The sequence below is a fragment of the Schistocerca piceifrons genome, chromosome 1 (genome assembly GCF_021461385.2).
Source record: "Schistocerca piceifrons isolate TAMUIC-IGC-003096 chromosome 1, iqSchPice1.1, whole genome shotgun sequence".
Taxonomy (NCBI): domain Eukaryota; kingdom Metazoa; phylum Arthropoda; class Insecta; order Orthoptera; family Acrididae; genus Schistocerca; species Schistocerca piceifrons.
The window spans coordinates 575,522,953-575,811,310 of NC_060138.1; the positions used below are offsets into that span (position 1 = coordinate 575,522,953).

Genomic DNA, 288,358 nt, shown 5'->3' on the forward strand with positions numbered 1-288,358 from the left:
CCAACAGGACAATGCACGTCCGCATGTATCCCGTGCCACCCAACGTGCTCTAGAAGGTGTAAGTCAACTACCCTGGCCAGCAAGATCTCCGGATCTGTCCCCCATTGAGCATGTTTGGGACTGGATGAAGCGTCGTCTCACGCGGTCTGCACGTCCAGCACGAACGCTGGTCCAACTGAGGCGCCAGGTGGAAATGGCATGGCAAGCCGTTCCACAGGACTACATCCAGTATCTCTACGATCGTCTCCATGGGAGAATAGCAGCCTGCATTGCTGCGAAAGGTGAATATACACTGTACTAGTGCCGACATTGTGCATGCTCTGTTGCCTGTGTCTATGTGCCTGTGGTTCTGTCAGTGTGATCATGTGATGTATCTGACCCCAGGAATGTGTCAATAAAGTTTCCCCTTCCTGGGACAATGAATTCACGATGTTCTTATTTCAATTTCCAGGAGTGTATTTTGGTGGGCCACTTGGCAACAGAATCAGGAACTGATTACAGTATTGTAATAGCTTACGTTGAGCATTAAATACCTGAATAAGAGCAGCATATTGATATATGTAGATGAAGATGAAATGGGAGATATGATACTGCGTGAAGAGTTTGACAGAGCACTGAAAGACCTGAGTCAAAACAAGGCCCCCGGAGTAGACAATATTCCATTGGAACTACTGACGACCGTGGGAGAGCCAGTCCTGACAAAACTCTACCATCTGGTGAGCAAGATGTATGAAACAGGCGAAATACCCTCAGACTTCAAGAAGAATATAATAATTCCAATCCCAAAGAAAGCAGGTGTTGACAGATGTGAAAATTACCGAACTATCAGCTTAATAAGTCACAGCTGCAAAATACTAACACGAATTCTTTACAGACGAATGGAAAAACTAGTAGAAGCCAACCTCGGGGAAGATCAGTTTGGATTCCGTAGAAACGCTGGAACACGTGAGGCAATACTGACCTTACGACTTATCTTAGAAGAAAAATTAAGGAAAGGCAAACCTACGTTTCTAGCATTTGTAGACTTAGAGAAAGCTTTTGACAATGTTGACTGGAATACTCTCTTTCAAATTCTAAAGGTGGCAGGGGTAAAATACAGGGAGCGAGAAGCTATTTACAATTTGTACAGAAACCAGATGGCAGTTATAAGAGTCGAGGGACATGAAAGGGAAGCAGTGGTTGGGAAGGGAGTAAGACAGGGTTGTAGCCTCTCCCCGATGTTGTTCAATCCGTATATTGAGCAAGCAGTAAAGGAAACAAAAGAAAAATTCGGAGTAGGTATTAAAATTCATGGAGAAGAAATAAAAACTTTGAGGTTCGCCGATGACATTGTAATTCTGTCAGAGACAGCAAAGGACTTGGAAGAGCAGTTGAATGGAATGGACAGTGTCTTGAAAGGAGGATATAAGATGAACATCAACAAAAGCAAAACGAGGATAATGGAATGTAGTCTAATTAAGTCGGGTGATGCTGAGGGAATTAGATTAGGAAATGAGGCACTTAAAGTAGTAAAGGAGTTTTGCTATTTGGGGAAGTAGAGAGGATATAAAATGTAGGCTGGCAATGGCAAGGAAAGAGTTTCTGAAGAAGAGAAATTTGTTAACATCCAGTATTGATTTAAGTGTCAGGAAGTCATTTCTGAAAGTATTCGTATGGAGTGTAGCCATGTATGGAAGTGAAACATGGACGATAAATAGTTTGGACAAGAAGAGAATAGAAGCTTTCGAAATGTGGTGCTACAGAAGAATGCTGAAGATTAGATGGGTAGATCACATAACTAATGAGGAAGTATTGAATAGGATTGGGGAGAAGAGAAGTTTGTGGCACAACTTGACCAGAAGAAGGGATCGGTTGGTAGGACATGTTCTGAGGCATCAAGGGATCACCAATTTAGTATTGGAGGGCAGCGTGGAGGGTAAAAATCGTAGAGGGAGACCAAGAGATGAATACACTAAGCAGATTCAGAAGGATGTAGGTTGCAGTAGGTACTGGGAGATGAAAAATCTTGCACAGGATAGAGTAGCATGGAGAGCTGCATCAAACCAGTCTCAGGACTGAAGACCACAACAACAACAACAACATTGATATATTTGAAGTCGTTCGGAAGAAACATTTTCATTTCTGTGCATTTTTATAGTCGCGATGTAGTCATAGCCGGAACAACACTAATGGACCAGAAGATTTATAGACTTTAAAAGAAATGCAACACTGCACAATTAAAAAAGAATTGATTCAGAAATAATAGGAAAACGATAATGTTCCTTCTGCCTCATACTGCGTTCGGCCCATCAGCGTGATCGTAATTTCTGGTAACTAACACAAAATAATTATCGTTCAAGTAAATAAGGAGATGGAAATCATCAAGGTTACTTTACTAAAATAAGCACACTTATCTTTAACACACGTTTTTTTAATGCTACGTACCTTTTCATAATTAAATTACAATACATGACCATTGTGGTTAAATACTTTATACATTACAGTCAAAATGTCCTCTTGATGCTGTCTGTTCGTAATCAGTTACAAGAAACTACATGTTTTCTGATTGGAAAAATAACAATTAGCATATTCACTCAATATTTTCACATAAAATATAAAATACCGTTGCGGAACGCAGCAAGTCCGCTTCCGCCTTTCATGGAACACAAACAGTAAAAGGTGAGGCGCCCAAATGCCTCATTTGTCTTGAAACAACAGAATGCTTTTTTATATCATTAATCGATACAGGTACATAGAGATTTACAAGCACCTTCCAAAAACGGTAAAGATAAAGAATAATAGCTTCTGTCGCTGCTGTGCGATGGTTCATTTCTTTTACTTTACAATTGTTCGATAACTTTAGGCCATCAGGCGTGCACTATTGAGCGTATATTAATGTTTGTTAGGCGAAAATTACTGATATTACACAGTACATGAAATTACAACATAGAAGTAATAACAGATGAAATAAAGTTTTTATGAACCCAAAAAAGTGAAGCCATGAGTTTAATTAAACTCAATCAACAATATAGGAATCAGCTTAATGTTTCAAAGAACTCCTCATCAGATTAGAAGGAGTGATCCAGTTTCGATTTGAAGGCGCTTGAGTTACTGCTAAGGTTTTTGAATTCTTGGGGTAGCGTATTGTAAGTGGATGCAGCGGTATACTGCACACCTTTCCGCACAAGAGTTAAGAAAGTGCGAATCCAATGCAGACTGGATTTCTGCCGAGTATTAACTGAGTGAAGCTGGTAACTCTTGGGAATAAGCTGATATTGTTAACAAGAAACGATAGTAAAGAATATATATATTGAGAGGCCAATGTTAGAATACCCAAACTAGTGAGCAGGAGTAGACAAGACGTTTGTGAACTCAAACCATTTATTGCCCAGACTTCCCATTTTTGAAATAAAAATATCCTTTGAAAATGAGGAGAGTTCCCCCAAAATATAATATCATATGACATAAGCGGAGGAAAATAATCAAAGCAGATTAATTTTCATGTCGAACAACCATTTACTTCAGATACCGTTTGAATAGTAAAATTGGAAGCATTAAGTCTTTGAACAAGATCCTGAATGTGGGCTTTCAATGACAGTTTACTATCCATCTGAACATCTAGTAATTTTAACTGTACCCTTTCACTAATCATATGCCCATTATGTGAAATTAAAATGTCGGGTTTTGTTAAATTGTGTGTTAGGAACCGTAAAGACTTGAGTCTTCAGTGTTTAGCGTTAGTTTATTTTCTACAACCCATGAACTTATGTCATGATCTGCAATATTTGAAACAGTGCCAATGTTACATACAACATCTTTTACTATCAAGCTAGTGTTACCAGCAAACAGAAAATCTTAGAATTACCTGTAATACTAGAGACCATATCATTTATATAAATGAAGAACAGGAGAGGCCCCAACACTGATTCCTGGAGCACCTCCCACTTGATCATACCCCACTCAGACCCCACGTCACAGCCATTTTTAACAATGTGACTAATGACCTTTTGCTGCACGTTGTTAAAAGAAGAGGTGAACCAATTGTGAGCTACTCCGCATATTCCATAATGGTCCAACCTCTGGAGCAATATTTTGTGATCAACACAATGAAACACCTTAGTTAAATCAAAAAATGTGCCTAGCCTTCGAAACCTTTTGTTTAATCCATCCAGTATCTCACAGAGAAAAGAGAATATAGCATTTTCAGCTGTGAAACTACCTCCAAAGCCGAATTATGCATTTGACAACAAAGTATGTGATATAAAAACATCAGTTATCCTTACATACACAGCTTTTTCAATAACTGTAGCAAACACTTATTGCATAGAAATAGGTCTAAAATTTCCTACATAATCCCTTCGCCACTTTTTGTGAAGTGGCTTCACTACTGAGTACTTAATCATTCAGGAAACTGACCATTCTTAAAGGAAAAGTTACAAATATGGTTAAGTACAGGGATAATATGTGCAGCACAGTACTTTAATATCTTGCTAGGCACTTCCGTCATGTCTATGAGAGTCCTTAGTTTTCAGTGATTTAATTATTGACTGATTCTGCCCCTTGCCTGTATCACAGAGGAGTATTTCAGACATCAGTCAAGGGAAGGCATTTGCCAAGAGTGTTATATGATTCCCTGTAGAAACTGAATTTTTATTTAACTCACCAGCAATGCTCAGAAAATGATTGTTGAATACTATACATACATCAGACTTACCAGTAACAGAAATACACTCCTGGAAATGGAAAAAAGAACACATTGACACCGGTGTGTCAGACCCACCATACTTGCTCCGGACACTGCGAGAGGGCTGTACAAGCAATGATCACACGCACGGCACAGCGGACACACCAGGAACCGCGGTGTTGGCCGTCGAATGGCGCTAGCTGCGCAGCATTTGTGCACCGCCGCCGTCAGTGTCAGCCAGTTTGCCGTGGCATACGGAGCTCCATCGCAGTCTTTAACACTGGTAGCATGCCGCGACAGCGTGGACGTGAACCGTATGTGCAGTTGACGGACTTTGAGCGGGGGCGTATAGTGGGCATGCGGGAGGCCGGGTGGACGTACCGCCGAATTGCTCAACACGTGGGGCGTGAGGTCTCCACAGTACATCGATGTTGTCGCCAGTGGTCGGCGGAAGGTGCACGTGCCCGTCGACCCGGGACCAGACCGCAGCGACGCACGGATGCACGCCAAGACCGTAGGATCCTACGCAGTGCCGTAGGGGACCGCACCGCCACTTCCCAGCAAATTAGGGACACTGTTGCTCCTGGAGTAGCGGCGAGGACCATTCGCAACCGTCTCCATGAAGCTGGGCTACGGTCCCGCACACCGTTAGGCCGTCTTCCGCTCACGCCCCAACATCGTGCAGCCCGCCTCCAGTGGTGTCGCGACAGGCGTGAATGGAGGGACGAATGGAGACGTGTCGTCTTCAGCGATGAGAGTCGCTTCTGCCTTGGTGCCAATGATGGTCGTATGCGTGTTTGGCGCCGTGCAGGTGAGCGTCACAATCAGGACTGCATACGACCGAGGCACACAGGGCCAACACCCGGCATCATGGTGTGGGGAGCGATCTCCTACACAGGCCGTACACCACTGGTGATCGTCGAGGGGACGCTGAATAGTGCACGGTACATCCAAACCGTCATCGAACCCATCGTTCTACCATTCCTAGACCGGCAAGGGAACTTGCTGTTCCAACAGGACAATGCACGTCCGCATGTATCCCATGCCACCCAACGTGCTCTAGAAGGTGTAAGTCAACTACCCCGGCCAGCAAGATCTCCGGATCTGTCCCCCATTGAGCATGTTTGGGACTGGATGAAGCGTCGTCTCACGCGGTCTGCACGTCCAGCACGAACGCTGGTCCAACTGAGGCGCCAGGTGGAAATGGCATGGCAAGCCGTTCCACAGGACTACATCCAGCATCTCTACGATCGTCTCCATGGGAGAATAGCAGCCTGCATTGCTGCGAAAGGTGGATATACACTGTACTAGTGCCGACATTGTGCATGCTCTGTTGCCTGTGTCTATGTGCCTGTGGTTCTGTCAGTGTGATCATGTGATGTATCTGACCCCAGGAATGTGTCAATAAAGTTTCCCCTTCCTGGGACAATGAATTCACGGTGTTCTTATTTCAATTTCCAGGAGTGTATTTTTACTACGAACTGACTTTATACCGTCAACCATGTGCTGCCGACCAGACAATTCCTTCACAACTGACCATATGGTTTTAATTTTGTCCTGTGAATTAGCTGTTCTACTTGCGTATCACATACTCTTTGCCTTCCTAATAATATTTTAAGCACGTCACACTCCTGTTTGTAATGGGCTATTGTAGCTTGATTGGGACTACTTGTAACATTTTGATGTAATTCCCACATTGTTCTACATGATATCCTTATACCAATAGTCAGCCACTCAGGCTACCTTTTACTGCTGGTACCCAGTTCAGAACATTCTAATGGAAAGCGAATCTCAAAGAGCATGAGAAATGTATTAAGGAAAGCATTATATTTGTCGTCTGTGTTATCGGCAATATAAACATCCAGCCATTCTTGTTCCTTAACAAAGTTTAAAAAACTCTCTACTGCCATCGGATTAGCTTTCCTATATAGTCTGTAATTATATGTGACATTTGTTTGAATATAAAAGCCTTTTAGTGTTAAAATTTGTGCTTCATGGTCTGAAAGGCCATTCACCCTTTTCCTCTGATCTAGCAATGAAGAATGAATAAAAATATTGTCTAAAGCTGTGCTACTATTCCTCTGCGCAGTTGTATCAGATCATAAGAGTTTGGGAGATCTACCAACATCCTTTTTCTTGCACAGTCATATACAAAATTAATACTGAAGTCACCACATATAACTAATTTTTGGTGTTCTTATAGAGTGAACCAAGAAGCCTGCCTAGCTTGAGCAGAAATGCTCTGAAGTAAGAGTTCGGCGGTCTATAAATAACAACAATTAGAAGTTTGGTTTCACTAAATTCAGCTTCCCCTGCACAACATTCAAATACCTGTTCATTGCAGTGCCATGATACATCTACAGACCCAAATGGAATATATATACATGGCCACTCCCCCACTCTGCAAGGAACTCCTTGAGAAACAGCCAGGTAACCTGTATCCTGGTAAAGGAAGCCTCTGAATTGTCAAATTATTTAAGTGATACTCTGATATACCAATAATGGTTAGAGTCAACATCTGTAAGCAGTTCACTAACTTCATCTCTAATACATCTTGCATTTGGATGAAATATGCTAATTCCTTCTCTACTTGCATACCTGACCGCCTTTGAAGGTGATTCTTTTGTTAGAGGAACTTCCTTTAAGCAGGTATTTCTATCAGCTGACTTCAATCTAGAAAACGTGCAACTCTAACACCAACTACTATAGGACTTTTTCCATGAGTGATCCCACCACCACCCACTACACTGACTCCTGTAAGCTTTGCCAGCCTCCCTTTCCCTTACCTAATGAGGTGCAGGCCATGCTTGGTGAAACCTGATCTATTAATAGACTCAACTGACACTACTGCAATGCGGTGCAACTCTGCCATAAGTGTCGTCTCCAACCCCATGTTAACATGCCTAACAGCCACATTAAGATGAGGCCGATCATGACGCTGAAACAGTTGCACGAACTGCACTTTAGTGCCACCAGTTTGAGTAGTATCTTTACCAGTTTATCATCTACATCATATTCCCAATCCTGATCAAGGCTGTTCCCTGCTCCACCCACAATCACTACCTCATTCTCTTTTATAAAATTCGTATATAAATCCCCTGTGCTGTCAGTCACCTGAGCCAACTGTGCACCAGGATTCACAATGCCTGTGACCTGGTACTCATTCCCCAACATTCCCTGCAACTGCTGTCCCACACCGCTACCGTATGAACTACCTAACAGCAGAACCTTCTTCTTTCTGTTAGACTTTGAAACTGACTTATGCTTCCTAACTGCTGATGACTGTTGCATGTTTCCTTCATCTACAGCTACAAGAGGCTCCTCTTCACTCAGCTCTGTCGGTTGGAAATCTATTGCATATGTGCAGAGTACAACTGTCTAAGTATCTCCTCCTCCTATCTGCCTTCTTTTCAACAGCCAGTTCCCATTCCCCAGCACCCTTCACCCTTCTCAGCCAATCTAATTCCTCCTTTGCGTATTGTAACTGCACCTGCAGGGCACAGGTCTTACGCTCCTGCACCTATATCAACCTATTTCTGCTACAGATTCTGCATTTCCTGGAGAAGACCTCGCTAGAATGCCCACTGGCTTCCCCACTGCATTCCCCTCAATTAAATTACTTTGGACAAATCCCACACTGTAACCAACTATTCACAAACCTACGACTAAGCCCACACCTCCCATTCGTGGTAAAATTTCACAGTTACTGAAAAAACTAAACGTCTATGATACCGAAATTCAGTTACACCAGTAGAATTATTTATAAAACTAACAACAGTAGTCTCGAAATCCTCTCTCTTCTTAGAAAGCAACAACTGTTATTAATACTACTAAACAACAACTAGTACCCACACCCTCGCCCGGTTGGCCTTGCGGTCTAACGCACGGCTTTCCGGGCGGTAAGGAGCGCCTGGTCCCCGGCACGAATCCACCCGGCGGACTTGTGTCGTGGTCGGGTGAACCGGCCAGTCTGGGGATGGTTTTTAGGCGGTTTTCCAACTGCCTCGGCGAATACGGGCTGGTTCCCCTTATTCCGCCTCAGCTACACTAAGTCGGCGATTGCTGTGCAAACAAGTTCTCCACGTACGCTACACCACCATTACTCTACCACGTAAACATAGGGGTTACACTCGTCTGGTGTGAGACGTTCCCGGGGGGGGGGGGGGGCGGGAGGGGGGGAGGGAGGGTTCCACTGGGGGCCGAACCGCACAATAACCCTGGGTTCGGTGTGGGGTGGCGGAGGGGTTAAGTGGACTGCGGTAGTCGTCGTGGGGTTGTGGACCACTGCGGTTGTGGTGGGGACAGAGCCTCTCCGTCGTTTCTAGGCCCGCGGTTAACATACAATACAATACCAATACCACCAAAACTTCACACAACTTCTTAGCTAAAACGAAAAATTCAAGCGGCCACTGGAACACACAACGAAGCTAAACCGATTAATGAAAGTTTTATTGAAATATTTCACTATAAACAATAATAATGAGACATGCAAGTTGACTGCTGTCTTTCATGCTTTCCTGGAAAAGGGAGTCATCTACCTCTAAAGTGACATGGACCCGTGTTAAATGACTGTAGACGGTAGATGGAGCGATCGGTTGAAAGGGAGAGAGGGATATGTTGCTGGAGGTCATTTATCACGCATTTAACGTTTTTTTCCGTTATTCTCTTGGGGTGTGTAAGTTGTGTGGTATAACCTGCGAACGACTCATATACATTTACATGTTCCGTGTGTGAGTTAGAGCACTACATACCTGCGATCGTTAACAGAAAACCTCGCCATAACAAAATCATCAGAGGACTTCCAACTCATGTATGGTGAAACACGTCCTTCGGTAGAAAACCTGTTCCAGTACCCTCCTCTGGATGAACGAAGATTTACGTGAATTCGTCCGTTTCTCTGCCCACCTTGCACGTAAATCGAGTCTTCAGTTTCGTATAGGTACAAGCCGGTTGTTACTATTCTTTGCATGTTTGTCCTATTCCAAACGCATGGAAATGGATCATCGGGGAGGAGGCTAGTCTTAGGATTTTTTAGTAGTTTAGTGTATAAGATGCTCAAACTTTCTCATATAAAATCAAACAGCACATGAGTATGTCAGCAATATTATCACATACGTGCAGAGAACTGTGAAAAAAACATGGAAAATGACATAAAATCGGTAACATTCGAGGAAAATCTTGTATAATCACGAAACATTGATGTGAGATACGTAAAAAATGAAATGCTTAAAAATTGAGGGAAATACCATGAAATATTTAAAAATCACGAATGTAAAATTACAGAAATTGACTGAGAATACATAAAATTAGAGAAAAATACCTTGAAAAGCGTACTGAGGAACATCAATAAAATTGTGTCTTCTGGAGGAGGACAGTATACTGATGCTACATGCACACACCCCAATTGTGTAGATAGAAGGCATGAAGGAGAAACAGCTGTATTATTCTGCACATGAGCAATACAACCTAACATCGGGCGGTGACTTCTGCATGTAAGAGGAGTGTTGCCAGGGGCTGTGGTAAACTGCAGTAAAACTTTTACATCTCCTCTGGTTGCTGATATTGGTGTTTATTTCGTAGTAAGATGTCACTGTTTTTTTGTATACATTTTAGGCTTCCCCAGTCATTTTATAGGGCTTTTGTGAACATATCATTATTTCCGAATCGTCATCAATCTTGAACTTCGTAAACTACAGGCGTCATAGATCTCTGGAAACCTCTCAAGTATTTGCGTTATAAAGAATAGATGATTTTTTGCTGTTGAAAATAGCAGTTTTATCACTTTACAGTTTGACATCATAGTCTGTCGTAGAGAAACTTGCAATAAGAATGTACGCCATGTGCTGGTAATATATTTCTTACACTGGAATATTAATAACGTTGAATTCCTCACGACTAATAGGTCGGAAGCCACACCATTCTAGCATTATAGCATGTTTGAAGTACAAAACCGTGTAGCCTTAGGAATGTATGTGTTTATGTTGCACTAACATTTTTCTCTTGCCAATACCTTTTTGATACTGGCCTCAGACACTAGTACAGTTGATTTACGTAAAATGCTTCAAACTGTGTCCTTCTGGAGCTCCATCAGACACAAAAACCACACCTGTCTTCTTCTTAACTGTCTGTTATATCATCACAATACTTTCACGTTTACTGTACACTGATAAGGGTTGCCAACCTCCTCGACATGCGAGCATCTGGGGAAATCTTGTGCACTTGGATGGGCGCCATGAATAAGATTGGTACAGAATAGTGGTTACGGACTCGGCTCGCTTTGTTACTTCACAAGACGTGAAATGTAGCTTCCTATTTCAGGTCAGTTGCAAATTAAACGAGTGACAGTGTTGCAGGAGACGTTGGCCAAAGACAATGCAGGAAGATCTTTCAGTCTCTAACTTTATCCTAAGAATGCGAGAATGATGTGTGACTCTCATCCATACAGCGAAAGATGGGCAGTCGCAGTCGTAAATTACGCACTATGATCAAAGTGCTAGAAATATGTATATAGGTATAGGACACTGTCTGGTATACTTTGGTATACGTATGTTCAACAATTAACAATGAATGGACATATTGCACAGTCATCTATCTACATTCCCAATCTAGTATATGATGCTCACAGAGTAGGGGAGGGGTGGTTTAGCGATGATACAGAAATTGGGAAGCCTGCTGCCATATCATTAGTCAGCATTCATTATGGAAAAAACTGGTAAAATTCCAGAACTGATCACACTATCAAGTACGATGCTTATTACAATACATCAACGTTGTCTTTTCGATCCAATCCATCCACTGGTTCTGTCTGATTGCTGTATAGTGATTGACATCACTTGTTTGAGATGGACAATGAGACTTAGTCGGAGCAACACCCTCCGGAGATAGCCATCACCGAAACAGTCATCGCATACATAACTGCAATATGTGGGATCAATCAAAATGGGACACCTAGACATCTGCTACCATGTTACAGTGAAAGATACATTTAAATGTAGAGGTCGTCAATGAGGGATTAATCGAAATGGGACACCAAAACAGCTGTTGCAACATCACAGTGAAAGATAACTTTAAATGTAGAGGCCATCTATCACACATGGACCACTGTTTGGAAACATCTCACAATGCCACAAAACCTCCAGTGTCCGCTTTTTTTCTTTTTAAGTAACATACGCTGCCCCTGTCTCTTATTTCTGTCTTCCTGTGTATTTTGGAAGCAGCTGCAGCATAATTTAGATCTTGCAATGTCCAGTTTTCTGTGAAGGCCAATAAATCTACATGTGTTAGTGTTGGTTTAGCACCTGACACAGACCTTGAAGTTATGGTCAAAAAACAAAATTATGGCGGTGTATGTAGCTGTAGGCATACACTGCTTCGATGTGTTACAGCAGAAAAAGAACAATATATCAAACAGCAACACAGGAACCCTTTCTTGTGACTGATAATCTGTAGGACAAGTGACAAAACTTTACACTGGTATGTGGAAGCGACTTTGAGCACTGGCCACCTGCTCCAGAGAACCAGTACCTGTATATTTAATAGGATCGCCACATACACTTGATGCCAGTATGCAGACAGTATTTGTTTTCGATATATCTGAAGAGAGGGACGCAGTAACATCTTACTGAGTTCTCTATCGGATGACGTTAGTGGAGTTTTGTAGTTCGTAGTTGGTCTCTGTTGGATGGTATTAAATAACAATGACAGATAAACGCTTGGGTGACAGACATGAATACACCCTGAAGGACGCAGATCTCCTTCGGACTTCAGTGCCTGCATGTAGTTTGGAGGCGCATTACAATGCAGTAGCAAAATACTCATCCTTCATCCAGTTCCTGTATGATGTAGCGTCTTCCTAACTTTCTCGAAAAGAAACACTGCTGTATCTATTTGTACTGTTTTTTCTATTGCCTTGTATCGCAGGAGAAAGCTCCGTTTGGCGCTGGCCTTACATGGTTGGCAGAGCTACGACAACATATTCACATTTCAACTGAGTTGTCAAAACACGGTCCTGTCGCATTAACTCAGCTCACCCTGTTTCTCCACGCATTGCATAAGGTGGTAGATAAAGCGCTTTGCAACGTCTGCTCAGCTCCGACTTAAATTGGGACGAACACATGCACACAGCTACAGGGAGGGCGGGGCAGAGATTCAGGAACAGTTGCGAGATGCTGAGCGACTGTCTAAAAAATCGCACAGCCGTTTGGCTGTAGCAGATAGGTTCGAAGAAAGGTGACTAGTTTTGAGACGTGAGTGTGTTACAAATACGATTCACTAGTGGCTGTAATCATTAAAAGACGTCTCTGTTGGATCCAATGCTAGTACGTTGTTGAATGGATAGACTTGATTCCAAATCAGAGACAGCATTTGTACCGGGAAGCGTAACACTATCAGCGGCTCTTGTGTGTGCCTGTAGAACCAGACCGCTTTTTATGCAGGGTGACAGTAACATTGCCATTGTGATCGAGTTTTTAATGGCGCGGTCCTTAAACGAAATGTATGTTGCTGGCAGTAGAATCCTTCTGTGGTCAGCTTCAAATGTCGGTTCTCAATAGTGTTCCTCGAAAAGAACATCGTCTTCCCCCCCCCCTCCCCCCTGGGATTCCCATTTGAGCTACCTGGTGAGTGTAATCCCATTGCTGGCTAAAAATTACTCGCCATACAAAGTTACTCTCATGATTAAGTTAATTAATTAGACAATCAATCTGCTATCAATGACGTGCTGTCTGGTGTGCGGAAGCGATGGCTAGGGTACAGCAGGCATAATTCTTGACTTGCAGCGGTAAACAGGAATTTTTTGTTCCAGCGATATGTTCTAGCTATATTTCGATCTGGCTTCTACACAGGGAGAGACGACCACCGTAATGAAATCAGATGTATTACCGAATTTATAAACTAGTATGTAGTGTAAACCTGATATTTACAGCTACACTGTGCTGTTAACTTAAGAGACTTTATATGTGGCGAGGCATTTCGTTACATTAAAGGGGTTCAAATGGTTCAAATAGCTCTGAGCACTATGCGACTTAACTTCTGAGGTCATCATTCGCCTAGAACTTAGAACTAATAAAACCTAACTAACCTAAGGACACCACACACATCCATGCCCGAGGCAGGATTCGAACCTGCGACCGTAGCGGTCGCTCGGTTCCAGACTGCAGCGCCCAGAACCGCACGGCCACTTCGGCCGGCTAAAGGAGTTCGAAAGTGAGTAAGCGTCCTATGATCTTAGCACTCTGCCGTCATCCAAAAATGAGTTTTCCTATCTGATGAGAAAGTACTTGGAGGAATTGTAGCCTATGTCACACTGTTACAGGATTTTCACAAGTAACGATACTTGAGTGATGTGAGAAAGCGCGTATGCCCCGATTTCTTCTGCCTTTGAAAATAACTCGTACAAAAGGGAGAAATCTCCATTTCAAATGAGAAATTCGATGTGTATGATCAACAACATCCCTGCCTTTGATTGGGTAATGTAGATTTTTTAATCTGGTGGGTCTATGTCGCAGTGGAATTGTTTAGAACTACTGTGCATTTCCAAGCTGCAGCTGCTTGTTTTGCAGTGAACTGTGGCTGGGTGCCAGGGTACTCATAAGGCTTCGGCGACCAGGCGTTGAGAATTAGCTCAGCCTCTGATGGGTACAGAGAATGCGCCGACCTGTCTGATCACGCCCAAAGCCAGCGAGGTCTGGGGAAGTAAAAAGTGTGCAGGTGAGCATGACAGAAGTGGATATGTGTGTTGCGTGAGAGGAGATTAAATATGGACATCGTTTGCGCTGGACTCATTGATGACATCAGAATTCCTACCCTTCCAGTCATCCCCAGATACCTACCCTCCATGGCCAGGGGTGGTGCACTCTGGTCTACACGCACATACAAGGCTGCGCCTGCGGCCACGGTGGTAGTTTTCACAGAGCCCTAAGCGCTGGCGCCGGTGGGGCATTTTGTGTGCACATCAGGACATGAGTGCACGGGGTGGGCGAGTGTCTCAGCACTCTCCAACAATCAGCCATGACAGCTACTGCTAAGGACAGGATCGTGGTTTAAGTGTGTCGTGTTTAGTGCTTCTCAATACATTGCAGTGAACTCTGTCTTGCATAGGTATTTGTTGTTTTTGTTGCTGCTGTTCCATCGTGTGGTAGGCCCTTTCCACCCTCCTTCTTCATCCTGATGTAGCAGAGAGAACCGGCAACTTAGGAATTCTATAGCACTTTAAAGAAGAAAATACACTTAGCAGAACTGTAATGATTCCTTTGTTTTCGGTCTGCATTTCCTTAGGATTCTTCCAATGAATCTCAGTCTGGCATCTGCTTTACTGACGATTAATTTAATTTGGTCATTCAATTTTAAATCACTCCTAATGCCTACTCCCAGATAATTTTTGGAATTAACTGCTTCCAGTTGCTGACCTGCTATATTGTAGCTAAATGATAAATGATCTTTCTTTCTATGTATTCGCAGCACTTTACACTTGTCTACATTGAAGTTCAATTGCCATTCCCTGCACCATGCGTCAATTCGTTGCAGATCCTCCTGCATTTCAGTACAATTTTCCATCGTTACATCCTCTCGATATACTACAGCATCATCCGCAAATGGTCTCAGTGAACTTCCGATGTTATCCACAAGGTCATATATATATATATACATATATATATATATATATATATATATATATATATATATATATATATATATATATATATATTTTGTGAATAGCAACGGTCCTACGGCACTCCCCTGCGGCACACCTGAAATCACTCTTACTTCGGAAGACTTCTCTGCATTGAGAATGACATGCTGCGTTCTGTTATCTAGGAACTCTTCAATCCGGTCACACAATTGGTCTGATAGTCCATATGCTCTTAATTTGTTCATTGAACGACTGTGAAGTACTGAATCGAACGCCTTGCGGAAGTCAAGAAACACGGCATCTACCTGGAAACCCGTGTCTATGACCCTCTGAGTCTCGTGGACGAATATCATGAGTTGGGTTTCACACGATCGTCTTTTTCGAAACCCATGCTGATTCCTAAAAAGTAGATTTCTAGTCTCCAGAAAAGTCATTATACTCGAACATAATACGTGTTCCAAAATTCTACAACTGATCGACGTTAGAGATATAGGTCTATAGTTCTGCACATCTGTTCGACGTCGCTTCTTGAAAACGGGGATGGGCCCTTTTCCAATCTTTAGGAATGTTACGCTCTTCTAGAGACCTACGGTACACCGCTGCAAGAAGGGGGGCAAGTTCCTTCGCGTACTCTGTGTAAAATCGAACTGTTATCCCATCAGGTCCAGTGGCCTTTCCTCTTTTGAGCAATTTTAATTGTTTTTCTATCCTTCTGTCATCTATTTCGATATCTACCATTTTGTCATCTGTGTGACAATCTAGAGAAGGAACTACAGTGCAGCCTTCCTCTGTAAAACAGCTTTGGAAAAAGACATTTAGTATTTCGACCTTTATCCTCTGTTTCAGTACCTTTTTGGTTACTGAATGTCTGGACGTTTTGTTTTGATTCACCTACCGCTTGGGCATAAGACCAAAATTTCTTAGGATTTTCTGCCAAGTCAGTACACAGAACATCACCGTGTCCAATGATGATATAAAATTATAATAGGTTAGGATTGTTTAATGACATTTCTTTCAAAAATATAACACTGTTTATGCTGTGCAGTGTCCATCTTTTTTATTTCGACTAGTTTGTTTAAACGCTATATTAACAGTTTAATTAATTTTCTCTGAGGCACATCTTCTGAAGCAATATCTGTGAGATCTTCAAGATGCGATATTCCACACTAGATTTAATAGCTTCTGAAGCAATTCATGAAATGCAACACAAGGAAGTGTACCAGAAAGGCCGAGGCACTTTTGAACCCATGGTGGTATGAAATGTCCCATGCTAGTTCCTACGTCATCTGCAAAGCAAACTACAGCTCTCTCTCTGTCTCTCTTTGTATGCAACGATCTTTTTTTAGAGTGTACTTCGAGTCAGCCTGCTACTGCTTAGCCGGCCGGAGCGGCCATGCGGTTCTAGGCGCTACAGTCTGGAATCGGGCGACCGCTACGGTCGCAGGTTCGAATCCTGCCTCGGGCATGGATGTGTGTGATGTCCTTAGGTTAGTTAGGTTTAATTAGTTTTAGGTTCTAGGTGACTGATGACCTCAGAAGATAAGTCGCATAGTGCTCAGAGCCATTTGAACCATTTTTTTGCTACTACTTTTGTGACATCGTCAGCTCGTGTGTGTGTGAAACAGATACCATGTCTTGCTTAAATTCCCTACATCATGATCATGTGACCGGAAATTAATTATTTATCAACTTCAGCAGTATCTCAAGATCGATTCCGAATCAGGAATTTGCTTTGGAAGGAATGCGTCTCTTGCAAGTGCTGGTATGTGACAGATTGGTTCATGCATACAGACCACTTGAGACGGCAGCCGACAGCGGTGCGGCGAGTCCGTTGGTTTTCTCAAAATCCCTCTGGTGCGCCTGGCGAGAAACGAGAAAGTTTTTCAGATATGTTTAAGATGTCTGTGACAGCGTAAATAAGTGTTTCCTTACGTGATCGGAATGTAGAAGCATCACAGTGGTTTAAATATTCCATACATCACCTTTTATCCCATAAAGTGTTTAAATAAATAACGTTTTACACATAATGTCTTAATTGTTTAAACAATATTCCATACACTGCTATCGATTTCCCTCCAAATGGCCAATGAATTGAGTCTTTCTCCCACCAGTTTCGGGGTGGGGGTTGGTAAGGGCGAGGGCTGGGGGGTTTCCCAGAGGAAGCATTAATTAATTGATCGATTTTATTAATTAGCCAATAAAATGTACATCAAATGTTCTTGTATCAGTGAGGGGAGTTCCCAGAAGGATAGGGGAGAAGAGTCGGAGGGGGAGAAGGGAGGGGAGGATAGTTGGGGGAACAGGACCTCTCAATCAAAAGAAAGGATTATCCCCAGGCAGGTTGTAGTAGCAGAACAATAAATTAACGACTTATCAATCAAAAGAGAATAATAGTTTTGTCCCTGAATGTATGCTTGGCTCTGAATGTTGGCAACCCGCACTTACAAACTGCGCTGATACCCTCTTTGCCCTATTATTGACGCCCTCTTTCAGATGTTGAAACTCGCCTACCACCTTTCGTTCACGTCTCACAACTCCCTCTCGGCGCTGCGATTTTTTTTCTGTCAGTCTATAACATGCACAATTGCATCATTTCGTGGTTGTTGAAAGTGATGACGTATTCTGTGGCAGCGTTTTTGGCCAGAAATGGCTGTGCCCTGCTACAACTGCTAACGTGTGCAGCCTGTCAACATCTTGATGAAAATCCATGGCTAGTGCTTTGCATTACACACCAAATTAAGCCAGTATACCAACATCAGTCTATCGTGAATAACTGGACACGTATGTGCAAGAACTCCTGATTGTCTTGTGTTGTTCTCTTTTCTACTATTGTTTTTATAACAACTATATTTACTGTTGTTGTCACATGAACTTCGATTAGTGGGCGAATATATGGACAATGCTACGAATGAATAAGTGTACACTAGAGCATTACTATGTGTAAGTGGTGTAAGAAAGGATCTTAATAATGAACTGGTTAAATGATCGGCCACTGACTTATGACATCTCTTCCCAATGTCAGATTGTAAGGTTGCTTTTCCTGACTGCTCTGAAACATTGTTATGAAGAAAACTGGACTGATGAGATCGTATGATAGTAACTGGTTAAATGATAATTAGAGTGCTGTTAATTTTTAGGAGCTGTTCGTTATTTCATTGGGTTACGATAAAAATAAACTTGTTAATTAATGAAAGCGAAGCCCATGATGTAGCGTGTGTTATTTCCCAGGTTGAATAGAGATGCCAAACATCTTTCGCTAAGTAGTTGAGAAGTAGCGGTGCTACAGGGGAAAATAAGACCACAATTAGCTGGTCGTAGGTACCATATTAAGATGCTAAAGGCAAATGGTGACATTCTAACTCCACACAGATCGACGTGCCATTATGTGCACAGCGAAATTACTAATGAAACGCTACTGACATCCGTGGTTTCCACAGATCGCTTGAAGCTGTTGGTTGTGGTCGTTCCAACTGGTTAGTTCGTTACAGCTCGTTACCCAGTTCATAGAACACCTACATCTACATCTACATTTATGGCGGAGGGCACTTTACGTGCCACTGTCATTACCTCCCTTTCCTGTTCCAGTCGTGTGTGGTTCACGGGAAAAACGACTGCCGGAAAGCCTCCGTGCGTACTCGAATCTCTCTAATTTTACACTCGTGACCTCCTCGGGAGGTATAAGTAGGGGAAAGCAATATATTCGATACCTCATCCAGAAACGCACACTCTCGAAACCTTGACAGCAAGCTACACCGCGATGCAGAGTCTGCCACTTGAGTTTGCTAAACATCTCCGTAACGCTATCACGCTTACCAAATAACCCTGTGACGAAACGCGCCGCCATTCTTTGGATCTTCTCTCTCTCCTCTGTCAACCCGACCTGGTACGGATCCCACACTGATGAGCAATACTCAAGTATAGGTCCAACGAGTGTTTTGTAAGCCACCTCATTTGTTGATGGACTACATTTTCGAAGGACTCTCCCAATGAATCTCAACCTGGCACCCGCCTTACCAACAGTTAATTTTATATGAGCATTCAACTTCAAATAGTTCCGTACTCCCAGATATTTTACAGACGTAACTGCTACCAGTGTTTGTTCTGCTGTCATATAACCATACAATAAAGGATCCTTCTTTCTATGTATTCGCAATACATTACATTTGTCTATGTTACCACGTGGTGAGCGAACGACGGTTAATAGGTAGGTACAAATCTTTGAGAGAGCAGGAACATTTAGAATCATCGTAGAACTTTAGGCGTCCTGGTATTCTTAAAAATCAATTAGTCACAAAAAATAAGTTTTAACAGCGGATTAGCGAATTCTCGTGTGACAGAGTTTCAGACATACTTGCCTCAGATACTAACGAGAGTAATAAAGTTTTTGAAATGCCAGTTATTATAATAAATTTGAATTTACAAGCGTTAAGGGATGCATCTTGTGTAATAACGTGTTTCCTGATATTTGCAATATTGTGGTATTAGTTTGCATATGCACTCATTGCCACAAGGAGCAGTGGTTTCTAGTGCTCACTTGCAGTAACCATTTTGCAGCCAGACTATTGGGAGACTTGAAGACATGCAAGAAAGTTAAGTTATGTAGGCTGCACGCAAATCAGCTAAAAGCAGTGCTGTTAGTTCAGATACTTCTAAGCTTGGCAGTACATATCATAAATTTCTCATCGTGTCAGTGTTTCTCTATTGTTCCACTTGATAGCAACCTGTATATAGTGTATTGATATTAGGTAGAGCTGTCACGCCGGCCGCTGCAGCCGACTGTAAGCAGGAGATCCCGGGTTCGAGTCCCGATCGGGGCACACATTTTCACCTGTCCCCGTTGATCTACATCAACGCTCGTGCGCTGCTGACGGTATTAATATAATTATTGCCGGCACGGTAGCTCAGCGTGCTCGGTCAGAGGGTTAGCTGCCCTATGTAATAAAAAACTGAGTGAACGGATCAACACAGAACCTGAACGGGTGTCAGGGGACGTCCGCCACGAACAATTACAAGGAACTATAACGAACAAAATGAGCTTAAAAAAAAAGCGGTTCTAGGCTGTTCAGTCTGGAAATGCGCGACCGCTACTGCCGCAGGTTCGAATCCTGCCTCGGGCATGGGTGTGTGTCATGTCCTTAGGTTCGTTAGGTTTAAGTAGTTCTAAGTTCTAGGGGACTGATGACCTCAGCTGTTAAGTCCCATAGTATTCAGAGCCATTTGAACCATTTTAGAGCTGTCACAAGAATACTCGCGAAGACCTGTATAACTTATGGATGTATCCACAATTTTGCCATTTATCAATAGGACACAAAGCAGAAGATGATGCTATCGTTTCGAGTTTTAAGGATCCCCACAGTGCAAATTCAATGTGTTGTTATTTCAAAGAATGCGTTTCTGCATATCGATACTCACTTTTCCTTTTAACTCGTGCGATAATAAGTGTAAATCAATAAGGAAAATATAGAGACGTGGATCACATACAGAATATTCAAATCTTCGCTCTGTGGTATGTGGACTCAGCCTTTCACAGACACACAAAAAACCAACAAACACGTGCGGAATTGAATGGTGAAGCATACTGGACAGCACGTATTCCAAAGCAAATAAGCAGAAAGTCTGTTGCTTCGATTTGGTCTTCTTTTGGTGAATACAAACGGGCAGCAGTGGCGATTCATTAGGCGCGTGCAAGTGCTTGGCGCCCGAAAGGTGAGGGCCGGGACGTGTGAACTGCCAGCTGGCCAACGGCTGCGCCTTGCGTCGAGCTGAGCTGTGTGTGTGTGTGTGTGTGTGTGCTGCGCGGCACAAGAGTACGGCGCTTGTTGTCGCGGTGACCGCCTCGTCCCTCAAAGCGGCCCGTCCCGTCACAGTAAGTTCGTCATTCAGTTCAGTCTTACTGATCTACCAACTGCAACTCTCCACTTGTAACAGCCTTTAACCCACAACCGTATTTTTGTGTTTACTTGTTCTTGCAAAAAAATAAATGCTTATGGTACAAACGGTTTGCACATAAGCGTGTGAGATTTTACCTCTTTTAATTGCAATCAGAAACAGTTCAACAATAACAACTATTAATATTAATTTTTCTACTAGGTTTATGCCAGGAGACGCATTGATTGGAGATTGGACACGTATTTGGGAAGATGGCGGTTCAAATACGTCTACACTCATGCTCATAAATTAAGGATAATGCGGATACATGGTGAAACAACGCTCTGGTGGGCGGTTTGCGGGTTTAAATCACCTCGGGGTATGACCATGCGGTGCATTTGACCTGCGGTCGTCTCACGGTGGCACTGGCAACAGTCCACACACACACAGAGGTGTGTTGGGGCTTGTCAGAGTACGGTGCAGCGAGTAAGTGTGCAGACGTTTTCATACTTGCTAATGGTAACTATGTGCTGAAAATGGCTCAAAGAACTCATATTGATGACGTTATGAGGGGTAGAATACTATGGCGACTGGAGGCTGGTCAAACACAACAGGTCGTAGCACGGGCCCTCAGTGTTACACAAAGTGTGATCTCAAGATTATGGCAACGATTCCAGCAGACAGGAAACGTGTCCAGGCGCTACAATACGGAACGTCCACAGTGTACAGCACCACAAGAAGACCGATATCTCACCATCAGTGCCCGCAGACGGCCATGGAGTACTGCAGGTAGCCTTGCTCGGGTAGTTACCGCAGCCACTGGAACAGTTGTCTGCAGACGCACAGTCTACAGACGACTGAACAGACATGGTTTATTCGGCCGGAGACCTGCAAGGTTCATTCCACTGACCCCTGATCACAGGAGAGCCCGTAAAGCCTGGTGTCAAGAACACAGTACATGGTCAATGGAACAGTGGTCCCAGGTTATGTTCACGGACGAGTCGAGGTATAGCCTGAACAGTGATTCTCGCCGGGTTTTCATGTGGCGTGAACCAGGAACCAGATACCAACCCCTTAATGTCCTTGAAAGGGACCTGTATGGAGGTCGTGGTTTGATGGTGTGGGGTGGGATTATGACTGGTACACGTACACCCCCGCATGTCTTTGACAGGGGAACTGTAACAGGTCAGGTGTATCGGGACATCATTTTGCAACAGTATGTTCGCCTTTTCAGGGGTGCAGTGGTTTCCACCTTCCTCCTGATGGATGATGACAGACGGCCCCACCGAGCTGGCATCGTGGAGGACTACCTTCAAACAGAAGATATCAGGCGAATGGAGTGGCCTGCTTGTTCTCCAGACCTAAACCCCCGGAGCGCGTGTGGGATGCTCTCGGTCAATGTATCGCTGCACGTCTTCAAACCCCCACGACACTTCAGGAGCTCCGACAGGCACTGGTGCAAGAATGGGAGGCTATATCCCAGCAGCTGCTCGACCACCTGATCCAGTGTAAGCCAACCCATTGTGCGGCCTGTGTACGTGCGCACGGTGATCATATCCCATATTAATGTCGGGGAACATGCTCAGGAAACAGTGGCGTTTTGTAGCACATGTGTTTCGGGACGGTTTTCTCATCTTATTACCAATACTGTGGACTTACACATCTGTGTCGTGTGTGTTCCCTATGTGCCTATGCTATTAGCGCCAGTTTTGTGTAGTGCCACGTTGTGTGGCACCACATTCTGCAATTATCCTTAATTTGTGAGCATGAGTGTAGGATGTCCAGATTGAGGCTTTCCACGATTAAGGCAAATTCCAGGACTGTTCCTTTGAAACGGACACGCAGGATTTCCTTCCCCATCTGCAGCTTATGCTTTGTTTCGAACTATCATTTCGTCGGCGGAACGTTAGAACTTATTCTTCCTTCTTTACTGGTAGATTATAACTTACTGCCACTTACTCAGTATTGGAGAAGGTTCTCTTGTCTCGGGCAGAGAGACTCAAACACCCACAGGAGCAAATATTACCTCCATGTCATGCTATATTTTGTGATGGTTAGATGCGTAAGTTAAAGCTCGGAAGAAGAACGGCTCACCTGAGTGTAACGTCCACATACAAACTGATTCTCTTCAGTTTCCTCATATTGGCTTTGAGAGACTAAGAGAGGCTCATTTACACAAAGCTGACCCACACTGCTGGAAAAAATCTCAGCTTCTGGTCTTCTCACTCTATAGAAGTAACCGACAATTTCCCACTTGGCACCCTACAGCAAAAAATTTGTTTATCCTTCTACCGAATGATTTACACCTACAGTTGATATGTAACACATTGATACTTCACTCATTAATGTGCACAAGCATGTCTCTTGAATTAAATTAAAGTTACTGATGTATACAGGACATATGAGCACATTGAGGACATTGTGACACCCCGGGTTGGTATTTTGTAGATCTTTTCGTCACTTCGGGAGTGGAATTTCCTCTCTTCCTACAAGACCCATAATATTTCTTCCTGAAATGACATTTCATCTGTTCTGCCGATTTTCATAGATACGTGAGCTACAGTACCAGTTATTTGTGCGGCTTCAAAAATATTGTCGCAAGCTAAAATACTGGATTAAATTTCGCGTAAAAGTGTTGTCACAATCCGAAAACTTTTTACTGCAAATCACTCTGGCAGTGGAACATTGAACGCAGTATGTCGCAAAACACGAAAACGACCTAATAGAGGAATCTTTAGCATCAGGTTTGCACCTATGGCTTCAGAATACGCTGTGCTTCGACCTCGGCCGGAAGAGGACGCGGATGGCAGCCCACAAGTTTGGTCGGCGCGCCGTGGCCCCGGGTGCGGCTGCAGCGGCGGGGAGGAGGTGTGGCGGCCGGCGAGTGGCCAGCCTGCGCCCGCTGCTCGCCGAGGCGGCCCGCGGCTGCTCCGTGCACGGCGTGCGCTACCTCGCTCCCCACGCGGCCGCCTCGCCGGCAGCCAGGCAAGTGGGGCCTCGTGAGTCAGGGCACGTTTCGTTGAGTCAAAAAGTACCTGCTACCAGTGTTGCCAATGTAGCGACTTTGTCGCTAGAAATGGCGACTTTTGCCTTCGTCTTAGCGACAAAAACAAAAAAACAAAAAAAACTTTTTTGCGCCAAAAATTATTTAGCGACTTATCTGGCCACTTTTGGAGTACTGACGACTGACTTTTGAAGTACAAATCAAAACTATTTTGGACCAGTATTTTCATTAACAAAACTAAGATTTTAACTACAGAATGGGTACTACACTGACTTCGTTCTAGATTTACTAAGTTAAATTAAGTTCTTAGCAGATCATGTAGCATTGTTCAGCATTTAGTAAACCTGAATGTGGGAATTGCCTACAGAGTAAGAAAACCTTGACTACAGAACAATTCATTATTCATTATCCACTAGCCTGTTATCGTCGATAGCGTATCGATCTATAATTCTTCAACTTCTGAACTCCCTTTATTTTTCGAATCGACAAAAAACATACGTAATATTAAGTATAGTAAAATACATTTCTGTCCAGCAACCTCTAACTTTTCGAAGTTTTAACTCGCAGTCAAATTATTACCACATGCACAGTGGTAACGCAAGAACAATTCAGCGGGGGTATCTCAGACATTATTACCTTTTAAACAATGAACAATAGGACTGATATAGAGTTACGGAGTGAGTAGATTGTTTCATGACCTCTAATTCGCCTGAGTTTTAATGTATTTTCAGTGATTATAAATTGGTGAAACTTAGGTTGTGGTGGCTTACATAATAGATTTACCGCAGAAGAAGAAGCAGTACGCTCAAAAATATCGGGATGCGTGGGAAGCATAACCTGACCAGTGGGTGGCTAAAACCAGTCGTTGGAGACTTATCCAAGGCAAGATGTCAAGTATGTGCAACAGAGTTTTATGCTAAATTGTGTGATATTAGAAAGCATTCGAAAACTATTAAGCATAAACAAAAAATTGATTTAAAAAAACGCAAACCACCTTACCTGTGAAAATTGTTCCGACAACTACAGTTAGAATAGCAAACAGAGCGGAAGGCGCCTTTTTTATATATATTGCTGAACATTGTTCTATTGTAGCTATATATCATTTAGGAATACTGTGCAAGAGGGTGGTTTCCGGTGATGAGGGCGTTAAAAACATGCAATTACACCGTACAAGGTACAATAACATTATAACTGAAGTGCCGGCCGAAGTGGCCGTGCGGTTAAAGGCGCTGCAGTCTGGAACCGCAAGACCGCTACGGTCGCAGGTTCGAATCCTGCCTCGCGCATGGTTGTTTGTGATGTCCTTAGGTAAGTTAGGTTTAACTAGTTCTAAGTTCTAGGGGACTAATGACCTCAGCAGTTGAGTCCCATAGTGCTCAGAGCCATTTTAATAAAAAAAAAAATATATAACTGAAGTTTTGGTTCCATATTTTACACAATCATTGGTTGAAGATATAGGTAACCAAAAATACAGTGTACTAATAGATGAATCAAAAGATGTATCAATATCTAAAATACTAGGTATCGTTATACGGTGCTATAGTGTAAACAACCAAACCATTAGATCAGCGTTACTCAAACTCGTTGTACTAGAAACTGCAGATGCAAGAAATCTGGCTGCTGTGCTTGTGAATTCTTTGAAAGATCTCAAACTTCCAATCGCTAATATGGTAGGAATTGGCACAGATAATGCTTCTGCAGTGGTTGGAATAAACAATCGAACAACTCAAGAGAGAATATGGTTTGAAGCATTTGGCATTGATCCGTTGCATTTGTCACTCTCTTCAGCTTGCAGTTTCGCACGCCTCAGTGAATATCATACCTAGAAACATATAGTTTCTTGTACGGGAAACCTACAATTGGTTCTCCATTTCACCCGAAAGACAAGAGAAATATAAAAAGGTTTATGAGACAATACATTTTGGAAAACAGCCACTAAAAATTATGAAGGTCTGTGCAACACGTTGGCTTTCAATTGAACCAGCAATACGAAGAATTCTGGAGCAGTGGGAAGGACTTAAGCTACATTTTTCACTTGCCATGGTTCAAGACAATTGTTACACTGCCGATCTTTTGTACAAGATGTATTGTGAAGACTCAAATCATCTTTACATATTTTACCTTACACATTCTTTAAAAGACGTACAAATAGCAATAAAAGCTTTTGAAGGAGAAGACAATGACCCCACTAAATTACTAGATACACTTGCATTTCTCATGCAGTCACTCTGACAAAACATAGTTTTTCCAACTGTTGATTTGTTGACAACACCAGTTCCAAACGAATGTACGTTCGCAAATCCGAACCTTGGCTTTATGTTTGAACAGAAATTGTCTGAGTCAAGTTTGTCTGAAGAAAATAAAGTTTATTTGAAGAAGAGATGCATTCAGTTTAGTCTGAAACTGATAAAAGAAATTCAACAAAGACTGCCAAGTAACGTTACGATCCTGAAAAAAATGTCAATGCTGAATGTTGAAGAAACACTAAATGAATAAAAATAATGCTGTAGCGGATGTAGCCAAAGAATTGGGTTTTAGTGGCTATTTCATAGACGGTATACTGCAAAAATGGCATAATATCAAGTTCAGTAGGTGGAATAACATTACTAACACTGTTCGATTTTGGAGTGAGGTTTTGCAGTATAAAAATGCCGCAGGGGAGAATTCTTTTTCTTTGGTTTCACAGCTAGCAATGACTGTTCTATGCCTATCGCATTCAAATGCAGAAGTGGAAAGAATATTCAGTTCTATGAACATTATAAAAACTAAACAACGTAACAGATTATCGTTAAAGACAATTAATGCTTTGATCATATTGAGAGACCAGCTGAAGAAACAAAATAAAGATTGTGCATCTTTTGACATACCGTCAGACGTATTGGAGCTTATTGGAACGAACAAAAGTTACTCTTTTGCGACAGAACCAGTCTAACTGCAACATCATATTTTGAGCGACGTTCAACCCTCTACATCAACTATAGTTGCGTCACAGCATGAAACAGAAGAGTTATGCGATCTTCTGAGTGACAACGATGACTACCGGTATGTATATATTTTGTAACCTAATTTGACTTCTTACTTTCTTTTGTTACATATATAGTTGTATATTTCGAGTAATTTGACTACTGTGATTGAAACAACAATTGATGTGTTGCGTCAATTATGATTACATGTTTAATGATGTAAGCGATGCGTCATTTAATTAAGACAATATAACAATTACGTATGGGACAATTTTTATTAATATTTTATAACGCCCCCCCCCCCCCCGCCCCCGCCCGCCCACTGGCTTATTGCACCAGTCACAGCAGGAAATTTTGAGTACACCCCTAGTAAAATCAGTTTTAGCGACTTTCTAGAGACTTTTGATGTTGAACATTAATACGCCCTGTGACTCCTCTTGAGAGATGATGCCATGTACAGCCATCATAAATGTACTGATACAAAAAAGATACCATTGCAGAAGACAGGTGATATTACACTGAGGTGACGAAATTCGTGTGAAACCTCCTAATATCGTGTCGGACCTCCTTTTCCGCGGCATAGTGCAGAAACACGGCGTGGCATGCAATCAATAAATCGTTGAAAGCCCCCTGCAGAAATGCTGACTCATGCTACCTCTGTAGCCGTCAATGATTGCGAAAACGTTGTCGGTGCAGAGTTTTATGCACGAACTGACGTCTCTATTGCTTGCCATAAATGTTTGGTGGGATTAATGTCGGGTGATTTGGGTGGCCAAATCATTCGCTCGAATGTTCTTCAAACCAACCTCGAACAGATGTGGTTCGGTGAATTGGCGCATTGTGTTCCATAAAAATTTCATCGTTGTTTGGAAACATGAAGTCCATGAACGGCTGAAAATATGGTTCAAATGGCTCTGAGCTCTATGGGACCTAACATCTGTGGTCATCAGTCCCCTAGAACTTAGAACTACTTAAACCTAACTAACCTAAGGACATCACACACATCCATGCCCGAGGCAGGATTCGAACCTGCGACCGTAGCAGTCGCGCGGTTCCGGACTGAGCGCCTAGAACCGCTAGACCACCGCGGCCGGCGGCTGCAAATAGTCTCCAAGGTGCCGAAAGTCCAGAGGACCCAGTCCATTCCATGTAAATACAGCCCACCCCACTATGGAGTCATACCAGCTTTCACTGTGCCTTCTAGACAACTTTGGTCGATAGCTTCGTGTGGTCTGCGCCACACTCGAACCCTACCGTCAGCCCTTACCAACTGGAATCGGGGCTCATCCGACCAGGTCACGATTTTCCAGTCGTCTAGGGTTCAACAAATACGATCACGGGCCCAGGAGAGGCACTGCAGACGTTGTCGTGGTATTAACAAAGGCGCTACGCCGGTCGTCTGCTGCCACAGTGTTAGTAATGTCACCGCTCTGTCCTAACGGGTATATTCATCGAACGTCCCACATTGATTTCTTTAGTTATTTCGCTCAGTGTTGCTTGTCTGTTAGCACTGACAACTCTACGCAAATACTGTTGCTCTTGGTCCTTAAGTTAAGGCCATCGGCCACTGAATTGTACGTGGTGAGAGGTAATGACTGATGTTTGGTATTGTCGGCACTTTCTTGACACTGTGGATCCCGGAATATTGAATTCCGTAACGATTTCAGAAACGGAATGTCCCATGCCTCAAGCTCCAACTACCATTTCGCGTTCAAAGTCTTTTAATTCCCGTCGTGCGGCCATAAGCACTTCGGAAACCTTTTCACATGATTCACCCGAGTGCAAATGACAGCTGCGGCAATGCCCTGCCCTTTTATGGTTGGTTGATTCTTGGGAGGGGACCAAACAGCGACGTCATCGGTCCTACCGGATTAAGGACGGAATAGGAAGGAAATCGGCCGTGCCCTTTCAAAGGGACCATCCAGGCTCTTGCCTGAAACGATTTAGGGAAATCACGGAAAACCTAAATCAGGATGGCCGGACGCGGGTTCGAACCGTCGTCCTCCCGAACGCGAGCCCAGTGTGCTAACCACTGCGCCACCGCACTCAGTCCTTTTATACTTTGTGTACGCGACACTACCGCCATCTGTATATCTGCATATCACTATTCCATGACCTCTGTCACCTCAGTCTAATAAGCTATTAAGCTGATGGCAGTAGACAGAATGCCAGACAATCAACGTAGAGGCTCGATTCCGCATCAGCACTTGTGATTCTGCAGGGACATGATTTCGAGATAAATCAGAGAGATTACAGAGAAAATTGAGCTCGCGACAAAGTGGCTGAGGCGTCGAAAAGGGGGGAGGGGGGTTCGATGTAGTATTACCCGATGGCGATGACGACAGTGCTTGTCAGCCGACAGCAGGGTGCCACATCGCTCCTGCACTATACAGTTGCTCTCAGTCAGTTCAATCCATGGCCCTTTATACGAGTACCAAGCAACATTACGCGTCTCGGACCAACATAACGAACAGCAAGGAGCCGAACGAAACATTTGTGCGTTACTCTGAGTGCACCATCTAACTACGACAGCACTTCGGACCAGCGCCGCAAAAAAAGTGGAGCCTGGGGCAGCTGTGCTCCGGACTTTTGGTCGTCAGAGTGAATGCTCCTGTGTACGCTTCCGTTCTCAATAAATAGGTCCCCTGCCAACTGCTGAAAAGCACAGTGTTCAAGTTCTACCTGGTGAGACGTAGGTACAAAGCAGACAATGTCTTTCTTCCTCCCAGGTTTCCCATCATGCCTTGGCGCCAAACGTCGCAACAGAGGACTTTCATACCAAAGCCTGCCTTTCGAGTAGGAGCCCTTAATATTTTTGAAAGATTGTAACTGTTTTTCCAATTCTGATGAAAATCGTTTCTCTCGTTTTAGAGATTAGATTTTTGGATAATTTTCTCTAGTACGTAATGAATCTAGTTGTCATTGTCCCTTTTCTCCATGATATTTCTTTGCGGAAGTATGTAATGTAAGTAGACATCGAAATAAAATCAGTATCAAGAACCAAAGTACCCCCGTGTGTAAGATGCAAAGAAAGTACCAGTATCAGATAGCAATGTGAGTACGATTTTAATTAATTGAAGTCTCTCTTAATTCACCTTACGTGAGTACAGGAGTAGCTACGCGTTCGACACGGTACAAGACTGGTTCAAGCTGTAGCGTCACAAGTGTGCTACGAAACAATTACAGTATCTGATTAAAAGCATGCGGAGATTCCTATGTAATGCGGAATTGAGGTCCATATGTCATAAGAGGCGGACGTGCCAGTAAAAAGGCGGCGGGAGTTGTTGTCAGAAGAGAAACAATAACACAGAATGGATCGCTCAGGAGAGCTCAGTTACTTCGAACGTGGACTTGTCACTGAATGTCATCTGAGTAACAGATCCATCAGGACGTTTCAGTCCTCCTCAGGCTTCCAAAGTCGACTGTTGGGGATGTGACTGTGAAGTGGAAACGTGAAGATAAACCACACTTAAATCGAGACCAGACAGACCTCATGTACTGACGAAAAGGAACCGTCGAGCATTGCGGAGGGTGGTAACAAATAATCGCATGAAATCAGCGGAAGGAACCACTCCTGATTACAAAGTGCTACCAGAAGTACGTCTGGGACAATTACTGTGTTTAGGGACTGAAGAAGAATGGGATACAATGGTCGAGCAATACATTTCTGTTGTCAGTGATAAGCGACTCTTCAGGTGATGTAAAGACCGACACCACTGAACAGTGGATAACTGAAAACGAGCGATTTAGAGTGACAAATCGTGCTCTGCCCTGTTGGATTTCCTATGGAAGGGTTTGTGTTTGCCCAACGCCTGAATAACGTTACTTGCCATCGTGTGTAGTGCCAACAGTGAAGCATGGAGGGGGTGGTGTTATGGTAGGGGTGTGTTTTTCGTTACCATGATGTAGTGCACTTATTGCACTTAAGAACGAGGAAGGATACGAACACATTTTGCAGCATTGTGTACTGCGAGCAGCAGAGAAACAGTTTGGAGACCATGACTGTATCAGTACGACAACACACCCTATCATAACGAAGCATCTGTGAGGTAATGGTTTGTGGACAATAAAATTCCTGGAATTGACTAACAAGTCTCGAGACCAGACCTGAATGCAGTACAACACCTTTGGGATGAGTCAGAACGTCGACTTTGCTCAAGAATCCAGTGCCCTAGATCAATACCTTCTCTAGTTTCGGCTCTTGAGGGCCAGGCTTCCATTCCTCCACAGGCATTCAGACATCTTATTGAAAGTGTCTCCAGCAAAGTTCAAGATGTCATGAAGGCGAAAGGTGGGCACACCCCACATTAACGTCCACTAATATCCCGATGCTGTTGATCAGATAGTTTATTTCCATAAGAAGTTCTGTTTTATTACATAGTATGTCATTTGAGTGTTATCCGTGATATTTCAAAAACATTCATCCAGTGACACAAGACTCATTCTTCTGCGTGAATGAGAATATAATCTTGGGATAAATTATAACTTACGCATAGGAATACGAAGTTTTTATTAACTAAAGAACCATCCGATTTTACGAGAGCATTTCTTTTACATGTATGTACATTCAATGTTGAGGTGCTTTTTGCAGTTACATTTTGTGACCGAAAGCTCAAAGTGTTCTCTACCAGGCGAACGACAGAGAGCCAGACGTTATTCAGACTCGCTTCATACTACTGCGAGCATGTCTGCAGATACTACAATACTGGCCATTAAAATTGCTACACCGAGAAGAAATGCAGATGTCAAACGGGTATTCATTGGACAAATATATTATACTAGAACTGACATCTTATTACATTTTCACGCAATTTGGTTGCATAGATCCTGAGAAATCAGTACCCAGAACAACCACCTCTGGCCGTTATAACGGCCTTGATACGCCTGGGCATTGAGTCAAACAGAGCTTTCATGGCGTGTAAAGGTACAGCTGCCCACGCAGCTTCGACACGATAGCACAGTTCATCAAGAGTAGTGACTGGCGTATTGTGACGAGCCAGTTGCTCGGCCACCATTGACCAGACGTTTTCACTTAGTGAGAGATCTGGAGAATGTGCTGACCAGAACAGCAATCCAACATTTTCTGTATCCAGAAAGGCCAGTACAGGACCTGCAACATGCGGTCGTGCATTATCCTGCTGAAATGTGGGGTTTTGCAGGGATCGAATGAAGGTTAGAGCCACAGGTCGTAACACATCTGAAATGTAACGTCCACTGTTCAAAATGCCGTCGATACGAACAAGAGGTGACCGAGACGTGTAACCAATGGCACCCCATACCATCACGCCGAGTGATACACCAGTATGGCGATGACGAATACAGGCTTCCAATGTGCGTTCACCGCGATGTCGCCAAACACGGAGGCGACCATCATGATACTGTAAACAGAACCTGGTTTCAAACTGGCTCTAAGCACTATGGGACTTAACATCGGAGGTCATCAGTCCCCTAGAACTTAGAACTACTTAAACCTAACTATCCTAAGGACATCATACACAACCATGCCCGAGGCGGGATTCTAACCTGCAACCGTAGCAGTCGCGCGGCTCCGGACTCAAGCGCCTAGAACCGCTCGGCCACCGGGGCGGCACAGAACCTGGATTCATCCGAAAAAATGACGTTTTGCCATTCTTACACCCAGGTTCGTCGTTGAGTACACCATCGCAGGCGCTCTTGTCTGTGATGCAGTGTTAAGGATAACCGCAGCCATGGTCTCCGAGCTGATAGTCCATGCTGCTGCTAACGTCGTCGAACTGTTCGTGCAGATGGTTGTTGTCTTGCAAACGTCCCCATCTGCTGACTCAAGGATCGAGACGTGGCTGCACGATCCCTAACAGCCATGAAAGTAAGATGCCTGTCATCTTGACTACTAGTGATATGAGGCCGTTGGGATCCAGCACAGCGTTCCGTATTACCCTCCTGTACCCACCGATTCCATATTCTGCTAACAGTCATTGGATCTCGACCAACGCGAGCAGCAATGTCGCGACACGATAAACCGGAATCGCGATAGGCTACAATCCGACCTTTATCAAAGTCGGAGACGTGATGGTACGCATTTCTCCTCCTTACACGAGGCATCACAACAACGTTTGACCAGGCAACGCCGGTCAACTGCTGTTTGTGTATGAGAAATCGGTTGGAAACTTTCCTCATGTCAGCACGTTGTAGGTGTCGCCACCGGCGCCAACCTTGTGTGAATGCTCTGAAAAGCTAATCATTTGCATATCACAGCACCTTCTTCCTGTCGGTGAAATTTTGCGTCTGTAGCACGTCATCTTCGTGGTGTAGCAATTTTAATGGCCAGTAGTGTACATTCCCTGCTGTTGCTACACGGTGTTGCGGCTCTCCCAGGGGTGTTGGAATTAGAGGCATGCGTAAGAAGTCTTTCACGAATATCCACATTACGTGAACTTAGTAGAGGATGAATACTGTGAAACTGCTGGTGCCATCGTCAGATGCTTTGAGGAGCCGCCGTCCTGTATCCTCAACGAATATCACGCCGAATAATAGCAAATGAATTGAATTTGTTGGAACAGAAGACGCAAAGTGCCTTTTATTTCTGTGTTACCGCCATTTCAACTCGACGCACATGAATTGATAATGAACGAACAGGCTTACTATCTGTACGAGGGAGACCCGTCGCAGCAAACACATTGGTGCCAAAGTAAAATTTTAGTTTCGATGCGTAAGTTAAAATTCACCCCTGGTTTCTGCAGCATTCACGCAGGAGACACAGTCTCGTGACATTAGATGAATAATTTTGTAACGTAATAGATGTACAGCAAATAATTCACACATTAGAATATCACCTACAATGTAAGACCTACACTGCATTCCATAGTATGACTCAGCGATAAACAATTTGTCATATATTGTGATCCAGGGCATACTTCTGTAAGGTGTTATAAATTAATGTAACAAGTCGTTACGCTCATAAAATAGCTTCCATTGGTTTTTATAAGCACATGTGTTAGTTATAGCATTAAAGTTCAGTAGACGAGCTGTTCTATAGCAGGTACTCCTCATCTGATAGTCTGCATAACGCTTTTGATCAAGCAAAATGATGCTCCAGATAGGGCTGAGTTTGGTTACTGTTGACGACATGATGGCTGTGATTACCACAACAGTGGGGAATCACACCTGAGGAAACAGGATAGAAATATATAGAAGAAGGTAACAAAGAACGTCGACATCATGCGAAACAGTGGTTCTTTTCCGCCTTCCTTTGACCTACGGTACAGCAGTGAGCTCAGTACGGTAATATGGAAGGGAGCATGACTCTCATACATAAACAACCTGTGTTACTCTTTCTCACCATTTGCTAAGAGAGAAGATGATATTCTTCTCGCTATAAATCTATACTTCTGTAAATGAAACCCATCTTTTTTAAATTCGCTCTTTTTTAAAATGTTTCTTAAATATGTTAGATGGACATCGTGCAGTCCAGGTAACCACTGCCTCTGCTCCATCCCTCCTCTCACTTGTACCGTGCTACCCTGTCACGGTCCGCACTTGTCTTCCTTTCGCGGGGCAAAGCCTGGCGGAGTGCGGCGAAGTGTTAAGCAGTAGAATTCCGGCTGGCATGTGTACTGCTAGGTCTTCGAAGCCAGAAAGATCATTTCACAGTGCACCGGAGCAGCTCCAGATCTATGATATTTCCGAACCAGAACAAAAACTTGATAGCGGCACCCCTCCCCCCTTCCCCCTAGAGCATTTGAGATAGGACGTCAAAATATTTTTAAAAAATCGATTTTTCAAAAATACGTGCATTTTGTAGCGCTAATTTTTATGAAGAATTTGATACATAAAACATATATGTTCGAGGAAATGTAAGACATATTATTTGGTCTTAAATGTACCAAAGTACAGTGCCACGTCTCTTCACACAGCATTTTTCTGTCGCACGTCACTGTATTTTGCTCTTTGGAACTGAAACGAGTATATTTTGTAGTGGAAGCTATTAAACCTACATTCAGAGCAGTGGAAATTAAAATGTCCTGTGATGCCTCTCTTGCTCCCAGTCGGCCGGTTTGACAGCCTGTCCCCCTTAAAAAAAACTCACAGTTGATACTATGTGGGATTATTGGTAACAGGGAGAATAAGAACTCTTCAGGAAATTTTCACTCTTTATTGCCTATTAGCTATTACCTTCTCCTTTGTGTGACATAAAACATAGGAAACATAAAAGCAGTAAAGAAAAGAGACAAGTAAGACAGTACATGATTCTTCAATCCTTAGGTCCTAGCATTTTTTCCTCTCCACACGGCTTTATACGGCATGCTTTCCTTTCTGCGAAAGAATCTATCAACTCATCAAAATTCGTTAAACGTTTTGCTACACGAAAACACCAAATTTTGCTACCTAATACTGAAAAAGCCGTTAATACGAATTGTACCCAAGACTGGTGTAGTTTCTCGACTTTATTATGTCTGTTTTGTCACTGTCTGCTAGGTGAAACGAAATGGGCCTTTCTAATATTGCGGCAATTGTAACACACGCCAAATAAGAGAGACTTTTATGGCACAAATGGTCATTTTTGTTAACCTCACTTACATAAATAGCACGATGGAATATAATTGAAGAAGTACCAATATCAAATCCCTACTGCAAACAAAAAGTTTTATGAAACTTCCTGGCAGATTAAAACTGTGTGCCCGAACGAGACGCGAACGTGGGACCTTTGCCCTTCGCGGGCAAGTGCTCTACCATCTGAGCTAACCAAGCACGACTCATGCCCGGTCCTCACAGCTTTACTTCTGCCAGTATCTCGTCTCCTACCTTCCAAACTTTACAGAAGCTCATATCAGCGCACACTCCGCTGCAGAGTGAAAATCTCATTCTGGAAACATCCCCCAGGCTGTGGCTTTCTTTCAGGAGTGCTAGTTCTGCAAGTTTCGCAGGAGAGCTTCTGTAAAGTTTGGAAGGTAGGAGACGAGATACTGGCAGAAGTAAAGCTGTGAGGACCGGGCGTGAGTCGTGCTTCGGTAGCTCAGATGGGAGTCTGCCTTCGGCAGTGACACAGTGCGAACCGTGTTGCCTGCCGGCCGCGCTGTGGTGCGCGCGCCTGTTTGTTTACGCCGGAGCAGCTTCGCGCGTGCGGTGTTGTGAGTCTAGAACGAGATGGCACACTCGTACAGAAAAACGACTTTGAAATTCAGTTTTGCGAACGACTATACACGACCAAAGGCACACGAGATTGAACGTTTCTTCAGAGAAGAGGTAAAAATCGATCCACAGGAAATCGTGGGAATCAATTTATCGCTCGTTTCAAGCGTCGTCTATGTCAAGCTTGTTGACGAGGCTGCTTGCGAAAGACCTACAACGATCACCGAACGGGTATCGTTTCTGTCATGCCGACGGGAATGTTAGTGCGGTTACAGTCGATCACGCGGGAATGGGGATCCGCACTATACGAGTCTTCGAACTTCCGTTTGAGGTCCCGTCTGAACTTGTTACCGACGCCTTTCGACCATACGGTACAGTTCTATCCCATGTGCCCGAAAAATGGACGAGTTTTACCACGTACCCCGTTTTAAATGGGGTGAGACAAATACGGATAGAACTGCGCAAGCACGTCCCCTCTTATTTGTACATAGGAGGTTGTCGAGCGATTATAATCTATGATGGGCAACCTCGCACTTGCTCGGGGTGCGGGAAAGAAGGTCACGTCCGCTCGGAATGCCTCCAGCGACGTTTGGTGCAAACTCCACGGGATGACGTTCAGGCGCCACAACCGACGACTGTCTTGCCGTTGACCTTTGTGGAAGCCCTGAGGGGCGACGTGAGGGAGACTTCCGATGGGCACCAGCAGCTGCCCCCTATAGAGAACATGGACACCAACGGACTGGAACTCCGACCACCGGTTCCACCACAGCAGACACAGGACACCACAGAAGATATGCAGCTAACGGCCGCTCCAGGCTCATCCGTGGTGGCTGCCAGTGCTTCCACCGAGAGCGTGACAGGCCAGGCCCAAGACGGAGGATACGCAACCCCAACAGCCGATGCGGAAGCAAGGCAACGGAAACAGCGTTCGCCGAAGAGAAGAAAGAAGCGTCGACTGACTTCTGCTGACGATAGCCATAGTCCCGAGGGGACAGTGGACGACAACGACAGTATCGACCTGAGACCAGTGGATTCAACAGATACCGAGATGACGATGCAGGAACTACACAGCGACGATAACTTGAACTCTCCTTCTGGTGACCGGAAGGCGGAAGTGGAGATGACAACTGTCCAACATCAGAGCGATGACAACGTTACCTCCCATCCTTCGACCAGTTCCGGAAATATGCTGGGGGACTGGGCGCAAGAAATGGACCAACAGGAACAGGATGAAAATACGAACGCGACGATTGAGGACAGTCCTGGCCAGAGGCCGGGAGGGGCCGGGAAATGTTGACCAACTTAGTGTGTTGAGGAGCGCCGGGGGTGCAGATGGACGCTTAATGACACCGCCCTACAACTCATGAACACAAGCCAGGCGTACCGCATTGCCACGATAAACATTAATGGCATACGGACACCGCTTAAAATTCAAATGCTGAAAGATATGTTACGCGCTGCGGACGTGGATATTGTACTCCTACAAGAAGTGCGTTTCACATCGCCGCCAGAGTTCTACGGTTACGAGGCACATTATTCAGTGCACGATGAAAGTGGATGCGGTGTGGCGATTCTCACCAGGGGAGGAATAGGAGTGGAGGACGTCAGGTCTCTCCCTTCGGCACGCGGCATAGCGATCACTGTCGACGGCGTTCGTTTCATCAATTTATACGCACCATCTGGCTCCACAAAACGAAGAGAAAGGGCGACTTTTTACACCGAAGAGATAACACCGTTGTTCGCTGGACGCTTTGATAACTATATAGTGGGCGGCGACTTTAATTGTGTCGTCGACAAAAAGGACCAAGTACCTCATTATGTGCCATGCATGGAACTGCGTGCGTTGATTACCGAAATGGCGCTTCTGGATACCTGGGAACTGCAGCATGGTGACAGACCGGGTTATACGTTTGTCACGGGACAGTCGGCGAGTAGACTTGATAGAGTGTACGTGACACGAGCTCTACGGACGACGATACTGGATGCCGAAATCTGGCCAGCGGCTTTTACGGATCATATGGCGTACGTCTGTACGATTTCACTAACGCGTCAGAAGATATGGCGGAGTAAAGGTCACTGGAAAATGAATTGTGCACTTTTACGTGACACTGAATGTCACCGGTCGATAGAGGCGGCCTGGGAGACCTGCGTTCGCCGCCAACGAGCATACACCTCGGTTCTCCAGTGGTGGATTAAATGCGCAAAACCAACGTTACGGAGAACGTTGATACGATACGGGCAGGACAAATCGCAGTGGAACCGCACAACGGCTGATTTTTATTTTACAGCCCTGAGGGAGCCGATGACCCAACAACCATCGCCGGAAAGGCACACGGCCATGCGCAGGATAAAAGCCAAGTTATTACAGCTGACGAGACTAAGAATGGAAGGTACAATGGTCCGGGCGAGATTCGCGGACACAGTTGCTGCCGAAACCCCCTCCATGCACCACGTGGTACGTGAACGCCAACGACGACGCAGGACATTGATCAGGGAACTAATCTCTGAAACTGGCCAGCAAGTTGTGCACCAGCGTGATATTGCGCATGTGTTTATCGACTATTTCCGCTAGTTATATGGACCTGTACATGTGAACTACGAGACACTACATGATGTCATCTCGGAAATGCCAGATAGAGGACCACCACTGGATGCAGAGACTTTCATCACAGCGATAACAGAGGACGAGCTGACAGACGCAATTGCCAGGGGGGCTCCGAACAAATCCCCAGGACAGGACGGCTTCCCAATTAAATTTTACCGCGCCTTTGCATACCTCATGGGACGGACCTGGATTCAGATGTACAACGAACTCCTGTTACCGCAGACTGAGATACCTGCCGAATTCACGGAGGGTATCATCATCCCAATACCCAAACCACGCGGTGGCAGAAATCCAGGAAATTATAGACCACTCACTCTCTTGAACTGCGACTATAAGATTTTCGCGCGCATCCTTGGGGCTCGCCTGCGGTCTTCACTTTCTGATAGACTCCTCATAGATCAAACTTGCCTCGGCGGTAAGAGCAACGTACATACGGCGCTCAGTGACTACCGAGATATCATCGCATTAGCAGCGGCATGCCGAGTGCGTGGGGCACTCGTCGCTATTGACTTCGATCATGCATTCGACAGAGTGGATCATACCTTTTTGCATGCGCTGATGGGCAGATTGGGAATCCCACAGGCCTTCATCCTAGTGATCATGCGACTGTTACACGGCGTACGATCAAAGGTCTCGGTGAATGGGCGGGGCACTGACTACATTGTTATTTCAAGGTCAGTTCGTCAAGGTTGCCCCCTTTCGATATTTTTGTATGCAATGGCTTTGGAACCCTGTCTATATGGTCTCCGAAGACGGTTGGAGGGAGTGCCGTTGCCACAACTGACCTTTCATTGCCGCGCTTATGCTGACGATGTGATGCTGGTGGCACGGACAGGCGAAGAAGTACGTACGGCGTTGGCATGGATACAGCGATACGGGATGGCGGCAGGAAGCGTGCTTAATCTACAAAAATCACGCTGCATGAATGTCGGTCGAGGATTGCAACCGGGGGAGGAAGGCCCGCTCATCTTAGTTAAGACCATAAAATGCCTAGGTATTACGTTCCACACGGATGTGCAGCGGACAGCAGCGGATAACTACCGACGCATATTGAAGCTGATGCGGACAATGGTGCTGTTCCAGAAATTAAGAGCGTTGGATATGATTCAGAGGGTGACCTATGTTAACGTATACCTAGCACCGAGACTCACTCACGTAGCGCATGTCCTGCCTTTAACGCGCACAATGGCATCACGGATACAACCAACTTTCGGAACCTACGTGAGTGTGGGACACCTGTTTAAGATCCGATACACAACGCTTACGCTACCACCTGGAGAGGGTGGACTTGGTCTAGTTAACGTATATGAAAAGGCACGGGCGTTATTCGTCAGTACGATTTTCCGACAGTGGCGCGGTCAATTTCGCAATATCTCTGGTGCGTTGGCCGATGTACTAGCGCCCACTTCAATGCTGCCCCCAGTCGATGTGGGCCATATTTCACCGAAGCTGTCACATTTCAAGTCTTTTTTTTTTTTTTTTTTGGAGCTTAGCTATGTCAGAGATTCCTTCCCAACAACACGACTACCGACGACGCGAGACGTATACCAACTCTTAATGCGCCGGTGCCCCAGGAATACCCTGGAAAAGAAGTACCCAGACAAGAACTGGCGACAGATATGGCGCGTTATACGGAACGTTTACCTCCCAACGTCGGTACGCTCAACATGGTATGTGGTGATAAATAGGAAGTTCGCAACGAATCAACGGCGGCACGCGATTCATTTGGCAGACACTCCACTATGTTTAGGCTGCGCAACAGTGGACACTGATGAACATCGTTTAGCATGTAGTGGGACGGCTCCAGTGTGGCACTTGGCACAACAGATATTGGCGTTCCTGTTACGCTCCGCCCCTCACACAATTTCATCAGACACACTTTTTTTCCCCCAAGAATCTTATTTCCCGGTCCAAAAAACCAATGCAGTGACATGGGTGCGGGGAATGGTGGTGGGCTACGTGTATAGCGAATCGGAAAAGGACAAAATTGATTTTTGGCATTTTCTCCTGGATGGACACACGAAGCTGCAACAGCATAAGAAATATAGGCAAGACTTCGATAATTACTTGCGACTTACATTTACCGACCCGGCGGCCAGATGGGGTGTGACAGGTGAGAGATGAGATAGACGAAGACGCCGAGATAGACGTCGATCACACTTACGGACCCTTAGTTAATTTCGAGAAGACGACCCAGTCTTACACCAACGTCTGGAGAACGAGTCGATAGATAGCTCTCTTGCTCTATCGAACGTCGGGTCGTGAGCGGGTGTCGTCCCCGACACGAATTTCATTTCATTGCTACAGGAGCATGTTTCTTTTGTATTTGTACTACCCGCAATGTCTTCATGTCTTTCATTTGAGCATTTTCAGTTTTATTCATTTCCTTAATTAATTAATTTTCTAATTAGCCACTATTCGTCAACATATGGATTTTGTAGACACTATTTATGCGATAGTACAACAACATGTATGTCAGCAAAGGTGGTAAGCCTGACATTGAATACAAACAAAAAACAAAAAAACAAAAAATAAACAAAAAAACAAAAAAGTTGGTAGAGCATTTGCCCGCGAAAGGCAATTAAAAAAAAAAAAAAGGTGGTAGAGCACTTGCCCGCGAAAGGCAAAGGTCCCGAGTTCGAGTCTCGGTCGGGCACACAGTTTTAATCTGCCAGGAAGTTCCATATCAGCGCACACTCCGCTGCAGAGTGAAAATCTCATTCTGGAAAAAGTTTTATGTTAGGAAATAGATTCACATTTCATTCACATGCTCCAGTTGCTCTATCATGAGATCGAAAAGCAGTATTACGAAATATTCTTCCTTACAATTTGCATGATGTCCCCGGTTCTTCGTGAATTATATTCTGTTGTGTTATTTATGTAAATGAGGTAGATAAAAATGACCATTTGTTCCAAAACATCTCGCTTATTTGGCGTGTGCCACAGTTGACGCAATATTAGAAAGGCCTATTTCATTTTATCTCGGAGACAGTGACGAAATAGGCGTAAAGAAATCGAGTAACCTCGCCAGTCTTGGGTACTATTCGTATTAACAGCTTCTTCAGTATTAGACAATGACATTTTGCTCCATACAATATGTGCGATGTCCCCGTTTCTTCTCCTTTCTCGTTCTAACAATCTTGTCATCACTAATTTTGTCACTATTCCAGCCACTGTCAAAACGTATTCACCAGTTAACCTTGTTAGAATCACTGGTTCAGTTATCACGCGTTTATTCTTCGATCAGGCGTCATTTCTTGTTCGTACAACGCGTTTTCCGCGCTACTTCAAGAATAGAATTAAGCGTTTGCTAACCAGGGACTGTATAACTGGCTCTTAGTAGTGTAGCGATCTGGCAAAAAATTTCTGTCAAAATTTTATTTTCTTGGATATACCGAGAAGATAATATGTTATCTTTCTTACCTGTTATTCCTGTTAGTCGTTTATTTACACTCTGGTAGTCTGAATCTACGTATTTCGCCAGTAATGATAACAACGCATATCTTTCGCACACCCTATCAACCACATAAACGAACAGCGATTGATATTGATCCACTCGAGTTTATTCGGCTCAGCACGTATAGCCTCGTCCTCTTTTGTCGGTGGGGAAGTTTTTTATTTCTTTATGCGACGGGATTCCCCTGGCAGACACATCATGAAGACCACGCACACATTCGAAAACCAACTTATGATTTGTTCAGATATCAACTTACAATGTGTTCAAAAATACTGAAAAACCAACAGGGATGAGTATGAAGAATCTAAAGACAAATGTGCGCTCGATACTAGGCTCTTTGTGAAACAAGGTTTTTTCTTCAAGAATAAGAATTTGGCGCCCCTGAAATTGCCGCCCGGGGCAGCTAGATCCGGGCCTGCATCGGAGAATGCATTTTTTTTTTTTTTTTTGAAATCTGCTGTTAGATTAATCTATATTTTTAACATGTTAGAAAGTTTTGCAACAGCCAACACTTTACTGTCTGTATAGCTTAGACTATAAACATGTTGTCTGCCAAAGGCGAATGTCGAGATTCGAGTCTCTGTCTAGCTTCTGTCAGAAAGTTTTTGCTGTTTGAGTGTTTATGATAACAATCTGTGTATATGTGGAAAATTATATGACGAGCGTTTTTAACACTACTGTAATTGACAAAGTGATTAATAAAATCGATGTGTTGATTGCAACCCATGACCTAATAACAGAAAGCTCTTTGGAGCTCAGTCATGGCAGGCAGCCACCACTACGCAAAAAAAAACTTCAAGTTCAATAGCAGTCAGTCAAGACATGACAAATAATCATGTAACTTCCACAGATTGTCTTTGGTATTTGATTGCCATATCATTTCAAACAAAATCAGGACTTAAAATATTGTACAAGATACTCATAACGAAATTATAAACATCAATACATGATAGAATTGTCATTCGTGCAGGCATACTGAAAACTTATTTTGACGGACTTCTAATGAAGTAACATTTATTTCTCTATTTACGAATGCTGCTAACAATATCGCCCAAGCGTCTGAGGACTGTACTGATCACGTCGTCGGCGTCTTGCCAGCCAGAAACTGTGATGATAGCTCATTGGCCAGCTCTATGTGCGCTGCTTCCACACGCTTGTTGTCGAGAATGAAATCTGCCAGAACGTCGATCTTGCCATCAGGCTCGTTCACGAAATTTCCTCCAACTTGAAGCGGTAATATCTTATGGTGTCGATGGAAATAATCTTCATCATCTCACATTGGTGTAGACGGAGCATGGAGCTTTTGGCAGCCCACTTCTCATTTCTGAGCTCATCTACAGTGACTTAAACCCCGTATCGTAGGCGATTCAGCAGAGGCTTCTTCACTGGGTTTCTGGTTACTTTCCACTCAAGTCAAACCCAATCTTTTATGCTTAACAGCGTCGAGCAGACGTTGGTAGGTGTTGTGAGAGATGTTGCTTCATCTAAGGGATGGTTATACAGTCTCTGCTGTTCTTGTAGGTACCGTACAAAAGTTATTGAGCTACACTTTGGAACTTCATTGGGTTTCACATCAAGTTGACAGAGAAAGGAAACACAATTCATAAAAAAATAATTCACGAGTTTATAGTCAATTATTTCAAGGAAGGAGTGGGGCAAGGCTGGCATCAGGACAGTTTGTTAGTGTCGGTTGCTTACATTCAGTGTCAAGTATACATTCAGGGGAAACCTACTGTTCTCTTTTGATTGACAGATCTCTACCCTATTGTTCTGCTGTCCTTCTGAGACACATTGCTCTACCCCTCCCAACCAATCTGGAAACCTCCAACCCTCCCCCTTCAACTCACTGATACGGGTGCATTTTCAGGCCTGAGTTATTCGAATACCACCCTCAGATTCTGTCAATTAAATTGACTAATTAATTAAATTAGTCAATTAATTAACCAACTCCCTTTGGTAAATTCCCAGCTCTCCCCTCCACCACTTCCTCCTCCCCTCCCACCCTGAAACAGGAGGCTCTGTCCTGAAGAGGAAGGATCTCACGACAGGAAATTCAATTATATAGCAGAGGGTATATTGTTTATTTATAAGAAATTCAGTTTTCTGGGGCTTGATCTCTCTTGATAATTATTCGGCGTTGTTTGAAAATATGTAGGTCTTGTAAAATACATAGAACAGAAGAAATTATTTCGATCGTTTGTTTTTATTCCGATCACACAAGGAATACCGTCATGAAACATCACACGTAATTACACTGTTAAAAATCGTTAGATCATCTGCCATCTGCTGGCCTGTACCCAGTGCCGACTCGCACTAACGCAGCAGTCGCCAGACTGCGCCATATGCCAGTGTCCAAGAGATTGCAATTTGCTTGCTCAGGCCCCGCAGCTGACAGAATGGATGTCGCGCTGATCCCCGAACAAAAGGGTCAGGAGGCAGCAACTCTTTGATATTGATACCTTAGAAATTCCTGTCGAAACACATGCTCTCTCTCTCTTTCAATGGCCATGTCCTGTCTCCTGTCACATGCAACTGCAAAGCCTGTATGCGCTATCGGTCACGGTTGGATTGAATTGTAGACAAATCAGCACTTACATGGTAAATCTCTAGCTATAGATGTCTTGGATATATTGCTTCATTATATCAGACTGATTGACTAATTAAGAAAATCAGTAACCTTTATGTGGGATACTTTTTCCTTGCTTCCTACTGGCAGATACTAGCAATGGGATATTAGGCGGAATTTGATCCTGCAACCATCTGTTTTCCAAACCCTACTACATTTTTTCCCTTTGCCTCCTATCAGTGGATACAAGCACAATTAAGAAATTTGGTAGGAAGTCCATCACGTTGGAGGTAGCCAAAATATTCCAATTTCAGCACAATTGCATGCTATGTCCTTAAATAATTTGCAGGATGGGTTGGACAGATGTGTGCTCGCAACACAACTATCAGAAACAATAAATTTATCAATGGGGATTAGGTGTTGTGATTGGATTTTACAAGCACTGTAGAATTCCTAAGTTATTCCTCTCCATTACATTCGGAAGGAGGCGTGGTGGGATAGTAAAAATAACAACAAATACCTCTGCAAGACAGACATTGAGAATCAGTAAACACGACACATTTAAACCGTGACCCAATCTGTAGTAATAAGTTGTCATGGATAGATATCAGAGGTCACTATCAACCAGGAATTTGACATCATGAATGGGTTTTTAAAGCAGTACATGATTCCTAAATTAGTTTCCAAACTACATACAAACACTGCAGTCTGAAGGAGATCTGTGTCCCTCAGGGTGCATTCATTTCTGTCACCCAAACAACCTCCCTAGCATCGTTATTTTGTATCATCCAACAGAGAATAACTATGAACTACAAAAAACTCTGCTAATGTCATCCGATAGAGAACTCAATAGGCTTTTGCTACGTGCCTCTCTTCCAATAAATCAGGAAACAAATAGTCTGATTGTTGATGGTGAGCATATGTGGTGAACCATTTAAATATACATGTACTGGTAAACTGGAGCAGGTGGCCAATGATCAAAGTCGCTTGCACAGACCAGTGTAAAGTTTCATTGCCTGTACTGTAGGAGAACCATATCCCATAGACTATCAATCGCAAGACAGGGTCCCTGTGATGTTTTCTCATACAATGTTTTTTCTGCCATAACAAACCCAAGCAGTGTATGTCTACTACTTTGTACACCGTCATATATTTTGTTTTTCCATCATGACTCTGAGGTCTCCATCCAATGTTAAACTGGCATTAACACATCTCGATCCACTGGCTCTCACACAAAACTGGACATCGCATGGAGTAAACTATGCTGCTCCTCCCACAACACTCAGGATCGTTGAAATAAAAGACCAAGGCAGCATTTATTACTGATAAAATTGTGGAACTTTACACTGTTCTGTACAAGCAACTTCGACCACTGACGACCTGCTCCAGTGCACCAATGCATGTATATTTAATGGGATCACCACATACGGTCAATGTCAACACACAGACAGTACCTTTTTCCCAATATATCAGAAGAGAGAGGTGTGCTAAAATCTTCTTGAGTTATCTATCAGGTGACGTTAGTAGAGTTTTTTTATAGTTTGTACTTTTTCTCTATTGGATGGTACAAAAAATGATGACAGAGAGAATTTTTGGGTGACTGGCATGAATGCACCCTGAGGGACGCAGATCTCCTTCAGACAGCAAAACTCGTATATAGTTTGGAGATATATCACAACGCAGTAACAAAATCCTCGCCCTTCTTCCAATTCCTGTGGCTGCTCATACTGTCTTTTCTACTACCTTATGTTGCAGGAGAAAGCTTCGCTTCGTGCTGGCCTTGCATATTTCCCACAGCTGGCAGAGCTATGGAAAGATGTTCCCATCTCCACTGGGTAGTCAAACCAAGGTTCTGTCATGTTAGCTCAGCTCATTCTGTTCCTCCATGATGTGCAGAAGGTGGTAGATATAGCGGCCTCTGACTTCTGTTTGGTTCCCAATTAGATTGGCATGATCACATGAACAAAGCTGCAGGGATGGTGGGGCAGAGACTGAGAAACAGTTGCAAGATGCAGAGGGACTGTCTGCTGTATGGGATCCTTAAAAGACAGGTTCGAAAAGGTGACTCTTTTCGAGATATGAGAGTGGCACGAATATGATTCACCAGTGGCAGTAATTATTAAAAGACGTCTCCATAGGATCCAACGCAAGTGTGTGGTTGAATGGAGAGACTTGATTCCAAATCGCAGATAGCATTTCTGCCAGAAAGTACAATACTATCAGCGACTCTTGTGTGTGCCTGGAGAACCAAGACAGTTTTTTATGCAGGGTGACATTAAAATAGTCATTGTGATAATTTTTTTTGATAGCGCAGTCTTTACACAAAATATTTGTTGCCAGCGATAGAATTCTTCTGCGGTCAGCTTTAAATGTCGTTGCTCAATAGTGTTCCTCGAAAACAGCATCGTCTTCCCTCTATGGATTCCCATTTGAGCTACCTGCTGAGTGGAATCTGACTGCTGAAAGAAAAAAAAATACTAGCCATGCAAAGTGACTCTCATGATCAATTTAATTAATTAACTTATCAATTTGATATCAATGACGTGCCACCTGACTGGTGGAAGCTCAAAAAAGTTCAAATGTTTGTGAAATCTTGTGGGACTTAACTGCTAAGGTCATCAGTCCCTAAGCTTACACACTACTTAACCTAAATTATCCGAAGGACAAACACACACACACACCCATGCCCGAGGGAGGACTCGAACCTCCGCCGTGACCAGCCGCACAGTCCATGACTGCAGCGCCTAAGACCGCTCGGCTAATCCCGCGCGGCTGGTGGAAGCGGTGGCTAGGATACCACTGATATGATTCTTCAGTAGAGCGGTAATCAGGCACTTTTTTCGTTGTTGTGAAACATTTTAACGAAATTTCAGTCTCTTACCTAAACAGGGAGAGATACATAGTATAAACCTGATATTTACAATTTCTCTGTGCTGTTACCTTAAGAGACTTCATATGTGGCGAGACATATTGTTATTTTAAGGGTGGTCGAAAGTGAGGAGGCGTCCTGTGACAGAGGTAGATCTTAGCACTCCGTTATGAGCCAAAAATGGGTTTAATAATCTAGTCCTGTGTCCCAAGACATAACAAATACTAAGCTGATGAGAACACATTTTTTTCTATCTAATGAGAAAGTACTTAGAGGAACTGTAGCCTATGCCCTACTGCTGCAGTATTTTCACAACAAGTAAACATACTTTAGTGATGTGAAAAAGCGTATTTGCCTTGATTTCTTTCCTTCGAAAACAACTTGTATAAAAAAGAGAAATCTACATCTCACTTGAGAAATTCGGGTGTATGATCAACATATCGCTGTCTCGGATTAGGCAAAATTGACTTTTAAAACTGGTGTGTCTGCGTTGGACTGGAATATGTTAGAACTACTGTATACATCCAAGTCACAGCTGTTTGTCTCGCAGTGCATTATGGCTGATGGCAGGAATAGTCACGAGGAGTCATCGACTGGAAGTAATGGATTAGCTGAGCCTTTGACGGGCGATTAGGTGCAAAGAATGCTCCAACCTGTCTGATCTCGCTGCAACATTGGGGCGATATGACCACTGTGCTGGGTCAGCGGCGATAGAAGTGGATGTGTGTGTTGTGTGAAAATATTCAAAATGACAGGTGTCTGCACTGGACATATTGATAGCATCCGAATTTTGTCCACTCCAATCATCTCCGGATGCCATCCATGGTGGAGGGTGGTGCACTCTGGCCTACACGCACATCCACAACTGTTGCTGCAGCTGTAGTGGGAGTTTCACCAACCTCTGAGCATTGGCAACGACAGCGTACGAGGGAATTGGAGTACTGTGTATTGACATCACGACATGAGCACATGGGATGTGTGAGTGTTTCAACAGTCATCCATATCCAGTCATGAGATTTGCTATGGGCTGGATAATTATTTTAGTGTGTTGTGTTTAGTGCTTCAGAGGTATTTCTTGTTGTTTCTACCCCATCACTTGGTAAACCCTTCCTCCATTCTGAATGTAGCAGAGAGGAAGAATTTAGGAATTCTACAGTGCTTTCAAAACCCAGTCACAATGTCAAATTCCCGATTGATCATTTTATTGCTTCCAATAGTTGTATTGTGAGCACGCATCTGTGCAGTCCCTCCTGCAAATTGCTTAAGGACATAGAATGCAGCTGAGCTGAAATTTGAAATCTTCACCGAGCGAGGTGGCGCAGTGGTTAGCACACTGAATTCGCATTCGGGAGGACGACGGTTCAATCCCGTCTCCGGCCATCCTGATTTAGGTTTTCCGTGATTTTCCTAAATCGTTTCAGGCAAATGCCGGGATGGTTCATTTGAAAGGGCACGGCCGCTTTCCTTCCCAATCCTTCCCTAACCTGAGCTTGCGCTCCGTCTCTAATGACCTCGTTGTCGACGGGACGTTAAACACTAACCACCACCTTGAAATCTTCATTTACCCCCAACATGATGGACTTCTACCAAATGACCTGACTATGCAGTATCCACCGATATGAGACAAGAGAATCCAGAAGGGCCTAGAAACAAGGCGACTGTAATATCGAATCCCTCGAAATATTCCGGTCTTAATATCCACCAATACAAAGCAAGGAAAAACTATCCCACACAAGGGGTTTAGATTTACTTAATTATTCAATCAGTCTGATAGAATGAGGCAATATTTCCAAGACATCCACAGCTGAGGGTTTACCAGGTAAACGCCGGTTTTTCAGCAGTTCGATCTGACCATGACCGATATTTTTGGTATGTGCACACCCAGACCCATGTGGCAAGAGACAGAATGTGGCCCTTGAGAGAGAGGATGTGTTTTGACAGGAATTTCTCAGGTATCAATATAAATAAATTGTTGGGTGTTATTACCGGCCACCAGGTTCCACCATGACAGTTCTAGAATCATTCAAAGGGAGTCTACACTCTATATTGCAGAAGTACCCGGATCATGCTAAATTAGTCGGAAGCGACTTCAACCTACCTAGTATAGACTGGGATGTCTATGAATTCATTACAGGTGGTACAGACAAGCAGTCGTGTGAATTACTTTTGAACACATTATCCTAAAACTGTCTTGAGCAGCTAAATCGACTGCCAACGCGTAATGGAAATATTTTAGATCTGGTAGCCGCGAACAGACCAGACCTCATCGACGGTGTCAGCGTTGAGACAGGGATTAGTGATCATGATGTTGTCATTACGACTATGGTTACGAAAGTTAAAAAGTCGGTCAAGAGGGCTAGGAGAGTATTCTTACTACAAAGAGCAGATAAGCACTTGTTGGCATCCCATTTAGTAAATGAATCGACTTCATTTACTTCCGATACGATGGACGTGGAAGAATTATGGGCAAATTTTAAACACATTGTAAATCACGCATTGGACAAGTTTGTGCCGAAAAAGTGGGTTACGGACGGAAAAGACCCACCGTGGTTTAACAGCGCAATTCGGAGAATGCTCAGGAAGCAGAGACAGTTGCACTCGCGGTACAAGAAAGATCGAGAGAATGAGGACAGGCAAAAGTTAGTAGAGTTTCGTTCAAAAATGGTTCAAATGGCTCTGAGCTCTATGGGACTTAACTTCTGAGGTCATCAGTCCCCTAGAACTTAGAACTACTTAAACCTAACTAAACTAAGGACACCACACACATCCATGCCCGAGACAGGATTCGAACCTGCGACCGTAACGGTCGCGCAATTCCAGACTGTAGTGCCTAGAACCGCTCGGCCACACCGGCCAGCTAGAGATTCGTGTTGCTGTAAAAAGAGCGATGCGCGAAGCATACAACCACTACCACCGTAATACCTTAGCAAAAGATCTTGCTGAAAACCCAAGGAAATTCTGGTCTTACTTAAAATCGGTAAGCGGGTCGAAGGCTTCCATCCAGTCACTCACTGATCAGTCTGGCCTGGCAACGAAAGACAGCAAAACGGAAGCTGAAATTTTAAATTTAGCATTTGAGAAATCTTTCACGCAAGAGGATCGTACAAACATACCGCCGTTTGAGGCTCGTACAGATTCCCGTATGGAGGACATCCCTGGTGTTGTGAAACAGCTGAATGAGTTGAAAATAAATAAATCGCCAGGTCCTGATGGGATTCAAATTCGGTTTTACAGAGTGTACTCTACTGCATTGGCTCCTTACTTAGCTAGCATTTATCGCAAATCTCTTGCCCAACGTAAAGTCCCGAGCGACTGGAAAAAAGCGCAGGTGACGCCTGTATATAAGAAGGGTAGAAGGACGGATCCTCAAAACTACAGACCAATATCCTTAACATCGGTTTGTTGCAGGATTATCGAACATATTCTCAGTACGAATATAATGAATTTCCTTGAGACAGAGAAGTTGCTCTTCATGCATCAGCACGGCTTTGGAAAGCATCACTCCTGCGAAACGCAACTCGCTCTTTTTTCACATGATATCTTGCGAACCACGGATGAAGGGTTTCAGATGGCTGCCATTTTTCTTGACTTCCGGAAAGCGTTTGACTCGGTGCCCCACTGCAGAATCCTAACTAAGGTACGAGCATATGGGATTGGTTCCCAAATATGTAAGTGGCTCCAAGAATTCTTAAGTAATAGAACCCAGTGCGTTGTCCTCGATGGTGAGTGTTCATCGGAGTGAGGGTATCATCTGGAGTGCCCCGGGGAAGTGTGGTAGGTCCACTGTTGTTTTCTATCTACATAAATGATCCTTTGGATAGGGTGAATAGCAATATGCGGCTGTCTGATGATGATGCTGTGGTGTACGGGAAGGTGTCGTCATTGAGTGACTGTAGGAGGATACAAGATGACTTGGACAGGATTTGTGATTGGTGTAAAGAATGGTAGCTAACTCTAAATATAGATAAATATAAATTAATGCAGATGAATAGGAAAAAGAATCCCGTAATATTTGAATACGCCATTAGTAGTGTAGCGCTTGACACAGTCACGTCGATTAAATATTTGGGCGTAACATTGCAGAGGGATATGAAGTGGGACAAGCATGTAATGACAGTTGTGGGGAAGGCGGATAGTCGTCTTCGGTTCATTGGTAGAATTTTGGGAAGATGTGGTTCATCTGTAAAGGAGACCGCTTATAAAACGCTAATACGACATGTTATTGAGTACTGTTCGAGCGTTTGGGATCCCTATCAGGTCGTATTGATGGAGGACATACAAAAAATTCAGAGGCAGGCTGCTAAATTCGTTACTGGTAGGTTTGATCATCACACAAGTGTTACGGAAATGCTTCAGGAACTCGGGTGGGAGTCTCTGGAGGAAAGGAGGCGTTCTTTTCGTGAATTGCTTGTGAGGAAATTTAGAGAACCAGCATTTGAGGCTGACTGCAGTACAATTTCACTGGTGGCAACTTGTATTTCGCGGAAAGACCACAAAGATAAGATATGAGAGATTAGGGCTCGTACAGAGGCATATAGGCAGTCATTATTCCCTTGTTCTGTTTGGGAGTGGAACAGGGAGAGAAGATACTAGTTGTGGTATGAGGTACCCTCCGCCACTCACCGTATGGTGGATTGCGGAGTATGTACGTAGATGTATATGTAGAATATCAAAAGGTTGTTGCCACCTAACACTTTTTTGGGGAGATCAGGACGACATCCTGTCTGTCAGTTGTGGGACCCAAGCAGGAATAATGTGATCTCGTGGACACCAGCATATGGCACAGTCTGATGGCTGATGTGGTGGTGCAAGCTGTCACTGTGTGCCGGCCAGCAGATGGCGGATGGCAAGTGATTTACCATCTCAAGATTTTTAATAGTGAAATTATGTGTGACGAGTGTTCCATGATGGTATTCCTTGTGTGGTCGGAATAAAAAAAAGGCGATGGAAGTAAATACTTCTTTTCCATGTATTTTATAAAACCTGCATCTTCCCAAAAAGCAGAGAATGATTAGCATGAGAGATTCAGCCCCTAAAAATTGAATTGTTTATAAATAAATAATATACCATCTGCTACATGATTGAGTTTCCTGCCGTGGGATCCTTCCTCTGCAGCACAGAACCGCCAGTTTCCTGGTGGGAGGGAGGGGAGAAGTGGAGAAGAGGGGAGGGCTGGTGATTTACCAGAGGGAGTGGTTAATTAATTGATTAATTTGATTAATTAATCAATCAAATTGATATAGTGGGAGGGTGGTATTCTAATAAATCAGGCCTGAAAGTGTATCTGTATTAGTGTGTTGAAGGAGGAGGGTTGGTTTCTCAGAAGGACAGATTATCTCCAGGTGGTCATAATCAACTTAGCAGAACAACAGGTTAGGGACCTGACAAACGAAAGAGAACAACAGGTTTGCCTCTGAATGTATACTTATCCCTGAGTGTGGGCAACCCACACTAACAAATTGTCCTGATGTGGGCCTTGCCCCACTACTCAAGGAATGATGATAGGAAACCTATATAGTGAGTGATTTCTGCTGTGTCTCCATAACACCAAGGTAGTTGCTAAGGAATACCGTTCTATGTATGTATGACTTGCTACAGACATTCTGTTGTAAATGGTAACTACTTGGTTCAAGTTGTCTTATTTCAATATAATTATATGTTGGCTTCAAACTAAAGACTTGGTAGTTGCTAAGGAATACCATTCCACGCATGTATGTCTTGTTACATATATTCTGTTGTAAATGGTTACTACTTGATGCAACTTGTCTTATTTCAATATCATTATATGTTGACTTCAATTTAAAGACCTACATCCATTTGAGTATTGCTTCTGTACTGAATACAACACTCAAAATGAGTCACATTAAATTTGCAGAAGGTATTTTCATGCCAGCCAAAGGCAGTGATAACACCAGTTCCTGTTAGGTCGTCGAAGTTAAGTGCTGTTTTTTAACACATGCCCCTCCATATCTTCATCAATTGACGCCTATCAGCTGAGGCTGACATGGCAATCTGTCGGTATCGCTGGGCCTTCTGAGGCTTGTTCAAATGGAGTCTTTCCATCGGGCTGTAGCTGATAAATACAAATAAGTGAAAATATATCATGCTATCCACATAATTGAGTTCCTAAAAATGACAAAGCTGTTACAATATTATGTTTAGAAACTAAGTACTGCACGTTAATGGGGAGCGTGTGTGAAAGTATTCTGTTCAGAACAGCACATCTGTAGGCGTCGTAGCCATACTTTGCAACGGAGCTGACAACATCATATACCATCCCATGCTCAGCTCTTCTTGCCTCTCACCTACTTGATTAGTCTGATACATTACTACATCTTCAGAAATATTACGTAATTCTTTTGAAATGCGAAACGATAGATGTTATGTTTTGTAGATGTCTGTGTTCCTGCAGCAGAAATGCTTTATCTGATGAGGAACGTAGGTGTAGGTGGTTCTATTTGCGTGTGACGTGATTCCAGTCACTTATGTTAGCACTGTGTATGACTCAGTTCTTCAACAACTGGTTGTAGAAAAGAATAGCATATTGCTACCACAAGAAAAAATCTTCTTGGGAATGGCCCATTATCTGGATATTGGTATGCTTCTTGTAGCACCTCTCTAAACTCCACACCATCCAACTTAATCGGTCTCTACAGATTAAGTATGATAGACCACACATATTCGCCATAGATGCTATTAAGAAATGACAAATCCAACGGAACTTGACCCATGGCGAGAAAAAGTTGACAGTGAAACAAGGAGATTCCAATCGAAACAAGTTTCTAAGGAAATTCGTTTGGTGCTATTTGGCACCAAGAAGACCTTATACAAGCCACGAGTTTTAATGGCAATCCCACTCGTTGGAAAATGTATCACAGACTATCCATTGCAAGTAATCGTTGGGACAATGAGGAGTAAGAGACGAGAACAAGTTGTTGGTGACTTCGTTCAGTTGCAGTCCTGGAGAAGAACACATGGCTGTACAAGTCTGTTGTGTTGAGCTCTTGGTGGAGTCAGATGACTCTCTAGGCACTGCCACTTTCAGAAGGTAGCTCTGTCGCTGTCTGCCTTTGCCATCTGCTCCACATATTGCTGGTGACTGCGTCTCAGGTTTTCCATCTCTGTGATAGAAGATCCATCCCACCTACTGGAGGGTGCGAGGCTCATGGGCTGAGTGTGGGCTCATCGCTATCTGCATCAGCACAGCGGGCCGTCGACCAATCTGAGAGGTGGTATTTAACTTTTTTGCACTATTTCAAATGCATTCATGAGCTAGGTTGTTAATTATTGATTTATCGTATGGCTTTACGAGTGCAAGTGCGGTATTGACATCGTAAACTTACATAACGTAACATTACAAACATACATATACACACATACATAATAATATAAACAGAAGAAACACCAGTCATTATTAAATCTGAGCAAAGTTGAAATATACTGTAGACTAGGAGTTGTACTTATGTGTGATATGAACGTAGTCTCTGGTACACAGCCTTACACGAGAGTGCGCCATCATCCAATTATTCCAGCTGTGGCTCCACATCGAGCTCCAGTCTTTTGCCATCCAAGTAATATGAAACCGATTTCTGCTTCTGCTACAAGACTGCAAAGCCTCACATTCATCCGCCGATAGTGATATTAGCTGCCACAGACGGCGCTTCTTTCCTCTTCCCAGATACAAGTTTACTCCGACGATCTCAGGACAAACAGCTACTCGGGGCCATTCTCAGCACAGTTCACGTCGGGATAGTCCGACCAGTTGCACCTCACGTCAGAGCGCCTCCAGTTCTATAGTGCCATCAGCCGACACTGTTTTCAATTGGCACTGTAATAGCAAGCTGCTACTTACCAGTAATCGTCAGAGTGTTCAGTGACATATGTCTGGTGCCATTATTAGTCAGCGACTGAGCAGGGTAAGTCACAAACAGTTGTCTGGCTAAACGGTTTTAAATTACATGGTTATCTTCAAGGTGTTAAGATAGTCAGCGTGCTGGACTTTGAATAAGAAGGCACGAACCTGTCGGCACTCAAAACTGAGTATTACTTCAGTAGTTAAAGTTAATAAATGTTTATTACTTGTTTCATTTTGTGTCATCCATTTTATGTGTATTTTAGACCTAAAGCCCTATGTTCACATATGGGCCTCCGCAGTATGTGGTTAGTTCATGCACCCATGCTGACTGTTGTTCATCGGCCATGAAGTCTGGAATTTTCACGCCAGTGCCGCAGCTGGACGTCCATTGAGTGGCGGGAGGTGATCTTTCCAGATGAATCGCGTTTTGTGCTACATCATATATATGGCCATTGGATCTTTGGAAGGGTCCAGGCCGGAGGAGACAGCGTTATGTTCTCGATAATATTTCAGTGGCATTCCCAGGGTCATCTCTTCATTCTGGAAGGCACAATGGGTCAGCACAAGCACGCATCTGTCCTTGGCGACCATATCCACTCCTACAGGCAGTGTATTTTTCCTCAACACGATGTCATCTACCAGCAGGATAATGCAATATGTCACACAGCTCGCACATGAATGCTTCTAAGAGCACCAGTAAGAGTTTACCGCATCCCCTGGCCCTCAAACACCCTGGAATTAAACCCAATCGTGAAATCTTTGGACCACCTACATCGGGCTGTTCGCGCCATGGATCCTCTGCCGAGAAACCTATGACAGCTGACCACGGCACTAGAGCCGGCATAGCTCCACATCCCCGTCGGTATCTTCCAGAGCCTCACTGGCTCCTCCTCCTCGTCTCGCAGTGGTCTGTGCTGCGAAAGACTTGTTACTCAGGCTTTCCACCGGCTATCACGTAAATGTGACTGAATAATACAATTACCTTGTAGGAACCAGCCTGGTGCAGGTCAATGAAATAACTGAACCATTTAACCAGAAAGCCGGCCGGAGTGGCCGAGCGGTTCTAGGCGCTACAGTCTGGAACCGCGCGACAGCTACAGTCGCAGGTTCGAATCCTGCCTCGGGCATGGATGTGTATGATGTCCTTAGGTTAGATCGGTTTAAGTAGAAGTTCTAGAGGACTGATGACCTCAGCAGTTAAGTCCCATAGTGCTCAGAGCCATTCGAACCATTTAACCAGAAACTAGCTTCACGCGAATTAATTATCCGAGAAATTCAGGTACCAATGTGTATTTTTTCAAATCGTTATATTTGTCTGTATGGAGGACGCTTCAAGAAGAGTGTCATGCTTCTGTCAGAATTATGAAGATTATTGTTTGGACTTCCATGTACATTCGTGCTCAAAAGTATCCGAACGACCTGAAATGCATTTCGCCCGATTCGCATACAAGCCTCGTAACGCAGCTGTCTAGCAGGTCCTCTAATAGCTCCTCGGTACAGACATTTGACTATTAAAAATGGTTTCAACAAATCCCCAACTAGAAAACACTGCTCTGTACCGCAATAACTCAAGATATTATGTAATACCACGATACTACAAATATCAGGGAACACCTTATCACAGATAAGACTGTCTTTAAGGCTCGTAAGCTCACATTTATTACAACAAATGACATTCCTGAAATGTTACCACACTCATTATTACGTCAGATTCGTAATGCACGTAGTAAGTTCGTCGCATTCATGATTTCCTCTTCAAAGTAACATACAGTACTTATTATTTAACACAAAATGACATTAGAAATTTACGTTTTTCACGAACTGCTAGTTGAGAATAAGCATGAACTTCAAATGACACGACGAACCGTCTCGTTCTGCATATGGATTCAAACCCAGGTCATGCAGACTAAGCAAAGAATTCGTGACTGACGGAAACTAACGGTCATTCCTGACTAGGCATACAGAGAGTGATGTACCTCGAGTTTAGACAGTATCAGTTAGGAAATCTCAACTTTAAATTACATAACGTAAACATTTTTAAATGGTTCAAATGGCTCTGAGCACTATGCGACTCAACTGCTGAGGTCATCAGTCGCCTAGAACTTAGAACTAATTAAACCTAACTAACCTAAGGACAGCACACAACACCCAGCCATCACGAGGCAGAGAAAATCCCTGACCCCGCCGGGAATCGAACCCGGGAACCCGGGCGTGGGAAGCGAGAACGCTACCGCACGACCACGAGATGCGGGCAAACATTTTTAACGGACGCGAATTCCTACAGAACATTTATTGTCCCTGTTAGCGAACTACGAGACATATTAAATATTGCTTCTTCACAAGTAACTTACTTGAAATGCTGGGAGGTAAAGCTTTGTGTTGGACAGGGATTCGAACCCAGAACCTAATCGGATTGTTATCGAAGCACAATCAACTGTGACATATTCCGGTATTTCTCGGCAGTAGCAAGATGTTTTAACTGAAATGACGAGACGAAACATTAATTTTTTCCTTCCAAGGACTCCAACCCGGCACCTATCGCAGTTATATTCTAGAGAAAACAAACGTTAAATATGGGTTTGTTACACCAGCAGCGACATGTTTGAATTAGAAATAATATGACGAAGAGTTCAGTGCTGACTTATAATCGAACCCCACACATATCGTTGTTGACTACACACAAAGAAACGTCAGCTACCGAATTTTTCTCCACCAGCAGCTCGGAATAGCATCCTTGAACTTACAGTGATCTCGCAAATAGTTCTGTGTCTCACTGGGAGTCAAAAACGTCAGATGCGTTAGTGTTGACAACGGTTGAAAACACATTAAAAATCAAAATTATTATGCACTAGGAGACAGGTATCCTCCTGCTAGAGCTTGATAATATATAATGAAACTTTAGTACCGGGCCAGGATTCGAACCCATTCAAGCGCAACATGCGGAGATGTTGAAGAATCTGCAGTTTTGAACAAACAACAAATTGCAGTCGAGCTGTATTGTCACGAAGGGATCAAATTCCGCGTTAAGGGTGGTCTGAGTTGCATTCCCAGTTCAGAACCAATTTTATCGACATACAGAAGCTCAAATAAAAGATGGACTAAGTGTTCTGTGACCCTACATAGCGTTAGTTTCGTCACTAGAAATAAATAACTAGTATAAGAAAGGTTACTGGTGATAGAGTTTCTACATGTCGCCACTCCTGACTTTATTGTGGTTCAACCTAATGTCTACTTGTTAGGGAAGGAATATCATGTTTGATGTGAATTTCAGACCACAGTGCCATCATACCTTCTTCACTTGGCGTAGCCAGAAGAGAATAGAATCTGTCTCTCCTTAACAAAAATCTTTGATAGAAGCTGGAATTGAACCCAGACCATCAGTGTACAAATCTACCAGCAATCCAAATGATGTTTGCTGGGACTCATTTTTTTATTGTAACGCCGTTGCGCCACACTGGTTGAGAATTCTGACACACAGGCTCCCTGTAGTGGTTTCAGTACATTCATTTACTTGGTTGACCGAATCGCCATGAACTAGCTGCCTCGGCTACCCAGTGCATACATTCGGCTCTATTTTGTAATCACCGAAATAAAATCACGTAACTGCCACCTACACAGAACTGCCAACAGTGTAGGATGCAGAAATTAAAATAGAAAGTTTTCCTTTCCACTTGAGCTACTCTATTGCGCCATCTGTCTGTTTAAAACGTCGTGTAGTGCAAAAGAAAAGCTGTAACTGTCTGTCTCTCAGAAGTCTACTTCCGGCCTTATACGTTATCTCATAACACCATGGAATGCGAAAGTTCTGGAAGAATTATTATTGACTTCGCAAGGTGGTGTAGCTACGGTTCAGCTCGCAGTGTAATGGTAAGTGCAGTGCACTATAGACAAAATGTCGCGAGTTCAAATATATTCACTTTTACAGTTTTTAAACGCGACTCTGCTGTTTGCTGACGTTGTCAATCTAATGGAACTTAGAACATAATTCCCTTCACTGCTCAACTCAAAATAGTCGCTTGTGGAGAAACGGCCAACTACTGTGACATTTTGTTCTTTTCAGATTTAATAGACAGCCAGGCAGCAGATGCATCTTGTAACATTTGTATTACGTATGGGAAGATCGCATCGAGCCAAAATACGTCAGAAAAATATTTTTTACATTAGCTGTCGTGTGGTAGTGGCATTTTATTCTTCTTCAAACCTTGTTTGACAGCTTTAACTCAGAACAAGTTTTCTACATGTAATGTGCATTGTCAGACTGTTATAGATAACATCAGAGAATTCGCATATATCGTTGATGATTAATTTCTCTCTCATGTTTACTATTGTTTAAACAACACTAAAAGAAACCCTACGAAAATTGTGCACTGTATTACGAGAAATGAAGTAAAACTACCCACGATAACCTTATGACGGGAGTCTGTTTTAATAAAGCTGAGTATCTGTACACAAACGTGCCTCTGTTGAACCGAATTAGCAAAATACTACTCACTTAGATTTCGATTGGGTTTGTGTTTAATTGGTATGCTGTGTCATACTCAAGAGGTATGCAAATGTAGCATTTCATAGATAAAGTTATGTATTCCTAGAAACCCAAAATTTGCTTGTCAGCAACGGAAAGAGGCATTACCTGTTGTGCAGCATTGTATGATTTTCACCATTGCACTATGAGCTGAAAGTATTTTCTTACGATTTCCTTATCGATGTTTGATCTGACTGCTTGCAGCTATTTCACAGAAGGGATAAAATCGTTACAGTCAGCGATACTGGAACTGCGAACCAGAACAGACCCTTCTTCACAGGTCAGCATGTTTCCACAGAGCTAGCGAAGAGGTATATGGCTGGTAATTCTATTGCGAGGTCAATAGTGACAGCAACTCGTAAATCGCTATTTAAAGGACAAGATTAGTTGGGATTTCCACGTGCAACGAATTTCCTGGGCTGAAAACCGTAAATTTACAATCTTTTGTTACACCTCAAGCGATAACAACTCAGATTATTCAATGGAAATGACAGGAAAAACCAAGTGAACTTTGAGGCTTAATTCCGTGCACACCAGGAAGTAACTCGTCGATCACAGAGTTGCCAAACATACCGTGCCTTGTTGCCAAATCTCAGTTACAGTAGCAGCAGGAAGAAGACGAACCAACGTGTTCCTACAGAGGGCTGGGAAATGACAATAGCTGGTATCTCAACGACGCGGCTGGCACGGCCTGGAATACGTAATGCGTCTGATTAGCATTTCCGTAACTAGGGTTAGGGACTGGAGCGTAGTTACTAACAATACTCAGAGCTGACTGTAAACTAAGCGTTATAAATCAGTAACTCTCATAATTGTTTTTATATTTCTTTCGTAAGTGTACTCAGAAACAAAGAAACCCATTCATGGACGTTTTCGTGCCTGGCCAATAGCTGGCACAACAAACAAATAAAAATAAAAAAACACTGTTTGTGTGTGAAAGACAGAGAGAGAGAGAGAGAAAGAAAAGGGGGAGAGAGAGAGAGAGAGAGGGAGGGAGGGAGAGAGAGAGAGAGAAAGAGAGAGAGAAATATAAAAAATAATGCGAGAGAGAATAAATAATTGTTGTAAAGAAATTGCATCATGGTATGTAAAGAAATCTGTCATTAAAATGACACGTTCCTCATTATTACGAAATGTCATATTCATGATCTACGGAACAAATATTAATCGAATCAAATCTAACCTAATCTAATCTAATCATATTGCTGACTAGCCATGAAAGGTCATGAATTACCGAAATTTTCGCCAATATCAGTAACCAAATCGAAACTTGAAAATAAAAGACCACAGTTTTTGTAATAAACCGGGACTCCTATCAAGACCCTTTCATCTCTGTTAACTAACCACGAAAGACGTCTGATATACCTCCATTCAGAAGTGACAAATTGTGCATGCATTTAAAGATGAAGCACATGATGTAAAGTTCTGTGATGGAGATACGAACCCAACACGAAATCGGATTGTTAACTAAGTAAAGTCCAATGTTATGTATCGATTTTTCTTACCAGCTGCTAGGTGTTTGAATCTAAAATAAGGATATAAAGTTTTGTGCCTGAGCGACAATCAAACCTTCTTTACCATCTACGAATATAGCTTAAGTATCAATTGGTTACTCACCAACAGTAAGGTTTCTGTGTGTTTGACCAGAAATAACGACACCTATTGCGAATGCTGGCAACACATGAACAGACATTAAAAATGCATGTTAATTTTCAATAGCAGGCCAGTGTGCACGTGATGGGGCTTGAAATGAAATTTTGAATAGTTTTGTACTGGATCAGTATTTGGACCCATATACTTACCTTTGGAGGAGACCTAGAGAAAGTTTGCAGTCTTGGGAAAAGGAAAGAAATGACTGGACTATACTGTTCCAAGAGATTCAGATCCTCGAGTGAGGAGATACGAATTCAAATCACATTCCAGCACCAAATTTTTCAGCGTCTGCAGTTCAATCAAGTACAAGTAAAATAAGAGCCCTGTTCCTTTAAATGGCTACGGGTTCATCAAATAAAATAAAATTTTCTAATGTAAGTAAGTTTACTGACGAAAGTATTTCTGTTTACCATGACTTCCGCCTATGTCATTTCCCAACGTAAACCGGCTCTGCCCAAATGGTAATGAAGGAACGTGATGTTGAATGCGGATTCTGAATTATAACGCGTATCTCTTGAGGATACCAGAGGTAAAGTAAATCTGTTTGTGCCTCTTAAAAGTAAATGCCTGAACCCACGCATTGCACCCGTGATAGTTCGTTCCACCAGACCATTGTTGCCACATTTCCCAGCCCCAAGAGTGCGCTGTAACGGATAATATGCTTAGCTTACAAAATTAGTCACGGTGGAAAAAATGCGAGTCTATTAAATGGTTAAGTAGAAACAAGATTCTGGCATGGAGATTATGCTATTCCATGTCAGCAGGATATAAAGACTCTTCTAGGCGTCATAGCCTCGATGTGAAGCCATTTATAGTTTTCACTATTTCAGCAAATTTCTTAGTTCGAGAAAATCCTCTGTGAAGTGTGAAGTTACCGGATAATTCGATTATTACCGTCGTTATTACTATCATTTTCTTCATACCGCAGTTGGAGCACATGTGTTTGAACATCATTTAAAGACTTTTGGTCGTTATAGAAGTAACTGCCCAAGAACAGGTTCTTTCTCTATGTACGGAATTCTTTTCATGTTAATATCAAACATCAGCAATTACTCGTAGATTACATTAAAACTAAAGTAATTGATGAAGACGTCGCTTGACAACAAAAACGCGCTGTCTTTCTTCATTAACTTGCGCCTAGAAATGGCTGTCGAATACTGCCAAACCAAAAGCCAAGGGATCTTACTGCCTTCCGATATACGTCACTGTCGGTTCTTCCATATGATTTGGTCGACGTGACCTGTTTCAAGTTGTGTATGACAGAGAATGTTTTAGAAAATCAATTGTTTATCTTTGCAATACACAGAAAGATTTTCATGCTAATCTATCCAAGTCCAAAATTTTCGCAATATTAGTTCAAATTTAATATTCGCTTCTGTAATGTGGGAAAGTATTCCACAGTTACAAAACCCGCATCCGACCCATTGACGTTACACTTAGTCGCTTTTCATAAATTCTATCTCAGAGTGACACCAGTTTAAGTAATCTAATGTAGCGAAGACTATTTGCCAGTGCTCTTTCTCACCGGAAAATACGCAACTAACCCATGGGGCTCCATAAGTACACTGTAACAGTAATTTCTGTGTGTATGCAAGGCATACAGATTGTAGAATTTAGTGGTGCTCTCTCTCCCGCTCCTATATACAATATGCCTGACCTAAACAGGCTCTTTATGTTTACAGGCCCTGTGCAGTGCGACATCATACTGGCAACAGTAATGTGCTTTTACTGACAACCTCACTGTTCGTTTTACCTGATTTTGTAATCATTTAAATGAAACAACATGACCTTCCAGTGGGAGACATTTCGTCCCCCTATCCCTCCTTTGAAATTAGTCAGTAAGCTTTTTGCCTTCCAACCAGCGAAATGCGGCAGAGTTCGGCTGCGAAACGATTCACAAACCACGGTTTACTGCCGTTAAGACGATTTCTTTAAACATTGTCATAGCTGAAGGAATTTAGTTTCTTCTTAAATCGTCTTATGCAGCAACGTTCACAGATATCTCAATTAGGGAAAGCTCTTTATCCCGGTACGAAGGTTGTAAAATAAATTTCCTGAAGTTTGTGTCAGGTTGATCTTTTCGTCTGATTGTATTGTGTAAGTATTTTGTCTAAGAAGTATCAAAAGTAGTGTTCCTGTAGCTGTATAAATCATTAGTTGAAAACGAGTTTAACACCAGTGGGTACGGTACTGCTAAATATTCAGAATGATTATCAATCTAAGACTGAGTTCTTTCACAAACTGTGCGACTGCTACGGTCGCAGGATCGAATCCTGTCTCGGGCATGGATGTGTGTGATGTCCTTAGGTTAGTCAGGTTTGGGTAGTTCTAAGTTCTAGGCGACTGATGACCTTAGAAGTTAAGTCCCATAGTGCTCAGAGCAATTTTTTTTTCACAAACTGAAGCGTATTTATAATACTGAAGATAGACTGTGTATCCACCTTTTCTTCCTTGAGTGGGCATTGGAAAGCGTTTACAAACACGTATACAATACTATGAATACTTCGAACGCTATAGTTAACATTGCTCTCATAAACTAATTTTGTTTTTTTAATTCTTCTGGGTCTTCAGCTTGCAATATGTGTTGTGGATACAGTCTTAGACAAAAAATTTACTGGCGAGTCGTTCATGTAAGATGGACAATACAGTCCTGCTCCCCTCAGAATTCTATGTCCAGCAATATGCTCCATCTGGCAACATTGTAGACTACGGCACTTCCCAGAGGAAGTCTTGACTGCAGTATGAGTACATCAGTCTTGACAACGACCGTAGTCTTGAGGTAAAACATGAGACTAACTAATACGACATCTGGCAACAGAAAGCACATGTCGACAAAACTTATATCTCCCCTTTCCTCTTGGTGCTGAAGCTATGAGTGTAATTCAAGCGAATCTACAATATATTTCGCTTTCTGTCACATTGGTAATAACAGTTTAGTTCAACACTATTTTAGCGAGAGATTTCTTGGCCAGCCATCTGCCTCTGAACACCGCATGTGTCTGAGTTCTCTGGGACCCCTTTGCTGCCTACCAGCAAGGGCTGAGGCACCGTGCTGCCTCGCCTTCTGCCGACAACGTTTACTCCACTCCTCACTCTCGACGGTGTAGTATGCTTTAATGTTGTTGAATGGTGACCCATAAAATCTGTCTTCGATTTGTGTTGCACACTCGATAGCAAATAAGTCCCCAGCAACTATAAAAGCTACGAAACAGCAAAGCACAAATGTAACTGTTCTGTGTGTGGAAGTGTGATTCAACATACACATCTGGCACGGTTCTTCCTCAATACGACAACATGCTTTAAACGCCATCTACAATGAAGTAATTAAAAAAAACAAAAATACTATAATTGCACATAAAAACCAGAATTACACTCTAATACATGAACACAAGCCAGATGCTTTGTTGACTGAACCTGTGACCAAGAGACATTGTTAGTTAGGACATTTGAAATAAAAAAATAAAAAAAATTTCTTTACCTTCATATATATTGACGAAACATACACTCTGATCATTACCACATCCGCAATCGAACAGCATCGGCTGTCTAGCCCATCAGAACAACTGCTTACAACATGCTCACAACTAGTCACGGCTACATCAGAACTCCTACTGCCCACTTCTCAATATGCACTCTCCACGACGACTTCTCGACAAGAACTCTCCACTACGACTTCTCAGCAAGCACTGCCCTACGACTTCTCAGCAAGCACTAACCACCACAACTTCTGAACACGCACTGCAAGTGGAGGAGGCTGAATAATACTCTTTGGCGCAATCTCTGGCGCTGTGACTCAGTGTAGCCACCTTTCAGTATGCAATACATCAATGTGGCACATAATTAAATTCATTGTTCCTGATTCAGTGTGCTATATTTAAAGTGTCACGTGCTGTTCTTTTCCCTTTTACAGGAGATTCTTCAAATAATTTATTTTTGTCATGAATTCATATGTGTTAGTCAAGCCAAAGAGAGTAAATGCAATGTAATGCGTTCGGTTCCTTTCTTTGATTCCCTATGGTAAATGGATGCAAAAACTGTGTCGACACCTTTCAGAACCTGCTCTATAGCTACTCAGGCAAATTGCTTGTTTTGAGGTTCATACATTAATCAATGGAGGAGTGAACGCTGTTCAAATGTGATATTTAAAATATGTAATTTGATTTAAGGCGACAAAATTGCCCATATTTGAAGCTACCCACAGAAAACGTAATTTACAGAGCCACTGTTACCAAATGTCTGCAGAGAGTTCCTAATTGCTACTGTGGAATTTAGCATAGAGGCCCTATAGTAATCAGGAGGTTCATTTTCTTCATACTTATCACCCTGGCATGTAAGTCTTAAGTGAACATCAGTACTGAAATTCATATCGTTGACGGTCGATTCGAGTTTCTTCAGCAGCTTGGCAGTCAGAAAGCCAAGATCTATGACCATTAACACAACTTGCTGTGTCGAGCTAACAAGGGACTTGATGTGTACAGGTTTGTTTCCGATTTTGTTACAGAATTTTTTCTGGAAATTCGCAACTCCATAAAATAAATCAGAAAGAAAAGCTCGCACATGCTGGCCCCTGCCACAGTTAAAACTGATGACTCATTGAGCCGTTCCGACAGAAGATACAGGCGGGGGCATGGGACTATGGACACACTGCGGCCATCACGCCACTCTCATCATGGTATTGGTCGCTCAGCCTCATAATGCATCGTGAACGATAATCGAAGTTGTCACTTACGTGAACAATAGCATTTCTTTAGCCAGAAAATTGAATTTTCTGTCTCAGTGTCTAGGGGTTATATAGCACGTGTCATTCAAATGGGAAGGGAATATCAAGTGAATTTAGCGAGTCAGTTCAGCACCATACGTAGAAGTGATTGCACTGTCACAGTGTTGCCAAATTTTTGTGACAATGTTGCCAATTCTAAGTTGTGCTAGGAACAGCTCTGTAGCGGTATGCGAGGAGAATCCAGTGCTCGTGTCATAGGAGGATGCAGAGAGGAGGAGCAGGATTTGGTTAATATGCAGCGTATTCTCCTACCAGTTGTGACAAACATTCAGGTGTATAAACTTCCATCACGATTACAGTTTCCCACAAAATATATACGAATAAAACACCTACCCTGTTACTTCGTGACTGTCGTCATGGTGTTAAGTCGACAGAAATGTTTGGGTATTATTGCCTGCATCACCGGCATCCCATTGTTGTCTTGTCTTACTGAGATTTTCATATTCCCCTGAACACAAGACGTCAAGATAAATGTGCATATTCTCTGTGACGAAACATCCCACATTCCATTCATCCTGATCCATTCCTTACATGCATCGGCAGCAATGAGTGATAGGAAAGTTGTTGTGAAGTGATGAATAACAATAACAAAGGTAGTAGTAACAAATCAGTAATCCAGGATGTTTACTGCATTACAGACAATTGTTAATGATTAAGAAAATAACCAAGAAAGGCTGAGTGTTTAATTGGCGTACTGCATAGGTGATCTTACCACTTTGTTACTGAATTCTGTTCTGGTTGTTTGCAGAGGGAAAAGAGAGAACCCTGTAGCCATATATATCGCTAGTACAACGAGATATTACCTATCAACTATCCTTGCTTTACATCACAAGACGAACATGGCGTCACCGAGCCGATATTTGAAATACATTTCTGTTTTCTCTCTCTGTCCTCTCTTCTTATTTTTCTTTTAATTTTTTGAGGAAAGCATCAAGAAGCGCGAGTAACAAGCAAGCAGGCATATAATCTATTTACAGTTATTTTCATCGGGTTATATAATGTAAAAATACACCTTTTAAGTGTATTATTGCATAATTACAATTTCTGATAATCTATTCGTGAGCTTGTGCTCATTCAGTGGGGTGAAACCTATCACACAAGCAAGCAAAACACAAATATTTCTTGCATCATGCGCAACACACAAACGAAATATCGCTGCACTAGGGTATTGTCTGATATATTGCTCGAAATGCATATCCTTCTATTTCCATCTATTGTACTATAGATTTTTCCTTATTTTGTCACCTGAAGATATGAGATTTCTGTCTCTTTATATATTGTAATTGTTTTACTGTTTATATATATATATATATATATATATATATATATATATATATATATATATATATATATATATATATATATATATATACACTCCTGGAAATGGAAAAAAGAACACATTGACACCCGTGTGTCAGACCCACCATACTTGCTCCGGACACTGCGAGAGGGCTGTACAAGCAATGATCACACGCACGGCACAGCGGACACACCAGGAACCGTGGTGTTGGCCGTCGAATGGCGCTAGCTGCGCAGCATTTGTGCACCGCCGCCGTCAGTGTCAGCCAGTTTGCCGTGGCATACGGAGCTCCATCGCAGTCTTTAACACTGGTAGCATGGCGCGACAGCGTGGACGTGAACCGTATGTGCAGTTGACGGACTTTGAGCGAGGGCGTATAGTGGGCATGCGGGAGGCCGGGTGCACGTACCGCCGAATTGCTCAACACGTGGGGCGTGAGGTCTCCACAGTACATCGATGTTGTCGCCAGTGGTCGGCGGAAGGTGCACGTGCCCGTCGACCTGGGACCGGACCGCAGCGACGCACGGATGCACACCAAGACCGTAGGATCCTACGCAGTGCCGTAGGGGACCGCACCGCCACTTCCCAGCAAATTAGGGACACTGTTGCTCCTGGGGTATCGGCGAGGACCATTCGCAACCGTCTCCATGAAGCTGGGCTACGGTCCCGCACACCGTTAGGCCGTCTTCCGCTCACGCCCCAACATCGTGCAGCCCGCCTCCAGTGGTGTCGCGACAGGCGTGAATGGAGGGACGAATGGAGACGTGTCGTCTTCAGCAATGAGAGTCGCTTCTGCCTTGGTGCCAATGATGGTCGTATGCGTGTTTGGCGCCGTGCAGGTGAGCGCCAAAATCAGGACTGCATACGACCGAGGCACACAGGGCCAACACCCGGCATCATGGTGTGGGGAGCGATCTCCTACACTGGCTGTACACCACTGGTGATCGTCGAGGGGACACTGAATAGTGCACGGTACATCCAAACCGTCATCGAACCCATCGTTCTACCATTCCTAGACCGGCAAGGGAACTTGCTGTTCCAACAGGACAATGCACGTCCGCATGTATCCCGTGCCACCCAACGTGCTCTAGAAGGTGTAAGTCAACTACCCTGGCCAGCAAGATCTCCGGATCTGTCCCCCATTGAGCATGTTTGGGACTGGATGAAGCGTCGTCTCACGCGGTCTGCACGTCCAGCACGAACGCTGGTCCCACTGAGGCGCCAGGTGGAAATGGCATGGCAAGCCGTTCCACAGGACTACATCCAGCATCTCTACGATCGTCTCCATGGGAGAATAGCAGCCTGCATTGCTGCGAAAGGTGGATATACACTGTACTAGTGCCGACATTTTGCATGCTCTGTTGCCTGTGTCTATGTGCCTGTGGTTCTGTCAGTGTGATCATGTGATGTATCTGACCCCAGGAATGTGTCAATAAAGTTTCCCCTTCCTGGGACAATGAATTCACGGTGTTCTTATTTCAATTTCCAGGAGTGTATAATGCACTTATGGAACCAAAGTGTTTAGGATCTTTGGTAGTGTGAACTCGGTCGCGTGGAGCGCGGGCAGAGGGGAGTCTGGCTGGGGTGGTGCAGTGCAGCAGGTGTGTTGTGTGACGCTCCCGTGAGTTGCCGCGCTTTCGGGGTTGGGCAGCATGTAATTGCGCTCGACTTGCTATGATAGTTTCTGACACGGTGTCGCGGACGGGAAGCATTAGCTGGCGCACATCAAGAGCCCGTTTCGCCTGGTGACCGTGTCGAGAAGAAGAAGGCGCGCCAACATCCAGCTTCTGCAACAGCGACGGCCGACAATGAGTAACTGTCACCACCTCCTCGATCGACGGCTTCAAACCTTCAATCAACCAACAAGGAAGACTGGAAGCACGTAAAGTTTTAGAACTGTATGGCAGACCTCAGCTTTTCAAATTGTTCCATTTTCATAACTAAATTACAGCAACGTAGCATGAACCTTTGTTGCTCATTGTCCCAATTGCATTATCAAGCAGGGTCCCTTCCTTTTCCGGAATTAACCCGAGTGTCGTTGAAATTCAAACGCCAGCATCATTCGATTTCACTGCTTTAATTTCAAAGTTGAGTTAAGGTATTCACAGCTGGCTACAATATTTACATTACACAAGCACAAATTAAGAGTGCGAGTTTTGTTACCGTATTTTAGCTTACCTGTGACTGCAGCTCAGCTTGATACATACTAAATTTTACTATTGTTAATTGTTCAGAATCATTAAATTCAAGTTCAAAGTTCAATCTCTTATTTCTAAATTGCGTAGACTCAAGTAGCTTTTGAAATGATTGTTGAGGTAGCCCAAGACTAACCTTCTTTTACTGAATTTCGATGTGCTTCACAAACAAAGCTCACTATTAATTTCAGTCACTAACTTAACTTTCAATTTTCCGGTTTTATTAACTCTTTTGCTAAATTAAGTCAGAGTGTAGCAGAATTTATTACATCTGACAAACATTCAGTTTTCACACTACACGTGTCAACCTTCAGTTGCCATGCTTCTAGTGCTATATGTGCAATAACCTTTCTTTTTCAGTTACTATAGTAATTGTCCATAGGACTGGCGACCATAATTTTCCCCAAATCTCAAATATCTAATTACCACTAGTTAATCATTAATGTAACGGCCGCACATTTACTTTCTTTATTAACTTTACCCCTTTTCAAAATTAATTTCCACCAGTTTCATTTGCAATTTTCCTTTCATTTAGATGTAACCCTTTCCTCCCTCTTTACCGACAAATTAACTTCAGTGACGACTGCTTTTCCCAAATTTCCATTAGGTACACGCGGTTTAATTTTTCACTGTCATTAAGGTCGATAAGTGAGGGGGAGGTTACAGCTTGTGCTCATTCAGTGGGGTGAAACCTATCACAGAAGCAAGCAAAACACAAATATTTCTTGCACCATGCGCAACACACTAACGAAATATCGCTGCACTAGCGTATTGTCTGATATATTGCTCGGAAAACATATCTGATTCATGTTGCCAAATACAGCTCTATCAGATATCAATGTGAATGCATACCAAGTGTATAAAAGTAAATCTTGAAATACACAAAAAGGCACAAAGGGGTATTCGACTGAAACATAGCCATGAACCAGACTGTATCTGAGGTCGACAGCATCGTCGTCTACCATCTTGACTACTCGAACGGTGACAGTGCTCGGCCGGTTACTTACGTTTACTGGTATCAAAGCTACAGCATGAGAACACAAAAATGTTAATAATCTGAAGATCATTAAATTTGGAACCCATAGTAATGTAAATCAGTCATCAGTTAGAAGATAGGTTTGAACACCACAGTGCTTTAATAGGCACGGTCCTGTTGGAGGTGGTATGCCGTTGCTTTCCTCCGACCTTTGAGTTGACTTGCCTAGACAGTTAATAGGAGAACCTACAGTTTAACGTGGCTTTCGGACCACAGTGCAACTCGGCATTTTTCACATCAGCAAACACTGCCCGAGGGGAAATAAGTGTAAAATGAGAGATAAAATTCGTGGGACTGACCAGGGATCGAAGCCAAGACCTTCATACTCGTAGTCTAGCTATTTATCACTTTGCCACCATGTAGCCACCACTGTGGCTTCTACTTCGCATTAAAATTAAGGATCTCTTGTTTGTGCCTGCGTTGGCACTTGAGCGTCCCTACATCAAAGTAAAGAGAACTGAATCGAATGTAGTGCCTTCACGTTGGCATAAACAGAAAAGGTGAAAAATTAAACAACATAAATGGTCTCTCATTGATGCCTCAATATTCAATGCCATTATGCGTCTTATGAGAAAAAACGTACACTGAAAAGCCAAGTTGTTTTACTTAAATGATTACAAAATCAGGTAAAACGAACAGTGAGGTTGTCAGTAAAAGCACATTACTGTTGTCAGTATGATGTCGCACTGCACAGGGCCTGTAAAGATAAAGAGCCTGTTTAGGTCAGGCATATTGTATACAGAAGTGGAAGAGAGAGCACCACTAAATTCTACAATCCGTATGCCTTGCATTCACACAGAAATTACTGTTACAGTGTGCTTATGGAGCCCCATGGGTTAATTGCGTATTTTCCGGTGAGAAAGAGCACTGGCAAATAGTCTTCGCTACATTGGATTACTTGAACTGGTGTCACTCTGAGATAGAATTTATGAAAAGCGACTAAGTGTAACGTCAATGGGTCGGATGCGGGTTTTGTAACTGTGGAATACTTTCCCACATTACAGAAGCGAATATTAAATTTGAACTAATATTGCGAAAATTTTGGACTTGGATAGATTAGCATGAAAATCTTTCTGTGTATTGCAAAGATAAACAATTGATTTTCTAAAACATTCTCTGTCATACACAACTTGAAACAGGTCACGTCGACCAAATCATATGGAAGAACTGACAGTGACGTATATCGGAAGGCAGTAAGATCCCTTGGCTTTTGGTTTGGCAGTATTCGACAGCCATTTCTAGGCGCAAGTTAATGAAGAAAGACAGCGCGTTTTTGTTGTCAAGCGACGTCTTCATCAATTACTTTAGTTTTAATGTAATCTACGAGTAATTGCTGATGTTTGATATTAACATGAAAAGAATTCCGTACATAGAGAAAGAACCTGTTCTTGGGCAGTTACTTCTATAACGACCAAAAGTCTTTAAATGATGTTCAAACACATGTGCTCCAACTGCGGTATGAAGAAAATGATAGTAATAACGACGGTAATAATCGAATTATCCGGTAACTTCACACTTCACAGAGGATTTTCTCGAACTAAGAAATTTGCTGAAATAGTGAAAACTACAAATGGCTTCACATCGAGGCTATGACGCCTAGAAGAGTCTTTATATCCTGCTGACATGGAATAGCATAATCTCCATGTCAGAATCTTGTTTCTACTTAACCATTTAATAGACTCGCATTTTTTCCACCGTGACTAATTTTGTAAGCTAAGCATATTATCCGTTACAGCGCACTCTTTGGGCTAGGAAATGTGGCAACAATGGTCTGGTGGAACGAACTATCACAGGTGCAATGCGTGGGTTCAGGCATTTACTTTTAAGAGGCACAAACAGATTTACTTTACCTCTGGTATCCTCAAGAGATACGCGTTATAATTCAGAATCCGCATTCAACATCACGTTCCTTCATTACCATTTGGGCAGAGCCGGTTTACGTTGGGAAATGACATAGGCGGAAGTCATGGTAAACAGAAATACTTTCGTCAGTAAACTTACTTACATTAGAAAATTTTATTTTATTTGATGAACCCGTAGCCATTTAAAGGAACAGGGCTCTTATTTTACTTGTACTTGATTGAACTGCAGACGCTGAAAAATTTGGTGCTGGAATGTGATTTGAATTCGTATCTCCTCACTCGAGGATCTGAATCTCTTGGAACAGTATAGTCCAGTCATTTCTTTCCTTTTCCCAAGACTGCAAACTTTCTCTAGGTCTCCTCCAAAGGTAAGTATATGGGTCCAAATACTGATCCAGTACAAAACTATTCAAAATTTCATTTCAAGCCCCATCACGTGCACACTGGCCTGCTATTGAAAATTAACATGCATTTTTAATGTCTGTTCATGTGTTGCCAGCATTCGCAATAGGTGTCGTTATTTCTGGTCAAACACACAGAAACCTTACTGTTGGTGAGTAACCAATTGATACTTAAGCTATATTCGTGGATGGTAAAGAAGGTTTGATTGTCGCTCAGGCACAAAACTTTATATCCTTATTTTAGATTCAAACACCTAGCAGCTGGTAAGAAAAATCGATACATAACATTGGACTTTACTTAGTTAACAATCCGATTTCGTGTTGGGTTCGTATCTCCATCACAGAACTTTACATCATGTGCTTCATCTTTAAATGCATGCACAATTTGTCACTTCTGAATGGAGGTATATCAGACGTCTTTCGTGGTTAGTTAACAGAGATGAAAGGGTCTTGATAGGAGTCCCGGTTTATTACAAAAACTGTGGTCTTTTATTTTCAAGTTTCGATTTGGTTACTGATATTGGCGAAAATTTCGGTAATTCATGACCTTTCATGGCTAGTCAGCAATATGATTAGATTAGATTAGGTTAGATTTGATTTGATTAATATTTGTTCCGTAGATCATGAATATGACATTTCGTAATAATGAGGAACGTGTCATTTTAATGACAGATTTCTTTACATACCATGATGCAATTTCTTTACAACAATTATTTATTCTCTCTCGCATTATTTTTTATATTTCTCTCTCTCTTTCTCTCTCTCTCTCTCTCCCTCCCTCTCTCTCTCTCACTCTCTCCCTCCCTCCCTCTCTCTCTCTCTCTCTCCCCCTTTTCTTTCTCTCTCTCTCTCTCTGTCATTCACACACAAACAGTGTTTTTTTTATTTTTATTTGTTTGTTGTGCCAGCTATTGGCCAGGCACGAAAACGTCCATGAATGGGTTTTTTTGTTTCTGAGTACACTTACGAAAGAAATATAAAAACAATTATGAGAGTTACTGATTTATAATGCTTAGTTTACAGTCAGCTCTGAGTATTGTTAGTAACTACGCTCCAGTCCCTAACCCTAGTTACGGAAATGCTAATCAGACGCATTACGTATTCCAGGCCGTGCCAGCCGCGTCGTTGAGATACCAGCTATTGTCATTTCCCAGCCCTCTGTAGGAACACGTTGGTTCGTCTTCTTCCTGCTGCTACTGTAACTGAGATTTGGCAACAAGGCACGGTATGTTTGGCAACTCTGTGATCGACGAGTTACTTCCTGGTGTGCACGGAATTAAGCCTCAAAGTTCACTTGGTTTTTCCTGTCATTTCCATTGAATAATCTGAGTTGTTATCGCTTGAGGTGTAACAAAAGATTGTAAATTTACGGTTTTCAGCCCAGGAAATTCGTTGCACGTGGAAATCCCAACTAATCTTGTCCTTTAAATAGCGATTTACGAGTTGCTGTCACTATTGACCTCGCAATAGAATTACCAGCCATATACCTCTTCGCTAGCTCTGTGGAAACATGCTGACCTGTGAAGAAGGGTCTGTTCTGGTTCGCAGTTCCAGTATCGCTGACTGTAACGATTTTATCCCTTCTGTGAAATAGCTGCAAGCAGTCAGATCAAACATCGATAAGGAAATCGTAAGAAAATACTTTCAGCTCATAGTGCAATGGTGAAAATCATACAATGCTGCACAACAGGTAATGCCTCTTTCCGTTGCTGACAAGCAAATTTTGGGTTTCTAGGAATACATAACTTTATCTATGAAATGCTACATTTGCATACCTCTTGAGTATGACACAGCATACCAATTAAACACAAACCCAATCGAAATCTAAGTGAGTAGTATTTTGCTAATTCGGTTCAACAGAGGCACGTTTGTGTACAGATACTCAGCTTTATTAAAACAGACTCCCGTCATAAGGTTATCGTGGGTAGTTTTACTTCATTTCTCGTAATACAGTGCACAATTTTCGTAGGGTTTCTTTTAGTGTTGTTTAAACAATAGTAAACATGAGAGAGAAATTAATCATCAACGATATATGCGAATTCTCTGATGTTATCTATAACAGTCTGACAATGCACATTACATGTAGAAAACTTGTTCTGAGTTAAAGCTGTCAAACAAGGTTTGAAGAAGAATAAAATGCCACTACCACACGACAGCTAATGTAAAAAATATTTTTCTGACGTATTTTGGCTCGATGCGATCTTCCCATACGTAATACAAATGTTACAAGATGCATCTGCTGCCTGGCTGTCTATTAAATCTGAAAAGAACAAAATGTCACAGTAGTTGGCCGTTTCTCCACAAGCGACTATTTTGAGTTGAGCAGTGAAGGGAATTATGTTCTAAGTTCCATTAGATTGACAACGTCAGCAAACAGCAGAGTCGCGTTTAAAAACTGTAAAAGTGAATATATTTGAACTCGCGACATTTTGTCTATAGTGCACTGCACTTACCATTACACTGCGAGCTGAACCGTAGCTACACCACCTTGCGAAGTCAATAATAATTCTTCCAGAACTTTCGCATTCCATGGTGTTATGAGATAACGTATAAGGCCGGAAGTAGACTTCTGAGAGACAGACAGTTACAGCTTTTCTTTTGCACTACACGACGTTTTAAACAGACAGATGGCGCAATAGAGTAGCTCAAGTGGAAAGGAAAACTTTCTATTTTAATTTCTGCATCCTACACTGTTGGCAGTTCTGTGTAGGTGGCAGTTACGTGATTTTATTTCGGTGATTACAAAATAGAGCCGAATGTATGCACTGGGTAGCCGAGGCAGCTAGTTCATGGCGATTCGGTCAACCAAGTAAATGAATGTACTGAAACCACTACAGGGAGCCTGTGTGTCAGAATTCTCAACCAGTGTGGCGCAACGGCGTTACAATAAAAAAATGAGTCCCAGCAAACATCATTTGGATTGCTGGTAGATTTGTACACTGATGGTCTGGGTTCAATTCCAGCTTCTATCAAAGATTTTTGTTAAGGAGAGACAGATTCTATTCTCTTCTGGCTACGCCAAGTGAAGAAGGTATGATGGCACTGTGGTCTGAAATTCACATCAAACATGATATTCCTTCCCTAACAAGTAGACATTAGGTTGAACCACAATAAAGTCAGGAGTGGCGACATGTAGAAACTCTATCACCAGTAACCTTTCTTATACTAGTTATTTATTTCTAGTGACGAAACTAACGCTATGTAGGGTCACAGAACACTTAGTCCATCTTTTATTTGAGCTTCTGTATGTCGATAAAATTGGTTCTGAACTGGGAATGCAACTCAGACCACCCTTAACGCGGAATTTGATCCCTTCGTGACAATACAGCTCGACTGCAATTTGTTGTTTGTTCAAAACTGCAGATTCTTCAACATCTCCGCATGTTGCGCTTGAATGGGTTCGAATCCTGGCCCGGTACTAAAGTTTCATTATATATTATCAAGCTCTAGCAGGAGGATACCTGTCTCCTAGTGCATAATAATTTTGATTTTTAATGTGTTTTCAACCGTTGTCAACACTAACGCATCTGACGTTTTTGACTCCCAGTGAGACACAGAACTATTTGCGAGATCACTGTAAGTTCAAGGATGCTATTCCGAGCTGCTGGTGGAGAAAAATTCGGTAGCTGACGTTTCTTTGTGTGTAGTCAACAACGATATGTGTGGGGTTCGATTATAAGTCAGCACTGAACTCTTCGTCATATTATTTCTAATTCAAACATGTCGCTGCTGGTGTAACAAACCCATATTTAACGTTTGTTTTCTCTAGAATATAACTGCGATAGGTGCCGGGTTGGAGTCCTTGGAAGGAAAAAATTAATGTTTCGTCTCGTCATTTCAGTTAAAACATCTTGCTACTGCCGAGAAATACCGGAATATGTCACAGTTGATTGTGCTTCGATAACAATCCGATTAGGTTCTGGGTTCGAATCCCTGTCCAACACAAAGCTTTACCTCCCAGCATTTCAAGTAAGTTACTTGTGAAGAAGCAATATTTAATATGTCTCGTAGTTCGCTAACAGGGACAATAAATGTTCTGTAGGAATTCGTGTCCGTTAAAAATGTTTACGTTATGTAATTTAAAGTTGATATTTCCCAACTGACACTGTCTAAAATCGAGGTATATCACTCTCTGTATGCCTAGTTAGGTATGACTGTTAGTTTCCGTCAGTCAGGATATTTTTGCTTAGTCTGCATGACCTGAGTTTGAATCCATATGCAGAACGAGACGGTTCGTCGTGTCATTTGAAGTTCATACATATTCTCAACTATCAGCTCGTGAAAAACTTAAATTTTTAATGTCATTTGGTGTTAAATAATAAGTACGGTATGTTACTTTGAAGAGGAAATCATGAATACGAGGAACGTACTTCGTGCATTACCTAGCTGACATAATAGTGAGAGTGGTAACATTTCAGGAATGTCATTTGTTGTAATAAATGTGAGCTTACGAGCCTTAAAGACAGTCTTATCTGTGATAAGGTGTTCTCTGATATTTGTAGTATCGTGGTATTACTTTACATCTTGAGTTATTGCGGTACAGAGTAGTGTTTTCTAGTGGTGATCTGCTGGAACCATTTTTAATAGTCAAATGACTGTACTGAGGTGCAATTAGAGGACCTGCTAGACAGCTGCGTTATGAGGGTTGTATGCGAATCAGGCGAAATGCAATTCAGGTCGTTGGATACTTTTGAGCACGACTGTACAAGTAGGCAACTACGAGGTCATATAGTGCCAAATGTGAAAAGGTGGCTGTGCGTTCACAACCTCTGAAATAAAAGATTGGCAACATGTATATAGATACTTCACGTGGTTACTGCTTCGGCTTATGAATTTCGATGCGAGCATATAAGGCCATCTTTGCTCCTTCCCCTATCTAGCTATTTGAGTCAGGAATATCTATGACCCTGATACAAGTGATGAACGCATTTGTTTCCCGCTTCGTCTGGAGTGGTGGACACTGACATAATATCAGCTTCCGCAGAGAACGCGGCAGGTGTAGATTCTTGTATAAGCGCACTCTTGCTGCCACGACGTGGGGATAGCACGCTGCCAACTGCGGCACGTGGGTCGAAGCCTGGTAAAAATTGTTTATTGTTATGATAATCATTGAGCTTCTTTCAACTTATTCTTCATTTGAGACGAGAGTATAAACATTGCGATTGCTTTTCATGTTGGCTTGTGATCCGTGATTCTCAGTCCACGCCTCTTCTCGACCAGAAAGTGGACAGTCTCGAAGATTTATCCTGTGTCTTGTTGTGCCGCATCTTCTCGTAGTAGGCCAATTACCTTTGCTAATTATTGCGAGGAAATAAGTTTATGATGTGGCTAAATTGCGTTATGTATTTGCCGCGGTTTGTCAGCAAATTATAAGCTTAAACTTTTGATGAGTGTCTGCTTAAGTAACACGTGGCCCTCAGTTACTGCCCACATTTATCGAAAGTGATGATGTACGGTATAGTACATTGCCCCCCCCCTCCGCCCCCCCCCCCCCCCCCCCGCCCACCGACCACCAATCCGCCTGTTGTGCAGCAATACGTAGGTATCATCCACAGCCATTCATGCCAGATGAAGGTCACAGCTGCAGCCATTACCAGTATATATTATGTTCAGGACTTGTTCTGTCAAGAATGATCTCTAGAGTAGTAACCATTCAGTAGGACCTTCTAGGGGGCAAACGTCTGATGATACTCACTCTTTACTTTTTCTTTAGACGATCGAGTCACATTTAGTGTGATGTAACAAGGGCTCCAGCCTTTGGTGAGGTGGTATCGATGCTCAGTGATATGGCTTAAATTAGATTACAATAATTAAAAAGGTCTTGCTCGCTAGTACACAAAGTCGAGCGATTTTTGTACCTAGATAGTATCTGTAGACAATCGAGCGATTTTGTATATCGACAGCTGAGAGATATTTCTTGGTTATACACACGCTTTTGCGACAAAATCGCAGAATTTCTGACTCCCGTCGCAACATTTCATAGTATGGGTACGCTGGTAGCCATTGTCTCCTGTTATTATCTAGGCAGTGTGGGAAAAGGTGGGACGGTTTTTTGTTGTGTTTGTTTTTGTTTATTCAATATCAGTGATTGTGAAAAAAAAAGTCGAAAGTAAATTATAGTCGAAACGAGGCCCTTCCACAAGCAGATCACGTTTCCACCAACGTTTCCTCTTTCAATTTTTTTCACTACCCACAAGCCGCAATCCCAACTAGGTCAACCGTAAGTAGCAAATATCGAGGCATAAGGCATTCGAGTGTGTACACGGTACAAAGTACCTAGACAGTGTATATACATTGTCTAGTAAGATGTCTACAGACAGTCCTTCTGCAATCCACAGACAGTCGCTCGATTTTGTATCCAAGTGTGTACTTGCCTTTACAGTATTAATATTTGTAACTGCGGATGCGCATGCAGACTGCACAGGCTCGGAATGTGTCGGCCGTGAAGTGAGCAGAGGCTGTGCGCAGGCTGGCGTGGGCGGCGGCGGTGTGCGGCAGCGCGCTGCTGGCGACCCTGGTGGGGGCGGAGGCGTGGCGGGGCTACGCGCGGGCGCCGGCCGCCATGCAGGTGGAGAGCACACACTGGCCGCTGCGCGCGCTGCCCTTCCCCGCCGTCACCGTCTGCCCCGGCCGGCGCGTCGTCACCCGCCTCGCGCTGCCGCTGCTCGCCAGGTCAGCCACTCCACACGAATTCCAGTCGTAAAGTATTCCCTATCTCCTCGAAAAAATTAAATTACGTAATTACAGGGTGATTCAGGAGGAGTATTGCATAATTTGTGAGGTGATTCTACATGTGAAACTAAGCGGAAAAGTCCTACGAACGTGCTTCCGATTTTCGATCTTTACGAACTGGAGCGGATTGAAGACTACACAGATCCGTAAATAATTTTGAAGATAGGCCTAAGTGTGGATATTACTTACCGAAATTCTACTCTACTGGCCATTAAAATTGCTACAGCACGAAGATGACGTGCTACAGACGCGAAATTTAACCGACAAGAAGAAGATGCTGTGATACGCAAATGATTAGCTTTTCAGAGCATTCACACAAGGTTGGGGCCGGTGGCGACACCTATAACGTGCTGACATGAGGAAAGTTTCCAACCGATTTCTCATGCACAAACAGCAGTTGACCGGCGTTGTGATGCCTCGTGTAAGGAGGAGAAATGCAATAAAGGTCGGATTGTAGCCTCTCGCGATTGAGGTTTATAGTATCGCGACATTGCTGCTCACGTTGGTCGAGATCCAATGACTGTTACCAAAATATGGAATCGGTGGGTTTAGGAGGGTAATACGGAACGCCATGCTGGATCCCAACGGCCTGGTATCACTATCAGTGGAGATGACAGGCATCTTATCCGCATGACTGTAACGGATCGTGCAGACACGTCTCGATTCCTGAGTCAACAGATGGGGACGTTTGCAAGACAACAACCATCTGCATGAACAGTTCGACGACGTTTGCAGCAGCGTGGACTATCAGTTCGGAGACCATGGTTGCGGTTACCATTGACGCTGCATCACAGACAGGAGCGCCTGCGAAACGAGGAACCTGGGTGCACGAATGGCAAAACGTCATTTTTTCCGATGAATCCAGGTTCTGTTTACAGCATCATGATGGTCGCATCCGTGTTTGGCGACATCGCAGTGAACGGACATTGGAAGCGTGTATTCGTCATCGCCATACTGGCGTATCACCTGGTGTGATTGGTTACACGTCACGCTCACCTCTTGTTCGCATTGACGGCACTTTGAACAGTGGACGTTACATTTCAGATGTGTTACGACCCGTGGCTCTACCCTTCATTCGATTCCTGCGAAACCCTACATTTCAGTAGGATAATGCACGACCGCATGTTGCAGGTACTGTACGGGCCTTTCTGGATACAAAAAATGTTCGACTGCTGCCGTGGCCAGCACATTCTCCAGATCTCTCACCAATTGAAAATATCTGGTCAATGGTGGCCGAGTAACTGGCTCGTCACAATACGCCAGTCACTACTCTTGATGAACTGTGGTATTGTGTTGGAGCTGTATGGGCAGCTGTATCTGTACACGCCATCCAAGCTCTGTTTGACTCAATGCCCAGGCGTATTAAGGCCGTTATTAAGGCCAGAGGTGGTTGTTCTGGGTACTGATTTCTCAGGATCTGTGCACCCAAATTGCGTGAAAATGTAATCACACGTCAGTTCTAGTATAATATATTTGTCCAATGAATACCCGCTTATTATCTGCATTCCTTTTGGTGTAGCAGTTTTAATGGCCAGTAGTGTAACAAAATTTTTATCTGCTTACTGAGTCATCTGGATAAAGATGTTGCATGGAATGGATAAAAGCCCTCGGAATCTAACGTATGCCACACTTGCGTTTGTGGAATATCAAGCTGACGCCTAACGATCCGTGTTCTGGCGGTGGGACTCCGTTGTGCCACTGCAATATGTCTCCCCTTTCCTCAGCTGACTGGATGGCCTCAGATTCTTTTGTTACATGTACACCGGGTAGTGTTGCAGATTCACGTAATGTTTGAAAACTCTTGGAAATACCCTGGCACGAGGTGTTCATCGATCTGGGTAACGTTTGGTACTCTGTCACTGCCACATGGACACTGCCATTACAGTACCTGTACACAAACAACATGTTTATGTATTCTGCATGGATGAACATATGCATTATGTCGGTATTCACGGACACAATGGACTTGCTCTTTTATCCAACACTCAAGCACGACATGCACACGGCCTCACTGCTGGAAAACCCCCACACCTCTTGCAGAATAAACCAGTCATCTGTCCCATCCATATTCCGTCCATCACAGCCCCTGCGCAGCATTTTGGTAAGTAATAGTCACACTTGTCTTCATAATTATTCATGGGTGTGTGTCGTCTTCAGCCCTCTCCAGTTCTGTAACAATCGAAAGCTGGACACATGTTCATGGCACTTTTTCGGTTTAGCTTCACATGTAGAGTTACCTAAAATATTATGTGACATTCCTCCTGAACCACCCAGTACGTCACGAGGCTTGATACGCTTTGAAATTCTCCCATCACAGTACCATATCACGCGGCTACAAGAGCCAAAATCCCTCACTCAAATGATGTCGTCTAGTAATTCCTTTTCTACGTTTGAAGAGGAACAACGCCGCAACAGTCCCTGCTGAGTTATTAGAAGTGTAAAGCAACAATGCACCACTATTGTATGGCGCAGTGGGTGGGTGCCTTAGACGCATCCAGCGTGGTCAAACATGCCTGCACCACGAATAATTACGTGGCAGACCATGTCCTGGAAATAGAGCGAACACAAGCATAACATAATCTAGGTGATGGTGGAACTAGTGAAAATCAGACACAGATCAGTTTCCAGCATCTTCCACGACATTTTGAACGTGACACAGATCTACGCCAGCTGATTTCCGCTACAGTTCACACCCGTTCAAAAAGCCTGTCGAACCGAGGTAGCTACAACTGTGTCGGCCCAATCCAGATGACTTCTTCAGCCGCCTAATCACAGTGGATGAGTGCCTTGGAGTATCACACTCACTGATCCTGGATCAGCAATGGAAACAGTGTCCGTCAAAAATGACGAATAACCAACCACAGTCTGATAAATACAGTCACGACACTCTCTGGGATGATGATGTTTGGTTTGTGGGGCACTCAACTGTACGGTCATCAGCGCCCGTACAAAATCCCAATTTTTACACAATCCAATCTAGCCACTGTCACGAATAGTGATGATGAAATAATCAGGACAACACAAACACCCAGTCCCCGGTCAGAGAAAATCCCCAACACGGCCTGGAATCGAATACCACACACTGATCCAGCGGCAGTAATACTGGGCTACTAGACCGCGAGCTACGGACGACATTCTCTGGTGCAAATGTTGTTACCGTTTGACAGATAGAGGTACACTAGCACTCCAAGCGATCAGAAAGCCGACAGTCACATGCGTCGTAAGGACAATGTTTGCTTTTAATTATTTTCTACTTAATTAACCAAGTAGTTGTTATATTTTTGCTTTCCATACGTTGGTATGTTACCAAGAGACATGAAATATCGTGAACAAAATGTAAAAATAGCCAAAGCACACTGCTTCAGTGACATAAGCTACAACTCATTCATGACGAAATACTTTGGTATACACTCCTGGAAATAGAAATAAGAACACCGTGAATTCATTGTCCCAGGAAGGGGAAACTTTATTGACACATTCCTGGGGTCAGATACATCACATGATCACACTGACAGAACCACAGGCACATAGACACAGGCAACAGAGCATGCACAATGTCGGCACTAGTACAGTGTATATCCACCTTTCGCAGCAATGCAGGCTGCTATTCTCCCATGGAGACGATCGTAGAGATGCTGGATGTAGTCCGGTGGAACAGCTTGCCATGCCATTTCCACCTGGCGCCTCAGTTGGACCAGCGTTCGTGCTGGACGTGCAGACCGCGTGAGACGACGCTTCATCCAGTCCCAAACATGCTCAATGGGGGACAGATACGGAGATCTTGCTGGCCAGGGTAGTTGACTTACACCTTCTAGAGCACGTTGGGTGGCACGGGATACATGCGGACGTGCATTGTCCTGTTGGAACAGCAAGTTCCCTTGCCGGTCTAGGAATGGTAGAACGATGGGTTCGATGACGGTTTGGATGTACCGTGCACTATTCAGTGTCCCCTCGACGATCACCAGTGGTGTACAGCCAGTGTAGGAGATCGCTCCCCACACCATGATGCCGGGTGTTGGCCCTGTGTGCCTCCGTCGTATGCAGTCCTGATTTTGGCGCTCACCTGCACGGCGCCAAACACGCATACGACCATCATTGGCACCAAGGCAGAAGCGACTCTCATCGCTGAAGACGACACGTCTCCATTCGTCCCTCCATTCACGCCTGTCGCGACACCACTGGAGGCGGGCTGCACGATGTTGGGGCGTGAGCGGAAGACGGCCTAACGGTGTGCGGGACCGTAGCCCAGCTTCATGGAGACGGTTGCGAATGGTCCTCGCCGATACCCCAGGAGCAACAGTGTCCCTAATTTGCTGGGAAGTGGCGGTGCGGTCCCCTATGGCACTGCGTAGGATCCTACGGTCTTGGCGTGCATCCGTGCGTCGCTGCAGTCCGGTCCCAGGTCGACGGGCACGTGCACCTTCCGCCGACCACTGGCGACAACATCGATGTACTGTGGAGACCTCACGCCCCACGTGTTGAGCAATTCGGCGGTACGTGCACCCGGCCTCCCGCATGCCCACTATACGCCCTCGCTCAAAGTCCGTCAATTGCACATACGGTTCACGTCCACGCTGTCGCGGCGTGCTACCAGTGTTAAAGACTGCGATGGAGCTCCGTATGCCACGGCAAACTGGCTGACACTGACGGCGGCGGTGCACAAATGCTGCGCAGCTAGCGCCATTCGACGGCCAACACCGCGGTTCCTGGTGTGTCCGCTGTGCCGTGCGTGTGATCATTGCTTGTACAGCCCTCTCACAGTGTCCGGAGCAAGTATGGTGGGTCTGACACACCGGTGTCAATGTGTTCTTTTTTCCATTTCCAGGAGTGTATGTCAATATTTGCAAGTTATTCCCCTGAAAGCAAAAGCATACAAACACATATCATGCATGAAAAACAAGTATTTCTGTTGTTAGCTGTTGTTCTTATCATAGACGCTTCCCTGGACACGTTAAATTTTTAATTATAATTCGTCCTTTCTTATACTTCGTTCAACATGAATATTTTTGTAAATATAATTACCTTTTCTTCAAAAGCGAATGTTTTGAAGATTCTTGCCATTTGTGGCTCAGATTTAGCAACAGTTGTGGAATTGATTTTTCCTGTGTTGGAAAACAGTTTTATTGCTTTTGACGATATATTATTACGTCTGTGAGGTTACCACTTAAGCTACAGTTGTAGCGGTTTATTTGATACAATAAGTAATGTGAGTATTAGTTTCCATATTCGTTTCCTACGTTCCACATTCACTGATTGGACTGAAAGTGTAGCGAATAAAACTCTGCTTTGCTGGATAGATACATGACGTCTTTCTGTAAAAGGTTAAGTGTTCTGATGTTCACAAGCAACTTTTCTTTAGTAAACGTAAGCGACATTACTCAGTAAATGTCTGTACGTTACAAGAGAATCGTGAATAAACTGTCCTGTAATGCACCGTTTTGTATCTCCCACGATTCCTAGGAAGCTAAATAATCGCAAATGTGGTGTACTTTTTTAGCGATTGTCGATTTTCACGGCGCTACATACAATGCTTGTTGTAAAAACTGTTACAAATCAGTATAAACGTTAGTATTCGTATTCATCCGATATCGTATTCCGAATTGTCGCTTGCCGTGCGGAGTGGCCGTGCAGTTAGAGACGCCATGTACGGACTGCGCAACCACTCCCGGTGGAGGTTCGAGTCCTCCTTCGGGCATGGGTGTGTGTTTGCTGCTCTTAGCATAAGTTAGTTTAAATCACTTTAAGTAGTATGTAAAGTCTGCGGACCGATGACCTCAGCAGTTTGGTCCATTAGGAATTCACACACATTTGAACATTTGAAGTGTCGCTTGCTGGCCACTTGGGGCACTGCAGTCGCTGGAGGCAACAAAAACAAGATGGAGTGTCACGACTGTTATATTAGATTGTGGAACCAACCGTCGTCAAGTTAGATGATGCAGGGTACCAGAACTAGCGTAGATTATCCTCATAAGGAGAACACTGTCGCACAAAAGTATTACCGAAATCGAATGAGGTGACTGGAGCCTGCAAAGACAAAGCATCATAGAAAGTTGTCCAGCAGGGGTACTTTTGCTACATTATACCACCCCAGGTCATTCTGTGTGGGACACAAACATGCTCTCAGATTTTGCTTCACCTCTCATATTCTCCTGAGATGAGTAATGGACAGAGGCACTTTTTGGCACAGACAATAGGATTCCATTTATATCACTTTCATCAGGGGAAAGGACAAATACAAGCTCAAGTTCACCTCATCCCCCTCTCTTGCCTCCCCCTCCCTTCCCCCTCCCTCTTAGTCATACCCCTTCCCTCACCCATTCCCTCATTCCACTTCTCCTTCTCCCCCTACAAATTTAAGATGATGGATCTAGCACATCTGTCCTAAGTTAAAATGATAGTCCAAAGATCGGTGATGGTGGTTCTAGCTCATGCATTTTACTATTTATTAATGTGCAATTACTCTGGAGCTGGCAGCGCCATGAGTGCTGGAGCAGACAGCATCGACCCACAAAGTGCATGTCCAAGGATATACAGCCATTGATTGGTTTGCATGGGGAAACAGTGAGTGGGGTCCAGACAATTTTTTCAGATCTACAGACTGGTTTGAACAAGTGCCTCACAAGTTTCTACATCTTCAGCATCACCATTCCTCACACCAGGTTGCAGGAAGCATATCTATTCTACATATGTGTGTGTGTGTGTGTGTGTGTGTGTGTGTGTGTGTGTGTGTGTATGTGTGGTGGAAGTGTAGTATAAGCTTTCATGTAAACGTCTAACCACGCATTTCCAGTTTATTTAAATCAATGAGTTATTGTAACAGGGCTTGGGATTCAGGGCATGCTTTGTAAATAAAAAAAGGATGCATGGTAATCAATTATTTTGTTCACTCATTAAATGCTTTATACATAGTCCGTGTTAGACAGACTACCAAGGCTAGCAGCAGGAAATAAACTTAATGTATGTAACGTGTACATGCATTACAAACCTTTCAGTAGAATATCTATCATCGCAGGGCATGAACTCTCTTTACCTAGATGTTTTGTTTTGCATGCAAAATTAATACTGTTAATACCATGTGTACAATACATCTTTCTCCTGTACAAAAAAAGCAAAAGTTTAATGTCCCATCAACAGTGCAGTCGTAGAGGCAGAGCACGAGCTCAGATTATGAAAGGATGGAGCGATTTAGGGAAACCATAGAAAACCGTAAGCTCGGTGGCCCAATGGAGAATTAACTTGTATGTGCATTCTATATAGCATCTCACTATATATATCATTTTCTTTTAAGCTGATTAACAGATGATATTGAAGTTCCCTTACAACCTTTAAGCTGAAATCTGTATTCTCCAAATAAGAACATACAAAAAAACACACACACACACACACATACTTAACAGTATGATATACTGGTCAAATTATTCCTCACACAAATATATATACCTGTACACCTACTATCTCTCTCCCTTTCTCTCTCTCTCTATGTCTTTCTCTCATCCCAATGAATAGTGGAAGTGGAGTCGTATTTAAATTCTACTACAGCACATGACCCACTCATCATGACAAAACAGATCGATTTTCATTCGGCCTATAGCATGAACCGTATGTCCCTTGGACATGAACTGATGCACCACATGTGGAGCATCGTCTGGACCACCATAACAGAATGTCAGGTAATCATCAACCATAAGAGGCACATGATTCTATCCAGTCTGTGTATATTTTAGATTATAGCCCAACAAACTCCAAAGTCCTTGATTTGTCACCCACTCACGTCTTTCATCAAACCAAAAACCCTATTGCGCACTGGCTTTATACTATATGGATTATTGGTTTTATATCCAGATATTTCGAATGTGTTGGGATGGCACTTTGTCACCTCATATGGATTACAGTCCTTCACCCAGTAAATGAATCTGTCGATATACATAAGACAAACTTTGGGTCTTCAAACTGTTTTCACAATGTTATAATGAAAACAGTACATGTGGAGGCTGATAGGTCCCATATACACATTACAACATAAACTGGTTACAGGAAGTGTACTGCAGTCTTTGCCATCTCAAGAGCCACAAACTCTAAATGTAAGATGGCAGTCCACTTAAAATCAGGCTTGGCGATAAATTGTCTACCCACACTCCACAACCATCCTCATCCCAACAACTGATTAATTTAATGTCATGGAGTATTCGAATATTTTCAATTGTCTTGCTAAAAATTGTCTCCTTCATCGATTTATAAAAAATCTTTCTCAATTCCACTCACCACAGATGATTTTTTATGGGTTTTTAAAACTATGTACTCCTTCAGCCACCGTTTCTAGTAGAACTAGGTAATGAAGGTGATTAAACAGTACTATACCCAAATTGAGGCATTTCTGGAGGTTTCTATAACGTGTATTATATATTCTTTTGCCCTACAGCTTGGGAAGGAACCATATTATGGAACTTGGTGCTCTGAATGCAGTGGCAAATTGCTGTGATTGACATGCAAGCTACTGGAATACGCTTAGTCTACCTGCACGACTTATCCTTCATCAGAATCATCTGCCACAGCTAAAAGTTTATTCGATGAATTTCAATATGAATCAGCTACCAATATCCTCCAGTAGATAGAAAATGTTGCATGGCGAACCCGTATAAATTGTTAAGAATGTAACTTGAATTGATAGTTCTGTTGGGCGCTTCACCCTTTCATGGGTGGTTTGCCATGGAATGTCCATGAATTAGGCAGCAAAATACTCCACGACTCCTGTACTCAAAGAATAATAAGATAGTACCATCAGATAAAAGCTCGAGTTTCACAAATGTTTTTATACATTGTGTCCACAATAACCCATGCGTGGTTTAGTAGTAGAGAGGATCCAGATTGTATGTTGCCACGTATTCGCACTAGAATTGTTCGAATACATCTGAGCCCATGCAAAACCTTGCATGTTCCCCTAAGTTATAGGTATTAAATTTCCGCCAAACTTGCATCACACGCTTCTATTGCGGTGGAGTAATACAAGACTTTTTAAAAAATAGTTTGTCATCCAGCTTACAGTAATTTTACGTTATCAACAGCACATACATAAAGTTCACACTATCATTCTTGAAAATTTCTCAGCGAATCTCGATGATGAAGTCTCCTCGGGTTATCAGCCGAGTCAAGGTGTCGTTCTGCGGCAACATGTCAACAAGTGTCCTACTTGTTACCTTCAGGCCTGAAGATGACGAGTGGGAAACTTGTTGAAACTTTGCTGTAGAACGATGTCTTGACTCGACAGATAACCCTAGAAAACTTCATCATTATCATTCTTCTTCTTCTTCTTCAGAAGGTGGAGTGAAAGACATCCATACTCCTCAGAGTATTGTATTGCACCATGTTTGTAAATAGTGCATACACATGAAGTTTCCTCACAACCAATCACATATACATTTGTAACCATATAGTCTAAAGTCCTGGGCGTTGTCTTCTTATCTGTATAGGTCATCAACCGATTGTTACAATGTATTCCATGATAATTACATGTTTACCACAGTGCTGTTTTCCGCATCATGCTGCATTTCACATCTCTGAAAGGTTTCTGTGATGCAATTTTTGTAGAGGCTATTGTAATAATACGTCCACTATTTGTGTATGCAATGAATGCTATATCTTTGAATACGAACTGTCTACATTCATCATAGAAACCATGAACATTAGCGAAAATATCTGTACTTTGAAACTAATGGAAAGATTTAGAAGTGCTGATACAGTTATGCATTTATGTGGCCTTCATACATCTTCTTTGGGTGATTATAATTTATCACACACTTGCATGTGTAGTATAAATGCATTAGCTGTTCTATATGATGTAAAATTTTCTGAAGCTTCGAATTCTACACAAACATTGATGGATGCCAATTTTACAGTTTCATTCTGTTTGGAGTTGTCTATTATTGTAATGGGCGCTAACTTTTGATATTTATACGAACTGAATATGCATCAGATTTTTCTTTCATTATGCAAATTTTCATGTGGGTAGAACAGTTTACAACTTTCGAATTCAGTCAAATCACTTACTGTATTTGTCTTCCTGTAACTCGGCAGTGTGAGTTTGATGATTCAAGGTATTTAGAGTTGAATTTCTCTTTTAATAGGCCATGTTTGTGAGGAGGCATTCAGTATTATGTGGTATTCAAATAGCACATCAAATATCAGTAAATATTTTAAGCATTCCTCATTGATTACTCAAACATGAGGCATCTTCTATACAAGCTTATCAATCACAAATTTGTTCTCTTCAATCACACCTGTTCCTTGATGTAAGCGTTGCCATCTGTAGCACTTCGTACTAGAATGAGTATTTGTTTTACATAGTTGAGAATACATTTCATTCTTCAAAAATCTCATCATCAGCATGATATAAACACACTGTATTCATTTGTTAATGTTGTATCTTCTTTTTTGTGAACCATCCTGCATTTTCTACGCCATTCAGGTCCTGTTTCAATGTGGAAACATGTAGTTTAAGAGTTGATGCGGTCTGTAAATTTCTTGTATTACCACCTTCAGAATTATTCAGTTCGTATCTTATTTCCTGAAACAGGAATGTAAAGGCATTACGTGTAAGATGGGATATTGTTGCAGGGGCTCCATCCATTTTAATAAATTTTTCTTCGAAGTATAGAAAACTGATGCTTGGAATTGTTAAACCAACCTGGTGCTGACTGAGAATACTAGTCTGATCATTGTTATTCAACATAGCTGAAACAAAGTCTTCTGTGACAAGTATTCTCGTCATATGAGCAGTTCATTACGGTTCAATAGGATCAATCTATTGAGTGGTTTAAAGCCTAGTAATTTAAGGAGGTTGTAACTCTCCCGTTTTAGCATATTGTTTCCATGGTGAATTGGTACACTGATGAGTGTGTGTATCGGTTTTATACCCTACCCACATACTGCTTCTGTTGTAAATGTCTTATGAGTTCTTCACCATGGAAGTTAATAATATGTCCTTGTTTTCTATATTCAACTCGAGATTGTCTAATGTCTCGATAGCCACTGGAAAGTATATGGCATTGGCTGGTATCTCAACGATTTTGTATCCTTGACTAACTGTACATTGTGTGAATCAATTTATCGTTTGTTACAATGTTGAACTTAATGTCAGTTGTGTTATTCAACAGTATCTCTACCATTTAAGCAAACTCGTAAAATCTGTCAAGATTCGGTTGCAAACGTTGTGCCTATGAGAAACATAGGGATTGTAAAGAACTTTTCTGTACAAAACCTATTGTCTCCTTTGTTATTGATATTTGCACATACCGCAAACCCCTACGCAAACTGTTTTAAAAATGTATTTCAGTCACTAGCATCATGTGCACCACTGGGTATCCACACAAATTTAACATCTTCTAGACTTAGTTTTCAGTTTGACTGTGTTATATTAGGAATGCTGTCATACATGTCCAAACATTTTGCTTAATATATGCCACCGAGCATTCTTGGTCCTCCCACAACATCTAAATGTACATTTTCACATTCTTTCGACCTTCACGTAGGTTTAGGCAACATTTTTTTTTTTTTTTTTTTTTTTTTTTGCATAAACACTACTTGAAATGTTGAAATGTGAAACTTATTGATGAATTTTAGCTGATCGATATTTGTAAGTGGTCTGTTGGGTATTACAGATAGAAGCTCTTTTTGCACAATCCCAGTCCATGTCAGTATCATTTTAAGCATTGACTTTTTCCAATAGCCATAGATACCACTAAACTGTTGTGCCATTTTGCCTCACCAAGCTGTTGTTGAGCGCTATTTGCATTTTTCACTGTGATGGTTGGTGCTCCTCCAACCAATGACACAATAGCTGAAAGTCATGATAGTGCAGGACTTACGAATGTAAGAATTCCACTTGATGATGTCTGAAGTATTGGCGTTTTGGGTTCAAATGGTTCAAATGCCTCTGAGCACTGTGGGACTTAACGTCTGAGGTCATCAGTCCCCTAGAACTTAGAACTAGTTAAACCTAACTAACCTAAGGACATCACACACATCCATGCCCGAGGCAGGATTCGAACCTGCGACCGTAGCAGTCGCGCGGTTCCAGGCCGAAGCGCCTAGAACCGCTCGGGCACCGCGGCCGGCTATTGGCGTTTTAATCAGTCTTATTTTTAATATTCTTTTCTTCTTCAGGGAACATTTAGATATTTGACTGAGCGCATTTTTAATCCCTCTTGGTTTTTTTTAATGGTCAATGTGTGATGTTCATCACTTGCCAAAAATTTATCCTGGAACCCAACTTATGTTGGGCGTGCAGTGTTTTATTAAAAGTAAATGAAGAAGTATATTATCCTATACCTTTGTCTGTTTTTACATATATCTGATTAGCTTTGCCAGTTAAAATTCGATCTACAGGAAGACATTTTGTTTGATCTTTATTTGTGGCATGTGTGGTATCATGTTCTCTGCAAGCTTCATCCACTAGATTAATTTCTTTATCACTATCATCCAGTCATTCTTCCATCTTTGTTCCCAACCTGCAGTATGTAAGAATATATAGCTCTACAAATAAATTATTGAGAATACTGCAACTATCATGTACTATGACTTCTGCTATAAGTGCTATACTATGTCTGGATTGAGGTGTGAGGTTACAGGTTGGCTTTTCACATACATCTGCGGATGTCAGAATGAATCGTATTGGTGGCCCGAGAATAGTTAGGCCACTCCCCATTGAATCACATGCATGTAATGAAAAAGAGAAAACTAATAGAACAACGTGGCCCTAATAAAAAAGATAATAAACAGTATGTTCATCTAACTTTGAAATAAAACAGTGGACCACATATTCCTTGTTTATTAAAAAGTTTCTTTCTAGCATACATGAATAACAAATTATTACAGGGACTGTTTTATCACAAGAGATCCAGAGAACAAGAACATTACCAATAGTTAACATTGGCTACTCTAACAATTGAAAATCTCAGCAAAGATTGGATGATTTAGTGGTGTGGGACAGGATTGTAATCTACACATGAATTATGGGAGAATAAAGACTGTGCTGGTCGCATAGAAATTGCCTTAATGCGGCAGAAAATAGAAAAACTACACATGTAACTAACATTTCCGGTTGAATTCTAATGAGCCTTTAATCACTCGTGAGAAGTACTGAAGTCCTCAATGTGGCTAATCCTAACACCATACCTGAAAAACCCACATTAATTCTCTCATCTTGTTCGCCCAAGTTGCGATTTCTCCCCAAAATCAACACTCACTGTCAGATGCATGGAGCGTAGTGGGCACCATGATGTTCTGTAGATTGTGACATACCAGCTATCCACCCGATTTCCAAAGTCTCTAAGTCAGATCTTCTCTTCCATATTCCGAGCCTAAGTCTCCCATACCATATCCCCAGCCGAAGAGCGTTCTTTTCTCAGTTTTGAACAGAAGTCAAAAGTTCTTTACCGAGACTGTCTTCGTTCTCCAATCTGCAAGACTGCGCAATTCTCGGTTGCCAATGAAAACGGCTCTGCAAAGTGATGGTTAGTGATATTTATGTCAACATGACAACAATTTCTCTTCCACGAGAAAGTTTTACAACACTGACCAGTTGTTGCACACCTGGCCATATGGTTCTGTCTTACTCATCCAGTCTTCAGCGAGTTTTATATTTTAGCCAGTGGAATCACCTCTACATCGCACTTCACAGAATTTAGTGCCCCGATTTCTTTTACTATGCTATTTGTTTAATTTAACAAATGAGGAGCTCTCTTACAACTTTTTAAACCAGATGTTAGTCACTTCGTGTGAAGCAGCGACAGAAAGTCGGTCCATTGGTTTACAAACAAAAAAGGATTCCTTTTCACAAAGCCGCCTGGCAACTCCTCACAGAATGGTGAGATGTTTATCTCTCACTGATTGCCCCGCACCTAGACTTCCCGGAAGGTGCGTTTTCAGCACAAAACAATTTTTTTCCCTGATACGCCTGCCTGTAAAACCTGAGACTTTCCGCGAGCGCAGGTGTTCGCACTGCCAAGCTATTTCTGTAATGTAGCTCTGGGCCCACATCGCACAGAGTGTATAGTATTATGGGAAAACCGCAGGGACTGGATGGCGCCTACACTGACAAAGGCAGAGTCGGTATCCAGAACCTGCCCTTAGCAGTTGCCTTTGCCTTGTGCTTTGCTCTGGAAAGGCAGGCTTCAACAGCAATGGAGCTACGTCCGAACATCAGGTCACTGGTCCGGCCTACTGCATCCAACCTGATTCAGCACACATCCATCTGAACTACAGAGAAATTATATACATGGTCGCCACCAGGAAAAAGAACGAATTAATATAGAAGAAGGTGACTTAATCCTGGCAGTCATCGACGTTAATAATTACAATCCTTAACTGTTTTCTAGAGTGATGGGAATAAAGTTCACATAGTAATGATTTTAAATCAAATTATGAATGGCACGCGAGAAATGCCTGTCCGGCAATGGACTGCCATGTGGCAGAGGGATTGTGAGTCTTGTTATGTACCACATCTTTGACGTCTAACCAACTGATAAATGATGAAGAGGTACCAAGCTGTAGAACCAACACCTTGTTCCCATAATGTCTTATGACATGCTCTTCAAGAAACACATCCAACTGAATATTTCTCCGTAATTATTCATTGCAGAAACTATCTGCTGTTTCGTTGCCTTTGCATCCTTTAGAATCTATGTTCCAAGATTTGTCTGCTGCACCTTGAATACTGTGAAGTATTGAAATGGCTAATGAGTTAGGTGCTTGTGGAGTGGTAGGGCTAGATCATCAAATAAACAATACAATAACAATTTCGTTAAAATAAACCAGCACTGTGCTCATTAAGTAACAAGACATAAATAGTTTTCCAGAAGTTTACAGTGCAATTATAGAAGCCAGCGGGTGTCAAGTTAGATTCCTTTTATAATCAATCAGGTGTTGGTAGGATTCAAACCCGGCACCTGTTCACAGTACTGGGCGCGCAGTTCTACAGATAGCTGGCCAAATAGCGCAGTCAGTGATACTTTCAAAACATGTAAATAGATTGTCCAACGCACAGTAACCAGCTCTCAAAAGTGGATGGCTCTTCAAAGTTTCTCATGGTTACACATTACATTCCCTAATGCCCAGAAATACACTTTCATAAATGAAAGGAACTATCCGAACGCGACGGCACTCGGTAGATGTGATTTATATGTAGAGATAAACAGATTATTACGATTTCTAATTATTATTTATTCGAGAGAACAACTTCACAAATCAAAAACCCGTTGGTCCACCTCCGGCCCATATTGAAGCAGTTATTCGGCTTGGCGTTTATTGACAGATGTATTGTACAAGCGCCTGGGGGATGATGTACCGTATTCTGTCCGGTTGGCGTGTTAGATCGTCAAAATCTCGAGCTGGTTGGATGGTCCTGTACATACTGTTCCAACATTCTCAATTGGAGAGAAATTTGGCGACGTTGCTGACCAAGGTAGGGTTGGCAAGTTCGAAGACAAGCAGTAGAAACTCTCGCCATGTGCGGATGGGCACTATCTTGCTGAAATGTAAGTGTAGACGGTGATAGTAAGTTCCTATAGGACCGAACTGCTGATGTCATCGTTCTCTAGGCTTACACACTACTTAATCTAACTTAAACTAACTTAGACTAAAGACAACACACACACCCATGCCCGAGGGAGGACTCAAAACTCCGACGGAGGCAGCGGCGCGAACCGTGGCAAGGCGCCCTAGAACGGGCAGCTATCCCGCACGACGCAAGTCCAGGATGACATGCCATGAAGGACAACAAAACGGGGCGTAGATTATCTCTGACGTACTGCTGTGCTGTAAGGGTGTCACGTATGACAACCCAAGGGTCCTACCATAGTGTGAAATGGCATCGCAGACCATCACTCCTGGTTGTCGTGCCGTATGGTGGGAAACGGTCACGCTGGTATCCCATCACTGTCTGGGACGTCTCCATACACGTCTTTGCTGGTCATTGGGGCTCATTTCTAAGCGAGAGTCACAACTGAAGACAATTATGCTCCAGTCAATGAGATTCCAAGCCGAACGTGCCCGACACGACTACAAAAGGTCTAGTTGGTGTACAAAGATCAATGGTAGTCGGCTCAGAGGCCATCGTGAGCTCAGTTCCCTTTCCGTGAGCTCTCTATTATTTGATCACTGAAGCATAACTTGCACATTGGCTCAATGATAATAATGAATCCGGATCTCTGAGTGCCTCTCTGACAATTGCTTGGTCCTCATGTTCTATTGGGGCTCTAGGTCAATCACTTCCTTCTTGATGCTGAGTTTGGCCATGTTTCACCTATTCATGCAAACATCGTCGAATAGTGGCATCGCACTTTCTCAAATGTCGAGCAATTCTACGATTATTCCAACTGACTTTTTTGACCCCAGCTACATGTCCTCTCTGAAATGCATGCCTGTTCACATACCTCTCTGAGAGGCATAGTTACTGTCCAACTATGTACAGGGAATGAAATTTGAATATACTTTACCCCTTGGTTTCGACATGTTATTTGTGTACAATCCTTACGAGCTATGCAGTGAAATTGTGCTGCAGCGTCACACATTCATCCATTAGCTGCCAAGGTTTACAGTTTTGCATTTTCCGTCGATATCTGTATGAATATCAATTTGTGAGTAATTTGAATAAATCCTTCATGATGCGTCGTTTAATTTGTCCTTACGTGTGTATTTAAAATAATCTTTCACAATATTAATAAATAATTTAAACCTCACTAACAACAATAAGATAAAACAACATTGCTTGTATCGCCACCTACGTTGATACCCTGCAAATCACATTTAAGTGCCTGGCAGAAAGTTAATCGAACAACCTTCACAATAATTCTCTATTGTTCCACTCCCGAACAGCGATCGGAAGAAACGATCTTCCAGTGAGAACTCTGATTTCTGCGCATCTGCCTTTCCCATCTTTGTTTTTACAGGTAAGATCCAAGAAAATTTGAAATATATGTCAACGTCCATTAAAATAGTTTTGAAATCTTTATTATTTCATGAGTACTGCTTCACATATAAAACCTGGCATAAGTCGTACAAGCTTTGTAGCACGACCTATCTTTGCAGGCGTGTTTTGTACGCTGTTGTGGATTTTTCAAGTTAACACCTCCACAACTGTTCGACAATGCATCTTTCACGGAGCTCTGAAATGAATTATATGATTTCGTTCACATATCCAGTATTTCCTGTGTGGGTTATGCTGTAAGCAGTCTGAATCATTCCACTAATTCATTGTAGTGTTATCCAAGTGGTAGTGGACGTAAGGCGAATTTGCTGTCATTCACAAGTAATTTCTAAGTATAGTCGCCGGATTACGACATCGACATTTTAAAAAATTGAACTATACACTTTTGTCTGCGGCATTTTAAACAAATTCTAAGAGAATTTCATCTACATATCACTTATTTTATGTGATCAAAAATAATTTAACTTAACAGTGCCGTAAGCCACTGTCCCACCTTCAGGAGAAGAGATTCGACCGACGTCAGCCCTCTTATACCAAATGTGAGCACGGTTTGTTTGTTTATTTCCACGGTTGTCATACCAATTACTCAAAATATTGATCTTGAGCATTGCTACACGCTATTAGGTGATTCTGGAGACACAATACTGTACGTTGAATTTCGCCTGGAGTTAATAAGAGCACCGGCCCGTGTTGCAAGGCATTTCATGACTTCGTGAGTCGTTGGTGTTTCCCAACAGACGTCTTGTTTTAATTTTCGCCGCAGATGAAAGTATACAACTGTAAATTTTGCTTTTCCAGAATGACCGTTCCAGTGCTCTCCAAATGTTGCCTAAAGACGGTCTGTCACTACATGTGCAGAATGAGAGATAAATTCGTCATGTTACCACGACACTGATTACCTTATGTCCAGTGGTATGTCTTCCAGTAACTGCGGTAGCAGCATATCTCATCAACTCAAGATAATTTAGCGTATTTAGTTTCCTGTCAATAAAACATGAATCCATTATGTGGGTCTTGAAAAATAAGCACCAAACCTTGATAGAGCAAGAGCGTTGTTATCATCCACTTCCTTGAATCAGCATCGATTTTTAGCTGACGATTAGTGCTCATTGCGAAGATTGGCTTACTCAATATTTGTAAACGAAGTTTCTTCTTTAAATAATATTTTGTTTAGATGGGCCTTATCACTTTGCACTTTCACTATGAATGTATAGATGCAGCTAAATGTAAGAGGATGAAATGCGATGGAGTGCCAAGATGCGTCTTTCATCATGTGCTATTTTTTTCCTTTTTGTATTTTATTCTAGTCACTTCTACTTTCTAGAACTTTTTTCATAACGTTTGCAAGGGCAGATCGTGAGTGCCTGACACTGGATACTCTTCAGCAAACAATTGCATCGCTGCTCTAATAGTTTGCCGACATTCTACATAATCAGCATTCACTTTTTTGACAGTTGCATACACTGCGAATGTCTCAATAGCTTTCCGAGCAAGTTATCTCACTCGTACAACAGCAGAACACAGACTGATGACATCCAAGCGTACAGGTAAACACAAGAACCATACCTGAGTTACGTATTTGCTTACATTTGGTGTAGTAGGGCACACATTCGTAGAACCTCTTCTTTTGATTGTGGGACAGTGTTTTGCAGCGCTGTTATCTTCATATTACTTGATAAAGTCTCATACATGGTATGTCACTCTTTAGAATGCAATAGAAAACAAGCAAAGTTGGTGCCGTAACTCGGCGATTATAAGCGATGAAAATTGCTTACGAGCATTAGTATATTTGCCATACTGTCCATTGTCCACTGAAAACCGCACCTCGATATATTTCTTCATCTGGATGTATATGGGCTGGCCTGTCTTAGCTACCTCACCCTGTATATGACAAAGATGATCGTTCATTTTTTTTATACTGAATGTCAAAAATAGAACTACTATCATGTACCTTTAATGCTGATTTAATAATAAAATGACGGGAAAAATATCACGACAACAAAAACTAATTAATGTAGAGTAATGAAATTACGGGAATACATTTATCTGTGTTACATATTTAAGTGATAAACGTCCCAAGATCACAGGTTAATGTAGCCGCGATATACTCCATTGCAAATGTGAAATTCTGGTACATTAATAATCGATAACCACCAGATCGTTGAATAAAAGCATGCAAAATTGCATGCGTTGTGTTGTACAGCTGCCAGATGTCAGCTTGTGGGATGGAGTTACATGCCTCTAGCACTTCGTCGGTCAATATAGAGGCGGTTAATGCTGTTTTTGGACAACGCTGGAACTGTCGTCCAATGATGTCCCATATGTGCTCGGTTGGAACAGGCCTGATGACCAAGCAGCCCAAAACAACGACTCGACACTCTATATAGCAGGTTGGTTTGCAACAACGGTATGTGGGCAAGCGTTATCCTGTTGGAAAACACTCCCTGGAATGCTCTTCATGAATGGCAGCGCAACAGGTCGAATCATCAAACTGAAGTACAAATTAGCAGTCAGGGTGCGTGGGATAACCAGCAGAAAGCTCCTGCTATCATACGAAATTGCACCCCAGACCATAACTCCAGCTGTAGGTCATTTGTGTTCAGCAGGCAGAGAGGCTGGTTACAGGCCCTCAACCAGTCTCCTTCTCACCAGAACACAGCTCTCACTGGCACCGAGGCAGAACCAGCTCTCATCAGAAAACACTACAGACTTCCACCCTGCCCTCCAATGAGCACTTTCTTGACATCTCTCAAGTCACAAATGACAGTGGTTTAGGATCAGTCGAATGCACGCTACAGGGAGTCGGTCTCAAAGCTGTCTTTGAAGTAATCGATTTGTAACAATTGGTTGCTTCACTGTAATGCCAACTGCTGCTCAGGTTGCTGCTGTAGATGCAGAACGATATGTCTTGCCTTAGCCGAACACGGCGCTCTTCTCTCTCGGTAGTTCCACGTGGTCGACCGGAGCCCGGCCGTCTTGGGATTGTACGTTCTCGCGACCACTGCTGTGCACAACCACATACATTGACTACATTCCTGCCAAGTGTTTCTGCAAATTATCGCAGAAGGAACATCAAGCTTCTCGTAGTTCTATTACACGACCTTCTTCAAACTCAGTGAGGCTTTGATAATGGGGTTTTGTCGCCTTAAAGGCATTATTGACTAACATTCACCATGCCCAATCTCAAAGATGACTAACTTTCACAGCCGTTACAGTGTGTACTTAAAGCAATCCCGATTTGCATCTTCATAGTGATGCTACCAGCGTCACTCTTATGCGACTGGCGCGAAATCTGAACAGAGGTCATTCTTCAGATGTAGAAACACCCCTAAATGCTTTCGTTTTTTTCGCACAACTCCTTTGTGTTGCTATTTTTTCAGTCAGTGTAATTTTGTATTTCCTACTATGTGGGCTTTTTATTCGTTTTGTTGGGGCATTGTATTTTCAATATATGTATATTAGTCGCGTGTAGTATTTCTGCACACATTTTTAATTCTTTTGCTAAATATTTGTCACATTTCGAGGTTTTTAAGACTACTGAGGCAGTAGAAAAGCTGTTGTTTCAACTTTTCTTTTCCAAACCCAGATTGTCTGCTTGGTTACACTTATAGGTAACGCACCCAACACACGAATTTCTTCCCTGGTCGCTCCGTATGTTCCATTTACCTTGCTATTGCTGTCATATTTAATGAAATCGCCAATTGTATGTTATTCTTCTTCACTATTCACATTACTGGTCGTTTGCGAGAGTTGGAGTTTCAGTAACAAGCTTCAGTGTTTCTCTGACAGGCTGGCCTCTCTCCAACTGCCACTCTCTTAGCAATCGTAACTTCTATTGAATAATCTTACACACCTCAACGACGTTGCGTTTTGTCAACATTTTGTTATGGGCTCAACGACTTTGAGACAGTATGCAACTTGTATCCTCTCAGTCTAGTTGCAGTGGTTTTTTCGTCTTTATTAGTTCGTTTTAAAGTACCACAGCCCCACTGAACATATTGACTTTACTCCAGAATTTTGTGTTAATCTATTATTAAATGTTGCTCTCGGATTCTACATTAACGATCTAGTATGTTTTTCTACCTGGACATTTACATCCCTTAAACTTCCACTGATCGTTTCATTTCTCATGTTAAGATAGAGACACATCTACTGAAGCTGAATGTGTGACACACATGCGACTTTGTTCATAGTGTAATGTATAACAGTGTAACTACCTCTTCCTTCAGTGCATATACAGTATTCCCGAGCTATATGCTAGTTAACTTCAAGATCCATTACTCCATCTGTTAACTTGTTAAGTTTTTCTTTAATGTTCCGTAGATTTTCTATGCTTGTTTGCACTTTGTATCAAAATATTTAATACTTATATTTTTGTGTATATCTCTGAAAATATTTGTCAGTTCCGCTCTGAGGGTTACATACATTCGACTATGAATATGTATCGTACGACCTTATTTATCCATGTTGTGCTATGTGCTGAGGCACTCAATAGCATTATAGTAATATTATCTTTAAAATAATCAGTCTCCACATATAGTACTAAGCAGATCATCATTTTAGTTCCTGTGTGTCCTTGATAAATTTCTTTTGGATACATGTTATGTTGTTCGAAAGTGATAGTAATGTTTGGGTTATCCCTTACCATCTGTTTTCGTGTCCTCGAGCATGTTTCACTCAAATAAAAAAATCTACCTACGTGTGACGACCAAAACAGAAATTTTTTCGCATCTTTTCAGTTTTCATCAAGTATAAACGCATCGCTTTCCAGCGATGAAACAGTACCACTTTCATAGAATGCCTTGTATATAATGAAATCAATGCCTGACAACATCTCTTGTAATAGCTGATACTAATGCTCAAATGACGTTTTTAAAATGCATGGACATGCTTCAAGCGAACTTCATCAGGATATGTAAGCAGTTACATAATATTCAGCTTGCCACAATCTGATGGGTCCGTAATTATCGACTGTATATTGTCAGACAGTATTGCACCATTTTGTATGATTTGAAGAGGTGTTTCACACATTTAGTCATGATGTTAACTGTGCTACTACATCAGCAGACAAGATATTTTATAGAAAGAAAAAACATGACTTATGCTCTCCTATTAACTATTCATGGAAACATTACAAATTTTACATGATACTGTATGTATGAAAATACTTAAATATGGTAATAATTCTGTGTCTACGTCTTGCATGGTGAAGTCATATATATATTATGGACGGTCACAAAGCATGCGTCAGCTGTTTAATCTCATTCTGGCGTGAAAACTCGACCACATTCTTTCACAGCTTCTTACAGAAGCTACTTACATAAGGTTGCCAGTTAATATGTTCAGTAACACAACGGACTGCATAGCTCACGTGCAGTAAATTCATAATATATGTTCTTGTGGGTGCAAGAACTCTGTGTCGTTAGGTATGCTCACTGTTCATTGTAAGTCACCACTGCAAGTGTGTTCTGCTACTTGAGTGAGAGGTTCGGACAGCTGGCAACGGTCGGAAGAGTGGTGTGTGGACCCCTCGCCCCTCCATACCGCTTCCATGACGCCTTAGACCGACGATGACACTGCGGCCAGTCGCTCTCACGCGATCCTCAGCACCTGATCGTCGAGTTCTTCTTTTGCCAGTCACTCCTACGAGCGTTTTCCCAGCTGCATTTCGAAATCTGTATCTTCAAATTCAGTGGCCAATATCAGTCGTTTTTCACTGTTGGGTCATTACATAAAATTATCAACTCTACTAGGGTAACCTATAGTTTCGAAATACGTTCTATCCTGGTATCATGTTTGACAAATGTAATTAAATTCACAAAACTTCAGAGAATACCTATTTATGAATTCTTAAAACAAAAAATCATTTAGTTTGTCAGAATATAAGTACTGGAATTTCCAAAATAGAGATATTTCGGCTTACTCCAACGAATGTGAAATGTAGGACAAAGCAACTAACATGAAGATACAGCCTATAAAACGTGGCCGGAATCGAAATAATGATAATGTTAGATAATGTATGCCATCAGAAATAAAATCTAATTTGCCTACTTTAAGAGTCTCTTCAAAATCTACACCAGAAATTGGTAACGAATACAAAGGATTGTTTAAAATTTATTCACAAGAAATTTTAAGGATGTCTAGAAGTAAATGTAGCCAGTGCGATATGATATATTGTCTCCTCCAAACAAACCTCTCGGGTTTGCCACCAGGTAGTATTTTGCAAATCCCACTATGGAAGAGGAAAGGAAATGACTAGTGGTGGTACAGGGTGCCCTCCGCCACGCACTGTACGGTGGCTTGCAGAGTATCTGTGTGGATGTAAATGTAGAATATTTCATTGATGCAATTCAGGCGGTGGTAGATACTACTGTTCAGGCTGCAAGATGCGACTGATGATAATCGCGCGGCGGCGTCGAAATTTATTAGGCCAGCAGTGGGCAACAGACGTACGCAGGACGGCGCTCACAGTTGGATGAATGCGGCGCTGGTAGTGCCCCGTGCCCGGAGCCGCAGAGAGGCCTTCCACGCGTGGGCCGTGGACAATGACTGTGCGACTGTGCTGCCGGACTCTCCTGTAGCTGAAAAAAAACTAAACTCCGTCCGGACAGGCCCCTACATTACTGACCGGCCGCCGTATCATCCTCAGCCTAGAGGCGTCACCGGATGCGGATATGGAGCGGCATGTGGTTAGCACACCGCTCACCGGACCGTATGTCAGCTTACGAGACCGGAGCCGCTACTTGTCAATCAAGGAGCTCCTCAGTCTGCCTCACAAGGGCTGAGTGCACCTCGCCTGCCAACAGCGCTCGGCAGACCGGATGGTCTCCCATCCAAGTGCTAGCCTAGCCCGACAGCGCTTAACTTCTGTGATCTGATGGGAAACAGTGTTACCACTGCGGCCAGGCCGTTGGCCCTGTAGTTGAAAGCTGAATTAAATCTCAGTAATGCAGTGTGTCGGGGTCATGAATCGGAAGTTCTTGTTTTTCACGTTTTAATTTAGAGAAAGCCAGTGCTTGACTTCAGGCGCGCTTAATTGAAAACCTGCACGATTTATATAAGACTGTCCGCCGTACGGATATATATAGCCTCCTTGAAAAGACAGTCGCAGAATGATGACTCTGAAGACAAAACTTTAGTCTTCTCGTGAAACATGCTATGCCCCGTGACCGGTCAATGCTTCGCTACGGCTGATTTATCAGTTCGGCCCAGACGTGTATGGTCATGATTTCCAGTATAACGTTGTAAGATTTCCCACATTCGCATGGAGTCTTGTGTACGCCATGTTTCCTAAGGTCAAGATCCTCTTTGACCAAATACAATAAATTCCTCAATTTTGCTGGTGGACGAAAAACACACTCAATGCCGTGTCTCTTGAGGATTTTTCTATTCTTAATAACATGCCACCAAAATACGGCAACAACGCCGTCGCAGTGTGTACCCCCGCACCTTCATTTACGTCTTTGCACTGAATTTGCTTCGAATGGAATGCACAGAGAATTTGTCTACCAGAACAGCCATTCCGTTGGAACACCGTTCTTAGGTGTTGTAACCCGCCAGGCAGACTTTCGGTATCTGCGATCACATGTGCACTGTGTACCAGAGACCGTAAGGCGCTACCGTCTTATGCACAAAGACAGCTTGTAGCCTGCAAATGTAGCTCGGTATGAGTTGTTCTGCGGCAGACATTATGTCCCAGTATGCCATCGACTTTTCTTCTAATCGTCACATTCAGGAATTGTAAAACGCGATCTTTTCCATACTTTTCTACTTTCTGCTATTCGCTGTTGACCAGGAGATAGTTGTAGTATATAGCCACTTAGTTCTATGCTGAGCGAGTGTGTATGTAGAATAAGACAAGAGGGGTTTAAAAATAAATACAGAGAAAACTGAGCATATAAAATTGGGCGGTAATAAAAAAAATATAATTTAGACAATGGGAATTTTATGATTAAATGCTGTTCTTATTGTAAACACGTAGGTGCAACTATACCAAGAATGTAGACAATAGCCGGCCGGTGTGACCGAGCGGTTCTAGGCGCTTCAGTGTGGAACCGCGTGACCACTACGGTCGCAGGTTCGAATCCTGCCTCGGGCATGGATGTGTGTCATGTCCTTAGGTTAGTTAGGTGTACGTAGTTCTAAGTTCTAGGGGACTGATGACCTCAGATGTTAAGTCCGATAGTGCTTAGAGCCATTTTTTGTAGACAATACTAAAAATGAAATTGGGCAAAAATATCGCTTTCTGGCTATCGAAAAAAATTTCTGAAGAAGTACTGAAATCTCAAGATTATACCACATCGGAAATAAAGAGCTAAAATAATAAATGAAAGCAGAAGGGAACATAATGGAAGTTTCTGAGAGGAAGATGTCGCTATGGCATGGCCATTTACAATTGCATGTATACTCTGCAAGCCATCTTTGGTGTGTCCCGGAGGGTTAATTTCTGTACCAGTACCGCTTCCCCTTTTCTTTTTGAAGTCGTGTATGGTTCGTGGGAAGAACGGTACCTGGTAAGCCTCTGTGTGGGCTCGAATCTCCCTAATTTTATTTCCATGGTCTTTTTGCGAGGTATACATTGGAGGGAGCAATATGTTACTTGGGTCTTCTACGAACATACGCTCTTGAAACTTTTAACCGTAGACAACACTGTGGCACAGGAAGCGTTTCTTACAGCGTCTGCCACTGGAGTTGGGTGAGCATCTGTGTGACACTTTCGTGTTTACTACATGACCCTGTAACGAAACGTACTGCTCCTCTTTGGATGTTCTCTATTTCCTGATGGATCTTCTCCATTTAGAAATAACGGATGATAATAAGAGGGCGTGCTGAAATGCAATGCTTCCGAATTTTTTATGCGAAAGTTCTAGAAGACATTTTTTAAAGAAAACAAATGCTACTGACATTCTGAATCTTTATTCTTCACGACCACGTTTTTATTTCTCCACATAGTCACACTGGCGACGAACACCTTTCTCGCAACGAAAGATTAGTTTGTCGATACAGTCACAACAGAATGTTTGACTTTGTTGACGGATACACATCCTCACCTATGCTTGCACGGTTTCATCATTACCAAAGTCATCAAAGGAAGTACTTGAAAGCGTTCTTTAAATTTTAGAAACAGACTAAAATCATCTGATGGGGACAAGCTTGGACTGTAGGGAAGATGACGGACGGCTGCGAACCCAAGGCGTCGGACTGCTGCAGATGTCGCAGCTCTCGTGTGTTGTCTGGGATTCTCGTCCCGACGGAGAGGCAGCTCCATGTGTGGACGAGCTCTTCGAATTCGAAATTGAATACAGAACGCTGTTTCTCACGTACCAACGTAGTTACATTGCACACCACTAAAATTCGGAGCACTGTAGTAGCAGAGAGCTGCAAATATGTAAACATTAGGGATAAACATGTAGAATGTTCAAATAACTTACGGGTTTGCTGCCGGGTGACGTCGTCGAACACCGTCGATATTTCGAGAGGAGCAGATTCCTTAATAACACTTAATAACACTATAGTTGGACGTGCAAGCCAGAATCTCTGTGTTGTTGTATTCCTATGGAAAGGAAGCTGTTGAAATCAGACTATCAAGCAAACTTATTAACAGAGATGGTGGATTTTGTTTAAATGCTGCTTGGAATCCGGCTCTGTCTCTCATCAAAAAACAGAGGGACAGAATTAGTGCTACCTCACCTATTGATTAATAGTAAGTATCGCTATTTCTGATGTTGGTTATCTTTGGTTGTGTTGACACTTGTTCTGTGTGTGGTGTCTTCCTTGTTTCTCCTCTGTGAACCGAGGTATTAAATTTGCTCGCACATTTTTTCTTCCTTGCATTTGTGCCTTGAGAATGGTAGGGTGTGCTCCTGTCGAAATATCGGCGGTGTTCGACGATGTCACCCGGCAGCAAACCCGTAAGTTATTTGAACATTCGATTCGCCGGGAAAAGTTAAGGTCTCACAACATGTAGAATGTTTATAATATAAGCGTTACTGAAAAAACTTTAAGAGTTTTCACATAAAAAATTCGGGTGCATTACTTTTCAGCATGCCCTAGTAGACAGCCGAAGAAGGTAAAGACAAAAAATACAAGAGATTGACCACCTAGAAGATGGGTGACAGATGTCAACGAATCTATGAACTTCAGGATTCTGGAGTGAGATTCGGAAGACCGTGAACTATGAATACAGAGAAGCATAAATCGACATTAAAAGTCGAAATAAATTAATAAATAACTATAGTGTACAGATTTCGAGAGTGATTGTGCTGCAGGGAGTTAGGAGAGGACCCTGAGTCGCTGAACGGCAGCCTACAGGAGTCGCTTCTGCACGTGCTGAGCGCGCTGTCGCTGTTCCGGTCTCCCAGCTACGAGGGCGTAGCCAGGGACCTGCTGGCGGCCGGAGACCCGCTGCTGCGCCGCCTGGCCGGGCTCAACGTCACCAGCCTCATGCTGCAGGTAGGTACTGACCAGCTGGCGAAGCGTGCTGAGTCGTCTGCTGCCACACGGCGACAGCTCAGCTCCCCAGTAAGATAGCCATCAAATAGCGCAGCTGTACTGGCAGCTCTGATACGACGGCGTGTGTAGGCACCTGCAGGAAGTCAGGAACCCTGTGATACGTTGCCTGTAACGAGTGAGCACCATCGTAACCGCCGCTGCAGGTATTAAAAAGTGAGCAAACCTGGGCGATGTGGTAGCGGTCAGACACTGGGCTCGCAGAGTTTAAATCCATTTCTCACCTTACAGATCTGGGTTTCCTTTACATATCCAAAACACTGAAGGTGAATGCCGCGGCGATTGCTTCCCAAAAAGAACACAGTACCTAATGTAGCGGTTTCTTTGATCTTCTATTAAAAAGAGAATATGGAATCTTTTAGACACGAAACATTACTGCATCTGAATATGCTAACACTATAAGTTGTCCCTTGAAGTTGTGTATTGAGAGGTACGTTGGATAAACTGCGAAGGTAAATTCTAAAAGTCGACGCACAGTGGTTAGCTGATTCATAGAACAGGGGCCAGCTTATCTCAGTCTTCTAAATACATCTCCTTGGCGCAACTGGAATTCTTCTCCGAAATTTTCGGCTTCTAATATAGTTATTTTCGATAGGGAAAGTCAGTGTGATGTTCGGATCGTTGCTATTGTCATTACAACAGTGTCTAAGGTCTGCGACTCACGAAAATAGGTGCCATCGTACGGTAAAATCAGTGCCGTGTCAGTAAAAATCCACAACTCAGTGTAACACTTACGATATCTCATCAACAACATGGAGAACTATTGCACCTAACGTAACTGTCTTTTCTTGAGAGTTATTTCATATCAAACGGATACGGATGTGAAGCGTGGGCTCGAGGAAAGGCAGAGAAAAAGAGACTGGAAGCAATGGAAATGTGGATACGGAGAAGAATGACGGAAACAAGCTGGGTGGATAGAAAATGTAATGAACAGGTCTTCAGAGAAGTGAATGAGAACAGAACGCTGCTAAACTTTATAGGAAGAAGAAAATAAAAAATGATGGGGCACATAATGAGACACAACCAGTTCCTAAAGAATGTATCTGAAGGAAAAGTTTTAGGGAAAAACCCAAGAGGCAGGCCAAGAGCAACGTATTTTAATAACATCAAAGAAGATATGGGGATAAAATCGTATGAAGAATTGCAGAGGATGACAATGGAGAGAGGGTCGTGGCTAAATCGACAAGGCATAGCCTTTAGTTTATGATGATGAGATGTGTCTTGGCCATCTGTCAATCTGAATTGGGTAAGCTGCTCTTACACGCACATCTATAGTAGCGAATGTATAAATTCTGTATGGACATCGGTCAACCCGTCGCCATCCTAGTCCAGTTCGATCTCGTGCGCTACTGACCTCGTTATCAAATATCCTTCGCAAGTAGGCTACGGCAGGGTAGATGCCAGCTGTGATGTCATATGAAGGCAGCTGCTAGCAGCCAGTGACTCGCACCTGCAAACGCCTGGCACGTCTCACAATCTCCTATTTGTTGCTGCATGTACAGCTACCCCCACGCGAAAAAGCTCCCGTATTGTGGCAGCCCAGCAACGGAGCGACCATCTGTTGCAATGTCTAATGCGACTCAGTGTCAGAAGCATCTTGCTGCAGGTTCTCCCAACACCTGCAATGATACCCAGCTGTGCATATGTAATGACTGTGGCCATTTCCTCAAAAACGATTCTGAAAGATTTCGGTCGGTATAAGATGCTTACCTACGTTCATTACCTCAGGAAGAAGCTGCACACATGTATCACTCTGTATCAAAGCTGAAACCTTTTTGATGAAAATAAGTCCCAATTACGACGCATCCAACGTTGAATATGTATTTTCTATTACCTCTCTTCACTACACTCATGGCTCGACCACGAGTAGTAGCGGTTCAGTCGCACCATGGAGGGATGGGGCGATACTTGTAACACTTTTCTCCTGTGGCGGCGTCGTGATTCATTGATTCCTGATGTGTCGATGGTATCTGAACAGCCAGGCACACTCCGTTGGCGTAGGTAGCGGGGCCAACCACCATGTCCTAACTGCTTCTCATCACACTTTTGGATGGACTGTCAGATCGCTGGGTGCATTGCAGCCATTGTGGAAAAGATGAGCATCTCCGAACTGTCTGCCATAAAGTGTTGGAACCGTCAGTCACAGTTCCCAGCATGTGTCAAGGCACGGTACATGAACTTAAGGTGGTTACCCCCGGAGCGATCCTTGTACTACTGAGTTATTTATAACCGTTGCGAATCAAGACGTTCATTTCCAGGTGGACGTAGGAACAACCGTTTCCTCGGCGTACCTCCCTCAGGTACGCTCATCTGGGTTCACCAGAATTGGAGCCGTCCGTCAGCCCATAAGTTGGTCGCATATGATGACACTTTGACTCCCCTCCACAGCCAATTCACATTCACCACCACCTGCAAAAATTTCACATACCTGACAACATTATTTGCTGTCGATAGCCACTTAGCTGGAAACATTTTCGATTTGGATGCCTTCTCATTGTTTGGATTCTCCATCACCGACGACGTTAAGATCGTCTCTGACATGGTTCCCTTCGATAAAATCGACGACTTTTGTGCTGTTTTTTTATCAATATTCTAACCTGGCCTGTGGTGCACCACAGATTTCTTGGGCTCCGACACAATGCTCTTTTCCTGCCAGATACAACTCATTCGCGTTTCTCCACAGAGGGCCATTAAAAAGGAACTCTAGCGGCTTCATGTGGATGGGGGCGATTGAACCAGTTAAATCCTGCGCTTGCTCTACACCTATGGTAGTGGTCAATAAACCCAATGGCTCTCACCAGCTACGTGGAGATTTTAAATCGTCAGTCGTTGCCCAGGCACAAGTGACAACATATCCCACTTCCCGACCAATCGACCTCTTCACAAAGCTAGTTGGGATGGAATATTTTGCTAACGGAGACCTTACCGACACATAGTTGCAGATTACGGTGTATGAGCATCATGGTAATAAGTACTTCTTTCAACTTATACTGTTACAAGCCTTTGGCTTTTGGGATCTCTTCCTCTCTGGCAATCTGCCAGAGACATCTAGAACAGTTAACCATCCCCATCCCCATTTGCACTAACTATCTAGATTGGCTAATTATCGTGGACATTATGCCTCGGGACTACTGCACCATCTTTGCAACATATTTACCACGTTGCATTACGGAAATGAAAAGTACCGCTTACATAAAAGCCAAGTTTTGCTGGAGTAAGTGGAAAAAAGAGCAGAGGAGCGGACAGAGGTTCAGGGCACACTCCTGTCCTAGGGGTGTGAAGCTGCCCCTAAAGGCTGAAGAGTCAGCAATGAACAACGGCATGAGGATGCAGAAGGCACTGGAAACTAATGAATTAAAAACACTTATCGTGTATCCACAGGACATGTGGCCTGTAATTGAAGTGTCATGATGATCTCTCCATTTGCAAAAGATTCGGGAATAGTCCCCCATTCGGATCTCCGGGAGCGGACTGCCAAGGGGGAGGCTACAATGAGAAAAAGATTTAATAATCAATGAAAGGATAACGTTTTACGAGTTGGGGCGTGGAATGTCAGAAGCTTGAACTTGTTAAGGAAATTAGAAAATCTGAAAAGGGGAGTGCAATGGCTCAATCTAGTTACAGAAGGGGTCAGTGAAGTGAATTGGAAAGAAGACAAGGATTCTGGTCAGATGAGTATAGGGCAACATCAACAGGAGCAGAAAATGGTATAACAGGAGTAGGATTCGCTATGAATAGGAAGGTAGGGTAGAGAGTGTGTTACAGTGAACAGTTCAGTGACAGGGTTGTTCTTATCAGAATCGACGGCAAACCAACACCGACAACGATAGTTCAAGTATACATGCCGACGACACAAGCTGAAGATGAACAGATATAGGAAGTCTATGAGGATATTGAAAGGGTAACACAGTATCTAAAGAGGGATCAAAATCTAATAGTCATGGGGGACTGGAATGCAGTTGTAGGGGAAGGAGTAGAAGAAAAAGTGACAGGAAAATGTGGGCTTGGGACAAGGAATGAGAGAGGAGAAAGACTAACTGAGTTCTGTAGGAAGTTTCAGCTACTAATAGCGAATACTCTGTTCAAGAATCACAAGACGAGGAGGTGTACTTGGAAAAGGCCGGGTGACACGGGAAGATTTCAGTTAGATTACATCATGGTCAGACAGAAATTTCGAAATCAAATACTGGATTGTAAGGTGCACTCACGAGCAGGTATAGACTCAGATCACAATATAGTGGTGATGAAGAGAAGGCTGAAGTTTAAGACATTACTAAGGAAGAGTCAATACGCAAATAATTGGGATACGAAAGTACTAAGGAATGACGAGATACGGTTGAAGTTCTCTGAGGCTATAGATACAGCAATAAGGAATAGTTCAGTAGGCAGTACAGTTGAAGAGGAATGGACATCTCTAAAAAGGGCCATCGCCGAAGTTGGGAAGGAAAACATAGGTACAAAGAAGGTAACTGCGAAGAAACCATGGATAACAGAAGAAATACTTGAATTGATCGATGAAAGGAGGAAGTACAAAAATCTTGCGGGAAACTCAGGAATACAGAAATACAAGCCGCTGAGGAATGAAATAAATAGTAAGTGCAGGGAAATTAAAACGAAATGGGTGCAGAAAGAATGAGAAGACATCGAAAAAGAAATGATCGTCGGAAGGACAGACTCGGCATACAGGAAACACAAAACAACCTTCGGTGACATTAAAAGCAAGGGTGGTAACATTAAGAGTGCAACGGGAATTCCACTGTTAAATGCAGAGGAGAGAGCGGATAAAAAGAATACATTAAAAGCCTCTATGAGGGGGAAGATTTGTCTGATATGATAGAAGTAGAAACAGGAGCCGATTTAGAAAATATCGGGGATCTATTATTAAAATCAGAATTTAAAAGTGCTTTGGAGGACTTAAGCCAAAATAAGGCAGAAGGGATAGATAACATTCCATCAGAATTTATAAAATCATTGGGGGAAGTGGCAACAAAACGACTATTCAGGTTGGTGTGTAGAATGTATGAGTCTGGCGACATACCATTTGAGTTTCGGAAAAGCAATATCCACACAATTCCGAAGACGGTAAGAGCTGACAAGTGCGAGAAATATCACACAATCAGCTTAACAGCTCATGAATCCAAGTTTCTTACAACAATAATACACAGAAGAATGGAAAAGAAAATTGAGGATGCGCTAAATGACGATCAGTTTGGCTTTAGGAAAGGTAAAGGCAGTTCTGACGTTGCGGTTAATAACGGAAGCAAGACTAAAGAAAAATCAAGACACGTTCATAGGATTTGTCGACCTGGAAAAAGGGTTCGACAATGTAAAACGGTGCAAGATGTTCGAAATTCTGAAAAAACCAGCGGTAAGCTAGAGGGAGAGACGGGTCATATACAATATGTACAACAGCCAAGAGGGAGTAATTAGAGTGGACGACCTAGAACGAAGTGCTACGTATTAAAAAGTGTGCAAGACAAGGATGTAGCCTTTCGCCCCTACTGTTCAATCTGTACCTCGAGGAAGCAATGATGGAAATAAAAGAAAGGTTCAGGAGTGGAATTAAAATCCAAGGTGAAAGGATATCACTGATGCGATTCGTTGATGATATTGTTATCTTGAGTGAAAGTGAAGAAGAATTAAATGATCTGCTGAATGGAATGAACGGTCTAATGAGTACAGAGTATGGACTGAGAGTAAATCGAAGAAAGACGAAGGCAATGAGAAGTAGTAGAAATGAGAACAGCGAGAAACTTAACATCAGGATTGATGGGCACGAAGTAGATGCAGTTAAGGAATTCTGGTACCTAGGCAGTAAAATAACGAGTGACGGACGGAGCAGGGAGGACATCAAAAGCAGACTAGCACTGGCAAATAGGGCATTCCTGGCCAAGAGAAGTCTACTAATATAGAATGTTGTCGTCTTCAGTCCTGAGACTGATTTTATGCAGCTCTCCATGCTACTCTATCCTGTGCAAGCTCCTTCATCTCCCAGTATCTTCTGCAACGTACATCCTTCTGAATCTGCTTAGTGTATTCATCTCTTGGTCTCCCTCTACAATTTTTACCCGCCACGCTGACCTCCAATGCTAAATTGGTGATCCCTTGATGCCTCAGAACATGTCCTACCAACCGGTCCCTTCTTCTTGTCAAGTTGTGCCACAAAGTCCTCTTCTCTCCGATTCTATTCAGTGCCTCCTCTCTAGTTATGTGATCTACCCATCTAATCTTCAGCGTTCTTCTGTAGCACCACCTTTCGAAAGCTTCTATTCTCTTCTTGTCTAGACTACTTATCGTCCATATTTCACTTCCAATCATAGCTACACTCCATACAAATACTTTCAGAAATGACTTCCTGACACTTAAATCTATACTCGATGTTAACAAATTTCTCTTCTTCAGAAACGCTTTCCTTGCCATTGCCAGTCTACATTTTATATCCTCTCTACTTCAACCATCATCAGTTATTTTGCTCCCCAGACAGCAAACCTTCTTTACTACTTTAAGCGTCTCATTTCCTAATCTAATTCCCTCAGCATCACCCAACTTAATTAGACTACATTCCATTATCCTCGTTTTGCTTTTGTTGATGTTCATCTTATATCCTCCTTTCAAGACACTGTCCATTCCGTCCAACTGCTCTTCCAAGTCCATTGCTGTCTCTGACAGAATTACAATGTCATCGGCGAACCTCAACGTTTTTATTTCTTCTCCATGGACTTTAATACCTACTCCGAGTTTTTCTTTTGTTTCCTTCACTGCTTGCTCAATATACAGATTGAATAACATCGGGGACAGGCTACTACCCTGTCTCACTCCCTTCCCAACCACTGCTTCCCTTTCGTGTCCCACGACTCTTATAACTGCCATCTGCTTTCTGTACAAATTACAAATAGCCTTTCGCTCCCTGTATTTGACCCCTGCCACCTTCAGAATTTGAAAGAGAGTATTCCAGTCAGCATTGTCAAAAGCTTTCTCTAAGTCTACAAATGCTAGAAACGTAAGTTTGCCTTTCCCTAATCTATCTTCTAAGTCATAGGGTCAGTATTGCATACGTGTTCCAATATTTCTACGGAATCCGAACTGATCTTCCCCAGGTCGGCTTCTACGAGTTTTTCCATTCGTCTGTAAAGAATTCGTGTCAGTATTTTGCAGCCGTAACTTATGAAGCAGTTAGTTCGGAAATTTTCCCTCCTGCAACACCTGCTTTCTTTAGGATTGGAATTATTATATTCTTCTTGAAGTCTGAGGGTATTTCGCCTGTCTCATTCACCTTGCTCTCTGAATGGTAGAGTTTTGTCAGGGCTGGCTCTTCCAAGGCTGTCAGTAGTTCTAATGCAATGTTGTCTACTCCCGGGGCCTTATTTCGACTTAGGTCTTTCAGTGCTTTGTCAAACTCTTCACGCAGTATCATATCTCCCATTTCATCTTCACCTACGTCCTCTTCCATTTGCATGATATTGCCCTGAAGTACATCGACCTTGTGCAGACCCTCTATATAGCCCTTCCACCTTTCCGCTTTCCCTTCTTTGCTTAGAATTTGTTTTCCATCTGAGCTCTTGATATTCATGCAAGTGGTTCTCTTTCCTCCAAAGGTCTCTTTAATTTTCCTGTAGGCAGTATCTATCTTACCCCTAGTGAGATAAGCCTCTACATCCTTACATTTGTCCTCTAGCCATCCCTGCTTAGCCATTTTGCACTTCCTGTCGATCTCATTTTTGAGACGTTTGTATTCGTTTTTGGGTACTTCATTTACTGCATTTTTATATTTTCTCCTTTCATCAATTAAATTCCATATCTCTTCTGTTACCCGAGGATTTCTACTAGCCCTCATCTTTTTACCTACTTGATCCTCTGCTGCCTTCGCTACTTCATCTCTCAAAGCTATCCATTCTTCTTCTACTGCATTTCTTTCCCCTGTTCCTGTCATTCGTTCCCTAGTGCTCTCTCTGAAACTCTCTAGAACCTCTGTTTCTTTAAGTTTATCCATGTCTCATCTCCTTAAATTCCCACCTTTTTGCAGTTTCTTTAGTTTTAATCTACAGTTCATAACCAATAGATTGTGGTCAGAGTCTACATCTGCCTCTAGAAAGGTCTTACAATTTAAAACCTGGTTCCTAAATCTCTTTCTTACCATTATTTAATCTGACTGGAACTTTCCATTGTTTCCAGGCCTCTTCTACGTATACAGTCTTCTTCCATGATTCTTAAACCAAGTGTTAGCTATGATTAAATTATGCTCTGTGCAAAATTCTACCAGGCGGCATCCTCTTTCATTTCTTACCTCCATTCCATATTCACCTACTACTTTTCCTTCTTTTCCCACTACCGAGTTCCAGTCCCCTATGACTATTAAATTTTTGTCTCCGTTCATAATCTGAATAATTTCTTTTATCTTATCAAACATTTCATCAATCTCTTCGTCATCTGTGGAGCTAGTTGGCATATAAACTTGTACTACTGTGGTAGGCGTGGGCTTCGTGTCTATCTTGGCCACAATAATGCGTTCACTATGCTGTTCGTAGCAGCTGACCCGCGCACCTATTTTTTTATTCATTATTAAACCTACTCCTGCATTACCCCTATTTGATTTTCTATTTATAACCCTGTATTCACCTGACCAGAAGTTCGCTAATTCCCACTATATCTAACCTTAACCTATCCATTTCCCTTTGTAAGTTTTCTAACCTACCAGGGATCTGACATTCCACGTCCGATCCGTAGAACGCCAGTTTTCTTTCTCCTGATAACAACGTCATCCTGACTAGTCCCCGCCTGGAGATCCGAATGGGGGACTATTTTACCTTCGGAATATTTTACCCAAAAGGACGCCATCATCATTTAACCATACAATAAAGCTGCATGCCTTCGGAAAAAATTACGGCTGTAGTTTCCCCTTGCTTTCAGCCATTCGCAGTACCAGCACAGCAAGGCCGTTTTGGTTTATGTTACAAGGCCAAATCAGTCACTCATCCAAACTGTTGCTCCTGCAACTACTGAAAAGGCTGCTGCCCTCTTCAGGAACCACACGTTTGTCTGGCCTCTCAACAAATACCCCTCCGTTGTGGTTGCACCTACAGTACAGTCATCTGTATCGCTGAGCTGCGCAAGCCTCCCCACAAATGGCAAGATCCATGGTTCACATATTATGCGTCCGATAGCTAAAATGTGGAAGAAAGGCATTCAGTAGAGTTGGAAGGTTGCCTGTGCACTACTTTCGCATATTTTAAGCATCTGTTATGCTGGCACTAGCCTTACACCCTCTTCCCCTCTCATCCACTGTTTTTGACTGTGGTTACCTCCCCCTATGGCACGGATGCTGTGCTGGACTTAAGGAACGATGACAGTAGTGAACAATCAATTGCCTACACGACAAAAACACACACACAGCTGCTCAAACGAATTACTTGCAGATTATCTTTACAATTAAGATTTTCATGTTTACCTGTCCAGAAACAAGTTCACACTCATTATAAACCACAAACCTCTGCTAGATCACTGAGGGCTACGCTCCCATCTTTCAGAGCAGGTAGCACAATGGTTTCAGCATTGGGCATTTTTCCTCAGCTCCAACAATTAAACCTTTAAATAAAAACCCACACTACAACACACAAATGCAGACACTCTATCTCACCTTATTGTGGGACCAGACCCAACCTCCGACCACCAGGGCTTCTGAAGTTTCCACATAGGCATGGAACAGCAACACTTTGGATGGGTTTGTTACTACAGGTGCTCGGATCACTGCAGACATGTGCTATGACTCTATCTTACGTTGCGTCAAGCATTATATGCTGCATGGTTGGCCCACATATTTTTCATAGGGCACAAGTCCAATGTTCTTGGCCTGGGCTCGCCGCTCCCACCATGTGTTGGACGTCAGCGATGTTCTCCTGCTGTGCTGCGGATACAAGTTTTACAATTCTTACATCTTGGTCTTTGGAGTGTGTAATGGATTAGATTCCTTGTGTAGCGACATTCCTACTGGCTAGAACTGAACATGGACATGAAAGCTATGGTGTATAGCTGTTCCACATTTGCCCGCACCCGACTGCTCCACCAAATCCTGGCCCCTCTCTGTGCTCTATGTGATTTATTGTTGTGGACGCCTACTCTACCTACTCCTGTGTCGTCAGCATGGTGCTCACCGCGACAAAGGCCAAAATTAACATGTTTGTCCTGATGCTTGCCATCAGAAGGATTCCCTGTATGGTCATGTCAGACAACGGGTTCCAATTTTAGGTGACGGCTTTCGATCAATTCTGCACCACAAATGGCATCAAACATGTATTTAGTCTGGAGTTTTACCTGTACTCTAATGATGAAGCAGAGTATACGGTGCAGAAGTTGAAACAGCAGTGTTAAAAGTAGTGGGGTCGACCACCACCATAAATGTGTTCACTACGTCGCTGAGCGCTTAGAAGACCACTCCTGTCCACAAATGTAACCCAGCAATGCTCCTCCATGCGCAGCAGCTGCATACCCACCTTCATCTCCTTGCTCCACAGCTTTGGGAGCCCCAGACCTGGCATGCTGAGCACTATCCACCAGTAGTGTCCATACGAGGCAAAAGACGCGTGGGCGCTGGCCATAGAGGCTATCACCTAGGAAAAACTCTCAAGGCAGTTGACACTCTAAAGTGTTTGGAGAGGAATCATATCGACCATCTGCATCCACGTTAACCAACTGTGTCACCGTCGGTGGCTCAGGCCGACTTGGAAATTCCATCTTTGCTGGTCCCACAACCAAACAGGTATAACTTGCATTCCAGAACAACAACGGTTGTTCCTGTGAACATGGATGTAGAGTTCTCACCGCAGCCACCAAATGCGCGGCTGATGTCGCCCGAGCCGCCACTACCCAACATGTTGCCAGACCACCTATTTCCTCTAACCAGATGGGGACCTTAAGTGTCAGGAAAACAACTGTGCCACAAGTTCACCTTCCAAAGCATCATCCAGATCGCTTCCGCCCTAAGCATCCATTGCAGGGAGGAATGATCTGGTATCCTGGCCCAGTGATTTTGAAAGCTTGCTGAAGGACGTGGAATTCAATGACGGCCGCTAGGCGGCACTGATACATCTGCAATGCTGTCCGTAGAGCCACACCCATCTTGTTGGCTAATTACAGTTCTTGGCCACACCTGAATACTAGCAGCCCTGCAGCTTTGTCTTCAGTCGTGATTTCACTGTAATCTTGTATTGTTCTCATTACACATCGTTGTTTTCGTCTCAGAATTATCTAAGCATTAGGTTTTCGATTCTGGATACTAATTCGGGCCCATTATTCTGCTGTATCGTCTCCAGTGTCCATCTCTGTCTAGTTGTTGTCCTGTTCCCACTCGACGAATTGCTGTTGACAGCCCTTGGTCAGTCGACCAGTTTCTGCGGGTTTTTGAGTCGTTTGTGGTCTCATCACATTCTGGATACTATAATTACATACGTAGTTTCCTCACTGTCGACAAGAAATTACCCAAGAAAGCTGGCGCGCAGTGGTAAGAGGTAGGACTGGTATTTCGGAGGATGGTAGGAGAATCGTCTCACGAATTGTTTCTAAATCTCTTATGGCAAAAACCATGATAGTTTCTTTTCAAAGGAAGATGCCGATTTCCCTCCCCAACTTGGGATTGAGCTCCATCTTCTCATACGTGCAATATTAAATTCTAATTTTCCTATTATGTGTCTTTTATCCTTCAGACTAGTTGGTTTTGGAAACATATAATCTCAACAATGGAAATGTTTCATTACCTCTTTAATGTAATTTCTGTTACTAATTTGTAATCAAGAGTGTAGACGTATCTGACTAAATTCAAGTATAGCTACCAGCTTTTCCTATATTTTCATGTTCTGCATACTTAGTTTCTTGTCACATCCGCTACTTGCTAGAAGCATCCAAGGAGTGGGAAAGAACGTGACTCCCCGATTCACGTCGCTGTCATATCGCGCCTACTGAGTAATCACGCTCTGTTCTCTGTCGACAGGTGCTGCCCCGCTGCGAGGCGGTGTTCCACAAGTGCTTCTTCGAGGGCGCTCCGCTCAACTGCTGCCGAGAGATGTCGCTGCAGCGAGCGCCCGTCGGCTTCTGCTACTCCTTCAACTCGCTCACGTCTGAGGCTAGGAGGCACTGGTCTGTTAGCTCACACCACAAGACCAGCTTTCCTGTAATTCCGTTGGAAAATGTTCACCTCATTTGTTACGTTCTCGAAATCATTAATTAGTCTGAAATTTAAAGTGCCGCCTTGTTGTACAGTCACATGCAGAGAACTAAAAAACATTGTAGCAAAAAAAAGAAAGACACTTTTGTTAGATAGGGAGGCGATCAGAAGGTTTCTTGGTCAGGCGTAGAGATGTCGCTGATACGAAGTGTCAGGGTATTTCGTGCATACGAGGGGCAATAGCTTTGTCAAGCTGGCTCTCACAAGGATACCAGTAGCTCTGAGGGAATGTCGTCACTCCTGGGGATGAGTTTCGGTTTCGGTCTTTCAGTGCACTGCCAGATTCATCTCGCAGTATCGTATCTCCATCTCAGTTTCTCTTTCCTCTTCCCTTTACACAATATTGCCTTCAAGTTCATTTCCCTTGTATAGCCACTCTATATATTCCTTGCATCTTTGTTTTCCCTTCTTTGCGTAGTACTGGTATTCCATCCGAGCTTTTGATATTCATTCGGCTGCATCTCTTTTCTCCATAGGACTCACTTTTTTTGTATAGGCGGTATCTGTTTTTTCCATTATATTTATACTTCATCAAAATGTTCAGTCAAGTTATAGAAAAATACTGCATGCACATTAATCTATTTTAGTACTTGAAAACTCACAAAATATATGCGTACCCCGCGGACAAAAATACGCAGATTGTTCAGAAATATTATCTGAATATTTTAGGTATGAGAGACCAGTTATCTCCGGTAGATAATTACAAAATTAAGTACACTATAGGCCATTAATATTGCTACACCAGAAGAAATGGTTCAAATGGCTCTGAGCACTATGGGACTCAACTGCTGTGGTCATCAGTCCCCTAGAACTTAGAACTACTTAAACCTAACTAACCTAAGGACATCACATACACCCATGCCCGAGGCAGGATTAGAACCTGCGACCATAGCAACAGCGCGGCTCCGGACTGGAGCGCCTAGAACCGCACGGTCACCGCGGCCGGCTACACCAGAAGAAATGCAGATGATAAACGGGTATTCAATGGACAAATATATTATACTAGAACTGACATGTGATTACATTTTCACGCAATTTGGGTGCAAGATCCTGAGAAATCAGTACCCAGAACAACCATCTCTGCCCGTAATAACGGCCTTGATACGCATGGGCATTGAGTCAAACAGAGCTTGGATGGCGTGTACAGGTACAGCTGCGCATGCAGCTTCAACACGATACCACCGTATTGCGACGAGCCAGTTGCTCGGCCACCATTGACCAGACGTTTTCAATTGGTGAGAGCTCTGGAGAATGTGCTGGCCAGGGCAGCAGTCGAACATTTTCTGTATCCAGAAAGGCCCGTACAGAACATGCAACATGCGGTCGTGCATTATCCTGCTGAAATGTAGGGTTTCGCATGGTTCGAATGAAGGGTAGAGCCACGGGTCGTAACACATCTGAAATGTAACGTCCACTGTTCAGAGTGCCGTCAATGCGAACAAGAGGTGACCGAGACGTGTAAGCAATGGCACCCCATACCATCAAGCCGGGTGATACGCCAGTATGGCGATGACGAATACACGCTTCCAACGTGCGTTCACCACGATGTCGCCAAACACGGATGCGACCATCATGATGCTGTAAACAGAACCTGGATTCATCCGAAAAAATTACGTTTTGCCATTCGTGCACCAAGGTTCGTCGTTGAGTACACCATCGCAGGAGCTCCTGTCTGTGATGCAGCGTCAACGGTAACCGCAGCCATGATCTCCGAGCTGATAGTCCACGCTACTGCAAACGTCGTCGAACTATTCGTGCAGATGGTTGTTGTGTTGCATACGTCCCCATCTGTTGACTCAGGGATCGAGTCGTGGCTGCTCGATCCGTTACAGCCGTGCGGGCTGTCATCTCGACTGCTAGTGATAGGAGGCCGTTGGGATCCAGCACGGCGTTGCGTATTACCCTCCGGAACCCACCGATTCCATATTCTGGTAACAGTCATTGGATCTCGATCAACGCGAGCAGCACTGTCTTGATACGATAAACCGCAATCGCGATAGGCTACAATCCGACCTTTATCAAAGTTGGAAACGTGATGGTACGCATTTCTCCTCCTTACACGAGGCATCACAACAACGTTTCACTAGGTAACGCCGGTCAACTGCTGTTTGTGTATGAGAAATCGGTTGGAAACTTTCCTCATGTCAGCACGTTGTAGGTGTCGCCACCGGCGCCAACCTTGTGTGAATGCTCTGAAAAGCTAATCATTTGCATATTACAGCATGTTCTTCCTGTCGGTTAAATTTCGCGTCTGTAGCACGTCATCTTCGCGGTGTAGCCACTTTTAATGGCCAGTAGTGTAATTATCATATTTTCGGTTTGTTACTACTGATTAATTTGTTTTCATGAAAACAACCTGAAAATAGTGATAAAGCCTTTAATACATTATTCAAAATGCAGAAAACAGAGCGCAAAGTAAGTCAACAACACTCAGATAGATGCAAAACTACTGCAATGCGGTGCAGTTGAGGGTCAAGAGTGAAGTGTGCATTACTTTTGTCAGTAGCATAAACCATAAATAAATGAAATAAGTGTGTTTCCAAAGCAGACAAACAAACTGTACTGTGGAAATTTGCAATGTTGTGAAGATATTTCTAGTAGATTTCTGTTTCAAAGATAAACGGGATAAGAAACGAAACGGCATGCTATAAAGAGCTACAGGGGATGACGAATCCTTTACAACAAACCAGCTAAGTACCTGGCTTTGCCCAGACATGTACTCGCATTTATTACAGCTCTATTCGTCCATCTCCTCCTTCCCGCTCTCTCTGCCCATCTCCTTTCTCTGCTCATCTCGTAGTCCACCCTCTGTCTGTCCATCTCCTCTTCTTTCTCTGTCCACTTCGTCCTCCCCAAGTCTCCGTCCATCCTCTCCTCCCCCATTCTTAGTCCATCGCCTGCATCTCCCTCTCTGTCCATCTCCACCTGTTTCCTTTCTCTGTCCATCTCCTTGTCCCCCATATCTGTATCCACCTACTCATTAGTCCACCCTCCCCCATTTGCCTGTCCACCTCTTCGTCCCATTTCCCTGTCCGCGTTTTCACCCCCATCCCAATAGGATTTTGCCGGTTCTTACGACTACAGCACTTCTTTCCAAATTGTAAGTAACATTTGTACCAAATTTGGTTGTAATCGATCGAGGGGTTAAGAACCAGCTTTTTGCCAACGGCGTTGCTGCATATGTACGTGTCACATACATTTAACAAATTTCACACATATTTCACCTGTATCTGTAGCGAATTTCGCCCTGTAGTTTCGTTTTCACGCAGCTCAATGTCTATGACGTCATATCTTCTGGACTATGTGTCGTACAATGATATGTTTTTACACGTACATTCAGTGGTATATGTGAATATGTACTGCGAATAGAGTGATTAGTAAAGAAGTAACAGATTTAAAGGTTATGCCTGTTTCGGCAGTTTTATTGCTTGAACAGCGAAAATGAAATAACCGATGACCTACATTCCTTTTGCCGCGCTGGGTAGCCGTGCGGTTTGAGGCATCTTGTCCCGGATCGCGCGGCTCTCCCGTCGGAGGTTCGAGTCCTCCCTCAGGCATGGGTGTCCTTATCGTAAGTTAGTTTAAGTTAGATTAAGTAGTGCGTAAGCCTAGGGACCGATGTCCTCAGCAGTTTGGTCCCATAGTGAGGCAGAAAAAGTCTCGTAAACGTTTAAAATTATGCGTTAAGTTTGCTGCACTTTGCTAAGTGTTCTCATTCTCAAATACTGGATAAATATGGTCTGGCTATTTGTGAGTTATGATCTTCACTTCTTCTTCATCCGCACCCCTTTCATAGTCTGATGGTCTTTGTCCCCACTATTGTTCTTTCCACGCACGAAATGATATGTATACCAAGTACAGTACAAATCTACCCAGTGGTTTAGGAAGAGATGTGGAAAGTATGTGCAAGTGTACACCAGAGTGAAACATGCTCTTATCACGGTTCAAAAAATAAAAATAGGGAAGGTAACTAGCTTTCCGACTTCCGTGGCAGCTTCAGAGATATTTAAATCAAAAAATCTTGACATATTCGCTCCTTTTCAATTGTTAGTATTACGAGTATTACACATGTCATTTAATATGATGCACTGTGTCAAGTAAAGTAACATGATACATGATGAAATGTCATATAACACGACACATGCCATCATGTCATCCAGCATGGCATTTGTCATGTCACGCAATATGGTACAATGAGTTATTAAACTTGCATCCCCACTCTGAGGCACTTCCTATTATAGATGCGCCTCCACTCTCGGATACTTACTATTGTAGATGTATCCCACTCAACGAAAGTACATAAATTTATGTCTATTTGTCCCTGCATCCCTCACCATTCATGTAAGAGGGTTTGGTGGAGGGGGGAGAAATGGTCCCATCGATGAAAAAATCCAATCAAGCCCTACCCCCTTCCAGAAATCAAAAAATTATCTTAGCGTGCTACCAGAAACAAATCCATTCCCATAAATTTTATCCACACAGAAAAAACATTATATTATATATTGTTTATTACGGATGGCTTGGCAACCGATGTAGACTGCTGTTGACTCGGCGACAACTGATCCGGTACAGTTGTTTTTTTTTTTTTTTTTTTTTTTTTTTTTTTTTTTTTTTTTTTTTTTAAAAAAATCATGTTGCTTGAGTTGTGCATCGTTAGCCTGGCTCCTCTACGGTTACGCGCGTGATATGGTTGAACCTCTATAGTATAGCCTCATGTCCTCAGGGCACACAAGACTCATCATTTCTTAAATTTTTTAAAATTTTTTAGTTTTTATTGTTTTGTTTTCTATTTTTTAATTTCTTAAAATTTTGTTTTATATTTGTTGTACTTTTTTAAGTTTTTTTGTTTTATAGTAAGACATATTTAATTCATGTGCACTTGAGACCGTATACGCAAACACATGATGAAAAAACCATAAACATTTAATAGAGTGGACAAAATAACAACAGCTATAAATATAATACCGAACGAAATATTAAATACTGTGCGAAGTTTAGGTTAGTAATGTAAGCACATACGTAGTTTATATTACGTAGATAAACTTACGATACAACCATATTATATAAATAAACTTAGTTAAAACCTTACTATATTGTGAGCAGAATAATTCGTGTAACAAATAATAAGCTATTGAAAAGCGAACATCTTGTTATTATCTCTTATCTTAAACTTCTTATCGTTGTTTATTTAAAGTACGCAATGATAACAAATTGAAAATCAATAAACTGCCGTTAGAAAAACTCGCGTGATTAAGTCCTGCGTGAAATGTTGGGACAATCAATTAAGTACAACTGGCTGAAGTAAGCAGACGAACTGCGAAACAATTAATGTGCAACAAAATAGTATGACCTTTTCAGTCCTGTACGAGTATTGACGAACTTGAGCTCATTTTGTCCAAAGTAAATTTTGCAAATGATAGCACAATAGTTTTTGAAAAAAAATGGAATAAAAAATTTTCGGTCTGTTAGAAATTAGGTGACCTTTCTTCTGACTATTTTTACAGTAGTTTTATTGTTGGTTTAACTTTACACGTGGTCATCGATAGAGCTTTAAATGCTCGATCAAACAGTATATCATCTTATAGCGGGCTGGGCATAATTCTGTTTGGCACGTACATCGCTTGAACGTCCAAAGAGTTTTCTACGGTTTTAAGCCATTAGTGAATAAAGTCTTTAATGTGTAAACAATGAAACGATAATCAACAGTAGTAAACAGTTTTCTTTAAATATATACAAATGCAGCAATTAAAATGCAACGCATTTGTATGAAAAACAGTTTCATGCGCATACACGTGATTTTTCGCTCATAAGACCCAAACGATGAAATATTTTTGCAGACGCTTCTTATAATTACCGTAAGAATGTATTCTTTATTATTAGCTGTATCACTTTCAACCATTTCAGCACGTGCAATTCGCGTAAAACTGGATTTATATGTATTTTACGTGCAACTTTAGACCTCGTATTGTGGCACCGGATAAACCTTTCACAAAACAACTTGACGACCGTTAATTACATGTTTTTGTCTATCTTCTTACAAATTTCGAATTGATTCGCACAAGCCTGAAATGTAGATGTGACGCGCGTTAAAAAAGCCACAAAAAAGTGTTTTTTGTATTTAAAATCAGAATGAAGTTAGATTTTTGAAAGCACGTTTTCAATTTTATCATAATAATCCGCTTTTTATTTATTTGGATCGTTTTAAACAGTTTCTGAGCATTCAGTTCACGTAATTTTTTGTGCTATATTTAGCTCGACTTTAAAACATCCTATCTCGACGACGAATAGAGGTTATTGGATTGACTTTTTTTTTACTTTATCTGTTTATCTATTTTCGTGCAAACTTTGAGCCGATTCGTAGATGTTTAAAGTATCGAAGTGGAGCGCTTCAAAAACCTCCCAGAAAAACGTGTGGGATCCTAACGAAACAAGATTTTTTTTTTTTTTCAAAAACTTATCTTAGACCACTCTCTGATACGCCGGTGGACCACATTTGAGGCTCGTCGTTCAAACGTTACGTAATATAGTACAACATAGCTACAGTAAGTCAGATGTTCGAAATGCTATACAAACGGCCGCTGGTTCGGGCTCAACCAAAAACTTTTCATCCCATGTTCCTAGATCGGATAGCAAGCGAGCACCAAGCGTCCCCCCCCCCCCCCCCTACCCTCCACACCCTCACCCACTTTAAACCATGGTTCTGCGCGCGGGCTTTTCATGCGTATTTGAATTCCATATCTTTATTCTTTATGTCTACATATTTGTAACCCTCCGAATTGTATGGCGATGTGTAACATAACTATGTCGGTGCTTGAGAAACAGCGCACTGTAATCGAGTTTCTAGTTAGAAGATTTGTCCACACGTGAAGCACCTCTCCTTCAACATGACAATGCCGGATAACAGACGAGCGTTGCGACATCTGCAACAACCCGACGCCTTCTGTTCTCTGTCATCGATCGTCCTCCAAACAGTCGCCACTCAGCCCCATCCGATTTTCATTGTTTCCAAAACTTAAAGAGCACCTTCGAGGACTTCAACTTGATAGTGGCGAGGCGTTGCGAGCAGGGGTCATATTGTGACTCCCTCAACAGAGTCAAACCTTCTACAGTGACGGTATCAACAAACTGGTCTATCGTTGGGAGAAATGTGTTCGTCGCAAGCGTGACATGTTGAGAAATAAGTTTGTAGGTATGAAGAATAAACGTGTGTTATTAACGTTTATGTCCTCTAAAAAGCCTTATTAGATTTCGCATTAAAAATTCGGAGGCATTACTTTTCAGTACGCTCTCGTATGTGCAGAGTGCACAGAGAACCTGCATGAACAACCACGAAAACATTGTCAAGGGTTTTCGGATTCATCTTGTGTATGCAGAATGAAACAAAACGATAATGAGCAACTCAGAAGCATCGCAGGGAGTTTGTTGGGATTCGACTTCATCCAACGATGCCACTGAACTCCGAAACTATAGCGGTAAACGCCCGCTTTTAAGTCATCCTTTCGGCAAGTGATCTGAGTCTATATGCAGGGGACTGCTTGGTATGGAGAAGTAAAAACCTAGCTGACAAACAAAAGCAGAACGAACCGAAAATGAGCGTAAGGAGACTAATGATTTTGAAAGTAAGCGGTTGTCAACCGACTTGAGTAAAATTCCTAAGACATTTTGGTCGTATGTAAAATCAGTAAGTGGGTCTAAATCATCAATTCATTCTTTCAGCGACCACACCGGCATCGAAACGGAACATAACAGAGAGAAAGCCGAAATACTGAATTCGGCCTTCCGAAGTTGTTTCACCGCGGAAGATCGTAATACTGTCCCTCCTTTCAATCGTCGTACGAACATCCAAATGGCAGATATTGAGATAACCGATCGCGGAATTGAAAAGCAGCTGTAATCGCTTAGTAGCGGAAAGGCTTCAGGACCAGATGAGATACCTATAAGATTCTATAAAGATTATGCGAAAGAGCTTGCTCCCCTTCTAGCAGCAACTTATAGTAGATCGCTTTAGCAACGAAAGGTTGGAAAAAAGCGCAGGTCATTCCCGTTTTTAAGAAACGCCGTAAGACAGATCCACACAATTATAGACCTATATCATTGACGTCAATCTGTTGTAGAATTATGGAACATGTTTTATGCTCAAGAATTATGACGTTCTTCGGAAATGAACATCTCCTATTAAAATCAACATGGATTCCGCAAACAGAGATCCTGCGAAACTCATCTCGCTCTGTTCCTCCATGAGATCCACAGCGCAGTGGACAACGGCGCTCAGGTTGATGCCGTGTTCCTTGATTTCAGTAAGGCATTTGACACCGTTCCGCATAGCCGTTTAATGAAAAAAATATGAGCTTACGGAGTATTGGAGCAGACCTGCCAATGGATTCAAGACTTTCTTGTAGACAGAACTCAACACGTCGCACTTAACGGAACTAAATCGACAGATGCATAGGATATACAGATGTACCGGAGTACCACAGGGAAGTGTGATAGGACCGTTGCTGTTTACAATATATATATATATATATATATATATATATATATATATATATATATATATATATGATTTACTAAATAGCGTCGGATGCTCTTTAAGGCTATTCGCAGATGATGCAGTTGTCTATACCAACACCAGAAGATAGTAAGAATTTGCAGAACGATCTGCAAAGAATTGATGAATGGTGCAGACTCTGGCAGTTCACCCTGAACGTAAATAAATGTAACATATTGCGCATACATAGCAATAGAAAAACACTGCTATACAGCTACACTATCGATGACAAACAGCTGGAGACAGCGTTTGCCGTAAAATATCTAGGCGTATCTACCCAGAGCGACCTTAAGTGGAGTGACCATATAAAACAGACAGTGGTAAAATCAGACACCAGACTCAGATTCATCGGAATAATCTTAAGGAAATTTAACTCATCCACGAAAGAAGTGGCTTGTAAGGCGCTTGTTCGCCCCATTCTTGAGTACTGTTCATCTATCTGGGATCACTGTCAGGTAGGACTGATAGAGGAGATATAAAAGATCCAACGAAGAGCGGCGCATTTCGTCACGGGAACGTTTAGCTAGCGAGAAAGCGTTACGGAGATGATGAACAAACTCCACTGGCAAACGTAACAAGAAAGGCGTTGTGCGTCAAGAAGAGATTTACAACTGAAATTTCGGGACAGCACTTTTCAGGAGGAGTCAGACAACATATTACTTCCCCCCGCATACATCTCGCGTATTGACCACGAGGAGAAAATTCTAGAAATTAGAGCCAATACAGACGCTTACCGACAATCAGTTTTCCCATGCACCGTTCACGAGTGGAACAGGGTTGGAGGGATACGATAGTGGTGCCAAAAGTACTCTCGGCCACACATCATTAGATGGCTTGCGGAGTATGAATAGGAGAGCCGAAGCGTACGTGGAAGTAGGCCCGCTACTGCCTCAAGTGACGTCACAGCTTGAGAGAGACGCGACGGCGCTAAGATTTCACGTTAAGAGTTCCAGTCTGAAATTTTGGTGCAAACGTGTAAATCACCATGCATTGTGCATTTCACGCAGATTACATTAAACTCTAGAGGAACTGAGAAGGGAATCAGGAGGAAAAATGCATGTAACTCATGGTTACTCTTGTTTCTTATTTTTGCATATTATCTGTGAAAATACTTCTCAAAATGTCACATGCTTCTTGAAGTGCTTTCTTTCTTTACCGCAAGTGCATGTCTCAGAAAGGAGACTATAATCAGCTGTCAATTATAGACGCTGTTAAACATTTCTCTATGATTTGCGCTGCTTAGTAACGAATTTTCAAAGTCATCAAAGAAAGGCTGATCGAAAATTCGCGCGCATCGAAAAGTAATATGTCATTATAGCAAATATGTTTGCACTGTATTTCATAACCTGAAAGTTATAGTTTATAACACCTGCTCAAAATAGTTGCACCGTTCAGTCGTTTTACCGTATTTGAGGCCACTTCGCGGAGCGCGCTAACACTGAAGTTGACCTCCATTATTACGTTAATCTTTAGTTCTGTCAGTGTGTGCGGCCTATTTTTACAGAACCGTCCTTTAAGATAGCCCCACAAGAATAAGTCTGGAGAAGTTAAATCGGAAGAACTTCGGGATCAAGACGCTTGGTAGAAAACACTGTTTACTGCAGTTAGAAAAAAATAGTATACACAATTCAACGAGGCGATACGCCGCACCAGTTCTGTAACAGTGCAAGGCGTTTTCATGAACAGTACTTGGATTTTCGACCGACGAAAGTCTTGTGTTTCCAAATCCTCATTTCCACTAAGGTGAAGCCACGCTTAAAAGCTCTGACAAAATATTCAATTAAATGATAACTGTGGCTGTCTATAGTAAAGAGGTATCGGGGCGTAGTTTTCCGACATATTTTCACGAAGCTACAGTAGTTACAAAATTTTCCTTTGCAGTAGGATACTTAACTACTGCATTACTGCACTTCTTAACTACTAATATACTGACACCGTCTACACTGCTACTGATCCTTGCAACGAATCTCGGAGTAACCAGTCTCGGGATAAAATAAGTTCAATATCCTCCACCATGAAATAAAAATTTGAATAAATTCTACGCTACCTACTAAACATAACATTACAAAAAATGAGCGCAAATCTGAAACACGCTGTTAATCAAAATGGTACACCGCCAGTGAAACATTTGGCCAGGATTTCCAGGATGACGGCTGTCTTTCATGCAGGACCCGTTGTGCGTGGCAACTCCTTGATGATGACAAGCGAGCTACTTGCCAGTTATCACAACCTTTGTATCGCTATGCTACGGCCTGACAGCATTCGTGAAGTTAGATAGTGCCTAAAGACACGTGACAGAAACACGGTAGAGTACACAAAGTCACGTTTACTGCCAAGGGGGATGGCCTAGCAGGTTTGACATGGGTAACGTTTTCAGACTAGGGTTGCTATCCTCAATTTGTATGTTAAGGAATCCTCAACAGTTCCTCTGATTTTGTCGATATCGTTTTGTTATACATTTTACATAGATGAACAGTCATTATGTCAGAAGTTAATCAGGTCAGTACATTGTTTCTAGGCTTCTGAAAAGTAAGCAGGCAAGAGAAACACGATGAATACCTGGAGAGTGCGCCACGACACAGGCACAACCTGTGGCTGGCGTCTCTCAGCTCCCGTGCACAGCCTCCAGGCGGCACTCACAAACCCAAACCTCTTCCTGCTTCTGCGCCACTTCCTCCAGCGCACTATGTGAGTCCTCTTATAGTCAGGACAGCCAACAAGGAACTCTGCCAACCGTGGATTACTTCGCTTTAAGTCTTCCAGCCTGTCACATATCTGGGAAACTATTCCGTATGCTCGTACCTTCACTAACAGTCCACAGTGGGGCATCGTGTCAAATTCTTTTCGGAAATTTAGGCCCACGGAATCTGCTTGTTTCCCTTCATCCATGGTTCGCAGGCTCTCATGTGAGACAAGGGCAAGCTGACTTTCGCAAGAACAATGCTTTCTAACACCTTGCTGATTCGTGGATAGAAGCGTTTCCGCCTCAAGGATTTTTTTTATGTTCGACCTCAGAAGATGCTCAATAATTCTGCAGCAAACTGAGGGTTAAGGATACTGGTCTGTAATGTTTTGGGTCTGCTGTTTTGCCCTTCTGATATACAGGAATCACCTGCACTTTTTCCCAGTCGCTTGAGACTTTGCGCTGGGCGAGATATTAGCTAAGAAAGGAGCCGATGCCGTAGAGAACTCTTTGTTAAACCGAACTGGGATTTCATCCGGATCTGGCGACGTACTCATATTTGTTTTCAAATCTTTTAGTTGCTTCCTTGTGCCTGGGATACTTATTTCTATGTCCTCCATATGGGAGTCTGTGCGATGGTCAAACGGCGGTATGTTTGTACGCTTCCCCTGAGTGAACTATTTCTTAAACGCGAAATTTGAAACTTCGGCTTTCCATTTGCTATCTTCTGCTTCCATGCCAGACTGGTAATCGACTACCTGTACTGAAGCCTTAGAACCACTTAGCGATTTTACCTAAGACCTGGATTTCCTCGGGTTCTCGGCAAGATCTTTCGCTAAGCTACGATGGTGGAAGCAGTTGTATACCTCATGCATGAATTTCTACAACTCTTGCCAGTCGGAATTGGCGCATTCTCTTTTGAACCGAGGGTGTAACTGCCTTTGTTTCCTCAGCATTTTCCGAACTTCATTGCTTAACCACTGTGGGTCTTTACCGCCCTTAATCCACTTTACCTGCATCATACTGGAACTGATAGATATCACTCCAGTTCGTAAGTAGGATGTTAACAGCTGCTTGTCTGCCGTTTCGAGCACAAATGCTCTCCTGCTCTCCTTGACTGATTTATTAACTTTGGTAACCATAGTCGCTATGATGACATCATGGTCACTAATCCCTGTCTATAAGGTGACGCCGCCGATAAGGTCAGGACTATTTGTAGCTATGAAGCCTAAAATATTTCCATTGCTTCAAATCTTAGTAAAATGAGTATGTCCATTGCGTTTTAGCTGCCGAACTTGTTATTCAACACAGTTTTTGGAAAACGTGTTCAAAATTAGTTGGCAGGGCTGTCTGTCTGTACCCCGTGCAATGAATCCAGACCCCATGCAATGAATCCATAGACGTACCAGTCTATACTCAGCAGGTTAAAGTCATCTCCAACTAACATTGCCAAATCTGCATATTTCCGCGCTGCTGACCGTAGACTTTCTATGAAAGACTAAAACTGTCACAGCGGAATCGTGTTGCAGGTAAAAACATCCAACGATTAACTTGATTTCACGTAGAACTTATATACGCGACCAGATAACTTCACTGTCACATTCAAATTCGCCTTCAATAAAGTCAATATTTTTGTCAACTGCAATAAACAGTCCCACTCCTCTAGAGTCTAATTTGTCTTTTCGATATATGTCCTGTGAATCGCGAAATATCTCAGAGCTTTTTACTTCTGGTTACAGCCAGCTCTCGGTCCCGAGAATAATTTGAGTGCTAGAAATTTCGTGGAGGGCAGTAAATTCTGGAGTTTCGTTATGAATACTTCGAAAATTTACTGATAAACCTTTGACAATCGAAGTGTCATTACTCTGAACGCTGTATGATTTCGCTATCTGCGTGTCGTCTGGCAAGTGGTTATCAGAATATCTGAGGCTAACACCTTGCCTAGAAAATCCCATGTGCACTCTACAAGTATTCTGTTACCCGTGTAGCTGCTTCCTTTCTGTAGTGCACTCCTGACCTATCAAAGCCAGTGCTACAATTCCCCACCCGATAAGACAGGTTCAGAAATCTGCAGCTAAACCCTCATAGAGTCGACGATGCCTTTGGATGAGAACCTCCGCTCGGCACCAAGCCAAAGGATCCAGATCGACTCTGGGGAGAATGCTGCAAACTTCGAGCATTGCTCGCATCCCGAGCGCGAGCCAAGCAGCTTTCGCCACCTCCTCTAGCCGCCTGCAGGAACTGAGGATGTTTAGGAAATCAAGAGCCATGCATCTAATTGTACCGAAGTTAAGTACCATTTTGTAAAATACTTTCAACAAACGTTGTTTGTTATTTCTCAGTCTGTTGACACTGCAAATTCTTCTCCTGCGCCAAATTTTCCATCTCAAAGTAGTACTTGCAACCTACGTCCTCAATAATTAATTTTTGGGTGTAGTCCAACCTCTGTCTTCCTCTACAGTTTCTGCTCTTTACGTCTCCCTCTAGTATCCTGGAAGTTATTACATGACGTCTTAACAGACATCCTGTCATCCAGTCCCTTATTTTTGTCAGGGTTTTCCATATATTTCTTTCATCTCCGATTCTTTGGGGGACCTCCTGATTCCTTAGCTTATCTGTCCACGTTATTTACAACATTCGTTTGTAGCACAATATCTCAAGTACTTTTAAGTTCCTCGGTAACCTTATTTTTGCTACTCCTCACTATTTTCCTCTTTCTTCGATTTAATCTCAATCCATACCCTATACTCATTAGATGCTCATTCCGTTCAAAAGATCCTGTAATTCTACTTCAGTGTCACTCTGCACAGTAATGTCATCAGCGACATTTAACACTGATATCCTTTCACCCTGGGTTTTAATCCCTCTCTTGATCCTTTCTTTTGTTTCCATCATTCTTCTTTGCTGTATAACTTGAACAGTACGGGTGAAAGCCTACATTGCTGTCTTACATCCTTTTTAGTCCGGACACTTCCTCATTGGTCTTACAGTCCTACTGTTCCCTCTTGGTTCTTGTACATATTGTATATTACCCGTCTTTTCACATAGCTTACCCCGTTTCTCTCAGGATTTCGAACATCCTGCACCATTTTACATCGTCGAACGCCTGTTGCAGATGGATAACTCCTGTGAACGTGTCTTAATTTTTCTTCAGTCTTGCTTCCATTCTCAACCGCAACATCAGAACTGTGTCTGTGCTGCCTTTACCTTTCCTAAAGCCAAACTGATCTGTCATCTAACAGATTCTAAATTTTCTTTCCATTCTTCTGGATATTATTCTCCTCAGCAACTTGGATGCATGAGCTGTTTAGCTGATTGTGCGATTTTTCTCGCAATTGTTGATTCTAGTAGTCTTCGGAACTGTGTGGATGATTTGTTTCCAAAGGTCTGACGTTATATCGTCAGTCTCATACATTCTACGGACCAACGTGAATAGTCGTTTTGTTGCAATTCCCCGCTATGATTTTAGAAATTGCGGTGAAATGTTATCTATCCCTTCTGCCTTATTTGATCTTTAGTGTTCCAGAGATTTTTTAAGTTCTGGTTCTAATACTGGATCCCCTACACCCGTATCTTCTCTGTAGACTCTTATTTATTATTCTAACACGTCATCAAACAATTCTCCCCGACATAGCGGCCTTCAGTGTACTCTTTCCACCTGTCCGCTCTCTCTTCTGCATTTAACAGTGTAATTGCCACTGTAGTCCTAATGCTACCGCCATTGGTTTTAATTTCACAGCAGGTTCCTTTGACTTATCTATGGCCTGAATCAGTCCTTCTGATCATCATTTCTTTATTGATTTCTTTACAGTCTCCGTGTAGCCTTTTCGTCTTAGCTTTCTTGCACTTCCTATTTATTTTATTCCTAAGTGACTTGTATGTTTGTATTCCTGAATTGCCGTGAACATCTTTGTACTTACTTCTTTTGCCGACCAACTGAAGTATTTCTTCTCAGTTAACTTCCTTGCACCTATGTTTTTATTTCCAACTTCTGTGAGCGTCCATTCCTCTTCCTGTTTCGGAATCTCTGCCTGATCATGATGTAATCAAACTGAAATCTTCTTGTATCTCCCGGCCTCTTGTAAGTATACCTACTCATCTTGGGATTCTTGTATAGAGTATTCGCTCTTACTAGCTAAAATTTATTGCAGAACTGAATTAGTCACTCCTTGATAAATGACTATCGCAAGGGGACTTGGTTTGCCTTCCTCATGACTGTTAATGTCATAAATAAGTGACTTAGCAGGCTGTGTTGGTTGCAGTCTCAGACGTTTTGCATATCACATATTTACCGTGTTCAAAAGAGGAACTCCCCATCGCACCACCCTCAGATTTAGTGGTAAAATGGCCCAGTGCAAGACAGAACACAGATCAGGCATGAAAAGAGGAACAAGGTGTACTGAACCGGGAAAAAGAAGCAAAATAGAAACAGTGAACGGTCCGAGCTCAAGATGTGCAACATAGAGCGAACTGCAAGAATTACAGCATCGTGGTTGTGTGGTCACGGTGTTGGACTACAGAGCAGCAGAGACATGGTCAAAACTCCCTCGTGTCCTTTTTCCTCCACAAAAGTGGTAAATTTTTTGTCCTGTCAATAACGTGTCTGTTCTTCTGTAGTCTTGGCAATTGTCATAGTATAAATTGATTATAAAATATGAGCCGGCCGCTGTGGCCGAGGGATTCTAGACGCTTCAGTCCGGCACAGCGCTACTGCTACGGTCGCAGGTTCGAATCCTGCCTCGGGCATGGATGTGTGTGATGTCCTTAGGTTAGTTAGGTTTAATTATATATGAAGATAGTAACTGTTCTCCAAAGAACAGATACCATTGATGACGGTGCAGCTTCTCTAGAATAAATGATAATTAATTGAAACCCTGAGCTGCCGACAGGTGTTGTTGATGTACCTCGATGGGGACAGATTAAAATGTGTGCCCCGACCAGGACTCGAACCCGGGATCTCAATGGTATCTGTTCTTTCGAGAACAGTTACTATCTTCATATATAGTTAAATGGCTACCCGGCCATTGATCTTCGTCTGTGTGAATGCTCACAGGTTGCCCGAACCCTTATGGGAATCGTCACCTTAGTGGGCGCGAGTAATGAGTGGATGGGCAAATATCTCACGGGAAGCGTGCAAGGGATCAGTCCCTGCAGTCGCGCTATTCATCTGTGTCCTCGGTGGCTCAGATTGACAGAGTGTCTGCCATGTAAGCAGGAGATCCGGTGTTCGAGTCCCGGGTGTTCAGCTGCCCCCATCGAGGTATATCAACAACACCTGTCGGCAGCTGAGGGTTTCAATTAATTATCATTTAGGTTTAATTAGTTCTAAGTATAGGGGACTGACGACCTCATATGTTAAGTCCCATAGTGCTTAGAGCCATTTGAACCATAAAATATGAGTCATGTGGTAAGAATATATTACTGTCACAAGTAAATGTGATTAACAGAGAGAGCAGGCGAGATGCCACATAGACTTCTCACAGAAATGAAAGCAACAAGTAAACGGGTGTGAACTACGTTGCAACAATGGAATTCAAGAGCCAAGATTTCCAATAGGGAACGCAAGAGTCATAACATGCAGTACTTGTGTAGAACAAATAGGGGTACATACTTATGGAGGTCCCTTTCTTACACTTCGCTGTTGGTAACGGACGTTACATCACGACACAGACACAAATTTGAATACACCTAACAGACACTTCAATGATCGGACAGACAGTTCACAATTTTGTGATTAAAAAAAATGGGACACGAGGGAGGTTTGAACACGGATCCCCCCCTTTGGTGTCCAACACCAGAGCACACAGCGACGACGCCGTGCTTCTGGCAAATCGCCCCACGTTGCACATGTCGAGCATGGAACGTTCACTCTTCCTATTTTGCTTCTTTTTTCACAGTTCAGTACACCTTCGTCCCGTTTTCATGCTTGACGGGCTATGCACTGGGCCATCTTACCACTAAATCTGAATGGAGTGCCATGGCGAGTTTCTATTGCCAGAAGAACTTAGTTTGACCTACTGCCGTTAGATGCTTGCAACTCTGGCTGTGACGTTTGCCTGCGCGCAGCGACGCGAAGGACGCGCGGCCGGAGTGCGCGGTGCGGAGAGGCGCTGGCTCCGGGGACGCCACGGGGCTCGAGCTCTTCCTGCGCCGGGACGCCGCCACGCCCGACGGCGTGCGCCGGCTGGACCCGCCGGGAGCCCGGGTGAGCGGCCAGCGCCTGCAGCCTGCCACAGCGACCTCATCAGTAATACCCAGTAGCACTGACTTCAAAACACGTCGCCAAAACTTTTCAGATATTATGTACACAATTGGCCATTAAAATTGCTACACCGCGAAGATGACCTGCTACAGACGCGAAATTTAACCGACAGGAAGAATGTTGTGGTTGGCAGGAGAGCCAACACCGTGTTACTAGAGGAAGCCGAAAGGCACGCGTTTTAGCTCACGCAGGCTGGCGTGAGGTCTGGAACAGGACAAGGAAATTAGACTTCAGAAAAAACGGACGTAGCTGGTGGAATACTTAACTTTAATCCATTAATGGTGAACGTCGCTCTGGACGGTACATTATTCACAGTATCAATAGTAACTGGTAATGGCGCCTACCTAGATCGTAGCAAATGACGTAGCTGAAGGCTATGCTAACTATCGTCTCGGCAAATAAGACCGTATTTTGTCAGTGAACCATCGCTAGCAAAGTCGGTTGTACAACTGGGGCGAGTGCTAGGAAGTCTCTCTAGACCTACCGTGTGGCGGCACTCGGTCTGCAATCGCTGATATTGGCGCCACGCGGCTCCGACGTATACTAACGGACCGCGGCCAATTTAAAGGCTACCACCTAGCAAGTGTGGTGTCTGGCGGTGACACCACAAAGAAGATGCTGTGATATGTAAATGATTAGATTTTCAGAGCATTCACACAACGTTGGAGCCGGTCGACACCTACAGCGTGCTGACATGAGGAAAGTTTTCAACCGATTTCTCTTACACAAACAGCAGTTGACCGAAGTTGCCTGGTGAAACGTTGTTGTGATGCCTCGTGTAAGGAAGAGAAATGCGTACCATCACGTTTCCGACTTTGATAAAGGTCGGATGTAGCCTATCGCGATTGCGGTTGATCGTATCGTGACATTGCTCCTCGCGTTGGTCGAGATCCAATGACTGTTACCAGAATATGGAATCGGTGGGTTCAGGAGGGTAATACGGAACGCCGTGCTGGATCCCAACGGCCTCGTATCACTAGCAGTCGAGATGACAGGCATCTTATTCGCGTGGCTGTAACGGATCGTGCAGCCACGTCTCGATCCCTGAGTCAACAGATGCGGACGTTTGCAAGACAACAACCATCTGCACGAACAGTTCGACGACGTTTGCAGCAGCATGGACTATCAGCTCGGAGACCATGGCTGCGGTTACCCTTGACGCTGCATCACAGACAGGAGCGCCTGCGATGGTGTACTCGACGACGAGCCTGGGTGCACGAATGGCAAAACGTCATTTTTTCGGATGAATTCAGGTTCTGTTTACAGCATCATGATGGTCGCATCCGTGTTTGGCGATATCGCGGTGAACGCACATTGGAAGCGTGTATTCGTCATTGCCATACTGGCGTATCATCCGGCGTGAAGGTAAGGGGTGCCATTGGTTACACGTCTCGGTCACCTCTTGTTCGCATTGGCGGCACTTTGAACAGTGGACTTCACATTTCAGATGTGTTACGACCTGAGGCTCTACCCTTCATTCGATCCTTGCGAAACCCTACATTTCAGCAGGATAATGCAGGACCGCATGTTGCAGGTCCTGTACGGGCCTTTCTGGATACAGAAAATGTTCGACTGCTGCCCTCACCAATTGAAAACGTCTGGTCAATGGTGGCCGTCACAATACGCAATGAACTGTGGTATGGTGTTGAAGCTGCATGGGCAGCTGTACCTGTACACGCCATCCAAGCTCTGTTTGACTCAATGCCCAGGCGTATCAAGGCCGTTATTACGGCCAGAGGTGGTTGTTCTGGGTACTGATGCCTCAGGATGTATGCACCCAAATTGCGTGAAAATGAATGTCCGTTCTAGTATAATATATTTGTCTAACGAATACCCGTTTATAATCTGCATTTCTTGTTGGTGTAGCAATTTTAATGGCCAGTAGTGTATCTATACCTAACTAGCTTTTGCCTGTGGCTTCGTCCGTGAGGATCTCGAATCCTGAAGATTATTATCGGTAAGGAAAACGGATATAAAAAACTGAAGGCGAAGATGTCAACAGGGCGCAACGCTAAAGAATTGATGTTTTCGTAAGCACAGATACTGACATTTGAAGTATGAAATACCAATAGACCTGGATAGAGGAACAGCCTAGTGTTGTGTTTAAAGAAATTATGAAAATTAAAGAATCTGTTCTCACAAACACAATTCTTAGTCGTTGCGCGTTTTTCACAGCTTCACATTCAGTTTTTTATATTCTTTTTATCCCACCGATAATCAGCTCAGGATTTTTCAAAATAGTGAGGGTTCGAGATCCACGCTGACAAAGTCGCGGGGAAGGCGTTATTACTACTCGACAAAATTACCAACGATAATAGTTACACCAACAGAAGAATGAATTCTAGAAACAAAGAAGTTAATCGAACCAAGATACTAAAACGAAATCACAACAATTCTATCATTACAATTGTATCGGTAAGACATGATGAAAACCCCTGAAGAAATGTACGAAAGAGATTTTTAGCGACAAATCGACAAACTATTCAACGATAGTAGATTTATTTGTGTCAACTCGACCATTTTATCAACGGTAATAGAAATGTCAACTCGACAAATTTATCAACGATAATAGTTACACCGATTCATGAGTGAATTCAAGACTGCCTGTACATAGTGATTAAACTGTTAACATTATTATTATTATAAAACGTTCCAAAACAGTGTTTTTTTTATCAGTACCATAATTTCTATTCTGGTTTATTTAGTTAAGTTTTATAAAACATCTGCTGACCCGATGTTGTTTCTTTCAGTGTAGTGAAATGAACTTACACGAAACTGAGTCAATCCACATCAGAAATTTTTTGCCAATTTTACTCATCTTCATGGACAACTCACGCTTCACCAAAAATTTGATTATGACAAAATTGTTTTCACAAAAAAGCACCTAAAGGTTCCTAAGACAGTTTCCCTGCATCTCCTATTTACTCAGATTTCTCCCTACTGACCAGCTGAAGAAAACATTGGGCTTGTAGGCGCCATATATATATGAAACATGTACCAGATTTTATGCCAGATTCCAACAATACAACTGTGAAAGCCATATCCAATTTTGTGCAACAGTTTTTGCGTAATGCGGGTACAAACATACGGACAGTAGACAGACAGACAAACAAACAAACATTCTAAAAGTAATTGCTTTGGCTTCCATTTCACTTACAAAGACCCCTAATATTAACTTTTCTTAAGTATCTCCTCTCTCCAGACGTCGGTCGGTAACAACTTTTTTTATACATTACTGGCGATTAGAATTGCTACACTAAAAAGAAATGAGGATGATAAACGGGTATTATCTGAGAACTGACATGTGATCACATTTTCCCGTAATTTGGGTGCATAGATCCTGAGAAATCAGTACCGAGAACACCCACCTCTGGCCGTAATAACGGAGTTGATACTCCTAGCCATTGAGTCAAACAGAGCTTGGATGGAGTGTACAGGTACAGCTGCCCGTGCAGCTTCAACACGATACCACAGTTCATCAAGAGTAGTGACTGACGTATTGCGACTAGCCAGTTGCTCGGCCACCATTGACCAGACGTTTTCAATTGGTGAGAGATGTGGAGAATGTGCTGGCCAGGGCAGCAGTCGAACATTTTCTGTATCCCGAAAGGCCCGTGCAGCACCTGCAACATGCGGCCGTGCATTATCCTGCTGAAATGTAGGGTTTCGCAGGGATCGAATGAAGGGTAGAGCCACGGGTCGTAACACATCTGAAATGTAACGTCCACTGTTCAAAGTGCCGTCAATACGAACAAGAGGTGACCGAGACGTGTAACCAATGGCACCCCATACCATCACGCCTGGTGATACGCCAGTATGGCGATGACGAATACACGCTTCCAATGTGCGTTCACGGCGATGTCGCCAAAAACGGATGCGATCATCATGATGCTGTAAACAGAACCTGGATCCATCCGAAAAATGACGTTTTGCCATTCGTGCACCCAGGTTCGTCGTTGAGTACATCATCGCAGGCGCTCCTATCTGTGATGCAGCGTCAAGGGTAACCGCAGCCATGGTCTCCGAGCTGATAGTCCATGCTGCTGGAAGCGTCGTCGAACTGTTCGTGCAGATGGTTGTTGTCTTGCAAACGTCCCCATCTGTTGACTGAGGGATCGAGACATGTCTGCACGATCCGTTACAGCCATGCCGATAAGATGCTTGTCATCTCGACTGCTATTGATACGAGGCCGTTGGGATCCAGCACGGCGTTCCGTATTACCCTCCTGAACCCAGCGATTCCATATTCTGCTATCAGTCATTGGATCTCGACCGAAGCGAGCAACAATGTCGCGATAGGATAAACCGAAATCGCGACAGGCTACAATCCGACCTTTATGGAAGTCGGAAACGTGATGGTACGCATTTTTCCTCCTTACACGAGGCATCACAACAACGTTTCACGAGGCAACACCGGTCAACTGCTGTTTGTGTATGAGAAATCGGTTGGAAACTTTCCTCATGTCAGCACGCTGTAGGTGTCGCCACCGGCGCCAACGTTGTGTGAATGCTCTGAAAAGCTCATCATTTGCATATCACAGCATCTTCTTCCTGTTGGTTAAATTTCGCGTCTGTAGCACGTCATCTTCATGGTGTAGCAATTTTAATGGCCAGTAGTGTATGTACATGTAAAGATGGGGTTGAAAGTGGCACATACAGAGGTACGAAATCGGCTTTTAAATGTGTTAAGACGTTTAGGTAATAATGATAGCAAGGAGCTAGACAAAAACTTCGAAACTCCACGAGAAATGCATGCTTGAATATAAACGCAGATACTACCCTAACCTGCAGGTCCTGCAGGTGCTATTTGCCCACGAACGGCAGCTGTGCGATGCCTTCAGTTCGTTGCAAGTGTCGTGGTCAGAACAGTGTTAAGTGTAGATTTGAACGCATTGTGCAGCAGTCTGTGAATTCAAACGTGGGCAAATTTTTGATGTTAAGATACTGGGTGCGTCCGTAGCCAGCTAGCCAAAATGTTTGGTGTGTCAAGGGGCACGGTTTTGAAAATATTCAATATAGAACAAGCGGAAAAATATCGTCCGTTAATCACGATGTGGACGATAGTGTGCGTCCACTGATAGTGACGGACGGTCACTGTAGAGGATTATGACGAACAGTACGTAGACGACAGCCGCCAATGTCCCTGCAGAACTGAATATCGCTCTCGCGGACCCAGTCAGCAGCAAAACAACACGAAAGGAACTCCAGAAGTACGGAAATGCAGGGAGAGCTGGAATTCCAAAACCACTCATGAATTATGCTAATGCCTGTAACAGGAAAACGTGCCACCCAAGTTGTAAGACTTCCTTTACGGGGCAACGGAAAAATGTAACTTGTTGGATAGGTCTCTTTGCAACTTATGGGAGAGTTTACATTCCAAGAGAGAAATATGTTAGTGGTTGGGTGATCATTTGGGGAGCCGTATCATGGTATTCCACGGGTCTCAAGGTGCTTTGGAATGTCACTTACCTGTCTCCGATTATGTGACTCCCGTTCCATTCCCATTCCTCATATGTGTGAATGACCTTCCATTTGGCATTCAATAAACATAATTGGCACTTTATGCGGACGATACTGGTCTTATGATAAATTCAATTACAGAGAGAGAAACACAACAGCTGGTAAATGATATTTTACAAAGAATCATTAAGTGGTACTCTTCCTACATTTTGAAAAAAACACGCTCCATTCAATTCTGTTAACAAATAGAGTCATATCATCAACTGATGTAACACATGATCAGACCCCAGTGTATAGGGTACAATACTCCAAATTTTTGGGTGTACATAGCGATGGAAACTTGAACTGGAAGAAGCATATTACTGAGCTTCTCAAACAAATTAATTCAGCCACTTCCCCCGTTCATATTATTGCTAATCTTGGAAACAAACGAGTCAACCTGCTGGCACTCATCAATGTCTTACAGGATAACTTTATGAATAATTCATCACTTAGGAAGAAAGTGTTGATTCCAGAAAAGCGAGCAGTAAGAACACTGTGTCGTCCTCACCCACTGACATTATGTAGGTACCTCTTCAAGGAGCTACGCATTTAACCTGCACCACAACAATATACGTATATATTTGCTGATGAAATTCACCATACGCAACCCATCACAATTTGAGAAGAATGTCGTGGAGGTTCGAGTCCTCCCTCGGGCTTGGGTGTGTGTGTTTGTCCTTAGGATAATTTAGGTTAAGTATTGTGTAAGCTTAGGGACTGATGACCTTAGCAGTTAAGTCCCATAAGATTTCACACACATTTGAACATTTTTTGAAGAATGTCGTGTCTATACCTACAACGCTAGAGATAAAAATGACCTTTATTACCCATTGTTAAAGCTGTCAATGGGTAAGAAAGGAGTTTAGTATGCAGCAACAAAACCTTTTGATCATTTGCCCAATAACATAAAAACCTGAAGTTTTAAACCTAATTTAAAATCGTTTCTTCTGGAAAGTTCCTTCTAATCTACTGATGAATTTATTCTTAAAAACTGGTAGCCAATAACAGAAAAAAGAATATTAGGAGCAGTTGCATGAAGAGGACTAAAAATAATAATGTGTTCATTAATGTTAACATCAGTCATGTATATATCCTGTAAACTACCTCGTTCCCCATCATTTCGATTATAGAATCGTTCAAATGGTCTATGGAACATGTAACTAACTAACCAACTAACTATTTCAGGTTCATCTCATGGAACGTTGTTTGTCCCCCAATGGTGCTGCTGTGTTTCAAGAAGACAGGGATGCTGTCCACACAGTTCGCATCGTCCAAGACTAGTTTTGTGAGCACGAATGTGAATCCGCCTCTACCCTCGCCACTGTAGTCACCAGATGTCAATATTGCTGAGAGTTCTCGGTTTACCTTGGAGAGAATGGTGCATGATTACTATCCACCTCCATCATCGTTACTTCAGCATGTCACTATTTAGCAGGAACTTGAAAACTACACAGGATCTGTGTTTATCCATTCTTAGACGAGTGGAAGCTGTTTTGAATGCCAGCTGGTTTCCTACACCCTATTAGGTACGGCAATGTGTTCTGTTTCGGTATTTCCATTTCTTATCCGTCCCCTGTAGAAGTGAATCATCATTTACCGTGTCTGTCATTCACAGTGCTGATCGCACCTGTATAATAATTTAAAAAGTGAGACTTCCTGCCGTTTTGCAACTGGAACTCCAATCCAAAAGCTTATCCTTTCGCAGATAAACTTCTTCTAACAATGCTAGTCCCGCTAGATATGCATGAGCCATTTTGCGACGTTTAGAAAGCTGGAGAGAGGCACTGGCGAGGAGAGCTTCGAAGGTGGGTCATTTGAGTCGTGCCTGTGTAGCTCCAGCAGCAGGCGTCTAAGTATTCGGCGTCATAGAAGCAATAAGTGTGTCCAGTCACACCTTCGCTGACGAGTTTGCACAGAGGGGGCCACACCTGTGTAAGTAAACCAAAATCTTACACGCCGTTAGAGATGAGTTCTATTCTCCGTCAGTGCTTTGCGGAACAGAAGTCAGCTCTCATAATGTCGCTTCATATTTTCTGGTGGAATGTCTGGTTAATGACTGTCCAGACCTATTCAGAGTACGTCACGTCTGATGTTATAAGATATAATAAACCAAACTGAGGATGTTAAACAATCGCCTTGTTGAAATTCTGTTTCTTGATCTTTCTTCTTTGTTGTTATTTCATTGCTCCTTATAAAAGGGTGAAGGCATCCATAAATTTTCACTGTATGCCCGAGAATGTTTATAAAATACATGGACAGCTTCAAAAAAATTTAGATGTTTTATACTTATAAGGGGCAGTCAAACGAAAACGAGACAAATGGAAAAGAAATACATTTACATCTACATCTACATGGACACTCTGCAAATCACATTTAAGTGCCTGCCAGGGTTCATCGAATCCCTTCACCATTCTCTTATTATTCCAATCTCCTTTTAGCGCGCGGAAAGAACGAACACATGTATTTTCGTACGAGTTCTAATTTCCCTTATTTTATCGTGGTGATCTTTTCTCCCTATGTAGGTAGGTGTCAACAAAGTATTTTCGCATTCGGAGGAGAAAGTTGACGATTGGAATGTCGTGAGAAAATTCCTTCGCAACGATAAACGCCTTTCCAAATCCTGTATCATTTCAGTGTCACTCTCTCCCATACTTCGCGATAATATAAAAGGAGCTACCCTTCTTTGAACTTTTTAGTTTGTGTGACCTAAGTTCAACGAATTTCTTTTAGCACTCATGTGGACTACCTCACACTTTTCGTTATTTAGGGTCAACTGCCAATTTTCGCACCATTCAGATCTCTTTTCTAAATCGTTTTGCAATCTGTTTTGATCTTCTGATGACTTTATTAGTCGATATACGACAGCGTCATCTGCAAACAACCTAAGACGGCCGCTCAGATTATCTTCCAAATCGTTTATATAGATAAGGAACAGCAAAGGGCCTATAATAATACCTAGGGGAAGGCCAGAAATCACTCTGTTTTACTCGACGACATGCCGTCAGTTGCTACGAACTGCGACCCCTCTGACAGGAAGTCACAACTCTAGTCATGTAACTGAGACGATATTCCATAAACACGCAATTTCACTATAAGCCGCTTGTGTGGTACCGTGTCGAAAGCATTCCGGAAATCCAGAAATACGGAATCGATCTGAAACCCCTTGTCAGTATCACTCAACACTTCATTCGAATAAAGAGCTAGTTGTGTTTCACAATAATGATGTTTTCTAAACTTCTGATGGCTTTGTGTCAATAGACCGTTTTCTTCGAGGTCATTCATAATGGTTGAACACTCAACACTTTAATCAATCTGCTTTGATTAACTTTAGATCAGCTAAAGACCACATTCAAAATCCAAGACACAAGGCTTAAGCAAAATTGAAATACAAGGTTCCTCTGGAGGTTTCACCCAAGAATATTTTCTAAATCTTCAATCAAATTGGCTGAAGGCCTTAGAAATTTAATTTTAATGGAACTAGGTTGGAGGTCGCAAATTAAGCAATAAGAGAAGTTTAAATCAAAAGGCAGAAGGCCTTATCTTAAAACCCCTCCAGCAAAATTCGGCTGAAGGCCCCATATAAAAATATAACAATCTCATGCCTTACGGGCAAGACAAGAACATTAATTTAAGAGATATTGATACTCGGCTGAAAGCCACACATCAACCAAATAACTAAAATCCAAACAGGGAAATTACTAAATAACTCACAAGGAATGGCGCTCAGAAGTTTCCAAATATCGGCCTGGGATTGTAACACTAACGCCCGTTTAGGTGAGACAGGCAGCCTGACCAACGACTTCATCATCTGGAGGCAATCCAACCGACAGACTGATACTTTATTATTAGTTTAATATAAGTATATACTATAATAGTTGATGTTATGTAAATATAAGTTCACCTTTTTTTGAGGGATGACTTTGTTCGATTGGCTTAATGTACAGTGAAACGTCCCCTTAGAAAAATTATTGAATTACTGTGCTGATAAATCTCATACATTATTTGCTTTTCAAACAGCTGAGCAAAACTGAATGTTCTCAGACATTACTCTCTTTACTTATTCTGACCAATACTAAACTGACACACAATATTTTTAGCGCAACGCAATCTGACTTTTAATAATCCCTACAAAAGAATGGCCCTGACTAACATTAAACTATACCTTTCACAAATCACTTACCTCACAAAAATCTTCGTTACTCGAACTACTGCAATACAGCGAGCGCCACTACTGCCAGCTAAATAAAAGATTCAAACTACTGAAGGCACTAACTACTGATAGTCATAGTTAGCAAATGAAAGATTTTGATAGAGAACAATGTATTTACCTTAATAGTGTTCAAAAGTCATAATATATGTAGCAGTTCATGACATCCAGTCTCACAAATGTACTGTCTCTGATGGACACACGTCCAGATCATCCGCTCTCAAAATTCCGCCATCTCTCTCCCCACATCCACCACTGCTGGCGGCTCACCTCCAACTGCGCAACGCTACGCACTGTTCACATCCAGCTGCCCAACACTACAATAGCGAATATTACAACAACGCCACCCAGCCACAGACTGCACACAGCACAGCCAGTGATTTTCATACAGAGCGCTACTTGGCGTTACCAATATAAAAACCTAAACAGCCTACTTACAACAGGACAGCTTGCACTACTTGTATAAAGATATTTTGCTCCTTTTTCTTTTACGCTGCGTAATTCACATGTTGAACATATTCTGCTACTGGGTAGGAACAGTGATCAAGTAAGACTGACCTTGGGGTTTTACTAATATGTGGGAATGATGAAATAATGTTTATCTTATGCGGAATAGTATTCCAAATTTTTACAGCACTGTTTGTGATGGAACTTTTTGTAAGTCTGTGTCCTTATTGATTGGACATGGTACTTTCCTTTTCATGGACGAAGGAGGAAATGTGCGTTTTAATAGAGGTAACGTGAGAATTTTACGCGTGGTCGTTGAGTAAATACTGTGATTTACCAACTAGAAACATCCCTCAACTGCCGCTGGAGTGCGTTGCGATCGCATATACCACGTTGGTCCCACGTACCGTATGCACAAGTCGCATCGTCCCTGAGCGTTCAGCAGCATGTTGAACTTGGCACGCTCAACGTTAACGTTCGACAGCACGGTCCGTGTGCCGACGGCTTTACGTACGGCCGCCTGTGAATTCTTTCGCCGCCTGCTACGCCCCAGGGCGACCTCCCACTCGACCACAGCTGAGGAGTCAACCTCAGTGCGAGCAGTAACTGGGATGCCCACCAGTGAGCACCGATCAGAGGACTCGGACGTGCTAGACGTCTGTTGGATCCCCACGGCCGGCCCACAACAGTGGTACCCATCCACTGCAGCCTCAAGCTGTGTAACCGAAGCCATCACAGTCTGAAGTTGAGAGCTAAGTGTCACCAACTCGGCTCGCATCTGCACACAACAATCGCAGTCCCTGTCCATACTTAAGACCGTGGAAAACTGAACTATGCAGATAAACGGACTGCCGGCCGGTGTGGCCGTGCGGTTGTAGGCGCTTCAGCCTGGAACCGCGTGACCGCTATGGTCGCAGGTTCGAATCCTGCCTCGGGCATGGATGTGTGTGATATCCTTAGGTTAGTTAGGTTTAAGTAGTTCTAAGTTCTAGGGGACTGATGGTCACAGATGTTAAGTCCCATAGTGCTCAGTGCCATTTGAACCATAAACGGACTATCGGCACGTGCCGCGCAACTCTGCTGTAGACCAAGACGAAAACGCAGGAACTGTGTCTAATACACAGCACAGCTAACTACCGAAGCACTCAAGTGAAACTAAATACTTCGCCCCTGATTAGGAACTCGTAATATGTCACAAAATCTGTTTACTTTCCGACGCAAACGAAAACGCGAGAACTGTGGCTATTAAATATTAAATAAACACGCAGTAGCTCAAGAAACTAAATTATTTAAGCACACGGATGATATTATAAAATTCGCTCCTTGTGTGGAACTCATAAAAGTCACAAAATCGGTTTGTTCCCTGCTGCTGCTTGTGTCTCGGCCGGCTGATGCTGCCTGACTGTTTATTATTTCAAGAGCAATTGTCTCAGCTGTTAATACATTTATCCCACTGTGAGACAAGACGGTTAGTGCCTTCATGGAAAAATGTTTGCAGTTCCCTATGGAACCACGATGGTAAACAGCAGTGCACCTCTTCCTCTGAAGCAAATCGAAGGGCCAGGAATGTCGTCGTCCTTCAGAATTCCAAAAATGAAATCGCATGGTAAGCGATCGTGAAGATACGGAAGATGTGTAAGGGCATCCCAGCGAAACTTCTGCAATGTAATCGAAACAACTTTGGCAACATGCGTGCGAGCATTATTCTGCAATAGAATGATGCTGTCCGTCAACGTGCCTGAGCGTTTGGACTTGGGGCCACGTTTCGTTTTTCGTAGTGTCGTACCTCTGTGCGTTAATTTTGGCGCCGTGTTACTGGCGGACAACAAATGTCAGGCCCTTGCACTCAAAGAAAAACGACATCATCATTTTCCCTGAGCTGGCGTGCCTGTTGTTTCGAGTACGCTGCAGAAATTTCGCTGGGAAGCCCTTAAATATCCTCCGTCAGTATCGATCGCTCTCTATGCGATTGCTATATTATTGGAGACTCGAAAAAAGACATTCGTGGCCTCGATTTGCTTCGGGCGAAGAGGTGCACGGCTGGGTACAATCATCGTTCCATAGGCAGTTGGATACAGTTTTCCATAAAGGCATTGACCGTCTTCCCTCACGTTGAGACAAATGTATTTAATAACGAGAATTACTTTTGAAATAATGATTAGTTCACTTTCTTTCTTTCCATATATCTCATTTTAATTTGACTGATCCTTGTATTAAAACGGGTGCTGGTACAGAAAGACTTTAAGTAAAGTATGGTTCTGTTTTTTAAGATACAGTCAACTGATGACAGTCTTCATGAAAATAGTGTTTCTTGATTAAGCCCAGTAACTTTTTATCCATAAAAGACAATGTATATCACTTCTTTCTGGAAAATTATACACTAACGCTCATGGCATTTGAAACAGTTAGAGAAAAGAGATAATACAGACCTCAAGGACGAATGAAACAGTGTACCAGTAAAGGTCACTGTTGCACTAAGTACTGTTAGACAAGAGACTTCAAAAGAAGTCGATGTGTGAGCCAGTATGCCTCCTCGATGTTGAAATCTACTTATGTTTACTGTCTAACAACAGGAATTTCCATTGTTTGATTACTAGTACTGATGTTTGTTTATTACTAACCTATAGCACATACAACGTGTGCACTCCAATATGGCCATCACAAGTGTTTCCGCTGTACAATTACTCAAATGAAAATTCGGTACCGTCTGATGTGATACGCAGCTGTAGTGATCAAAGCAACCACCGCCTGCCGCTCCCATAACCCTGCGCACAGCTGCCTACCTCAGCTGAAGTAGCATCATTTCTGATGTCTGGTGATGACATTCTTATTGTATTTATTGCGTCGGCCAAGCCGTACATCTGAATTAATATTTTTCAAATTAAATTATATTTTATACAAATTCGAATTACGCTCAAGGCACTTTGTGCATCAATATACAGGGTGTCCCAGCTATCTTGTCCACCCAAAATATCTCTGGAACAATGACAGCTATTGGAAGAGGACTTTCACCGGTATCAATGTAGGGTTGGGGCCCATGAGTGTACATATTTGGAAACATTCTAAAACGAAAGCATATGTGTTTTTTAACACAAACTTGTGTTTTTTTAAATGGACCTTCTATATTTTTTCTTCAGCAATCGATAGCATGACAAAGCACATACACAATGACGTTGATTGCATCGCAATATTCCCATTACATCCCGAGATATTAGGACGCGAAGTTGACGCTTGAAACACCCGACATGCGCTGCTAGCGCACGTCCTGAGGCTCAGGCGTGAACCCCATGCTGCCCGTAATCGCGATGTGATTGACATGCGTAATCACACTTCCATACTTATCAAGAGGTCAGAAAAGATTAATACGGTCTGCTGCCATCCTGCATTAACGTCGTACATTCCAGCAGGTATTTATCCCACAGGCTAGGGGGGATGCGGTTCTGTAACATATCTGTGTACCGCAACGTTAGTCACAAAGTTAACTTCGCTTATCGTTAATCCGTTACTAAAAAGGTAATGCCGTTCAACGTTAAAACTTTACTTTACTGTAGATCTAGCGCAAGTGACAGTTAATCATTCACTCATAATAGTAAAATTCATGTTGATGGTTTTAGTGAAAAGAGCAAGTGGACTAAAAGTTTTACCGTTGTTTAGGTAAAAATGTTTTGATTTGGGAAGTTCAGGTAGGACATAGAAGATGAATGTAAACATGTTTAACCAATTAGTTTTATTATCCCATAATTATCAATGTTATGTTTATCTAATGCGTTAAATGACAAATTGTTGCAAACAAATGTTTCTTAACATCACTGGGTAAAATGGCCCTTTGTAGAAACTTCCACTAAATACTAAACATAGCGTACACATCTCATGCTGAAAGTGATGCCCATTGGCTTGCATACATAGGGGTCACTCTGCGGATGAAGGATGCCCTATTTCGTGCTACTGTTTCCTCTTTGATGGCTGTACAAGCATCAATAATGCGTTGCTTCATGCCCTCTGGTGTTGTTGGTTCATGTTGGTAAACAGCATCCTTCACTGCTCCCCACAGAAAATAATCCAGCGGTGTAAGGTCCGGCGATCGGGCAGGCCACCTAACTGGGCCACCTCGTCCAATCCACCTACCAGAGAACTTACGGTTCAGAAGTCGTCGTGCTCGTAAGGTGTTATGTTCAGAGGTACGGTGCCCAAGAGAACAGGAAGATTGTGTCGTATAAATCTGGAGTATTGTCAGCCATTTTGGATGCCATTTATAAAGAAAGGTCCGATAATGGTATCTCCAATAATCCCACACCAAACATTAACTTTCCACGGACGTTGATGCTCTACCTGACGGAGCCATTTTGGATTGTCTACGGACCAATAATGCATATTCCTCATATCGACAATTCCTTTGTTGGAGAATGATGTCTCGTCGGTAAAGAGAACATCTGCAAAAAAATTTGGATTAGTCAGAAGTTTTTGCTGAGCCCACCGACAAAATGTTATCCTATTGCGTAAGTCATTTCCATGAAGATCCTGGTGTAAATGAACATGGTAAGGATGAAATTTATGATGTTTAAGAATACGCTGTGCACTTGATTTCGACACACCAACTTCACGTTCAATTTGACGTGTGCTGATTTGAGGATTCACAGCTATGGTAGCGAGCACAGCAACTTCAGCACGTTCATTTGTGCGTGTTCTAGGACGATGTCGAGGTCTTGGATTTAAGCTTCCCGTTTCACGTAGACGAGATGTGAGACGACCAAACATCCGGCGCGAAGGCGATGGCTTGTCAGGGAATCGTCTTCTGTACAGTCGTTCTGCCTGAACAGCATTTCGTCCACCTACAACAGGGTACAGTACAGGTATGTAGAGTAGGGTAGAAAACAGACATATTAACTTAATAATCATAATGTTCGCTAACAGTACTATCAACAAACAAGCAACCTCATAACGTATTTCCCGTCAACGTTCATTCTCCATAGATCAGCAGCATTTCTACCATATCTTCCTGTGTGTACATTATACTGTACAGTATAAGTTCCACAACACAACGTTTATTCGCAATGTGTACTACCTCCGTGCCGTCACTAGATTACTCTGATGCACGACTACACTGGCAAGCGGTGTACTGCACCCCAAAGCAACAACAAATGGGATGCTCGGAGGGTGGTGGAGTACAGGAGTTTGCATGGGTCGCAAATCATAAACAAGGCGAAGTGGTAACTGTGGCAGTAGTGGGAACTACGTTGGACACTTGACTAAGTAGAGCCAGGCCCTGCGCGACAGGCACAATGGGTCCTATAACGAATTAGATAAACCTTATTTTGGGTGTGCAGGATAAATAAGACAACCCGGCGGGTGTACACCGATCGGTACTGGTTCATATTGTGTACGTAGATACGTAAAACGTGCAAGAGGGAAACCATTATGTGCTTAAGAGAGTTGATGGCAGCAGGCCGTATTATTCGTTTCGGACCTCTTGATAAGTATGGAGGTGTGATTACACATGTCAATCACATCGCGATTACGGGCAGCTTGGGGTTCACGCCTGAGCCTCAGGACGTGCGCTAGCAGCGCATGTCGGGTGTTTCAAGCGTCAACTTCGCGTCTCAATATCTCGGGATGTAATGGGAATATTGCGATGCAATCAACGTCATTGTGTATGTGCTTTGTCATGCTATCGATTGCTGAAGAAAAAATATAGGAGGTCCATTTAAAAAAAACATAAGTTTGTGTTACAAAACACATATGCTTTCGTTTTAGAATGTTTCCAAATATGTATATTCATGGGCCCCAGCCCTACATTGATACCGGTGAAAGTCCTTTTCCAATAGCTGTTATTGTTCCAGAGATATTTTGGGTGGACAAGATAGCTGGGACACCCTGTAGAATTCGTGGACACTGAAAGATTTCCGATTCTGTTCACATGTGAATTATGCTTAAAAAGTAGTGATTAAACTAACCTGACACAAGGACAGAACCACTAAGAGCAAATGGAAACAAAAAATTCACTATAAATGGCAAGATATAAATTGAGCAGTGTGTTGTTGATACGTATGTCAAATAATTGATCTTGATCAGTAAAGTACAAAACTGAAGTTGAATTTTGTCAAGGCAAAGTATTTTCAAAGCTATCAACGAATTTCATCGATGTTTTAATTAATATTAATCTTTCAGACCAAACAAGTTACCTTTGTCGAGGTATTTTAAACAAACTACCAGTTAGCTCGCCTGTCAGCCCTGCTGGTATGAGAGGCTAGGTTCAGGAACGAACGCCGATTGTGCGGCGACGCACCTTACTGACCGACTGAGCTGCTTCGATTGCTTCAAAATGCTTATTAAGGAAACAGTCCCTACCAGATAGGATTAACGGAGTACATCGAGAAAGTTCAAAGAAGAGCAGCACGTGTTGTATTATCGAGAAATAGGAGACAGAGTGTCACTGACACGATACAGGATTTGGGATGGACATAGTCAAAACAAAGGCGTTTTTCGCTGCTGCGAAATCTTCTCAAAAGTTCAATCACGAGCTTTCTTCTCGGGAAGTGAAAATATTTTGTCGAGCCGACTTACTTAGGGAGAAAAAATCATCATAATAAAAGAAGGGAAATCAGGGTTCGTCCAGAAAGCTATAGGTGTTCGTTTTTTCCCAGCGCTATTCGAGACTGGAATAATAGAGAATTATTGTGAAGGTGGTTCGATGAACCCTTTGTCAGGCACTTAAGTGTTATTTGCAGATATCCAAGTAGATGTAGATGAAACGACTCCACAAGAAACCTACTACGTTACTGCGAATAAGAGGTGGTCCTGGATTTCAATAACTGTTGGTAATGTTAGACATACTTTTTAAAATCAATAGCAATAGCGGAGCTTCAAACACACAATGAGGGCTGATGGAGAGTATCCAATTAATGGCCTTCAAACAGGCGGATAATTTGGAGAAATTTTTTATTATTGCCGAAACTGCCTGTTACGTTCCATCAGAACCAACTTTTATTAAGTGAAAATTTACGGTGTGATGAACAAAAAGTCTTCCTTCTAATTAGACGCAGCTCGCGTGCTTGTCAAAATCGGCATGTCGTGAGTTCAAAGGAGACAGAATTAACGGTCTCCAGAAAATGGATTTATAATACCGCTACATTTTGATTCGTACCATAGGACGTGGAGCTACAACAGCGATGTGTATATGGCATAATGGTATCAATGGGCCGTCCAGCATGGTCCATAGCGTTGGGTCTCCTGACTAAAACGGACTTTTCTTTTGATCTGCGCGTGCCGTGGTTTGCATTGTTGACCCGCCTCCCGTTGTGTTGGCTTCCATTGTACAGAGAGTACAAACATCTCACGTCAGGCCAAAACGAGCATCCATGTGGATCGACTATTTCGTGATGAATAAAAAGATGTAGTGATTTCAGACGAGTTCCTCTACAAGCCATTCTGCAATTGTGGCCTACTACATGTTAAACGCTACCTTCGCACCTTCGCCGTCTGACAAGCTGTGTTGTTGTAGGACGCAGCATACAGACGTCAACTCCGTTGGTTTTGGGCGCCATTGGACACAACGTGCCACCGCTACTCATTCGTACTTAGAACTACCTTAACGGTAGCTGTCTCTCGTATCCTTCAGACAACTGCAGGTGCAGGTGCAGGTGTTTCAGAAGGACGATGCCACCTAAAAGTGGAGAAGAACGTATATATCTCCTTTGAACATCGTGACGGTTACTACTTCTCTCGACTGAAATTATATTCTGTTTAGTTGCGTCCACAGTCCTGCAGTATCTAGAAATAAAAATATCTTCCACCTGAACTGTTACACAGTTGGGATTTCGGTTGTTGTTCCATTCTCAGGTATAGCTGCACCAACTAATATCATTAACGAGGGAACTTATCCATCGCACCCCCCTCAGATTTAGTTATAAGTTGGCACAGTGGATAGGCCTTGAAAATCATCGAGAAAACAGGAAAAAGTTGTGTGGAACTATGAAAAAAATAAGCAAAATATACAAACTGAGTAGTCCATGCGCAAGATAGGCAACATCAAGGATAGTGTAAGCTCAGGAGCGCCGTGGACCCGTGGTTAGCGTGAGCAGCTGCGGAACGAGAGGTCCTTGGTTCAAGTGTTCCCTCGAGTGAAAAGTTTACTTTCTTTATTTTCGCAAAGTTATGATCTGTCCGTTCGTTCATTGACGTCTCTGTTCACTGTAATAAGTTTAGTGTCTGTGTTTTGCGACCGCACCGCAAAACCGTGCGATTAGTAGACGAAAGGACGTGCCTCTCCAATGGCAACCGAAAACATTTGATCGCAAGGTCATACGTCAACCGATTCCTCCAAGGGAAAATACGTCTGATGTATTCTATACGACACTGGTGACGGCATGTGCGCCACATGACAAGAATATGTTGTCGACCCACCTAACTTGTACACTTAGCGAATGGGTAAAAAGATTCTTCTACCTTGCCCGATTTAGGTTTTCTTGTGGATGTGATAATCACTCCCAAAAAAGTGATGCAAACATAAGAGTTTGTCACATAAACTGCTAATGCCCAAGCAAATCTGAGCATGTCCTGGAATTTTGGAGAGCGAAGTTGATTATGTGTGAGTGCCTGAACTTTGATAATTGACACACGATCACGTAAACAATACTGCTCTGTGTACCTGTGCAGCTTCGCTAAATCATAGAATCTTTTCACTAAGTATTTCACTTGCCGAAAACCAAACACATCTAACGGTTGCACAAGAGGTGTACAACCTGGAGGAGTGGTAATCACGTCTACTCCCACACTAAAATTGTACAATGCCTGATCCTTCTGTACTGTATAGCTGTCAAGGAGTAAGGCAAAATCTTTGTCCGCGTAAGGAGCAATCACACGTTCATTAAAGTCTTTCACTAGTCTTTTCTCCATTTTTCCTGACACACTGCAATTCACAATGACATTCGGCGTTTGCGCAAGTACCCTATTCACCTGTTGCTGAACTTGCGGTCCAAATACACCATTTTTTTCCTGCAAACGTAAATAAATTGTAGGTAAAAGAAATCCTGCTTTGTTCAGAGCATATTGTATGGTATAACTATGTGAAGTGGCATGCAGCTGGTCTACAGTACATTCCGTGTCGCCTTCTCCGATTAACGATAACGTGCGGGTCGATTTCATTTCATAGTTAAAACCGGACTGATCTGTGTTGATAATATATGCGTCTTCATACTATTGGAATCTGACGTTAGTTTCTGTAACAAATGTCTTGGAACACTCTAAAAGTTCTTCCAGTTTATTCGCTTAGTTCTTGCTTACATATTTCGTAATAGTTCTTCCAGTTTATTCGCGTAGTTCTTGCTTACATATTTCGTAATATTACTGCTCGTAATTTTGTATTTTCTTTTGAACGTGACAAGCCAATGAGATGAAGACTTGAAGTCCAGGCCGATTTGTTTAGCGTAACGCAATCCCAAAATCTGTAGGACTGTATCATGCACTGCACTTAATTCATTTCTGGCGTTAATATATTGTCGGTATACATGGTTTTCTAGTTCACTGAACTTCTGTCTTCGGGTTCCACCTCGAACCACGACTTCTTTGCAATATTTAATTGTGCTTTCTTCCTCCATCCCTTTAAATTTCTTAAATTTATTTGTTACTTCACTCCATAATCTGTATTTGCATATTTTAATTGGTTTGGACAGTAACCTGTATTGGAGCATTTCCTTCATGTAACCCAAAGAAATACCATCACATTGAAGTCGCAGTATTTCCTCTTCGTGGTCTTTGTACGGATAGTCAACAATCTCATCATCTGGTACATACAGCCCCGCAGCAATCAGCAAAGTATCGTCATCACCACACGTGCTGTTTATCAACAAATGTAGGAAATAATCATACAAATGTTCGACAATCGTTCGATCCCTTAAGGAACTTTCCGATTCCTTACAGTTCGGAAAATATTCATTGACCTTGTTATTGAAGTCGCGAGCTATATTAGCTGGATTCATATTGCCCACGGAATACATCTCACGTATTGAATGCACTCTCGTCCAAAGTAGCGAACAGTCAACTGGCAGCCAGGGAGCCTCGTTAGCAGGAATACTCTCTCTTTCCGTGGGCTATAGTCGACTGACGTCGTGTGTTTCGATGTTTGTTTAGGTGTAGCGTCCCCATACTACGGCGCAGTTGCATCGGACGGACGGACAGATAATAATTGTCTGAAAACAAAAAATTAAACTTTTCACTCGAGGGAAGACTTGCACCAAGGACCTCTCGTTCAGCAGTTGCTCCCGCTAACCACGGGACCACGGCGCTCCTGAGCTCACACTATCCTTGATGTTGCATATCTTGCGCATGGACTACTCAGTTTGTATATTTTGCTAATTTTTTTCATAGTTCCACACAACTTCTGTTTTCTCGATTGATCTGTGTTCAGTTTTTCAAGGCCTATCCACTGTGCCAACTTATAAATAAATCTGAGGGAAGTGCTATGAGGAGGTTCCCTTGTAAGAAAAATCAAGCCTAGAGATACATTCTGTTCTCAAAAATTTTGTAAAAACGCAATTTAGTGGAATCAGTGCACACTGCGATGCATAATGAAAATTAACTTTTGGGAGAAAAAAATTATTTTAAAAAATACGCACAACCTGAAACCTCATTGTGAAGTGCGCCAATGCACATTCATTCTTCTCAAGAAAGCGAAATATTGAAATGATCGTATGGCATTGTTGGCCGGGATCTCCCATTCGAGTTCGGCCGCCAAGTGAAAGTGTTATTTCAGTCGGCGCCACACTGGGCGACTTGCGGCTGATGATGAGGATGAAATGATGATGAGGATAACACAACACCCAGTCCCCGAGTGAGAAAATCTCTAACCCGGCCGGGAATCGAACCCGGGCCCAGTGCATGGGAGGCAAGAACGTACCACCCAACTAAGCAGGCGGACAGCAAAATATTGTGTCATCCGCATTTATTGCTTATCATGCTAATACAGCTGCTAGTTCAGAATGGCGCAATAGACTAAACACTAATTGTAAAAAAAATATAACTAATAACGGCCCAGGCACAAAATATTTCGTCTGTTATCGCTCCTACCGCTCACGTCAGAGATTATTTTCCACGCAGGAAAATAAATACGTTTCTTATTTTCAGTTCAGCCCACTAAGCTGTCTTTATCACTTTTCGGTTTAAATGCCTTTCGTTTAGAAGCCACAGCACTCCATTTTCAGACAAAAGGATTCGGTGTACATTTGTAACACCTGCTGTGTAGCAGACAGCGATAGGAAACTGCTTTCCGCCCACGTAGCAACGAATAGGAATACACCCAATGACAAATCCATCGGTATGTGCGCATATTTGTTGATACATAACCAAATAAAAGTTCAGGACACCCCTAGGTAATGCGGAACTGACGACTAGACACCAACTAGAAGCAGACGCGCATGTTTGAAAGGAAGTGGGGAGCGCTGTTTTGTGAGTAGAGGGGCAACAACTGCAACACGGGTAGGTGAGGCGAGCTCAGTGACTTCAATGATAGTCTAGTTTTTGGATGTCATCTGAGTAACAAATCCATCAGGGACACGTTAACACTTCTAAAGCTGCCCAGGTCTGCTCCTGGTAACGTGACTGTGAAGCGCAAAAAGTGCAAACGCGGAGGATCAGCTATACGGGCTCATCCAAGAATTGCGGCCGGCGGGCACGCCCGCGCCCCGCGGGCGCAGCGCCCCGTCCGCGACCGTGTGTCGCTAGTGTCGCCATAGGAGAGAGAGAGAGAGAGAGAGAGAGAGAGACCGCACAGCACTGCTCTGCGCTAGACTGCCTCGCGGTCAGATCTAACGTAAACAAAATAATCTATTTTAGAATTAATTTTATGTAAGGGATATAGAGTCTCATTCTTACTGTTAGTAGTTACAAGTAAGTATTTTTTGTTATACTTCGTGCTACAAGTTTTTGTATCCCTTTTCAGAGTTTTGAAATCGGATCCTTAGTTTGCTGTTTTGTACGTAATAATTTTAACTGACCAAGTTTGAAAACTAAAATAGAATTAAGGTTATAAAGCTCTTTAATTCTTACAGTCTACATTGTTAAAGAAGACAATTAACATTTTACATGTTTTTTTGTCGAGGAAACGATTTTGTCTAGGCCTGGTACAAGATTCCGTGTGACTACTAACCTCAAAGAACTGGTCAAATTTTTATTACCAAGGAATAAACGGTTCTTAGTTTTAGCAAGCTTTAAAAGAGAGAAAAAGCGCTCACAAATATACGTGGAACCAAACATTGAGAGAACTATAGCCGCGAGCTGTGCAAAAGAGGATATTTCTCTCGTGGAAGACAGCTGTAAAAGTCATCCAAAGTTTTACACACAAAAAAGCGGTCCTTCAGGCGGATCAGCTATAGTTGAAGCACTTGTGAGACGTCCTCTGCCAGAAGGGAAAACGGGCGAACAAATATACGAGTATCTATCGACTGGCGTTCGGGCGGTCGGCGCGTCCAGCTGAGCGACACGGCTCGGGCACTGCGACAACATACGAATTCGCCCGGGGCGCTGGCCGCGGGCGATCGCGGGCGCTAGCGCCCCAGGGGCACAGTTTGGACGAGCCTGAGCTATAGCTAAAGCAAGAGGAGGCAGACCACATGTTCTGACGGACAGGAATCGTCGAGATAGTGGAGAGTGATTGTAAAAAAACGCATGAAATCAGAAGATGGAATCACTCGTGAGTTCCAAAATACTACCAGCTGCACACATAGCACAATTTCTTTTTTTTTTAATCAGTCTTCTGACTGGTTTGATGCGTCCCACCACTAATTCCTCCCCTGTGCCAACCTCTCCTCTGCCTCAGAATAGCACTTGCAATCTACGTCCTCAATTATTTGCTCTCCAGTTTCCTCTACACTTTTTGCCCTCTACAGCTCCCTCTAGCAACATGGAAGTCATTCCCTGATGTCTTAACAGAGGTCTTATCATCCTATCCCTTCTCTTGTCAGTGTTTTCCACATATTCCTTTCCTATCCGGTTCTGCGTAGAACCTCCTCATTCCTCACCTTATCAGTCCACCTAATTTTCAACATTTTTCTGTAGTACCACACTTAAAATGCTTCGACTCTCTTCTTTTCCGGTTTTCTCACCCTCCATGTTTCACTACCGTACAATGCTGTGCTCCAAAGGTACATTCTCAGAAATTTTCCCTCAAATTAAGGCCTACGTTTGATGCTGGTAGACTTCTCTTGGCTAGGAATGCTAGTGCTGCTCTATTTGCTATGTCCTCCTTGCTTTGTACAGGGAATTAAAAAGAGTGTGATACAATGGTCGAGCAATAAGTTTCTGGATAGAATGCTATGCGACGCTTGAGGTGGCGTAAACAGTGACGTGACTAGGCAGTGTACGATTGGAAACGAATGATATGAAGCAACGAATCGCGGCACACCCTGTGGCAGTCCAATGGAAGGGTTTCAGTTGGCGAAAGCCTGGAGAACATTACCTACCGTAATGTGTAGTGGAGACAGTAAAGTACAGAGGAGATGGTATTGCAGTATGAAGGTGTTTTTCATTGTCAGGGTATGGTTTCTTATAGCGCTTGAGAAAATGCTAAATGTAAAAGGATGTGAAAACCCTTTAAACCACTTTGTACTGCATACAGAAGAGGAACAGTTTGAAGACGATGACTGTACATGACAGTGCACAGCATCTGTGGTGTTTGCCACATAACATTCGTCAGTAGACTACCCTGCCGACAGTACCGATGTGAACCCAATCGAATGCTTTTGAGAAGAGTCAAAACGTCAAGCTCGCTCCAGATCTCAGCGTCCGACATCACCCCTTCTCTGGTTTTGGCCGTTCAGTAAGAATGGGCTGCCATTCCTCCAGAGCAATTTCGTTGAATGTGTCCTTAGCAGAGTTCACGCTGTCACAAAGGCAAAGTGTGTAGACACAGCCTATCAGCGTCCACTAATGGGTGTCCAGATACTTTTAACCAGATAGTGTGCAGTGTGCATGACTGGAGAAGCAAGGCCAGCGCTTCTTAAGTCGATCACAAGCTGTGATACTGTGTGGACTGAGCTTTGCCTAAACAATGGTTTTAAATAAAGCTTCTGTGTCTTTATCACGAGCCTACCACAAGAGCCATTTTATAGCGATGGTTGTTAGACGTGTCACACGTTCTGTTAAACTCCAATTGTATGCTATGTAATGAAAGAAAATTTCTTTCGTAGGCATTATTGCTTCACAGCACACAAGGGGTGGAGAAAAATATTGAAACACCAAAACAGAACATATTAAGATGCCTAATACAGTATAGGAAAACCGTTGGCATTCAAAACAGCTTCCAGTCGTCTCGGAATGGATGAATACAAGTCATGTTTCCAAGACAATCTTACTTACTCTTCCTGCTAACTAGAGACAAGTTCAGCAAACGACGAAGGACGTGGACAGAGATCACGCACTCTTCAACGTAGACCACAAAGGCCCAAAAATATTGAGACCAGGTGGAGGATTCCAGGGTTCATCCTCACACTCACAAAATTCGTGCTGGAAGCCGTGAACTGTACAGAAGCGGCCCTGTCGTCTTGGAACACAGCCTCACCATTTGGGAACAAACACTGTACCGTGGTATGGAACCTACAGAGCCAAAATAGTCACATAATCCTTATCAGTAATGCGGTCTTGCAGAGAAAACGTGGGGCCCAAAGAACCATGATATAGCTGCTCATTTCATCAGCAAGTCACCACCACGTTTCACTCTTGACAGCAAGCAGTCTCTATTGCAGGCTTAGGAGGCAGGAACCAGCCGTTAACTCGGTCAGAAGTTGGAAACGGTGGGAAACAAAATTGATCCGACCAAATAACTACTTTACATTGTTTCGTGGTACACGTTTTATGGGTTCGGCAGCACGTTTTCCTGGTACGGGCATTTGCATCACTGATACGCGGTTTTTGGGAATCCAGCTCGCCCTGCAGTTCCTAGCTTACAGAGTTCCCTTGGTTCTTTTGCAACTGGTTTGCTCTTTGTTTTCGTCACAATTCCCTTCAGTGATCGTCCAGTCTATCACGACCACTCAACACACACTTTTGTCCGCGTTGTAACTTAGCGGATGATGTTTTTCCGTTTCCACTGTATGCGATACAAATCTTCGATACGGTGTCTCTTGAAACGCCAAACACGTCAGCTAGCTTCGTTACAGAAGCAGGCACCGTACTAGCAAAAAAAATTAGCTCCGACTTAACGCACTCGTAACTACACAGAACACTGTGGTGACCATGACGAATTACGGCATGTTAAGTGGTCAAACACAACAGCGCATCCTGGAGGCTTGGCTAGCTTCTGCGTTTATGGTCAAGGATGCACTTCACGCGGTGTTTCCATATTTTGTCCACCGCTGCTGATATAAGTACTTCAAAATAATGGTCGTCAAACTTTCTTGCTCCAGATGATGATGATGATGATGTTTGGTTTGGGGAGGGGGGGGGGGGGGGCTCAACTGCGCGGTTATCAGCGCCCGTACAAATTTCCAGCCTTTGCTCATCCAAATCTCGCCACTTTCATGAATGAAGATGAGATGATGAGGACAACACAAACACCAAGTCATCTCGAGGCAGGTGAAAATCCCTGGCCCCGCTGGGAATCGAACCCGGGACCCCGTGCTCGGGAAGAGAGAACGCGACCGCGAGACGACGAGCTGCGGACTTCTTACTCAAGAGACAATACTGACATTGTGCGGAGGCACTTCGGGACGCAAATGTATCAGTACCATTAACAATTGCTAACCTATGTGAAGCAGTTTGTTATGAGGCTCCGACAGCGTAGCTAAAGTAACGGCGCAATAAGATGGCCCCCGCCATCCAAGTATTGATCGTCTGCACCATCCCTCAGGGACTTGAATGTTGCGACACTGTAATTTACTGACAAAGTGGTGTTGTGCTATCCTAGCATATGGTTATTTTGATTAATAACAGTTTGTGTACTTATATTTAAATGGATTATGCTACCTGAAATGGGTCACTAATGTGTCCTAACTGTTTTGAAATTCATTTTTCTTCTACTCATTGCGTTGTATTGCAACAGCTTTAGTTTAATTTCATATCCCTTGCTACAAATATGTACCCCATTTGAGGATCACAGTCTCTCTAATGCTCATTCACGAATCGATGCAACTTACACCGTAGCAGCTGATCGGTACGAGGTAGACACCTTCATGAGATTTCAGTGCTGGAAGACAAACAAGAAAACACTTCCCCTATCACGTCCCCTCGTCCCGCAACAACATTATCTACCCGCCACTGAACCCAGCAGCCAACCTACATCGCTCTACATCTATATCTACATACATACTCCGCAATCCACCATACGGTGCGTGGCGGAGGGTACCTCGTACCACAACTAGCATCTTCTCTCCCTGTTCCAAACAGAACGAGGGAAAAATGACTGCCTATATGCCTCTGTACGAGCTCTAATCTTTCTTATCTTATCTTTGTGGTCTTTCCGCGAAATATAAGTTGGCGGCAATAAAAGTGTACTGCAATCAGCCTCAAATGCTGGTTCTCTAAATTTCCGCAGTAGCGATTCACGAAAAGAACGCCTCCTTTACTCTAGAGCCTCCCACTCGCGTGATGATCAAACCTACCAGTAACAAATCTAGCAGCCCGCCTCTGAATTGCTTCTATGTCCTCCCTCAATCCGACCTGATAGGGATCCCAAACGCTCGAGCGGTACTCAAGAATAGGTCGTATTATAAGCGGTGTCCTTTACAGACGAACCACATCTTCCCAAAATTCTACCAATAAACCGAAGACGACTATCCGCCTTCCCCCACAACTGCCATTACATGCTTGTCCCACTTCATATCGCTCTGCAATGTTACGCCCAAATATTTAATCGACGTCACTGTGTCAAGCGCTACACTACTAATGGAGTATTCAAACATTACGGGATTCTTTTTCCTATTCATCTGCATTGATTTATATTTATCTATATTTAAAGTTCTTTACACCAATCACAAATCCTGTCCAAGTCATCTTGTATCCTCCTACAGTCACTCAACGACGACACCTTCCCGTACACCACAGCATCATCAGCAAACAGCCGCACATTTCTATCCACCCTATGCAAAAGATCATTTATGTAGAAAGAAAACAACAGCGGACCTACCAAACTTCCCTGGGGCACTCCAGATGATACCCTCGCCTCCGATGAACACTGATTATCGAGGACAACGGATTCTATTACTTAAGAAGTCTTCGAGCCACTCACATACTTTGGAACCAATGCTCGTACCCTAGTTAGGAGTCTGCAGTGGGGCACCGAGTGAAACGCTTTCCGGAAGTCAAGGAATATGGCATCCGTCTGATACCCTTCATCCACGGCTCGCAAGATATCATGTGAAAAAAGGGCGAATTACGTTTCGCAGGAGCGATGCTTTCTAAAGCCGTGCTAATGCATGGAGAGCAACTTCTCTGTCTCAAGGAAATTCATTATATTCGCTCACGGTCAGATTTCCCACAGTCGATTATAATTAGGCACGTGTTATCAGGTGACGGTGCACAGCCCGCGCGACACGCCTGGCCCCGGCCTGATGGCGCCGCAGTGGCCGGCGGGCGGCGCGCGCACCGTCACGGCGCTCTCGGTGGACGCGGCGCTCATCACGAGCGAGGAAGAGCTGCGCCGCCTGCCGCTGCACAAGCGCCTCTGCCTCTTCCCGGACGAGCGGCCGCTGCTCTTCTCGCGCTTCTACACGCGTGCCAACTGCATCCACGAGTGCCTGCAGGCCGCCCACGTCAAGAAGTGCGGCTGCTTGCCCTACATCTCCCGCGTCCCCTCAGGTAGCTCGCTCTCCACTTCATTGCCCTACCTAATTCACCGTTTTGATCAGCAAATACACTCGCAGCTGAGTCGTCAAACAGTTCTTAGCACGGTCTACTAACGCCAGTTTCATATCGTGTCGAGAGAGATTTGCTTATGATAACGACTACCTATGAGTTGCTAGTCCATTTTCGCCCGTGCACAGTACGGTGAAGGCATTGTACTTCCGCTACTACACTACTGGCCATTAAAGTTGCTACACCAAGAAGAAATGCAGATGATAAACGGGTATTCGTTGGACAAATATATTATACTAGTACTGACATGTGATTACATTTTCAAGCAATTTGGGTGCATAGATCCTGAGAAATAAGTGCGCAGAACAACCACTCTGGCCATAATAACGGCCTTGATACGCCTGAGTCAAACAGAGCTGGGATGCTGTGTATAGGTACAGCTGACCATGCAGCTTCAACACGACACCACAGTTCATCAAGAGTAGTGACTGGCGTATTGTGACGAGCCAGTTGCTCGGCCATAATTGATCAGCCGTTTTCAATTGGTGAGAGATATGGAGAATGTGCTGACCAGGGCAGCAGTCGAACATTTTCTGTATCCAGAAAGGCCCGTACAGGACCTGCAACATGCGGTCGTGCATTATCCTGCTGAAATGTAGGGTTTCGCGGGGTTCGAATGAAGGATAGAGCCCAGGGTCGTAATACATCTGAAATGTAACGTCCACTGTTCAAAGTTCCGTCAATGCGAACAAGAGGTGACCGAGACGTGTAACCAATGGCACCCCATACCATCACGCTGGGTGATACGCCAGTATGGCGATGACGAATACACGCTTCCAATGTGCGTTCACCACGATGACGCCAACGCGGATGCGACCATAATGATGCTGTAAACAGAACCTGGATTCATCCGAAAAAATGACGTTTTGCCATTCGTGCACCCAGGTTCGTCGTCGAGTACACCATCGCAGACGCTCCTGTCTGTGATGCAGCGTCAAGGGTAACCGCAGCCATGGTCTCCGAGCTGATAGTCCGTGCTGCTGCAAACATCGTCGAACTGTTCGTGCAGATGGTTGTTGTCTTGGAAAAGTCCCCATCTGTTGACTCAGGGATCGAGACGTGGCTGCGCGATCCGTTACAGCCATGCGGTTAAGATGCCTGTCATCTCGACTGCAAGTGATACGGGGCCGTTGGGATCCAGCTCGGCGTTCCGTATTACCCTCCTGAACCCACCGATTCCATATTCTGGTAACAGTAATTGGATCTCGACCAACGCGAGCAGTAATGTCGCGATACGATAAACCGCAATCGCGATAGACTACAATCCGACCTTTATCAAAGTCGTAAACGTGATGGCACGCATTTCTCCTCCTCACACGAGGCATCACAACAACGTGTCACCAGGGTACGCCCGTCAACTGTTGTTTGTGTATGAGAAATCGGTTGGAAACTCTCCTCATGCCAGCACGTTGTAGGTGTCGCCACCGGCGCCAACCTTGTGTGAATGCTCTGAAAAACTGTTCATTTGCATATCACAGCATCTTCTTCCTGTCGGTTAAATTTCGCGTCTGTAGCACGTCATCTTCGTGGTGTAACCATTTTCATGGCCAGTACTGTAGTATTATAGACATGCATAAAGACCTCTTCAGGCAAAACATAAATCACAGCGTCCGAACACAAATTGCTCATTAACTTTTAATGAAAGAAAATCACTACGAGGGTGTGCTGAAAAGCAACGCCTCCGAACCTTTCATTCTGTCTCAGTATCTACTGTTGTATTACAGCCATGTCACGCATATTACTCTATCACTCCCCCTCTACTCTTACACTAGTTGCAACCCTCTGCCGCAAGAGTGCTCCGAATTGTAGCGTGTAACGTGGCAGTCTGGTACGTAACTATGTCAGTGAGTGAAAAACAGCGTTCCGTAAACGCGGTTTTAACGCAGGAAACGTTCGTTCACACGTGGAGCACCCTCTCATTCAGCATGACTATGCCAGGCCAGTCACGCTGCTGCGACACCTGCACTAAGCTTTAACTCTTTTCACATAAAACATTCTGAGGCATAAATTTTCAGGACGTCCTCGAATTATAAATCCTTGGTCACCATGGTTGAGGTCTCAACCTAAAGATCCCAATCAGACCCTTTGTCTACACAAGAAATACGTATGGCTATAAAATGATCCATAAGCTGATCTAGTTACTAAACAAGGCAGATACATACACAAAAAGTCACTCTGCAAAAGAAAGTAACCGTCAACAATTAACTGAAGAAAGGGAAAACATCAACAGCCCCCGAATTATATTAGTGTGCTGTAACTTCCTTGTATACAGAGGAGAGTCTTGCAGTATTGGCCTGCTTAAGTTTTTTGACCCCCCCCCCCCCCCATGAACCATGGACCTTGCCGTTGGTGGGGAGGCTTGCGTGCCTCAGCGATACAGATAGCCGTACCGTAGGTACAACCACAACGGAGGGGTATCTGTTGAGAGGCCAGACAAACGTGTGGTTCCTGAAGAGGGGCAGCAGCCTTTTCAGTAGTTGCAAGGGCAACAGTCTAGATGATTGACTCATCTGGCCTTGTAACAATAACCAAAATGGCCTTGCTGTGCTGGTACTGCGAACGGCTGAAAGCAAGGGGAAACTACAGCCGTAATTTTTCCCGAGGGCATGCAGCTTTACTGTATGGTTAAATGATGATGGCGTCCTCTTGGGTAAAATATTCCGGAGGTAAAATAGTCCCCCATTTGGATCTCCGGGCGGGGACTACTCAAGGGGACGTCGTTATCAGGAGAAAGAAAACTGGAGTTCTACGGATCGGACCGTGGAATGTCAGATCCCTTAATCAGGCAGGTAGGTTAGAAAATTTAAAAAGGGAAATGGATAGGTTGAAGTTAGATATTGTGGGAATTAGTGAAGTTCGGTGGCAGGAGGAACAAGACTTCTGGTCAGGTGACTACAGGGTTATAAACACAAAATCAAATAGGGGTAATGCAAGAGTAGGTTTAATAATGAATAGGAAAATAGGAATGCGGGTAAGCTACTACAAACAGCATAGTGAACGCATTATTGTGGCCAAGATAGATACGAAGCCCACACCTACTACAGTAGTACAAGTTTATATGCCAACTAGCTCTGCAGATGATGAAGAAATTGAAGAAATGTATGATGAAATAAAATAAACTATTCAGATAGTGAAGGGAGACGAAAATTTAATAGTCATGGGTGACTGGAATTCGAGTGTAGGAAAAGGGAGAGAAGGAAACGTAGTAGGTGAATATGGATTGGGGCTAAGAAATGAAAGAGGAAGCCGCCTGATAGAATTTTGCACAGAGCACAACATAATCATAGCTAACACTTGGTTTAAGAATCATGATAGAAGCTTGTATACATGGAAGAACCCTGGAGATACTAAAAGGTATCAGATAGATTATATAATGGTAAGACAGAGATTTAGGAACCAGGTTTTAAATTGTAAGACATTTCCAGGGGCAGATGTGGACTCTGACCACAATCTATTGGTTATGGCCTGTAGATTAAAACTGAAGAAACTGCAAAAAGGTGGGAATTTAAGGAGATGGGACCTGGATAAACTGACTAATCCAGAGGTTGTACAGAGTTTCAGGGAGAGCATAAGGGAACAATTGAAAGGAATGGGGGAAAGAAATACAGTAGAAGAGGAATGGGTAGCTCTGAGGGATAAAGTAGTGAAGACAGCAGACGATCAAGTAGGTAAAAAGAAGAGGGTTAGTAGAAATCCTTGGGTAACAGAAGAAATATTGAATTTAATTGATGAAAGGAGAAAATATAAAAATGCAGTAAATGAAGCAGGCAAAAAGGAATACAAACGTCTCAAAAATGAGATCGACAGGAAGTGCAAAATGGCTAAGCAGGCATGGCTAGAGGACAAATGTAAGGATGTAGAGGCTTATCTCACTAGGGGAAAGATAGATACTGCCTACAGGAAAATTAAAGAGACCTTTTGAGATAAGAGAACCACATGCATGAACATCAAGAGCTCAGATGGAAACCCAGTTCTAAGCAAAGAAGGGAAAGCAGAAAGGTGGAAGGAGTATATAGAGAGTCTATACAAGGGCGATGCACTTGAGGACAATATTATGGAAATGGAAGAGGATGTAGATGAAGATGAAATGGGAGATACGATACTGCGTGAAGAGTTTGACAGAGCACTGAAGAACCTGAGTCGAAACAAGGCCCCCGGAGTAGACAACATTCCATTAGAACTACTGACGGCCTTGGGAGAGCCAGTCCTGACAAAACTCTACCATCTGGTGAGCAAGATGTATGAAACAGGCGAAATACCCTCAGACTTCAAGAAGAATATAATAATTCCAATCCCAAAGAAAGCAGGTGTTGACAGATGTGAAAATTACCGAACAATCAGTTTAATAAGCCACAGCTGCAAAGTACTAACACGAATTCTTTACAGACGAATGGAAAAACTAGTAGAAGCCGACCTCGGGGAAGATCAGTTTGGATTCCGTAGAAATACTGGAACACGTGAGGCACTACTGACCTTACGACTTATCTTAGAAGAAAGATTAAGGAAAGGCAAACCTACGTTTCTAGCATTTGTAGACTTAGAGAAAGCTTTTGACAACGTTGACTGGAATACTCTCTTTCAAATTCTAAAGTTGGCAGGGGTAAAATACAGGGAGCGAAAGGCTATTTACAACTTGTACAGAAACCAGATGGCAGTTATAAGAGTTGAGGGACGTGAAGGGGAAGCAGTGGTTGGGAAGGGAGTAAGACAGGGTTGTAGCCTCTCCCCGATGTTATTCAATCTGTATATTGAGAAAGCAGTAAAGGAAACAAAAGAAAAATTTGGAGTAGGTATTAAAATCCATGGAGAAGAAATAAAAACTTTGAGGTTCGCCGATGACATTGTAATTCTGTCAGAGACAGCAAAGGACTTGGAAGAGGAGTTGAACGGAGTGGATGGTGTCTTGAAGGGAGGATATAAGATGAACATCAACAAAAGCAAAACGAGGATAATGGAATGTAGTCGAGGTAAGTCGGGTGATGCTGAGGGTATTAGATTAGGAAATGAGACACTTGAAGTAGTAAAGGAGTTTTGCTATTTGGGGAGCAAAATAACTGATGATGGACGAAGTAGAGAGGATATAAAATGTAGACTGGCAATGGCAAGGAAAGCGTTTCTCAAGAAGAGAAATTTGTTAACATCGAGTATAGATTTAAGTTTCAGGAAGTTATTTCTGAAAGTATTTGTATGGAGTGTAGCCATGTATGGAAGTGAAACATGGACGGTAAATAGTTTGGACAAGAAGAGAATAGAAGCTTTTGAAATGTGGTGCTACAGAAGAATGCTGAAGATTAGATGGGTAGATCACATAACTAATGAGGAAGTATTAAATAGGATTGAGGGAAGAGAAGTTTGTGGCACAACTTGACCAGAAGAAGGGATCGGTTGGTAGGACATGTTCTGAGGCATCAAGGGATCACCAATTTAGCATTGATGGTCAGCGTGGCGGGTAAAAATCGTAGAGGGAGACCAAGAGATGAATACACTAAGCAGATTCAGAAGGATGTAGGTTGCAGAAGATACTGGGAGATGAAGAAGCTTGCACAGGATAGAGTAGCATGGAGAGCTGCATCAAACCAGTCTCAGGACTGAAGACCACAACAACAACAACAAGTTTTTGACTTTACTGTTTAACTGTGGTGGTTGATCGGAATCTTAATATACTCATTCAATATACTTTCTCAATACATCTTGTATGAGTCGCACAGTGTAATGATTTTTATTTTTCATCGGAAGTAAAAGAATCACAATAAAAACGCTTGCAGATAGAGTTTTTCAGTATGGGCCGTTGTGTTTTCTGTGAAAATATCGGTTATTAATCATACACTGCACTGACACTTATGAAATAATAATAAAACACCTAAGCGTGGGAACTTAGCTCGATTCACCAATTTTTACCTCACTGTTTTACAGAAACCGCAAATAAAATAAAAAATATTCTCCTGATCCACGAAACCAATATGTGCCCATCGTCTGAACTTGGTACACAGCACCCATCCTTCTTCAAACAACTCCAAACACATAGCGCACTTTTCAGTCTCTTCTGTTGATTCATTATTTCTAGTAATGAAACATCCGACTTAAGTTCAGCTTTGTTCAGCTACTTTTCAGACTTTATTTTTTCTACTTTTAATCTCTTCTCTCGGGTAGCGATCTTTTTCTTTTCCAATTGTTGAAAGCTCTTCAGCTACCTCCCTCGCAGTCATTTTGTTAGACATACCCTCGCTGCCAGTCATTTTCATGCATTCTTTTCTCTTATTTTTTGCTCATTTTCCGCGATTTCAGTCTAAAAAGAAGTAAGGCGAAGAAAACATAATTTAAAAATTGAAATTACTTCTGGCCGATATTGAAAGGCTATGAAGTGGCTTGTACTGCACGACAAACACGCAGTAGCATCTGGTCATATTGCTTGCACGTTGTGCTATAGACGTTAGCGTGAAATGTTTGTTAGATATCGTTCGTTACATAACATAGATCGAAAAATAGCAACTAAATTAATCACTTACCCTAAAGAAGCGTACCACAGCCCCGCGCTAAGAGCTACAGCAACCACCATCAAGCACGCAAAGTAGAAAAAACACTGAAGAGAGGAACAAGGTATCCGATTCCAGCGCACTTTGATAGACAAGCTCGCTCCTGCTTGCTGTACACGTCTCCCATCTGGAGGCGAAAAGAGAAAATACAGTAGTGGCCGATTTTGTAAGGCTGCAAGTCTCCCCTATATATACACTCCTGGAAATTGAAATAAGAACACCGTGAATTCATTGTCCCAGGAAGGGGAAACTTTATTGACACATTCCTGGGGTCAGATACATCACATGATCACACTGACAGAACCACAGGCACATAGACACAGGCAACAGAGCATGCACAATGTCGGCGCTAGTACAGTGTATATCCACCTTTTGCAGCAATGCAGGCTGCTATTCTCCCATGGAGACGATCGTAGAGATGCTGAATGTAGTCCTGTGGAACGGCTTGCCATGCCATTTCCACCTGGCGCCTCAGTTGGACCAGCGTTCGTGCTGGACGTGCAGACCGCGTGAGACGACGTTCATCCAGTCCCAAACATGCTCAATGGGGGACAGATCCGGAGATCTTGCTGGCCAGGGTAGTTGACTTACACCTTCTAGAGCACGTTGGGTGGCACGGGATACATGCGGACGTGCATTGTCCTGTTGGAACAGCAAGTTCCCTTGCCGGTCTAGGAATGGTAGAACGATGGGTTCGATGACGGTTTGGATGTACCGTGCACTATTCAGTGTCCCCTCGACGATCACCAGTGGTGTACGGCCAGTGTAGGAGATCGCTCCCCACACCATGATGCCGGGTGTTGGCCCTGTGTGCCTCGGTCGTATGCAGTCCTGATTGTGGCGCTCACCTGCACGGCGCCAAACACGAATACGACCATCATTGGCACCAAGGCAGAAGCGACTCTCATCGCTGAAGACAACACGTCTCCATTCGTCCCTCCATTCACGCCTGTCGCGACACCACTGGAGGCGGGCTGCACGATGTTGGGGCGTGAGCGGAAGACGGCCTAACGGTGTGCGGGACCGTAGCCCAGCTTCATGGAGACGGTTGCGAATGGTCCTCGCCGATACCCCAGGAGCAACAGTGTCCCTAATTTGCTGGGAAGTGGCGGTGCGGTCCCCTACGGCACTGCGTAGGATCCTACGGTCTTGGCGTGCATCCGTGCGTCGCTGCGGTCCGGTCCCAGGTCGACGGGCACGTACACCTTCCGCCGACCACTGGCGACAACATCGATGTACTGTGGAGACCTCACGCCCCACGTGTTGAGCAATTCGGCGGTATGTCCGCCCGGCCTCCCGCATGCCCACTATACGTCCTCGCTCAAAGTCCGTCAACTGCACATACGGTTCACGTCCACGCTGTCGCGGCATGCTACCAGTGTTAAAGACTGCGATGGAGCTCCGTATGCCACGGCAAACTGGCTGACACTGACGGCGGCGGTGCACAAATGCTGCGCAGCTAGCGCCATTCGACGGCCAACACCGCGGTTCCTGGTGTGTCCGCTGTGCCGTGCGTGTGATCATTGCTTGTACAGCCCTCTCGCAGTGTCCGGAGCAAGTATGGTGGGTCTGACACACCGGTGTCAATGTGTTCTTTTTTCCATTTCCAGGAGTATATATATATATATATATATATATATATATATATATATATATATATATATATATATATATATCGATCATACTCCTCATTGGAATTTTTATGAACGACAATGCGCCATGTCACCGGGCCACAACAGAATGATTCGAGCGAATGATTTGACCATCCTCATCGCCTGACGTGAATCCCATCGAACATTTATGGCACATAACCGAGAGGTCAGTTCATGCGCAAAATCTTGCACATGCAACAGTTTCACAATTATGGACGGCTACAAGTGACAGTGTGGTTCAATATTTTTGCAGGGGACTTCCAACGACTTGTTGAGTCCGTGCCACATCGAACTGCTGCACGTAGACGGGCAATAAGACGGCCGACACGATATTAGGATGTATCCTATGACTTCTGACCCCTCGGCGTATCTTGCTGTACTTTGTGGCCGGAGGCCATTTGTGTTGCCGCAGTCGTCACTTCGTATTGTTAGCTGAGGGATGGACCTCGTGCGCGCCACCTGTTTGTGAATAATGCCAACTTTGTTCTGCGTGTGATCGTATTTTACACGTTTGTGTATCGTACTTTGGAGGCTGAAAGTGAGAACCAGCTCAGCGTTTGCCCAAACGAGCATGGGAAACAGCCTAAAAACCGCAGTGGAACTGGTCGGTGTACCACCCACGGTCGTTGATGATCCGCCGCACAATTAGAACCGGAACTGGCCTGCCTTCTTATATGACAAGCTGCCGCACTTTGCCAAACGATATACGAACAGGTATATAAAAAATTATCTTAGTATATTGTTGTTGTTGTTGTCTTCAGTCCTGAGACTGGTTTGATGCACCTCTCCATGCTACTCTATCCTGTGCAAGTTTCTTCATTTCCCAGTACTTACTGCAACCTATATCCTTCTGAATCTGCTTAGTGTAATCATCTCTTGGTCTCCCTCTACGATTTTTACCCTCCACGCTGCCCGCCAATGCTAAATTTGTGATCCCTTGATGCCTCAGAACATGTCCTACCAACCGGTCCCTTCTTCTTGTCAAGTTTTGCCACAAACTCCTCTTCTCCCCAATTCTATTCAATACCTCCTCATTAGTTATGTGACCTACCCATCTAATCTTCAGCATTCTTCTGTAGCACCACATTTCGAAAGCTTCTATTCTCTTCTTGTCCAAACTATTTATCGTCCATGTTTCACTTCCATACATGGCTACACTCCATACAAATACTTTCAGAACCGACTTCCTGACACTTAAATCTATACTCTATGTTAACAAATTTCTCTTCTTCAGAAACGCTTTCCTTGCCATTGCCAGTCTACATTTTATATCCTCTCTACTTCGACCATCATCAGTTATTTTGCTCCCCAAATAGCTAAACTCCTTTACTACTTTAAGTGTCTCATTTCCTAATTAATTCCCTCAGCATCACCCGACTTAATTCGACTACATTCCATTATCCTCGTTTTGCTTTTGTTGATGTTCATCTTATATCCTCCTTTCAAGACACTGTCCATTCCGTTCAACAGCTCTTCCAAGTCCTTTGCTGTCTCTGACAGAATTACAATGTCATCGGCGAACCTCAACGTTTTTATTTCTTCTCCATGGACTTTAATACCTACTCCGAGTTTTTCTTTTGTTTCCTTTACTGCTTGCTCAATATACAGATTGAATAACATCGGGGAGAGGCTACAACCCGGTCTCACTCCCTTCCCAACCACTGCTTCCCTTTCATACCCCTCGACTCTTATAACTGCCATCTGGTTTCTGTACAAATTGTAAATAGCCTTTCGCTCCCTGTATTTTACCCCTGCCACCTTTAGAATTTGAAAGAGAGTATTCCAATCAACATTGTCAAAAGCTTTCTCTAAGTTTACAAATGCTAGAAACGTAGGTTTTCCTTTCCTTAATCTTTCTTCTAAGATAAGTCGTAAGGTCAGTACTGCCTCACGTGTTCCAACATTTCTACGGAATCCAAACTGATCTTCCCCGAGGTAGGCTTCTACCAGTTTTTCCATTCGTCTGTAAAGAATTCGCGTTAGTATTTTGCAGCTGTGACTTATTAAACTGATAGTTCGGTAATTTTCACATCTGTCAACGCCTGATTTCTTTGGGATTGGAATTATAATATTCTTCTTGAAGTCTGAGGGTATTTCGCCTGTTTCATACATTTTGCTCACCAGATGGTAGAGTTTTGTCAGGACTAGCTCACCCACGGCCGTCAGTAGTTCTAATGGAATGTTGTCTACTCCCTGGGCCTTGTTTCGACTCAGGTCTTTCAGTGCTCTGTCAAACTCTTCACGCAGTATCGTATCTCCCATTTCATCTTCATCTACATCCTCTTCCATTTCCATAATATTGTCCTCAAGTACATCGCCCTTGTATAGACCCTCTACAGACTCCTTCCACCTTTCTGCTTTCCCTTCTTCTACTGTATTTCTTTCCCCCATTCTTGTCAATTGTTCCCTTATGCTCTCCCTGAAACTCTGTACAACCTCTGGTTTAGTCAGTTTATCCAGGTCCCATCTCCTTAAATTCCCACCTTTTTGCAGTTTCTTCAGTTTTAATCTATGGTTCATAACCAATAGATTGTGGTCAGAGTCCACATCTGCCTCTGGAAATGACTTACAATTTAAAACCTGGTTCCTAAATCTCTGTCTTACCATTATATAATCTATCTGATACCTTCCAGTATCTCCAGGATTCTTCCATGTATACAACCTTCTTTTATGATTCTTGAACCAAGTGTTAGCTATGATTAAGTTATGCTCTGTGCAAAATTCTACCAGACGGCTTCCTCTTTCATTTCTCACCCCCAATCCATATTCACCTACTACGTTTCCTTCTCTCCATTTTCCTACTCTCGAATTCCAGTCACCCATGACTATTAAATTTTCGTCTCCCTTCACTACCTGAATAATTTCTTTTATCTCATCATACACTTCATCAATTTCTTCATCATCTGCAGAGCTAGTTGGCATATAAACTTGTACTACTGTAATAGGCATGGGCTTCGTGTCTATCTTGGTCACAATAATGCGTTCACTATGCTGCTGGTAGTAGCTTACCCGCACACCTATTTTTTTTATTCATTATTAAACCTACTCCTGCATTACCCCTATTTGATTTTGTATTTATAACCCTGTATTCACCTGACCAAAAGCCTTGTTCCTCCTGCCGCCGAACTTCACTATTTCCCACGATATCTAACTTCAACCTATCCATTTCCCTTTTTAAATTTTCTAACCTACCTGCCCGATTAAGGGATCTGACATTCCACGGTCCGATCCGTAGAACTCCAGTTTTCTTTCTCCTGATAACGACGTCCCCTTGAGTAGTCCCCGCCCGGAGATCCAAATGGGGGACTATTTTACCTCCGGAATATTTTACCCAAGAGGACGCCATCATCATTTAACCATACAGTAAAGCTGCATGCCCTCGGGAAAAATTACGGCTGTAGTTTCCCCTTGCTTTCGGCCGTTCGCAGTACCAGCACAGCAAGGCCGCTTTGGTTAGTGTTGCAAGGCAGATGAGTCAATCATCCAGACTGTTGCCCCTGCAACTACTGAAAAGGCTGCTGCCCCTCTTCAGGAACCACATGTTTGTCTGGCCTCTCAACAGATACCCCTCCGTTGTGGTTGTACCTACGGTACGGCTATCTGTATCACTGAGGCACGCAAGCCTCCCCACCAACGGCAAGGTCCATGGTTCATGTTTATCTTAGTAAGAATGTGATTTTTATAAGTTCGCACTAACTTAGAGCTCTTACACGACAAGAATATATTAATCTAGCTGATTACTCTTTCTTTCCTTCTTTGTCTCCGTAACTTGAAATAAATTCCCATTTTTCCGGCCTACCCTAATAATTACGGTGCATAAAAATAATTTAAAATTCTTTTGACTTGGCAGTTTATTATCGGAGCCATTCCAAACATACACTAGTATATTTCTGGTAAAGTACACTACATCCTTAGCCAGTCCATTACTACCCAAGTTGAGAATCTCTGGACTTGTAACGTTCAAAATAACTGTGTGACGATTTGTATAATCTGTATCAAGTGGTTCAAATGGCTCTGAGCGCAATGGGACATAACATCTGAGGTCATCAGTCCCCTAGAACTTAGAACTACTTAAATCTAACTAACCTAAGGACATCACACACATCCATGCCCGAGGCAGGATTCGAACCTGCGACCGTAGCGGTCTCACGGTTGCAGACTGAAGCGCCTAGAACCGTTAGGCCACAGCGGCCGGCCTAATTTGTATCATATTATTACAAAGTTTCATAGCGGCTGGCCTAATTTGTATCATATTATTACAAAGTTAACATTTTTAAGTAAACAGTACATTTATTTTATTCTTTAACTTCCCTACTTACTGCAATTTGGAAATGTTTCCTCGTCAGAGCTTGATGTGTGACATCTGTAGTACGCTGAGGCTGTAGATTTGACGCCTGTTTTACCCTCGTGTTCGTAGCCCCCCCCCCCCCCCCTCCAGTAGCAGTGCGTTAGACATGCCAGCCCGGCGTGAGCAGTCTGCACGCGTACCACTCTAGACACGCTGATACCTAAAACTGGACTTGACAGTCATATCGGGGCGACTCTTTAGTTCACACGCTAGGTACATTTTTGGGACGATGGATGTTCAGATTCCTTTCTGGCAATCTATTCTCAGACTTGCAGTGACATAGCCAGTTACCTAATTGAACCACGTATGTTGGAGCTACATTCCTATGCTAACGAAGATGACACAGACAGGATAGCCACCGTTAACCTTCCTCCAGTAGTTTCCACTCTTCTCACTTATATCCACAAACGCTCATTATTTTCCAATACTTACAAGATCGTGTGTTTTATAAGATAACTATCAGTCTCATGTTCCTTTTGAAGCTTCAAAATAGCACTTTTCAGTGTACAAGCATCCAGTTAACACTGCATTGCTCATTTAAATCCCCATTCCTTGTGTACCTTTTTACGACAAAGCAGAAGGCCTGTCTAACAATGTCGGTGGCTGTGTGTTTTCAGCGCCCTGGCCAGAGTGCACCGTGGAGCAAATGAAGTGCATAGTGCAATCATTTCGTAAGTATTTCCATAGAACAACTATTTTTTTCTTCCTATTCCATATTTTTCATAATCACCATTGTGATTTTAAAATTATGCTCAACTTCTGTGGCTCAATAGATGTGCTATGCTTGCGTGTGAGTCACATCATTGAAGTTCACAGTTTGTTCGCATTTGTGATGTGTTTGGCTGAGAGCTCCAGTGAGCACATTACTTTTCACTATAAAAGTTACTGAATCAATGTCTTACATAACTGATCAGTGGCTATACCTCTTTCTACCCTTCTCTCCAATGCAGCCTGTTCCATCTTGTGTGACCACCGACAGGCGCAGGTGGGTGGGGGCGAATAAAAGGCAGTGCGGTCAGTCAGAGAGCTGGACTAGAGCCTATGCGACTCTTGTGCCGCCCAAACTCACATACTGTAATTCTAGCCAGGCGTGCTGGCGTGTGCTGATCCGACACTCGTGCCCTAGTCTCGCGCAGCGCTCTCTGCAGTATTCGAAAATGGCAACGCTGAGCGTCCGTAGCTGCCTAGTCGTCATTAGCGAGGCGGTTTGCAGATTTTGGCGCACACCTTGTTTTTCATTGTTTATTGCTTTATTAGTTTCAGCAATTTGGTTCGAAGTAAAAAAGTGTATTTTGTGGTATTATTTGTGCAATTTATTTACTGGGAGGAAGTGTTTGTTAAGTTGAAAATGGAAAAGCAATAAGAAAGAGATATTTCTCCAGTGCTATGTCGGTCGTGTTTACAAACAACTGCAACAATATGCACTTTGACAGCTGGAAAAATACTTCTCAAAAGGGCAACTGAGTTTCGGCGACAAAGCAAATACATAATCAACATTGCCTATAGATATTTAGAAAAAATTGTAGACAATGATGATGATGTGTTAGCATATCATGAACGCTCATTAGGGAAGATTTCGGCATGGTAGACGTAATCAATAGCAATGATATTACGAAACGCATTGATTGTACGGAAAAAACAACATTTGTAAAAAAAAAATTCTTGCTATCGTACATATATGAGATTGGATCCCACGGGGAACTGTTGTGTTTAGCGACTGTACAAAGATTTAGAACACAAGGTAGATATTTAAGCAATCTGCCACGTAGTAATCTGTTTCCATTGCAGATCTAGAGTTCACCTGTCTAATAGTTGATATCAGTGCATTTACAGTGATTCTTGTAAACTAATTACGCATTTTCGTTAGCATGCTGATTTGCGTGAAATTCCGGTAGTTGTCTTTATTTACCCTGATACGCGTTCTTGTCATTGATTTACGCACATTTATATTTCATATAAACATATACTGTAATACCTAATGTTAACTACAATATAGACACTGTGCACTGCGAGTAAGCTGAGGGGCACTCGGCAGCGCCTGCACCCCTTGGGCAGCGTTGGAACAGTGGAACAGTCTAATCGTTACCAACAGACAAGCAGTATCTATACGCTGTTGATTATCACTATACAGTAGAAACCGATATAGCCACTTAACAATTTTGTGAGCACTGACGGAAATAAATTTTATAATGAAAGCCTACAGTGATCAGGTAAAACACAGAACATAGTGACTCCTGGGCAGTTTAGCATTCATATTTAAAAATCACGTGTCATTCTAAACCGGCAAACAAAGCAGATGTTTCAGTGACAAGAAAGACAACGAGATCGATATAAGACACTAACAACGCAAATCAGCATGAATAGCACAGCTTTGAAGCGTTACCACATGTTAAAATTATTCGATTAGGAGAAGGAAATCATCGTGCTATGTTTAATTAAACATTTATTTCATAATTTAATGCCAATTTCAGAGTAATTTCTTAAATTTTCTTTAACGTCTTTTAATGGTGGTGGTGGTGGTTAGTGTTTAACGTCCCGTCGACAACGAGGTCATTAGAGACGGAGCGCAAGCTCGGGTTAGGGAAGGATTGAGAAGGAAATCGGCCGTGCCCTTTCAAAGGAACCATCCCGGCATTTGCCTGAAACGATTTAGGGAAATCACGGAAAACCTAAATCAGGATGGCCGGAGACGGGATTGAACCGTCGTTCTCCCGAATGCGAGTCCAGTGTGCTAACCACTGCGCCACCTCGCTCGGTGTCTTTTAACGAATGTACACTGTTTCTATTTACGAATAGAATTTTCAATACTGCATCGCAAGTCAGTTTGCATATTACAGGTTCATGGTGGACGTACACAAAATAAGAAAGGCTGCTCATGTAGGTAATATTTTACTTGCTATAATGTTATCTTGCGTAAAAGTTTTTCTGAGCTGTGTCCTTTGCATTGTGACAAGTTTCACCAAAAATTAACGGCTCAGTGGAAACGTATGAACAGTTTACTACCGTTTAGTTTTGAGCAAAGCCACAAAGTGGCATGTATCAGCTCTCTTGAAAACGAGGTAACATGTTCTGAATCTATACACCCACCAGGAAGTTAGTGGTCACCTTAAATGAACAAAATCCAGACAAATTGAGTACTACTGTGTACTGTACCTTTTTTCAGAACAAAAGTGAAATGAAAGGAACAGGATGGCTAAAGACAGATGCTGAGCATGTGGCCTTTCTTGTTATGGACCAATGTAGAATTAGAAGAAGTCTCTGCGTAATGAGTGATGAAATGGTACAGCCTTCATTGTTAAAACTAACATGGAATGGTACGAAGGGTGCAAAGGTGCAATAAAATCAAAGCGTTTGCTTGGTAGAAATGAGATCACAGTCTGCATGCAGTCTGACTTAGTTACGCATTCCATGAGTCACATTCATGTTAAGCGTTACGGTGAAGAACATGTCAACAGAACAAACATAAGACAAATATTTTAAAAAATGAAAATATTTATATTGCCTCATGGTCACCATTTACAGTTTCTTGCATAAATGATTAATTATTTATATTCAAAGATTTCTCTATGGTATAGAAAGAGCTGGTATGGAGAAATATCTTAAATCTACATTCGAAAGTACTTCTGCTGTCCGTCAGATATTTTATTTCCACGAGAAGATTGTCAAAGAGTTTTATACCTTCATATTTCACCCCTTTCTGTGCAAAGGATAATTCACATCTTTTCTAATTCAAGTTTTTTACTCGTAAATATCTACGTCACTCTCAAACGCAGATAGACTGGTGATAGCATATTTCACAAGTGAATAAAATTACTGAAGAAATGTAGTTCAAATTGCGAAATCAATTAGACTTCAGCTGCACAGTTTATTAGTAACATATGAAAAAATTTGTCAGATCAAGACACAAATCCCAGATTCTTGCTTTACACGTCCGATCTATTTAACTACATTTTCTTCTTTCGTGTTTTTAGTGTTGCCTTAAGGTAGTAGGCACCTGTAGGCATTTGGAGATAGAGAGCGCAGGGGTCGAAACCCAAGGCCTGGTCATGATGCTTCCCACTCCCCTTCCCTGAACCACCCTCTCCTATTTTTTTCCTTCCTTCAGCTCCAAAATTGGGGATACAATTTTAATACAGATTGTTTATGTTGCAGAGAAGACATTGCAAAAAACTTAAATAACATAAAATCACATCAATATGAAATAAAATGTAAGTACACTTATTTCATACATCTGTCCTCTAATTGACAGATGAACTCAAAACATCCAAGAACGAATACGAAAATGGAAATTGCTACAGTTGTATCGCTTAGACAAAGATCACACAGTGGAAGGAAATCAAAATAATAAAGTAGATAAAATCCTGCATGCTATCCCATTTGCAGACAGTGCTCATTGGTACTAAGTCGATAACCATTTCACCTCGTGTCAAGGTCCACCGCGAGGGTCATCCCATGACCAGTACTTCCTAAATGCGAGAGTGGGTTTATGAATATACTGCAGAAATAATTTGCAAAGAGTTGTTTGTAGTGAGGAGTGTGCTTAAGTGTACTAAGATTGTCTTAGAGACACTGGCTGTAGTCAAGAACTATCTTCTTCTAGTTCTAGAATAAGTAGTAAGTGGACATGTCTTTAAATCACGTGAGTGTGTGACTCCTCAAAGTCAGGAAGTAAGTATCCTCTGGGCCTAGGAGGGGCCAGAGGACAATCTTGTGAAGTAGAGTGTGGAGGTAGCAAGTGAGGATCTTCTGTACCAGCATCCATACGTCAAGCGTTGATCCACATGTCAAACAGTATTCGTCAGTGTCTCAGAGGTGATACTGTGGGCAGAGGGGAGAACTTGCCAGTCTGATAGCATGTAACCTGTGTCTCATCATGTATTTGTGGTTGACAACATGGTACCACATTGCTCATACTTGTGTAGGGAGGAAGGGATGTTGGACTACTCTCCACACTGTAGGCCATGGTGTCGCTGTTGTTTTACTCTCAGTCATGTTGTGAGGGATGGATATCAGGAGCGAACAAAAATTGCCTCTCGCCTTCGAAGCTTGAGTGGTCAGGAGATAACACACACATAACTGTTTTTGCATAAGAATGCCGAAATGTGGGAAAGAGAGGGAGTAAGAGAGGGAGCAGTATGCATAATCATAACAGGTGGCAGGGTGGTTGACAGCATCAGTTCCTTTAAAAGACAGTAGTAATAGGGAGATGGCAATGCTAGGACACTTTTGATATCAAACTGATATGCAAATTGATTAAATTAATCATTTAATTATCATCACCTGATACTTCTACACACCCTCACCCACCTCACACAACCCACCAACAAAATAAATTGCAAGAGCCTGTCTTGTAATACAACATCCTGTAAGATTTTATCGCATTCCTCTCTTCCGATACATCAAAACCAAATAAGGTGTACATGCCTACATTTGACATTTTTGTATCATAATCCCTATCTACCGACCTTCTGTAAAGTTCCTGTCATACAGCAGACAATCATTCGCAATACCAGCAAATTACTGCATTCTCGTTTTGTAAGCAATTTGATCTTCACTGCCTGTTTCACATAATCTGCTCACATATCGGGGAAAACACTATCTTTTCGAGGTTCCACAATGAGCTATAATTCAAGCGTTGACTACTTTATAATGAGAGGTTATGAAGTAATAAATAACATACGGTTGTGGTAACACCATTTTTTAAACATGCAGTCGTAATGATTATAATGAAAACAATTGTGATTCCACGAAAATAGGTACAGCCAATTTCTATTAGTTTTATGATCAAAATTGGTGTAGTTTTGAGATAACTATATGCACCCAAACTTTAACCAGTTATGCCACTCCTTTAATAGAACCTCTTATAAGATTTTACTGCATATCTCTCTTCCGATATATCGAAAAACAAATAATGTCTGTGTCTTGACATCAAGCATATACATGTATCGCTCTATTGGAGCTGGTGGGCAATGGTTGAAGTCACTTGCACAGACCTGTGTAAAATTTTGTCGACTGTACTGGAGGAAGAACGTATCCAACAAACTATCAATCACAAGAGAGGGTTGCTCTGTTATTCCTCCATAAGCAGTTAAATATACTGTACTTTCGGCTGTAACACATCCAAGCAGTGTACGACTTCAGCTTTGTGCACCACCATGCACTTTGTTTTTCTACCAAGACTTCAAGGCCTGTGTCGTGTGCTAAACCAACATTAACACTTTTTTGATCCATTGGCTCTTACACAAAGCTGAACATCACGTGGTATAAACTATGCAGCTCCCACAAAACACAGATTGACAGAAATAAAATACAGAGGCGATGTTTCTTATTGGCAAAACTGTGGAATACATCACAACATATGGAAACTAGAAGAGATCGTGGCATTGTAGAGCATTTCCAGCAGCATTCCAAAGGTGTTGACCTAAGCACTTAATCTGACATTACACAGCGAAGGGGTAGCAGAAGTCTCAGTGTTCCATTTCGAAGAGAAGTGTTTCCTCATTTTGCAGTCATGTACATGATTATTGTTCAGGTGCTGACTGTCACTGGGAGGTGCCATTCACAACAAGTGTGAGTCAGTAGCAATAAAAAAATGTACTATTATCTTATTGGTGAAAAAAGGTGTGGAAGACATCGTAGCATATGGAAATAGGATGATTCTTAAGATTGAGGAACACTTCCAAACAACTGTCTGAAAGCGATGACCTCTACATCAAATCCCATACTCCACAGTGACAAGCAGCAGATATCCAGTGTTCCGCTAAGGCTCTCTCTGTCTCGACCAAGTGGTGTCAGTCAATCAGTATGTGTTAACCAAAATTGTACCTGTGGATGGATAGGCTGAGAAAGACACTTTTGGTATTGGACTATGTACTGAAATACACACCACAGTTGATAGCATAATCAATTTCAGCAGTTTTACCAGTTGTTCTGTAATTTCAACACCTGCTCATGACACAGAAGAAAGCTTCCTAATGTCTGTATTATCGCTAAATCACTGCTCCACCACTTGGCGACTATCATATACTAGATTGTGAATGCAGATAGAGATAGATGACTGTGCAGTATGTCAATTTGGCCATATACACCAAAGTATAGAAGACAGTGTCTTATACCAATGCAATTTGTTTATCTACATATTTCCAGCATGATGATCACAGTTCACAATTTACAATTACATCTGCCCACATTTGCCTGTGTGGATGGGCGTCACAGAGTAGCCTCGCATTTGTAGAATAAAGTTGGAGATTGACAGATCCCTCCCACATTGTCCTTGACCAGTCCTCCCTGCAACACGCTCGCTAATTTAAATTGCAACTGATTAGAAGAATGAGGGTCCTACGCTCACTACATTCCACGTCTTTTGAAGGAACTGGACAAGCCACGTCGGTAACTGCGCCTAACCAAATGCACAAGATCTCTTCAGAGGCGTGCCTGTCGATGAGGGTAGGACCTCTTATCGGCGCATAGTAGACATGAGAGTCTTGTGGTGATATAACAGACGGTTAAGTAGGAACGTGTGGTTTATACTAGTAGACTACACGATGGAGCTGCAGACGACGAGAGTAAGAAACATTTCATTTAAATCAACTGTGTTGTCAATTCTGAAGTATTATTCCACTCACTGGAGTCAATACCTGAAAGGTACCGGCATGAGAGATATGATCGTAGAGCATAAAATCACACTCCTATGGTTACAGAGTTCTGCATCCAAAAATGCCATAGTGTGAAAACTATATGGTTTCTGAAGTATTAGTCATGCAGAATGCAATGATGTTAATACTGTAATGCAGGGTATATTTGTCCAACATCAGACACATAATCAGCCTGCAACTTTCCTAACTCAACCACTACAGTGACAAACTTTAAACTGATGAAACTGCTTCCTCCTCCACTGTTCTGGTGTCCTAGGAAGGCATCGTCCATGTATATCCGCTACTTGAGCTGCTTATAATCTAACTGGAACAAAGATAGGAGACTGTTGTTCTGTCTCTTAGGAAATTAATGGATTTTATATGTCTTTTTAAGTTGGGAACGTACATCCCCTCACTTACACTTCCCTTGTCAATCATGCTTATAAGTAGTAGTAGTATCGCTTTTAGAGGGGTGCGGCTATGTCTCACTAGGAAATAGAGTGAGGAAAAACCAACATGTATATTTTTGGTAGGTGATACATGGAGGTACCACCCACGCCCTCCTGCATGAAAATACACACGAAGAAGCACCACAATCAGTAGCCAATGGAGATGTAATAGTCTAACTGCTGTTTACAGCAACATCACCACGGCTCTGGCAGCATTTGTCTTGCACAAAGATGTCCTCGTCTGATGTTAGGTTATTTTGCTGATGTGTAGGGTAATATAGCAGTTTTGTCCCAACACCACAGCTCTTGAGAACACTCCCCTCACATTCTTCAAGATGATATATGTGGCATCGCTCCACTCTCCTGCAGAACACTCTAGGGCAGTGGTTCCCAAACTTTTTTGTAGCGCTATCCACTATTTTTCTGGAAATATTTTCGCTACCCAGTGTATACATATGTACGATCTACCCCTACAGTCACTATGCATTAGTTAATAGTAATACAAAAATTATACATAATATGAAACTGAACTTAGTATTGTATGAAAAAACGCTTTGCTGAGTAATAATTTTGGAAATGGTGAAGGGAACATAATTAAAGAAAAGAAACAATATTTTTCTCATAAGAATTTTATTTCATGCAAATTAAATGCTGAACTTAATTAGATTTGTGGAATTGTTTTGTCTTGGTGTTAATGACTCTTTCTATATCTGGATTGAAGCTTGTTAGTTTTAGTAGTAAATCGTTTTCCACGCAAATGTTTCTACATTTGTTTTTTTTTTTTTTTTAAACCAAGCCAGAAAGAGCACGTCCACATAAGTAAGTAGTTGCGAATCCCATTAGTTCCTTCAAAGCTATGTTTACAAGCATTCGATACTCTCCCCTTAATTTGATCCAATATGGTATTAGGCTTAATTCTCGAAATTAAGTTTTCAAAGAAGAATCACATGATAACTCGGCCAGGGAGTCTTCCACAGGTGCCAACACTTTTAATTTTTAAGGTTGTCCTCTTCGAACGGGTTTCTTATCCATAGCAATTCATCAGGAATTATTGGAAAGTAATACCTACAACAAGAAATCAATAACAATGAAATGAACACCCTGAGCTACCGTGCCGGCTATCTGAGCCACCGAGGACACAGAGGATAGCGCGACTGCAGCGATTTATCTCTTGCACGCCTCCCGCGAAACCCACATTCTCAACGTATTGTCCCGCACTACATTCGTAGTGCCCCCGCCAATTATACTCATTACTCGCGGCGCGTTGCCGATTCCCGTAAGAGTTCGGGCTCTGTTTGTGCATTCGCACAGAAGAAGATGGTCAAGTGGCCGGTGAGCCTTAACTATATATTTATACTAAGATGGTATTTGTTCTTTCGGAATGTCCGAAAGAAAAAATCAATATTAAGGAACACTCTTGAATAAGCAAATAACTATGAATGGGATTAATGTTAATCTATCAGATTCTTTTGAGTTCGTTATGTGGGGACAGCCTAACTATCGTTTTGAAAATGGAGATGGTTGAACTTAATTGTTACTTTTCTGTATTGGATGAAGAACAATATGAATATTATAAACATGTTTAACAAGGAATACTTCAAATCTAAGTGATTACTAGTAAAATTATTTCAGAATAAGTACCTGAAACTAGAGACCAGTGATTGAAGATGTTCCTTCGTGGAATCTACTGTTCCTCGTTAATTTTGATTCCAAATGTTTCTAAGAAATCATTGAGGAGTGGGAATGCATCAAAACAGCTCTCTTTCACTTTATGGGCCATCTTTCAAGTTTTTTAATAGTTGCTTCTATTTTACCTTAACATAGAGCCTGTGGATATCCTTCCTTGCAGCGATGACTTGAGGCTATTAAGAGTATTAAATATGTCACCGAAATATGGAAGACGTACTAGCCAGTTTTCGTCATTTAACACGTCCAAGAAACTGCTTACAGATTTCGCATCACTTTTGTGCTCCAGCAGGAAGATTCTCAGCTCATCTCGAACCTCAAACGACCTTGATAACACTTTCCCCCTTGACAAACAGGGTACTTCACACTGCAGGAGAAGTGTTTTGTGCTCACTGCCCATCTCATCGCATAGTATGGCAAACAATCTTGAATTTTTAGGTCTACATTTAATGAAACTCACAATTTTCACTGCGTCGTTAATACTTTTCTTTAGGCTTTCAGACAGATCTTTACATACAAGGGCCTCGCGGTGCAGGCTACAGTAAGTCCACTAAACAGAAGGGGCAACTGCAATAACTTTGAAAATCAGACCTGAGTAAACGCCAGATATAGCACAGGCACCATCAGTCGTCAGTACAACACTTTTTGTCCACTCTATTTCATTCTCTATCATAAAGCTATCAAGACATTTAAAAATTTCTTCCCCTGTTGTTGTCATTTGCAAACATATACAAAAGAGCATTTCTTCTTCTATACTCCTATCAAATTCAAAAGTTAAAAGAATAGGCTCGCCTGCTGTATCTGTGCTTTCGCAAGCTGAAGTGAAAAGTAGTCACTTCGCTTGAAAACTGTGATCATAGACTGTTTTACAAACTCTGACATTTCATCGATCCTTCTCTTTACCATTGTGTTTGATAGTGGTATTTGGTCAACTAGTCTTGAGTGCTTTTCGCTGAATAAAGCATCATATATTATTATGGCCACTGGTAAAATAATATTCTCTCCTATGGTACGAGCTGCCCCTTTTTGGCTATCAGTAATGACAGTCGATATGTAGCTTGTAGCTTGCTTATTTTGTTTCCCAGAAGTCGATTTTGTCATCACTGATTTTGACTTTAAAAATTCTCGTTTTTTGTTTTGGAAAAATTCCATTGACTTACTTACGAATTCCGGATGTTTCTTTGATAAATGTCTTTCCAGTTTTGAGCGTTTCATACTCTCATTAGCAAGTACTTCAAAGCACACAGCACACTGACGAAACGGCTCTTGGATCTATGTCAGAAAACACAAACCCATATTTCAAATAATCATCATTGTATTTACGAATGCAAAATTTTGCTTTCTTCTGGAAGGAGTTCAGTTCACTAACTTCACTAACAGTCAACTTTAGTCTAGGTGTACTACACGATGCACTGGTACCGGATGTGGAAGTTTCGTCGTATTACATGAAGTCTGTCTTTTACGGCACGATCCTATTTTAATCCACGCGTTCATAGTGAAATAAAATTAAACAAGCCGCAACAATAAACACGCATGCACGCATTACACCAACAAACAAACAAAGCACGCTCTCACAGTCATGAGTCGCATTGTCGCAAGTGGAAGGGAAAGCGGTGCTGCATCATCGCAATTACCGATGAGTCCTGCGCCTGCGCTGTTCTCGTTTCGCCCAGAGCACTTTATTAAGACACAATACTTTCTTGCTTACAATGATTTTGTATATAACTGTTCAGATTATAAAACTTTCGTATTGAAATAAGATTTCACATTTTCAGTCGGTAAGACACTGTATTTTAGTTAGTTACTTTAAAAATCGTCCGGCGACCCGCCTGAATAGATCTCGCGACCCACTAGTGGGTCGCGAGACATGCATTACGGATCATCTTCCAGGACACCATTCCAGATACGATGCATAGTGGACCCACCAGCGGAAGGACTGGGTTGGATTTATTAGAGCCATTTGTAACACAAGCAAACACATAGACAAACAATAAATAGGACAAATTCATTGCATCTGTAGAATATTTGGTTATGAATGACTGGGTGCATTCGAGTACAGTGCTACACGATACCGACCGACTACTGTGCTGGTCTATCTTGTGCATCAGAACAAGGCTCACGAAGTACTGCCTCCCTCCAGCCAATGTACATCTAACACACAAAATAGCGGAACTGGGATGATCATATGCCATCACCTTGGGTCTTTAAGCGTACAAAAGGAGTTGTGATAGGCGCAGCAGCATGCCTTGGTTTATTGTTATTACAAGAGAAAATAGACGAAATTGTTACGAAATATTGGTAATATAATTTGTTTTGCGATGAGTTTTTCGCTAATTGCGAGTCTGTAGCACTGTCAAGAGAGCGTACCCGTGGTCTAGGGGTAACCTCTTTGATTAGTAATCATAAGGTCCTCGGTCTTGGGTTAGAAACCCGCCACTGCTTAAATCTTGATAAATAATCAGCATCTGCTGCCGAAGACTTCCGGCATAAGAAGTCAGCCTCATTCTGCCAACGGTCTTGTCAAAGAAGGCCGGAGAGCGGGCAGAGGTTCAGGACACTCTCTTGTCCTTGGGATGGGAAACCGCCCTAAAAGCGGAAGAATCAGCAATGTTCAACGGCATGAGAATGCAGAAGACAATGGAAACCATTGTATTACAGACACATAACGTGTATCCATGGGACATGTGGCCTGTAATTGAAAAAGTGTCACGATGATCTCTCCATTGGCAAAAGATAGCAGAATAGTCCCCCACTCGGATCTCCGGGAGGGGACTGCCAACAGGGGGTGGCCATGAGAAAAAATACTGAACAACCAAAGAAAGCACAACGTTCTACGAGTTGGGACGTGAAATGTCAGCATCTTGAACGTGGTAGGGAAGCTAGAAAACGCGACAAGGGAAATACAAAGGTTCAACCTAGATATAGTAGGAGTAAGTGGAGGGAAATGGAAAGAAAACAAGGATTTATAGTCAGATGAGTGTAGGGTAATATTAACAGCAGCAGAACATGGTATAACAGCAGTAGGATTTGTTATGAATAGGAAGGTAGGGCAGAGAGTGTGTTACTGTAAACAGTTCAGTGATCGGGTTGTTCTTATCAGAATTAAAACCAGGCCAACACCGACTACGATAGTTTAAGTATACCTACCTGAAGACGAAGAAATAGAGAAGGTGTATGAGGAAGGGTAACACTGTACATGAAGGGAGATGAAAATCTAAGAATCATGGGGGACTGGAATGCAGTTGTACGGGAAGGAGTAGAAGAAATGATTACAAGAGAATATGGACATGGGACCAGGAATGAGAGAGAAGAAAGAATAATCGAGTTCTGTAATAAATTTCACCTAGTAATAGTGAATACTCAGTTCAAGAATCACAACAGGGGAAGGTATATTTGGTAAAGGCTGGGTGATAGGGGACGATTTCAGTTAGATTACATCATGTTCAGACACAGATTTGGAAATCAGGTGCTGGATTGTAAGGTGTACCCAGGAGCAGATATGGACTCAGATCACAATGTAGTAGTCTTGAAGAGTAGGCTGAAGTTCAAGAGATTAGTCGGGAAGAATCAGTGCGCAAAGAAGTGGGGAACGGAAGTACTAAGAAATGATGAGTTATGCTCGAGCTTCTCTAAGGCTACAATGCAGCAATAAAGAATAGTTCAGTAGGCAGTTCAGTTGAAGAGGAATGAACATCTCTAAAAAGGGCAATCACAGGAGTTAGAAAGAAAGACATAGGTACAAAGAAGATAACAGCGAATAAACCATGGGTAACAGAAGAAATGCTTTAGCTGATCGATGAAAGAAGAAAGTACAAAAATATTTAAGGAAATTCAGAAATACAAGTCGCTGAGGAATGAAATAAACAGGAAGTGCAGGGAAGCTAAGGCGAAATGGGTATATGAAAAAAGTAAAGAAATCGAAAAAGAATTGATTGTCGGAAGGACTGACTGAGCATAAAGGGAAGTCAAAACAACCTTCCGTGAAGTTAGAAGCAAAGGTGGTAACATTAAGAGCGCAACGGGAATTCCACTGTTAAATGCTGAGGAGAGATCAGATGGGTGGAAAGAGTACATTGAAGGCCTCTATGAGGAGGAAGATTTGTCTGATGTGACAGAAGAAGAAACAGAAGTCGATTTAGAAGAGATAGAGGAGTCAGTATTATAATCAGAACTTAAGAGAGCTTTGCAGGACTTGAGATCAAACAAGGCAGAAGTTATAGACAACGTACCATCAGAATTTCTAAAATCACTGAGGGAAGAGGCAAAAGACGACTATACTCGGTGGTGTGCAGAATGTATGAGTCTGGCGACGAACCACCTGACTTTCGGAAAAATATATCCACACAATTCCGAAGACTGCAAGAGCTGACAAGTGCGAGAATTATCGCACAATCAGTTTAACAGCTCATGCATCCAAGTTTCTGACAAGTATAATATACAGAAGAAGGGATAAGAAAATGAGGATTTGCTAGATAACGATCAGTTTGGCTTTAGAAAAGGTGAGGGAACGAGAGAGGCAATTCTGACTGTGCGGTTGATAATGGAAGCAAAACTAAAGAAAAATCAAGACACGTTCATAGGATCTGTCGACCTGGAAAAAGCATTCGACAATGTAAAATAGTGCAAGACGTTCAAAATTCTGAGAAAAATAGAGGTAAGCTATAGGGAGAGACGGGTAACATGAAATACGTACAAGAACCAAGAAGGAATAATAATAGTAGACGACCAAGAACGAAGTGCTCAGATTAAAAATTATGTAAAACAGGGATGTAGTCTCTCCTACTGTTCAATCTGTATATCGAAGAAGCAATGACGGAAAATAAAGAAAGGCACACGAATGAAATTAATATTCAAGGTGAAAGGATGTCAGTGATACGATTCGCTGAAGACATTTCTGTCCAGAGTGAAGTGAAGAAGAATTACATGACCTTCTGAACGGAAGAACAGGCTAATGAGTACAGAATGTAGACTGACTGTAAGTCGAAGAAAGAAGAAAGTAATGAGAGATAGCAGAAACGAGAACAGCGGGAAACTTAACATCAGGACTGATTGTCACGAAGTAGATGAGATTAAGGGCTTCTACTACCTAGCAGCAGTGACGGTCGGAGCAAGGAGGACGTCAAGAGCATACTAGCACTGGCAAGAAGGGCACTCCTGGTCAAGAGAAGGCTTCTAGTATCGAACACAGGTCTTAATTTGAGGAAGAATTAAGTTTGGAGCACAGTAGTGAGACGTGGACTGTGGGAAAACCGGAACAGAAGAGAATCGAAGTATTTGAGATGTGGTGCTACAGACGAATGTTGAAAATTAGGTGGACTGATAAGGTAAGGAATGAGGAGGTTCCACACAGATTCGGAGAGGACAGGAATATGCGGAAAACACTGACAAGGTGAAGGGAAAGGATGATAGGACATCTGTTAAAACATCAGAGAATGACATCCATGGGACCAGCGGGAGCTCTATAGGGCCAAAACTGTAGAAGACAGAGATTGGAATACTCAGCCGAGAATTGAGGACGTAGTTTGCAAGTGCTACTCTGAGATGAAGATGTTGGCACAGGAGAGGAAGACTGATCACTCACAAAGAAAGACTGATGAGTGAAAAAAAAGCTCTATCGAAAATAATGTACAAATGGCTGAAATCGAGGATTCGCGACAGGTAATATGCATGCATGGTCTCTATATGTGCGTGTGTAGCGGCGGACGGTTGCGATTCGAACGCACAACAGTTTAATTGTTCGACTATGAATTACGTTGCCGAAGGTGCACATTTTGTAGCTACGGGCAGGGGCAACTCTCACTTTCCAGCATGCTAAGTTCAGTCGACTCACTGCCAACTAACAAATAATTTAGTGCTAGGTTAAAAAAATAGCCGAAATATACAGTTTGTAGATGTCCTGGCATGGTGTTGGTACGTATCAGAGTTTTTTCATTTAATCGTATGGTGATTTTATACAATATACAATTGACATAAGACAACTGATTTTATACAATATACATGTGATATAAGAGAAGATTAAACCTTAAAGTCCGTGTTTTTCAGCCAATTAAATAAGCTGGGTGTGAGAGTGAACAAGTCGTCGGGAATTCCACGGTATGAATGAAGTGGACAGCGTTGGACTAGATGTTCACTTGTCCGCTCTTCTTGATTATATTCACACATTGGTGAACTGATCCAGCCCCATTTGTTCCTGAAGTAGCTACAACAACCATTTCCATTTAAGGTGGCACCAGAGCTTCATCGGTAGGCCGAAACCTTTTGGCTTCTTTGTGGGATCAAGGTGATGGGCTCTTGTTCCCAACGTTTTTGTTGACCATTCATGCTTCCAGCTTTCATTTAGATCAAAACCATCCGCGATGAGTTGTCCTGCAGTAACACTTGCTGGTCTTCTTGATCGCAATCGTTGCTGCTGCGGATGACAGAATTCCTGGTGCAGTGGTAGAGAGGGTGATGCAGAGACTTTCTTGGCCTCCCTCAGTAGAGCTTTTTTCTGCCTTAAATGAGGTGGAGGGATGTGACTCAATACAGGTAACCAGTGGCATAGGGTTGATTTGATGGAACCAGTAATGCTGTGCATTGAGTCGTTCAGTTTTGTGTCTGCGTTCTTCACATGTACACTTTCCAAACAGACAGGTGCACAGTACTCGGCAGCAGAATACACAAGATTGTTGCCAGTTAAACGCAGACAGTCAGCAGAGGTTCCCCAGGTGTTACCACTGAGCTTATGTAGTATGTTGTTCCTTGCAGCAACTTTATGACAAAGCTTGGTGATGTGCTTTTGTAGCTCAGGGTTCTACCTAGAGTGATTCCGAAATATTTTGGGAAAGGATTGTACCTCAACGTTTACCCATTGAGCAGAACTCTTGGTTTGTACATTGCAGCACGATTCACTAGGTGGGAACAAGACACGTCAGTTTTTGATGTGCTTGGGATCAATCTCCAGGTCTTAAAGAAAGCTGACATCTTCTCCAGATTCTCCATAAGAATTCGTTCACCATCTTCGAAATTACTGCCTTGTACTACTAGTGCGATGTCATCAGCATACATGAATTTAGTTGATGTTGTGGTTGGTAAATCATTAATGTATAAATTGAATAGTGATGGGGCTAAAACAGATCCCTGTGGTAGTCCATTATTTAGTTTCCGTTTGTGGCTTTTAGAGCTGCCTAGAAACACTTCAAATTGCCTTTCACTAAGTATGCTCGATATTAGATCCACAATTTCTCGACTTGGTACAACTTGCAGTAGCTTGTAGATCAGTCCCTGTCGCCAGACAGTGTCATATGCGGCTGTCGGGTAGATGAAGACAGCTGTTGATTTAAGATGGCCTTGAAAACCTGCTTCAATATGGGTTGTTAAGGCAAGAACTTGATCGGTGCAGTTGCATTCTTGTCTGAAGCCAGCTTGTTCAGGAGGGGTAGCAGCCTCGACGCACAGTGCTGATTACGAGGACTCATTCCAAAAGTTTGAATGTACAATTGAGTAGCGCTATAGGGCGGTAGCTTTCAGGGCTGTCTTCAGGCTTTCCAGGTTTGAGAGTGGCTATAACTTTCGACAGTTTGGATTGTCTGGGAAGTTTGTTCTCTTTGAGTATGTAAGTGAAGAGCAAAGTGAGCCAGCGTATGCAGTGTGGGCCCATGTTCTTAATAAATTCATTATAGATGTTGTCGGGGCCAGCAGCCTTACGGACTTTCAGTTGCTTGACAGCACTTTCTACTTCCACTATGTAAAAGGGTCTGGAAAGCGGCTCTTTTCTTAGGGCACTGCACTTGAGGTTAGAGAGGTTACATTCTACTGCTCTGGTATGATTCTTGTCTCTCTTTGCCCTTGTGAGGTCTGCAATCCGGTTGGCAATGAGGTCGGAACTCAATTTAGGATACGGCTTTTTGAGGTGTTGCTTGCCAGTTAGCCCATTCAAGACTCTCCATGCTTTCCTACTTGACTTGGCAAAGTTCATTTCTTTAAGTGTTCCTTCCCATTTCTCTCGTCCGTTCTTGTTTAAAGAGTAGAGTAGCTGTGAGCCCACTGTTTGATTTCTAGAACTTTGGTATTCTCGAAATAAAGCCTCGCTTTCTTGGTTCCAGCCAAGCACATATTCCTTTCTGTAACCCCTAGGAATGTTCGACTTAGAAGCTCTGATAATTAGTCTAACGAATTCATCGTAGTTGTTTGCTGTTGTCTGTAAGTTCTTCGTTGCTAAGTTGGAGTCCAGAACTTATGAGAATCCATCCCAGTTAGCAGGGGGAATTGAGTTTACAAGGGAAATTTTTAAACCAATTTCTGTCATAACAGGACGGTGTTGGCAGTTTGGGAAGTTAGACAGAACAGTACGAGTGGCGTTAAGTAGTTGATCTAGCTTAACTTCGGACACAAATACCAAGTCTGGGTTGTAATCCTTATTCCAGCGTGCAGAATGGAAGGTTCCCTTGTCTTTCACATCAAAGACCAAGTGCATGCTGGTAGTTTCTGTCCATAGAGCTAGTGACTCCCCATTGACATACACAGTGTCGTACCGCCAATCCGTGTGATGGCTGTTAAAGTCTCCAGTGCATATACAACGGTGATAGAAAGCCGGCAGAACTGTGGAGGTCCAATTCACAATTGGAGGCTTGTACAGCTTGACAATTTTAAGTCGTTTACCAGGATTACTATTGTGTATACGTGGTTAACTTCTGTACAATCAATAACATCTACTCCGTTGAGGCTTGACTTCACATAACTGGCTATTCCATCTTGTGGATGGTGGATAGCTTCGATCAGTGTATAGCCAGGTATTCGTCCTCTATGCTGAAGATCTTGCTCATCTTTGGTATGTGTTTCTTAAATGCTGACAACATCAGTGTTAAGTTCATGTAGTTGCTTCTGTAGATACTCACATTTGGCAGAGCTTATGCCTTCAATATTAAGCTGCATAATAGATCTAGGTGTTTCTCGTCTCTAGTTGGATGATCCTGAAAACGACGGTTATTAGTTATGTTTCCGGGCATATTGTAAACCACCTATGACATTGCTGCTCGTTTAGCACCACCCAGGGGTCACGTGTAGGGTAATTCAAGCTATACCTACGGGAGTAAACAAAAGTAGCGAAGTTCATCGGGTAAACAATAAGAGCATATACTTATGGGAAAAAATATCAGAGATGCAGCTGAAATCAGCTTTGTACACATGTCAACTCCTTATTGCTGATCTCTACACGGTAAAGTGGAAGTCAGGTGAACCTGTAGATCTGTGCCAGACTTAGAGATTCCATCAAGTGCATCGCCACATGAGTCTGCAGACAAGGTCTCTGATGCACTGTAGCAGTACACAAAATTGTTTCCAGACTGCAAGTTTCCAATCTGCACCACTTGGTTGAGTTTCATCTAGGTACGAGGCGAGTGTTACTATACTTTCAATGAACTTCCTATCCAAAATGCATGCATGTAGATCATCGCGAGGATGGGAATACTTAGGATTTTTTAGTAGGCTGGTGTACAGGACACACAAACATCGTCGTGCAAAATCAAACAACGCGTGGGTATGCCAGAATATGCCCATATACGAACGGAAAAATATGGAAGAAATATGAAAAATTACATAAAATCCGTAAAAATTGAACAAAACCTGGTATAATTACGACAAATTGATCGGGAATAAGTAAAATCAAGGGAACTACGTAAATTGACTGAGAATATCAAAATTTAAAAAAAAGTACTGTGACATGCGGGGAGTTGAGATGGGTTGGGAGAACCCAGACAATAAAGAACGAGAAAAGTTTAAAAATCATGCTCTGCCTGCATTCAGTTTTAACCCTCGCCCTGAAAACTATGTGGGTTTTCGTAACACGTACTTCTACATAGGCGACATAAATATTACACAGTGGCGTTGTATTAAAGCAGGCAAAACACATATATCCCGATCCATAACTGTGTTCTCACACATAAAGTCGAATATAGATATTACCGAATTACGGTTTGTTCTTACAAACAATGTTATGCCTAGGTATCAACGAAAAGAATCAATGCGTTTTTCAGACTTAAGCCATTCCCTAGAGTGTTCTGCAGGAGGGCGGACCGATGCCACATATCTCACCTTTAACAGTGTGAAAGGGTGTACTTGAGAGACGTGGTGTTACGACGAAATTACTTTATTGCCCTACACATGAGCAAAACTATCTAACATCAGACCAGGACTTCTTCGTGCAAGACGAATGCTACCATAGTCGTGGTGATAGTATTGTAAACAGCGATAAGACGGTTACATCTCCTTTGGCTGCTGATTGTGTTGCTTACTCCCTCGTAAGAAATTGCTGCCACTTCGTGTGTATTTTCGTGCAGCAGGGCGTGGATGGTATCTCAGTGTATCAGCTACGGAAAATATGATTGTCGGTTTTTCCTCGCTTTATTTCCTGGTGAGACATAGCCGCACTCATCTAAAACAGATATTACTATTAATAATACGCAGGACGACGCGTGAAGTGTAATTGAAGGTATGTACGTTCCCGACTTAAAAAGATGCTAAAAATCCATTAATTTCCTAAGAGACAGAACAGCAGGCTCCTGTCTTTGCACTAGTTGGTTTATAAACAGCTCGGGCAGCGAATATACACAGACGATACGTTCCTAGGACACGAGAATAATGTAAAAGGAAATAGTTTCATCAGTTTAAAGTTCGTCACCGTAGTGACAGGGTGGTTGTATGTCTGATGTTGGATAAATATATCCTGCATTAAAGTATTAAGAGCGTTGTATTCCGCATGGCTGATACTCTGGAAATCATATCGCTTTAACAACATAGTATTTTTATGTGCAGAACCGTGTAGCCATATGAGTTTATGCTCTTCGATCATTTCTCTCATGCCAGTACCTTCCTGGTACTGACCCCAGAGAGTGGAATAATACCTCAGAGTTTATAGCACAGTGATTTACTTGAAATGTTTCGAACCCCATCCATCTGAGACTGCATCACATATAAATCACACATTTCTTCTTATATCATCGGAACACTCTCAAGTCTAGTATATACCGATAAAAGACCCTACCCTCGCCGACATGCAGGCATCTGGAGAGATCTGGTATAGTTTGGTGTATACGGACGAAAGGATGTACTGAACTTATCTGCATTCGCAATCTATTATTTGGTACTTGCAAGGTGGTGGAGCCGTGATTTAGTGATGGTACATCAATTGGGAAGCATTCTACTGTATTATTGGCTGGCGTTAAAATTATGGAACAACTGGTAAACTGCAGTACATATTACAGTACACAGTCCCATATCAGTGATGTCTTTCCTATCTCATCCATCCACTAGTACGCTGTTGATTACGACATAATGATTGACTGACACCACTTGATTGAGATGAAGAGAGCCTTAACGGAACACTGGATATCTTGTATTTGACACTGTGGAGCGTGGGATTAACTGCAGAGGTCATCATCTTCAACATGTTGTTTGGAAGTGTTCCTAAATGCTGCAGACTCTGCCTATTTCCATATTCTGCGATGCCGTACACATATTTCTTTCACCAGTAAGGTAACAGTACATCTTTTTATGTCTACTGCCTTTTGCGTATAGCACCTTTCGGTAATGGTCGACTCCCGAACAGGAATCATGTAGGTGACTGCAAAATGAGGAAACAATGCTCTTTGAAATGGAACACTGAAATTTCTGCTACCCCATTGCTGTGGAAGATGAGATTTATAGGTCTTCACCTTTAGATAACTGATGGAAGTGTTCTGCAACACTGCAAACTCTTCCAGTTTCCATACGTTGCGATTTCTTCCACATTTTTGTCAGTGAGAAACGTCGCCGTTTGTTTTATTTCTATCAACCTGTGTGTTGTGAGAGCTGCATAGTTAACACCATGTGATATTCAGCTTTCTGTAAGAGCCAATGGATCGAATCATGTTAATGTTGGTTTAGCACCCGACACAGACCATGACTATGAAGTCATAGCAGAAAATCAAAGAGTATAGTAGTGTACAAACCAGTAGTCATACACACCTTGGATGTGTTACAGCTGAGAATACAATGTACTAAACGGCTTTTGAAAGAACAATACAGGAACCATCTCTTGGGGTTGATAGTCTGTTGGATATGGTCTTCATCAAGTGCATTCAACAAAACTATACGGGTCTGTGCAAGTGACTTCGACCACTGGCCACCAGCTCCAATGGAGCAATACATGTATTTGTAATATGCTCGATGTCAACACACAGAGAGTATTTGCTTTTTGATATACCACAAAAGAGAGACGCAAAAAAATCCTATAAGAGATTCTGTTACACGTGGGTGGGAGTGGGGATGGGGGTGGGTGGGGCTGGGGGTGGGTTGGACGTTGGATGCATATATTTCTCTCAGAACTACACCGATTTTGCTCATAAAACTATTACAAATCGGCTGCATCTATTCTCATGGAATTATGACTGTTTTTATTGTAGTTGTCATGACTGTGTGTTTAAAAATTGGCGTTACAGTAAGTCTTATGTTATTTCATATTTCATAATCTCTGATCATTAGGTAGATACCACTTGAATTATAGCTCACTGTGGGACCTCGAAATGATAATGGTTTTCGTGATATGTGAGTAGATTGCATGAAACAGGCTGTGATGGTCAAATTGCTTCAAAACTAGTATGCAAGAGTCTGCCGGCATTGCGAATGATTGTCTGCTGTATGATAGAAAGTTTACAGATTGGTCAGTAGAGGGGAATTACGAAGCGCCGGCCGCGGTGGCCGAGCGGTTCTAGGCGCTTCAGTCCGGAACCGGGCGACTGCTACGGTCGCAGGTTCGAATCCTGCCTCGGGCATGGATGTGTGTGATGTCCTTAGGTTAGTCAGGTTTAAGTAGTTCTAAGTTCTAGGGGACTGATGACCTCAGATGTTAAGTCTCATAGTGCTCAGAGCCATTTGAACCATTTTTGAATTACGGAGCAAAAATGTCAAATGTAAGCAGACGGTATTTGCTTTCAATGTATCGAAAGAGAGAGATGCGGTAAAACCTTATAGGTCGTTCTGTTACAAGACAGGCTCTCACGATTTATTTCGTAAATACCGGTGTGATATAGCATTGTATTGGTAAAACAGGACCTGCCTTAGTTTACTAAACAGCAACATCTTCTTCAATTATAAGTTTCTTGTTGTCGAATGTAAAACATTGTGTTTTTTCCAACATGTGAGCAAATGGCGTGAAAGGCTGTATTCTGTAATTTTATTTCCCATGTCTGAAATGTTTGTAATACACACATGCATGACAGTTTATTTACAGACACTGATTTGAACACGAGAGATGCTCTCAGAACCCATGTGCTAGCAAGAAAAACATGTGATGTCATCTCGGGGTGGAAGTGGGAATGGGGTAGGTGGGGGCAGGGGTGGGGTGGGCATTCGGGGTGTTGTATTGGGTAATTAATTGAGCAGTCTAATTAATTTGCATATCAACTAGAGGTAAAACACTAGCAACACCATCTCCCTACTGTTGACAGCCTATAAGCAAAATATGTTGTTGGGTCCACACTGTCGCCCTAGAGCACAAATATAAGCCTGCAGTCCTCACTCATATGTTTGTAGCTCCTAGTCCATCTTCATGTATAGGGAAGGTGAGGGTGTTGTGGCAGACTTTAAATAGGAATCCAGCAGTAAGGTAATATCCAAATGCTGGCTGCAGACTGTGTGTCATCACTATCAGCAGTGGGAGAAACTGAGCCATGAGTGTCAACTTGGTGACACTTTAGTAGGTCCATGCATTGAAGTAGTATCTGGTAAACTTCAGTGTGTTTCCCCTGCTGTAATCGTCTGTAGTTTGCAGTAGCTGTGGCACGTATGTCTCATGTAAATACAATGCCGAAATATCTAATCACATCCACCTCTGGGAGGAATACCACGCAGCCCTCCTGGAGGCCCCTTCCAACATGCGTTGCCGCCGGCTTGCTGCATTCATGTGGCTTCTCGTTGCCACAGCATGTCGTTAGATCCTTTCAAGCATGCAGCACACCTCACCTCCTGATTGGGCCAGCAGTAAAAGGTGATCAGCATATGCTCTGCAGTGGAAGGTGTGCCTCCTCAACGTAATCCATGAGAGTCTGTGTTGCAGCCTTCATATGAGCCGTTCCAGTAAGGTCGCATAAAAATCGTGAAGAGTGAGCTTACCTTTCGAAGCGAACGCCAGATGAGCACGGAACCTGCTGTACATCTATTTACAAATACACAGGATGATACTCCGTGTAAAAGACGCAAAATTACATCAAAGAAGTGAAGTGGGAAGCCCATGCGAGCCAGAACCGACTTAAGAAACTTCTGCTTCACTCTGTCTAAATCACGTTCGAAATCAATAAGATCACAGCAGTCATAGGCAACAGGATGCGGTGAGAGCTATCAAACCCTTAGATTCGCCAGTGGCTGTTTGCACATTGATCTCTCCTGCCTGTGTCGTTTGTCTACTGAAAGTACTAGTGGCAGGACCTTCCTTAGGGAAGGGAGCCGAGCGAAATTCTTATAACCAGAATTTTACATTGTAACCTGGCAATAGCCCTCAATGACTCGACCAATTGAAGGCTTGTGTATCAGGTTGAGTAATCCATCGATGGAGGCAGGTGGCATGCAAAAACGTTGGGACATCGGCTCTCCGTATACGGCGATCCGGTATAGCAGCATCAGTGTGCAATAAGTCCGACAGAATTCGAGCAACGGTCATCTGGTATGGGTAAGTTGTTAAGTGCACCCTTTTCTAGTGCATTATCAATCATCATCCTGCATAATCTCTGCTAAAAATGACATTGCTGCTATGTCTTCGAGTGTGTGCGACACGTGCTGCAAAATGTCGTTGTAGTCCCCGTCCTCTGTATTCTCGTCTGGTAAAATCGGCCATAATGGTCTACAAAGGCTTCCACAATGACCACATGGATCGTCAAGAATCGACCATCATCAAAAGTGAGGTCCGTGATTAATTGTCGTCGATAATGCTCTGCAGAAGCATTCACAATGGGCGCCTGGTTCGTTAAAGATCGACCGTTCGCCTGTAGTGATGTCCTTGATTAATTGTCCTCGATTCTATCAAGCACGATGTTCCGCATAGATGAGATTTCACTGCACGCTCGATCTTGACGCAGCCACCGCACAACGAGCCCTTCCAATTTACGCCGCGTAAGAGACAATATTTTGGCTTTAATCAGGCGGCTTGCCATCTACTGCCTTGGTAATGGCGGTTGGTATGCGAGTTCGCAAAGCGTCATTTAATAAAAGTCCTAACTGTGACGATGCCATGCAGCAATGTTCTATCCATGTTTTATTAGCACCTGCTGGAAAACCAGTTTTGCACATTCCATCTACCATGCAGAGTAGAAGGATAACGTGTAAGACGTCGTTTACAGATACCCCTGGGCCATCGATAATCTGACGGCGTTCCTGGTCCTGGAGGTGTGCTGCTTGCATCTTCCAGATCCCAAGGCTGTGCCTACCCGTTTCTGCTGTACATATGAAGGGGCTATCGCCTGAGAAGGCAAGTGGCCATGGTTCGGTGTCCAACACTGCGAGCCGAGATCATGTGAGACACACATGCGATCAAGACGACTAGCCGACTGACTGGTAAGATACATGTGTTCGAGGCAGTCTCCCAGGTATCAATGAGAATTGGGGCTCACCCCAATATCCGAAGCTCTTGACAACCAGAAAAAAGTAGAATTTGGTCTTTGGGGTGGAGTACATGCTTTAATAGTTGCCGAAGATATATTGATCGTAACAACAAAGAAGCAGTGGGACGACTCCCTCCGAGTAGAGCTGCGATCTCTCGCGGCCTTTGTCGGTCCGTGATGGAGGGTAAACGTTAACAATACATGCACCCAGTGCAGTGATCACCAGCCTCCTGGCTGAATGGACGTAAGTCACTTCTTCGATTTCAATGCTGTCATGCACTAGTATCGCCATACTACTGCCAGTCTGACAAACCAGTGTCATACATGTTGCATAACCACATAAATCTGGGAGAGACACTAAGTACAACTCTTGCAGTAAAGCAAAGTCACTATCCGACACACAAAGCGTCTTTGGCAGAAGATGTAGTTTCACCATTGCTCTAACAAAAATAAATAAATAAAAAATAAATAAAAAAACTGTTCAAATGTGTGTGAATTCCTAAGGGACAAAACTGCTGAGATCATCGGTCCCTAGACTTACGCACTACTTAAGCTAACTTATGCTAAGAACAACACACGCACCCATGCCCGAGGGAGGACTCAAACCTCCTGGGGACGGGCCGAGCAATCCGTGACATGGAGCCTCAAACCATGTGGCCACTCAGCGCGGCTACTCTTATCGTATTGAGATGAAATGTGGTGTAACGATAAGCCTGATATCAAACTGCAGATGCTGAGTTATTCATTAGGTCAGAAATGTCGATTAAGTACCACCTTGCGTCGTACATTCAGCCATCCCTGAAGCTATAGCTGGAACCATTCCTAAAGTGCCAGCTGATGCAACTTGCATGGCATCATCATCCTGCCCCCAAGCCGTTGAACACAGAGCGAGTCCGTCTTCCATCACCTTCTCAGGGCGTGGGACGGGTGCCCCATCTCCGTCATGTGGGGGCGGCACCCTCCTCGCATATCAATGTCCAATCACTCAGCTGGGATATGTACAAAAAAACTTCCAGAGTCCCACGCTGCAGCTGGCAACGGTTGCCTCTGTGGGAGCATCGTCTTGGAGGTTGGGGTCCACACACTCCAGCGCCTGGCCCTCAACCTATTCGTAAGTTCCCCCGCGCCTCCTTTTACAGCGCCTTGGGGATCACTGCTTTTTGACGTGCCATTCTGTGTCGGACGAAGGCAGCAACTCACGACACTCCGGCACAAAGACTACAGCTGGTACGGCGGTTACTGCGTGATCCAGTGTTGGATAGATTCGGATCAGAGGTGTGCGTCCTTCCGACATCTGGAAGAGGTTTTGAGGTTGCCCGTCATAAATGACGATGGCACGACAGCCTCCGATATGTAGATATGAGATAACATCTCAAGTTCAATTCTGACCTGTCAGACTCCGTTTAGGACAGGATATGTTCGGAATTCAGTCCATCTTTCCGCGACATGGCTATACATCGCGCTGTAGCGGCAAAGAATGCTTTAGGGGCGAAGAACTGACTCAACGTCTGCCACTGAAAGTTCAGCGGAACGTTCGAATATCCCGATTGTGTGGAGTCCCAAACCAGCTTGACCGCCGTCCACAGTACTAACATTGCCATCAGCATGGCAGAAGTAGAGGCACTGTTTCGTCTCACAAAGGATCTGTTCACATGCTAGGACATATATCCATCGTGAACAGTACAGTCTACGTAAGCAGACTGCACTGTTCACGATGGATAAATGTATGCTGATGATGTCAGCCGCCAGAATGTTGAGCTGTTCTCGTAAAAATCGTTCTACTTTGAGTGCTTCTGGTAGTGAAAATTCGTTTGGGAACGTAAATTCGAGGTCAATTTTCTGTATTGATTCGCCTTGCTGATCTGTATGCTTAAGCTGGCGCCTACGAAACGGACAACCACTGGGAAAACAACACAAGTATTCACTCCATGACGAGGACGCAAACAGTACGTCTACACTTCTGCACTACCAAAGGAAAACTGGCCACTTCGGCTATCTGACACGTCTCCCAGATTGACCTAAACCTCCATATGTCACCATACGTCGACGTCTTGCACTCGCACAACTGCTGTGGTTCCTACACAGGGAAAGACTTATTTATTATTGTCGAAGCCTGTTTAGGCACATGATACTATTTTGCAGTGGCTGTGTTTTTCGGTGCTCTATATGACGTTTGGAGGTTTTGTTTGATCCGGGAAATGTGTTCAGATAGCCAGAAAGGGTTAAGGCTGCAACTCGTGTAATGTGGGTAACCCTGGTTCGAGTCCTGGTCTGACACAAATTTTCCTGGTCTGCTATAAATTTGCTGAAAGACATTGTATAAAACACGGAAACTGCAAAATAGTAATTAAGTTATCGTGAAGCTGTGATTAATATTCCCAGATGCTTAAAGAGATGCCTGAAAAATGTACATCTGTGAACCCTACATAAATTCTAGTTATTTTGTTCTATGCAATAAATACTTTGCATAAGTGAAGAGGTGCTCCAGAATATTGTGCCAAAGACATCGGCGAACAAAAGCATGCAAAATGTTAACTCATTGCTTATAGAACCCCAATATTGGCAATTATTTTATGGCAAAAGTAGCTGAGCCTAAACATTTTAATTGGTCTTTCCTGTTCAACTTTCAATATGTGGACCTAAAAATTCTGTGTTGCGTGCCTTTGGTCCGTATGGACGAGTTATTAGCCGCGACAGGTGGAACAACGTCAGCGGCTGATACTTATTCAAGAGGGTCCGTGGAAAAATACAGAAATCCGATCCCGTGTCCCCCAGAAAATTCCACACCGTCTTCCGATCAGTTATGAAGAAGCGCAGAAACGGCGACTGACAATCGGATGCGCCTGCTTCTGACTGCTGTTGCTGTTTAGGAAAGCACATGACAAAGTGCATTTGTTCGCCTTGCCTCTGCAATTTCTGTGATGCTGTGCTGTTCCACCCGCTGCTAGACAGTTCGGAGAGGAACGACTTCTAGACGTCCTTCAAAAGCATCATCTGTAGTTTCGGTCAGAAATTAGCTCGCCGATCTGTCTGCTCAGCGCTTCAGCCTTGTCCGTGAGGTATTCGTAATCTGCACGCGTCATTATCGATACAAGGCTGCATGCCGCCGCTGCTGAACTACATGAGGACGACACGATCTCCGCGTCCTGGATTCTATTTGCCAGATCTGGCCACATCTCCGACTGGGACGCTATAACGACCTTTACCGGTGCTCCGCAGTGATGCGCGCAACAGTGTATCCGGTACCGTACGCGCGCCGACCTTGCTGAGCAGATGTCGGTGGTACTGCGACAGCTCTCTGTTCTCGATGTCTTCCTGCGTAAGTACTTACCCCAATTGCTCTTCCTCTGAAGCTGACACTTTGCGGATTTACTCTGTCTTGAGCGGCTCGTATGATTCTGTCTCCGGAGCAATGGTTGTTACGTCTTGTACTTCTGCAGAGTAACAGTGGTCAAACTGACTGATCAACAATGCGAATTTTGTGGAGTCAACTGCTACTCCGGCGCAGAGAAAACTTGCCTCAACTTTAGTGAACTATAACGCTGGATTGCAAGGCTGAAACGGGGGTAGTTACACAGTCAGCCTTGATACTGCGGGTATGTCTACCACTTCGGAACATTCTTGACTCTTGAAAATTCGGTAGTAATCCCGATGAATCGCTATTTATTCTCAAAGCTCAGCCAGGTACATATAAGAAATATTAATCTGCTACATCATGAACAACATTTCATTTAGAATAAACCAGGTATCGTTGCACATGCTGATCAATCCAAACATATAATGAAACGAGGTAGGTACAATCGTTCGCAGAGATAGGTATATCAGCCAAGTTAAGTAAAGTTTTTGTTGGAACAAAACAGTCATAGAGCGTCGCTCTGCAACAAAGAGAAAGTTGGTCACAGCGCTCCTGGTGGCCAGCACTCGGACTCTTTTGACAGCTTTCGCCGAACAAATCAGCTGACGACTTGTTATTGATGTGTGTTGATTTCTGCCACTTCAGGTTCACTAACTTGTCATTACCCCATTCAGGTATACGTCATGGGAAGTATATCTTCATATTCCTTTGCAACTACTGGAACAGTACCGGTATGAGAATCTGCTTCTGTCTGCAGCTCCGCCACCCCCCCCCCCCCCCTCAGCTCCATGTTTATCCGCTTTATAGCAGAATTAACCCAGGGTTGGTGAAGGCGAAATGGAACCTCCACAAAACCCTTATTTTGTCCAGTTTTTTTTTGTCCATATTTTTTTAGCCAGGCCGTTTCCAGTTTCCTCAGCTGAACTGGTATATCAGAGTAGACATATTACTGAATGAATGACTAGCGAAATATCGTTCTACAATGTAGGATGCATATATGGTGGGTTATACTTGTATCTTGTAGCCGACTTACTCAAATCTGAAGATGGTGCGAAGAAACCGAAGCCGATCACAATTTTACAAATATATGCAATCTTGATGGAGAATAAAATTCGTTGTACAGCCCTCGATTGCGGGTTTCCTCAAATTAGACAATAGTCAGTGTTTGCAAAGAATGTCTAACTACAGTTCGTTCGCTGTGTAGCTTTAACGATGCCAGGGGATGTACGAGGTGCAGCCAACCCCCCTTCCCCTCACACCCCTCCCCCGCCCTCCCTACCATCCCCGAGTCCTCGCCCTCCACATCCGAAGAAACAACCACCAATTTGTATGCCTCCATTATCACTAGATAAGCAAAAGAAATTTTGATATTGAGTCTTTATCGTACAGTCCAGAGACAAGGGAAGAGGGAGATGGGTAGGGGTGCAAAAAACATAATACAAAAATCTTTATTCGATGAAAATATCGTGTTAGACTAGTTTTTGTTAAAGGCACAAAAATTATAAATCATACAACTCCAATATCTACACTGCTTACATCTGTTATCTGTGGTATTTCTCCTGCGGTTCACAAGCGTGAAAAACTTGTCAGTTGGAGTATTTTTCTGTTTCGATAATTGAAAAGTACATTGAGGATTCCGAAGAAATCTGAATATATGCGACCTTGTTCATTCACCACATGCCGCTTAACGATTGTGTAAGTGCCGAAGTAGTTGTCAAATATTTACCAACTATTTACTATTGAACGAAGTAGAAAATTCTACGCCCATTGGGTCCACGAAGGTTGCATTAACAAAGAACAATGTAGCAGCTTCTCACATAGATCTATACACCGGTACCAATCTGTACTTAACCTAATATTGTTACTTTTCATCACTGTCAGATCTTAGGCAAGAAGAATTCAGGAATATTAAGCAATAGTGTGAGAGCCAAAGAGCAACAAAAGATAAATAAATAAATTTTAAAAATCCCTTAAAATTCCTTAATCTTCCACATTTTATTTCAAGTTTACGAAATTCATCTGTCTGTTCATTTGATTAAAACGTTCTTTGGATGGCTATTAGCCCTGAAGCCCTAGCGCTGCCGAAGTGTAAGAGACTTATAAACGACCGCACTCATTTCCAAAAACAGCACTGACAAAAACCTTCGCTCTGAACTCCGCAGAACATGAAAATGGCCTTTTACATTGCGCAAGTAATCTGCCACGCGCCTCCAGATGTCTAATTTCAGACATCTGATCTAGTGTCGTGCTTGAGCACGACTCAAACAAGTGTAGCAGTTTACATTACATCTCGAGAAATCGCAGGAGCTGTCGATTGTCATGTTATCTAGCTACAACTATTGGTACTGTCTCCATGGCGTGTGTTAGTATTGATAATATACTGTGGATTTTAAAAGTAAAAATAAGTGCGAAAAACGGACTGCAGTCAGTATCTTTTAGGGTACAAGCTGTCTAGAGACATCCGTTGGTACTATCTCGAAGATGGGTCTCGCTGTTGGAATTTATTTTCGTGTTTCCAGTTACAGTCAGTTTAATATTAATAAATTTGTTTCATTTAGTAGGCATTTAATTCCTAATTAATTTTCTTCCTTGTTTAATATGAATCTTACCATTTCATTTTCAAGCTAATTAAAAGCTGATTACCTCACAGTTGCTGTATGCACAACCATTCTCTGAAGTAAAAGTGGTGACGTCGGGAAACAAAGCGTGAGAGAGATGGTTGGCGACTTGGTGTTCCACAAGGATCCATCTTAGGGCCATTGCTTTTTCTTGTGTACATTAATGATCTCTCATTAGTTACAATTCCAGAAGCAGAGTTCGTTTTGTTTGCAGATGACACAAGTATTGCAATAAATAGTATGTCGAGTGTAGTTCTAGAAAGATCTGCTAATGATATTAATAAATGATTTAAAGCCAACTCACTGACATTAAACTTCGAAATGACTCACTATATGCAATTCAGAACCTGTAAGAGGTTTCCACCCAGCATATGCGTAAACCATAAAGTATGAAGAAGAGCAGATGGAAGAGGTTGACAGTCTTAAATTCCTGGGATTACAACTTGATAATATATTCAGTTGGGAGGAGCACACCACAGAATTGCAGAAACGCCTTAACAAATCTGTATTTCCAACTCAAGTGTTAGCTGACATAGGCGACATAAAAATGAAAAAGCTTGCATACTTTGCCTACTTTCATTCCATAATGTCATACAGTATAATATTTTGGGGTAACTCTTCAAGTCATACAAAAGTTTTCAGAGTCCAAAAGCGTGTAATATGTATTATTTGTGGAGTAAATTCACGGACGTCCTGTAGAAGCCTCTTCAAAGAACTGGGTATACAAACTACTGCCTCTTAGTATATTTACTCCTTAATGAAATTTGTCCTAAACAATATATCTCTTTTTCCAACAAACATCTCAATTCACACATACAATACCAGGAACAAATATGGTCTGCACAAGGACTTAAAAGCACTTACTTTAGTTCAAAAAGGGGTCCACTACTCAGGAACACTCATCGTCAATAATTTGCCAGCAAACATAAAAAATTTAGTTACAAATAAAGATCAGTTTAAAAGGAGCCTGAAAGACTTACTAGTGGCCAACTCCTTCTACTCCATTGACGAATTTTTTAATAGAAACAAATGATGTATTGTATATATTCATACTATTAGTATTGTTATTTCAGCTTTAAAGAAAATTGACATGTTCCACATCCACGAGGGTCTCCTCAGCACGGATGTATGGAACGAAGAACTAATCTAATCTCTAATCTAAGGGGAGACGCGGCTCCCGGAGGCGGCGCCGCCGCGCTGCGGCCGCTGCCTGCCCGACTGCCAGGAGGCGGTGTACAGCGCGCGGCCGGCCGTCGCAAGGGACAGCAACCCGGCCGGCGCCACCGCCGCCGCCTACGTCGACGTCCATTTCTTGCAGCCCTACACCATCAAGTATCGCCGCGTGCTCACCTTCGACACGCGTCAGCTGCTCGGTAATCTAGCATCGCAACAGAAATCTCTCCATGCTGTTGCTCTTTACATCAGTACTCCTCACGTGTTACATTGTCAATTTTTACATCCATTCTGTCTCAGTTGCTACTACGATGCTGTCTAACTTGTAGATCAGAACAGCTAATACCCATCTTTTGCACTGAATTTTTAAACTATTTTTAACCAAACATGTTTCACCAACAACTCACTCCACTGAGACCCTATACAGTTCCCATGACGGCGCGGTTAACCTAGCAGCATGGTCGAGCGAAGCAAACAACGAGATCGTCACGTACAACTGATGGGGAACTCATCTGTCGAGCCCAGAGGTGGCATTGTGTGCGTCCTCAACCACAATAACGTACTTGTAAATAGTGTAAAAATTAAGACAACGTGAAAGTAGCACAGGTACAGAAATCAGTCGTAATGATTTCATTGCACGTCTAGGATTCCGTAATTGTGTGACTATCTTCTGTGGTAAAAAGCACTTGAAGAACGAGTTACAATAAGGTGATATACATACCTTGTTAAAAGTACAGTTGCACAAGCTTTAAATGTAAGACAGTCATAAAATACGTACCAGTAAATACAAGTTAAAACATTAAAAACACTTGTTTATGCTCATAGTCCCAACTGGACTATGCGTGTCACTTGTTGAGTTCACAATGAAGTCGCTGTTTGGAGTTACAGCAGAGCTACCTTTAATGTACATCATACCAGTCTACAGCGCCCTCCTCACATGTATGATACATTTACAACATCTATTAACTTTGCCTTTCCTCCACAATAAGTACATTTTATCATTTTATTCATTACTTTATACTTTTTAAAAACATGAAACAAATAACGGGGTTTTAGCTCAAAGCAGTGACAAATATTTTACAATTTTACATGGTGGTAAATGTGTGAACTAGCCAGTGGCGTCAGTTACTGCTGCACATTTCACAACTGAACATAATTTAAAAATACAAAACACATTGTTCAAAGCCGGCCGCGGTGGTCTAGCGGTTCTAGGCGCTAAGTCCGGAACCGCGCGACTGCTACGGTCGCAGGTTCAAATCCTGCCTCGGGCATGGATGTGTGTGATGTCCTTAGGTTAGTTAGGTTTAAGTAGTTCTAAGTTCTAGGGGACTGATGACCACAGATGTTAAGTCCCATAGTGCTCAGAGCCATTTGAGCCAACATTGTTAAAATACCTAAGTTAATAAAATTTTATTAAAACCAAATACAGTTAACGGAATTGGAACAGGCAAAAGTAGTTCTAAGAGTCGTACAATCAGCAGCATGTCGAAAGGCGGCGAATCTTTGTGCTTTAAAATGCTCTCTCCTATGAGTTTCGTATACAAATCCACTATAATTTACACAGTTTGGTCTTATAACTAATAAACCATCGACTACATCATCTAATAACGTCGGAAGTACAAAACACTTGTCTCCAGAAACTTTTAACTCATATGCGATCTGGGAGGTGTGTAATCATAGCTGGGACATTATTGTCAGATAAGTGCATCTTTTGGGATTGGAGCACAGTAGCCCAGTTTGGATTATGTGCACATACAAGTGCTTTCAATGTTTTAACTTACATTTACTGGTCTGTATCTTATGACTGACTTACATTTAAAGCTTATGCATTAATGAGGCATGCATGTTGTCTTATTGTAACAGACTCTTCACATGTTTTTAGGACTGAAGTGACCGAAACCTAGATATGCAATAAAATCATTGCGCCTGACATGTGTACCCCTTACTACTTAAAATGAGTACAGTCGCTGGACACAACTATTCCTCTATGGAATGAAACCTGATAACCTAAAAGTGCTGCCAAGAAATGCTACATAATTCATAACAAAATGTTTCCATTCATCTTTCTTTTTGTAGACTACTGAAAATACCAATACAATGCTGTGAAACATGTATGGCGAAAAACGATACTAAAAACTTAGTTGGAACAGACAAGTAATGTCTATCCTTATTTAGTAGATTAAAGTTTCTTTTTATGTGACTATACTACTTTCTTCTATTTCTGCTCATATTTTATACTGTTGGTATTTTCAGAGCAGGATATAAGCACATATGACGATTGCAGAAACCACGACGAACGATGCATATGATTAAAATGACCTCGTCTCACAGATTAGCTACATGTCAACCCGCAACGCTGCTTTGAGTCATCAGTCTTCTGGCTGGTTTCATTCGACCGCCACGAATTCCTCTCCTCTCGTTAGGATTATCAAACTCTGTATTTTCTTTAGCTTTGAGCATTCAAGTCATCAATAATTGTTGCAAGAAGAATATGTTAAACAGTTCTTGAGTTACCCTTTTGCACATATGTTCGATTTGTCGACTTGCAGCTGAATTTTCAAGTCAGGTGAGCAGTGTTACCCATCCATTTCGTAAAGACCATGTAACTTCCCTCACCACTTATTACTGGGCGTTGTCATGTGGAAAGTACACGTGCTTTTTTAAATTTTTCTTTTACTTTTTTTAAAGGTAGAGCAGTATCTCAATACGCGTACCTATTTTTTCCTGCCTCATGTTCTTTCGCGAAAACCACACTCACTTGAAGCGACAGCCAAGGGACTCACTACACAAGGAAACTACCCTCTGGCTCTCTCCCTTCATATTTTAAAGATTGTGTATTAGAGCCGCAATCCTCTCTTTACCTTCAAAGCCGGTTGAGACAAGGTCTATCAATCTATGAAACTTTCTTTGGCCTTCTGACAACCTCTATCTCGAAGATGTGTGACTCGTTCGTTGCATCTGTAAAATGCAGGGTATGGCCAAACTCAGCCGCAATAAAACACATAAAACACTTAAACGATAGACTAATAACAGCGAAGGAATCACACCAGTAGAAATAGATCTACCAAATAACATTTAATTACTGTAAATGAATTGGTTCTATTTTCCATGGCGCAAAATGTAAGCAAGTTTCACCAAGCTTACAGACCATTCTCCCCCTCCAGCCGCCCCCCGCCCCAGCACTGGAAAAGTATGCAAGTTGCAGCACGTCTTTCTCCAGTCTGTGATCCAAAGTCTCTTATTCCATTCTCTATTACAATACCCTTCCTTATGATAGAATGCCTCAATATTTTACATACGCCCACACGCTCTTCTAACATAAATTAAATACTCCAATATTTTACCTTCGCATCAGCAGCGTGATGCATCATTGCCAAAATCTTCACTCGTTCCTACTGCTCTCCAGCTTTTCTCTCGCCACCAGTGCACACATTCGGCAACACTAATTTCCGTCTTCTGTCCAAGTCTCACCTCCGTCTCCTTATAATTATTTCCCTCTTTGAACAGTCGCATACTTCTACTTCCAATCGTAGAGCTTGAAAGTTGCATCCCGCTTCTGGATCAGAGTCGAGAAGCGTAAGTGAAATGCTGGTAATAAAACAAATATTTGGGAACACAAGACTAACGAATGTAGTGCTCGTTCTTTCCTCTGAATTCTTAATATAACTCATCATTGAGTTGCCCTCTGTGCGCAACGATAACTTCTTCACAGTGGGAACAACCTTAGGTGTGTACCAGGTGATATTTATTATTAGTGGGTCGCCTAACCATGGAAATGTTGTGGGACATTTCATAGCACCCTGGAATCTAAGTCAATACTGAGATTAACAGATACTTATTTCCTCTAATGAATGGCGAAAATCACGGTGCGAATTAAAAAAGGACAAAACTCTCTAAAACACAAATCAAAATGCTAAATGACGCTAACACTTTGGCGAGGCATCAAAAAGTGTGGAAGACTGTATGGTGAAAGCGCAACAAGATCTGCTCATCTGTGCAGTTCACGAAATCAAAGTTAACAATACAACAAGAATATAGAAATTTTAACCAAATTAAGCGACACATGTTGCGTGGCGAAGTAAGCAACTAGGAAGCTGCTTACAACATGGATCGTGCTGTTGCAGTCGTTAAGTCACAGTTCCCCAGAACCATACTTTCTAAAAGAACTCTATATGTTGTGGAGGACAATGCTGTTGCCAATGTGATGGAAATAATATCACTTATTACATGAGAAAATGGGGAAACGTTGCAGATTTTTTCCACTTTCGGTATACAGAACGCAGCTTAACAAATAAGATGCAGTGGCGGGGCGACTCTGTGCGACTGGGTACACCAAATTTTGGAACGAAAGTAACAGACCTTCCAGCACTCGTCAGGCTGTACCTCAGAGTCTCGTCCTTTGATATCCGAACAGAGTAGGCAGAAATATCACGCTCAATTATTTTGTGGAGATGGCCGTGACGGCACGGTGTCTTCTGCTCAGGGCTAGATGAGGTGCTGGCCGACCGAATAACGCACAGAGCAGGGCGCAGCCTTACTTCTGCGAACACTGTGCAGCTCCCAGGGGGCCTTCGCCGTTCCTAACGAGATTCACTGACCGCCTCCTGCCAACAGCTTTCCACCTAACAAAACTGCATTAAATTAACCACGAAAAGATGGCAAGAATGAATCAATGTTGCGTAGTGATATGTGACAGTATTGTCACATTATCGCTTCATTTGTCTTTCAAAAACAATAAAAACTTTCTTGACAGTAATCCTCATTTGTCACCAGCATACAGCATCCCAGAAATTTACTCAAACAATCAACTGCGTCAGTAAACGAACGCCAACAGTTGTCCATCAGGATTATTGAAGAAAGAAAGGTGTGACATTGCGTGTTCCATTTACAATAGCATTATCACCAGAGAATAAATATGATACCTCAGATTTGTAAATAAATACAGTGCATTAGCAAAATCGAAATATACCTCAGAAACTTAGTTCCATAAAATTATGAGTTAGATGGGGTACACATTGCAGGCTTAATGTTTAACTGACTTGATCAATCAAAATTTTCTTGTGTTGCGTAATGAAAAAGCTGTATATAACAAGTATATTTCTAGAAGCTGCGCCCACTAGTTTCAACTTGTGACGCATTACAACAAAAGAATGATTAGATGTCATAAAAAAAATAATTCCATGCTGGGATGTTAAAATTAGAGTAATAACTTGGAACTTCCTGCAGATTAAAGCTGTGTGCTGGACCGAGACTCGAACTTGGGACCTTTGCCTTTCACAGCAAATGCTCTAGTGACTGAGCTACTCAGGGAAGTTTTGCAGGAGACCTCCTGTGAATTCTGGAAGGTAGGAGATGAAGTACTGGTGGAAGTAAAGCTGTGAGGACAGGTCGTGAGTCGTGGTGTCGTGGTTGGGTGGGTGAGGCGATAGTGCACTTGCCTGTAAAAGGCAAAGATCCAGAGTTCCAGTGTCGGTCCAGCACACTTTTTTACTCTCCGAGGAAGTTTGATATCAGTGCACACTCTGCTGCAGAGTGTAAATTTTGTTCTGGGAATCATAATGTGGTTGTATTAATGTGTTACTAGGAAGTCTAATATCTAGCGAATTTTGGGTCAAACGGAGGTGTTACGGACATGGTGGCTGATAACGAGGCAACGACTAACAGCAGTTAACATGACATCCCCAACAGAAGAGAAAGTCTACTTATTTGTGTCTACTGTTTACAAGTTACATATGTGCAAAGAGACGAAAAATAAATGAAATATACAGATATTTAAAAAATAGAATCTAGTGGCATCTGAACGGGCCAGATGTAATTGTTGCTTAATAAATATGACGGAGAGAAGAATAGACATGGGAACGAGCTGCACCACTAAATGGTGGCCTCTGCCACTAGTTTACATGGAAAAATAAATGGTTACGAAAAATTAGTTTTAAAATAAGTTAATTTTATTTGTTCTTCACAAAATTAAGTATTTTCACATGGACTTTATTTACGGAATAATGTTCAAAAAGAATCCGGGTTCCCGGGTTCGATTCCCGGCGGGGTCACGGATTTTCTCTGCCTCGTGATGACTAGGTGTTGCGTGATGTCCTTAGGTTAGTTAGGTTTAAGTAGTTCTAAGTTCTAGGGGACTGATGACCATAGATGTTAAGTCCCATAGTGCTCAGAGCCATTTTTTTTGTTAAAAATTTTCTTCATCTGAGACATAGCTTAGATCATGTTAGGCTTTGCTCAGTTGAAAGGACGACCATCTCTTTGGCATAGAGCTCCCTGCTGGGTGGACTATGTGGACAGCACTATTGTGGCGATGCACACGACATTGCCAAGAGGCACGTGCCAGCAGTTGCCTTGTATCTTTATGTGCCGGCCAATCGCCGACCTCCTCTATAGCTGCTGCCGTGGAATCTGCTCGCATCTCCCTGCAACTCGTGTGATCCTGGAACATTTGTAGATGCCGTATATGTATTGACATATGTCGACGAACAAAATGATGTATAATTAATGGATATGCGCTTGATGACAGCATGTTGCCGAGATTCGTCGTGATACAGTAAATGTGACTGAAGCGGAAAAGTATTGTGTTTATAAAGCTATCTTTTTTATTTATTGTTCTTTTTACGATTTTCCTCAGTTTGTCGACAGCATGACAGTGTTGCAGCCTTAGCCTGGTAAGCACGTGTTGTGTGGGTGGTGAGACGGGTGTGCGGGTGCGCAGTGTCGCTGGGCGGCATCGCGAGCCTCTTCCTGGGAGTCAGCCTGCTGAGCGCCGCCGAGCTCCTCTACTGGGCGGCCCGCATCGCCGCCGCTGCCGCCGCCGCTGTCCGCCGCCGCTGGCCTGGAGCCTCACCTGCTCCACCATCTGCCGACACTTCCTGTACCACTCGAGGCCCCTGTACAAGGGCGGCCTTACCGTAGTCTGTAGGAGGGCGGGCCTAGACCCGCGAGTATGCAGTATTTTTAATACACTACTGGCCATTAAAATTGCTACACCAAGAACAAATACAGATGATGAACGGGTACTCATTGGACAAATATATTATACTGGAACTGACATGTGATTACATTTTCACGCAATTTGGGTGTATAGATCCAGAGAAATTAGTACCCAGAATAACCACCTCTGGCCGTGAAACGGCCTTGATATGCCTGGGCATTGAGTCAAACACAGCTTGGATGGCGTGTACATGTACAGCTGCCCATGCAGCTTCAACACGATACCATAGTTCATCAAGAGTAGTGACTGGCGTATTGTGACGAACCAGTTGCTCGGCCACCATTGACCAGACGTTTTCAGTTGGTGAGAGATCTGGAGAATGTGCTGGCCAGGGCAGCAGCCGAACATTTTCTGTATCCAGAAAGGCCCGTACAGGATCTGCAACATGCGGTCGTGCATTATCCTGCTGAAATGTAGGGTTTCGGAGGGATCGAATGAAGGGTAGAGCCAAGGGCCGTAACACATCTGAAATGTAACGTCCACTGTTCAAAGTGCCGTCAATGCGAAGAAGAGGTGACCGAGACGTGTAACCAATGGCGCCCCATACCATCACGCCGGGTGATACGCCAGTATGGCGATGACGAATACACGCTTCCAATGTGCGTTCACCGGAATGTCGCCAAACACGGATGCGACCATCATGATGCTGTAAACAGAACCTGAATTCATCGGAAAGAATGACGTTTTGCCATTCGTGCACCCAGGTTCGTGGTTGAGTACACCATCGCATGCGCTCTTGCCTGTGATGCAGCGTCAAGGGTAACCGCAGCCATGGTCTCCGAACTGATGGTCCATGCTGCTGCACACGTCGTCGAACTGTTCGGGCAGATGGTTGTTGTCTTGCAAACGTCCCCGTCTGTTGACTCAGGGATCGAGACGTGGCTGCACGATCCGTTACAGCAATGCGAATAAGATGCCTGTCATCTCGACTGCTAGTGATACGAGGCCGTTGGGATCCAGCACGGCGTTCCGTATTACCCTCCTGAACCCACCGATTCCATATTCTGCAAACAGTCATTGGATCTCGACCAAAGCGAGCAGCAGTGTCGTGATACGATAAACCGCAATCGCGATAGGGTACAATCCGACCTTTATCAAAGTCGGAAACGTGAAGGTACGCATTTCTCCTCCTTACACGACGCATCACAACAACGTTTCACCAGGCAACGCCGGTCAACTGCTGTTTGTGTATGAGAAACCGGTTGGAAACTTTCCTCGTGCCAGCACGTTGTAGGTTTTCGCCACCGGCGCCAACCTTGTGTGAATGCTCTGAAAAGCTAATCATTTGCCTATCACAACATCTTCTTCCTGTTGGTTAAATTTAGCGTCTGTAGCACGTCATCTTCGTGGTGTAGCAATTTTAATGGCCAGTAGTGTACTTTGGAAGACAAACTGTGACTTATTAGTAGCCTTAAAAACTTCAAGTTCCAACTCTGCAAAATACCTGTGTAATACCTACTTTTAAAGCATTCCCTTGAAAGCAAAACACCTGACTACACTATATTTTCTCCTTTCCGTGGGGGCTAGGTGGGGCTTGGAGGGATGCAGCTCCCCTTGCCTCCAGTTATGGACGCCTTTGCTCCTGCACCTCTTCTTTCTTCAGGACACACTAGTCTCAAGGGGCGTAAATAGGAGTCGATTAAACTAGTACAATCGCCTCATGTCTAAAGTATTTTTTGACGTATCAGAACATACAGCTGCCTTTCGTTTTTACTAAACACTACACTATCTCTGGATGTGTTTAGAGCCAGGCACCATTTTTGCTGTCATAACTATGCTGCTTTACACCTCTACCATTATGTGGGAATGACGGGCGCCCGCAGGTATTTGTGTCCCATACAGGTGATTCATAAATTTTGAGGATGTTGTTATCTGCATATCATTTTCTCCTATAGCTTTCTATAGCTTGCTTTTTGTAACTGTTCAGTGTTAACAAGCATAGAAAAGCGAACGGTATAATTAGGGTATACACTATTTTTCACATTCCAGTTCTGATAACATTTCTCACGTTTTGCGCTGTCGAACCACTACCACATCAATTTTCAAATCGATTTATGTGTAAACTGTATCGCCTTCCCGTTTATGCACAACATGTAGCATGATGCATAACACAGAACTGTACAATTTATTACAGAATCTAAATCATTTTGAGATCTATGAGAGATATAGGTGACATTTTTAGGGGTACATTAAATTTCTTCCACAATGTTTCTTCATCTGACTAAAGCCTAAACTGCAATATATCATCAAGAACAGGATTTGAATTTATTTTTCCTCATAAAGGCAAGTCATGTAACGCACACAACACAAAAAACAGTTAACATCGGTTTAGCATAATTAGTTTATAGTAATTTCGTAACATTCTTATTGACGAGCTCTTCTGTACTCTTTAGTTTTCTTTGTCAAGTACCTAGCTTTTCAACTGCATTTTTACGCCTTCAGAATTCATAACTATTTTTGCAGATTCGTCAAGTTCTTTGAAAATGGTGAATGAACCAGCTTAAATATATTTTTGACTCTTATTCCTGTGCAAATATTAATAGAAGAAACAATTAATTTCGATCAGCGGTAGTTCCTGAGATCTCTAAAGTCTAACAGTGAAATAAAAAATAACTGGATTTATTGTATTGTTCTAGCTTCAATAGAAATGTGTTAACTGGAGAGAAAGAGAATATAAAGCTTTTGTTATTTTTTAGTACAGTAAAAGAATAAACAGAATTAAAATAGTTTACAAATCATTTCACTTCCCTTCGAAAATAGTGGGACAGATATACAAAAAATATCACCTATTTATTAGCTGTGGTATTAATCAAGACACTGTTTCACTGCCTAAGTTTTATGCTACATGTGAAGCAAACCCACAAGTATATAGTTAAATTTCAGAAAATGTTCCATAACAGTAGTTCTACTATTGTTTCTTTCACCATCATCAGTGTTCGCTGCCAATTATAAAACATCTACTTTACAGATTTTGCTTGGCCCTTGTACCGATTGGGCTTTAAGCTGTATTGAGAACACACAACTTCCAAAGTGCATTTTTATATGTCGACCGCAATATTATTGCGCCCAGGAGTGAGGGAGCTTCGGCGGCTTGCCTTGAGCTTTTATCGTAATATTTCACGAGGACCGCTGAAACACTTGATAGCACACAACTATCTTGAAATCGCTCACAGTGCGATACATATTCCTCAGCCACCACTGTACCGTTTAACCGTAACGGCCACGGGAAGCTGAATGCAATATCTTTAACAGATAGTTGCCAGATAGTAACTGTTTTAGAAGAAACCAACCGTGGATATAATGACAGCCAGTCCAATCGATGTTCTCTTTATGCCATCTACATCATACTTGAAATTGTAAACACATTATAACATTTGTGAGGTTGCTGTGGATACATTTGTCAGGTTGCTGTGGATTCAATAAAATCTTATACGTTAGGAAATCGTCAGTTTCCATGTTTTTACATATTTCCGACATCAGAAACACTGCCAGGAGACTACTGTTTTTCCACAAAAGCATTTGAAACTAGCAGAGGTACTGACTAAGTCAGTGTTGTCTCTATCACCACAATTACTGGGATTTTTAGCAGAGATACTTCAGTTTCACTTACCCTATTCTTGTGATATTTCATCACAGGTAGCATACTTTTCGATTCCCTCACATTAATTTTAGGTTTTCATTCGTTTGTGGGATAAAAAAAACTCAAAAAATTAAAATTTTCCAAAAATTTTTTAAAAGTTTTTTACACCTCATAGTGCACAAAATTCTAAGTAATCATATTCACGCACCACCGCTCATATACATTTCATTGCTTAATACGAAAAAATTGAGAAGAGTTTCATTCACTGTTGACAACAATCTCGCTCCTTACCGGTCGAAAAAAATGGTTCAAATGGCTCTGAGCACTATGGGACATCTGAGGTCATCAGTCCCCTAGAACTTAGAACTACTTAAACCTAACTAACCTAAGGACATCACACACATCCATGCCCGAGGTAGGATTCGAACCTGCGACCATAGCAGTCGCGCGGTTCCGGACTGGAGCGCCTAGAACTGCTCGGCCACCGCGGCCGGCGCATTACCGGCCAGTTGAGGTTCAGGACAGAGCTTCGTAGAGAGGTTCACCCTCAAATGAGGTGCTTATTTGCAGTATTGATTATGAAATTAATTAAATGAACGCTGTTGCGCGACAACTACTCAGTGAATCCCACCAGTTGTTAGATGGCACAGATCTGCAGTAGGTCCAGTGAGTACGACTTCGTATTTCTACCGACAACTATCGATAAGCACCCATGCATTACAAATGATCACAGTTTCAACAAATTAAAAAAATAACACAATATAAAAATTTAAATTAGCGCCTGGCAGTTGTTAACCATTATTTGAGTTTAAAAGGAGTGAGGATTTTATGAGTTTTCCTTCGTGAAGAGAGACAGAAATATAAAACTTACGGAAAGATACACTGAAGAGCCAAAGAAACGGTACACTTGCCTAATGTCGTGTAGGGCCCCAGCGAGCCCGCAGAAGTGCCGCAACACAACTTGGCATGGACTCGACTAATGTCTGAAATAGTGCTGGAGGGAACTGACACTATGACTCCTGCACGGCTGTCCATAAATCCGTAAAAGAACGAGGGGATGGAGATCCCTTCTGAACAGCGCACAGCAGTTAGACTGGGATGAGGTGTACCGTGAACCTGATGCCAATTTAAAATATAATTTATTTCATGACATTTTTGTAAATGCATTTGAAAACTGCTTCCCCAAGAAAATAGTTAAATATACTCGTAAGAAACCTTGTAACAAACCATGGCTTACTAAGGGTATAAAAATATCTTGTAACCGGAAAAGGGAAATGTATCTGACAGCAAGAAAGAGTAGTGACCCAGAAACTATCAAAAATTATAAAAACTACTGTGTTATATTAAGAAAAGTTATTAAAAAATTCAGGAGTATGTGTATCATGTCTGAAATCAGCAACTCTGATAATAAAATTAAAACAATTTGGAATATTATTAAAAGAGAAATAGGTCAACCAAGAGCAGAGGAAGACAGTATTACCATCAAATTGAATGAAAGCTTTATGAACAAGAAGTCAGAAGTTGAAAATACTTTTAATAATCATTTTCTAAATGTTGTGGATATAGTAGGATCCAGGTGTTCATTAGAAGATGCTAGGCTGTTAATGGAAGAGGCCATACCTATGCAATTTGATACAATTGAAATCTCACCCACTTCTCCCTCTGAAATTAGGAAAATAATAAACTTGCTTAAAAGCAAAAACTCACATGGAATTGATGGCATTTCCAGCAAAATACTAAAAGCTTGTTCTCAACAGATAAGTAAGATTCTCAGCCACCTGTGTAATAGCTCTCTGGAACAGGGCATTTTCCCTGATAGACTGAAATATGCTATTGTTATACCTTTGCATAAAAAGGGGGATGGATCTGATGTCAACAATTACCGTCCAATCTCCCTTCTAACAGCTTTATCCAAAATTTTTGAGAAAGTAATGTATTCAAGAGTAGCTTCAAATATCTGTAAAAATGAAGTACTAACAAAATGTCAGTTTGGTTTCCAGAAAGGTTTTTCAACAGAAAATGCCATATATGCTTTCACCAGTCAAATTTTGAATGATCTGAATAACCGAACACCACCCATTGGGATTTTTTGTGATCTCTCAAAGGCTTTTGATTGTGTAAATCATGAAATTCTGCTAGACAAGCTCAAGTATTGTGGCATGAGTGGGACATTGCACAAATGGTTTAATTCGTACCTAACTGGAAGAGTGCAGAAAGTTGAAATAAGTAGTTCTCGTAACATGCAAAAATCAGCACATTCCTCAAATTGGGGAACTATCAAGAATGGGGTTCCACAAGGGTCAGTCTTGGGTCCTTTGTTGTTCTTATTATATATTAATGACTTGCCATTCTATATTCATGAAGAGGCAAAGTTAGTTCTCTTTGCTGATGATACAAGTATAGTAATCACACCTGAGAAACAAGAATTAACTGATGAAATTATCAATACTGTCTTTCAGAAAATTACTAAGTGGTTCCTTGTAAACGGACTCTCACTGAATTTTGATAAGACACAGTACATACAGTTCCGTACAGTGAATGGTATGACGCCATTAATAAATATAGACCTCAATCAGAAGCATATAGCTAAGGTAGAACATTCCAAATTTTTAGGTATGTCCATTGATGAGAGATTAAATTGGAAAAAACACATTGATGATCTACTGAAACGTTTGAGTTCAGCTACCTATGCAATAAGGGTCATTGCAAATTTTGGTGATAAACATCTTAGTAAATTAGCTTACTACGCCTATTTTCACTCATTGCTTTCATATGGCATCATATTTTGGGGTCATTCATCACTGAGGAATAAAGTATTTATTGCACAAAAGCGTGTAATAAGAATAATAGCTGGAGTCCACCCAAGATCATCCTGCAGACATTTATTTAAGGATCTAGGGATATTCACAGTAGCTTCTCAGTATATATACTCTCTTATGAAATTTGTTATTAACAACCAAACCCAATTCAAAAGTAATAGCAGTGTGCATAACTACAATACTAGGAGAAAGGACGATCTTCACTATTCAAGATTAAATCTAACTTTGGCACAGAAAGGGGTGAATTATACTGGCACTAAAGTCTTTGGTCACTTACCAAATAGTATCAAAAATCTGACAGATAACCAACAAGTATTTAAGAAGAAATTAAAAGAATTTCTGAATGACAACTCCTTCTACTCCATAGAGGAATTTTTAGATATAAATTAAGAAAAAAAAGAAAAAAAACAAAACAAAAATATTAAAAAAATAAAAAAAATAAAAATAAAAATAAAAAATAAAGAAAAACAAAAAACACACAAAAAATAAAGTTGTTATATTAACTTAAGTATGTTGTTAAATTAACCTAATTATGTCATGTATTGGAAAATTCGACTCGTTCCACATCATTACGAAATATCGTATTCATGATCCATGGAACTAGTATTAATCTAATCTAATCTAATCTAATCTAATCATCCCAGATATCCTCAATAATGTTCATGTTTGGGGAGTTTGGCGGCCAGCGGAAGCGTTTAAACTTAGAAGAATGTTCCTGGAGCCACTTTGTAGCAATTCTGGACGTGTGGAGTGTCTCATTGTCCTGCTGTAATTCCCCAAGTGAGACGGCATGCACAATGGACATGAATAGATACAGGCGATCAGACGGGATGCTTACGTACATGTCATCTGTCAGATTCGTTCTTAGGCGGATCAGGGGTCCCATATCAATCCAACTGCACACGCTCCACACCATTACAGAGACTCTAGCAGCTTGAACAGTCCACTGCTGACATGCAGGATCCATGGATTCATAAGGTTGTCTCCATACCTGTACACGTCCATCCGCTAGATACAATTTGAAACGAAACTCGTCCGACCAGATAACATGTATCCAGTCATCAACAGTCCAATGTCGGTGTTGACGGGCCCAGGCAGGGCGTAAAGCTTTGTGTTGTGCAGTCATCAAGGGTACACGAGTAGGCCTTCGGCTCCGAAACGCCATGCAGGTGATGTTTCGCTGAATGGTTCGCACGCTGACGTTGATTGCCCAGCATTGAAATCTATAGCAATTTGAGCAAGGGTTGCACTTCTGTCACGACTAACGATTCTGTTCCCTCATCGTTGCAGGATGTCTTTCCGGCCACAGCGATGTCGGAGGTTTGATATTTTACCGGATTCCTGATATTCACGGTACACTCGTGAAATAGTCATCACTACCTCGGAGATGCTGTGTCCCGTCACTCTCGCGCCGACTGTAACACCAACTTAAACTCACTTAAATCTTGATAACCCGCCATTCTAACAGCAATGACCGATCTAACAACTGTGCCAGACTCTTGTTGTCCTATATAGGTGCCGGATTCTGTCGGTTTATATATCTCTGTATTTGAACACGTATGCTATACCAGTTTCTTTGGTGCTTCAGTGTACAACCGCTTCTGATTGTGCACTGCGTTTTATTGCACATCTAGACTTGACCATTTTCAAGTGTCAGAAACGTCAAAAATTATCTTCGGTTATGTTGTATTGTACTTTTGATACAACCACAGAAGGAGATTTTACCCGTCACCACCCTCAACTATTTGTAGCGCACTGAGGGAAACACTATGACAGGAGAACAGCACTGATAGTGATCAGTGATAATAAAACACTCATTTGTTGACGAATGCTCATCTTCTTACAAGTCGGCTCAGGCAGTAGATCCTGAAGCTCAGCTACTACCGCAGAAGCTAAGGCTGGATACTAAACAGTTCTCGTCCTACAGAGTCTTCAGTGAAGACAGGCTGGTGTGGTCTTACTAGAAGTAGACGAAGCGGTGCGAAGTACACAAATAGAAGGCGGTCTTCTCGGTAGTCGAGCTGACGTGGAACTGCCCGCTCTGCTGTGGCGCCGACGCATACCGCTGCTCTGGCGTCGCCCCCGCTGCGACTTCTTCGCGCAGCAATCGCTCGGCTATACTCCGTCTCTGAAGTGGACTTCGACTTATCGACGCCCGTGGTGCTGCCTGGTGATGGGTGCTGTGCTTACGATACCACAGGTTATATAAGGCTGTAAAGTAACTTAAACTGAGAATATTGTTGTGACACGTTAATTGGCTGTCGACTTGCCTGACTTATTTCACAGCCTTGTTCTGTCAATAACTCATGCAAGTCGCCAGCCAATTAACATACCACAAAAATATTCTCACTTTTACTTGTGAAATATAAGGCTTATATAACGGAAGACACATGTATTTCAACGTCAAATGATTTTTGTCATTTGTAGTACTTGAAAATTGCCTCAGGCTGAAATGTAGATAGTATAATAAAGCATATCACACAGTCAAATGGCGCTTAATTTCTGTGACTAGAGCTTTTGTCGTATGTGTTTTGTCGTGCAACTGTTTTGTTACGCCAATAGCCTAGTGAAGTGAGAACTGGGAGAGTGACTTTTTCGTTCAAAATGGTTCAAATGGCTCTGAGCACTATGGGACTTAACTTCTGAGGTCATCAGTCCCCTAGACCTTAGAACTACTTAAACCTAACTAACCTAAGGACATCACACACATCCATGCCCGAGGCAGGATTCGAACCTGCGACCGTAGCGATCGCGCGGTTTCGGACTGAAGCGCCTGGAACCGCTCGGCTACCGCGGCCGGCTGTAATGGCATTTAGTTATAATCTGAACAACCTGTTGTACTACGCTGTTCATTTCCGTGTTTGAAAGACCGGGTCATTACTGGCGCATTTTAGCTGGATCTTGTGGTTAACGTTGATCATCTTATTTTTAAGATTTTGCTTCATTTTTGTGTTTAACGTCAATTTATGACACAATAACACATTCTTCTAATGCTGGTAAAAATAGTCAGTGCATGTGCATCTAGGAAAAAAAGCACCTATGTTGCCCAAAAATGTATTTGTACATGTTGAAAACAAATTGATGGTTCATCTGCTTATTGTCATTGTCGCAACTCTTATTTTTGTAAAAAGGATGGTAACTGGAGTAAAAACATTGCTTTTTGTATCGATGTTATACAAAACGTTATGATATTTTAAAATATCATTATTCGTGTGACAAGTTTTTAGATTAGTTACTGAAATTGAAGCAAAACAAGAAAGTGTACTCTCCAGTTTGTACAACAAATGTTGAAATATTTTCTAAATACAAGCACTTGTTTCTTACAACAGACGTTCCCTCATTTATAGCTCTAAGACGATTATACAACAATTTTCGTACATCTTCAAAGAATGAGGTTTCGTAAGGAAAACCACAACAATTTCACATTTTTGGAAGGTGACTATCAACAGCCGTCAAGTAATACATGAAATGCGTGTTTGAGCATCAGTTGTTTTTATTTTAAACCCAAATATCAACCGATTTCACTCTTGGACCATCTTTACGGATAAGCGTTAAAATTGTTTAAGCCACCACATTACATTTGTCATTATTTAAAAAATGTATAGAGCTTGTCATGAAATCAATATACGACACAGGGCTTTTAGCAGCAAACAAAAATGTGTACATTTAGTATGCGTCTGCTTGCTTCTAAAAGTCTTGTGTCGTATATTGATATTCATCACATGGCTTACACATTATTTAAGTCATGACAAATGTAATATGGTGGCTTAAACCATTTGCATCCTTATCCGTCAAGATGGACCAAGACTGAAACTGGTTGTTATTTGGGTTTCAAATGAAAACAGCTGATGGTCAAACATGCATTTTATACAGAACAAATTCAAACCAATTATCCTTTTTGTAATTTCAGTTACAACCTCACATAATTTTTTTTCATTTAGTTCATTATATAATCCATTTTAAATAATTTCACATAATTTTACGTCATTTTGTCGACATATTAGGTCATTCTAGTGATAATTTTCCATGTGTTTTAGATCAGCTGCAGCTGCAGGTCCATTTTCATACACGTAAACTGAATCAGTTATCAGTAAGGATAGCTGCCCCCATTGTCACCCGCTTGCAGCCGCCCCTGGTGGGAATATACAGAGCCACAACTATTTCAGTTAGTTGGTGCATCCGTGATAACAGTTGCATTTGTGCTAGTAGTATCCATACCTACTGCGGCCGAGGGGTTCTAGGCGTTTCAGTCCGGAACCGCGCTGCTGCTGCGGTCGCAGGTTCGAATTTTGCATCGGACAAGGATGTGTGTGATGTCCTTAGGTTAGTTGGGGTTTAAGTAGTTCTAAGTCCAGGGAATTGATGACCTCAGATGTTAAGTCCCACAGTGCTTAAAGCCTTTTGAACCTTAGAGATGGGGATTATCACTGAAACAATCGTTTTTCAACTACACCGTTCTTTTCGTCTCCAGTTTAACTTGACAGCTAAAACCGCTCAAAATAACCGGTTTCTGAAATAAATTATTTTCGGTGCGTTATTGCTATTACTTCCAGTAATAAACATAGCCTGGGAACGAAGACTGAAAAATTCCAGTGATGGTGAAGGAGTAGTAGATCGCGATCGATATGGGGTTCAGACTGTGGCAGAAATCGGTTTCTTTGTGTCCAGCAAAGATGGCGAAGGTGAAACAGGCGGGCGCGGCGACAACGAGAGCGAAAGGTCTTTCTTGCATCGACTTTCGGATGGCATCAATTTTCACACTGAAGCGACCACAAAATTAAGGTTTCAGATATTATCCCGAGTTAATAACACGTCAATAAAATTATAGGTATATTAATCAAACTCCAAGGAACGTCGCGGATGTGTCCTCCTTCGCGATGTCTGAAATTTGTTGTGCCTCTTTTCGTTTTTAACCGTTTAAAGAAAATAGAGCATTGTGATTCATTGCTACCACCTTATAAAACACTTCCAGACTAGGGATGATACCATTCTGCAATACAGCTGATGTTCGGTGAGGAGAGCGAGAAATTACAGTACACACCAAGTGGGTGCAGATCTTACACACACACTGCACGTGCACGCGCACGCGCACCTTCTAATTAGGCCATGGCACACGCAACAGGTACATTACTGTCTCTGCGAGCCTATACAGGTTCTTTCGTCATGTCTTTCTTGCTGGTTACTAACTGTCCGCGTACTTATTGCAATAGTACTGAACGCTTTTCTGAATTTATACACTCCTGGAAATGGAAAAAAGAACACGTTGACACCGGTGTGTCAGACCCACCATACTTGCTCCGGACACTGCGAGAGGGCTGTACAAACAATGATCACACGCACGGCACAGCGGACACACCAGGAACCGCGGTGTTGGCCGTCGAATGGCGCTAGCTGCGCAGCATTTGTGCACCGCCGCCGTCAGTGTCAGCCAGTTTGCCGTGGCATACGGAGCTCCATCGCAGTCTTTAACACTGGTAGCATGCCGCGACAGCGTGGACGTGAACGGTATGTGCAGTTGACGGACTTTGAGCGAGGGCGTATAGTGGGCATGCGGGAGGCCGGGTGGACGTACCGCCGAATTGCTCAACACGTGGGGCGTGAGGTCTCCACAGTACATCGATGTTGTCGCCAGTGGTCGGCGGAAGGTGCACGTGCCCGTCGACCTGGGACCGGACCGCAGCGACGCACGGATGCACGCCAAGACCGTAGGATCCTACGCAGTGCCGTAGGGGACCGCACCGCCACTTCCCAGCAAATTAGGGACACTGTTGCTCCTGGGGTATCGGCGAGGACCATTCGCAACCGTCTCCATGAAGCTGGGCTACGGTCCCGCACACCGTTAGGCCGTCTTCCGCTCACGCCCCAACATCGTGCAGCCCGCCTCCAGTGGTGTCGCGACAGACGTGAATGGAGGGACGAATGGAGACGTGTCGTCTTCAGCGATGAGAGTCGCTTCTGCCTTGGTGCCAATGATGGTCGTATGCGTGTTTGGCGCCGTGCAGGTGAGCGCCACAATCAGGACTGCATACGACCGAGGCACACAGGGCCAACACCCGGCATCATGGTGTGGGGAGCGATCTCCTACACTGGCCGTACACCACTGGTGATCGTCGAGGGGACACTGAATAGTGCACGGTGCATCCAAACCGTCATCGAACCCATCGTTCTACCATTCCTAGACCGGCAAGGGAACTTGCTGTTCCAACAGGACAATGCACGTCCGCATGTATCCCGTGCCACCCAACGTGCTCTAGAAGGTGTAAGTCAACTACCCTGGCCAGCAAGATCTCCGGATCTGTCACCCATTGAGCATGTTTGGGACTGGATGAAGCGTCGTCTCACGCGGTCTGCACGTCCAGCACGAACGCTGGTCCAACTGAGGCGCCAGGTGGAAATGGCATGGCAAGCCGTTCCACAGGACTACATCCAGCATCTCTACGATCGTCTCCATGGGAGAATAGCAGCCTGCATTGCTGCGAAAGGTGGATATACACTGTACTAGTGCCGACATTGTGCATGCTCTGTTGCCTGTGTCTATGTGCCTGTGGTTCTGTCAGTGTGATCATGTGATGTATCTGACCCCAGGAATGTGTCAATAAAGTTTCCCCTTCCTGGGACAATGAATTCACGGTGTTCTTATTTCAATTTCCAGGAGTATATAATAATCGAATATTTTAAAGCAACAGAAATTTTGCGAATAAAAATTACTCGTCAAAAATATTTAGCACTGTGGCTATGACAAAATGATATATCTGTTTTATTTTACCTAGTTATTAGAAGAAAATGAAAGAAAACCTGCTAAAACCGAGAACAAACAAATATCGAAAATACTACTAACATCGGTTTTAATCGGTACTGTTTCCAACCATATCGTGCTTGTTCGACAATACGCAGCTTTTAAAGGAAATCGATACACTTTTTTTTGGAGGGGGGGGGAGTTTCATCAGTCTTCTGACTGGTTTGATGCGGCCCACCACGAATTCCTCTCCTGTGGTAACCTTTTCATGTCAGAGTAGCACTTGCACCGTGAGTCCTCAATTATTTGATCGATGTATTCTAATCTCCGTCTTCCTCTACAGGTTTTGCCCTCTACAGCTCCCTCTAGTACCATGGAAGTCCCTGCTCCTTATCAGTGTTTTCCACATATCCCTTTCCTCTCCGATTCTGTTCAGAACCTCCTCGTTCCTTACCTTATCAATCCAACTAATTTTCAACGTTCGTCTGTAGCACCAGATATCAGATGCTTCGATTCTCTTCTCTTGCGGTTTTCCTACAGTCCATGTTTCACTACCATACGATTCTGTACTCCGGACGTACATTCTCATAAATCTCTTCCTCAGATTAAAGCGTATGTTTCATACCGGTAGTATTCTGTTGGCTAGAAATATCCTTTTCATCATTGCGAGTCTGCTTCTGAAATCCTCCTTGCTCCGTCCGTCATTGGTTATTTTACTGACTATGTAGCCGGATTATTTCACTTCATCTACGTAGTAACCATCAATCCTGATGTTAAGTTTCTCGCTATTCTCATTTCTGCTACTTCTCATTACTTTCGTCTTTCTTCGGTTTCTTCTCAGTCCATATTCTCTGCTCATTAGGTTGTTCATTCCATTCAGCAGATCTTGTAATTCTTCTTCACTTTCGCTCAGGATAGCAATGTCAGCAACGAGTCGTATCATTGATATCCCTTCACGTTGAATTTTAATTGCTATCCTGAATTTTTCGTTTACTTCCTTCGTTGCTTCTTCGATGTCTAGATTGGACAGCAGGGGCGAAAGACTACATCCCTGTCTTACACCCTTTTTGATCCGATCATTTCGTTCTTGGTAGTCCACTCTTATTGTTCCCTCTTGGTTCTTTTACATATTGTATATTACCCGTCTCTCCCTATAGCTTACCCCTATTTTTCTCAGAATTTCTTGCATCGAACACTTTTTCCAGGTCGACAAATCCTATGAATGTGTCTTGATTTTTCTTTAGTCTTGCTTCCATTATCAACCACAACATCAGAATTGCCTCTCTCATGCCTTCACCTTTTCTAAAGCCAAACTGATCGTTATCTAGCACATCCTCAATTTTCTTATCCATTCTTCTGTATACTGTACTTGTCAGCAACTTGGATGCATGAGCTGTTAAGCTGATTGTGGGATAATTCTCGCACTTGTCAGCTCTTGCAGTCTTCGGAATTGTGTGTATGATATTTTTCCGAAAGTCAGATGGTAAGTCGCCAGACTCATACATTCTACACACCAACGACAATAGTCGTTTTGTTGCCACTCCTCCCAATGATTTTAGCAATTCTAATGGAATATTATCTATCCCTTCTGCCTTATTTGATCTTAAGTCCTCCAAAGCTCCTTTAAGTTCTGATTCTAATACTGGGGCCGGCCGCTGTGGCCGAGCGGTTCTTTGCGCTTCAGTCCGGAACCGCGCAGGTTCGAATCCTGCCTCGGGCATGGATGTGTGTGACGTCCTTAGATTAGTTAGGTTTAAGTAGTTCTAAGTCTAGGGGACTGATGACCTCAGATGTTAAGTCCCAGAGTGCTTAGAGCCATTTGGACCATTTCCTAATACAGGATCCCCTATCTTTTCTGAATCGACTCCTGTTTCTTTTTCTATCATATCAGACAAATCATCCCCCTCGTAGGGGCTTTCAGTGTATTCCTTCCATATATCCGCGCTCTCGTCTGCATTTAACAGTCGAATTCCCGTTGCACTCTTGATGTTACCACCCTTGCTTTTAATGTCACCAAAGGTTGTTTTTACTTTACTGTACGCTGAGTCTGTCCTTCCGACAATCATTTCTTTTTTGATTTCTTCACATTTTTCATGTCGTCATTTCGTCTTAGCTTCCCTGCACTTCCTATTTATTTCATTCCTCAACGATTTATACGAATCCTGAGTTTCCCGAGACATTTCTCTACTTCGTCCTTTATCGATCAACTGGAGTATTTCATCTGCTACCCATAAATTTCTCGAAGTTACCTTCTTTGTAGCTACGTTTTTCTTTCCAACTCCTGTAATGGCCCTTTTTGCACATGTCCGTGCTCTTCGATTGTAATGCCTACTGATCTATTCCTTATTGTTGTATCTATAGCCTTAGATAACTTCAAGCGTGTCTCGTCATTCCTTATTAGTACTTCCGTATCCCACTTCTTTGCGAATCGATTCTTCCTTACTAATATCTTAAACTTCAGCCCCCTCTTCATCACTACTATATTGTGAGCTGAGCGTATATCTGCCCAGCACGTGATTTCCGAATCTGTGTCTGAGCATGATGTAATCTACCTGAAATCTTTCCATATCACCCGGTCTTTTCAAAGTATGCCTCCTCCTGTTGTAATTCTTGAACAGATTATTCGCTATTACTAGCTGAAATTTATTACAGAACTCATTTATCTCTCTCCTCTCTCATTCCTTGTGCAAAACCCATATTCTCCTGTAACCTTTTCTTCTACTCCTTCCCCTACGCCTGCATTCCAGTCCCATAACTATTAGATTTTCATCCCTCTTTACATACTCTATTACCCTTTCAATATCCTCATACACTTTTTATATCTCTTCATCTTCAGCTTGTGACGTCGCCATGTATATCTGAGCTATCGTTGTCGGTGTTGGTTTGCTGTCGATTATGATAAGAACAACCATATCACTGCGCTGTTCACAGTAAAACACTCTCTGCCCTACCTTCCTATTCATAACGAATCATAATCCAGTTATACTATTTTCTGCTGCTGTTGATATTTCGCTACACTCATCTGACCAGAAATCCTTGTCTTCTCTCCATTTCACTTCTGTGACCGCCTAGTATATCTAGATTGAGCCTTTGTATTTCCCTTTCCAGATTTTCTAGTTTGCCTACCACGTTCAAGCTTCTGACATTCCACACCCGGTCTCGTAGAACGTTATCCTTTCGTTGATTATTCAACCTTTTTCTCGTGGACAGGTCCCTCTTGGCTGTCCCATCCGGAAATCCGAATGAGGTACTATTCCGGAATCTTTGCCAGTAGAGAGATCACCAAGGTACTTTTTCAATTATAGGCCACATGTCCTGTGGATACACGTTACGTGTCTTAAATGCAGTGGTTTCCATTGTCTTCTGCAGGCTCATGCCGTTGATCTTTGCTGATTCTTCCGCCTTTAGGGACAATTTCCCACCCCTAGGACAAGAGAGTGTCCTGTACCTCTGTCCGCTCCTCGGCCCTCTTTGACAAATGCTGATTATTAATCAAAATAAAAAGCTTGGCGGGTTTAGAACGCAGGACCGAGGACGTTTTCGCTACTAAACACAGACGCTACCCATTCCTTTTTTTTCTCGATCTCATTTTGTCCGTTATTGTTCGTTCTGTTTGTTCGGTTTGGACGGTCCATCACGCTTGTTCAAGTTCATCGTTGATCCATTAACTCAGTTTTTTTTTTTTTTTTTTTTTTTATTACAGAGTGCAGCTAAACCTCTGACTGACACGCTGAGCTACCGTGCCGGCGTCCCTAGCCCAGGGTGCGCTAGATACACTAACACCCATTAAATGAAAACTGCACTAACACCCATTAAATGAAAACTGAACAATCACTATATATTCGACAGAATTAACGATGCGCTAGATACACTAACACCCATTAAATGAAAACTGAACAATCACTATATATTCGACAGAATTAACGATGCGCTAGATACACTAACACCCATTAAATGAAAACTGAACAATCACTATATATTCGACAGAATTAACGAAAGTTTGATACCAATAAGAAGGAGGACACGCCCACTACAACGACAGAAACGAGGTACGCTATCTTTGTGGCCAGGTGATTCACTAGCAGTTTGCAGTTGACTTCTAGATTTTATTTACATAATGTTGCATCATTTCTCTGACAAACCGAAGATAGACGAAGAACAGCATGCACTTCGTACTTACAGTGATGAGCCAAAACATATGGTTACTGCCCACCGCAAGACTGTATGCCGCCTGGCGGTTTTGCGGACATGTGACGCGGTAAGGAAAGTATACAGGGTGTTACAAAAAGGTACGGCCAAACTTTCAGGAAACATCCCTCACACACAAATAAAGAAAAGATGTTATGTGGACATGTGTCCGGAAACGCTTAATTTCCATGTTAGAGCTCATTTTAGTTTCGTCACTATGTACTGTACTTCCTCGATTCACCGCCAGTTGGCCCAATTGAAGGAAGGTAATGTTGACTTCGGTGCTTGTGTTGACATGCGACTCATTGCTCTACAGTACTAGCATCAAGCACATCAGTACGTAGCATCAACAGGTTAGTGTTCATCACGAACGTGGTTTTGCAGTCAGTGCAATGTTTACAAATGCGGAGTTGGCAGATGCCCATTTGATGTATGGATTAGCACGGGGCAATAGCCGTTGCGCGGTACGTTTGTATCGAGATAGATTTCCAGAACGAAGGTGTCCCGACAGGAAGGCGTTCGAAACAATTGATCGGCGTCTTAGGGAGCACGGAACATTCCAGCCTATGACTCGCGACTGGGGAAGACCTAGAACGACGAGGACACCTGCAATGGACGAGGCAATTCTTCGTGCACTTGAAGGTAACTTTAATGTCAGCGTCAGAGAAGTTGCTGCTGCACAAGATAACGTTGATCACGTCACTGTATGGAGAGTGCTACGGGAGATCCAGTTGTTTCCGTACCATGTACAGCGTGTGCAGGCACCATCAGCAGCTGATTGGCCTCCACGGGTATACTTCTGCGAATGCTTCATCCAACAGTGTGTCAATCCTCATTTCAGTGCAAATGTTCTCTTTACGGATGAGGCTTCATTCCAACGTGATCAAATTGTAAATTTTCACAATCAAACTGTGTGGGCTGACGAGAATCCGCACGTAATTGTGCAATCACGTCATCAACACAGATTTTCTGTGAACGTTTGGGCAGACATTGTTGGTGATGTCTTGATTGGGCCCCATGTTCTTCCACCTACGCTCAATGGAGCACGTTATCATGACTTCATACGGGGTACTCTACCTGTGCTGCTAGAACATGTGCCTGTACAAGAACGATACAACATGTGGTCCATGCACGATGGAGCTTCTGCACATTTCAGTCGAAGTGTTCGTACGCTTCTCAACAACAGATTCGGTGACCGATGGATTGGTAGAGGCGGACCAATTCCATGGCCTTCACGCTCTCCTGACCTCAACCCTCTTGACTTTCATTTATGGGGGCAATTGAAAGTTCCTGTCTACGCTACCCCGGTACCAAATGTAGAGACTCTTCGTGCTCGTATTGTGGACGGCTGTGATACAATACGCCATTCTCCAGGGCTGCATCAGCGCATCAGGGGTTCCATGCGACGGAGGGTGGATGCATGTATCCTCGCTAACGGAGGACATTTTGAACATTTCCTGTAACAAAGTGTTTGAAGTCACGCTGGTACGTTCTGTTGCTGTGTGTTTCCATTCTATGATTAATGTGATTTGAAGAGAAGTAATAAAATGAGGTCTAACATGTAAAGTAAGCGTTTCCGGACACATGTCCACGTAACATATTTTCTTTCTTTGTGTTTGAGGAATGTTTCCTGAAAGTTTGGCCGTACCTTTTTGTAAGACCCTGTATAAGCGGAGAAGAGACGGCAAAGCGCAGCAAGTTGGCAAACGTGCTCAATCAGCACTTGGGACAGCACGTTCGTCTCCGGCCGCGACACGTTGGCCAGACTTCAAGCGTAAAACATCTTCGCAGCAAACAGATGAAGAACGATTATTGCACGCAACCTATGGAGCAAATGATCAAGCTATGGACAAAATCAGGACAGCCAGACTCAGGAATTACAGGAATAGTACTAGATCGTTTTGCCTGCCGAAACTCAAGGCATCAGTGACATGAGGACTCATTCCATCGATGATTCAGACCTCAAATTGGGTCTCTGACAGAAGGCAGATTGTTGTGGAACGAGAACCTCGGCGACGGCGAAGGTGGTCGCCTGTTATTGAGCTGCTGTCGGCACCGCCTACGGAGAGCGGTTGCAGGTCGGGGAAACGACGAGTAAGGAAGACTGAGCGTCCACGCCTCATCAGAGACTTCGGCGATGGAGGCTCACCCGCTTTGTTAAGTGGGACGAATGGATATCTGTGGAAAATCTGACGACAGGACGCAGCATTACTGCCGGAGCCGGTTGGAGAAAACTTTTCCACACAGGCGACACTTCATTTGGCGCCCCTTCCTCCGCCTCCAGTCTTTATATTAGCTGCCTTTTCTTCGGATCTTGGTAAGACCTTTTACTTTTAAAATAATTACTATATTGACAATCCTCTGTGACAGAAATAAATTTCTAAATCTTATTCGAGTGCTACATTCAAATGAAGAAACAGTTCACTCTGTTCACTTCCTGAGATCTTTACATGCTTCTAGATAAAGCAACCCGAACTAGGCGTACTGTCTTTAAGTTCAGTAGAAACGCGCTGTCTATTAAACTTAGTGGAAAGAATGGAAATAGAACATTTCTTATTTAATGATGAGAGTTTTTAAAGCTATAATTTACAATGATTTAACTTTCCACTGGAAACAGTGCGACAGAAATACAAAACATCGTCTAATTTTATGTTGTCGTTTTAAGCATAAGGCACTGTTTGTTTGCTTTTATGTTCAAATGGTTCAAATGGCTCTAAGCACTATGGGACTCAACATCTGAGGTCATCAGTCCCCTAGACTTAGAACTACTTAAACCTAACTAACCTAAGGACATCACACACATCCATGCCTGAGGCAGGATTCGAACATGCGACCGTAGCAGCAGCGCGGTTCCAGACTGAAGCGCCTAGAACCTCTCGACCACAGCGGCCGGCGCTTTTATGTTAGACGTGAAAATAACTCACCAACAAGCAGATAAATTTTAGAAAATTTGACATGAAAATAGATAAAACGTTATAAATGTCAAAATTTACCTAGTTGAAAAGGAAAACACAGATTTGTGTTTGATACAAAAAAGAAATATTCAGCTAATAAAATCTTTTTATAATTCTTACAGTGCTATTTTGTCGAGAACGTATGTTTTGAGACCGTGCCTGTGAACAAAATAAGAGTTAACTCTTGCAGAGAAGAAAACAGCAAGCGGCCACTGTTAATAACGCTATTTATTTACACAAATAGCGCCTTTACCTGTTTCGAACCGACAGATTCATCGTCCGACAGCTGCTCACGTTTGGATGCACTTTTGTTGATGTTTACATTAACATTCGGCTCTTTATTCCACTGTGTTGTGAAAGTTCCTTGGGGTGGTGTTGCCACAGAAAATCCCGTAGTTGGATAAATGCCTTTTTTGCGTACAGTTTTAGGAGTCAACTATGCTTTTAAGTAAATGGTAATTCTTTCTAAATGGTAGTTCCATTCTGACTTGCTAACCGACAAACATCATTTCCTACCAACGAACTTTATTTCCCTTATTCGAAAATGTGTGACAGAGGAAATGCGTCACGTGCTTGTTCTTTCAACGACCAACAACCAGGCAGGTGTTGCAGAGCTTCAGATCTCAAGTCAGCTGGACAAAAATAGTGTATTAAAGTCAGTCCTCTTAAGTGGGTTATCTGCTCTCTTCATGTGTTCGACAGCAAAAAGGTCTACTTCATGGTCAGAAACACGCAAGGGCACAAAGTATTCTTCATAACTATTCAGTGTGAACACATTAGGTGTCACTGACCACACAAACCTCTCGAGCCGACAATACACTGCCCACAGAAGACGCGTGATCTAGCGGCTGCTGCCAGGTCTCTAGACAGGACAGATGCGGCGCCGGCTGTACATGTTGGGGCACTTAAGGCAAGATAAAGAGCTCGGCGCTGGTATGTAGGATGTTCCCGAGCTTGCCCGTACCGCTGGAATGTTTGCCCCCTCTTTTAACCTTCAGTACAGACGTTCAGACTAGGCAATGGGCGGTGACTGACTGCCGTTATCCTCACCGTTCACGTCCTACTGACTGCGACCGCCGTGCTACTATATGCAAATTTATTCCTGTGCCGCCCCTGCATATCTGCGTCAAGAATACTGTGTGTCAAATGCACAAAACAAGCGATCACTAGGTAGTTACGTATGGCAACCTTGCCGATAGCACGCTCGTAAGTACACTAAGCGAGCGAGGTGGCGGAGTAGTGGGCTTTCATTCGCAAGACGCTCTTCAAATCCTCCTCTGACCATCCAGTTATAGGAGTTCCGCGCTTTCCCTAAATTGTTAAAGGCAGATTCCGGGACGGTTCCTCTGAAAAGGATCCGTCCTATTTCCTTCCAAATCCATACTTGTACTCTAATGATATTGCCATAGACCGTATATTTAACGAAGAATAGTAAACAGTCTCGTACAAGAATAGTAAGCAGTCTCGTATTAGAATATCATGTGCCTCCGGTTTCTGAAACTTCCTGGCAGATTAAAGCTGCGTATCGGACCGAGACTCGAACTCGGCACCTTCGCCTCTTGCAGGCAAATGCTCTACCGATTTTTCTTTTTTTTTACCTCCAACTATGCTTCAAATTTTAATAAATATCTTTCACAAATTAAAACAAAAATCCTGGTTCACACATAACTTTTAAGGAATTTAAATTTCGGTAACAACCACTGAATTTTCATACCACAAATAATATTTCTGTATTGCCTGAAAGCTAGTAAACTGAACATTTCTCTCGAATTACATATAGAAAGAAACCCACATCACAATGAAGAATCGTATTTCCAACTCCCCGCTGTTCTGTCAACCTGGAATGTCTTCTCGTAAGTATATGGTATCCACCGATCTTATCGTCCATTCATTCTTTCTTCGCATCGATAATTTAATTTCTCCCACCCTGGACATTCCAGCTAAGCGGGGCTCTTGAAACGTACTCCACAGGAAGTTATAGAAGTACTGTCGGTGGTCCGGATTGTTCACGATCTTTAGATGTCGTTCCTGTAAAAAGGTCCAGAAGTCTATTACATTCTTTGGGTCATCTCTGAACAAATAGAGCATTGAAGCCACGTTAGGGCATTCGTTTTGGTACGTGAGTAGTACGTCACGTCCATGAAGAATATAATCCCAGGTTCATTGTTGTGTTGTCCCATTCGAAGAAAGAAACGAACATTTGTGTCGCCAGATGCCACATTTCTGCCGAGGGGCCGCATATGAGGCGGTGTTCATCGTTGTCCATAGTTTGGCACTGAGGGCACAATGGTGAATCTGTCATATGATCCTGGGTCGGATCGGATGACATTTTTACCATTAACTGTTAGGTCCACATTGCATGTGTATCTGTGTCTAAGGAAACATGACGTATCGATCGCTACACTACTTGCCAATTGATATGTGGATGCTTCCTCTCAATAGGATTGCTGTGCTGTTCGGTCGTTAGTATCCGACAGATGTTACACGCCGTTGCGGGTCTGGTTTCCAGCAGAGCCGTCTGAAAGCAGCTGTACTCTATAAAAAAAACTGCGTATCTACTGGAATGACTGGGAAATGTGCTGGACCGCCACTGGCGCCATTCGAGAAACTGGTGCTAGTCTTCTATTAGATTCCTGTCAGACAAGTCTGATGTCATCTCCACAGTTTTAACATTGTGCCGAGATATAGTGCCACCACTCGTTCACGAACATGCACAAGACCAAGTCCACCCCTACTAAGAGGGAGAGAAGGGCGTCGTATCTTCTTTAAACAGTAGACCTGCACTAACAAAGGAACCGAACGCCGCCAGTATTCGTCGTGCTATCGTCACCGCCATTGGGAGAACTTGAGCAAAATGCGGAATTCGTGACGCCAGGTAGGTGTTAACACACGTGATCCGCTGGATCATGTCTAATGTCCGTGTTATGTTCCCTCTAAGGCTCGTCCGGTCTGGCTGTAGTAGTATCTTATAGTTGTATGCTGCTGTGCGACGTATGTCGTTGGTAAAAACAATACCTAGCCGTAAGGGTGCTACACATTCTTCCGTTAGCCCACCACCAATATTCATCGCTCTAGACTTGCCCATGTTTATACGGCTGCCAGTGGCCGTCCCATATTTGCGTATCTAATCTAAAGCCACACTTATGTCGTTTCCATTCCGTACTATCAGCACTAGGTCATCCACATATGACTTACACGTAAATGTGTATTCTCGCAAAGTCAGACCTGTCAAGCGGTGACGTAGGCCGCAAAGTAACGGGCCGAGAGCCAGTGCATGTAACGTCGTTGATAAGGGACATCCTTGTCTGACCGATCTCGCTACGACGAGAGATTTTGTCGTATGTCCATTGACGAGCACTTTGGAAGAGGCATTGCTGAGCAGCCGCATCACGACAGCGATAAATGGTCGTGGAAAACGCATGTGTGTCAGGACTTTTGCAAGATAGTTATGGCTTACTCTATCAAAGGCTTGATCATGATCTATTGACGCTAGTGCTGCACGGAGGTGGCACGTCTTTGCTAGGGCGATGAAATCGCGAGATTCAAGAAGCGCCGTCTGGATGTTGTTACCTCCGCCGAGCGAAGTTCGATCAAGTGAGAGTACTTGGCGCAATACTCTTAAGACGCGTGCTGCTAATAATCTGGTGAATATTTTAAAGTCGCAGTTAAAGAGCATCAGCGGTCGGTAGTCCCGATTCCGTGTACCATCCTAGGGTTTGTGTATCGGGATAATCAGTCCCTCCACAAAAGCCGGCGGTAAGGGCACGTCAGGAAAATTAATTCGCGGCTGGTAGTAGTCCTTCGTGGTGCTATCACATAGCTAAAGAACCTGTAGAATTCCAGAGGCAGGCCATCTGGTGCCGACGATTTGTTCACGAATGGCCTCCATCACTCCCTCCTCCGTAATCTCCTCCATCAGTTGTGCTACTGCCTCTGGTTCTAGTGCCGAAAATCGTATGTGTAACTTCGTTAACGGCCGCCATATCGGTATCCGTTGCGGTGTAAAGTTGAGTGTAATGCTCTACAAATGCATTGTCTATTTCTTGTTGCGATCTTAAGTGTCTCCCACAATCCGTGTCGGCTCTAGGGCTCTTCGTCGTCTTTTGTTTTCGTTGAAGATGTGATTTATTGATTGATGGGCGTTCTCCTGCAACCCGATCTAGTGCCCGCTCCCTGACCACTGTACCTTCGAGGTGGCGTCGCATGATGGATATAATTTTGGTCTTTGCTCGTTGTACCGCCGCTTGCCGCTCCGGAGAAGGCATTTGTTCGGTGCATTCCCGTAGCACCGTGAAACAGAAGTCCATCGTCGCCACACTGCCTGCTCACGACCATGTGTCATCTTTGGCGCAACCCATTCACCAACTTAGGGTCGTGGGATACGACCGAAGGCGTCGCTCGCAAGATCTCCAAACATCTTCAATGACGTCTCGACAAGCTGGGTCCCGCAGGTGGGCGACGTTCATTTTCCAAGGACCGTGGATACGCCACACTTGCTGCCGCCGGAGGGAGATTCTACATATTAATGCTGTATGGTCGGTATAGGCCGTAGCCCACAGTTCCGCTTCCAGGACGTCAGCGTTAAGATTGCATGTAATATGTACTCGCTCGAGACGGCTAGTGGAATGACTCGTTGTATAGGTGTATCAAGGACGGAGGCCGAGGACATGCTCCTAAATGTCAACCAGATGCATACTCTGCACTAACATTCGTAATTGTGGGCGTGGGGTATATCAAGGAAACTGGTCTTTCTGTGTAAGCACACAATTAAAATCGCCGCCTATGATTAATCGGACATGTTTACCTTGGAAGAGCGGGCAATTTCGTCTACGAAGAAGCGGGGACGCTCTCGGCTCTTGTCTGTGCCGACGGTGCATAGATGTCGACGAGTTGCACGTCAAATACTGTCACTGGTAATACCCGTGCGGACAGTAGGTACAGTATATCCTCTGCCGCGATGCCTTCTTTAAGAAGTTACTATGCTGCTGCCAGTTTCGGAAGCGTGTGATATGTAGTATACGTACCCGTACATGATAGGAAATTCATCGATGTGTACTTGTTGTAAGAGGACGATGTCAATGTCCGCTGCTTGCAGGACATCTTAATCTGCGAACGTATAGAGGCAAGCCGATATGCTTGTCTTCGCTCCGTCGCATGTATAGCGGCCATGGGAGCTTACGCCGTCTGCTGTTGCACTGGCGCGTTAGGTGACCCCGTCCTCCCCGCCGGGTCACCTGTTGCGACTGCCGGTGGCTCCCCTTCACAGTTATCAGCCCAGTCTCCTGGGGACAAGTTTTCTGTGGGCCGGAGCTCTCCAGCCCCGTCTCTCTGTGGCTCCTCTTCTAATGCTAGGGAGTGGCAGTGGACTGCAGATTGCCGTGCGTTGTTAAGTTTTTCAGGTTGCTCTTGACGTATGCTGCTGTCGCGACAGTGGTGTTCTGGATGAGGAGTCCTGGGACCCTCTCTAAGGCCGTCTTCCTCGGTCGTTTCTTGACCGTCGCCCTGCATACGTCTTAATGAGTCGTCCGACTGGGTTAGACGTCATTTCTTGCGTCGCTTCGGAGAGCGTTGCTTACGCGTGTACGTTTCCGTATCCGAACGTGGGTGAGTGTCTCTGTCTCCACTGCAGTCTGACACGAAGGCAGGCGTTGACACTATTCGACTGTCAATGACCATTTGCTCATCCGATCTCTTTATTGGTGGTATCGGCCGGTGCTGCCAGGTGGGGAACGTCGCCGCCGTCACCATGCTCGTGTCGTCATCAGCCACCGTCAGCTTTTCGACTGGCCTATCCAGCTGCTGGGCGTTGAAACTGTTCAGTGGGGCGTCCTTCAGGGACACATTTGCATATCTGGGAGGGAGAGATGACGCCATAGCTGTTGCTACAGCTTCATCTGTCGGTATTTGTGCAATTCTTCGTTGGGGACAGGCTGAGCGAACGTGGCCTTCCTGACCACAACCTGAGTAAGTTTTCGGCTGACCATAGTAAATTATTATCGCTCTGCAACCTCCAGTTGTGAGATAAGACGGCACATGTTTTGATAGCTCCATTCGTAGTTGTCGCACACCATTAAGTACCGGGTACGTGGTAAACGTTGTCCATTTTTCTGCTACATGACTAAGTACCCGACCATAGGGTTGTAGCGCGTTAACCACCATCTCAGCCGGAGTCTCAATTCGTACCCCAAATACTCTGACAGTTCTCAATCCAAGCCCTGCACGATCAATAGCTACCATTCCGACATGGCCATCAGAATATTTAAATTTAAGTCTATCTCTATGGTCCCGTATGTTCTTGTCACACACCGTGTCGTTGATCAGTTTGACGTAGACCAAACTGCTTGTGGTTCAATTGTAATGTCTTCACGTATAAATCGTTCTACTTCAAATGTCTTTGGTCGTGCAAATTTATTATTAAAGCTGGTCTTGATAGTAGATTGTCGGTATGAATGAGCCATTCTATTTGGAAAGTGCAAGCACTAGCGAAGGCTAACAAGAAGTAAACAAACGCGTGCGCTCGAAGCTCGGCGGTAGGGACGTGAACAGACGTCCGAGCCGCACGACTGCGAAAGCGGACTGCGAGAGCTACCCAAGCACAGCTCACAGACACTCCCCATACTTTTCCTTTTGCCAGTACCTCGTTTCCTACCTTCCAAACTCCGTGGAAGCTTTCCTGCGAAACTTGGGGGACAAGCACACCTGGAAGAAAGGATATCGCGTCGCCGAGACATGGCGCAACCACAGCCTGCAGAATGTTCCCAGAGTTAATTTTTCGCTCTACAGCGGAGTGTGCTCTAACATGAAATTTCGTGGAAGATTCAAACCGTGTACCGGACCGAGACTCGAAGTCGGTACCATTTCTTTTTTTCTCGCGACCCGTCCCCACAGCCAGTATTACATCTCCCATCTTCAATCTTCACAAACCTCCAAACTTCATAAGAGGCGATATCGAGTCCCGGTCTGGCACATAGTTTTAATCTGCCAGGATGTTTCATATCATCGCACACTTCACTGCAGAGGGAAGAATTCAATCTAGTCCTATTTTCTGTCTGTCGATCGCTGTATTTTTAATTTCAAAATTATCTGTTTCGGACAATGTAAATGGTTCAAATGGCTCTGAGCACTATGGGACTTAACTTCTGAGGTCACCAGTCCCCTAGAACTTAGAACTACTTAAATCTAACTAACCTAAGGACATCACACACATCCATGCCCGAGGCAGGATTCAAACCTGCAACCGTAGCGGTCGCGCGGTTCCAGACTGTAACGCCTAGAACCGCTCGGCCACTTCGGCCGGCTCGGACAATGTAGCCCATCTTCATATCTATTAATGAATTAAGTACATTGCAATTGGGTTATAATCCTATGTTCACAAAGCTTAAAAAAATTTCGTATTCTAATGACAACATAAAGTTATACCACACGTCTTAGTTGTAGTGTAGCCTGTCCTACTGGAATTATCAGTTCGCTGTCACATAGTAAAACTATAGTTGCATTATTCACTTATTATTGAATTGTACAATGTCCGTGTTTACAATTAACATTTGTCTTCATAATCGTCAAACAATCTGATATAATACTGTAGTGGGCGACAGGTGATTTAAACGACTGGGTTGAAGAAGCAGATCATCTTTCGTAATATTTATTAGAAAAGGAAAACAATTGTCTATTATAATTATCAGGTTGAATGGCGTAATTAAAAACAACTAAATTAGGGGCCATCACCAATTCAAAAAATTTAAAAAAAGCAGAATCGAATCAAGCTTAACTTTCTTCGAATAACCCATCGAGTGGATTGATACATTACCTAACCGGCCATGGCCCTTATGTCACATATCTATACAAAATCAAAAGACAGATGCCTGCCGCAGTGTGAGCCACCAGAACACATATTTTGGGACTGCGCGCTCTATGGAGATGCAACGTGTAATGGACGTCAGGTATTGATGATGTTGGATCCCAAAGTAGCACTAAGGAGCGAGTCGACGTGGGGCATCTTGGACGATACTGCAGCCGCAGTATCCAGGAAGACCAAGGAAGACTTCACGAGGCATTCAACCATAACTCATCATGCTTCCGTCCAGGCTAGACAATATACTCTGCAGATGGAGAGAAGATGACTGGGGTTGGCGACCACTGTGTGAAATACTGTCCCAAGAATCTACGTTGCGTTGGAAGTGTGGAATTTAAGAAGTAACAGTGATGGGTGGAATCACTCGCTACGGTGGAAACGCTGTTGAAGTGCTGCCCAACGCCCAAGGAATCCAGCAGACTATCGCTGTTGATCGGGGTAGTATGAGGGCTGATCCAGTGGCGGGAACAGCCATGTACAAGTTAAATGCACCAAGATAAATGAAGAAACAGAGAACGAATTCTAGTGTTTGTAGTAGATTAGTATCTGAGTAGTTGGTTAAAGGTTTTAATGTAGTTTTGTAGCAGTAGACGTAGTTGTAGATTTTTTTTCCTTTTTAATCTCTCTTTCTTTCCTTTTTTTAAAGAAAAATATTACTTGTCAGAAATAAATAATTAATACGTAACTTATAACTATGTAAGGAAATGTGATTTGTATGGCCTTTTTTGGTTTTTTAGATAATAGGCTGTAATTATGAAGAATAAATAAAAATAAAATAAATTACAAATGGCACATCGAACATTTGTTAGACGTCGCCCCGGCACGACATGGCCCAACAGACTCCGTCTTCCGCCGAGCAACAAGAACGATGCCTCCCGTATGCTTCGATGGTGACGCTCGACGCAGCTACCAGGAAACTCAAATGCCATGCGGGCGTCATGCTGTGCCCATCCCATCAAGGCACATCACCCTGCCGCTCAAATATCTCAGTGGGCCAGAGTTTCCCGAGGTTGGGGAGGTGGGGGGGGGGGGGGGAGGGGAGACTCAGAGTAATATTATTGTCGCGCCACCAAATAGTAAAACTAGATTTGAGAAAAAAATAATAGCTGGACATTCAACAATTCAATATCCTGTTCCTTAAGTGTAAAACAATTCTCCAACTACATAAGCAACTTCCATGCATTTCTTACAGATATGTAATTTCGCTAGTGACAGGAAAACTAGGTGCAACATACACTATATGTGAAACTGGGAAAGGTAACAATTTTTTTTAAAAAATGCGAAGAATAGGTAAACAGCTAATAAGATATACACTCTAATCAACGGACATGCACCAACTAACATCACTAACAAAAACAAAGTAGAAGGAGTATTCTGGAGCCAATTAGATAATATTCTCCAAAAAATCCCAAATAACCATGTCAAAACCCTTATGGGCGATTTCAATACACAAATTGGTGAAGAAAAGAAAGATCGGTATTGGGTAGGTAAATGGTCAAGACATACACAGACCGGCCGAAATGGCATGCGACTCATTGCAATCTGCAAAAATCACGAAATATTTTTCAAATCGACATTTTTCAAGAAAAGAGCCTCGAAAACCAAAACTTGGATCTCACCTAATCCATTACTAGGTGAATATCAGTTGAATCATGTAACGATCTCCCTCGAAAGCACAGTAGAAATCCTGAAACTTAACGTCCGTAACGGACTAGATCTAGATTCCGACCATTACCCAACAAAATTCTCCCTAGATGTCATTCCAGAAAAAGAAAATTCACTAAGAAATCTCCACACCGTAAATAAGATGTACAAAATATAAATGGTAATGGACAATTTACAAAAGAAACACAAAATTTAAAACAATAAACTTGGCAACAGCTGCAAGTAGGACTTTTAAAAGCAGCTGAAACTGTAGCACAGCAAACAAGAACACGTAAAAACCCATGGTGGACAGATGAGTGTGACCAACTGATAAATCTCAGACAACAGACGTGGCAAAATTTGCTGTGCAACAAAAATCAAAATAACCTTGAAGATCTCAAAGATACCAGGAAAACAGTCACAAAAGCAATACGAACAGTCCGTAAACAACACGAAGACAAAAAATTGCAAGACATGGAAGACGATTTCAAAAAAACAATTACCGAAATTTCTACAGAGTAGTCAAACAAAAATTAACAAAATACTCTCCTCCATCACCCAATTCAAAAATGAACATGGGGAAATTGCCCAGAGCAACACCGAAAACTGTGAAATTCTTACAAAATACTTTTCTAAATTACTGAATTGTGGAAAGCCTGCAGAAAAATTAGAGTTACGTCATACACAACGAAACCCAGACTCAAAGCCACCAAGTTTACAGGAGATTAAAAAGATAATTCAGTCACTGAAAAATAAAAAGCATCAGGAGAAGACCAAATCATCGCAGAACTATGGAAAAATACAGGAGAAAATCTTACTGCATAACTCAAAGAAATTATAGTTGAAATCTCGAAAGCTGAAAAAATTCCCACAGATTGGAAGACAGCAATCATACATCCTCTGTAGAAAAAAGGAAGTAAAACAGACCCCAGCAACTATCGAGGAATCTCTTTATTGTCAATAACATAAAAAATTCTGTCTAAAGCCCTACTAAACAGAGCAGAACCTCAGCTGGATTCAAAATTAGGCGAATACCATGGTGGGTTCAGAAAAGGTTGATCATGCGTACAACAAATCCTTAACTTGAAAAACTCGATGAAATATTTGCATAGTACTTCAAACAGAAGTTATGTCTTCATGCGGTTCTAGGCGCTTCAGTCTGGAACCGCGCGACCGCTACGGTCGCAGGTTCGAATCCTGCCTCGGGCATGGATGTGTGTGATGTCCTTAGGTTAGTTAGGTTCTAAGTTCTAGGGGACTGATGACCTCAGATGTTAAGTCCCATAGTGCTCAGAGCCATTTGAACCATTTTTATTCTTCATGTTTGTCGACTTTTAAAAGTCGTATGACAGTATAGACCGAGAATCCCTTTTTAAAGTGTTAGCAGAAGTGGACTAGATCAAAAGGCAACAAACATCATAAAAGAAACACTCACGGAGAACAAATCCAAAGTAAAATTTATGGGAGTATTGAGAACAGAATTTGAAATAGACACAGGAGTACGAAAGGGGATTGATTGTCTCCAGTGCTCTTCAATTGTGCTCTTGAAAAAGTTGTACGAGAATAGAGAAAAGCAGGTGCACCAGCACACAGACTGGGACCAAAACGAAAGGACATAGAATTGGACTGTTTAGCATTTGATGACGACATGGCACTGATAGCCCAAGACATTACCGATGCACAGAAACAGCTAGAATTATTACAAGAGCAGGCAGCAAAAACAGGATTAGAAATTCCATTTGAAAAAAAAAACAAAATTTATGACCGACATCAAAGATGCACCTTCTGATCTCAAAATTGGTAATAACTACATCTCTCGAGAAAAAGAATTTAAATATTTAGGTAAATGGATTGCAGAAAATTGTAATGAAAATAAATCTGTCAGATCAAGAGTCCAGAAAATGGAGACGGCGTTTCAGTTAGCAAAAAATGTTTACAACAAAGAGAGTCTCTCGTGGAACTTCAAAATACGACACTACACGTCTGAGACACTAAATCTTCAACACAGAACTCTAAAAGGGGAATTAGAAGTGAAAGAACATGAAATAATGAGGAAAATCCTAGGCCCAAGAACTAAAGATGGTGTTCATGATCCAAAACCCAATACAGAAATACAAAAGAAATTCTCCAAAGTAACAGACACAATGCGCATGAGAAGAATCCAATTCATGGAGCATTTAGAAAGAATGTACTCGAACAGGTTAACGCACAAAATCCATAAATTTTTAAAGGAATAAACTACAAGACCGAACTGGTACAAACAGACGGAAAAAGACCTGAGAGAATTAGAGTCTCCAAATGAAATCAGAAAAATCACAAAGACACGGGGTTTTGAGGAAGAAGAGAGAAAAACTAACAGACATACGTGGTCTGTGCAACGAAAACTAGCCCATTTGCTGCATATGAAGGAATACTGGGCAAAAAGGAAGGCCAACAAATGTTGATTACGCGTGGTCCTAAGTGATCCATCCGCGAAGAAGAAGAAGGTAAACAGTCCATAACATTGTTACCATATATCGAATCTCAAATCATGCAGTAATCCGACATAAAAACGTAGATAACTTATCACTACATATTATAAAATAAATTTACCCGCTACGTTTTTCTGTCTGTATATGAAGGTAAATTTCCAGACATACAATAGGGTTTTTGATAAGGTTTTCTCTAACAAATAGACTGATTCACGAGAAAAATTTGTGTACACAATTTATAACTGCTAAGCCAGACACGTCGTCCGACGGTAGACTTTTAGTGCTACCAGAGTGACGATACTTTATACACATGTCTGAGTGAGTTCAGATGCCCTCTTCAATTTGGCAGCGCGGGTTAGCCGCGAGGTCTTAGGCGTCTTGTCACGGTCCGCGCGGCTCACCCCGTCGGAGGTTCGAGTCCTCCCTCAGGCATGGGTGTGTGTGTTGTCCTTACCGTAAGTTAGTTTAAATTAGATTAAGTAGTGTGTAAGCTTAGGGACCGGACCTCAGCAGTTTGGTCCCATAAGACCTTACCACAAATTTCCAATTTTGTCTTCAAGTTACCTCTTCCGTAATATCATTTGAAAGGAGAGATAACAACATTATTAATAATAACAGTTATCTTTCACTTTAAAATTAATTGGAATTCATACTACACGCACTGTTTCATCCCTAAGGCTGAACAGTTCAATTTTTGGTGTGATAAACATTCACAAAAATTCTCCTGTTTCGAGGTTCTTGGCTAGGAATGTGATTTCAGCCTCAAAGCTGAGAATCAGGACTGGTCCAATAAATATGGACAGTAACTTCCCCATTATTTTAAATCTCCCCTCTTCACTCAATACTTAGAAGCTACGCAAGCAGACTTCGGCACCCAGTTTGAGGTTTGTTGACCGTCTTCCCCAGTTTCGTGGTTTAATTTTAAATTGGTCCTTGCCCACTTCAAACTGTCACAAATTGGAGCTGCATCGATGTTTGTGGGAATCTACCATAAATTTGCTAACAGTGAGTTGGGCTTATAAACAAGCATAAGGCTCGAAGTTGTTTGCTTATGGGTTTCGTGTATTGTGGTATTACAGGTGCAGATCAACCACTGAGGGGATGGTAGGCTGAGGATGGAGCTTAAATTGTGGTTAACCTCCTCTGCCATGACGGGTTAGGATAATATGCTGTCATAGTCGCATGTGCAATATCCCCTTGTAACATAGGATTTAGGCAGACTGAATATTGGGACGAGAGTTGTGCAGTTTAACAATCACTTTTATTTAAAGTCAACAGAACAGAAGTACACTCTCAATAAAATAAATTATTCCTGTAGTCCGTGAAGATACTTTAACAAGGCTCCACACTATCAATACAATAAAATGTCTTTCATTAAATCAAATAATTACATCCAATCTTGCTTGGCCCTCTGCCTTAACGTATATACCCTCGTCAGCCATGGAGTTCTAGGAAGTTTTATTTAGTTCTTTATTTGTTTATTTTGTCTCGAAAAGGGGGGATGGGGGCCGGGAAGATTATTTCCCCCAATTGGGAATTTATTTTGTGGAATTTGGGGACAGCTCCGTTATTCATCTTACAGCCTAAGGAAAACCTGCAAAACCCTGCCAGAGCTGCAACATGCTGCCACTGGCGAATACAGCCAGTGCACCCCTTGTATACAAGACCTACGCTTTATCAACCATAAAACCACCAGCGTGCAGCTGTCAGCTGCAAGCTCCCTCAGGTGATGCTCCTGTCGCTACACAGAAGCCCCTTTCTCCACCTCGACTAGGACAGCTGTCCGTCTGGCTGGCGAGACACCAACAGCTATAACAGCAGACGTGCGGCGCTCGCACTGTTGTGAAGTTCGGCTTATGGAATTCCAGCACACCAGATTCTTGACGTCTTCCCTCATGGCTCTTCCCATAACTCGTTCGTACGACTCTGTAAAGCAACTGACTGCTCTAACACTTTCAGTCCCAACCTGCTGTTGTGGATACCTCGGTCGACCACTTCCACTCAGGCGACAGCGCTGGCCTCTGGAAGACGTCTCTGGTTCCGCTTCTCGTAGCTGAGTGACCACATCACTGACCATCCTTGCTAACAACTCGGCCATGGCGATGCTCACAGCAATCATGCGTCCGTAGTGTCTCCCACTTGTGGCCATCGCACGGCACTTCACACAAATGGACTCTCTAGTAGTTGGGAAATAAATGGTGCCGCTCGTCACAGCAAACAGATAATAACAGAAATTCCGAAATGATCTACGCTTCAATGCTGTGGAACTATCAGAGACTATATACTGACAACGCCCATAGATGTCCAACAAGTATAAGGAATGGTCTCTTGTACAGCAGTACTGTGCATGGGAAATAAACAACAAAAGCTGATATGGGCGTGTACACAAACCTACGTAATCCATGTACATCTCTCCATGGGTGATGTCATAATTTCCTGAAATCCCTGAAAACTTCTCGCTTTGCAGAAAGGGTTCTTGAACGCTGGTGATGTCTGCTTTTGTTTAATCTAAGAGCCTACCTAGTTCCATGTTTACTAGGGTACTACTGCGGCAGCTTAGTTGTATTACCTTCAGAAGGGGTACGTAGTGAAGGAAAAACACTTGGGTGTTGTTTCTTTAAAATCCAGAAAGACACCTCCATGTATCTCCAAGAAGTCCTTATACACTTTTCCTAGGTTTACACCTCCGTCCCTTTCGCGCCCGTGACTCCCTTAAAAGATTATATAGCTCTTCGTTCAGAGAGTTCAGCACTTAGGACCATCCTGACAGTTTTTCTGTGTTTGGGAAGTAGTTTTTACCCCGTTTCCGTGCTTAGTTCGTTTTATATAGCGAAGAGCAGTATGAAATATATCCTCGTTTTTTGGTCTGCTAAGCCACACGTTAGCTTCTAAGTTGTCATAATTTACGTGGTTAACGTTAGTCTGCTTGGTGTCCTCGATTGAGTCTGATTGGTGTTCTTTACTGTCCGATTTTTGCTCCGATTTCAAGTGATTTTGTAGTGTAGCATCTTTTTCCTGCTTTATGGGATCTGGTAGTATGGAGTCTGATGTGTTTTCGCTGAGCATTTCCCTTGATAGTGACTTGTTGTTTTTTATCTCCACTGGGGACTGGTTGTTCATGAAAGCTGACTTCTGTGTGTCCGTTTCTGGGTTCAGCTACTTAACTGTTTTGGTTTTCATGGTGACTGTGTGTGCTACCCCCGTAGACAAAGCGAACTTGTGTAACATGGGGGTCGACATTTGGTTGTATCGTATTGTACTTGTTGTACAGCTGGTGTGCAGTTGTCTTTGTTTGTGTTTGCTGTGCATTTGTATTTCTTGTGATCTCTGTGACAGCCTCATCCTCAGGATGTTCAATCATGTCGTTAAATTTTTCTATAGTATCTCGTAGTATGTCGTCTCCCAGCTCGTGAAATCGTGGGAGACTGCCCAGTCAAACAGGTGATGCTTTAGGAGCCTGGCCATTTCACATTCAATTGCACCCTGCATGCAACATATCGTCTACATAATCGGTAATGCTGAAGTACCTAAATTGTATAATCTCCCAGAACTGAGGCATTGCCGCACGGTCCGTGCGGCTCACCCCGTCGGAGGTTCGAGTCCTCCCTCGGGCATGGACGTGTGTGTTGTCCATAGCGGAAGTTAGTTTAAGTTAGATTAAGTAGTGTGTAGGCTTAGGGACCGATGACATCAGCAGGCTGGTCCCATAAGACAAATTTCCAAACTGAGGCATTACATTAGTGTTAATAGCTTTGCCTCTCCTGGGGTTCCCTTTTCGCTTTTCCACTAAAAGCTGCAGATCTGTCGCCAGAACTATCGTCACTTGAAAGAAAATTGTTACCATGTTTCATTGTTAGTACATTTGCTTGAAAATCAACTGCTTGCCATAATTCTGGTTCTTTCTGATTTCCGTATGATTTGGTCCCTGGTTGTACAATGTACTCTTCACTGCTTGATGTTCTGCAATTCCTGCAACAGAATCACACCCTCCTATGTAAAGGTCGCCTTTCGTAATCTGTTTTCGAAACCAAAATCTCTTCCTCTCGTGACCTCCTCTTCACATGATTCAGTCTTTTCTTCTTCTCATAGAGCGTTATCCGGACATCCGCAGTGACGCTTGTTTCAGCTAAGCATCTTACAGTGTTTCGTCTTAATCATTCCTCGGCAACATGTTGACTTTTGTTTTGAACAGCACCAAATCATAGCCCCGTCTACTTCGGCTCTCTTAATGATATACGAATTACCTTCATAGTGGCCACATGGCTTAATGTGGATGGTCGTTGACACTTTCATATCGAACCTACAAGCACCAAAAAGACAAGGCTCACGAACTGAACAGTATATGAGAGCTAGAGTCGTACTGAGGGTGTTTCTCCAAGAGGTTATTCGCTAGGGTGACGAGGACATTCGGAGTTTTGGTAGACAGGTACTTACAGGTAACGTTTCCGATGGGTGAGTACTCCTGGGGTGCATGTAGTCGGGACCAAGAAAACAGAGTTGGAATACTGGACACAAACTTGATAAATTTTTGTGTGGGTTCAATTTTCATTGGGTGCATCTTTGATATAACCTGTTCAGCAGCTGGCACAAAATCGCCCCACTCCCTGGTCGAAGGGCTATCCCTGCGACACCAGTGATTTTTGTTCCAGCAGAGGTGAATATCTCTTCCATAGTGTCAAAATTGCAATACGCCCAAAAGGCAATAAAAGAACTGTCTAATGGCTAAAGTGTTGTCATTTAGACAGCTCTATCTTCGTTTTTAGTGCAAAAATAACAGAGGTATGTCTATTTCATTTGCTAGTATAGATGATCATGCATTCACAGTCCTTCTACTGAAACAAAAAATTTATCCCGGTTTTAAAAGTAAGTGTTAGACAGTTTTCCTCACAGCTTCCAATGTTTTTGTGGTGTCACCGCCAGACACCACACTTGCTAGGTGGTAGCCTATAAATCGGCCGCGGTCCGTTAGTACAGGGCGTTTCAAAAAGAAAGAGCAGATTTCAAACATTTATTTCTCAAAAACTACAAATGATAGAAACACAATTCAAACGTTTCTTGTCAGAGAAAGGTTCAAAGTTTTTCAATGGTCCGCGCAGAAGTTCCATGCAAATCCGCAGTGGCGCTGGCGTTTGTTTGTAGGAAAATGGCGACGACACCACAGGAACGATCATTTTGTGTGCTGCAATTTGCAAAGTTAGAGTCCATTGTTGGTGTGCAACGTGCATTCCGCCGTCAATTCAACAAACAGCCGCCTCGTCATAAGCAAATTTATGAGTGGCATCACAGATTCGTAGAAGATGGTTGCATCTGCAAGCGAAAAAGCACGGGTCGTCCACGCACATCGGATGAAAATGTCGAGCGTGTCCGTGCAGCTTACGAAAGGAGCCCTAGAAAATCCACGGCACGGGCAAGTCACGAACTAAACATGTCTAAAACAACGGTATGGCGCGTTCTGAGTAACCGTCTGCACATGAAGCCGTACAAACTGCAGTTATTGCAAGCATTGCGTCCTGACGACCACAACAAAAGGTTCGAATTTTCAACTGCAATTCTACAGGACATGGAAGAGGACAATTTTGCCGAACGATTAATTTTTTCAGATGAATCAACGTTTCACATTTCTGGTAAAGTTAATCGGCATAACGTACGAATTTGGGCGAGTGAAACTCCGAGGGACGTTATTCAACATGAAAGAGACTCACCAAAGGTTAACGTCTTTTGTGCAATTTCGGTAAACAAAGTTTATGGACCTTTCTTTTTCATGGAGAAAACTATCACAGGAACCATTTACCTGGACATGTTAGAAAACTGGCTATTTCCTCAACTTCAGGAAGATTCAAATCACTTCATCTTCATGCAAGATGGCGCCCCACCACACTTCTCTGAACCTGTACGACGGTACCTAAATAACACCATTCCAGGACGGTGGATTGGAAGAGCAGGAGCACAAGATCAATGTCATCGTCTGTGGCCTCCCAGGTCACCAGACCTTACTCCCTGCGATTTTTATTTGTGGGGGTACATAAAGCACTGTGTTTATGTCCCACCTATGCCCGCTACTCTTCAAGAGGTACGACATCGAATTGTTGCGGCCGTGAATTCGGTAACTAAAGACCAGTTGCGTCGTGTGTGGCAAGAAATGAGATACCGGTTTGATATTTGTCGTGTAACAAATGGTGCTCATATTGAGGTACAGTTTTGATATTTGTTGTGTAACATTTGGTACTCATATTGAGTGAAGGACCGTTGGAATTGTGTTTCTATCATTTGTAGTTTTTGAGAAATAAATGTTTGAAATCTGCTCTTTCTTTTTGAAACGCCCTGTATACGTCGGACCCGCGTGTCGCCACCATCAGTGATTGCACACCGAGCGCCGCCACACGGCAGGTCTAGAGAGACTCCCTAGCACTCGCCCCAGTTGTACAGCCGACTTTGCTAGCGATGGTTCACTGACTACATACGCTCTCATTTGCAGAGACGACAGTTTAGCATAGCCTTCAGCTACGTCATTTGCTACGACCTAGCAAGGCGCCATATTCAGTTACTACGAATGTATTCTGAACAGATAATATTGTGAATCATGTACCATCAAGAGCTACGTTCATCATTAATGGGTTAAAGTTAAGTATCAAACTAATTACGTCCGCTTTCTGAATTCTAATTCCTTGTCATGTTCCAGACCTCACGTCAGTAGAGTCCTTCCCTCCTCACGCCAGCCCGCGTGAGCTAAAACGCGAGCATTTCGGCTTCCACTTGGAACACGGTGTTGGCTCTTCTGCCAACACAACAATTTTTCACATTTAATCTGTTCCGCAACTGATAATTTAGGATTTAAACTAAAAAGTACCACTTTGAAAAATCATGGAGAGACAACTAAGAACATTTTAAAAATATATTACTGCTAATTTACAGATACTATCTCTCTCACATCTGTTCTCATATAGGTGTAATATAGTTAACCGTTTCTGTAATTTCCAACGCTGAAATGTTTTTGTAAAAATCAAAAAAAGTCGTCGCTAAAACTAGCGTGTAAATCAACAATGGTAAACCTGAAATACAAAAAGTTAATTACAGTAAACTCATGTTTCGAAACAGCACCGATTTTCAAATATGTATCACTCTTTTTGATACAACTAAAATCCGATTTCAGAACTGTCGATCTATCATTAACATTGATATTACTCAGAGTTTTATTGAGACGTCTATTGATAGTTCTACAGTTTTCCCTTTTTGATCCACGGACTATAGAGCACAGAAATAACAGCACCTACGTCTCGCAGGATAACACAGCGAAGAGTGAGGTTTGCCAAGGAGAGTGTCTGTCCCGGATGCAGCTCTATTCCGCCCGCCGCGGCACCAGAGCGAAGCCCTGCCGCTGTAAAAATGTCCGCCATCTTTACGACTGGCACACCGTAAAGCGCTTATCCAGGACCACACAGCGGGCCTGCCTCTCTCCATTCAGACCTCTGCGGCTGTTCCGTGCCTTTATGCCCTTCGTATACCCAGCTACAGTATGAGTCACGTTGTTTTTTTTCCTTTGTGTCTACATCGTCAGCGAGAGTAGAAGACTTAAGGTCACCTTAGCATCCAACTTTCCTGTGACCAACGTAGCATAAATTGAAGGGTGTCAAATTACAGTATTAGTTTGAGCAAAGCTACTACTACGCTCTGTATGATCAAAAGTATCCGGACACCCGAATGTAATGTGTAAATGACCGCTGGATGTCATCTAGCCGACAGTATAAAAGAAGACGAGGAATCTTGTGTTGGCCGGCCAGGGCGGCCGAGTGGTTCTAGGCGCTACAGTGTGGAACCGTGCGGCCGCTACGGTCGCAGGTTCGAATCCTGCCTCGGGTATGGATGTATGTGATGTCCTTAAGTTATTTAGGTTTAAGTAGCTCTAAGTTCTAGGGGACTGATGACCTCAGAAGTTAGGTCCCATAGTGCTCAGAGCCACTTGAACCATTTGAATATTGTGTTGTCAGAAGACGTAGAGAAGAAGTAACAGAAGAATGGGTCGGTCGGGAGAGCTGAGTGACTTCGAACGTGGGCTGGTCATTGAAGGTCACCTGCGCTGCGAAACAAATCCACAAACCCATAAGGGACATTTCAGCCTTTCTAAAACTACCCAAGTCGACGTTGGCGACAGGACTGTGAGGTGGAAATTCGACGGAACAACTACGGCTAAACCCGAGACTAGGCAGACCTCATAAACTGTTGGACAGGGACCGTCCAGCACTGCGCGGGATGGTTGTAAAAAATCGCGTGGAATCAGCGCAAGCAACAACTAGTGAGTTACAAAGTACTACCAGCAATCCAGCCAAGACAATGACAGTGCGCAGACATTTAAAAGAATGGAGTACAATGCCCGAGCAGCTCCTCATAAGCCACACGTTTGAGCGACGCTATTGGACAGTCTATGGTTGGCAAAGAGTTATGTGCGGGAAAAATTACGCGATAACCTGTGGCAATCCGACGGAAGGTTTTGCATTAGGCGAATGCCTGGGGACGTCACCTGCCGTCGTGTGTAGTGCCAGCAACGAGGTGCTTAGGAGGTGAAGTTACGGTACGCGTGTGTTTTTCGTGGTCAGGGGTTGTTCCCCTTATTGCATTTAAGAAAACTAAATGCGGAAGGATATGAAAACATTTTACAGCATTGTGCATTGCACACAGAAGATAATAGTTCCGAGAAGATGATTCTTTGAATCAACGGAATACTATCGGGATGATTTGAGACGTCGACTTCGCTTCAGATACCCAGGCTCCAACGACAATACCTTCTCTGGTTTCGGCTTTTTAGGATGAATAGCCTCCCATTCCTCCGCAGTCATTCAAACACCTCACTGAAAATGACCTCAGCAGATTTGAAACCGTCTTAATTGTGAAGGATGCAAACACCACATATTAATATCCGCTAACAGGTGCCCGGATAACGTTGAACACATAATGAATCATAGATTTCCTCGATAAACGTATCTGTACTGTTCTAATGTCCACTCCTCACATCAGAAAGTATCTTTGTACTGCTTCAAGTGGCACATCAGCGACGCACTTGCTGCTGACAACAGGATAAACTACTCAACAAAAATTGTATCCGTGACTTGGGTGGTTTGTTTATCTTTCGTCAAAAACTCGTGCTCAGTACAGGATGTTCCAAAAAGAGTCACCCGATTTCACAAGGTTATTGCTTCTACATGAACGAAGATAGAAACTAAATGTGAACTTTATCGTACGCCGGACTACACCGTTCACCTGGTTTCAGGTGTAAGTTGCTGGTTCATCTGGTTGCAATGAAGAATTTCCTAGGTACAGATAGCTCGCTCACTCGCTCGTTCGTTTGTTACCAGTGGACACTGAGGTCAGATCGAAGTAACACATTTATTGTCCTGTCAACAGTTGCAATTTACAACAACGCACGTGATTTTCGACAAGTCTACGGCACTGCGCCTCAACTCGAAGCATTCCACAACGATGGCGTCAGCAGTTCAAGACATTGATCGTTTATTTAACGGTAAAACCACGGGTCGCCGCCGTGTTCTCTTTCAAGACGCAGACGGCATTCAACACAGTTTTGCGCGTAGTCCACAGAAATCCAGTCGTCGTGCGAGCCTAGAGGGAGCCATTTCTCTCTGTCTGCCTGGCGTGTTTTGTGACGTTTCTGTTTCAAACCATAAAGAATTCATTACTGTGCGCCCTTCACTACGATGATAACCGTAAACGTGTGCAATTCTGTGACTTTATTCCTGGCATCGAGATGGAGGACAAAAATTTCCATTCATGTTTGGTGTTCAATGATACGTTAAGTTCCATTTAAGTGAAAAAGGTAAGCGCCACAACTTAAAGTGTCCCCTCATCTATCCAGGTCTCCCCCCCCCCCCCCAATCTGCCCTTGGCTGTGGTGTGGCACCTTCGTGCCGACTTTTTAGTGCAGTGTTTCCCGTGAGTGTTAAGTGTTGTGCGTCTTTTCCGAAGTGTTGCGAGCGGCATTCATACTGTCGCTGGATGTGATTTTTATATGTCTTGCGAACAGAAACCAGACTGTCGCCGTGTTTTTTAATTGTGTCTACTTTTTTTGCCTGTCTGCTTCCTGTGTATTTTATTAGCATCGCCAACCTTTTTGTTTTATGTTTTAACTTTCTACATTTTCCCGCCGTTCTACAATTTAAGTCACCGTTTTATAGCCTACTTTTATTGCTTATTATCTTCTTCTTGTTTTAACAATTCTGTAGGATGAAGAGCGGTGTACTAAGCTGTTGCCAGCTCGCCCCCCCCCCCCCTTCGGGGGGGAATCGAAAATCAATAAAGGAAAAAAAAAACTTAAAGTATGTGGGAAATACAGCAGCCACATACCGTAGTCGAGTACGAGGGTACGGCAAGAAAAAAGGGATAAATGTGAGAGAGTGGTCCAAATGGCTCTGAGCACTATGGGACTCAACATCTGAGGTCATTAGTCCCCTAGAACTTAGAACTACTTAAACCTAACCAACCTAAGGACATCAAACACATCCATGCCCGAGGCAGGATTCGAACCTGCGACCGTAGCGGTCGCGCGGTTCCGGACTGAAGCGCCTAGAACCGCTCGGCCACACAGGCCGGCTTTGAGAGAGTGTTAATAGTTTCATCCTTCTTTACCTCCTCTGCATTACTGCAGATGACGTGTCACTGAGCACATTTGTACTGTGCATGCAGTACACGTGAGGTGCCTAGTTGTTTCCACTGCCCTGTGTGGAATACATAAGTTCATTTACACTTCACTAACCTGCTGTCTTTATGATGATGATGTCACCAGCGAAGAAAACAGCACGCAGGTCGTGGATTCTTTTTCTTGAGGCTGAAATTAACTTCGCAAGGAACTGCTGCTACGAATAAACTATAACTCATCTGGGATGCCCCTCGCGTTTTTATTGATATAGACACGAGAATCTATTCTTGATCACAACGTATTGATCATATCTTTCCACAGTCATTATATCTGGCTAAATAACATGAAATACATCCTGCCACAGACAACATGTCTGTCTACTGGAACCGTCAGAACTGGAGAATAAAATTAAATGAATTAAATACTACTGTTACAGACAACATGTGTGTACCTAGCGACGGTTGGAACTGTAGTAAATAAAACTGCATTAAACAAATACTGCTATAACAGACAACATGTCTGTCTACTGGAACGGTCAGAACCGGAGAGCCGGACTGCCCGAGACACTTCGCGCGCCAAGCCAGCAAGGCGTGACCCGAACACCACCGAAGTGCATCGGCAATAATATCGTCAGTCTTTTGTTTTAGTAATACTTTTATTTTAATAATTTTGAAATGACTGATTGATAGCTGGCTGTTGAGAGATGTTTATTTTAAAAAATGAAGTAATTTGGATGACAGGTTTAATTAATAATAGCAACTAAAGTTTAACGTTTTGGCGCCCTACCGCCGAACACAGTAGCCAATCACAAAGCGGCAGCATCATGCAGGTGGTCTTTCTCACGGGAATGGTACCGAATCCAACATCTGTCACCGGGACCACATCCCACATTGCGTCCTCTCTATGCTTCTTGCATCTCCACTGCCCTGGGAATAGCTTCCCGGAGCGTAATATGATGGCTGAATAAGCCAGAAATATTACAAGAGCCGGCCGGTGTGGCCGAGCGGTTCTAGGCGCTTCAGTCCGGAACCGCACGACTGCTCCGGTCGCAGGTTCGAATACTGTGTGTGATGTCCTTAGGTTAGTTAGGTTTAAGTAGTTCTAAGTTCTAGGGGACTGATGACCTCAGATGTTAAGTCCCATAGTGCTCAGAGCTATTTGAACCGAGTACGAGGGAGGCGTCCAAAGCGTGTTATGTCTACGTCGATTCCCTGGAAAAGATTCAAGGTCCATTTATTTTTAGGGAAAATACGCTCACAGATATGAAGCACCTAGATGTATTGTAAGTCCGGTTGTCTCCACAGTTGCCAAAAATTTTGTTTATCAACAGAGCAAAGGGCTACAGCCCTGTCCTCTACAAGTCAGAGCATTTCTTAACGATAAGCGATGGATCGGCTGTAACAGGCTCACCAATCTCACATTGCATGTCGCCTGATCTCACGGTACGCCATTTGTGCGGATTCGCAAAAGAATTCATGTGCCTCCTGTTCTAGTATCTTTGGGTGAACTATGACAATGAATAGCAACAGCAGTGAGCGAAATAAAATCTAGTCATGAAAGCTAATTGAAAATTTTGGTCCTAAATATAAATGTGAAAAATACTCCAAGCAAGTATATGCATATGTGTAAAAGATTTCTCGTTGTAAAATCGGGCAGTTCTTTTGAAAATATAGGCTTCATAGTCCTACGGCTAAATTAAAATTTATAAATGTATATCTTCATTCCTGTAGGGGAAAAAGCGAAATGGACGAATCTGTTCGCAACACCTTGCACTGTTTTGATCACATGAAACAGATAGGTATAGCCAGTGTGCAATCTCCTTTTATTTCATGTGTGAAGTTCTAACATCTGCAAACAACGCTGCACCGAGGTGCGATCCGTCGGCGCTGAGAAGTGGATTTCGTGCTCTTGTCTAACGCGTGCCTAGCAGCTGAATGCGAAAGGTGTAACCGCAAGCGCCACAGACGACATACTTACGTAGACTCGCATCGACGCATTACTTTCACAGACTTATTCATTATCCTTAGTTTTGAGTAACTGTTGAGTGTAATAAGACTTAGAAGAAGCGACACTGGCTTTAATCGTAAATGAAGGTAGACGTGTTCTACACTGGAGTGTTTCTTGTTAACTGTCGTGCGCCATCTTTGGCACATAAGAGGAATTTCAAGTTTGAAGTTAAATGAAAATGAAAGAATGATGTAAAATGTATGGAGAGAGTTGGAAGAAGATTATTCAATATATGTATGAAATTAATGCAGGTCTTCAAAATTATTTTTTAACTTACCAGGAACCGTTATCATTAGCGACTGCTATGCTAAGACTGATGCTGCATCTAATTTGCTTGCGTGCAAGAATCTGCAATTTCTACACGTTCGCAATATTCCTCTTTTCATCATTGGAAAACTTAACTTTCAAATTACCAACATTCTGCTCCAATTCACCATTGTACCCAGGTAAGCCAGCGACCTATCGGCACAGCGAAAAAATAATTTCTGTCTGTATTACTTAAGAATTTCAGCGGGCGCAGCAGCTTCCAGAGATAAACGTAAAAGGTGGCTGAACGTCATCAGGTAAGTGAAAACTGTGTATGTGGTGTGAGTGATCAAGAGTTAAAGCTATATCGATGGCTTATTTAGATAAATCATTCTTTCACTCCGAATTAAATACCGATAATTGCATCTTTATATCAGTTCATAATTTTGTCTTTGGACATTCAGTGCAATTATTCGTGATTCATAGCAGTGATTGCTATCACTTGAAAGTCAAGTTCATACTGAAGATCTCCTTTCAAGGCCAAATATGGTAACTGGCAGAACCAGACAGTGAATTATTGACTCAGGAGTTGAAATACCCAGCTACTTCGTACTTTATAATTTTCTCAGCATTAAACGGTGTGGTTTGTGTGAATGTATGCTGCGCAGTAGGAAGTCATTAGGTTACACTACTTGTTATCCAAACCATTTGACCTTATGCATCACGTGTACTTTGTTATAGATACATACAGTTCAACTAAACAACTAACAAATAAACATACACATTCACCTACGCGTAAAAGAGAGAGATAATGTACCACATTTATAATAGAGGTAAAATAAACTAAACTCGCTCTCAGTGATTTTCATGAGAGCACGTTGTGTCTCGAATCGTGAACGGAACACTGCTGGTTGTGTCCAATGTAGGACTAAGAGAGCATTTCAGGAAGTAAACCACACTTTCTTATGATAGGTCGAGTATCTTCTATTGAATGCTGCACTACCATTCAAAGTGACATAGAAATCTGGCGCTATTTTACAACGTACTCACCAGATCTCTCTGAACAACGGTTGGAACGAATCTCCAATCCTCAGTTTCTCGACGATAGAAATCCAGTCTTTGGTCATGGAGCGATTCGGGAAACGCAGCGTAAACATCTTCATCGTCGGAAAATCTGCAATCGCTGCGAATCAGTACCTCTATGTCCTGGATATTGTCGTCTGTGGTGAATTCCATTGGCATTAATTTACAACCAACATTAACCATGCCTGTGCAGCCTTGGTCAAATTGTTGACACATATCAGTTCGGCTGGATGTGACATTGGTGTTTAACGGCGAATATGTGTACAGTTCAGAGGTTCTGCCCACAGTAACCGTGCTGTCCTACGTACTTCCGCTTTGGCGAACATTTCCATTTACCACATCATTTCACTCGCAGATTGTGATGCACCGTTACCCGCACCACACCAGAAATGTCGATGCTGGAAACGCAGAACGTGTACTGCCTTCTGCCAATCCACCACTCGTATTACGAAATGGTCTTAGCGTGTGACGACATGTGTAACTCACTTTCTGAAGTCTCCTCGTACATATCTCGAAGGTTCATTTCAAGCTTACATCTTGCGTACATTGTCACTTTACCTCAAGAAGAGTTGTCAGCATGGGAAGGTTCCCACTGAATGGAATACACCGTCCGAACATTATAGCGCCATCACCAAATACAAAATGTTGAAGATGTGCCTCATAATAGTTCTCTGCGGTCAGTAGCTTCAGCTGATAAACAGTACCTACAAACTGATTGTTTGTCTTATGATGAAAAAGCTAAACTGCTGGATTTCTTTGCCTACACATCATCGCTGCATCTGATAAAAGATCTCATTTGTTAGTCCCTTTATTGTGGCTCTTGAGTTCTCGATAACGGAGCTAGTACGTCGTCGGTATACCTCAGTATTCTATCGAACTGGTCATATTCTTACAACTACACTGCGTCACGCAATTAGAGGATCATTATTTACAAACTACATAATTGTTTGCCATTGCAAAGCAAATGTTTTAAGTGGCTCTTCAAGCTTTCCCAGTGCATGTGTTGGAAATAATCTTCCTCTGTCATCGTGCAAAAATGTGGTACCCAGCGACGTGAAGCTCCGTGAAGCTTCAAACAGCAAGGTGACGACGCATGCGAAAACAAAGCCTGAGCTCAGAAGTTCACGTGGCGTGTAAGTAGAGTTAGTGATGTGAGACTGGCACCAAATTTCACCATAGTTCTACCGAACGTCGTTGTGGCCATTCTAACGATGGGGAAGGTCGTCACACATCCTCTCAATCACATTTCACCCCTTCTTTTGACGCCTCCACTATCGACGTCACAACAGTGACGCCCGAAATTGAAATCAAACGTTTTCCTTATCAGTGACCGAAGAAAACATTTCAGAGATACCGCTGCTCAGAGTAAATATGAAAAGGCATCAGGAGGTGTTATAAAGGGCATCGATGAAACCACCCATTCCCTTGAGGCGTTTATTCCGAACCATTTCGCGATCGAAAACATTTCATACATCGATGAGCAACGGGAGAACGATTTCGACAACGTACATCACTTCTGGACGGTTCAACCCTTCTGCAAGGAAACTCTGGGGCTGTAACTCCACTGAACGTGATCTGGCCCCTTTGAAACGTAACGCGACAGCAATTTTTGCTCTGGCTTAGAGGGTGAAATCGTTGGGACCATTCAAAACCATTTACCGTCATTTGAACGTGATCCGAAGCAGAAAAGAGTGTTTATGCCTTTTCAGCCCTCCTTTTTCGTGTCCTCCTGTGGCGTGATCACAGGGGTACGCAACACTGCGCCTTTTTTGTGCACTTTAAAATTTACCTGTACAGAGACGTCGATTCCCATTCGCTCCAGTGGTGTTTCACTGCTGCCGCAGCGCCTGAATGCAGACAACCCATTCAACGCCCCTTACATTCTGCATGTCTGCCCTCTGCTGCTGGATTAGCAGCAGAGCACTTTCAAGTGAACGAGTGTCGAAGTCTCTGTATAGGTGCATTTTTAAAGTGTCCACCAAAGGGACATAGTTGGTAACGAGGCTTAGTCGTTTTATTCGTACATATTGCACCCCGCCCCCCATCCAACCCCCTGTGATCACACTGCAGGAGGCAGTGAAAAGGAGAGTCTACAATAATTTCATTTCTAAAAAAACTTGTGGCAGGTTGCCGTATTTCCTACACTGTAAAATACAATTGCCCTTGTTGTATACAGCAGGGTTTCCCAAATTGTATTCTGTAGAACACTATTGTTCCACAGCAAGAGACTAACTGCTCCATGAAAAACTATTATGAACATGGCGGTTTTTCCGACATTTTCAGGGCACTAATTATTTTTTAATTTTGTTATGATTTCTGTGGTATTAGATATGATTTAAAATTGAAGTAACCACTGGACAAAATAGGTTTTTCTCATTTTTTAAAAATTTTATGAACCTTCAAAATGAACTTTGTGCTCCATCAAAGTACCGTGGTTCTCAAAGCGTTCCGCCACAGGAAACCCTTGGGAAACACTTGTCTTGGGTTAACGTCCTCGGCTAGTAATCAAAGCATCCCTGGTCCCGGGTTCGTGCCACGTCACTGCTTCAGTTTGAAATAAAAATCATCAGCAATGGCGGCCGAAGGAGCAGACAGAGGTTCAGGGCATTCTCTTGCCCCTGGGGTGGGATAATGCCCCTAAAAAGAGGAAGAATCAGCAATAACCAACGACATGAGGATGCAGAAGGCAATGGAAACCACTGCACCGAAGACACATAAGGTATACTCTCAGGACATGAGTCCTGAAATTGAAGAAAAGCGTCATGATAATCTCTCCATTGGTAAATGATTCAGGATTATTCCGTTATGCGCACCTCCGGGAGGGAGCTGCCAAGGGGGAGGTGATCATGAGGAAAATATGGAATAACCAACGAAAAGTTAACGTTCGATAAATCGCGTCGTCGAACCTCAGAAGTCTGAACGTGTCAGAGAAGCTAGAAAATCTGAAAGCGCAAATGCTATGGTTCAATCAAGATACATTGGGAGTCAATGAAATGATACTGAAAGAAGGCAAGGCTTTCTGGCCAGACGAATAGAGGGCAATATCAGCAGCGGTAGAAAATGATATAACGGAAGTAGAATTCGTTATGGTTAGGAAGGTAGGGCAGAGAGTTAATTATTGTGGACAGATCAGTAGTTGTTCTCTTTAGGTTCGACAGCAAACCAACGCCGACAGCAATAGTTCAGATATACATGCTGACGTCGCAAGCAGAAGCTAAAGAATATGATACTGAACGACTAAATTCAGTACGTAAAAGGAGAAGAAAATCTAATAATCATGGAGGTTTGCAATACGATTTTAGGCGATGGAAAAGAACAAAGTATTACAAGGGAATATTGGCTTAGTAGAAGAATGCGAGAGTAAAAAGACAAATTGAGTTCTGCAATAAATTTCAGCTAATAATACGAATACCCCGTTCAGGAATCGCAAGAGGAAGAGATATACGTGGAAAAGGACCAGAGACAAGGGAAATTTTCATCTGGACTGCATCACTGTCAGACAGAGATTCACACGTCAGATATTAGGTTGTAAGGCATACCCAGGAGAAAATACAGACTCAGATCAGAAATTTAAGAGAATGGAATGGAAGAAACCGTGTGGAAGGAAGTGGAATACTGAAGTACTGCTGAAGGATGAGACGTGTTTGGAGATACCTAAAAATGTGGATACTGCGACAAGTAGTAGTACAGTAGGTAGTTCAGTTGAAGAGGAACGGACGTCTCTAAAAAGAGTAATCACCGATGTTGGAAAGACGAACGTAGGTTCTAGCATTGTAACTGCGAAGAAACCTCGGGTAACAGAAGGGATACTTCATTTGATCGACGACAGAAAGAAGTACCAAAATATTCAGGGAATGACAGGAATATAGCAATATAAATCACTTACGAATTAAATCAGTAGGGAGTGCGGGGAAGCCAAGGTCAAATGGCTGCAGGAAAAAAATGTAAATAAAATCGAGAAAGAGTTGAGAGAAGCTGAACTTCTCAGCCAAGATCGCTTGTAAACAACCTTTACTGTTAATCACTTTCAGTAAGCATGGTTACCATCTTCAGATTTGTGAATGCACTGATACAATGTGAAATTACACAGATAAAATTAAGTACACATCCGCAGCGTAGATTGCGATCCAAATGATGCAGTAGAAGCCCGCCTTGTGACTTTACTCTTTCCTATTTTTTATAATTTTTATAATTTTAATAACTTTACAATAATGCCTGTAAATTTTTATAAATTGCAAATAATTATCATAGAGTAATTTATTGTATGTTAGTTCGTAAAAATTGCACAAAGTTGTAAAGCAGCTTCTACATATGCGCACTTGTGCACGTGAGCGTGATAAAAACAATTTAAAGCTCCTGTTCTAGTAACTATTTTACAATTTTAAGAAAGCTGTTTAGGAATCTTTTATCCACACGTATCAGGAGTCGTGCTGTAGTTCAAATACATAAATAATTTTAAGTAAGAAGTACATGAATATGCTAGCGACACCTATTGGTGGCAGCTGTCAAATTTCCGGCCCGGACCGTCCACGACCTGTCAGCCCATCGGTTCCCAGGCGGCAATGAAGTACACAGTAGTGTGTGGTATCTGACACGTGCATCTGGTGAATTACTCTGTATACTCTGGTTTTCGCCTTGACTTGCCAATGTATGAATCATCTCCTTCATCACAAACCTGGAAATGTTTTAGAGGTAGTACTTGTACAGCTAGTATGACATGTAATAATCTTTTATCGAGGTTTGTTGTAACACGGTTTTGCTATTACAATTCACCCATTTGTGTACTTAATTTTATCTGCGTATAATTTCACATTGTAAGAATCCATTCACAGGTCCGAGGATGGTAACCATGCTTGCCGAAAATCAGCAATCGATATTATGGGTTGTTTGCAAACGTCTTGGCTAAGAAGTTTACCTTCTCTTAATTATTACATATCTCCCATTGCAACTCAACATGAGAGAACTAATCGAGAAAAAAATGATCGTCGAAAGGACTGACTTTGCATGATTGTATGTGGTCTAAGCATTGCGCGTACTTCTTTGTGAGGATCCGTTCGCTCTTTTGTCATCGAAATGTAATGGAAGGCAAATGTCTTCTGGATGCACAACATGTCTCCCCTCATTTGCTCCATCTTTCTTTCTAATTTCTGTCGTGGAAAAGAGATACAATATTCTATAGTGTATTAAAAGTCGTTGTGGGAAGTGTATATCACAGGAGGAGGAGGGGGGGGGAGGGGGAGATTTGAGCTCGAATTCAATTCGTCCTTTGGCTGGTACAAGTTCCCTACACATGTTGTGTAGATCCAGAGGTTCCCATCTTTTTCTGAGACCTGGTACAGATTGTCGCGTAATACTCTGTACGTGGTACTCCATTCACTGCTCCTCAAAGCATGTCACGCCCTTCGGCAGCAGCTCTCTTAAGAGCTATTGTGTTTGAAGGGAATTCCTGTGACGATGAAACCCAAGTCTCAAGTGATAGCAAACATGCTCAGTCGGGTTCATTTCGACAGATGCTGAACGCTAATGGGTTGATATTGTCTAGAAGAAGGTATTCATGAGGTATATTCGTGGATTATCGTTTTGAAAGACGGACTAGTCGTCGAAATGTTGACTGCAGAGCTAGACTACAGGTTGGAGGATTCTCTGCTGATTCTACGCGATTTTCAAAATATTCCAGACGGCGGTGAGTGGTATCCGACATTAGTACGTAGATTATACCATCCCAAAACATGACTGATCCACTTTCCTGCTAAAGCCGTAGGACTGCGTCCGTGAGACTTGCATTTGTATCTTTTCAGCTCCACCCTACTCTATGGCAATTGCAACATTCGACTGAGTCACTCGAGAGTGCTGCCCTCTCTGAGGGAATCTCTACCAGAACGAAAATGGTCAGCAGGCCACCCGTCCGAGGGGATATAACGGCACGCTCACCGCTGAGAGGATGAGAACAGTGTATGAAGGGACTCTCGGTCGGTCGACTCTCCAAAGATCATGACCACTTACCATGTACGCTAAATGGCAAAGATGTATAAATTGTCTTGTAAAAATTAACTTAACATGAGTAATTAGTGATGCTCTAAGAGCTGTCGTCATTAATTACTATCTGAATGGATCCAAACGATTATACAGTCCTCCTACATTCATTGTCCTTCGGTAGCATTTAAGATTTCATTATTTTTGAAAATATTTCTGAAGAAAGTGAGCGATCATTAATGTAATATTTGGAATTAATTTAAAAAGGTCTAGCAATGAATGCTCGTTTGTTAACAGGAACCGTTTTCGATCATCATATAATCATCTTCAACCACATTGATGGACAATAGCTGTGCAAGGGGGTAGGAACCGATGAATTACGATAGATGATCTTCTAATAAAGGTGTCTTGCCATCTGGAGCCGGCCGCTGTGGCCGAGCGGTTGTAGGCGCTTCAGTCGGGAACCGCGCTTTTGCTACGGTCGCAGGTTCGAATCCTGCCTCGGGCGTGGATGTGTGTGCTGTCCTTAGGTTACTTAGGTTTAAGTAGTTCTAAGTCTAAGGGACTGATGACCTCAGATGTTAAGTTCCATAGTGCTTAGAGCCATTTGAACCATTTTCTTGCCATCTGGACTGTATTATAACGGACGTAAAGAGCACCTCTACAGAATGTTAGCTAAATTACTAATCAGAAGAAGGGTTGTACATATTGGAGGATACGCTCTAAGGGAGAAAAAGGAACGACACAGCACGTAGGCATAAACTCAATTGAACAAAAATCGCTAGATGTGACGCACATGTACAGACAAATAAATGATTACAATCGCAGAGACAATTGGACGATTCATTCAAGAGAAATAGCTTCACAAATAGAGCACGTCAGTAACGCGTTGCACCAGCTGTGGCCCTTATAAGTAGGAGCTATTCGCCTTGGCATTAATTGATAGAATTGCTGAATGTCCTCCTGAGGGATAACGTGCCAAATTCTATCCAATTGGCGCGTTAGATGGTAAAAATCCCAAGCAGGTTGGTAAGCCCTGCCCATAACGCTCTCAGTTGGGGAGAGATGTAGCGTCCTTGTTGGTTAAGGTATGGTTTACCAAGCAAGAAGAAAAACAGTAGAAACTCTCGCCGTGTGCGGAAGGGCATATCCTGCTGAAATGTGAGATGTAACATCCACGTAATAAATTTTTGGCTACAGTGCGACGAGAGTAAATTATGCCTCTAACAGTTATAAACATTATCTATTCGACGTATGAAAAAACAGTGAAAACTTATAAATATTAATTATTTATATAATATTCTATGATATAATTGGACATATCGATGTGTATCATACAAAGACAATGATAATTGTAAATTCCTTTTATGATCTGCGTTTTGTCTTACTTTGTTTTTACCTTTGGTTGGTTGGCTTTTGTAAGTTGCGGACGCATATCAAACTGAGGTCTGTTAAGAAATTGTAATTAATTGTTAATTATTACTTGAAAATAGAGTTCATTATTATTATTAATATGAGTGAATAATTATTTGTAACTTTAATTCCTCTCTCAGTAAGCATTATCTGTGTTAATTATTTCTTTCCGCTGCAAGGAGCGCAGCCATTGATGATAGCGATTTGTATCGCCTTTTTGTCTGTGTTTTCCTTAGAAACAAATCAAATGTTTGCTTGATGAGGTCTAAATAGTGCACAATATGAATGTATAGTTTATAGAATTTAATAATCATTTCAGATACTTACTTATTTGGTCAATTGTCTGCCGCCATCTTAACAATTATCTCAGCGGCAAATTCAAATTACGCAACTCTGCAGACATAAATGCCGAACGTAATACAAATGTATAAAAATAAATGTGCACCGGTGGTTCCGAACTCATTTTAATGAAAATGATTTGAATCAGATTGGTTATTTAAAAACAGTGCTCATAGCACGATCGTTACAACAAACTTTTCTAGCTGATGTATGGAGCCGAAATTAATTACGCACGAGTTGCGAAGAATATTGTTTCAGGTAACATACGTCAGTGTTGTGCGCGGCTGATATTCGGTGGTTTTAATGATCATTTTGCTGAAGATAACTGTTTCCATGATAATCCATAGTTGTATAGAATCCGTTGTATGAACTGTGATTTAGTGATACTTACCCAACTTACAGACATCACTTTAACACGACGTTAACTTGGAGTTCTTTAGCAACTTGATCAAATCTTTAGCTGGGAGAAAAATTATTTAGTAATTACTCAATGTAATAAATTAAGATTATCATTTCCATTTACAAATTAGTTAAATACCAAACCACTGAATAACACAGCGAACGCCACAAAGACCAGGACGGCTTACCATGAAGGGCAACAAAACTGGGCGTACAGTATCGTCGATGTAACGCTGTGCTGTAAGACTGCAGTGGTTGACAACCAAAGGGCTCCTGCTAAGAAATGAAATGGCACCCTGGTTGTCGGGCCCAGGTTGTCTGGGGAGTCTCGAGACACGTCTTCGCTGGTGATCAGGGCTCATTTCGAAGCCGGCCTCGTCTGTGAAGATAATTCTGCTTCAGTCAAGGAGATTCCAGGCCCCGATGACCAGCGAAGACGTGTCTGGGGACGTCCCAGACCGCGGTGGGACGCCGATCTGACTGTCGCCCGCTGTACAGCCGACAACCAGGAGTGACGGTCTGGGGTGCCATTTCATTTCATATCAGCACCCCTTCAGTTGTCATCCGCGGCACCCTTCAGCACAGCAGTACGTCGACGATATTCTACGCCTCGTTTTGTTGCTCTTCATGGGGAGCCATCTTAGAAGATACGGCAAGGTCGCCAGATCTTCCCCCAACTGAGAACGTTTCGGCCATTATGGGCAGGCTCTTGCAACCATCTCGGCATTTTGATGATCTAATGCGCCAATTGGACAGAATTTGGCACGGTATCCCTCAGCAGGACTTCCAACAACTCTATCAATCAATGCCAAGCCGAATGACTGCTTGCACAATGGCCAATGTTGGACCAACGCTTTACTGACTTGCTCAATTTGTGAAGCTCCTTCTCTTGAATGATTCATCCAATTCTTCTGAAATTTGAAATTGTAATCATTTGATTTTTTGTACAGGTAGGCCACATTACCGATTTCCGTCCCATTAGGACAATTCCTTCGTGGTGCGAGGTTTTTTTTTTTCTTAGAGTGCATGTAAATCAATGTGGCCAAAATGAAAACTTCTGGTCCACGAGAGCGTATAATTAATCATTCCACCACAGAAGTTCGGCAAGGATTTGTATTTCCCATGTCTTACCACCCTTCGGCCTACTCATAGTTTGTGTTCAACGCCGTGGAAAGAAGAAATTGTAGCTGAAGTGGTGTAACGAGAACAAGGCTTTAATGCCGGCGTTCATACTATTTCAGTAAAGGAAACATAACTGTAGATAGTCTGAGAGTTTCTTGATAGCACTATTTTGCGACGTTTGCAGAACCTACAATAAAATTAAAGTAATTATTTTTGTTAAGAAATTATAGTCCCTGAGCATTCCAGACCTTATTGCTTCAAAAATGTGTCCTATGCGTTAGACACTATCACAAAACACCACACGCACCGGGTTTGGTATAAAGTAGCCTTCCGCGATCATTTGTACTGACTCCAGCCTCGCGTGCGGTGTGGTGTATTCAGCAGATGTCGGAAATTTTTTTGGTATTATAGAGAGTATTAATTTACGTCGATGATATTTACATGTAGGCCAAAAAGATAGAATAAGATTTAGTGCCCTTCGGCGATGAGGTTATTAGAAACATTGCACAGCTGAGATTGTGGGCAGGTGGGGGAAGGGGAACGAAATCGGCTGTGCTCTAGATTTTCATCTCTTTTTACTATGTGAATAACTTCTATTATCTTATCATACATCATTTTAATCTCTTTGGTCCGCAGCTCGTGGTCGTGCGATAGCGTTCTCGCTTCCCGCGCCCGGGTTCCCGGGTTCGATTCCCGGCGGGGCCAGGGATATTCTCTGCCTCGTGATGACTGGGTGTTGTGTGCTGTCTTTATGTTAGTTAGGTTTAAGTAGTTCTAAGTTCTAGGGGACTGATGACCATAGATGTTAAGTCCCTTAGTGCTCAGAGCCGTTTGAACCATTTGCACCAATCTCTTTAGTTGGCATGTAAATTTGTACTGCTATGGTGAGCGTTGGCTTTGTGTTTACCTTGACTATGAAAATGCGTTCACTATGATGGTCATAGCAGCTTAGCCATTTTTTTTTTTAAATTCTTATTCGTTAGTATACCTACTACCTGTTTGATTCTTTCTTTATAACCGTGTGCTCTCCTGGACAGAAATCATTTACTTCCACCCACCATGCTTCCCTAGTTACCACAATATCTAACTTCATCCTAACCATTTCTTTTTTTAAATAATGTAACCTACTACCTATAGGGAATGTAACATTTCACGTTCTGACCCCCAGAACACCGGTTTCGTTTTTCCTGCTGACGACATCCTCTTGAACAGTCCCCACTCGTAGATCCGAATGGAGATCTGTTTAATCTCCGGAATGTTTTACCCAAATGATTGCCATATAGTAGAGCTGCATGCCCATAAGGAAAATAACAGCTGTAGTTTTGTCCTGTTGTCAGTCATTCGCAGTACCATGACAGCAAGGCTCTGTTGGTCCATATTACAAGGCCACATCACTAAGTCATCAACACTGGTGCCTTTGTAATTAGTTAACTGAATAGGCTGCTGCCCCTTTTCAAGAACCACTCCACAGACAGCCTTCCGTCGTGGTTATATGTATCACTGAGATATGCAAGCCACGCCACCTCGGCAACGTCTGTGGTTCATCGGGCGATACTAGGAAAAAAACTAGCACATTTCCTTAAAAACCTTCCATTCTCTCAGATTAGACTATGCGCTGTACATCTACAATAATTTGCATCAGGTCGAGAGACGAATGTTACACGAGTCAGATATCTACAGTGTGAAACCATTGTTATCTCTACTCTGTGAAATACAACCAGATTGATGTGTGGCTCTCAATCATCTCGCTCCAGGACGCGCAAAACAAGATGGTCAGCACACCAGACTTTATGCACCATTGATTAAATTAACAATACCTCTAACCTCGAGTATTACGACAATGTTTCGGGAACAACGCTCAGTGATAGGATGGACTATATTGCCTTGTCTAGATATTTGGGAGAAGACCTATAATGATTCTTTGCTCGATATCATTTTTTTTTATTGTTCCGTGAGACCACATTAAGGAGAAGTCTCCATGGTCATGGAACGAGTCAATACATGAAATGACAACACGATTGTAGATACAGATAAAATGAAATATAAGAAACATTTTCAGTTGTAGATTGTAGAAACAGATAAAATGAAATATAAGAAACACATTCAGGCGACACGTCGTTAGTTTAAATAAAGAAAATCAAGAATGTAACACTGGAATTTGCTTAATTTTTTAGCTCTTCCAGGAGCTCCTCGACAGAGTAGAAGGGTGAGCCATGAGGAAACTCTTCAGTTTAGACTTAAAAGCGTTTGGGCTACTGCTAACATTTTTGAGTTCTTGTGGTAGCTTATTGAAAATGGATGCAGCAGAATACTGCACTCCTTTGTGCACAAGAGTTAAGGAAGTGCACTCCACATGCAGATTTGATTTCTGCCTAGTGTTAACTGAGTGAAAGCTGCTAACTCTTGGGAATAAGCAAATATTGCTAACAACAAACGACATTAAAGAAAATATATACTGTGAGGGCAATGTCAAAATTCCCAGACTATTGAATAGGGGTCGACAAGAGGTTTTCGAAATTACACCACACATAGCTCGAACAGCCCGTTTTTGAGCCAAAAATACCCTTTTTGAATCAGAAGAATTACCCCAAAAAATAATACCATATGACATAAGCGTATGAAAATATGCGAAGTAGACTACTTTTCGTGTTGAAATGTCACTTATTTCAGATACTGTTCTAATGGTAAATAAAGCAGCATTTAGTTTCTGAACAAGATCCTGAACATGGGCTTTCCACAACAGCTTACTATCTATCCGTACGCCTAGGAACTTGAACTGTTCCGTCTCGCTTATAACATGCCCATTCTGTCTGATTAAAATATCAGTTCTTGTTGAATTGTGAGTTAGAAACTGTAAAAACTGAGTCTTGCTGTGATTTAGCATCAAATTATTTTCCACAAGCCACGAACTTATTTCATGAACTACATTATTTGATAATGTTTCAATATTACACACAAGATCCTTCACTACCAAGCTGGTGTCATCAGCAAACAGAAATATTTTTGAATCACCTGTAATACCAGATGACATATCATTTATATAAATAAGAAACAGCAGTGGCCCCAGCACCGATCCTTGCGGAACGCCCCATTTAACAGTGCCCCATTGGGACTGAACATCATTACCACTCATTGCGGAGAATTACCTTCTGCTTTCTGTTCTTAAAGTAAGAGGCGAACCAATTGTAAGCTACTCCCCTTACTCCATAATGTTCCAACTTCTGCAGTAATATTTTGTGGTAAACACAGTCAAAAGCCTTCGTTAAATCAAATAAAACACCTAACGTTCGCAAACTTTTATTTAATCCGTCCAAAACCTCACAGAGAAAAGAGACTATAGCATTTTCAGTTGTTAAGCCATTTCTAAAACCAAACTGTACATTTGACAGCAAATTATGTGAATTTAAATGCTGCAGTAACCTTGTATATACAACCTTCTCGATAACTTTAGCAAGCACCGATGGCATAGAAATAGGTCTATAATTATCAACATTATCCCTGTCTCCCTTTTTATAAAGTGGCTTCACTACCGAGTACTTCAATCGGTCAGGAAACCGACCACTCCTAAAGGAAAAGTTACAGATATGGCTAAGTACTGAGCTAACATACATGGAACAATACTTCAGTATTCTGCTAGATACCCCGTCATATCCATGAGAGTTCTTGGTCTTTAGTGATTTAATTATTAACTCAATCTCACTCTTGTCAGTATCATGGAGGAGCATTTCAGGTAACAGTCTCGGAACACTTTTTTCTACGAGCGCTATATGATTCCCTGTTGGGACTAGGTTTCTATTTAGTTCACCTGCTATATTCAGAAAGTGATTATTAAATACTGTACATATATGCGACTTACCAGTCACACGGACATTCCCACTACGTACTGATTCTATATCCTCGACCTGTCTCTGCAAACCAGCCACTTCCTTTACGACTGACCATATGGTTTTAATTTTATCCTGAGACTTAGCTATTCTATCTGCATACCACATACTTTTTGTCTTCCTAATAACTTTTTTAAGCACCTTACAATACTGTTTGTAATGGAATATTGCATTTAGATTGTGACTGTTTCTAACGTTTTGATATAATTGCCACTTTGTTCTACAAGATATTCTTATACCTTTAGTCAGCCACCCAGGCTGCCTGTTTGTGCTAGTACCCTGTTTTGAATGTTCTAACGGAAAGCAACTTTCAAAGAGCACGAGAAAAGTCTTGAGGAAAGCATTATATTTATCGTCTACTGTATCAGCACTTTTAAACATCTTGCCACTCTTGTTCCTTGATAAGGTTTACAAAAGTCTCTAAAGCAACTGGATCAGCTTTCCTAAAAAGTTGGTAACTATATTTAACATGTGTTGCAGCACAAAAATCTTTTAGACTTAAAATTTGTGCATCATGATCTGAAAGGCCATTCACCATTTTGCTAACAGAATGCCCTTCTTGTAATGACGAATGAACAAAAATATTGTCTATGGTTGTTCTACTGTTCCCTTGCACTCTCGTTGGAAAGAATACGGTTTGCGTAAGATTATATGAATTAAGGAGGTCTGCCAGCATCCTTTTCCTTGCACAATCACTTATACAATTTATATTGAAGTCACCACATATAACTAACTTTTTGTATTTCCTATAAAGTGAACCAAGAACCTCCTCTAGCTTTAGCAAAAATGTTGTGAAATCGGAGTCTGGGGATCTATAAATAACAACAGTAAGAAGTTTAGCTCCACTAAATGTAACCACACCTGCACAACATTCAAACACCTTTTCAGTGCAGTACTTTGAAACATCAATTGACTCAAATGGGATACCGTTTTTCACATACATGGCTACTCCCCCACACCGCAAAGAGCTCCTAGAAAAGGAGCAGGAATCTCTGCAGTTCAATCAAATGTCACAAAAATTTACTAACTCCCTATAATGAGGCATGTAGGGCTCGTGTAGACGCTTCACTGTAGATATCTATACATAACTTTGACCGCGTTTTTTTAGGAAGGTGGTCATGGTCTGAAAGTTTATACTTTTAAAAAATGACTCTTAGTCTGGCAGTTTCACGTTCCTTTCATGTCTTGACTACAAAGACAGGAAGAATGAATGACACAATTAAGCATATCAGAGGACACAATTAAGCACATCACCCCAGGAGACATCTCCTGATACTGTGTAACACCATTAGTAGTCTTCATAATGGCTACAGTTCGATAAGAGAGAGAGCCCACAGGTTGCTTCAGGTATGACCTATCCGGATGATTCCTCTCGTTGATGATTAGATCCCCTGGAGCTGCCAGCTTGCGGGAATGATGTTTGGTACGTTTCACCCGGTGCCCCAAACAGTGACAGACAGTTTCCATGGTACTAAGGATGGAGGATACAGTGGTCTCGTCGTGGTGGGATACTGTGCCTTGGCGTTCGTCAAACTGGGACTGTATGCATGTAGCCCTGCGAACACGGCAGCTGTCATCTTGGAAGGCGGGAATGTCCGCGGCATACTCATCATGAATGTGTATAAGGAAGAGAACAATTGTTCATGCTAACCTGAATGGGTGACCAAGTCATGGTAAGGGAAATACTCCCAAAATATCGCAAAACCATCATCAGTCTGATCTATATCGTATACATACTACAGGCTAAACACCGTCGGTGCACTCTGTCACTTGCATCATTTGAAAAGAGCCGAAATTGTGACTCGTCGGACCACATTAGACACCTCAAGTCAGGTACTGTCAACTTTCTGTGTTTTCGCCCGCTGAAGAAGTGCAGTTCTATGAGCCGCTGTGATCAAAGGCATTTTGTGAGGAGTCTGATTGCAATGTTCGTTGTTTTCGCAATGTTCATTCAGAAACTGGTCGAGATGGATCTGCGTTGGCTAACAACAGCAATACCTGTCAGGTTTGAAACCGACAGTGATCGCAAGACATGAGACTCGTCTCCAGTTTCTATCACTAAGGAACTTCTTAGGATTCCGGTTTTTACGTCGTGTTACTGCGCTTATTCCACTCAACCGTGCACACACTGCACCACTTCAAAGTCGTGGCTTACATCACCGGTGGAGCGTCAAATCACCGCAAGGGGGCAATTCTGTAACGTTCCAAAGCAACCAGTGGGCTTTATAAAGGGGTAAAAATATTTTGTCCGATAAGCTCATAAACATAGACGGCTGTAAGAGGGACACAAGATGAGGATCGATAATCTTCAATTCGCTGGGATATAGTAAGATTTTGTGTCACGTATAAAATTTGGTCAAATGAAACTATATGGTTCCAGAATCCTTTCAAGTCTCAAACATCGATGATGTATATAAGCAGTCTGAAGTGAAGTATGAAGATTTGCACCATGACCGGAATCCAGATCTGGGTCTCGTGCCTACTGGCAGCACCACCACGCCACCCTGGAACAACAACGCCTTTGTATAACTACACGGACTACCCTTGCACGCCTCTCTCCTCCATGCAAATTCCCATTCACGCCTCATCCCACTTGAAATTTCCCCTAAACTCGAACAGCATTGCAGAGGCTTCCCAGCTGTATTCGAATAGCACCTTACCATTTTGTAGAAAGAAACGTCTCGAAACTGATCAACTCATTTATATCAAAAATGATAATTTTTGGCCGACGCTGGTGGCCGAGCGGTTCTAGGCGCTACAGTCTGGAACCGCGCGACTGCTACGGTCGCAGGTTCGAATCCTGCCTCGGGCATGGACGTGTGTGATGTCCTAAGGTTAGTTAGGTTTAAGTAGTTCTAAGTTCTAGGGGACAGATGACCTCAGAAGTTAAGTCCCATAGTGCTCAGAGCCATTTGATAATTTTTGAATTTTCAACATTGCAGTACAGTCAGCAATCGTGATAATCTAATATATAAGAAACTATCAGCCTCGATTGCGGTAATGAAACCAACCTTTACCTAGGTTTCAGCCCAAATAATTGAGCCTTCTCCAGAAGATATACCTGATTCTATAATTTGTCTAAGAGGGCATGGTCTAGAGGCTGTTTTAGTTTTATTTCTAGGTAAAGATTGGGTTCATTACCACAATCGAGGCTGATAGTTTCTTATATATTAGATAATTTTTGAGTTTGGTCTTCGTCTGGATCAATTCTCGTGCTTATAACACGAGTGATGTTCTGAATACCTCGAAATGCCTACGTAAACAACGTTAGGGCAGAATGACAACGGCTAAATTTACTTTGTTATGGCTATATTTTGTCATGTAAAGACACAAGGGGAGAAAAAATGAAAATTGTCTGGCATACACCTCAAACAGCGACGGTTGTAAGGGATCAAAGGGTAATAGCAGAAAACTGTTCCACAAATAAAACTTCGTACACAAAGTTTAGTGAGATGTCTGATTCCCTATAGTCACCATTGGGTGACTCAACCGTCGAAGTTCTGCAGCGAGTTACTGTAACGAACGTATCTACAAAAACAGAACATCTCATTCTAGTATGAGTCAAAAGGCTTCAAATGCCGAGCTGAATTAGTGGCGTCCTTTGGAAATAGAAGTCTGGAAAAGCAGTTCTGGGAAGACTGAGAGCAAGTGGCGAGGTGCCGGCAGGGAAGCGTGCACTTCGTGATACGAGCCCGACCACCCCGGAGAGCACGGCGGTATGCACACAATGGCGGCCGGAGTGATTCGCCACGAGGATGCGACCGCGGAACGGGACCGCGGCCATTGTGCGGCCTTTGACGGCAGCCCGCGACCCCACTTTTAATTTCTGGCGGCGCTCCCGTAGCAGGGCGCATTGTGCCCGGCTGGCAGCGCCGTTACTCCGGCAGGCCGTGGCCCCCGCACAGCGCGACGCCGCAGAATCGACAGTCGTGAAGCTGCAGGAGGTCACTCACCTGATCGCCCAACGGCAGCACATTCTCGCTGGAACTCAACTGTGGCCAGATTAACCCATTAGTACCTAAGCCGTTTTCTTATTAATTTTTTATATTTATTACTTTTACCTTGTTTGTTGCACTGAAAAAGAAGCAAAGTGAAAAAGCTATTCTTACCCTTCCACTCTTAAAACAATATACCTACCATTTATGAGCGTTAACCATTATTGGGGACCAATAACACATAACTCTGAAAATAGGTTGAGTTGCAAAAGGTAGAGTACTTTTGATTTTCAGGTATGTTGTATGTGTTCAAAAAAATGGTTCAAATGGCTCTAAGCACTATGGGACTTAACATCCGAGGTCACTGAGAACTAATTAAACCTAACTAATCTAAGGACATCATACACATCCATGCCCAAGGCAGGATTCGAACTTGCTACCGTAGCAGCAGCGCGGTTCCGTACTGAAGCGCCTAGAACCGCTCGGCCACAGAGGCCGGCGTTGTATGTGTTACCCCTCTCGTGAAAAATTCAAGTTTTAGACCTTCACTCCTTGGCGTTAAAGGCCATCTTGAAACAAAAAACCGATAAGAAATGTCACTTTTTGCAGTTTTTCCCCAGTAACTCGCTTTCAGCGCATTTTAGGCAAAAACCTGTCAATGCCAGTTTCAAAGAGCGTTAAATTTCCTGCACAGTTCATCAAGAGTAGTGACGCGTATTGTGACGAGCCAGTTGCTTGGCCGCCATTGAACAGACGTTTTCAATTGGTGAGAGATCTGGAGAGTGTGCTGGCCAGGACAGCAGTCGAACATTTTCTGTATCCAGAAACGCCATCGGGTGATACGTCAGTATGGCGATGACGAATACACGCTTCCAATGTGCGTTCACCGCGATGTCGCCAAACACAGATGCGACCATCATGATGCTGTAAACAGAACCTGAATTCATCCGAAAAAATGACGTTTTGCCATTCGTGCACCCAGGTTCGTTGTTGAGTACTCCATCACAGGTGCTCCTGTCTGTGATGCAGCGTCAAGGGTAATCGCAGCCACGGTCTCCGAGCTGATAGCCCATGCTGCTGCAAACGTCGTCGAACTGTTCGTGCAGATGGTTGTTGTCTTGCAAACGTCCCCATCTGTTGACTCAGGGATCGAGACGTAGCTGCATGATCCGTTACACCATACGGATAAGATGCCTGTCATCTCGACTGATAGTGATACGAGGCCGTTGGGATCCAGCACGGCGTTCCGTGTTACCCTCCTGAACCCACCGATTCCATATTCTGCCAACAGTCATTGGATCTCGACCAACGCGAGCAGCAATGTCACGATATGATAAACCGTAATCGCGATAGGCTACAATCCGACCTTTATCAAAGTCCTTAGACGAGGCATCACAACAACTTTTCACCAGGCAACGCCGGTCAACTGCGGTTTGTGTATGAGAAATCGGTTGGAAACTTTCCTTATGTCAGCACGTTGTAGGTGTCGCCACCGGCGCCAACCTTGTGTGAATGCTCTGAAACGGTAATTATTTGCATATCACAGCATCTTCTTACTGTCGGTTAAATTTCGCGTCTGTAGCGCGTCTTCTCCGTGGTGTAGCAATTTTAATGGACTGTAGTGTATGTAATTACTCCCTATACACGCCGAGAAATGTTGCACTAACAATTTTTGTGAAAGTGATCTCGAAACTGAAATTACCATCCTCAGTCAAAAATAGTATTCCTGAATGTAATAACATCTTTAAGCCATTATGTGTGCAATGTACACACATAGTTCATGAGATTCGTATAATTTTTGGGGAATCAACATTCTTGAAAAAGAAAAACAAATTTTCAACACTTTCACACGCACCGATGAGATAAAAGATTATGACCACCTGCTTAATAGATTGTTTGTCAGTGTTTGAAACGAAGTACATCAATGATTCTGCGCATAAATGATCCGAAAGTTTGTTGGTAGGTTTGTGGAGGTGTGTGGCATTAGATATTGCGAGCCGTCGTTTGCTTTATCATACATATATGCCTGAGTGATGACAAATCTTACTTACATAAAGAAAAGTATTATCTTCTCAATAACCCTGAAATTGTGAGGTACATCCTTAATTTTTATTTATGAGTTAGTGAATTTACTCATGGCACTTTTGCTGCCTATACCTGCAGTCACTTTCAGAACTCCAATTAAGAATTAATTTCATAAGATTGAACATTAAATTGCTGGTGTACCCATGTACCACTATAATAAAATAAAAACAGTGAATAGTTGAGGGAGTATGATTGAGAACAGAGACGTATTTAAGTTTACAAAATAATGGCAAGTGTTATTAATCCTTTTGTAACTACGACTAGCTGATAAATCTTACACAAAAATAACAAACACAAATCACGAAAGGAATGGAGTTTGATTGCCAAAGCATACATTGAAGTGGAAGCTATACAGGTTCTCCCTCGAATTAATTCCTTTCACAACGCAATCTGACTTTGTTTACATGTTTCCACAGTTAGGCCCAACTCTGTTCAAATGAAATCAGTTATAACCAACTATACCACAAACTGTAGTTCACATGAGAACAGGGAGCTGTGAATATCATTTAACGACCCCACTCCATTGCAGTAGTATTTTACCCCTTCACCTCGATTCAGATGTCAGCAGGAAAACGGTGAGTAACGGTGCGCTGCGGCAGCTATAATCTTCTAACACGTACACGAAAATTTGCAAACTACTCCAGAACACTCCATAGCACTGGAGACTTCCCTATCAGAGCCCTGAAATCCCGGCAGATTTCAGTGTGAGTTGCTCCCACTCACTGGTCTGGCCAAAACAATTTGACTCATGGATACGACCGAGCGGTTCTAGGCGCTACAGTCTGGAACCGCGCGACCGCTCCGGTCGCAGGTTCGAATCCTGCCTCGGGCATGGATGTGTGTGATGTCCTTAGGTTAGTTAGGTTTAAGTAGTTCTAATTTCTAAGTTCTAGGGGACTGAAGACCTCAGAAGATAAGTCCCATAGTGCTCAGACCCATTTGAACTCATGGATACGAATTGTCAAATCTTACATAGTCGACTGAGGACTAATAAGGGCATCCTCGTTACACACAATATGTCAGAGATGATATGCAGTTCCACTGTCAGTACAGTTACAAACTGTCACTGGTTCTTAGTCCACCACAACACACAGACCACAAGTCTCACCAAGACCTGAAGTTCTTCACCAGGGGAGGACCAGAAGATGAAGCAAGTAAAGAATCACATCCACTTTCCACCAAGCCTCGGTATGGGAGACGAATTAGCAAAAACGAAACTGTCCCTACATTGCACAAACCAATGGAACTATCCTCTACTCTTTGAATCTCTCCTCTTGACTGTTCTGTTGGCTTGGCTGCGAATCCAGGCACAGCGCCGGAATTCCCACGTTGGGGGAGCAAGCCTCCACTTTGCATACCCTGAGAGCAGCCAATCTGCGACTCCAAATCTATCTTGTCTGAAAAAAGAAGATTTTCGACTAGGGAGGCGTCGTTCTCGCCATAAGCATGGCCACTTTGTTGGCGAAAAACATCTACCTAGATAGGGCTTGTAAGTAGGCTGTTTAGGTTTTCTTTTTGGTAACGCCACGTAGCGCTCTGTATGAAAATCACTGCCTGCGCTGTGTGCAGTCTGTGGCTAGTTTGCATTGTTGTCTGCCGTTGTAGTGTTGGGCAGCTGGATGTGAACAGCGCGTAGCGTTGCGCAGTTGGAGGTGAGCCGCCAGCAATGGTGGATGTGGGGAGAGAGATGGCGGAGTTTTGAAATTTGTAATACTGGATATCATGAACTGCTATGTATATTATGATTTTTCAACACTATTAAGGTAAATACATTGTTTGTTCTCTATCAAAATCATTCATTTGCTAACTATGCCTATCAGTAGTTAGTGCCTTCCGTAGTTTGAATCTTTTATTTAGCTGGCAGTAGTGGCGCTCGCTGTATTGCAGTAGTTCGAGTAACCAAGATTTTGTGAGGTAAGCGATTTGTGAAACGCATAGGTTAATGTTAGTCAGGGCCATTTTTTGTAGGGATTTTTGAAAGTCAGATTGCGTTGCGCCTAAAATATTGTGGATCAGTTTAAGCACAGTCTTGTATAATTGTTCTAAGGGGATGTTTCATATGTCGACCCTTAGCCGAGGATACCTCACTGGAATCTTCTGATTTTTTCTTGTAGTTTGTGTAATTAGTGTAGATTTTGTTTATTACTAGCGCGTAATTGTAGAGAGAATCTCCTTTGTAGTTGCAGTCTTTCATTGTTGTACAGTAAAACAGTTGTGGCCTGCATGTAAATTTGCACCAAGTATTTCGCAGCTGCGCTTGCAATTAACTAGATATTATTTTCAGTGCTATGTTAATGTGTTCTCTTATTTTTGCTCTTCAATTTGTGTTTTTCTGTGTTGTCGTGTGAAAGATTGTGACAGTAATGGCGTGTGAAAAACGTAATACTAGGCTCCAAAGTAAACTGAGAAATGACAGTGAAGACGAAAGCAGTGTGTTAGCGCCACCGTGTAATGAATTAACTAATGTTCAACATAGTAATTTGGTAATTGTGCATAGGGAAATGGAGCAGGCGGCAAACAATGGCGTAGGCAGTGAAACAATTAGTGAACAGGGAAGCATTATCGATCGATAGGTCGGCAATAGCTCGCCTCAGGAATCCGAAATGACAGGACACAATTTTGCAAATACTGTAGATTCAGGTTTTGCGTCCTCACCGTTTTCTCAAATAAGTTAAGACACATTTACTGCTTTTCAAAATGTGAATGTTGCCGGTGCAAATGCACTGCCGAAAAGCGTAGAGGAACAGATTCCATACACTAATGCACTGTTATTACAGCTAATGCAACAAATGGAACAAAATCAGATACAAACACAGCAAAAACTTCAAAAGTTAGACACAATGGAACAACACCAGAGACAAACACAGCAAAAGCTTCAAAAGTTAGACATAACGGAACAAAATCTTCAAAACTTAGACACAATGGAACAACACCAGAGACAAACACAGTAACGGTTAGACGCAATGGAACAAAATCTTCACACCACGCTTGAACAAACACGTGAAGATTTACCACTACTGAGTTACATAAAATCGAATCGAAATGTCAAAAAGTCTGTAACGACGTAAAAACACAAATTTATGAGCATTTTCAACCTATTTTTTCGCGGCATGAAAATGCATTACAGAATCACGAAGCAGCCATAAAAGAACTGCAAATTATTGTTCATGAAAATCATGAGACCTTGCAAGCTAAAATTGACTCAGTTGCATCTACCGATTCGGTTACGCAACTTACAAAAACTCAGGAAAACTTAAAGGACACAGTAGAAAGACACATGGAGGAAATTAGTTCATTATCAGAGAAAGTAGTTGAACTTTCGGATCAGCTAAATAATTTATCTACGAAGGTAGATGATAATCTGAACGACACAAAACCGGTAGTCTTTAATGACACAGAAGAGTGCGAACAAATTAGGAAATTCAAACAACATCAGAATCAAATTAACACGCAACACCAAAGAGAAATTCGGGAAGTACAAGATCAGCTGACACAGGTAATACAAGAATTACGTATTTCAGAGGACACTCGCGCTCCAACACGGGAAGAGCGACTTAGAAATATGGAACAACCACAAAATAACAACACAAGACACTTCGGAAATTATGAAAGAAATTGGCAAGGTGCACCGAATTTTGAAATGGAACCGCCGAAACGACGTAACAATGACCGATATGCGACTGGCCGACATGATGATTTTGACTATAAGCTGTTCATTACTAGACGTAAATTTAAAACATTTAAGAATTCTGACAACGACATTCATCCACAAGCGTGGCTCCATCAATTCTCTCATTGTTTTCCTCCCAACTGGTCATTAGAGCACAGATTAGAATTTATGTGTGGATATTTAGAGAATGAACCAGCTGTACGAATGCGATCGGTCATTCATGATTGTCACAGTGAAGGAGAATTTTATCATGCCTTCCTCTCAGCATATTGGTCTCAAGCTACACAAGACCAAGTAAAACATAGCATCGTAATGATGAAACATTTCGAACAATCTGAATTTTCCAGTCTTGTGAAATATTTTGAAGACATGTTGCACAAGAATCAGTATCTGTCAAACCCATACAGCCCCTCAGAACTCATCCGCATTTGCTTAATCAAATTACCTGAACATTTACGATATATTATTTTGGCAGGACGTTGCAAAGACGACATTGAAGCTTTTCAGGGACTCTTACAAGAATTAGAAATTGACTCAGACAGTCGCGGGATGCGAAAACAGGAAAACAATCACTACAGGTCACATCCGTCACAATTCCGTGACGACAGAAACAATAACTGGACACGACAAGTCTATTCTTACAACGCAAATCGTGACCAAAACAGACACCACCCATATGACAACCACTGGCAGAGTAATAATAGTTATAGAGAAAGATCGCATTTCCGTAGTAATGAATATGACAGAGATTACCATAGAAACAGACAATATGGGAACAAAAACAATTATTATCAAGGGAGACAGAATAACTTCAGACGCAACAGTTCAGCGCGCAGTTACGATTCCGGGAGAAACTCTCCACCACATGACCGACAAACAAGAAACTATGTAAACTACCGACAAAACGACAGACCTGAATTCCATCAGAACTGGCGGGATTCAAACAGAGCAGGGCACTCTCGACAAGGTGAATTTGTAGAAGTTAGGTCTCCTAATCCCAATAACGACGCACGCCAACAAAGAGACAGACAATGACTCGCACCACAGGCAGCCATGTGCGCCGGCTGGCTCAGGGAAAAATTACATAGACGCTAACCTTGAGAAAAATTTTAGCATTCTTTACCAATGTACCATATACCACATGATAATTCCACTGAAGCTGAAACTCTGCGTACTAGGAAGAGTAAAGGTTTACACCACATTTCACATGTAAAACCGTTTCTTGAAAGATAATCTGCTGTTTAACTTTGTCTTTGCCATATAACTTTTCACTTTACATTACCAGTATGCTTTGTCAGACTTAGAATCTGTTAACATGCAACAATGTTTGAAGTTAAATACCAGTCAAGAACCAAGAGAACTTATTTAAACAGAAATTACGAATGCATTGTTATAGTGAACAGACATCACAGTGTTATTGTGTGTGTACATTCGTGCTTGTTAGTTGCACAATTATGTAACGACTATAAGGCTTACATACTTATAACATATACTGGTACTGCTAATGAGATTTTAATGCAACATTTTGGTTTACTTGAAAATACATTCTGGATTTAAAGTACTTTTAGTGAGATACCAGATGACATAGTGGTTAGTTTATGTGACAGCTACATGATTTTATCACGACGCTACTAATGAGTGACAATTTACAATGTTGCTTTTGCAGTGTTTCTGTTTTATATCTGCACAGTTTTCTGTTTTATTCTGGAAAGTAAAACATGTTTTAGTAGTAACTTTTGTGGTATAGCTACAATGAGACAGCCTTTTCCGTAGCAGAACAATACGTTACAGTACAGTACTTTCTTCATCACAACAATAAGCATAATAACTACCATATCTATACACAAAGCATTTCACATTTGTTTATCATGAGGTAAGTACATTGACTTCTGCAGAAGTTAGCTTTCGGAGGACGATAACTACGAGACTGCCACAGAGATTATCTTACAACATGATGCACGGTTTAGCGCTACAGTACACGTATTTGAGTGATTAATTTCGCA

General features: G+C 42.7%; 1 protein-coding gene across 1 annotated transcript; it reads left to right on the top strand.

Moving 5' to 3' along the window:
* The first annotated feature begins 23,964 nt into the window (after positions 1-23,964).
* On the top strand, positions 23,965-217,234 carry LOC124753577 (pickpocket protein 19-like). The gene is made up of 8 exons (XM_047249019.1): positions 23,965-24,146; positions 79,806-80,009; positions 107,319-107,502; positions 119,540-119,685; positions 137,071-137,209; positions 164,915-165,203; positions 210,307-210,516; positions 217,035-217,234. The coding sequence occupies exons 1-8, from the start codon at positions 23,965-23,967 to the stop codon at positions 217,232-217,234; spliced, it is 1,554 nt and encodes a 517-aa protein (XP_047104975.1).
* The last annotated feature ends 71,124 nt before the right edge of the window (positions 217,235-288,358 follow it).

Coding starts and splice junctions, on each gene's coding strand:
- LOC124753577 (XM_047249019.1), top strand. CDS start 23,965: ATGGCAGCCCACAAGTTTGGTCGGCGCGCCGTGGCCCCGGGTGCGGCT. Junction 24,147..79,805: donor GCCGCCTCGCCGGCAGCCAG/GCAAGTGGGGCC, acceptor GGCTGTGCGCAG/GCTGGCGTGGGCGGCGGCGG. Junction 137,210..164,914: donor TGGACCCGCCGGGAGCCCGG/GTGAGCGGCCAG, acceptor ACGTGTTATCAG/GTGACGGTGCACAGCCCGCG.